This window comes from Haliotis asinina, chromosome 3 (assembly GCF_037392515.1).
Source record: "Haliotis asinina isolate JCU_RB_2024 chromosome 3, JCU_Hal_asi_v2, whole genome shotgun sequence".
Taxonomy (NCBI): Eukaryota; Metazoa; Mollusca; class Gastropoda; order Lepetellida; family Haliotidae; genus Haliotis; species Haliotis asinina.
Genome location: NC_090282.1, coordinates 75,710,427 through 75,998,784, shown reverse-complemented (window position 1 = coordinate 75,998,784; position 288,358 = coordinate 75,710,427). Strand labels below are relative to the sequence as shown.

General features: G+C 38.8%; 11 protein-coding genes, 1 long non-coding RNA gene and 1 pseudogene across 13 annotated transcripts; 8 read left to right on the top strand and 5 right to left on the bottom strand.

Annotated features, from left to right (window-relative positions):
- Positions 1-1,142: 1,142 nt before the first annotated feature.
- Positions 1,143-12,754, bottom strand: LOC137279040 (adenosine receptor A2b-like). Its single transcript, XM_067811524.1, has 2 exons — positions 12,007-12,754; positions 1,143-1,375 (listed from the first exon to the last, which is right to left on the bottom strand). Exons 1-2 carry the CDS (start codon positions 12,752-12,754, stop codon positions 1,143-1,145), a joined length of 981 nt encoding a protein of 326 aa, XP_067667625.1.
- A 9,329-nt stretch (positions 12,755-22,083) lies between these two features.
- Positions 22,084-27,375, top strand: LOC137278242 (adenosine receptor A3-like). The gene is made up of 2 exons (XM_067810460.1): positions 22,084-22,834; positions 27,134-27,375. Exons 1-2 carry the CDS (start codon positions 22,084-22,086, stop codon positions 27,373-27,375), a joined length of 993 nt encoding a protein of 330 aa, XP_067666561.1.
- A 3,702-nt stretch (positions 27,376-31,077) lies between these two features.
- Positions 31,078-37,023, bottom strand: LOC137278466 (adenosine receptor A2b-like). The gene is made up of 2 exons (XM_067810809.1): positions 36,264-37,023; positions 31,078-32,725 (listed from the first exon to the last, which is right to left on the bottom strand). Exons 1-2 carry the CDS (start codon positions 37,006-37,008, stop codon positions 32,484-32,486), a joined length of 987 nt encoding a protein of 328 aa, XP_067666910.1. The 5' UTR covers positions 37,009-37,023; the 3' UTR covers positions 31,078-32,483.
- Positions 37,024-51,714: 14,691 nt separating this feature from the next.
- LOC137279039 (G-protein coupled receptor 12-like) lies at positions 51,715-52,563 on the bottom strand. The gene has a single exon (XM_067811523.1). The coding sequence runs from the start codon at positions 52,561-52,563 to the stop codon at positions 51,715-51,717; it is 849 nt and encodes a 282-aa protein (XP_067667624.1).
- Positions 52,564-72,663: 20,100 nt separating this feature from the next.
- LOC137279038 (rhodopsin, GQ-coupled-like) lies at positions 72,664-73,509 on the bottom strand. The gene has a single exon (XM_067811522.1). It carries the CDS (start codon positions 73,507-73,509, stop codon positions 72,664-72,666), a length of 846 nt encoding a protein of 281 aa, XP_067667623.1.
- A 26,744-nt stretch (positions 73,510-100,253) lies between these two features.
- LOC137279037 (histidine-rich glycoprotein-like) lies at positions 100,254-101,132 on the top strand (annotated as a pseudogene).
- Positions 101,133-121,960: 20,828 nt separating this feature from the next.
- LOC137279036 (uncharacterized protein F54H12.2-like) lies at positions 121,961-126,112 on the top strand. The gene is made up of 3 exons (XM_067811521.1): positions 121,961-123,142; positions 125,389-125,628; positions 126,107-126,112. Exons 1-3 carry the CDS (start codon positions 121,961-121,963, stop codon positions 126,110-126,112), a joined length of 1,428 nt encoding a protein of 475 aa, XP_067667622.1.
- A 10,117-nt stretch (positions 126,113-136,229) lies between these two features.
- On the top strand, positions 136,230-146,731 carry LOC137278463 (uncharacterized). Of its 2 annotated transcripts, none has more exons than XM_067810795.1 (3): positions 136,230-136,420; positions 138,611-139,397; positions 146,427-146,731. In XM_067810795.1, exons 2-3 carry the CDS (start codon positions 138,637-138,639, stop codon positions 146,641-146,643), a joined length of 978 nt encoding a protein of 325 aa, XP_067666896.1. In that variant the 5' UTR covers positions 136,230-136,420; positions 138,611-138,636; the 3' UTR covers positions 146,644-146,731. The 2 variants fall into 2 exon arrangements, with proteins under 2 accessions (XP_067666896.1, XP_067666895.1); XM_067810794.1 differs by lacking the exon at positions 136,230-136,420 and adding an exon at positions 137,007-137,123.
- A 7,609-nt stretch (positions 146,732-154,340) lies between these two features.
- On the bottom strand, positions 154,341-235,859 carry LOC137278462 (stAR-related lipid transfer protein 5-like). The gene is made up of 6 exons (XM_067810793.1): positions 235,666-235,859; positions 189,114-189,163; positions 161,554-161,689; positions 160,331-160,445; positions 159,765-159,861; positions 154,341-158,969 (listed from the first exon to the last, which is right to left on the bottom strand). Exons 1-6 carry the CDS (start codon positions 235,777-235,779, stop codon positions 158,813-158,815), a joined length of 669 nt encoding a protein of 222 aa, XP_067666894.1. The 5' UTR covers positions 235,780-235,859; the 3' UTR covers positions 154,341-158,812.
- Positions 235,860-236,108: 249 nt separating this feature from the next.
- Positions 236,109-247,679, top strand: LOC137278461 (HCLS1-associated protein X-1-like). Its single transcript, XM_067810791.1, has 7 exons — positions 236,109-236,312; positions 240,080-240,243; positions 242,053-242,186; positions 243,123-243,186; positions 243,660-243,805; positions 245,327-245,480; positions 246,389-247,679. The coding sequence occupies exons 1-7, from the start codon at positions 236,230-236,232 to the stop codon at positions 246,541-246,543; spliced, it is 900 nt and encodes a 299-aa protein (XP_067666892.1). The 5' UTR covers positions 236,109-236,229; the 3' UTR covers positions 246,544-247,679.
- Positions 247,680-249,502: 1,823 nt separating this feature from the next.
- Positions 249,503-257,686, top strand: LOC137278460 (serum response factor-binding protein 1-like). Its single transcript, XM_067810790.1, has 7 exons — positions 249,503-249,718; positions 250,022-250,110; positions 251,093-251,165; positions 251,739-251,807; positions 252,130-253,781; positions 255,468-255,535; positions 257,497-257,686. Exons 1-7 carry the CDS (start codon positions 249,644-249,646, stop codon positions 257,616-257,618), a joined length of 2,148 nt encoding a protein of 715 aa, XP_067666891.1. The 5' UTR covers positions 249,503-249,643; the 3' UTR covers positions 257,619-257,686.
- Positions 257,687-268,774: 11,088 nt separating this feature from the next.
- Positions 268,775-270,879, top strand: LOC137277080 (uncharacterized). Its single transcript, XR_010956608.1, has 2 exons — positions 268,775-268,935; positions 270,319-270,879. It is a non-coding gene; the product is annotated as an uncharacterized lncRNA (long non-coding RNA).
- A 10,113-nt stretch (positions 270,880-280,992) lies between these two features.
- Positions 280,993-282,474, top strand: LOC137279035 (uncharacterized). Its single transcript, XM_067811520.1, has 2 exons — positions 280,993-281,049; positions 281,998-282,474. Exons 1-2 carry the CDS (start codon positions 280,993-280,995, stop codon positions 282,472-282,474), a joined length of 534 nt encoding a protein of 177 aa, XP_067667621.1.
- The last annotated feature ends 5,884 nt before the right edge of the window (positions 282,475-288,358 follow it).

The following is a 288,358-nucleotide window of genomic DNA, read 5'->3' as shown; positions in this document are numbered from 1 at the left end:
CAATTCCGTTAGCCGCTCTTACGACAAGCATAGTAAACTTTTGTGGCTTTTGTTTCTGAACACCTGTTTTATCCCCCGGATCTTCTCATCTCACTTGGGCTTCTTTTCAGTGTACATGGGTTCATTTGCTACTATCAAAATTATATATACCATTAAAAAAGTAGGGGATATACTATATACAAGAAGGATAAAATGCAAATGATGAAGGGAAGAATGAAACAGATGATGAGGAGAAATTAAGGGAAAATGTGACAATTTTGTTCCATTCCTCTGTACGAATACTTTTTTCTCAGTGGCTAGTGGTATGATCGGAAAATGGAATATCCCTGACCTTTTAAAAAGTTTATTTATCCAGAGATTACACGCTAGTCCATTAGGTACCCATTTAACCATTTCGACCACCCGTGCTTTGTTGACAACATGTATATCGCTTTTGAAATATATTTTGTTATAAACGACAAAACATTCACTTTCACTCAGTATGACTTCAACATATCAATAATGAAGAGGTACGTATTGTCTAAAGCCGCATCAGCAATTTTCCAGCTATTCTTTATTGCACATAGAGAACAATCATAAAAGTGTGATATGAAACATCGTGCAAATTATCAGTCAATGGCAGACAAAGGAAACACGCTGATTATATCAATGAGTATATTTAGTCAAAACCACCAGTTTCTTTAAAATTCTTGTGACTACGAACTTAAGCATGAATGTAGTATCCTCTGTGTTTAACAGTATCACATTATGAGTGTCGGAATAACGAGGTCTGATTCTATGTGTTTGATGGTAAAACGACATTGATAAGGAATACACACGAGAGCACAATCGCCCTTTGAAAGGGAAGAGCGAGAATGACAGAGATCTACACGACACTGTCTTAAAACAACACCATATCAACCATAGTTGGTAGTCATATAGGTATCACTTGTGGTTACTTGAATATCGTGTAATTTGGTGGTGGCTTGTTAATCCCAGTTTGACAACGTTAATTAACACATTGACTTATATCTGACTTACAATCAGAATGTGTGACTGTTTGTTGAAGCAGCTTTTAATGCTGCCTCGGTATGGCTGCTACCCTTCATGCCAATATGGGTCAATACCTTTGTAAAGTTTGCAGTCCTAAAATGTCCTACAGTTTACGTAACAGTGGTCTGGAGGCTTTCATTAGTCGTTGAGACGGGAGAGTTGTCTCCCTTGCCAAAGAAGCGGAGTAGTCTCCTCCTGACTGGCGGCAGCTTGAAGGCGTAGATGATGGGGTTTACGAGGGAGTTGGCGAACGTCAGGACGCTGGCGTACACGATGTAGATCCCAACGGCCTCAGCAGACACGTCGTAAAATCCACCAGCCATGTACACCAGTATTATTCCACCTGAAACAGACGACATGATTATGTGATCAACCATCCTGTCATTAGCCTCAATCTGCGGACGCATCTCAACTCCTCTTAAATACGTTGTGATTTTTCTAATTAACTCAATTAAGATCCTCTCATACCTGTGTTAACTGGGCAAAGTCTCGAGAATGACGGCCATCTATAACTAAATTTATATACTAACAGAATCTTGACGACCCGTGAAGGTCCCGGGGATAGAACAGGCCTTCAGCAACCCATGCTTGCCATCATAGCAGGCGACTATGCTTGTCGTAAGAGGCGACTAACGGGATCGGGTGGTCAGGCTCGGTTGACTTGGTTGACACATGTCATTGGTTCCCAAATGAGCAGATCGATGCTCATGTTGTTGATCACTGGATTGTCCGGTACAGACTCCATTATTTACAAACCGCTGCCATATAGCAGGAATATTGCTGAGTGCGGCGTAAAACTACACTCACTCACTCACTCACTCAGAATCTTGATCCTGACATTATCGATAATGATTGTGAGAAATAATCCTTTTATGTTCCTTATTGGTGGGGAGAACTTCCCTCTTCACCAAGATGACAGACTACTTATTTTCTGTGCAGTTGAGAACTTGCATCATCTATCTGCTGCTGATATCTACTTTGGAGATGGAACCTGGGCTATGTGCCCAGACATCTTCAAACAGCTATGCTCCATTCATGCTGTTGTAGATGAGAAAATGCTGCCATTGGTCTACGCCCTGTTTCCCGACAAGAAGATGTCCACTTACAAACATTTCTTCAAGACCCTTAAAGACAAGGCTGCCGAGAACAACATTCCACTTGCTCCGAGATAATGGTCACAGATTTTGAGACTGCAGCGCAGACCACAGCAGGTTGCATGCTTCATTTCCGGCAAGCTTTGGCTAAGAATGCCAAGATTGCTGGAGTAGAAGCTATGCGGAAATCTGATGACAGTGTGTGTCTGTTTGTGAGAAGAGCAGCTGCTCTTCCTCTTGTAACACTTGGAGACATTGATGATGTTTGGGTGAATGCTTTGGAAAATGTGGACATTAATAGTCAATGCATAAGTAAATTTGCAGCCTATGTGACAACACAGTGGGTAGAGAAAGATGGTCGTGGGATCTGGAATCACTTTGACACAGAGGGATTCGGGACTACGAATCATCTTGAGGGGTGGCATTCCAAGCTCAAGACGTTGGGACCCTGCCATCCCAATATTTTCAAGTTCATTAATATGATCAAGAAGGAATACTGCTGCAGCGAGGCCATGATCCTTCAGTTGGGTGGTGGTGGAAGGTTGAGACCCCAAAGAGCCACATAACGTCATCTCGTCAGCATCCTGAATTTTGAAAAGGACAATCTGCTGCAAGGTTGAAGCACTCCAGTTGAATATGGAGATGCAGTGTCCCGCATTGTTGGTGTATAAGTGAAATGGTGTATGATGTTTTATATATTATATTGTCAAGCCGCGGCGGGTCTAACTGCCATGTCTAACTGCCATGATATTGCAGACATATTGCTAAAGGCGACATAAAACTAAACTCAGTCAGGATCAAGGGCACAATCGCACAAGGCTTCTGGCATCACGTATAATATGTTATCAAGGGAATATAGTGTTGGGAATAGGTTAGAATCTCACAATTCATGATTAGTTCATTTCAACCGACCAATCATCGAAATTAATTGGTAAGCGTCATAATCAAATTCTCCTGGTTATGTTTTTAATGCAGAAAAATGAAGAAAAACATGTATTTCTTTTATTTGCTTGCAATTTGCATAAACAGCATTTGCAAATTTCAAAGTTTAAGGATGACTAGGACGTTAGGAACATGTTGTGTTTGATTATGAGTAAACATGATCAACTGCATGATTGTTTAGTCATTACGACCAATGTTTGATTATTTCAGTTAATCGGGCCACCACTTGTATAGCCCTATTGATACAATAGACAACTATTGTCTGGTGGCCAAGGTTACTTTTCCACTGATGGCTTGATAATGACGTTAATCAATTATTTTCGATGATTGATCGATTGTAATGAACCGATCATCAATTGTGAAATTCTATCCAATTCTCAACATTAGTCTATACATCATCACTTTCTTCCATAATATGGATGGTGTAAATCCAACTAGGGTCCATGCAGGTAGCAAAGGTACTGTAAGTCCTCATGGTCCCTAGTATGGTGATCTATCTTCTGTTGTTGGCGATCTATAGCCTGTTTTATATTGTATTGTCTAAATATTGATATTAGTTTTAACTTTCCATGCTAGTTTTAATTCAAATTGTGATACTGTAGTTGTTTTACTGTCCTTTGTCGACAGGTTTTTATAACACACATATATTTCATTTCAGTGTTTTGTCTCCGTCCCCCGATATGGCTGAAATATTGCCGATGTGACGTTAAATATTAACTTACTCACTCCATAATACGGAAAAAAAAGTTAAAATGATATTCCTGTTTGGTAATTAGAACACATATGATTTGGGTTAATTTAGTATAAACAGGTATATGTTTAGTTCGTTCCGCATTATATGGTGGATGTTCAAGCAACACACTGTATTCAACCTCTGCCATGTTTAATGGACACATGGCAATAGAAATATCATTATCTTGTGATTTTCTGTGGGGTCGAAACATAAAATTAGGTATATCACATCTTATTTGAGTGATGGACATTGGAAGGTGAACATAAGTTAGAACTTTTGGGAACAATTCTGAGCATGAATGTTTGGTTGGTTTTTGTCTGACGTTGCACTCAGCAATGTCCCAGGAGATAAATGTAGAAAATGTACTTACACACTTAAACTACAACATATGGCCACTAGGATGATCTGGGCATAAAATAGTTCAAACTTCAACAATGTGTCATATAAAAGTTTCAGTTTATCAGGACAGCGTGTTCAATATCGTACATCTGTTTGCCTAAAAAGACCTATTCAGTAGATATGATGTAACCCTTGCTACATGATTAACACGTAGAGGATACCTTCCACAATCAAATCAGCATTTGCAGATGAGTGATGACCAAAACTAGCATTTTCCATATTATGGTGATAAATTGTTACCGATATTTTTTAACCAGAAAACAGTATTTGGTGGATTTTACCATATAATATCTTAAGCTCGAGATCGGGTAAGATTTATTCATAAGCTTAAATAACAGCCTCCTCGGTTTGTATGCACTGTACATAATGTATGAATATATATCTTCAAAAGAATGTTTCGATAATTTGCCACTGATTTTGAAGACGGAAAGTAATTTTTTCTGCCTAGCGCTTGGAACTTATTAATATAAGGTTAATTTAGCATCACTGCTGGTCTGTGTGACATTGTACATACTACTGTCAGGCCCACTTCCATTTGTTTCTTATCACCTTGTTAACACTAGCTGGCATCCCTTTGTCCATCCTATTCTTCATCCACTCAGTCAGTGCTAGTTATACCCTACCCCGCTGTCTTCCATTTCTTTTTCTTACTAATCTTAGCCCTCCATTAGCCACTGGTTTCCTTTGTTATACTGTTGTTGTTTCATCATGTATGCATATAACTGTCTGTTCATACATTCGCCCAATGAAGAAGTAAGAACACACTTCGAAACGTCGTGATTCCTTCACAATAAAGAAGTTGGCATTCATAAAAAAATTCTTGTCTTTATGTATGTCACTTCTACTTGCCCTTCAGAGACTCCATTTTTCTGCATTATGTCTGTGTTGCAACATGCCTATAACAATATCACGCAGTATAGCAACATTATCGTCAAATCGAATAATACAGTGCGTTTACAGCATCGTCAATATATCCCCCACAGTAATCACTATTTACAGTGCAACTAACAAGTTCATCAAATAGAATCAGCGGTAAGATACATCCTTGTAGAACTCCCGTTACAAGCCTTGGTCATAGCGTGCATACTACATCTAACAGCTGATTATACATTATCAAACATGTTATATAGAAGAGTGCTTACCTTGCCGTGTAGGCCAATATTAAGAAAAGCAAAAGTAAACTTATGTCTATATACTACGTCGAATGCGTTGTTAAAGTCGACAAAAATGCAATATATTCCGTCGCGTTTCATCGTTATATGCTTATGTATTATTCAGTCAAAAATAGATATGTGATATGTTGTGCTACATAAGCATTTCTAAATCCAACCTGTGATTCAATATATATTCCTGCATCGAGATTAGATTATGACACGTCTTTTTAATAAACATGAATACTTAAAAATCAAGAAGAGCAAAACCCAGCCAGTTATTTGGGTCGTATTCCCTGTCTTGTACACGGGCACATTAAATACCGAATGCCACAATTCTGGAAAATGTGAAGTTTTAAGCTTTGCGTAGAAAACACACAAAACCCGCGCTTGTACAAAGACAATGATAATTGGCACGATTCTGGTGGGATATCCCCATCTGCCAGGATCTGCGTTCTCCATATTCTTTTCACCGAAGTTCTGTTTTCGTCGCCAGTAATCTCATCACCAAATTACATCATCACAATTTCTGGTCACATTTAACGACGGCAAGGTTTTCAATGAAGTCTCTAATTTCTTTATCAAATTCAGAACTGTCATCAGTCTCACCAGGCTAAGGATTATGGATTAGTTTGTTTGCTGTGTAACTCCGCGCTTAGCAATATTCCAACTTGATAGCGTCTATAATTAAGGGGATTACTTAAATACCAAACCAGCTTTCAGCTGAAGAACAGTGACTATGATTTATGAATAAACAACTTCTTTTATTCAGTGAATGCGACGTTTCGACATAGATACTAATGTCGTTGTCAGCTTTCAGCTGATATATTTGCAGTTGCACCATTACAGTCATCGTATTTCTTTAAACAATCCTTCCGTCATTTATGAAAGCTGCACGGTGAATAACAGACATTGTAATACGCCAACATGACGCCCATTACAGTAGTTCTGACGCGTCAAGACGGTGTTTAGTTCATGGACTGTGCATCCCGTTCCCCGGACTAAAGTCCGATCCAAACAGATATTACAGACGTTGGAAGGACGGGAGCAACAGCAAACGATTCCACCTTGCAAAATCCTGGGCAGACGACTTCCGGTGGGTGTTTCAACGGGTTGTCCTGTCGTTCAGGAGACGAAGTGCAGTCACGACAGTTCCAGGAGTTCACATTCGTTTTTGACTTTTTCTGTTCCATTAGTTTGATCTGTGAGTATTTTGCGTTGGCATTATTTCACCACTAAATTAAAATGACTCCGCAATTCCATCCTTCGTCATCTGTATTGTTGTATGACACACATCTAGCTTCATAAGCATGCAAAAATGAAATACTGCGGGTGACTGAATTCAACAAATGTTAATTTAGTCGAATATATTTAGTTCAGTTTAGTATAGTATATAGGGTAGCCTAGTTTTCAAAACGTGATTGAGTTAATATTTAACAACTAATTATTGTATTGTAGAACAACAAAATTAGGAAAGAAAAGCCTGTTGACAAAGAACAGTAACATTACCAGTGTATTACAAATATTAAAACAAAACTAATTATAAGATGTTGTCATAAAAGGATGTTTTGAATGAGACCAATACAATATACACATATAAATCTGAAGATAGATCACCATACGAGGGACCGTGGGGACATACAGTAAATTTGCGTCCTGCGTGGATCTAGCTGGATTTACATCATCTCTTCAGCTTTCAGCAATTTTAGATGATCTAGCCATAGATTTAAACAAAATATTCACGGCGATTAAAAATAGTAGCAGGTTTAAATGTTATTTGAAATTTTCAGAGCATTCGATCGTGAAGCCGAGGACCCGGGTTAGATGCACAAGCCCGATTCTGGTGTTCCCCTAGTGATATTGCTAAAGGCGGCGTAAAGATGAAGTTACTCACTCAAAGACGGAGCAATGCTAAAGCTTCACCCTGTTGTACTGAAGTATAGAATAGCACCATGTGTTCAGTGTTCAGTTAAAACAATGAAGTGAAGATTTGCTCAGGGCATATCCCACGTCAGAACGAGTGAATCCTCAGATGCAGGTTACATCCATTCATTAAAGGATACGAATTCACTATGTTTTCAGTTTTGTAATCTTTCACACAAATCCTCAACCAATGCGGTATTCTAATCTAACAAATAGTTTTCATACTAACATGATCTATAGTGAAGTACAATCGAAAATATGCGTACATTTGCATAAGCGCATCGTTTGACTGGCCTTTACGTAGGACCTATAATTGTTATGCATCCATGCTTGTACTAACCATTGAAGAAGAAACAACGTGCGAAAAACAACGGATTTAAATGTGACTTTTGTGTCAACATTTACTCTTCTCTCTGATTTCATACTCTGAATAAATAGAACTCTATTCTGACGATATAAATCGAAGTTCTTGAAAGGCGTTTCGAATTTGGAAAAACACGAATGCATGACATATTTCATGGATACCAACTTCTTTTATGCTTTATATGACGTAAATGAGATAAGCTTGCTCCTTCATCAGAGCGAACTCTTGCTTCTTCATCACGTGGATGAAAAAGGAACAAGAATTGCCTCTGAAACGACGTTTAAGAATATAAAGGACATTGTTGACCATAAAACATGTATAATATATTGAACAGAAATCGATCATAGGATAATCTTACAAAAGTTACATTCGTTACACAAACTAAACTGCAGTGTACATTTCATTTATTTTTTAAAATTACACCTCCCCCCTACCCTTAATTCTGTTATTTATGACTTAAGTATTGCTGTATTAATTATTTATGTATGTCTCACACAATTCTGACACTCATGTTTTAAAAAGGAAGGAAATTACAGATATTCCCAGTTGTGTATGGTACATAAACCGGTGTAAATATAGCTGCATCTTCTTGCTTGGTAGCAAATGTTGGCACATGTATATTGCTACAAATTATAATGAAAACATTGCCGAAAACATAAACCGAAATTTAACCTCGAGATAAATCCACATGTCTAAATGAATTCAAATTACAAATGATATGAAATGAAATGTCTATACGACATCCGTTTGTTGTATTAAGTCAAGCTATGGCACGTGTACAATCATAACTGTGCAGTTCTGATATCTCATCATTTAAAAATGATTAACAGTTTTGATGTTATTGTTTGGATATTAGAATATGTAATAGGTAAGGACTAATGTTATAAAAAAGCATATGACCTTTTTCATCTGATCACTGAGAAAGCGAACTTTATCAGTGCCTGCATCTTTCCCAGTTCCTTGATGATTCGTTCCGATATATTCCCATTATATTATAGCTAATTACATTTATTGCTGGCGATATTTACGGCTTTCCCTGACACAAAACGTGAAACATAGCGCTATACAAATGTATGTAAAATGTTTTTAACGCAAAAGGCACAACGCTTTAATCCAAATGTAAAACATAATATTTTTGCCTAATATGTAAAACATTAATGCAGTATGTTAACTCAATTTTAGGCAATCGAAATCTATTTTTTCACAAATTTTGCAAAAATGTACTTTCTTTACAAAAGCCAAGATATCAAAATGTTTCTGAGAAAATCAACTTTATATTACGTGTATTTATTACATTTTAACCTGCTCACTATGAATGAAAATATACTAATACCGTAGTCGGTGAACATATACTTCCCATGAAAAGTTTATACTCACCCCTCTATATATAGCCACTTACGTTCTAGACTATCTTTTGCAAAATATCCATAGTGTTTAAAGGTACTGTTTATAAAGGAACTGATGTATTGTAAAACAAATTCGTACCGTTGAAAAGACTGTTGTCCTGAGTTCAATCATTGATAAAATTTGGAGAATTTTTCATAAAATCTTAAACAAAAAACGCATCTGTGCATCATATTTGCACATGCTTCTCAGCAATTTAATGCATGATCCAAGTGCAATTTAATTGCATAAGGTTTGCAGGTGATTCCCCAAACAACTTCAAATATTCCAACTGAGAATATGAAAGAAGATATTCAGGTGTGTATATTTTATAAATAAAGTTTTAAGGATATAACGGTATGAATAAGGACATCTGTTCAAAAATACTAGAAAGGAGAATAAAATAATGAAATAATGTGGGTGTTCCTTGTCACATTATATAAAACAATGTAACTTCAATCAAAACAACGTCTCTGGACATTTAAACACACACACACACGCGCGCACACACACACACGCACGCACGCACGCACACACACACGCGCGCACATACACACACACACACACACACACTTATAACATACTAAAGTGAGAATAAACTAATAACATACTATGGCTGTTCTGATCCTTGCCAAGTGATAAATGATATTATAATCTACCTAAGTAACTATTATGTCTGCTTGTACCTCTGTTCTTCCTTATCGTACGTTGAGATGAACATAAAGTGGAACAAATATAAAAACGAATTCTATCATGTTTCCCTCCCATGCTATGTCCTTCACTAAATACCAGGTATTCAACCTTAAGCCGGGCATTTATCAAATTCAATCTTTAACGAACTTTCTGCCAGTCCACTGTCCTTTCCATACAGTAGAAGAAGCCTTCGAACACTGACAGAATCAGGGATTTTGTGTAGAGGGCAATATATCTTTGGCCCTTTGATGTCAGTTGGTGGGGCAATTTGACCGACGGTTAGGACAGATGTGAACAAACTGATATCTCAACAAAAACAATTACAAGAAAAGGAAAAAGGTGGAAAGAAGAGTGATGCCTGCAGAATTTCAAGTCGAAACCTTGGTTAACGTACCAAATATGAAAAATTGCTAAACCACTTCTTGAGATATATCGCAAACCATTTGTCTGTGTGGACAGATATACGGACGGACGAACGGTATGTTTTTGTCCCCAACTTTGCGCCACATGTGTGGGATAAAAAAGCCCATACGATGAACCTCCCTTGAATAGGACATAATGAATACAGTTCACATGGCCAATTATATAAACACACTAAATGGAATATACATTATGATATCAAGTATCTGTATACATGTATATATTTATACAGTTACAGACTTTACTTTGACGCTTAATGGCATTACAGGTCAGATTCCAAATTAGAAATAAGGGTAATTTTGACAGAAATACCTTAATTATTTTGAAAAGTAATAAAGAAAAGTTTCTGAAAAATGAATTACTGTCTCCAAGAGATATAAATAACAAAAAGCTGGATTTAACAAATTTCGCTGATCTTTTACAAATTGCGTAATTGTTTTCACATTTTGCGTGAGGTGTTTAGATATTGCGTCAAATACATTTTCTACACATTGCGTTGCATTTTTACACACTTTATGTTTTACGTTATGTTTTTACATACTGCGCTAGATTGTATATGCTGGGGTTGTACACATTTTGTGTACAGCATACTGCGCTAGATTGTATATACTGGGGTTGCACACATTTTGTGTACAGCATACTGCGCTAGATTGTATATACTGGGGTTGCACACATTTTGTGACAACACACTGCGCTAGATTGTGTATACTGGGGGTGTACACATTTTGTGTACAGCATACCGTGCTAGATTTTATATAATGGGGGTGTACACATTTTGTGTACAGCATCGATGATGAGGATAAGTGAGTGACTTACAATTTTGAGTCACAGATATTATTTCAGTCATTTATCGTGACGTCAGAAAGACATACATTTAGACAAACTGTATTTGTATAAATTGTTGTCATGGACGGACAGTATAGCAATTAGATTCTCACAGATTCTGTTTGAAATAACTTTAAAATACTAAATAATTATTCATTAAAACTGTATGTAATCGGACTATAGATTCCAGCATCCAAAAACCTTAGACCACCACACCATGGCTCTTACAATTGTTATTACACTTTCCCTCTATAAGTTTTTTCCAACAATAAAAAGGTGCAAATATTAAACCTGTAGTAGGAATAGCATTCTTTGAAAGAATGATCGTACGAATCGCTCTCCCGGAGACAATAATTTTCCAGCACTTCAATTCCCATCGCGGGCACCGAAGAATTAGTTAAGCGACGGTACAATATCCTTATGACCATATTAAAATGAAAATATACTTAAAGCATACCATCTATGGCGACGTGGCTGCAAAATCGTTAACATCAACCAAAATGAACTACAAACTGATGTCTTAGAACAGCCATCGAGTAGTTTAGTAATCACAAAATATATATTCCAGGACATGATATTAGCGGCGTTGATCTAATAAGCGAAACGTTAACCTGTATACACACAAGATGACTCTTTTCCCGAAATGTTAAAAGGGTGTGCAAGTTGAGGGTCTGTTGGGTAAGTGTACGTAGCAGATTAGTGAAAGAATGATGAAATAAACACGATCGTCTATTTCTTTTATGTCACTAAAGTTTTATAATTGTTTAAGCATTGTGAAATTTTGGTTTCACTGGTTCGGTGTTTTTTCCTTATTGAGGAGATGTTAAAACGCCCTCAAGCAGAACATTTGAAAGTTAATAGACGTTTCAGTCAGGGGAGCTCCAAGGAAAACATGTTGCGGTTGTTGTGTATTGAAGACAGTGGATGTCTTATGAGCCTACTACAATAATACTTCAGAGCATGTGTTGTTTGAGGAATTTGCTTTTCATCAAACAGTTATGAAAAATGAGTGCGGCTGTGAACCTGACTGAATACCCTGTGTCTTACCTAGAGGTGAAAACGAAATGATGTAGGCTCCTATCAGGATGACCACTGTTTTGGTGAACTTCATGCTCCCAGAGGTACTGTTGCCCGAGACGTCTGTTGCTGCGATTGCACGGGAATGTCTCCTGGCTACCAGAAATATCTTCATGTAGAGGATACAAATTACGACAAGCGGTAAGAAGATTAAAAAGAGTCCCAACTGTAAGTATCCTGCAATCAGTACCCGAAGAAAAACACAGGGAGATTCTGAGGATCTGGGTGTGCCCCTCCAGCCGTAGGAAGGTAGAAGACCGAAGTTGACGGCTAAGAACCAAATGACAGCCGACATGATAGACACGGACTTCCTGGAGATGACATCCTGGTAACGGTAGGGGAAGACAATCTTCACGAACCTGTCCGCTGTCAGGAGGGTTAGATGATAGATAGAACAAAACACGAAGGCGAGAACAGAACCAAGACGAACCAGACATTCTGTGAAGTTCTGAAAGTTGATCAAGTTGTATCCGACTGTGTGAATGACAAGGACCCCTGTCAGCATGTCGGTGACGGCAAGATGGCACATCACCAGATCCGTGGCCTCCAGTCTCGTCCTTCTCACCAAGGTATCCAGGACAAAGGCGTTCGAGATCAGGGTAAGAATTCCAATGAGTAAGATAACGCCGTTTATTGCAAGTAGAGGTGCAGTTACCTCGTATCCATTCAAACTTGTAAATAGAACTAGCGATGAACCTGCTACAGAGTTGTTCGCCATGACGCATGGACATCCAGTACACACTGAGTCTAACTCCTTAATGTATATATCTACTAGCAGAATATACACTGGTTTTATTACACTCGACCATAAGGAACCTTTGATCAATGAAGCCATTAAGGGACCTCAATGCATAGTGAGTTTGTGTACACGGATGAAATCGACTGATTGCCGGAAACAATTAGCTGCTCTCACCATCATTGACATTTTATCAATGTGCAAAATTCTAGCGATGTTCCTGAAACCAGAACCCACTTCGTTGTTATCGTATCACAGATTCGTGGCAAAAGGATGACACCATCGTTCAAGGCGCCGCAAGTCGTCTAGAGTTGCGTCCCTTCTGTCAACGAGAACACGGTTTTCTTTCAAATCCCGGTTCGGCCTATATCTCTTGTTTCAGCAACATTCAGGTGTTTGTGTTAGACATCCGCATCACATTGGTCGTTCCGCCCCACCTTGACCTCATGCGGAATCAGGTTGCGGGCTGCGTCAAACCCAACTCACTCACTAACTCACTAACTCACTAAGTACTTGCTGCTACAGTGTTTTGAATATTATGAAGAAGGAACCTTGCCATGAATACATATATGTGAATATATGAATGTTAATAAAGGACGCTTTTTCCTTGGATAACAACTTCTTTCAATTCTTTATACAACGTTTCAGAGCTAATTCTTGCTCCTTCTTGTATTCATGTTCGTCCAACTTCTAAATGCCTTTCAAGAAGAACATTACCATGAGGACTAGCATCTGTTAAAGAATATACACGGGCGTGTTTAACGCGCATGTTAATATGGAGACTTAAGTACTTCATTATAGGGGCTGAAGAGGCTGAGAGCTTGAATGAAACGCTGCCAGGAGTCTCCTTAGGACAGATTGATTTCCGTCGATAACCTAATATAGATTTCCATCACGTCTCCACCTCAGCAACTGCTTTGTGCAATGATCCCTAACTAATGTGTTGGACTCTCAATCATGTATGAATATATACCACTCAGTTTCCTATAAGAACAACGGGTCAGTCTAGTGCAGGTTCTTCAAGGGTCATACAGAACGCAATAATAATGAGAATAAGAGAGGGGTGAAGGTTGACGCTTGTGACAAACCGCCACACTAATTCATGCAGATACATTGGTATAGAGGATAAGATAAATTTCTCTGACAGTGAGGCATAACGCACCCATTCAACAAATGGGGATGTGTGAACCGACGAATGGACAATCTTTCCGCGATAGTGAAACTGACTGGAAACAGATGCCACCACGGGGTCCTTTCACGAAGCAGCCTTTACCACTGTTAACCTTAACTCTCAATTTTTGACATTGCACCAAGGTTACCATAGTGACTTTCGATCACCTTAGTGGTTGGCGAAAGAAGGCCCAGCTCATAAAAAACGAGGGTGTAACAACTGGATTATAACAGCTCATTGGGACAATATTTCTACTTGCTGCAAAACCCGTGAAGATCCAAACTAGAATGGGTCTTCTGAGCGTTAGTGAGTTTAGTTTTACGCTGCATTCAGTATTCCAGCTATGGTGGCGGTCTGTAAATAGTCGAGTTTGGACCAGACAATCCAGTGATCAACAACATGAGCATCGATCTGCGCAGTTGGTAACCGATGACATGTGTCAACCAAGTCAGCGATCCTGACAGCCGATTGCCGTTACTCCCTCTTACGACAAGCATGGGCGACTGAAGGCCCGGATCTTCACGGGTTTGGCGTTCAGCAATCCATGCTTGTCGTATAAGGCGAATGACAGGATCGGGTGGTCAAACTCTGACAAGGATGACAATCGTCATTCACGAACAGTTATTCACATACTGATTCGGTCAACTCCTTTTAAATACTTTGTATGTAATGCTAACATGTCAAAACACCCTGAGCTTCACTGTAATGTTGAACTGAATCGAACTGTCTGCAACATGGCTGCTACAACTATGATATCAACGATATCAAATGATATCAAGGCAAACGACCTCCCAATCCAAATTATGTGCATCCTTAAACATGGCGTGTTTTCGTTTGGCATTGCGCACTTTCTGGGGATCAAACAAAAATGATACTATGTGTTGTTTTGGTATAGTGTTTTGACAATGGGTACTAATGGTACTAAATGATCAATAACACTTCGATTTTTTCGGAAGTCATATTGAATATGTGTAATATAGGTTACTGGTTTACAAATACAAAATTAATCTATTCTTTACCAGTCGTTCTATGGCTTTCCATAACCCGCTAGTTAGGAATACTGGTTCGAAAGTAGATCTGCATGATCCCCCTCTACAGGGGCTATAATAAGTGGCCAAAGTCCATATCAGATCACAGAACTAGAAGGATATCGAGACGTGATTCAGGCAAATTTTTCGCGAGCTGATAGTGAATATTTTCAACCTACGTGCTGTGTCTTGAGTTTGGTCAAGGAAAGTATGTGTGTCGGAAAGATAGTGCCCACCATTGTTAGATGCAAAAAATGTCTTTCCCTCTGTTGTTTGTGATGTGTTTAAACTGACGGAGAAAGCTTTCAGTGACATCTAGAACAAGAGAAGAAATGAAGAGGAATGGATATTGTGAATATACATAATTATACATATATGAAGGATATTTGAGTTTATGCAGTCGAAGCCGTTTTCATAGCCGAGTTTCATGCAAGACGTTGATGTACAGGGGCCAGTTTCACAAAACTCTCGCAAGCCTAAGATCTCGTAACTTTTCTCGTACCTCTTGTACCTGGCATACTGTAACATAGGAGGTGCAAATGCTACGAGAAAAGTTACGAGATCTTAGGCTTACGGGAGTTTTGTGAAACGGGCCTCAGTATGTTAACATTACTGACGCTTGTTGTGATTACAGATAATGATAAAGCCAGATGGACAAAGGGTAGGGAAGCGTTATTCTTGATTTACCCTGATTAGATGATGGAAGACCTTAGGGATGTAATAACCTTGATCTCTTAATTGTCGGGTTGAATGCTTGGCTTGTTGTTTGCAATGCCATTTTTATCAGTCACTAAATCATCGCCGTCATAAGATATGCATGAACCTTTTTTGAAATAGTCTCTAAGAGGTTTACTCATGGTCACAGAAAACGTCTCTTCCAATTTTTCATACTGAATAGCCTTTGTCTTCCACTGAACGTTTGAGACGCGATCTGTTGTTGGTTCGGTAGTTGAAACCTAAAACAGTATGAGATAGGAGACGTGACTTCATTTAGCATGCACTGCGTGTTGTCTACCCATCATATTCTGTTGAAACTGATGTTGAAGATGTTGAAGATTCAGTAACAGAAACTGCAGCGAATGAGTGACTGAGTGAGTGAGTTTAGTTTTATGCTGCACTCAGCAAAATTCCAGCTATATGGCTGCGGTCTGTAAACAATCGAGTCCGGACCAGACAATCCAGTGATCAACAACATGGGCATCGATCTGCGCAACTAGCAACCGATGATACGTGTCAACCAAGTCAGCGAACCAGACCACCCGATCCCGTTAGTCGCCTCTTACGATAAGCATAGTCGCCTTTTATGGCAAGCATTGGTTGCTGAAGGCCTATTCTACCGCGGTCATTCACGGGTAGAATAATTATCTAACGGATGTAGTGACTTAACTGATTTCCTTGCGTCGAAACATGAAAGAATATATTTTATTTCAGTTTGATCATTGTGTTCAGGATTTTAATTTCACACTCGAGTGCTGGAGAAGATGACGCGACCTGTAGTTTGCTCGGGCGTTGACGCTTCAGTTTCAAAATCTAAAATATTTTGAGAGCTTGGACATAATGTTGTGATGTCTTCTCCTGTGTACTGGAGATGATTTTCTATAATGGTAAAATTTCACGGTTACAGTTGGCATACGTCATGTCATTTGTTGATTCAGTTCTGCAGTTAGCCCCACTGCAAGGATAACATTTCCTTCACCATGGCCGAACGTTTGAACGTAAATAACGGAATTAAATTGATTTTGGAAGAGCTGTCATTTGACAGGTGAACAGATAAATATTTGTTTTTTTCGAAGGCTTGAATCTTGTCTCTTTGTACATTGCTTCTTATTTTAACTCAAATGAAATTTCTTCTGATGACATATATTCTGTGCCTTGGTACCGGGACATCAACGTATGTGCATACAAACTGCTGCAGGTCCACCAGAGTGACAAATTGCTGCCTTCGTACATATTCCACTGAAAATGAACCACCATTTAGGCAAGTGACACGTGTAGAAGGTCCGTCGTTCAAATCCCAGCACGGGAATTTTTGCGGCCGCTACATTGGTACTCCCTCGTCGACAGAAGGCACGTCCCGGACCGCATAGTTGGGTACTGAGGCTTATTTTGTTCAAATTTGATACCAACGTGCTCAACCCCACGCTAGGCGCCAATGTGGCAGCCGCAAACTTTCCGAGTCCCGTGTTGGGATTCGGACGACGGACCTTCTGATCCGAAGTCGGACACCTTGTCCACATGACCAAAGAGGTTAACCCCGTCAGCAAGCTCACAGTGTAAGGATGTCATCTGTGGGATGACTCCACGCCCTGCTACACATATTTAACCTCTCACGCCGTGTGTGCTCTTGAAGACAGCAAACGAGAAAGTAAGAACATTGAAGAACAAGAACGTGAGTTAATCTGCGATGATTGAATGCCTGGTTTCAAAATCTCTTCTCCTCACACGCCATCGATGATCAGGAAGGAATATCTTGCAGTGGAAACTGCAACAGGCGGATCAAGAGGGAGAGGGGTGTGTGTGGTGCTGTGTGCGTGCGTGCTCCCTCGCACGCGGGGTTGCGCATTCCTCACCTTCTCTGAAAGTTGATTAAAGATCACATGCAACGTAAAACACAACTTTGCAGATTCTGATACTTTTCGGTATGCACTTACCCAAACAAATCATCAAAAATCCCAATTCAATCTATAAAGTTGAAAAAACGCGATGAAACAAACTTGTCGATTGTAGTAAGCAGCTTCTGTCACAGAAAACTCAATGTCTGGTTTATTGACACCTATATGTCTGCCTGCCTGTCTGCTGAAGACAATATGCAATATACAGCTTCAATCATTGACCACATTTGAACTTAACACCTGTCAGGCTGCACGCCATAAACAAAATAAATTGATTTATTACTCGTGCACCCGAGTCCTGTCTCTGCAACATTATGTAATTAGGCAGGCGTGATACTTGTACACATGACATGTTTTTATGTCTATGGGTTGCAAATAAGCTGTATCCATTTTTTTTGACCACTGGGTCTGACGGAAACTGGTGCAAACTCTTGTCAGTTTCAAGTCCTGCTTCGTACTTGGACGAATGACAGTTTCCAGCCACGCAGTAGTTCACCATCTCTGTTGAGATGATTTTTGATTGGATCGAACGCAAATTGAGAGTACATGTATTTACAAAAACCAAAGCAACATATCAATACACATTCTTCATGGATAACGACTTCTTCTAGTGTATACGATTTTGTTTGACAACGGTATATGAATCCACACTGAAACGACGCATCAAGTACAATAAAAGAAGTTGTTACTTCCATAAAGAATCTTACTTTCTTGTGACTGGCCATACTTCTAAAATGCCCATCAAACAGATCATCTTTCTGTACACACAATGAGCCCTCAGCGCATCAGCAAATGAACCACCCAATCGGAAGCCGTCGTTACACTTGAGTGCAGACCCATCCGCTATGACTGGGTTCGGTCTCCCGAGGGCTTCGTTTTGAGGGAAGTAAGCAAGCCCAAGTAAAATATAATGCACTTTTGAATCTTGATTGTACTCTTATAATTTTGTTTATTTGTTTTTTCACAAGCAGCAATGTATATTACATGTCATGAATTAGTGATAATTGTGTTTTGATTTTTCGGTTGCATGTGACCTTCCATGTGTGCTGCATCCGACCCTGAACCCATGCCGCAACACCAGGATTACACCTAGAGGTGAGATATAGAATAGCCGCAAAATCTGAAAGACTGCTGAGCTGCTTGTACAACAAGCAGCGGGCTGTTGACCACCCATTCTAACCCGGTTAGATGTTAATGTTAATGAAGGTCTGTATATTGGATTACTACGAGGAAAGGTCAAAAAGCTTTGATAACTCAAAACGTTGTGAAATAGCTATACAACCAGTAGTATTGTATACATTGATATTTCACAGATACCTGTGAAACATATGTTATATTTGGGATTGCAGTTTCTTAGTAAAGTGTTAATTCTAGTACTGTTTTGAGTTGAGACCCATCCGGAATTCGAACCAGCACCCTCAGAGTCAGGTACCTAATCGCCAGCACACAATGGGACTCAACTATGAAACGTACCAGAATTTGTACTTTACTAAGAAAGTGTAATCCCAAACATAACATATGTTACATCTGACCACTTTCTAAATGGCATTGTGTAATCATACCTGTAAAGGGTTCAACAAACAATATTAATATTGCATTAAAACTGGAAAAGGGATACGGTGCTGATATCGTGGAGAATTCTGAAATTGAGTACAGTGCTGTAGTTCATGCCCTCATACTACAGGGCACCAGTGCAAGCAGAATCTAAGAGTACAGTGATGACTTGACACCCAGTGATTTTAACGGGTTCCGAAATTTGAAGTCTCACTTGCCTGAAAGTCGATTTGCCAGTGATGAACTCAAGGTTGGTTAAGTCAAAAGACATCTATTCCCAGGGCAATTAGGGCTTGCAGCAAAAATGGATATTAAATTGAAGGGAGACTATAGTGCAAATACAAGTTCGAAACCTGATCTAACTAGTATTTAAGAAATACAGTTCGTTCTACCACCATGTATAGTGTAATAAAGCACACTTTCGCCCTGAACTATTATAATTAAAGCACGAGGACGCTTGCGTCCCCTACGTTAAGACAAACGTTACTAGAAAAAAACAAAGAATGAACAGTTTGGTGACGGTTTATGTTCGGGTTAAATATCTTCTCTAGATATTTTTATTAAATTTGTGATTCTCTTACACCATTATGATGCATGGTTCATATTATTTATCAAGGCAATCTAACATAGGTTGTAAATCACCTGGTTCTGATGCGAGCAGTACAATGTCGGCATATAAGTGAGTGAGTGAGTTAATATTTAACGTCACATCGGCAATATCTCAGCCATATCATGACGAGAATAATAAATATCATACATAATAGTGAATGGTAAAAATGTCAACGAAGGACACTAAAACAACTGGATTATTACAGACAGATAATTAAAACCAGTAATGAATTCTAAAACAGTCTAACTATAGAGGACAATACAATGTAAAACACGGGCTATAGATCGCCAACAACTGAAGGTAGATCACTATACTAAGGACCATGGGGACTTAAGGTACCTTTGCCACCTGCATGGACCCTAGTTGGATTTCCATCATCCCCTCAGCCGCTGGCGATTGTAGGAACGTTTAGCCAAAGTTTCAAAAGAACAAAAATGCTACGTTTGAAATCGGGTAAGAAAAAGTTAAACTGTGAAAGTTTTGGGACTTACGTATCCTCTCAGGAGGACAATAATTTTACGATGCTTTAACCCCCTTTGAGGATACAGCCACTGACAATACCAGTTGCCGATTTCTACTACCAGTCGTTAAAATACATCTATCTACAGCATATGGTAAACATAATTCAGCTAATGAATCAAAATTTTAAAAAAAAATCCCATTTATTAAATGATAACTAACATCAGTAAAAAGATCCTTAATAGTTTTGACATTAAAATATTTATCCCTTGTGATGGTGTCGGCATATGAGAAAAGAAATAGATTTACCATACTTTCTAATCGGCTGTTAAAATCACCAGGATGTAATTCGACTTCGTCAAAGCTGTCATTTTGTAGATTACATTCAAGATCGTTCAGAAATACTGTAAATAGTATCGTGATAAACTTTCCATTTCACACCGGACGTACATGTGAGGAAAGTAGTCTTACTTCTACCGCATGATACACCAGATGTAATTTTCCCGGTTAAGTTGTGTAATATCAATCTTTGCCAAAGTCCCAACTACCAGACAGAATCAAATGCTTTTTGGAAATCAATGAAAGCATAATTTTTATGTTCCTCTACTTTTTAGCAGTTCCGAAAGATGATAATGATATACATATGGTCCATTGTAGAATACCCATTCCACAATACAGCTTGTTCTTCAGATATTTCGCATTCCAAGAAAGTATACAAACACAGTTGTACGCTGGGTTGAAAATAATCTTGTGGCAATTGTACGAATTATTTTATACGGCGTTGTTTTTAAACTAGTTCACTAGCTTCAACATAAAGACTGTCAACATTAGAAGTTCGGAAAGATCACAATACAAAATAAGACCTCAAAACTTGCTCTTTCTTACAACTTTGATGGAAGTGACATTTTAAAATACCCATGGGTCGTTATGTACTTTATATATCCAGCAGAATGTAAACAATACGTTTTTGATTTAGAACATTTAGTGCTGCTTTCAAGTCACAATTTATGATGTTATTGAGACAGATTTGTAACTGCCTTTCTGTTGTATGCATATTGTACCACGACAAGAAGCATTAACATCATCCACGAAAAGTAATCCATCTGCTGTATCAGTAAAAACCTTCTAAAGGTTCAAACGTTCTAAACAGTGTTACAGATATGATAGTTTTTTGTAGAAGGCACTGATCCTGATTATAATGACAAGACATTGTTAACTCATTCTTTCTTGAAATTGTCTGTCTGTTAAAAACTAAGGTGACATAAACCAAAGAAAACGACCTCTCAAACCCAAATCATGTAAATTCTTTAAGAATAACGAGCTTTCAGGTAGTGTTGTATGAGAGAGTGCGCGATCAGAAACCAAGGGGTTAATACATTTTCATTCCATACACGGATTTGATGATTTGAACTCTGACTGGTCAATAGCCAATATCAATTTACAGCTTGCAGGACAATAGTAAAACAAAACTGTTTGACCTATTGTTTGGCCTACCCTCTAGACGTACTTTTGCAGAACGGAAATCGGCGGCCATGACGACTGACTCAGCCGAGTACCATGCACTGCACATATGAATCTGTGATACAATCGCTACGCGATATCTCATGATTATTTCTTTCACGTTGATTGCAGTTTGCAAATTGGTAAAATGTCACTGATGACCAGAATAGCTATTTGTTTCCAGTAATCAGTTGATTTTCAAAGGTCACAGGTAAAGTCTACCTTGTGAACTGAAACACTATGTATTGATGTCCGTTAGTGGTTTCATTGATCATAGTTTTTATACGCTTGAGTGTAATGGTACTATAGTATAATCCGACAGTAAAGTCCAGATCGGCTGACAAAGGAGATAGCGCTAGTGTGGACGTCCCAGTGTCATGGCGAACAACACTGAAGCAACTTCATCGCTAGTCTTATTTACAAGCTTGAATGGATACGAGGTAACTGCACCTCTACTTGCAATAAACGGCGTTATCTTACTGATTGGAATTCTTACCCTGGTTTCGAACGCCTATGTCCTGGATACCGTGGTGAGAAGGACGAGTCTGGAGGCCACGGATCTGGTGATGTGCCATCTTGCCGTCACCGACATGCTGACAGGGGTCCTTGTCATTCACACAGTCGGATACAACTTGATCAACTTTCAGAACTTCACAGAATGTCTGATGCGTCTTGGTGTCGTCTTCACCTTCGTGTGTTGCTCCGTCAATCATCTGGCCCTCCTGACAGTGGACAGGTTCGTAAAGATTGTCTTCCCCTACCGTTACCAGGATATCATCTCCAGGAAGTCCGTGTCTATCATATCGGCTGCCATCTGGGTCTTCTCCGTCAACCTCGGTCTCATCCCGGCATACGGCTGGAGACATACACCAGAACCTTCCGAACCTGCATGTTCTCTGCTAGGAGTCTTAACGGCAGGTTACATACAGATGGGACTGTCGATAATCTACTTGCCGTTTGTTCTGATTTGTATCCTCTACATGAAGATATTTCTGGTCGTCCGGAGACATTCCCGCGCGATCGCGGCTACTGACATCTCGGGAAACAGTAACTCTGGGAGCAGCATGAAGTTCACTAAAACAGTGGTCATCCTGATAGGAGCCTACATCATCTCGTTTTCACCTCTAGGTAAGACACGTGGTTTTTGACTTATGTTCTTTGCGCCGCTAAGATAGTTTTCTGAAAATGAATGAACCCATCGAGGTGATATTCAATTCAGCAAACCTTAACTGGATGAAGGTATTGGACTCACATAGCTTATTATATTCACACAATTTTCTGGGTCAACTTGCGCTGAGCCATCTTAGAGGTGCAATTATTGAAAGTCGTTAAGAACAATCGCCATCCACTTGCACAAAGCGGTTAAGATCATTGTAAGCTACAATCGAAACTTGCAATTGGCCCGGACCAACTGTAAGGAGCTAGGGTCAATGTGGTTTGTGATGAAAAGGCGTTCACGTCAAGGTCTGTTTCGCACAAATAATTAACTATACGTATTGAGATAACTATCGACTCCATATCATCAAGTACTATCAGTACGATTCAGGGTTGGAAGAACATACTTTTATGCTAATCAAGGAAAGGACAGTAACAATAGATCTCTGCAAGCAATAGGAAATGGCTTGACCTTTCCAATAACTCAAGGTCTGCTAATCTTAGTTTATGCACAAATTGAGAGTGGCTTCCCTTGCCATAGTATGCCGTATGCTTCCGTAGAGTCCGCGACTTTGTCTAAGTTTTTGATTATAATAATTGGCAATCAGATAACGTGTAAAAGCATTTTTCTTTCTATTACTTAAACCTAAAATTGAATCGGTCGAGGGTTTCAGGTGATGCATTTTAAATCTGCTACAAATATCCATCAAACAAGAAAATACGCTTGCGGAGGCATTTGGAATTTATGCAAAAAAAGCAATTTTACAATGTGAAAAATTAATTCATTCAAAATAACATTCAAACAGAGTTAAATGATTAACATACTGTGAAGAAATATTTAACAACACATACTATATTCACGAAATGTTACCTGTTATGCATATTACCCTGACATGCATTATCCACAACACTTCCGTAGCCAAATCACATTTTCGTATTGTAACAAAACCAATACGTGTGGGATATATTTGTGATTTTACTCTTAACAAATCCCCCGAACAGGTGCGTGTTAAACAATGTCTCACTAATAGTAAATCATTGCCAATTCAAACATTTAGATGTTATGTCATAAAGAAATATTGTCTATATTGGATGTTTCAAATTGCATAGTTATTAACGTACTAAATCTCGACCCATGTTTATGAATGTATTTTGGGGAATTTATGAGAATGTTTTTCATAAAAATTCTGCAAGATGCGACTGAGAGGGGTATAGATTGTGTGTATGGACAAGTATCACTTTTCATTTGCGCAGAATTCTATGCGCACTTGCACACAACTGTAGACAGGTGTCGAGTTTATGAAATTCGCACCTCCACCGTTGGTGAAATTCGCACCTCCAACGTTGAAGAGTTCGATCTTGGCTAAGATTGCGATCTCAAATACTTACAATCTCACAATCGCACTAAGATCTGCTTTGTGCAACTGGATTTCGGCAGTTATATGGACTGCACAGGCCTTAGATCGTTTGTAACTAAGACTGTTCAGTGCAAGTCGACCCTGAAATAAAAATACATAAAGTTGTTTATAGTGCTTACTAGACATCATCGTCGATGAGAGCTAGATCCAGATGCAACCGAGGGTGCAAGATAATGAGTGATCTGATATATGGTCAAATCCGCTATTTGTCTCTAAACTCGCCTAACCTGGATATAAGGGGACTGCGGTGTAAATAATATTTTAAATGCACGATTGTATTTTGTATACTCACTGATTAGTATATTCAGTTACTCAGCAAACTGAATATACCACTCGTGAATGAAACGATTGTTTTCCGAAGCCAATCGTCACCCATTCGTATGACCACGAAAAGTGACATCACCTTGTTTCATGGATCTATATATCTCTATATCACTATGTACGACAGCTTACTGCAATAGGTATTGACATCTAGGAAAGCAGAGGGCGAAATGTGAGAAGATTGGCGCTAATGGTGTCTTTTTGACTTGACATTTTTTTTAAAAAAGAATAATAAAATTTGATATTAGTGGCATTATTTAATTAATAATCTTGGGCTATTTATCTCAGTGCTGGACATTTAGATTGTAGTGCATTTACGTGTAGTGCAGAGACTCTGAACATTGTTGTCTGAAGGCGTGGCAGTGTGTGTACATCAAAGGCACAAAGATAGAAATAAAGATATAGGTAGATAGATACAGTTCCAAAGTATACAACATAAACATTTCCAGCTATCATGAAGTTCCTGAAACAAATGACGATTGATGTAATGATCGATGTAATGCCCCCACAGAACCTTCATTTTACTTTGGCACGAGAGACATGCAGTCAAGAACAAGATGTGAAATCTTACGTTTTTCGATCTATCGTATCAGAATCGATGCACACCATTATCAAACAGTACAACGACACCTGTTTACATGAATTGCAACAACAGTAGCGTAAAACTAATTGTCACCCTACTGCCGAAGTAACTTAATGTTCACTCACTCACCACCCCCAACAATTTTGTTTGGACCGATGATGTTAACATATCAAATATATGTACCTAAAAAGCAAACGCAAAACCAAACCATAAGCAAAGATGTATACTGGGCAGCAACAGAAACTCAACTCTGGATTTTTGAAGTTTGTAGATAGAAGTCATAAATATGTATGCTTACTTTTATGAGATTTCAGTTTTTCGAAACTTATGTTTCTTTTGCTGTTTAGTATACGAGTATAAAGCGGTGACCAACGCAGGGATGTTTAGCACAGCATTGACACTTTTTGCATTTACGAGTTTTCATATATTTGCAATAGTTTCATATATTTTGTCTTGCATGTGCATGATATGATATCATGTGAGGATATCATATCAGGTGTACACGGGGCGGTTGTGTAGCCCAGTGGTTACAGCATGCGCTTGTCACACCGATGACCCGGGTGCGATTCCCCACTTGTGTGAAGCCCATTTCCGGTGTCACCTGCCGTGATATTGTTGGAATATTGCTAAAAGCGGTACAAAACCGTACTCACTCAAGATTACATAATGTACAGCTTTCTCCCAATGTCTAATGATATGTCAGTGATATCTCACCTATTCACTCTATCGTAAATATTTCAGGAGACATGTTATAATGAATCCCCTATTGCCCATATTATGGTGTCACATTTGTATGATAGTTAATGTCATAAAGCTTTTAGTGACCTGTTTGTAGCACATGGACATTTAGAAGAAAGTCTGTTCAAAAAGCATTTTCGAGATTTAAATGGGCAACCGCATCACCGGAATTCATCACCGTAAGTCTCAACGTTCGGTGCTGTTGCTGAGAAAACCGGAACATTTCGTGGCATGTGAACTTCCTCTTTACACCTCAGGAAAACATTTAATTGTCAAATATATAACAGTAAGAATTTTTTATTGCCATTTAAAAAACAATTTTTACTTGGATCCAGATAATCCATTTGTCCCCTCTTAAGAAAGAGTGTCTGTAAGAACGACTGTGACAGCATCCACTACTCATAAACACGTGCTAAACTTCCTCAGCTGTATATCTGAGAGATAAATAAATAAATAAATAAATAAATAAATAAATAAATAAATAAATAAATAAATAAATAAATAAATAAAGAGCAAGGTATCCAAAGCCACAAGTTTAATTTCACAATACCGATTTCAAATACAATACAAGTGAGAGAAATTCTAAGGCGATGGGTCACAAAATATAATATAGCAAACTCACCAAAGTTTTAGTGCGAGAGAGAAACAGTCATGCAGAATGTAACACAGCGAGTGGTCTGACAGCGGTTGATGTAGAGCAAACGTTGGCAGCGATTTATGACGCTACTGCAGTGATGTGTCCATATGTGTCCCCGTCTCAACACGGCAACTAGCCTTTATATATATACTCAATCATTTCCCGAAAGTTCGGGCACATACGACTATCGCCAACACTGTAGAAATCTCTAGCAGTCTCCCAGAAGTAACAAAACCAAGGGCAGATAATTAACTAAGTAAAATGAAATGAAAAATGTGTTCGTCCCTCCTCACTTTTTTACAATAAAAAAAGTAAACATAAAGTCCTACCGCCCTCGTAACTTTTGAAGAAACATTTAATTTTTTTAATGTATCCTTAGATTGTAACATCATCCTGCTTTGATGTAATAGGTAACAGTCATTTATCAGCTACCGTGGCAGTGGTTCTGCAGATCACGTCCCAGAATCTTGTGTATTTCATTCAGTGCAACTTAGCATACCCATGATTGTTTGACTCTTACAGTTTTGATATCATTTTGGATCTAACGTTGAAATACACCTGCTTGTTTGTTGCAGCTATGATAGCCTTGGTGTTCACCTTCGGGGGATTTCACGACGTGTCTGCATTCGCAGTTGGCGACTACATCGTATACGCTAGCGTCCTGACGTTCGCCAACTCCCTCGTCAACCCGATTATCTACTCCTTCAAGTTACCACCAGTCAGGAGAAGACTACTCCGTTTCCTCGGGAAGAGCGACAACTCTTTAAATTCAACCACTAGTGGAACCGTACAGACTGTTGTCACTGATGTGGATTAAAATGAATCGATATTATGTCTAAATATATGAACTGTGTGTGCAATGAAAATGAACACTGGCACGGGTTTTAGGCTAACATTTTCTTTTAAAAAGGTTTTAAACCCAATATTTGAAGTACATTTCTCGTTTTGGCCCACAGTATATGATTTAATACCACTCGATATGTGTTAGACGTGGTGGGTCAGAGGTTTTGTTGATGCCCTTCCGTAATGCTTGTTCCATTGTAGTATGACCTTTCATTGATTCTCTCAGACAGCCCTGTCGCCGACGACCTGAAACTAACAGCCTAAATGCTGGTAAACTGACAGGCATCAAGGAAAGACTTAAAACAAAAATCATTTATGAAAACATCGATTGTCAATGAACAAGTACTTCAGCTATCATGTCCAACTTGGAGAAAGTGTGGTCCCCATTCTGACCAATTATTTCAAGATCACGACACCCTTCAAGTCGGCATAGTATATTTACACCTCTACCATGAACAGTCTCACTGAAGCAATTAAGAAATGAAACAGCTTTTATCCACCACCAGCTGCAGGGATAAAGCGCTACCAGAGACCATATTGTATGGTCTCTGTTTCTACTCTGTATGTGGACTTCTGAAAAACCCAACATTCTCTCGCTTCAACAATTCAATTATTCATCAATTCAGTTAATTCAGCCGTACAGCTAAAATTTACCCCGATATCACAACTTTCCAAACAAACGATGAATCCAGAGGTAGATCTTACCACACTTTGAATATCCGAACAAACCCTTTTGTATTCCAGGAAGAATGCAACCACACACCGATCGTTTTAACAGATTTATCCAAGTATGGTGGCAGCTACCAGTGCTACTGTCCCTAGATCCAAGACTGTCTCCTCAAAAATTCAAGACAATAGTACTGCTGTGGTCCAAGTCATCATTGCAGACTTGAAACATATTGAACTAAAAACCATTGAAAAAAACACTGTCATCTTATCATATGCACTGTCTTGTGTCATCCGATGATTCACGACATTTTAGAAGCTTACCATTGTTTTTCATCTCGCCAATGTGACATCTCTCATGATGCCCAAGTCATGTAGGTTTAGCAGGTAACTCAAAAGCAGATGCTGGAGCTAAGACGGCTCTGGACAAACCGTTATTTGCGTACCCCATACAATGATTTCAAGCCAATTATCAGTGTAGGGGAATCACATCATCAAAAGTAAAACTGAAAGATCGGTGTACCCGTTTGAACTGGTATCTCACAATACATTACTCGAAATATATTGGTCTTTATCAAAACCCGTAAATATGTACGACGATTGTGGAGACGTATTTTTTGTGTTGTTTATAGCTTTCCGAGTTTCAGTTGTGATTGTAATGTTATCGTTCACGCGCAAAAGTAAAAATATTATTGTTCTGGCTGTGAGAATATTGATTTCGATAATCGAAATTTCTCTGAAATGATAACGTTTGAATTTAATTCATTTGGACTTTTTGAAATAGTTATGGTTTCTGAAAGAAAGATAAATCCTAGAAGTGAGTGACTGAGTGAATATCACCTTACTTAAAATATATTGGCCTTTATCAAAACCTGTAATTATCCATGATGGAATTGTAGAAGTAATTATTTCTTTGCTTATAGCTTAAAGTATTTCTGTTGTAAATTGCATGTTAATAGCCCACGTGTAAAATTGTAAATATTATTGTTCTAACTTGGTGTTTCAAATTGTATTGATATGTGTACGTATAAAATTGCCTTTTACGTACTTACCAATATATACTCTTCACAAAATGTAGAGGAACCTTAACTTTGAAGTCTGGTAGAAAGAAAACCCATTGAGGAACGTCACAATGACATTCATCTTGTGTATGCAGCATCATTTCTCGTTACCGCTACACGCAAAGCATGGGAAGCATGTGCACAATGTGGGACCCTCCTACACGTACATGGGGTGTCATTATGCATCTTTTCAGGCAGGTGGACAAATCACTGTAGACCATTTTTTCCGAAATTTTCCTGCATCTGTGCATGGTCAGGGTTTTCAGGGTCAATTCACACACTGATGACAGGGGTATGGGTGAAGGAACAGCTTTGATTTCTCTGAAATCCATGTGAACATGTATTCTCAAAACATCCATTATTATTGTATCATCATTAATTCAATCCCATATATCTCCCAATTTCGACAATAGTACATTGAAAGTACAGTTCCCCTACTTTGTTTGAAGAGTATAGTTTCCAAACACCGAACCCTGGCTTATCTTATATCTGCCTAACAAAGAAGTGAACGGTCATCAGTTGAGAGATTAGACAAATCGTTAATCGAATTTTCTCTAACGTCTTAATCTTGTTCATTTCTGTTGTAGGTCGCTGCACACTTTGTTATTGTTTCTGAAATAAATATAAATCCAAGATGCGAGTGATTAAGGCAGTGTTTGATTTGGAGATGGTTTGTGAATGAGAGGTCCTACGTTGGATACACGCAGGGAAAGAAGATGACATCGGCCCTGCTTGTCACTGAACGAGGCTTCTTTGCTTCCCAAACCGTGATACTGTGTTCGTGTCCTACGGGAGAAATGTAGAATTCTTTTTTCCAAGTACGGTTTCCCTTTGATGAATCGGGAATGTTGCCACAGCAGTTGACACAGGCAGATGAGAGTCTGAAGTAAGGTTTGTCTGATTCGTAACACATGCCTTCACACAGAATTGTTACCTTTTAGTAACAGCGTACAAGCATATCTGTCAATTTAAACAGATCCAGCGGAGTTAGAATGTCTTCAGTTGACGAGTAGCCTGTGAACATCCGGATTATGTCGTCTGTAACGATGCTTGCCGTAAGAGACGACCGATCGCAATCACATAGACCTATACTCATGCTGTTGATCACTGGTTGTATGGTCCAGAGTGGATTATTTACAAACTGCCGCCATACATCTGGAATATTGTCGAGAGTTGCCAAATCAACCAAATCGTATGAAACCAGTCCAGAGTCGCACTCCACATTACACTTAGCCCGTGACGGGAGCGTCAAGCTTAGTTTTGTGATGTAAGGTGCTCCGGTTTACAGGGGCTGCGTATTTCATGTAAATATATGGTTTAGCGTTTAAAACAGTTCTCTGTATTTCTTATCACAAACACGAAGCATAAGCGTCGTTATTTGTCGTATTTTTAAATTAAAACAATTGAGGGGCGGTGATGTGGCCTAGTGGCACGAGCATTCGCTTGTCACGCTGAATTCAAAGTCCCTGGTTCGATTCCTTACATGGATACAATGTGTGAAGCCCATTTCCGGTGTCCGCCTCCGTGATATTGATGGAGTGTTTCTAAAAGGGCGTAAAACTAAAAAACCACTCACCTACCCGAAACAATTAAATCTCGGTTAACAGAATACCCCTTCACAAAAGCACAACCAGGCGATACGACTTTTACAGGGCATAAAGGAAGAAGAGAGGTAAATTTATATGAATGGATAACTGAAAGTCGGTATTGACACACAGTGTTCGTGTTGAACGTCTAAATCAGGAAGATCTGTAGTTCCTGTTGCCACGGATATTTGATAGGCAATAGGAGCGCTGGATTGCTTAGTTGTTAAAGCGTTCGTTCGTCAGGGATGGGCACAATATAAATTATCAATGGACTATTGCTAAAAGCAGCGTAAACCCAACCCACTCACTCAATAGGCAACAATATCCGACATCAACGGAAATTTCGAACAAAAAGATACAAAGAAAAGGTAATCATTTTATTAAGTCTCAAGTATCCATATAGCAGAGACAGAAATATATATAGCATTTGTTCATCAAATTCCGACCTATTAAGACATAGTAATACGAGGAATGGAATACAGAATTTGTACGGCACAATATAGAAAATAGCAAACCCTGCGGGCCTTTGTAGTACAGTGTAAACTGACCAGACATGCCCTTGTCATTATGCTCTGTGAAACTGACTAAACATTGTGTATAGATTACAAGTGCTCGTCTTTCAACACATATTCCACACATATTTCACAATCGTGTACACATTTTGACATGTACTATACATTTAATAACCAGTTGTATTAACATTTAAAACTGCCATATATTTTCAGGCGAGTTCACCAAGTACCAAATATTTGGAAACAAATCTCCCGGAACATTCCGATTTTAATATCTTCAGCTATCTGTGAAGATCTGGTCATTCGCGACACATACCACATGATACTGGTGGAAAGTCAGAATCAAATATCTGATGATAGTGGTTGAAAGCCAGAATCAAATGTCTGATGACATTGGTTGAAAGTCAGAATCAAATATCTGATGATAGTGGTTGAAAGTCAGAATCAAATATCTGATGATAGTGGTTGAAAGCCAGAATCAAATATCTGATGACATTGGTTGGAAGTCAGAACCAAATATCTGATGATAGTTGTTGAAAGTTTGAATCAATTCCTGATGATAGAGGCTGAAAGTCAGAATCAACTATCTGATGATATTGGTTGAAAGTCAGACTCCCATTCAGACTCCCTCCAGTGCCGGCGCAGTTTTGGGGTTATTGGATTGGGTCTTGCTCTTTCTTTGTCCTCCAGGAATAAGCCTCGTGGTCTCTCACACACCGGGGAATAACCGTGTGGTTAATGTTCAAGTTTGTACCGATGTTGCGACAGGACATACATTTACTCAGCGAAAGTCTGTCACTATTTACTTGATAGTAATGAATGGTCTGTATATGCAGTGCACATAGTGCAGTTATGAAATACATCCCCTAAGGGAACTTCGCAGCACGTGGATGTGCTTTTGATATACTTTGTGAAGCACGAGCTTCACGTGTTCTTTCCAGTATGCTGGGATATGGCGGTGTGGTTGGACCAAACTATAAAACTTTATAAATCATCCTTGAATTGAGACGTGCATGATCATGTGTATATATTTATCTTATACGTTGTTAATGACAGCTCACTTCAATTAAGCATAAACTGAGAGTATGTCATACGCAGAATAAATGCACGATAATTGATCACTGCTCCAAAGGTGGTAATATAATTCAGATATTGAGTTTTAAAACCGTGTAAAGAAAACATTAGTCAACAATCTGTAGCAATGTCCATTCCGTTCTACACGCCGTCGTTTTGTTTCGAAATAAATATCAATTGCATTTAATCCATATCGGCGACAACTGTCTGCACGGTTCCACTAGTGGTTGCATTTGAAGAGTTGTCTCCCTTGCCAAAGAAGCGGAGTAGTCTCCTCCTGACTGGCGGCAGCTTGAAGGCGTAGATGATGGGGTTGACGAGGGAGTTGGCGAACGTCAAGACGCTGGCGTAAACGATGTAATCACCAACATCTGTAGCAGACATTTCGTGGAATCCTCCAAACGTGTACGTCAAGGCTATCATAGCTGCAAGAAAAAATAGTCATCTGAAGTATTCCAACGTTAGAACAAACATGCCATCAATTTGAGCTGCAACAGAATCATCTGTAGTATTTCAGCGTTTGAACGAGATGATATCAAAGCTGCAACAGATTCATCTGTAGTATTCCAATGTTAGAACAAAATGGTATCAAAGCTGCAATAGAATCACCTGTAGTATTCCAACGATAGAATTAAAATGCTGACAATCAGAGCTGCAACAAAAATATCTGTAGTACACAATACAGTCAAAGCAAGCACTTTATGAGTTAACTCTAAATACAAAACTGTCATTTTTGAGAATTATACTTCTGTAAAGACGAAATCCACATGCTCCGAGATGCCCCGGATGTATCAGCAACAACACCAAACGTTGAGACTGACGGTGATGAATACGGTTGCTTATTTGAATCGTGAACAATCTGATCAGACTTTCTCTTTTTAGGTCCATGTGCTTCAAACCGGTCACAAATTAAAAAAAACCCCGAAACTAATATTGATAACTGACGATTTCCAATATAGTGTGTGAGTGAGTTAATGTATAAAAGTCACATAGTACTTCAGTCATTAATTAATGAAAGAAAACGTAAACAACATAAATAACATTTTCAGACTTCAGGGATTTGTAGAAATATTATACGAATGATAATACTATTGTCACTGGATGCCCGTCTTTGGCCAAAACAGCATATCTTAAATGACATGATGGCATGGCTCGTTGCTTCTACTATTATCTTCGCCATGCCTGTGGCTCCAAGGTCCATCCATGGCACAACCCCGAACATGTCCTGGGCGTCACGGAAAAAGATCTGTTAATCGTCTTTGGAATAGGCCCCTATACATGCTCAGATTAATTCCTGTCAACAGTCCTCACTTTGTCCTTGATAAATGACGTAGGTTATTGAATTTTCTATCTCTTTTCACAGCAATGTGATTCAGGGAAAGCATGCTAAAGACCTTACATTTGAAATGTCTCGCTTGCATTCCAAGTACACGGTCGTCAGAGTCCCAATTATTCTTGATGCCCATGGTTTGGCACCCTCCTCGTCTCATGGCGCAGATCAGGAGAATGCCCGTGTTCCCCAAAATGAGCACAGCCCATCTGACACTCGGGTTATGCAGAAGGTTGCAGTGTTGGGTGCCTTCATATCCCCATGAAGGTTTTTGGTTTCGATTAGGCAGCGTTTCCTGGTAGAAGTCCCATTCGCTGTCTGGGCTGCGCGCAGAGGGGGCGAAAACCCTGAGCTCATGGTAATTCTTACCACTCTGGCTGTGTGTGCCAGGATCACCCGAATCCTCTCTGGTGAAACCTTTATCGTAATCTGTATAAAATTAGATTCATAATCGTTCATTAATCATGTCCATTTCTCCATGCACAAATTATCACATCGTCCAAACAATCTGTGTATTGCTATTTACCCAAGTAAATCACGATGCCTGTTAGGCACCAGAATGACTTACATGGCTTACTGACGGGAACCAGTTTCGTGCTGGGTGAACAGAAATATAGTAACGTATTATTTTTATGGACGTAAGTCCTGGGGCAGGACTCACGTTCACAAATGGGGGTAATCTTATCATTCAACTATATTGTTGTCTTATTTGGAATACAAACGTATAACACAACACACAGCTTGGAATGCAAGCGGTGAAGACGAAATCGTGATTCATCACTTATCCAGACTCTCCTCCAGTTTATAAGGTTCCAGACTCTACGACACCCCCGCAAACGACTGCGCCTATGGAGGTCTCCTAAAACAGGGCCGATAGCTGGCAATCGATTCGTGACAGACTTCTTCTCAAACCAGCAGTGCGTTTTTCAGTCTTCACAGCTAGGGCAAGAGGATGGATTGAGCTGTCCTTTGGTTTTGTGTTGACTCTTTCATGGCCACTTCTGCGATTTTGAGCGGAATTTGTTCTGCTGAACGTTGAAATGTCTAGCACCTGTTGACTGCGACTCGCCTCCTTCAAGGTGGCCTATGGTGATATTCCGATTTGCGTCACTCACTCGTTGCTTGATGATTTCCTCTTTTCCAGGCAAAAACGAATAACAACATAAACCTCCGACGTTTGCCTTTTTAAAGTGATACAGCGAGCGTTTCTGCTTTCTTGCGCGTATATTTTATTTTCATCTTTTCTTGGTGAAGTCTTGTCGAATATGTCTTCAAAGACTTGTTAAACAAGGGTACCAGTTAAAATTGCCTCGTTTTGGCACTGAAGATGTTTGTAATTACAATCACACAAAGATGACCTTTGAAGAAGAATTAGTTTATTTGTCTTGTTCTTGCCGAGACTACATGAGTCAACTATTCACAAAATCACCTTTGTGTTTTCTCTCTTTTTTTAAATATGTAAAACCACTGAATGATGGTACACGAGTCAAGTTTACATTCAAGTCTTGCAGTATTCCAGCATCTACTGTCTTTGAGGTTGAATAATTTCTACGATGGCATCTACGAGCGCTGAGAACATTTACTCGGAAGTTGGTTAGTCAAGCCTGCAACATTCAAGGCCTTCAAAAGATGCCATGGTAGTCATGGGGAGGACATTTCAAAATGGACGAGCCATTGTCAGTAATAATATCTGATGCAAATTCACAACTCTGACTTGCAAAAATACGTTTCTTACTTTTTAAGATAAATAACTGACTTGCCTTTGCGTGTGTTTATCACAGATGCTCTGAAAGGGAAGGATACACAGCTTTTTTGGCTAACAGTAAAAAGAATATGTTCATCCATATATTGGTATTCCACATTACTGCTCCAACTTCTAAGTGCCTCTCAAATACGTTATCCATCATTGTATAAAGTTAAAACTTTGATGTTTTAGATAATTTCATTGTGCTATGAAATCATGCTATGTATCTATTTTATGCGAATGTGCTACATACAAACCATTCGTTGGTTGTATGAAATAACTGTAATTCGAGCCGATGGCCTGCATACACCCGAATAAAGAGACAGTAATACATGCCAGTGTTTTCAAAAAAAAGATAATAATATCAAAATATGATAGTTACTTAATACAGCAACCTTCAAATATCATGTGTTGAAAATGTCCAGATGGGAAAGGGGTTTTAAAACGTTTTATTCAACACCAGTTTCATTGCTTTTGTGGCATCTTCAGTGGAACGAATGACAAAAATAACTTCTACTGCACATCATAATCCTTGTTCTTTCAGTGCTGGTCGACATCAATATTAATGTGTGCCTTTCACATACTCGCTGTTGGTACATAGACCCTATGTCTGTTGACATATTGGCCAGACTAGACAAAGACGGATTATAAAACATGACAGAACACTAATGATGTTGTACTGTTGTGCCTGCGAGTCCTGGTGTCTTTAATGACAGAGCTCACTGGATGCTAAAACAAGATGATGTAAAACGTAACATGTTGTTTATATGACCTGTTCAAGTCGCAATCAAATAGGTTTTGTTGAAATGAAGCTGTCTCTGGGGATGATCCATTTTCAATCATCTAAAGCAAGGGAGATATGGATATGAGTGAAAACCATGTGTCTTACCTAGAGGTGAAAACGAGATGATGTAGGCTCCTATCAGGATGACCACTGTTTTGGTAAACTTCATGCTGCTCCCAGAGTTGCCGTTCCCGGAGACGTCAGTAGCCGCGATCGCGCGGGAATGTCTCCGGGCGACCAGAAATATCTTCATGTAGAGGATACAAATCACAAGAAGTGGAAAGAAGTTGACAAACAGTCCCACCTGTATGTATCCAGTCGTTAAGACTCCAAGCAGAGAACATGCAGGTTCGGAAGGTCCTGGTGTATCCCTCCATCCGTATGCCGGGATGAGACCGAAGTTGACGGAGAAGACCCAGATGGCAGCCGACATGATGGACACGGACTTCCTGGAGATGACATCCTGGTAACGGTAGGGGAAGACAATCTTTACGAACCTGTCCACTGTCAGTAGGGCCAGATGATAGATAGAGCAACACACAAAGGTGAAAACGACGCCAAGACGAATCAGACATTCAGTAGCATTTTGAAAGTTGATGATGTTGTACCCAACTGTGTGAATGACAAGGACCCCTGTCAGCATGTCGGTGACGGCAAGATGGCACATGACCAGATCCGTGGCCTCCAAAGCAGTTCTCTTCACCAAACTGTCCAAAACAATAGCATTCAGAGATAGAGAAAGGAATCCCACTAGGAATATAACTATATTTATGCCAAAACTAACTATTGTGACCTCCTTGCCGTTGAGCGTCATAAACAAGACTCCTGACGTAATATTTGCATCAGCCATGGCAAGAATGGATTTGCCTTTGAACATACTTAACTCATAACTCATTCAATACACTGAAAATCCATGGAACAGACCGGTTTGCTATAATATGATCTGGTTGGGATTTTAATGGAATCTGAACATGAAAATATCAATGAAATGAATCCACTATGCAGGAACATAAGCGTCCCAGAAGACCGATATCTTTCACCAGATTGGTCCTGATAAAAGCAGCTTTGACAATATCATTAATCTTGTAGAAATAAATATAATTGAGTGAATCGATATCTCGCATTACGACATCAATTATATATCAATTATACCGTACTGATTGTCAGTATAGGAATGAATGGCCATGTCGAATGATTATGTAAATGCAATTGATTTTTCTGCAGTCTGGAAGTTTGAAATTCCCGTTCACATCCTGAATAAATCACAAATGTTTCTTGGAACAATTCATCAAAACACTTCACTAGCATTAAACAACTAACTGAACATTGAACGTTAAACTGGATTAGTTAAAAAGTTAATTGTAATTGACATTAACACAACATTTGAATTTGATCCGCTAGACGAGGCAAACGGAAGTCAATATATATGAAAAGATAAAGAAATGGACCAGGATGTCATGTACGAAATTGCATTATTCTGCGCAGTACTCGTATCGCTGTGGTTATCCAGGACAAAACAATAGGAAACCTTCAAAACCACCACAAACCGTTACCCTATGCTATCAACATAACGACAAGGGACACCAGCAACTACTTCAAACAATGTATCCATGTCAGGAACAGAACCCGTGCCATACAGCGTGCTAAGTGAACACTTCAACCAAAGTTACCCCCAGCGCCTCCCTTGGTTGTATGGGATGTCATCCAGAGTTTCTCAGCTGTATGCTCTAGAAGCAGAGGATGCACATTGGATGTAACTAGCTGCTCTCAGTCGGTTCTTGATTTCATAAGGATGCAATGTTGCACTGGACACAACGATGCGATCGGAACAAACCACTTCTATGTTAACTGAACATTTGGTAATCACGTTTCTTTGGAAGCTCTTAAATACTGCGGACTTCAATTTCTTTAGTTATACATTCTTTTCAGGTCTTTTCTTTCACAATGTTGGCTGCCTGAATAGTTCACATGACATCAGGTTTACACTGTATATGCGCCTTGGTACAAAGATCCCGTGATTGTTGACATATTGAACATATTGGACACAATGACGTATCGGTTCCATGATATGTCTCTCCATAGCATCAGTGATGGGAGTCAGCCATTAACCTCTGTCTGCGACCAGTACTGACGAGTGTTCTTCTTGGGATCCGGTGTTGATGCATCTGATTCGTCATCTCATTTGTATTATATGCCTTGTATTCCCACGAGATGGCATTATAAGCGCACTTAACAATGTTTGGTCAGAAATGGTATCGGAAACTCATGTAAGTAGTGCCACCATGTATTGTTCTAATGCATTTTATACAGCTTGAGTTGTTGTGTAGCACCTGTTACTACACTCTTTATGTTCAGTAAGTACTAAGCGCATATGTTTTCATATCCGTATATACTCGAAGTAGCCCATGTGCAGGAATCATGACCACTAGGCCTCCAATGGGGTTGTGTTCAACGAAGCGTGTCCTCTAAGATCACAAAGAAGGACTTTTAGAAAACCTCTCTAAAACCCATATTTTCAATTATAGTACAATATTACGTAGCTTTTTCTCGTATTCACATTTATCTGTTCTTTTAAATGATATATTTTACATAATTTTGTCATACCTGAATACCCCGTACTCTTGCATTACAAAAACATGACCATGCATGTGCAATGAAAGTCAAGTACACACGGTAATCATGCATTTTGGGCTACTTTCACACAGTCTGTCGAAAGAACCAAATTAGATACATCATTACGTAGCTTCACAACTTAGTCTTATCACATGTCCCCCTGTCTGTAAAAGAGCACCCCCACAGCAAGATATTAAATACTGTACTTTGTACATACAAATTCGGGTATCAAAGTATCCAATTTGTTCTTATGCTTCTTACGAGGATATACACAATGTCATGTCATTGATTACTGTTACGTGCCTTTACAATTACTTATGGCCAGCTTGTACCCGGATTAATGCTGCTGAAACATCAAGCATTACATAACCTTCAAGTCATCAAATGGATTACAACAATAGGATCTTATTTAAAGCAAAACACATCTACGGATAGATTGTCCTCGTTAAACACAATCAAAGTTGTTGCTCTGAAAACACAGAAAATGTTTAAACTAACAATGTGCTGTTTTCTTAATGTTTAAATGAAACATCACCACCACAAGAAAACAAAATGGAAAAGTAAATACTAGTACTTAAGTACGTGAATAGCAGGATTAACTGCGGTATGTGTCTTAAGTTCGTTCATTGTTTGTCGGTTGGTTAATTATAAATACAGTTACAGATCTATCTAAGATACTTTAGAATCAATCCGCATTGTGTAGTGTTGGTTTTACTTTGAACAGGGCGAACCTACTTTTGAAAAACATCATGTAAATATATAATGAGCGTGTGTTAATACATATTTTCCCCTCTGTTCAGGGTACAGAATATGTTGTCAAGTGGCAAGATTATCCCATTGAGCAGTCCCTTGTTTTCGGTCCCTTGTCATTTAAACGTGTTTCTGACCTTGTTTTGGACTGACAGTGAAACTCTTCTAGGTAGAGAAGAGTTAGAACATTTGTGTCTTCTCCCTACTGGTGGTATAACATTGACAAACACCGAGAAGGCACATGCGTTATGTTTCCGGTCAGGGATAAACCCTGCCTGAGACAAAGGACCAAGTACACCGTGCATTACGGCCAAATCACCAAGATAAGCATCCCTGTGGAGACAGTTTCAGGCTCGCACACGAACTTTCACTTTGGGCCAGATGGGGTAGTCCCGTAAGTTCGACCTTTGGGTCGAGGTAAAAACCTTTTGATGTTTGGGTTGTGACAACAGTGTTGTTTAAAGGGATTATGACACTTGTATTCTACAAAACGTGAAATGTGTTCACCCAGGAAACGAAACATGGCATGTGTGCGAGAGTGTGACATTGATTATGTTGCTTACTAGTGAGTTATTCAATTTCTTACATGAACTGGCATGCCATAAGAATGTTGGAAATGACAGTTTTCATCATATTCCCACAACTCCGTTATGGCAAATGCACAACTAAACTAAGATACCTTTGTGCAAATGGTTATATGTACAGTGTGAACAAGAAACAAAGAAAAGAATGGATCTCGTGGAGATGCATTAAAAAGACTGCAGATCAACAGTCTCTACAGTGAACGACATCATTTCGAAATTACCTAGCGACCACAACCACGGACCTGTGCACAACGAAGTACAGGTAAATATTTCGACGGTATATCATATAATATGAAGATTACTGGATACACTGGATAGTTTAATGTATAATTTGTGTGTGTATCAAAATACAACAATCTGTCAGCGATTGAAGTTGATGGCGACCACCTCCTTGAATTGACTGCCTATTGTCTAGAACTAGTCGTATCAAGTCTTTGAAGGGCATTTAGAAGTGAAATACATAAGAATGAAGATTTTTGTGGATATCAACTTCTTTATATGAGAACACAACGTTTCGGAGTTAATGCTTACTCCTTCATCAGGTGATTGAGAATGGGGTACAGAGCTACCCTCCAGACCGACCAGTTTGTTTTTACACGCATCCAAAGGTCGGACTTACGGGACATAATCAACCAGTTTGTTTTTACACGCATCCAATGGTCGGACTTACGGGACATGACCGACCAGTTTGTTTTTACACGCATCCAATGGTCGGACTTACGGGACATAACCGACCAGTTTGTTTTTACACGCATCCAAAGGTCGGACTTACGGGACATGACCGACCAGTTTGTTTTTACACGCATCCAAAGGTCGGACTTACGGGACATGACCGACCAGTTTGTTTTTACACGCATCCAATGGTCGGACTTACGGGACATAACCGACCAGTTTGTTTTTACACGCATCCAAAGGTCGGACTTACGGGACATGACCGACCAGTTTGTTTTTACACGCATCCAAAGGTCGGACTTGCGGGACATGACCGACCAGTTTGTTTTTACACGCATCCAAAGGTCGGACTTACGGGACATAACCGACCAGTTTGTTTTTACACGCATCCAAAGGTCGGACTTACGGGACATGACCGACCAGTTTGTTTTTACACGCATCCAAAGGTCGGACTTACGGGACATAATCGACCAGTTTGTTTTTACACGCATCCAAAGGTCGGACTTACGGGACATGACCGACCAGTTTGTTTTTGTTTTTACATGCATCCAAAGGTCGGACTTACGGGACATGACCGACCAGTTTGTTTTTACACGCATCCAAAGGTCGGACTTACGGGACATGACCGACCAGTTTGTTTTTACACGCATCCAAAGGTCGGACTTACGGGACATGACCGACCAGTTTGTTTTTGTTTTTACACGCATCCAAAGGTCGGACTTACGGGACATGACCGACCAGTTTGTTTTTACACGCATCCAAAGGTCGGACTTACGGGACATGACCGACCAGTTTGTTTTTACACGCATCCAAAGGTCGGACTTACGGGACATGACCGACCAGATCCATCGTTCAACAAAAATCATTGCGGTATATGTACAATGTTTTGAACATTCACTGTGTTGAGTTGTTTGTTTATTTGTGATTATCGTAATATTTTTACATTCTTGAAATATCCAAAATGTCAGACAACCCGAGTAACTTACAACTGAATAAGTTCAAGGACAGCTTCAAGTTCTCAGCTTACTTACATCAAAATTCACCAAAATGATAGAATAGAGAACAGGCTAGCTACCCAATGTGGCATTGTGTGTCGCAAATTGAAGAAAATGAATGGAGGGAAACAGAAAATCAAATGTGAGAAAGACATATACACAATGGCCGCATTTGAAAGGGAGTTGTTTGAATCATCGGAAATGAATAATTGTGAACGTGTGTCACAGTTTGATTCGAACAGAGTGGAAGTAGAAGCTCAGTGTGAGGAAATATGGTGCTGTTTAGTTGAAGACACTATAAACACTCCAGCTGATAGTGATAGTCTCACCAAGCGACAGTCTAGACGACGACTCACACACATTCGAGGGAAGTCTGAGAAAACACCGAAGTTTCTGAAAGATTATGGGTTAACACCCAAACGACTAACATTGGCGAATGGTAATGCTGCCGATATCAACATTTCGTATGGCAAACGTAGCTACTCCAAGCTAGCAGAACCTGAGAAGGAGACCCTTCGTTCCTTAGTTGTTGTGCTGCACAGGTTTGGAGTGAGTTCATCAGCGTATCACCAGAGACCATATAATATCTATTATATGGTCTCTGGTATCACGAAATTGCCCAGTTGTTTCCAACACTTCCAAGATCTCATTCCGTTATCAACGTGAAGAATGACATGGCATCTTCCACAGATGTGAAGCGAATTCCAGGGAATGTGCCAGGTCCCATGCTGAGCTTCAAACATGAACTGCAGAAGAAGGTGGCACAGAAGCTGAAAGGCGATCCTAATCTGAAGCGAGTCACGGTTCAGCTGAGTAGGGTAACAAACTTTGTTGTTGTATCGTTTCAGCTAGTGGGCAGTGAAGAAACAGTAGCCTCATTAACTCTGAGCACATTAGCTATTGTGAGCTGTAAAGAGGATTATGGTGCTCTCAAAGCAAGTCTTCAGCCACTGATGGAAGAGATAAACGATGTGATTAAAGCTGGATGTATTTATGTTGGTGAAACATTCTATTGCAACAGGCGTTGTGTTTTGTTCTGACATGAAAATGATACTGACCATGTTGGGCTTAGGAAGCGCAACAGGACATTATGCATGTCCTTTATGCCTCGTGCACAAGGATGACAGGAACGACACATCTTTTGCAATGGAATATTACTCTCAGGGAGAAATGAAGAGGATTCTTCAAACGATTCAGGAACATGCGGACAAAATGATGTATGGCGGTCCCCATTACCCACTGCTGGACATTCCAGTGGCGAATTACGTCATTGATGAGCTCCATCGTCTTCTCAGGGTAACTGATGTTCTTGAAAGAAATCTGATCAATGAGGCAAAAAGGCTAGACGAGTCTCTAGTTTTCTAAAGAAACCCAAGACCCTAGATGACCTAATACACTGCATCTCTAGCTGTGGGATACCATTCAAGGTGTGGGTGGACAAGGACTCCAAAATACTAAAATGGACAACCCTCTCAGGTCGTGACAAGAAGACACTCCTTGCTAAACTACCAGGACGACTTCATGGGATCCTTGGCCCCGAGACTGAACCTACAATATGTTCACTATGGACGATGTTTGGCGAATACCATGACCTCATCACGTCTAACGATGCATGCATATCTGGCCGTGCAGTGTTTGATGCTGCCAAATCCTGGATCGAGACTTTTCTCTCCTTGGCTCCTCATTCTGACGGCCATCAGAAAAGGAACATTACTCCCTACATACACTGCATGGTCTACCACGTTCCCAACATGATTGACAGGTTTGGATCCCTTAAGCCATTCAGCTACCAAGTTGTGGAGAAGACAAATCATGAAATAAAAAAGATTCAGCAGAGAAAAATCTCAGAAATGGGATGCCACGGTTGACGCGCTGACCAGTTGGAAGAGAATGGAAGACAACAGTCACTTAGCTAGAGAAAAGCAGCCTTACTGCAAAAGGCGCCTTGAGTATTGGAAGGAAGAACTAGCAGAGGCAAGACAGGCCAAAGGGCCATGATCGTGATAGAAATACGCGATCAGCCGTATACACAGGTTGACCCTGAGCAAATGCCTCTCTAGCTGATTTACGGGACATTCTAAAATCGGACGGTATTCATTCTAAATCAAAGAGCAGAAAGGTTTTGTTGGAAAAAGTTAAAAATGAATTTCAGATATTTATTAGATAAATTACACGCGGTGCATCCATATGCGCGTATTTTCATACATTGTATTTTCATGTATTAGAAAGACATTGAGCGTTTATGTGTATGTACATGTTTGTTGAATCTCAGCCCTGGTTGAAAGATATTTTTGTAGGTTTGTTCTGTCACAAACACACCTATTTACTTATGTTACAGGAATATAAGAATTTAAAGTGCCAGTTTTGCTCTTTGTTCTCTATGTATTTTACACAAACACATTGTAAAGAACAGCGGAACAGATGTTCCTCATATTAATTGTGGATAATCCAGTGCATGGGTGACCTGACCAAATTTCTTTCATAGACCATACACATTTACCTCCCCTGAAAAGGTTCTAATTATTTTATCAGTGCATCGTTAATTACCACAAATTACCCCCACAATTCTTACGTATTCCTTCAATCTTGAATATACAATAATATACAGGAGGACACTGAAGCAAAACAGGTACATTGTATCTATATTATTACATGATTAGAGACACCATGAGCGCGGTGTTCAGTCAGAGTCGACATTAACTCCAGCAGGCAATAGTAATCTACATTTGTAAAGAATAAAACAGTTCCTTCAGATTTCACTTCTTAAAAGACACAGGAAGAGGTAGACTGAGTAAGTAAATTTTGCTTTACGCCGGCTTCACCGAAGTGAGAAATACCTGAGAGACTTAAGACTTGTAGTCACATCGGCCACACTGTTCCTAAAATATTCAGACACTGCTAAAATATAAAGTAAGGGACTGTGTCTCAGTAATATTCCATCTGTAAATAATCGAGTCTGGACTAAACAATCTGGTGGTCAACAGCCTCCATCTATGCAATTGTTAATATGATGGCATATGTGAACCAAGTCAGTGAGTCTGACCACCAGCTTCCATTAGTCGCCTCTTACGACAAGCACAGGATGCTGAAGATCAATTCTAACCTGGATCTTCACGGGAAGAGGTATACAGTGGACGTAATTTGTATTTATTAAATTAAGGAAATGTCACATGACTTTTTCAAGAGAAGTTCATTGATCCACCGGGTGAAGAAATGATGTATGACGGAAAACCTTTATGAGCTATTGGTGATCTCCGCCCCGCCCTCAGAAACGTAGGGCACATCTATATTTGTAGATCTCTGCTCAGACCCGAAGAAAGGTAGGTCACGTCTACATTTGTCGATCTCTGCTCCGCCCTAAGAAAGGTAGGTGACATCTACATTTGTCGATCTCTGCTCCGCCCTAAGAAAGGTAGGTGACATCTACATTTGTCGATCTCTGCTCCGCCCTAAGAAAGGTAGGTGACATCTACATTTGTCGATCTTTGTCTCGCCCTTAGAAACGTAGATCCTATCTGCATTTGTCGATCTCTGCCCCGCCCTAAAGAAGATAATTTTCTCTGAATTATAGTAGAATGTACCAAATCAATTATCAACGGCTATAAACGATGTTGGATTGTCGAGACCAGAATCCATTTTGAAAAACAACATCGGAAATCATTAAACCTGCTGAAACAAATCGTATTTCTAACATAATGACAACTGTACAATCGATTCTGCTTTTAGGAGAGATTTTTTATGGATGTGGAGATGGTTTTGTCGCTACTACGTACATGCTATAGAAATGTGTAAGTCGTCCAGGCATCACGTGATTTTCAAAACAAGGTTGAAGAGGTGGTCAAAACCCAGGTTAATTCATAAAGCATCTCTATTTCTGAGTGTGCTAATTTACTGTAGCATTGATGGTCGTGACTTAGTGACTACACGGTTTATTCTTCATTGTGTTATGCCCAACATATAGATTATATATTTCCATTTGGTCTTACAAAACTTCATCCTTTTTTCGCTTTCTAATAAGGTCTTTGTGTATTGGCTTGGCGTTCTTACTAGGTCGCACTGTTTGCCAAGTAACGTCACATCTTTACACCGCCCAGTCGAGAGACACGGCGCATCGGCTCATACATATTATTTTTGAGATTTATAGCTGTTCGGTAATAGTATCAACAGGAAGGAATACGATACCTACTCCCCCGCATAGAAACTGGTCTCATTTGCCTCAGTAACTTCCCGGTCTGGTGGCTGAACAGCGATTGGACAGGAACAATAATGCGTCAGCAAGCAATCCTACCTCACCCCACTTTAGAGTATTATACACGTGAGAGGCAAAAAGGAGGGACAAAGGTGTGGCTATCCTGTCTGATGGATGCCGGAGCCATATGACTTCAGTTTCATCCAGCATTTGCGCCATTGTTAGAGAATCTTGTTTGATATTGGCATATGTCAAGAGTCGCGAGAAGGAGATTCAGAAAGGCATGCGTGAAAGGTTGACGCCATGTATGTAGCCTACACTCTTCATATGACAACCTATGCTCAATTTTGTGTGCGAGAGACTTGATTCTAAATCACAAGAACTATTTCTTTTCAATGCATCTGCTACACGCTTTTTGCTTCAGATATTTGCCACTATTCAAATCCCGAACTATTAAGGATCTTTTTAATAATATAAGTTCTCATTTAATCACTGCATTTTAAAAAGAATTAGATTTGTTAAATGACTTTTAAATACTTAAATATTTTATTATTGGAAGTTTAAATTCGTAACTATGCTTGTTAGTGGCTGTATCCTCAAAGGCGGTTAAAGTACTGCAGCATTATTGTCTTCCTTAGAGGGTCCGTAAGTCCACAAACATTCAAAGTAAATTAAAACTTTCCACATTCTTAATCGTAGAATATGTGTCTTTTTAATGTATGGCTAGATTTCCTAAATTGCTACCAGCTGAAGGGATAATGTAAATCCAGCTAGGGTCCATGCAGGAAGCAAATGTACTGTAAGTCACCATGGGCCCTAGTATGGTGATCTACTTTCGGTTGTTGGTGATGTATAGCCCGTAATTTATATTGTATTGTCCAAATAGTGATATTAGGGTTAACATTCCACACTAGTTTTAAATTGTAACTGTGATGTTCTAGTTGTTTTATTGTCCTTTGACGACAGGTTTCTATGGTGTATGCACATTTCATTTCAATATCGAACATGTTCTCGTCACGATATGGCTGAAATATTGCCGATGTGACGTGGAATATCAACTCACTCATTCATTATTTGCCACTGCAGGAAATATTATCTCTCTACCATTCTGGTACGTATACATGTCTAGTCATACCTAGCCTTTTTCTCATGCAGTCCTTTTGTATAACGACAGTCGAGACGAGTGCATATTAAGAAGGTGTACCAGAAAGTACCCGTGAGACCTCTGTGAATAAGTTTTATAAACCTGTGCGAAAACTACGCAAGAACGATATCGCTGTTGATAAACTAAATTCATGTGCTGATCATGTACTCTGTGAAGAAATACCCGTTCAAGAAAGATTTGCGCAGAAACTAAGTGGAAACAAATCGCCAGGCGCTGACAAAATGAATCATGGGTATGTGATGTTTGGTTGGTGCCCTTCACCCAGTCAGTTAAAGAGACATTACGCTTACATCTTGCCTAAGTGAACTGTGGACCTGCTTGCAGGTTTCCCCGAGATCCTACAATTTAGATTTAGGAAAGAGCATGGGGCTGTCATGTCGTTATTCAGTCAGGTCTAGTTCATTCTGTATTTTAGGCCACATGGTCCATGGTACAATTGTATTGTAGGGCACACGATCGTTGACGCATGACCAAAACTATATTAAGATCTTAAGCTTAAAACAAAATGAAAAGGAAAAAAGTCTATTAATTACCCCTTGTTCTTAAGCAACCGTCAGCTATGTACAGGAGTGTTGATATTATGATTTTACACAAAAAATTGCACAAAATCGACTTTACCTTAAAAAATATTGATTTTGATGAGATTGTTTATGAGGATTAAAACGGCATCACCACAACACAACAGAAATCACCTGCCAAATGAAATTGTGCAGCAAAGAGCTTGTGCTTTATGGATATAAAATCCAGATAACACTTGGAAATCGGCATTAGTTTTGATGGAGTTTCAAGCCAAGTCACTACGCCACTGTCATGACGCTGTGACACCGAACATCGTCTTTGAAAGAATGCATGTTGGAGATCACAAATATTCATGCCACGTCTCTGAATGTTAGTTTGAGCTCGTTACAACAAATTCTTGTTCCTGTACAGGAAGACATCGAGTCACCACTGTTTGCGTGATCGTACTACATTTGCGTGATCGTACTGCCTCGGGTGCGAGCAGAGCAGCTAGGATGGCTGGACTTCGGAGGATATCCGGTACGGAACAGACTGAGAGAGACTGGAATGAAAGCCAGTCTAAACCGACGCAAACATTCATGTACTAAAGCCTATTTGTGGACGAGTTATGCACGTTTGAAAATAAAACATTTTGTAACAGATTTCTGGGTTATGCGTTTCTTTTTTTAATTATATAAACTGTATAAAGATGTTAAGCGTAGTATATTTGCATAAGATGCGTTTAACAATTGTTGTAATGTTAATCTAGTTTCACAATATTTTTGATGGACAAGAAGTTACTGTATACATTACGGAGGAGAAATTTATGTCCTTATTTACCCCTTGTGAATGCCTGCAAGCTTATCTTAATAGGGAATCGTGTATGTACACAACATTTCCAGACAACGAGAAGGTCTTTGATCGCATATGGCAAACTTTATCATCTGGGTATCTGAGGTAAAGTTTGGTCTCCGTTACGTCACTGCTATATTTCCATGTATGCGTGTATTCAATATACGGGTGAGCAATCTGATACTTTTTCTGTTAGACAAGGCATGGGCCAGGGTAGAGTTATCTGAGCCTGACTATTCTCATGTACACGGATGACCCCATAACTGAGCTCCGGCAGTTACTAATACAAATATGGCATATCCATATATGGTGTTAGACTGCCAGGTGTATTACTTGCTGATGATACAATATTTATTAGTTTCAGTCATAAAAGTCTCCAACTAGCTTTAGACACATTTGTTAATTACGTACTCAAATGGCGTTTAACCCGTAAGGCATTAGAACGTAAGATAGTGGTGTTTCATGAAACAACGAAGCAACTAATTTATCATACAATGGGTAGTGTTCTCGGCAGGATAAAGCCAACGGATATTTTCGGTATCCGTTGGGGTCATATACGGATACAGATGCAAATTAGAGAGGTAATATGCCAATTTTGCTTTCACACTGTAAACAAACCATCTTTCGCCGATCGTGTCTAGATTGACGGCCGTGGTTACGGTACTGTGAGTGCCGTAATGAGAGAAAATTGTTGTCTCGTAATGATAGACGGGACTGATTACGACTTCACCAGAACTGAAACGCAGGCGTCTTGCAATCATTGACTCGGACAGCATCCAGGAAAATCGCGAATGAACTGTTTGACACTTTGTCAGTTGACAAGTGCGTTTGCAAAGTGCCTCGCGAACATTATATTTGTTGTTCAAAAGTTTAACTGAAATTTTCCCAAATTCCACACGTGTTTTTGTCAGTTTTCAAACTGAGTTAATATTTGTTGACAACAATACGCTCTTTATCAAAACCGACTGGAAACTACATGACGTAACGCAGTCAAACGAGTGATCAGTAGAAAACTGCGTCACCGAGCTTGTGACGTCATAGATGTGCGGGCACATCTCAGGATGTTTAGTTTCATGATCTGTGGCAAATGAAATCACATTTTTTTAATTCTAAAGTAAGAATGACATTATATGATAGACAGGTTATCGCACTCGTGTGTTTTGGGATGGTTAATATCCTGCTAATAAACACTGTGAACTTAGCTTGCCAAAGCTCGCTAAATACAATGTGTATTCCCAAGGCTCGCTAAATACAATGTGCATTTCCAAGGTTCGCTAAATACAATGTAAATTCCCAATGCAGGATATTAACCATCCCAAAACACACTCGCGTGATAACCTGTATGCATACGTACGCTTATCACTTTATTTGGAGATCAAGAAATACCTGTCTGATAGTGTAAAGTACAGGGGTATTGTTCTCCAAAGTAATCTTCCTTTTAAAGAATATATCCCGGACCGTTGCACTAAAGCAGGGCACGCTGTTAATTCCCTCCTCTTTATCGGTCTAAATAGTAGGTATTTACATCAGTATGCAAGCATTAATATACGGAAGAGTACGATTTTAACGAGATTTTGCGAACTACTACCCACTCTCTGTGATAAAGATCTGGAATTAAGTGAAAGCACCTAGTGCTGCTTTGTCAGGATTGTATAAAAGGTTTTAATGAACTGATGCCACCATTGCTGGTCTCTGACCATGGATCATGGTTGACCATATAGCTAAATGCAGCTGCTTCGGCGTCTGTAACATATCATGTGTCACCATCAGGGGTCGATACAGCTATTCTGAGTGAGTGAGTGAGTGATTGGTTGCACGGGTGTTGCACGATGTCTGTGACTAGTATATGTGCAACACAGTGACTGTGCTGACATATTGTTTGGTAGCTAATAATTTATTCTGTCAAAAATCTACAGGTCATTGATTGATATTGATTTAGAGGCCCGAGTGAGTGGGCGCGCAACCCTCTCTAATATATGTTTATTTCACATCGTCATTTGGTTAACACTCGTTGATTCTGCCGATTGTGCTATCATTAGTCATCTCTTACGTTAGCAAAGTTACCGTATATCCCATTTGTCCATGGCTTGGCGATCGTCCAATGTTTGGCCATCTATAGCACGCATTCATATTGACTCGATTTTGTATAGTGATATCTATTTTATGATAAAATGCTTTTTAAGTCCAAATTTGTGATATTCCACTTGTTTCACTATTCACTGTCGATAGGTATTTATAGCCTGGATGCTTTCCTTATAAATGTATACACTATTCTCGTTGCGATATTGCCGACGAGACGTTAAATATAGACTCATTTACGGCCATCTGGGTTGAGTACCAAACCCTTGCTCTGTGAAAAGGCGAGGAACACCCTCTGGAATGAGTGAGTGAGTTATAATCACATCGGCTATACTGTGACTGAAACAATTTATACACTGGTAATATGTAAATTAAGTGAACCTCGTTCTACGGTACGATGACAAGTCAGCTAGTCAAGTGACAAGTCAGCGAGTCTGACCTGATCCCGGTGAGCGCCTCGTGGGTGAGTGAGTGAGTTTAGTTTTACGCCACACTCACCAATAATCCAGCTATATAACGGTTGTCTGTAAATAATCGAGTCTGGACCAGACAATCCAGTGATCAACTACATAAGCATCGATCTGCGCAAGTGGGAACCGATGACATGTATCAACCAAGTGAGCCAACCGTTAGTCGCCTCTTACGACAAGCATAGTCGCCTTCTGAGGGAAGCATGGGTTGCTGAAGGCCTATTCTGTCCCGGATCTTCACGGATATTAAGCGCCTCGTACGACAAACACGGCTCAATGAAGATCAGTTCTAACCCGGATCTTTACGGGTTAGCTGTAAAATAATCTGTTAACTGTCAGAACAGTAAAGTAACTGGAAGATTACACCTATAACATTTTACAAATAACATCTAGCTTTAAAAGGCTATGACACTGTTCAGGTCTACACAATAGTAACAGGCTATAGATAGGATCAGGTGGTCTTCTTCCCTGACTTGGTTGACACATAATCATATTCTAATTCAGTAGATCCATGTTCACGCTGGTGATCACAGGGCTGTGTGGTCCAGACTCGATTATTTACAGACCGCCACTATAAGGGTGGAATATTGCTGCGAGCAACAACAAACAAAACAATAACAACACAAAAGGTGCATACGAGGGACTATGGGGCCGTTGATCGCCTCAGACTTCCACAACTTACATTGCATTCACACCATGCTGGCACAGCGTGATCTAATACTATCCAAAGTGGCATTTAACTTTATTCCCTCACTCACTCGTACAACGAGGTTACACGTGAAGTTGTACGTACCCATTGGCAGAAATGAGACGAGGTACGTTCCGATCAGAATAACGACGGTCTTTGTAAACTTCATGCTTTTGGAATCGTTCCCAACAGTAGCGTCCATGGCAGCAATAGCACGTGCGTGTCTCCTGGCTACCAAGAAAATTTTCGAATACAAAATGGCGATTACAAAAACCGGAAAAAGAAAAACCACGAGAGCAAACCGAAGAAACCCTGTGTGCAAAACACCAAGAAAGGAGCAAGGAGGTTCTGATGGTGGCGGGTAGTCTCTCCAGCCATAGGAGGGAAGGAGGCCGAGGTTGACGGAAAAGATCCAGATGGTCGCCGACATGATGGACACGGACTTCCTTGTCATGACATCCTGGTAACGGTAGGGGAAGACAATCTTCACGAACCTGTCCACTGTCAGTAGGGTCAGGTGATAGACAGATCCCGAGAGAAAAATGAATACTGCTCCAATGCGAACGAGGCATTCGAAGTCGTTTTGATAGTAGATGATGTTGTATACGACAGAGTGGATTGTAAGGACCCCGGTAAGCATGTCGGTTACGGCAAGGTGGCACATCACGAGATCCGTTGGTTCCAGATTCCTCTTCTTCACTAAAGTGTCCAGTACGATAGCGTTCAATGACACAGCCAAGAACCCGATAATGAACATGACTATGTTGACAATAAACGTCACAAGTGTTATTTTCTTATCATTAAATGTCCAGAAAAGGATGAATGAAGATCCATCTGTTGTGTTGGACATGGTGAAACCTCCGTCGCCCTGCCTCTCCACGGAATGTTTTGAATTCATGAACCCGCCGTCCTTGTATCTTTACAGCAACGTCGGGCAAAAACACCGAAGAAAATGGCCTATCACCTTGCTGCGACGTCATTGTGTTTTTCGAAGCCATTAGTACTAATACACTAACGTGATTAAAGATCCGCGCTCGGACGTTCGTGGTCATCTGCCTGTCGAACCAATAGAGCACTTAAATCGTTAGATATATGTATTTGTTGGGCTTAAACGTCAATAAAAATCATCACTCCACTGTCTCTAGTTTCTGCACAAACAGGGTTACTTATTGTCTGTTAAGTGAGGTGATACTGGGTTTTGCGTTTGGCTAAAGAGCATTAATTATTCGTATATGAGCTTTAAACATAACCCATTTTAGAACAGACCCGTTCTGAGATTCAAATAAGATAACCACCTTTCGTTACATCCGTTGTGATTATAGGCAGTTAATAGTTACATGAGGGTTAGTCAAAATAAGAAACTTGATCAAGTCAAACGACTTTGTCAGTCTGAAGGCCCGTGCTCTTATAACAGAACTGTCAACGTCACAGCTTCAGTGGATGACTCCGTGTATTGATTAACACGAGGAAAATGATGATTGAAAGCTCAGAGTGAGTAAGTGTCCATTTACAAGAACTTGACCATTCAATTGAGGTTGTTTTTAATCTTCTGCTGAAGAAAGTATTGATGGTGGGGACCTAAAGAGGATGCGGACACATAAGAATCCCTAATTATTTGCATTACTGTGATTAGTATTAGTTAAAAATAAGATCGTCAAGGGCGCTGCAACTCGCCCTGCAGAATCGTGTCCTCTGGGCAAGTCAGACATATGATTGTGGGTTCCAGTACCGGTTTCAAGGTTTGTGGTGTGCAACACCGTATTTGCAGGAGTAACAGTTTACAGAAAATGACCTGATTTATCAAAATACTTACAGTAAATCACATTATTTTCCCTGGTAACACACTTAGCTATGAAACCGCCCCACAATGGCTGAATACATATATTTTGGCTGAAGACTACTCGGTACGTTAACCGAGAAAGTCTAAAAGACTTATTTATCATGCGTTCCATGGTCTTACAAACGCAGCTTGTTAGCGAAATTGGCCGATAATTCGATGGATCGGTATGATCACGTCCAGGTTTCTGTATGGGAACAACAATAGCATCACGCCATGATGAAGGAAATGATCCAGATGTCCAAATGTCATCAAATATATGTAAGAGCGTCTCTAAACATGATTCAGGTAAGTGCTTCAGGAGTTGATAATGTATGTTATCAGTTCCTGTGGCAGTATCATGAGCCTGGTCAAGAGCAGTATGGAGTTCGTTACTTGAAAATACCTCATTATAATCTTCACCATTATCGGAAGTGAAATTGATAGTTTTCTTTTCTTGCTGTTTTTGATACTTTTGGAATTGAGGTTCATAATTCGTTGAAGAAGAATGTTTGGCCAGTGTTTCATCAAGTTTATTAGCAACATCGGATTTATTTGTTAGTAGCTGGTTTCCGTCTTTTAGGTGGTGAATGCTAGCTCGAGAACCCTTACCCTTGATTTTCTGGATCATATTCCACACTTTCGAAATTGGGGTACGTGCATTGATTTTAGAGACATGTGTTCGCCAAGATTGGCGTTTATTTTGCTTAAAAGTCCGCCGTGCTTTTGCGTTTAAAAGTTTAAATTTGTTCAAGTTATGGACTGTGGGATGGCGACGGAAATAATGTTCGGCCTTCTTCCCGTGCCTTTCTGGCCTGTTTGCAGGTATCATTAAACCATGGTTTTCGAATGTGTGGGTTCATAGAGGACTTAGGAATACATTCATCGGCTATCTTTTTCAGCTCATCAGAAAATAATTGTATAGGGTCAGAGACATCAATAAACACATCTGATTTTAAATTATTAATGGCAAGCATTTCAAATAAAGACCAGTTGGCCTTATTAAAATTCCATTTTGTGGAGGAAGGGACATCTGAAGGAGTTACAGGGTTTAGAATGGTAGGGAAGTGATCGCTTCCACAGAGGTCCTCGTGAACGGACCAGTCAAATTCGTTTAGCAGTTGTGCGTCTGTAATCGATAAATCAAGAGCAGAGTAAGTACCAGTACCGGGATGTAAATATGTTTGGGAGCCATCATTAAATACACATAAGCTATTATTAGAAATGAAATCTTCTAGGAGCTTCCCCTTAGTATTGATCTGAGAACTACCCCAAAGTGTATTATGTCCATTTAAATCCCCCATGATAACGCAGGGCTTTGGGAGTTGGTCATAGAGAGCTTGAAGTTCAGTTTGTTGGAGAGATGAAGACGGTGGAAGATACAGAGAGCACAATGTAAAAAAAATATGTAAAGTTACTCTGACGGCAACAGTTTGAAGAGGAGTAGTAAGGTTGATAGGGCTATGGATGACACCACGTTTCATTAGGATTGATGTACCACCAGTGGCTTTAGCTCCATGAGGTGAAAAGACATTATAAGAAGTATAGCCTCTGACATCAAACTTGTCAGTGTCTTTGAAGTACGTTTCTTGTAAGCATATAGCCGATGGATTAAAATCTTGAATCAAGAGCTGTAAATCAGTGAAATTATTCCTAAGACCTCTACAATTCCACTGAACTAATGTACTTTTAGACATTATGGTGGAGTTATAGGAGATCGCTCACGGTCTTTCTTCTTCGGAGAATGACTCCGGGAACGGGTGCTCTGAGGAGAGGAAACATCCATGTCCTCTAGCACGCCAAACTTATTGAAGAGAAAAGCAGTATTTTTCTGTGCTTTGGGCACACGATCTGAACGTTGCTTTTGCTTGGAATAGTTTACATTTGGATTTGTTTTCTTTTCATTTGAATGATGATCCGTTTGTGACGCTGATGTCCGTTGAGATGATGTGGCATGAGCATTAGTAGACAGTAATAACGGAGCAGAGGACTCAGTCCACGTGTATTCTGTCCGGCAACCCACTGTATTAACTGAAATGGTTCGTGGGGCTGTATTAGAAGCTGGAGTAGAAACGGAAACAGTAGCAGCATAGGATGGCCCTGGAGGTTCTTGGGCAAGAACAATCTTTTTCGCATCCTGGAAAGAGATATTGCGTTCATATTTGACGCGTGAAATTTTGGATTGCTGTTTCCACACTGGGCAGTCTTTAGATGAAGAAGGATGATTGCCTGAACAATTGACACAAGAAGCGGATTTGTCACACAATGCACTGTTTTCACATGTTCCGCCACATCGATGACAAGCAGCTGGGTTTCGGCATGATTTAGAGCCGTGTCCATACTTTTGACAACAGTAACATCTCAGTGGATTTGGAATAAATGCATCGACCCTTAGATGACAATAACCTGCTTTTGGCGAGTCCAGACGCGTTGGAACACCGAAAGTGCATAATAAGCGTTAGTATTTTTAATTTCATTGTTTTTCCCGAGAGTAAAACGTTTCACATCAATAACACCTTGCGAATGTAGCTCTGAAACAATGTCACACACATTCATATCTGAGAGGCATTGACCAACATCGCGGACAATGCCTTTCAGGTGTTTAAAGTTCTATGAGGTGAAACCTCAACAGGAACGTTAGCTAGTGACTTTGCAGAAAGGAGAATCTGTGATTGGATTTGTTTTTTCGCATTCGATAAGTAAATGTCCCGATCGAAGCTTTTTTGTCTCTTTGACGTCACCAGCTAATCCTTCAATGCCCTTTGCAATGGCAAAGGGATTTAACTTGAGAGGACTGCCATCAGGAGAACACATAACAAGATACCGTGCCCAATGATCAAGTTTGTTTTGAGATAGTGAAATATCATCATCCGAAGAACAAGTATCATCCGATTCGTGTGAACGTTTTTTTTGTGGGGGTGCCATGGTTATAGCAAATATGATTCACTCTCCTAGCTCCCCACCCACCATGGAGTGTCTACATGGACGATGCCTTATGTCAGTGGGTCTCCAGCAAACGGTACCAAGGATACTAGGAGGGTATACTCAAGCAGGAAAAATCTTGAAAAGATAAATCCTACCAGATTGGCCCATGAGCCATCGCCTTCTGGCATAAGACTCTAGGCAAAAGAATGAGTCAGAAATTATGTTTTGCAACCAACCTTTATCGCCAAGACAATACAAGACATAGTGGAATAAGTCATATTGTGTGCAACATATTTGTCCATGCACAGGGCTTGGCATGACCAGCCGATTGGTAGAATCGGGCCCATTCTACCACCCGTCTAGGTGAAGTAAGGGGCAAAGTGGTGTATTGGACAAAGGAACGCTATTCCTGGATCCAGTGTCTTCAACCACCAGCCTACCGTCCTCCACCGACACGAGACGCAACCCACGGCCAACAGGTTGCCCAATTCGGTTGCTCCTTGCAACCAGCAATGGGGTGCTATGGACCTAATTGACCCGGGTCCACACGGGAGGCAAGCTCTTAGCGTCATCCAGCACCCACCACGAGGAGGTGGCTTGCCACGGGTGCCGCCTCCTAAATGTAAGGCATCGGTTAACCATTAGTCTGTCTCACAGTCCCCGAACCACATTACTTTGCCTACTGCCAAGCCCTCTCTGCAGTGTTAAATCCTTAAATGAAGCAAGTCTAGATTTCCTCAGGTTCAGCATCCCTGGTCTCCCCGGGGCTCCGTTTCATTTAAAATGGGCTTGCTTGTTACTATCAAAATTAGATATATTCAGAGACTAAGCCTTAGTCTAGTTAACCATGGACTAGTTCCGACTCGGGATGCAGCAAGGAAACAGATTGCAGGAACGTTGAATACTAAAACAACAGATTGTGGGGGTACATCGATCATAATGTCCAAAGGCTATGGGGAAATGTTAAGGGGGTGTTTTACGGGGAGAAGGGTTAGCCCCTGGGACAGCAGTGAATCGATGCCCACGGAAATCACTACAGGCTGATTCATTACTTATCTTACCCGGAAGATAGGACTATCAGCGATATTATCCACCAGAAGTTGTCGGGTGTGATCTACTCCTAAGTGGACCAATCAGTTACTGTGGTACAAAGGATGGGTAAAGGAGCCGTGTTCGCCACATTTGATGTCGAATATCAGAACAGATTGATTCCAGTCCGTCCCAAAGACTTTCCTTTTCAGGAATGTTTTTTCAAGGTACATATTATAATTTCGACAAATGTTTACCGTTTCGATGCTCGATTTCCTGTGAATTATTTGAAACGGTTATCACATTTTAGGTGCATCATAAAGGAAAGCTCCTCGTAATATTTAATAACATAATAAAACAGAACCTGTCATTTGTAGCGACCATTCCAAGAAAGAATGCTTTAGAGCGCTGATCACTGGTAGGCATTTGAAAAGATATGTGTTCTGAGATTTTGTTGGAAGGAACGTAGCCTTGTACAGTTCCTAAAGTCCATGCTTTCTTGACTGGTGATGTTTTCTAAAATTCTGTTTTTGTTGTTCTTTTGTTGTTTTGAACATAGAGCTGTATAAGAAGGGCAGACGTACGAATGTTTTGGGAAAGTGCAAAGTAATTAGAGTTTGCGAATAAACGAGCCGTCTGTTGCAGTAACTTGAAGCTCAGGAGCTTAATTGATCCGTAATTGATCCGTTGGTTGATAAGTAGCCAGTAGAACTTTACAACCGGTGTTTGTATTCACATTTTGACGTATGTGTCAAAAGTCTTGTTGCCGCATTCTGCCGCATTCCCCGTAACGTGCCAAGCTGGTTTTGTTGGACCCCGTACACCCGACTATTGCAATAGTCCAGTCGAGATGTCACCATGGCATTGACAAGGACGTATACGACTGAGGGGTCGATATAGGGTGTTATTTGACTGATGTATGTCTACAACAGAAAGGTTGTCCAGAGGATTAAATCGAACAAACAACTGGGTATCGGCCTCGTAAAGACGGCAGGACAGCTTCCGTGTCCTCGCAATGTTCGTAAGTGGTCTTGTATAAATGGTGAAGGGAATAGAACCCGGAACTGACCCTTGTGGCACACCATACACTAATATCGTCTTCGTGGATTCTTCACGGTGTTCACAAACACACAGGGGAATCTGTCCTTGAGATATGAGGATAGTCATTGTAAGGTTATTCCGCTGACCCCAATACGGGAATCCACCTGTGGAATGATTATTTGGCCATTTAGTGTATCGAATGCTGCTGAGAGGACAAACAGAATAAGAATAGCAGCTCCGCCAGAGTCCATCGCCTTCAATGGGTCATTTTGTACGCGAAGGAGAGCTATTTCTGTGTTCTGTCGGCTGACTTACATAAGAAAGCTGCGACTTTGAGATTTATTGTACCTACATTAACAGGCCGGGATATGGTGGGCAGATATGGTGCACTTTTTAAAAAATTCATGTCACGTTACCCACCTGGACCCAAACATATATATACATCCTCCATTTTCGTCTTAGGTTTCCATCATTAGTGGTGCTAGGGCAAGTTCTGAATTGCTGTTATTCATTTAAATGACCAAAAGACAAACACAAAAACACAGACAAAATCATATTTTGGGGGAAATCAACTTTTTGGAAATTTACGAATCACTTTCATCAGAAAACATTCACGTGCGTGAAATCTCTGTTCCCACCCCAAGGCAATATAAATTGCACAAAGTATTAGTTAACATGAGGGTAAATAATTTAAATATTGCAGTAAAACAGATGATTTGAAAGTGAAAACTCCGGTCCGAATTTCCATTTTTTTCATTAGCATAGAACAACACTGTAGTATCTCTCATCGCCTAATGAAAGTGCACTGGTACTAGGTCCTCATCCTCTTTCCTGTAGCCAAAGGCCAAGGGAGATGCAAAACTCCAATCCATTCTCTGCTTTGCCTGCATGCCGTATAAGTGACCTACATGCACGGATACACGTGCAAAACTCACATCATTTCTGTGAGAGTATACAGTTTGCAGTTTCCTATAGTTTCATTTACTAGTAACTGTGCTGTGGTGATGTTAACTGCAGACAATACATCTTCTGAACTTGATCCTGCTACTGAAAATCATTGTGGGGTGTTTTCAGTTTGATCTGGCCTTGAATGGACCTAAAAGTTATTTCTTTCATGAACAGAAAGGATTGTTATACTTCAGCTGAGGCATATAATGTTGCGATGTTCAGAAGTACTTCAGGATGACAATCTGTATTTAAGGGATTAGCCATGCTGTTCTTGGTTGATTTCATTAGATCACTTATGTGTTCTTCATACACACTGGCTTGCAGTCCTCGGCATTCCTTTACAGCTGCTAAACGTGCTTCTTTCTCAGAATTTACCCATCAGATGTCCATCGAATTAGTGCCGATATCTTGCATTTTAGGCTAGCAAGCCTACCCTCACTCCTTGAATCCCGTGTGGCTTATCTTGACTCCCTTGTCTGTCCATTTTATTGTGCAGCTACATCCCTCAAAGTGAACTGTCCTGATTCAAATGCACCTTGAACAGCGTCATGTCGGTGCACCTTACCAAAAATGTTGACTGGTAACCAACAAACATAGTTTGTTTCATTTGAATGTAAAAATATGTGGATATTGCACTTTGGGTAATCATGTGGAGGCCCCAGCTACCTTCTCTCTCAGCCCCGATGTTATGCAGTAGGAACTGTATTGCCACAATAACATTTAGTCAAACTGGATAGGTTGGAGAGGACTTACTTTCAATTTGATGACATTCATCGAACTTTGGGCAAGAGGATGCTATCTTCTCAGATTCCATTTCGGCATTCACATAAATCTGCCACGATGCCACAAGAGATTCCTAGAGATACACCCATATCTCTTTCAGTGGAGTCTTTTAACCCGAACCAAAGAGAGCCATGAAAGGAAGAGAGATGAACACCTCAAAGACTTGTGACCGTCTTTGAACTGCTGAATGAAAGTGTGCATTTAGGCGCCAACTCCAGAATCAGTATGTCTCGCTGGCCACCATCTCTCTATAAACCATGTAGCAACAAACAACATATTAAAATCTTCAAGGTGACATTTAAAATAACTATGTACATATTCATTACTCATTTTTTTCTCTTCACAAAAGCCAGCTCATAAAAATACAAATTAGAAAATGCCATTGATGGCATGTGCAGTCATTTTCTTTCTATATACTAAAATGAAACAGGGTTCATACAGATCATCAGCCATCACACTTCAGGGCTTTACAGGGGATTTTCAAGTCCCATAGAAAAACATATAACATATAAATAGTTGAATATGCACAAGATTGGTCAAATATGGGACCGACCATCAGGGGGAAATAATATTGAGCTACACTGATGCACTTAAAACGTTTTGCCTCGCGATGGAAATTACCAAGCCCACTGTCACAGCAAGGCAGTTCTATTATGCATTAGTTTACCGCAAAACAATAACGTGATAAGCCAAATTTAGGGCTGTTTTATTGCATATCACCGGTGATGCATGCCTTTTCAACACTGAAGGGCAAAATGTAAAAATTTCAGGCATTTTGAAGACTGCGCACCCTGTGGAAAGTACAGTTATTATTGTTTTGTTTTTCTGAGCATTAATATATTCTGAACTGAGCCATTGCATTTCCCAATAAGATATTTGAAATAATGATAAAAGTACTGATGATCTGTGTATGTATAATGAAGAAGACTCAAATTGACTAATACATTTTTTACTAAAAATCCAATTTCAAACATATTACTTCTGACAAGTATCAATGACTTGGGTAGTTCGACAGCTCCAGTTAAACACACAAAAGAATAACTGATGTATGCTTCTTTGTATTTCATCATTACAGACTGTATCTTATGAACATCGACCTCCTATTTCTGATTTGACTAAAAACAAAACACGATGCTGTCATGTGACCTTTCTAAACAAATTGGACCACTTTTGATCGCCACATTATATCCTACATACAATAAGCTTTCCAATGAGCTATAATATGTCCACACACGAGATGAGGGCATTACGTCGACTCTAAACCCTGGACTACTGCTCTCCTAGATTCACCCAGACTGCTATCCAAGATTTTTCAATTCATAACCTTGGTGATTTCGTGTTATGTGGCTGTCCCTTTACAAACACTCGTTCTGAATTTCTTAAACTTTCTATGGACAGGTTGGTACTAATTGCAAATGACAAGACTGTTGGACCCTCCACCACAACCATCTGTTTGGACTCTGTGGCTATGGTGGTGACAATACAACTGGGGAAGGTAAGTGAGGTCACACGGCAGATAGAGGCAATCGCCATGTCCAGTACAAGGAACATACAGGTAGAGGAGCTGCAATCATTGGTCAGGAGACTCCAGTTCATTATTCGTGCTATTATAGCGGGTACACCTTTCTGCAAGCACATGTATGACACAACTCAAGGGTCGGGTAAAACCGAGTAGTTTGTTGCTAGGAGGTATCTCATGAACGATCAATGTATGCAATATTCCTAGCTGTTTCAAAACTGGTGGTGAGTTCTCAGAACTGTTTGACCTCCCCTCGTATAATGACGAATTGCGCTATTGTTGCGGGCATAATAAAGGATTATAAGCAGCAATAACTACAAGAGTAACGTATACCTGGGCAGAATACTTTTAAGTCGTAGCTTCACTTCATCGTCCTATCGTCGATGTAACGGCATCGAGTTTTATATTATACTAACGCTTCTTTCAATATCTTTACCTTCGGCACCATAATAATTGAGTTGTACACGTTTTTCGTGAGAGTGAGTTAATATTTAACGTCACATCGGCAATATCTCAGCCATATCGTGACGAGAACGTTAAATACTGAAATGAAATATATGGGTACTATAAAAACCTGTCAACGAGGGACAGTAAAACAACTAGAATATCACAATTGGGATTAAAACTAGTGTGCAAAGTTATAACTAATATCACTATTCGGCCAATACAACATAAAATCAGGCTATAGATTGCCAACAACTGAAGGTAGATCACCATACTAGGGGCCATGGGGACTTACAGTACTTTGCTACCTGCATGGACCCTAGCTGGATTTACATCATCCCCTCAGCTGTTAGCAATTTAGTCACATCTAGTCAAAAATTAAAAATACACATATACTACGGGTAAGAACAGTGGAAAGTTTAAATTTACTGTGAATGCTTTTGGACAATTGCAGGAGGACAATAATTTTACGGTACTTCAACCCCCTTTGAGGGTACAGCCACCAACAATTCAAGTTACTAATCCAAACTTCCAATAATTAAAATACATCTATTTAGACAACAAGTTTTCAAACTTCAACCAAAAAAATCAATGTCTTTTAAAAAACCAATAATTCAATGAGACCTAATGCTGGTAAAAAGATCCGTGATTGTTTTAACTGTATAATACTTATCCCTTGTGATGGAGAATTCAACACAGTCAAGCAGGATATGCTTGACCGTGACTCTCTCATCACAAAACGGAGGATCCTCACCTTTCAATAGGTATGCATGTGTATATCGTGTATGGCCAAAACAACATCGTCTTAAAATAACCTCCTCAAATCTGGACTGACAGCCCAAGTAGGTGTAACCAATATACGGTTTTACTTCGTGTAATTTATTTATACCTACTTGGGTGTCCCACTTTTTCTGCATCAGATCACGGATGCAGGTTCTAATGCTGGCTTTGTAATCAGAGTATGGGATAAAGAGTGGTGTCACAGATTTTTTGAGTGCTGCCTTGGCAGCAAGATCGGCCATTGTGTTACCAGAAGTGCCTACGTGGCTTGGTAACCAACAGAAGACGATGTCGTATTGGCCAGTAGCAAGATTATTATACAATTCAATAATATCAATTAAAAGTGGATGTTTACATGATAAATTTTTAATCGCCTGAAGACAAGAAAGAGAGTCTGAATAGATTATATATTGTTTATGTTTAGGGTGTCTTTGAATATATTTTAAGAGCTGTTAATATGGCGTTAGCTTCAACTGTGAAAATAGAACTATTATCTGGTAATCTCGAAGATATTGTTCTGGATCCAATGACAGTGGCACAAGCTACTGCGCCACCATCCTTGGACCCATCTGTAAATAAGGATTTATAATTGCTATATTTATGTTTTAATTGATTATATTCTTGCTTATATTGTAATTCATTAGTTTCTGGTTTTTTAAATGTGGTCAATGTTAGGTCTACGTGGGGCCTGACCAACTGCCAAGGAGGTGAAGAAATAAGACGGGAGGGAGCTATGTTTTTCAGCTGAATGCCGGCAGCAGAAAGAAAGGGTTTAAGTCTGTGTCCTAGAGGCGGGGCAAGAGAAGACTTTTTGTTGTATAAATCCTCATGAAGGGGATTGAAAACACAGTTGTATGCAGGGTTAGATTGATTAGAGTATAATTTAGTAATGTACTGTAAAGCTAACTTTATACGGCGCTGCTCATGAGATGGTTCATCAGCCTCAACATAGAGACTGTCAATAGGTGAAGTTCTAAAATATCCAAGACAAAGTCTTAGACCTTGATGATGGACAGAATCAAGAAGTTTAAGATTGCTTTTGCAGGCTCCACCATAGACGATTGAGCCATAATCGAGTTTGGAACGAACGATGTATGCAGTTAGTTTTTGATTTAGAAAATTTAAAGCCGTTTTCAAGACCATTTATTTTTCTTGTTCAAACACAACTGCAATTGTCGTTCAATGGTATGCATATTTTTACCACGACAAGAAATATTAAAATCATCCACAAATAACGATCCATCACCTGAATCATTTAAAACTTTAGATAAACTGTTGATCTTGATGCTAAAAAGAGTGACAGACAAAATACTGCCTCGTGAAACACCCTGATCCTGATTGTAATGATCAGACAGGGTAGAACCCACACGGACCTAGAGTTGTCTGTTATTTAAAAATTTGGCTATAAATTCAGGCAAACGACCTCGCAACCTGAAGTCATGTAAATCTGTCAAAATGCCATATTTCCAGGTTGTGTCATATGCCTTCTCAAGATAAAAAAATATAGACAAAGCATGTTGTTTATTAATCAGTGCGTTTTTCACAAATGATTCTAAACACACTAAGTGATCGACAGTACTTCTGTTTTTACGGAAACCACATTGTATATCTGTTATAAGGTTATTTGTTTGTGGTGTCGATTATTTATCATGCGTTCCATGGTCTTGCAAACACACAGCTAGTTAATGAAATACGATAATTAGATGGATCCGTATGATCACGTCCAGGTTTAGGTATTGGTACTACTATGGCATCACGCCACGAAGAAGGAAATTTCCCGGAAGTCCAAATATCATCAAATATTGATAAGAGCGTCTCTAAACAGGATTCTGGTAAGTGCTTCAGGGGTTGATATTGTATCTTATCAGCTCCTCTACGTAGCAGTGTCATGAGCTTGATCAAGAGCAGTATGGAGTTCATGAATAGAAAACGTTTCATTATAATCTTCCCCATTATCAGACTTGAAATTAATAGTTTTCTTTTCTTATTGTTTTTGATATTGCTGAAATTTAGGTATATAATTAGAAGAGGAAGAATGTTTAGCGAGAGTTTCGCCCATTTTATTCGCAATATCTGATTTATCAGTAAGTAATTGATCTCCATGTTTAAGATGATGGACTGTAGATTTAGTACCTTTACCTTTAATTTTCTGTACCATTCCATACCTTGGACATGGGTGTCCGAGAGTTTATTTTGGATACATAATTTTGCCAAGATTGGCGTTTGTTTTGTTTAAAAGCATTTAAAATTTTAAATTTATTTAAATTATGCACCATAGGATGGCGACGGAAATAATGTTCTGCTTTTTTCCTTGCCTTCCTAGCTTGTTTACACTCATCGCTGAACCATGGTTTTCTTATGTGTGGAACTACAGAGGACTTTGGTATACACTCATCAGCTATGGAATTCAGTTCCTCAGAAAAACATTGAATAACATCAGGAACGTAATTAAAACGTTCAGGTTTAAGTTTTCCAGAACACAGTGTTTCATATAAAGCCCAGTTAGCTTTTATTAAAATTCCGCCTTGATGATGGAGGCACATCAGATGGAGGTAGATTTTAATATAGTAGGGAAATGGTCACTTCCACAGAGATCATTGTGGACTGACCAATCAAACTCATTAAGTAGAGAAGAGTCTAACTTTAGAGGTTGCAGGGTGCAGATAAGTGCTTGAATCATCATTGTATAAACATAAGTCATTATTGGAGATAAAATCTTCCAGTATTTGACCTTTTGAGTTGGTGTTTGTACCACCCCATAGCGGTTATGGCCATTGAGGTCACCCATTATGATACACGGCTTTGGGAGTTGATCATAGAGACCTTGCAGATCAGCCTGTTGGAGTGCTGAGGAAGGCGGTATATACAAAGAGCACAGTGTAAAAGTAACTTGAAGAGTAAGTCTCACTGCAACGACTTGGAGGTTTTAAGAGCTACAGAACTATGGATAACATCTTGTTTAACGAGTATTGAAGATCCTCCAATGGCCCTGTCACCCGGAGGGGAAAATAATTGTATGCATCAAACCGACGTAAATTAAAAGTATCTGTCTGTTTCAGGTATGTTTATCCACGTCAAGTCTGTTTGACAGGCATGTGACAAGGTAATGACTTGAGAAGTATTTTCTCTGTTGGTCATTTCTGATGGTTTTCTGGCGATGGAGGCATAGGTTTCACTAATATCCCTTCCTGGATCCCTCCCTGGATCAACTTTTTGGCTTCAGCAAAACTGACATTATTAGTGTATTTAATCCTGCTGATCTCCATCTGCTTTTTCCAAGAGGGGCAATCCTTAGAAAATGCTGAATGATTTCCATTGCAGTTGGCACATGTTTTGGAGCTATTTTCACAATCTTCTGTTACATGAGTATTCTCAGCACAGTGAGCACATGTATCAGACAATGTGCAAGTGTTCACACCATGTCCAAACTTCTGGCATTTGAAACATCTCAGAGGATTGGGGATGTATGCATCAACATTAACGCTGTAGTAACCTGCCCTGATTGATTTGGGTGGATTTGGCGCAGAGAAAGAAAACAGTTATGTGTTAGTTGGAACACTTTCATTGTTTTTTCGAGTGGAAAATCTTTTGACATACATCACACCTTGATCCTTCATTTCCGATGCAATGTCAATCTCGGTCATATCTGCAAACAGACGACCTCGGTCTCGAACAAGACCTGTACTGGTGTTCAGTGTTCTATGTGCAGAGACCTTTACCGGAACTCCAACAAACGTTTCAATGGACAACAGGTTAGTTGCTTGCTGTTTTCTATTACATTCAAGTAATAAACATCCTGAACGCAAACGTTTCACATCTTTAATGTCTCCTGCTATTCCATGTATACCCTTAGATATTGCAAATGGATTCAGCTTTAAGGGAGTATTATCAAGAGTCTCAGGGATCAGAAAACGAGGCCAGTAATCAATAGATTTGGAGGGTCGCTGTTCATCGTCATCATTATCGAGTTGGCGTTTCGTATTTTTGTTTGGGGTTTGGTATTCCATGGTAAGTTAGTATGAATTCATCATCCGAGCTCCCCACCCACCACGGAGTATCACAAGGACAATGCTAAGAGCAGGCTAAGAGCAGCCTGCAGCACCAAGGATACCCGGATGCTATACTCAAACAGAATAATCAACAAGTAATTATTCCACCAGACTGGCCCATGAGCCACTGCCCTCTGAACATAGGACTCAAGGCAAGATACGAAAATTTGAGTTATTCAGTCACAAAATAGACATATCATCACAAAGCCATGACAGCTGACAAAAGACAAAATGGTTTCTAAAAATTTATGCAGCCAAATTTACTTGTACAGGGCTTAGCATGACCAGTCGATTGGTTGAACCGGGCCCATTCAATCTCCCGTCTAGGTGAAGTAAGGGTCGAAGGGGTGTGTTGAGCAAAGGGAACGCGGTCACAGGCCCCCAGTGCCCTCAACCCCCAGACTCCCGTCCTCCACCGACACAGGGCCGCAACCCACGGCAAACAGGTTGTTGGACCAAATATACCCCCGGGTCCACAACGGGGGTGCCGGCGAGCTCTTCGCGTTACCCAGCAGCCACCACGAGGGGGCGGCTCGCCACGGGTGCCACACGTTTTTAAGCGAGATACTGACTGGTGCAAGAAAGCAATAAACAAGAGTACATTAGGTCTCCATAAACTCCATGATCAACGGACAGTAAAACAACCATTGGGTAAAAGACTATATGTGAACTGGATGACCAACAAGGGACATTGAGCTACAATGGGAGTGAATGAGTAGTTTCACGGCGCAATATTACAGCAATATCACGGCGGGGGACTCCAGAAATGGACATCACCCACAATAGGAGTTTCATATTACTAAAAACTCTAATCAACTATGGCCCCAAAGCGGCGTGTCTTGAAGCACTTATTTCAACCCTCTTAAATTCAGTATGGCTACCAAACCACTCGACCTATGGCAAAGCAAAAAATATGTCCTTAGATATTCATTAAATACCCTTGCTCAATTGATCATGGACAAGAGGCTGCGATGGTATCTGTATAGACTCGGGTCACTAGAATTTGCGTTGTTAATAAATATCCCAAATTACACTAGCATAGATATTATGGTTGCGTGCCCTACATTACGATATCCTTGAGCACGTCCTCATTTGGGCATTAGTATCGGCCTTTGGCAGGAAACACTGTTCCCGGTTAACGTCCCAGGCTGAGAAAACTGGTTTAGCGAGACGAGAAATGTGGTTTGATAACACCAGGGTTGATCGACTATTTTCATTAAATGTTTCATGGTTGCATATGATAGTAACAAATCGCTACCACACATATCCCTTTAATTGTGTATCAGCCTATTTATCTCATGCTTACTGCAGTGAAGTATCACGGAAACCTGCTTTAAAAGTAATATGAATACTGAGGTAAGGGGAAAGCATAAGTATTTTTTGTAGTATTCAGATGTGCGCACATGTTGAATACTAACCGGTACAATTAATCATCAGTACCAACAATTAGATACAGAGTATTAAGATATCAGTGCACAACAGTGACTACAGTTTTATGCCTCTAAGAATATCCCACCATTATCAATTGAGACATCTGACACGGGAGTGAAACATGGACTATGTGTTGAATGTAACCACTGGATTACCAGACTGCCATCAACACTGCATAGAGTAAAATGTACTATCCGATGAACTATACTAGGCACATAAAGAAACTGTGCATATAAAAAATTAAAATCTAAATTGATGAAACCTGTGTAGACACATAAGGATTGAAACTCAGAGATTAGAGACATGTATCCAACATGCATGCACGTAGCACGTTCCGTGACGTCAGTGGCTTCGTCCTTGAGACGTGCAATATGTTGTTGCACGTGCATTCCGGGAAAGAGAAACAGATCAGGATCAGATGGATGATACACAATACAGCCACTTTGGAAAACTCAACCCCTGATCTTGCGATCGTTAAAAAAATTAAACGGCTATTGGAACGCACAGCATGCCAAGGCTAACGTCTGCACAACGTCATGAGGCCATTGGAATGGTCTTTGGGGAATTGTCTCTGCACAAGTGTCTGCACATTTCCACTGCGACTGAAACACCATTTATGCATTAGTGAGACGTTGCCAGAACACAAATGACGTCATCGATCGACCACGTTCTGGACGTCCACGTGTAACAGCACCACGACAGGACAGATGGATAAGGGTGGCCCATCTTCGCCACAGGTTTCAGACTGCAGTGATGACTACATGAGCCATCCCAGGACTTTGCCGTATTCACTCTAACACAGTTCGACAACGTTTACGTCATCACGGGATCAGACCACAACCTATCCAGACTCAAAGTCATCGACAAGCTCGCCAAATGTGGTGCCAAAATGTTTCGGTGGAGAAATGATGCTTTTACAAATGAGTCAAGGTTTAACATTTCCCATAGTGATGGACGTCAGCGTGCCAATAGAAGCTTGGGAGAACGTTATGCACTGGGTTTTGGAGATGAATCGCTTTGGTGGTAGCGGTTCCGTGATGATTTGGGGTTGAATAACAACACGCCAAAGAACTCCTTTCGTGGTTGTTCAGGGCAACTTAACTGGTGTGGGTTACTGGGATCACATTTTTCGACCTGTGGCAATTCCTTTTCTGCAACTCCATGGCCCTCGGTTAACATTCCAACATTAAATGCCCGTCCTGATACGACAAGGGTTGTTATGGATCTCTTGCAGCACCACCACGTTGACTTACTGCCTTAGCCTGCAAAGTCACCGGATCTCTCCCCGATAGAGCATATTTGGAACGAGATTTACGCCGCCTTCCTCATCCGCCAGATAACGTCCTTGACCTTGCAACATAACTTGAGAGAATTTGGCGTGACATCCCAAAGCTTCCTTATATTTGATAGGCTCTACTGCTGTCTTCAATGCCGATGGACATAACCGTTATAGAACTTGTGACATGGTCGTTTGACCCCTGTCCCGCTTGTGGGCTCGTGACGTCATTGTGATTGACTTTTTAATTGAAATTCTCCCCATTTGTTATGGTCTCATGATCCCTCCATTAAAATATACATGTACCTTTCACATTGTTATTGTACTAATCAAATGGGATCATATTTTGTCAATACACAGATTGTTCTTGTGGCTAGTATATTTTTCTGACATGAATAAATTATATATCTTAATTTTTTTTTCGAGAAATCAGCAGTTATTTTGAAAATGGATGATAATATTTATTTGATATTGTTACGAGAGTGTATTTTCTGTAATTTGTAATGTTACTGATTAAGTGATAGTTATTGTTGTGTCACAGTGTTTATAGTTTTGTGTGATAGTTATGGGTTACATTTCGAATCACGGTATTAGTGTTTTAGCGTTCGAGGTAGCGCTTTAGAGTTGCCTCCGTTTGGTGTGTTTTGACTGTTGGTTACCACGAGGCTGATCGCGAAGCTTCGATACTTCGCTGGAGTGCTCAAGAATCAGTGATTGTGTATATATAAGGCTAGTTGTTGTGTAGACGGGACACACACAGACTTACACTCAAAGTTATACCGGAGTTGAGTCATCATTCGGCCATCTACATCTGTCGTCCTCTTCATCAAGTCTGACCTACATTCAAGATAGCTCGCTCTGAAAGATTTAGTAGATTATAACATCACCTCACCAATGTCTTGGTCTGTTTCATTGAAAACCAAGACATTGGTGAGGTGATGTTATATTTGTGACCCATTACTTTAGATGTGACTCAGCTGCATTGTGCTAGAAACCGCTATTGTGAATCATTGTATCTTGCTCTTTGGTCAGTACATACTATTGAATATTTTAAACTTGTCAGGGTATTTTTAATACCTTTTGTGTTACAGCTAAAAATTTGCCGTGACAAAAGGTATAAGAAATCCCCTCAGAACCATCAAAATATGACACTGACAAGTCTAACATTTGCAGTAATATGTATTGAGCAAACAAGAGCAAGATACAAAGATTCACAAAAGAGGTTTCCTGTACAATGTCAAATTTACAGTAATGGGTCACAAATATAATATCAACGCGCCAAAGTCTTGGTTTGAGAGTGACAAACAGTAATACTTAATGTAACGAGGCCAGCGATTAGGCAGCCATCATGTAGGTCAAGTGTTGACAAAGGAAGGCCGATTGATGTACTTCAGTTATCCATGTGTGTGTTTCGTCAACACAATAAATAGCCTTTATATACACAGTCACAACAATTAATCAAACACGTACTCAAAGGGACATAATTCTAAAGCCTAAGCTTAAAGGCTGCCGCTAAAATATTAATAGCACTGAACATTTATCATACGAAATGTGACCCATAATAAATATCACTCAAAACATTTTGACCAATTATAATTATCTGTTAATCAATAGTACAATTTACAGAAAATACACTCTCGTAACACTATCCCCCTAGGGGAAAAGAAAGTTTCACCGAAACCTTCTGTTACAATCATAGCAAGATAACTAACATAAGAACATGACATGTAATAATATGAATAACACGAGAGCGCCTTGCAGAATTAATATGATATAATGCAAATACAAATTGCAAACATACAGCATCATCAAGTCATCTTGCATTTAAAGCCTGGTCTTTATTGAAAGTTTAGGTCGCCAGCAACCTATGCTGATTGGTACAGGCGACAAATGGATCAAATTGTTAGGTATCAAATTGTCCACTGGTTGTTTATGATGTCAATAACTGGATTTGCTTGTCCATAACGGGTTATTGCCTTATGAAAGCGGCGTTATATAACAGACAGACAGCAGTCAGTACTATCTGGGTATAGTGTAATACAGCATTACCTGTATTGCCTGGAACATCAATTACCACTTTCCGTTGCAATTATGAATCGGATACAGCAACAGTTTACCTTACATTCAGAGTGCTCATTTGTTGTTTATAAACGCATTGTGCAGACCTAGCTGTATAACTGTAGTCGTCCAATGAAGTACTCCAGCTGTGAGTGAGTAAGTGAGTGAGTGAGTGAGTGAGTGTGTTTCGTTCCCAACTATATGACAGCGATATGACAGTGGTCTGTGAATAATCGAGTCTGGACAAGACAATCCAGTGATCAACGTCACGAGCATAATTCTGCGTAATTGGGAACAGATGACATGTGTCAGTCAAGTCAGCCAGCCTGATCACCCGATCACGTTAGTCGCCCCTTACGACAAACACAGGTTACGGAAGATACATTCCAACCTTTATCTTCACCGATACTCCAGCTCTGACAGTGACGACATGGTGTACGGCGACAACCTGATGGCCTTATTTAGGAGCTTTAATTTTCACCAAGCGGCTGTTTAGCAACTGATTATTGTTTGTTTGTCTAAGGACCACCCGAGATGACACAACTATGTATGGATGATCAACTTCTTTATTTTAACACCTGCATTGAAGGTTTATCACCATTCAATCTGACCCGTGAACATCCGGGTTAGAAGTGGTCTTTAGAAACCTTTGCTTGTGGTTAATAACGAGACCGGGTGGTCATACGTGCTGACGTGGTTGGCACGTCATCATATCCCACCTGCGTAGATCGATACTCATGCATGGACTGTCTGGTCCAGAGTCGATTACTTACAGACCGCCGATATACAGTACACCAGGCACCCTATATTGCCCAGAAGAGTGTGAGACTACATCATTCGATACTTTGGTATCACATCATGGCACACCGTGTAATACTATCCAAGGCGGCATTAAACCTTACTCTCTCACTCACTGTTACAACGAGGTTACACATGGTGAAGTTGTACGTACCCATTGGGAGAAATGAGACGAGGTACGTTCCGATCAGAATAACGACGGTCTTTGTAAACTTCATGCTGCTTGAATCGTTCTTACCGGCAACGTCCGTGGCGGCAATAGCACGTGCGTGTCTCCTGGCTACCAAGAAGATCTTCGAATACAAAATAGCGATTACAAAAACCGGAAGGAGAAACACCACGAGTCCAAACCTAAGAAACCCTGTGTGCAAAACACCAAGAAAGGAGCAAGGAGGTTCTGATGGTGGCGGGTAGTCTCTCCAGCCATAGGAAGGGAGGAGGCCGAGGTTGACGGAAAAGACCCAGATGGCCGCCGACATGATGGACACGGACTTCCTGGTCATGACATCCTGGTAACGGTAAGGGAAGACAATCTTCACGAACCTGTCCACTGTCAGGAGGGCTAGATGGTAGACAGACCCTGAGATAAAAATGAATACTGCGCCAATGCGAATGAGGCATTCAAGGTCGTTTTGAAAGTAGATGAGGTTGTATCCGACAGTGTGGATGATGAGGACCCCGGTGAGCATGTCGGTGGCGGCGAGGTGGCACATCACGAGATCCGTCGGTTCCAGATTCCCTTTCTTCACTAAAGTGTCCAGTACGATAGCGTTCAATGACAAAGCCAAGAATCCGATAATAAATATGACGATATTGACAATAAATGTCACAAGTGTTATTTCACGGTCATTAAATGTCCAGAAAAGGATGAATGAAGATTCATCTGTTGTGTTGGACATGGTGAAACCTCCGTCACTCTGCCTCTCAAAAGAATTTATGACCGCATGAATCCATCGTACTTGTATCTTTACAGCACGGAACACAGAAGAAAGTGGCCTATCATCTTGCACCGACCTCCTGCAAAAAGATTATTCATTGTGTGCTATTAAAACTAATGTGATAAAAGATATGCACTCGAACATTCGTGGCCATCTGCCTGTCAACCCTGTAGTGCACTTAGATCGTTAGTTATATGTTCTTATTGGGCTTAAACGTCAATAGAAACCATTCCGGTGTTCTCTTGTGGTATTGTTAGACCTAATAGGGTAACTTGATGTATGTTAAGTGAAGTAAGGCTAGGTTTAACGTTTGTTATAGCATGATTTTCAAATACAAACACTTTTACAATGACCTACCTAAATTAGAGATTTTGAAATTGAAACAAGAAAACTACCTTTCAAGATTTAACCGTTGTGATTATACGCTTTGAAACAGTTTCAGTACTCACATCTGAAGCTTAATCAAAGTAAAACACTTACATATGCCATGGGGGTTTTCAGCTGGCACGCTCGTTCTCCTTGATCTTTACAGAACTGTCAACGCTACAGTTTTCAGTTGGTTCAGGTGTCCAGAAGTAAGTGCATTCCGTGATAAAGCTGGGCATTGATTAACGGCGGGAAATAATCGTTAACGACGGGGAGCCCGCCCAACTCATCAAATTGTCAATAGGTGCATTTACATGAACTTGATCATTGTACTGAGAGCTAATGCAATGTTTCAAATAGCTGTTTTACTTCTTCTGGTGAAGGTACTGAGGACGGGGCACCTAAAGAAAAGCAGGACACACAAGCATCTGTCATTGCCTGCATTGCTGTGTCTTTAGTGTTGGTTAAAACCAAGGTCGTATTGGGCCCTGCAACTCGCCCTACAGAATTATGATCCTTGGGCATGTCAGAAACCTTTCACTGCTGCTTTGAATGCCGGTTTGTTCCCTCTAAAGATTTATGGTATTACCTTGCTGTTGTAACAGATTTTAGGAAGTGGCAGAAGTGAAATTTATCCAAATATCTCTATACCTGTTAGAACACCTGCTTACTATTTTACTTACAAACTTTATGAATCTAGATGGCAATCCCTGAACATATCCACCTCTTACGTGATGGTTTAGAGGTGGGAACGAGCAGCCTGGTGGCACCACCTTAGCAAAGAAACAGCTCCAGACAATGGTTGAATGCCTACATTCGTAGCCTGTGTCACAGTCCCCAAACCACATTAATGTCCTTTCTGCCAAGTCCAATCTCCAATGATAAAACCTTAAATGTTGCAAGTCTTTCCTCAGGTTCAAATCTGGTCTCCCTGGAACTAATTTGGTAGGTATGTTAACGGCCGGAGAAAGTCTAAGAGACTGCTGGCTTTGTGACGCAAACACAGTGATTAATTCAAGTTTTACTTTATTGTATGTGTTCTGAAATAGATTTCTTGTTTGATAACCTACTAGTCTGACATCTAACGTACAATTCCAATGGGATATCAGCATCCATTGTTAAATATACCTCGGCAATCGATAGATTGATGTTCTCGGATAGACCACTGTGTCAAAAGGTGTGTACAAATTCCGGTCTAATCTGAATTCAACCAGTCTGAATCAATCTTTCTTCACTGTCACTGAAAAATGCAAACTAACATGGACTGCAGATTTAGAAATAAAGCTGGTAAATAAATAAGACAGTTTTAGCCAAAGCTCTTCACAAATATTATAATAACATCAGTGCTCTGAACATTATTCCCATGTCGATAATTCCCCATCCGTTGATTGATGGATTTGATTCAATCGCCCAGGGTTCCTACTGGAAATCATCTGTCCATCGTTTACAGATGTTAATCAAATATTGTTTATACCTGCAGCTTAATGCTGAATACATTTGCTGTTCTGTTCACGTTCCTGTCCCAGATGGACAATGGATTTCTGACATTTTGTCGATGTGTATAAACTGATTTATTGTGTTATTATGAAACTGACATTCAAACAATCGGGATTTGGATCATGTATGTGATTGTTTAGATACCGCTCGGTTTTGTTGATATAGTATGACACAGTGACAAATCTCCTGCATCTCCTCCTCCTACGAGCAGGTATTACAGTCCTACAAAGGAAAGTCCATTTGCCATTCTGAGGGTAGGGGTGTCATCAGAAAACGCTGGAAGGCACACGCACACACGAATTGCCACTAATTCATTCCACCCTTTTGTGCACATCATAACTGACAAAAACATGACAGAGGGATATGACTGAATATCGTTTCGGTAAAGCACGACTTGTGCAGATGCATAAAGGCTGAACGATACCCTTTTCCTAATCATGGTATTCCATGGAACAACACGTAACATGTTCGACAGCAATGGCTGCGTTTAATAATACATGTGTAACACTTAATTCTATTGTTGTCAAGAAATAATTGAGAACCTGTAGAGACTTATTATCTCTATACTTACCAGTACATCAGGGCAAGCTATAGTTACGTTGTGGCAGACAGGTTTCCAGTTACATTTAGACAAGACCACTTCCAGACAACACGGCATTTTCCTGCAAGGCTGAATGGTTTCGATCGTAATACAAACACTGCTATTGGTTTTCTGAAATGCTAACCCTCACGATATGATTCGTGAGGTAGTATTTACTGTCACACTGCCAGTATTTCAGCCATACCGTGACGAGAAGAATATTTGACGTGATAAAACTTAATCAGCTTGTTTACTGGCTTCATCACCAGCCTCATTTGTTGTTCCAAGTCTCCCACTGGCCTCTCCTGATTATGTACCAGATGTTACTCAGTTTTGAGTTGTTAATATCAATCTACTATTTGTCAAAACACACCATGTTTTTTTTTATATACTCTCACTTTTAGCTTGATGCTGATGTATGATCTGCGCAATTGGGACAAATGACGTATGTCAAACAAGTCAACGAGCCTGACCACCCGATCCCGTTAGTCGCCTCTTACAAGCATTGTCGCCTTTAAAGATAGGCACGGGTTGCTGAAGGCCTATTTTATCCCAGACCTTCACGGGTCAGTAATCAACTACCATGAAATACCACAGAGTGTGCACTTATATTGTTTTACCGAAAGGAGTACTGTTTTGAACGCATGGAAATAGGATTATCATTGTACAATATCGACAGTCTATCGGAGTTTGATAATGATCATTTACGTGAGATTTTATAGTTTGTTGCTAGCCGATGAGATTGGTACTTCGGTCCTTAGTGGTCCTATTTCGGTTGATGATGTTATCCACGCTATCAACCGGTCCATGTGTGGTAAGACGGCTGCTTTTTTTGACTTGATACCTGCAGAATCACTTAAGAGTAATGCTGTAGTTTTCGTTTAGAGAATAATGTATAAAATAAGAAACTGCACAAATTGTAATTTTTACAAATAATGACTAATTTTTCTCTGATGATACATCTATGAATCCGAAATGGGATCCGCATCTTTCGACCCTAGAAAAACCCTAGCAAAAGCCACTCAAACCCATCCATTCGTCGTGGAAATGACGTTAGTGGCAAATCAGGATTTGCACGTGCAGTCGATCAAGTCATCTTCGCATCCAAGTTTTCTTCATTTGCACGTTTTTGCATTTGCCTCAAGAACTGAAAAAAACCCTTTTAAACCACAGTTCTAACGGTACTTTAAAGGCCACGATTGTCAAATGTGCAACGTGATCGTGCCGTTGGCATGTTGCAAACGTGAAGATCCGTTATTGACGTCGCAAGAGCAATGGGATGCAGCCGTCGTGCTGTGTATGACTTGCGAGGTCGTCTACAACAAAGTGGCACCACTTCTGATCGTCCAAGGTCGGGTCGTTCACGTGTGACGGCACAATATCAAACTGAGAAATTTCGAATTCTGATCTTGGTGACTTGACATTCTTTATACCCAGATTTTGGAACGGTGGTGTTGCCAAATGGAACTGATTGTTACACTGTCAGTGCATCGAGTACACCACACAGATCTCAGCCATGAAATAATAACAATTTAACCATCTTACCATCTTACCATCTCTTGTTCTTATATTGTGCCCTGAAGAAAGAACGTGAAGTTTCTCAGTATATGTCCGGATATTTGGCAAAATAGTATAATCTGCCCTTTTATTAAAAAGGCAGATACAGCTCCGACTGATCCTCTGGGCTGTCGTGGTATCTTAATATCCATTCCCTGTAAGGTTTCCTTGTAAGGTTTACTCTGATATCTTAAACTCCATGTTCTCAAAGTGGTTAGGGAGTTGTGATGTTCTGGTTGAGTGGCAGAACGGCTTGCGCAGTAAGCTTAGCACAGCAGAGCATATTTATAGTCTGTATAATGTCATTAATATCAGGAAATCTCTTCAACGTCCTACTTTCGTTTGTTACATAGATGTCAGGAAGGCGTTCGATAGAGTCAACAGAAATTGTTTATACTACAGACTTCTAAAGCTCGGTGTGAATGCGAAGTCTTATCTTGCGGTTCGTTCCTTATATGTTGATAATAAGTCTTGTGTTAATTTAAACAGTTATGTTACGGACAGTTTTGCTGTCAGTAGTGGTGTAAAGCAGGGCTGCGTATTGTTGCCAACTCTATTTTCAGTATACATCAATGATTTGGTTGAGGGAATTAATAATTTAAGTTGTGGCATTGACGCGGATGGGAAGATGGTTAGTTTACTCTTATATGCAGACGAGTGAGTTAGTTAAAATTTTACATCGCATCGGCAATATTGCAACCATACAGCGAAGAAAACAAGGTAATTAATTCAAAATAGTTGCCGACAAAGGACAGTAAGACCAACCAGTGTAATGCATATTAAAACTAGTAATGAAATGGAGAATACTTTAACTACAGAAGACAATACAATGTAAAAACAGGCTATGGGTCGCCAACAACTGAAAGTAGATCACCACACTAGGGGCCATGGGGACTTACAGTACCTCTGTTACCTGCATAGACTCTAGCTGGATTTACACTACCCCTTAAGCTGCTGGCGATGTATATGCAGACGATATTGCTCCGTTTGCTTTTGTGTGTAGTTTCTGTATATATATGTTTTTAATTATTACTGGAGACGGACACATTCACAATTACTGGAGTATATACATTATCAATCACTGCCAACTCTTGATCTTCATAGCCGTCAGACCGCTCGCCGTGTTACATTCTGCATAACTGTTTCTCTCTCGCACTAAGACCTTGGTGAGTTTGCTATTTATTTTGTGACCCATTGCCATATATTTTGTCTCACTTGTATTGTATTTGAAATCGGTATTGTGAAATTGACTTGTGACCTTGTATAACTTGCTCTCTTTTCCTTATAATACAACATTTGAATATTTTAGACTTGTCTTTGTTCTGTTTTGCTGGTTATCAGGGGATTTATTACATCTTTTATCACGGCAAATTCTTAACCGTAACACTGTTGACGAAAATCTTTCCAGCATATGCTAAATTGTGTCTCTTCCTGGTGCAAGAAGTGGCGTTTCCAAATTAACAGTAAAAAAAAGCCAAAATTGTGTACTTCAGACCCAATTATATAGCTCAGTCGCGCTTTATTTTCAAGTATGGCTCTGAATCAATCAAAATCATACATGCATACCAGTACTTGGGCATTTGGTTACATGGAGCATTTGGATTTAAATTTTACATCTAATGAAAAAGCCAAGTCAGCGAGCAGAGCATTAGGTATGAATACTAGTAAGTTTAAGGGGGTTGGAGGTATGTCATTTGATGTTTATAACTCTTTGTATGATAAGTTTGTACAACCTATTTTATGTTATAGTTCAGCTATTTGGGGAAGCAAACAAAAAATCAGATGCATTAACACCGTTCAAAACAGGGCTTCGCGTTTCTTTGAGAAAATTAAATATTGCTGAACCATCAGAATTGACTAGTTGCATTCAAGTTGAAGTGAAGGTCCTTGAAGTGTAGAAAATCCTAGGATAACTTAGTTTTAAATGTCCTCAGGCAGATTAATTTCCAATCTGATAACGTTTTCGCAGTTACTCGAGGGATTTTCTAGTTATTCGAGATAAGATAATTAGCATTGGTCACGCATTCTGGTATGGAAGTTTATGGAATGATAATAGACAGGCCAGCGGTAACAAACTGAAAACATTTAGAATATTCTGAAATACTCTCAGCGAAGTGTTCTCGCAAACTTGAGATGTGTCTCTCTCCCCCTTTGGAGGCAGAAATTTATCGATTTTCCCGCCCCCAAACTCCATTAAATCAACGTATATGGAAATAAGCAATTACTCTGAAGTTGGAGATGAGATACATTTTCTAACCTTATGAGAGAGACCAATAGAAGCTGAAAAGCCACAACCAGAGACCTGATAGTCAGTCAGTATTAATCTAAAGATGGAGCTGAAGGTATATGATATCAGATGTACGCTATGGCTCAAAGCCAATAATTTTTACCCACAATTTTTGTTAATCTGTCCTCAACAGATCAAACCATATGTCCTAGGCAGTATCCTCAGCTCTCCACACCACTAGCCACTACTTTTATAATGTAATAATTCAGACAAATATATGTGAGTATTGTACTTATACCGCTCTTATGTGATATATTTTATTTATATTTTTTAGCACTTCCTGCGCTCTTAAAGAGTTTTTTATGGTAATTAAGTGCCTCGTAGGCCATTTCTGGCCGGACAACGTATTATGAATATGTGCAACTTTTAATCTATTATGGATGTACTTTGTGTGACACTCAAATAAAATATCTTCCTTCTTCTTTTCTTCTATATTGATTTTATTGTTCAATATGCCAACAAGGGGTGACCCGGGGACCCGTCCTACTTTACTCGAGTTTTCCTACAAAGTGTCTACGTATCCATTTCGTTTGTTAATAGAATTGTGTTAAACGAGACTGGATTATGGTATAACAAAACGAAAAACAAAATCTTTTCGTCGAAGTCCTCAGCGTAACCCTTTAATAAATTTTCATAGGAGGGAATTAAGATTTATCGTCCCATCGGCTACATTCAGAGCATATGGCGAAAAGTCCACGCATACACAGTGAGTGTCTCAGTCCCTCAACCAAATCAGTTTCCCAACTACCTAGCCCTGGCTGCAATGCTGTAGTTTCAAATGAAACAAGTGTAGATTTCCCTAGGCCCGAATCTCCCAACTCATTAGGGCTCCTTTTCAATTTAAATGGTTTTATTTATCACCATCAAAATTATATATGGTCTTTAAAAAGTAGGGGGACCTGACAATCGCACATTGAAAGTACAGTTCCCTTACTTGTTTTGAGTATATATTCAAGGATTAAGCGTTAGTCTAACATACACACAAACTGGTTTTGTGGTGTACGACGGGTCACGGAGGAAGAGATACTTTTGGCCTCAGCAGTGAAGATTGAACTATTGTCTGGCATTCTTGTGACAATCGTGGATCCATTGACAGAGGCACTGGCCAAGAAACTTTCTCTCCATCCTCAGAGAGGGCAAGAGAATGTGTTGACATTTACGGCAATGCCATGATTGCGGTCGCACAACTGTGCATGTATTCATTTCTTGACATCCCATCCTATAACCATGTCATGACAATGCTCCAATGCACAACTACTTTGTTAGGTACAATAATGTGAGTGGGAATACCCATTACCTGGCACAGCTGGATGCGTTATTGACAATATACAGTATTAGGAACATTGCTTCATGTTCGTGACATTCCACCATTCTTTGATCATTCGCAGAGCAATTAAGTACTCGTCAAGTCGGGACAAAATCAGTTTATGTCATCACGATCGAATCACAAGAATATTGATTGTAGCTTCACGACAACTGACGAAAGGTTCAAATCATTGTATAGATTTTATAGGAAGAAATCGGAATCGTTATATTTCTACAAAAGGTGTACCGACTAGTGAGTGACTACTAATAGGTTGGTTATTCCACCTACACATCAATTGTGATATTGACCTGTTGACGTAAGAAACAAGTTAAAAGGTTTCATAATTGCAAATCAAAATCGTTTATTTTTAGGAAGCATGTATCAAATGATTTCGTTGAGAGTCATTCTTGAAGTTGCTGGTGTAGAGATGACACAACTTTATGGATGATCAACCTCTTATTTTAACAATGGCGATGTTCCGGTATATGTTCTTATACCGTTATCAAGCATATGGGGAAATAATGGGGTACACTAGTTTAAATACAATATACATGTAGATATGGTTATGAGATAACAATAACAAAGATTGGAAAAAACAGTTACAATGATGAGTTACAATGACTTGATAATGAGCGGAAGATAACATGAACGAGATGAGTTAATCAGGCAGACGTCAAGGTGGTGGGGAATCTATTAGTGGAAAACCAATGGTGGAGAATGTGAAGTCAGAGTAGGTTTAGTGAATAATTATTTGTGGATTAGGTGGTTGTAAGCTGGGGAGAAGAAATAGTCTTGCTCTCTATTAACAGAGGGACTAAAACAGCATATTTGCAATGCTTTAACCAATTTCCGCTGAGTGTAATCATGTTTGTTGTACACTGACCCAAAAAAGAAACGCATAGCTGAAATCTCATTTTTAAAGTAGATTTTTTCGGAAAATATGGAATGGAATGACAATTAATGTAAATATTAAGTGTTTTTATAGTCAATACAACCAAAACAGACAAACAAACACAACCTCTGGTGATTATTCGCCACACCACAGCACCTTGAAAACGCTTTGTATAATCTGCACGTGGGAAAATCTGAAAGCATTATGCACGTGCAAATGCAGGATCTCAATCTTGATTATGATGGCTATAAAAGGGGACAGGTCCGGCAACGATACACGCAACACAACTCGACCAGAGACCGTCCAAGGAGTGGGAGACCAAGGGTGACAACTCCAGCACAAGACCGCTACATCCGGGTGCTTCATCTGCGTAATCGGGCCGTCACTGCTACGTATACCGCTGATCACGTTCCTGGGCTGCGTAGAGTCTCTCCACAAACCATCAGGAATCATGTTGTTCCTACAATTGACGCTAGAAGGGAAATGTTCCAGCACGACAATGCAAGACCGCACACAGCACGCATTACCACGGATTTCCTTGTCAACAACAACATTACAGTTCTTCCATGGCCCTCAAAATCGCCGGATTTGAACCCAATTGAACATTTATGGGACCAATTGGGTAAACGGTTACGACGTCGACAGCCGCAGCCACAGACACGTCTACAGTTGGTGAATGCGTTGCGAGATGAGTGGAGAAGAATCCCACAAAGGCGGATACGACGTCTTATACAGTCAATGCCCAGGCGATGCAGAGCAGTGATTGATGCCCGTGGTGGTCACACCAGATACTGACTTTCTCACTATGCCATGGAAAATAGAGACGTTTAATACCACTGTGAATGATTGTATATGTCTTGACACACATTTTTTAATACCCGTGTGAATTATCATTGCTCAAGTTCCATTACTTTTTGTGCAATTTAAGTTAATAAATCATCTCTCATAACATTGGATTTTCACCTATGCGTTTCTTTTTTTGGGCCAGTGTATGTAAGTGTTGTGACAATGCCCCAGCTGATGTTGCGTTCAGGACATTTGGTGATGCGTTCCGAAATGGCTGATTTAGAGTCTGCTTTGCTTGTAGATGTTATATGCTCTTCGGGATGCGTATGTTGAGCAGCCTGGATGTTTCACCAATGTAGTAGCTGATGTTGTAGACCACACCTTTACGCTGTTGTTGTTTTGTCATGTGTTTCCTACCGCTTGCCTTAATGATAGTTTTGAGAGGTGTACCTGTGGAGAAGAATGTGTCTATGCATGCTTCTTGTCTGAGTAAGCAACTGGAGTGATAGGAAGCTTTGCCATTATAGGGTAGTGAGATAATAATATAATAATAATAATAACAATAATAAGGCATTAGTTTAAGCGCCTGATGCTCAACCAGTGCTGCTCAGTGGCGATGTGCAGACAAAGTGGAGAAAGATGACTTTTTAGTTGGCTCCAAAATGTTTCCAGGGAAGATACTGACCTCAGTTCAACTGGCAGAGGGGTCCACAAAACTGGTGCAACAGCACTAAAAGTTTTGTCTCCCATGGATGTTTTTGTTGCTGGCATTTTCAGGCTGCCTCTTTTTTCTGACCTCAAGGCCCGAGCTGGACGATAGATTTTGATAATGTCTTTGAGGTAAGCTGACGAATGTATGTCATAAAGCGGTCAGTAGGTGATGCAAAGTATTTTGTACTGTTTCTCATCTTTTACTCGAAGCCAGTGCAGCGACATCAGCACAGGGGTGATGTGTTCCGGACATTTTGTCCTGGTTATGATCCTGTCAGCTCTGTTCTGTACAAGATGGAGATGTTGGACTGCTGCTGCTCCTGACACAGGGGAGTTACAGTAGTCTAGGCGTGAGATGACGTATGTATTGGTTGTGTTAATGTCCAGACTGCGGCGAATCTTTCTAATTCGGCAGAGATGAAAGGTTGCTGATGTTGCTGCTGTTAGGGCTTGTGATTCTGGAAAACAACACCATGATTTTTCACCTGGGGCACAAGGCAGATAGGTCGATTTCCAACTGTCAGACTACTGCCTGTTCCAATGATCATGATCTCAGATTTGTTGTCGTTGAGTTTCAGAAAGTTGTTAGTCATCTATATCGTGATGTCAGCGATACAGCTCTCCATAACATCTTTTTGCCTATTTAACATTAGCTGACGTAATTCCTACTTCTAAGATGCTTCGGTGAAGGATCAAAGGCGCCGACAATACTTTATCAGACGATAATGTGCACTTTTTTGCATTACGTCACAATCTGTTGACGTCGGTGCTCCATTCCAGTCTGCCCCCTCGTAATCGAACCCTTTTGCATTACGTCACAATGTGATCGACGTCACGATGGATGTCAGTTGCCATCACCTCGTACACACACACACACGCACGCACGCACACACACTCACACACACACACCAAACTGTTCATCATTAGTTTTTCTGGTAACGTTTGTGTTAACGTAGGGGGCTGACACCTCATAAGAACAACGCGTCAGTTTGCCCTGTGCGAGGATTCTTAATTTAGGTCACAGATACCGTCGTTTGTTTTCTGCCATAGATAAATCGAAATTAGGCTTAGAAATTATTAAATACGGCATCTTAGAAAAGAAATACAGTTCGTTCTACCACCATGTATAATGTAATAAAGCACACTTTCGCCCTGAACTATTATAGCGTCCTCGTGCTATAACTATAATAGTTCAGGGCAAGTGTGCTTTATTACATTATACATGGTGGTAGAACGAACTGTATTTGTTAAGTAGGGTTAGCTATCGCCTGCATAACCATGGAATTTTACAATGAGACTTTGGATGATGTTGCCTAATGGAGAATGTACAGTGAAAACAAAATCGGTTGTACACCAAAGTATCATCGTTGAAAGACGTAACATCTTTTGCCCTCGTCTTCCTGTGGTATACTTTAACCCTTGGTGGTCGTGGTTTTGTTAACGTCAGTTCACAGAATATGCATTTATGACCCGATAATCCACAATTCTGAATGCTGAAACTGTTGATGACCGAATCCGGCCCTAGATTTTCGGAGCTCTCTTAGCGCTAAAATAGTCGTAAGTACCATACATTAACACTGACTTGCGACTATCGTAGCGCTAAGAGAGCTTCGGAAATCTGGGACCAGAAGTTATGGTGATGACAAGATCAAAGCAGTGGTCACCTATGTGTGTAGGATCTGATACTAGTACATGCTGTTGCGAATGGGAGTAGGGTCGGGCTCGCTAGTGGTGGGTCTGGGTGCTTGGTTGAGGGTCGAGTTAATGACACGGCCAACAAGTATAGTGGGATAGTTGTTATGTTGGGTGAAGACATGCATGAGTGTTCAAGTTCAGGTTGAGCGGGGACAGAGGATGGGTTGAGTGCTCGGTGATTAAGTGTGGACATAATGCCGGTTTTATTTCTGAGGGAGTGGTTAGGGTAAAAGTGAACGTACTTATCAGTGAGCGTGTGCGTATGAGGCCATGTAGATTTCAGAGAGAATGGGAGAGAGAGAGGGGAGCTCATGAGTATACATTGGAATTGCTCATAGGGGTCAACACTCCAAGTAAAGCAGATGGAGTTAGAAATGGGCTGAATGATGGAGTCAGAGGAGAGGTTAGTGCCCATAGGGGTGTCACGGTTATCAATTCAGCGGTGGAGGATGTGAAGGGTTTCATCCACGGTGGTGAACAAATCAATATAACTCAAACTTTTGCCAGGATCCGTAACAATCTCAAGTTTATCACAGCCTAATCATAGCATGTATGATTCTGCGGTTTTGTCCAGCAGATTTTGAGAACGATAGTGGTGTCAAAGTCGGGGGTGTGGAGTACCACGGTTGCCACGGTTGCCAAAGTTGTCAAATACAAGAGAAAGAAAACGATTAGATTTTCTTGTACTCATCTTCAAACCTCACCTTCCTACACTCAACAAAGTGAGGGCGACGCAGCTCCAAAGCGGAAGGGTGTAGGTATTACCATACGGAAAGAAAACCCTTACTATCATTGGATTAAATACGACTAATTACATTTCAGGAAGGTATCGCATGGACGAATTGCATGGCCCATGTGTTTTGGCTGTGTTGGGTCTTTTGGTCGGCCTACTACTTGGGATGGAGACTTTGAGTATTCAGCAAAGGAACCATCAGTAACGGGTTTGGTACTAATGGACGCAGAGGGTGAGACAGACGAAGGAGTACTTGGGTGTACATCTTGAGAAAGCTGAGATTAAATAGAAGTCACTGAAGTAAAACGTCAAGTCACAGACTCAACAGAAACTATGAATCGGTAAAGAAAAGCTCAGAGCTTTTGATGTGTAATCTAAGGACTTGTTAAAATCATCCTTGCGGGATATATCATTAACTTTTCGGTCATCTGCTTTATCGTGACTGCGTTAATGTTAGACGACTAATGGGATCAGATGGTCATTCTTGCTGACTAGGTTCACACATTCTGGAGTGGCATTAGAAGGCTATCCGATCCTCATAGTTTATCATCGGCTAATCAAGACCAATCAAGATTAAGCAGCCCCCTACCATTTTCCATCTGGCTATATAGCCATTAAGTAAATCACAAATCAAAACAACTATCTGTTTTACCGATGGTTCCTCTGGCATTATCGAAAACATAAAACTAATGGTATAACCATTACACTGTACAGCAACGTTTCTAATCGTATAAACTCAAACATTTTTCATGAATGTTTCTTCTCCTTAATGTCGTGTATTACGTGCTTGATAACGGTAAGTCGCACCTGTTGCAATAACAAGTGAGTGAGTGAGTTAATATTTAACGTCACATCGGCAATATTTCAGTCATATCGTGACGTGGTGCAATAACATCCAACTCCACTAACACCAAAAGTTGTGGCAACGACCCGTGAAGGTCCCGGGGTAGAATAGGCCTTCAGCACATCGATGGTCATGTTGTTGATCATTGGATTGTCTTGTTCAGGCTCGATTATTTACAGACCGCCGCCATACAGCTGGAATATTGCTGAGTGCGGCGTAAAACTAAACGCACTCACTCAGTTCTGGCAACAGGTCAGTTGTTGATTACACAATCATCTTGAAGATCACAGGGAATGGGGTTTATGTCAACAAACGGTGGGTAGGCTAGTGGTTAAAGCGTTCGCTCGACACGTCAAAGACCCGGGTTTGATTCCCAACATGTGAAGCCCAATCTTACTTCCTGCAAAATACATACAAGATAATCATGGCTCCACCCAGAATAGCTAATTATCCATACGGGGGCGGCCGGCTAGCCTAGTCACGCTGAAGACCCGGGTTAGATTCTCCATATGGATGCAATGAGTGAAGCCCATTTTTGGTGTCCCTCGACGTGCACGAAAATTACGCAAAGCTAACTGAACTCTTTCACTCATTCCTTATCCAGACTTTATAGTGATTATCTGTACAGTTTAAAGTCCTCAATCATAAGCCAGTATCTAATACAGAAAGAGCCGTAGACTTGATAGCTCATTAAATACATAGATTTATAGTCATGTTGGTAATATTAATAACTATATCGTGGCTAAAATGATGCAAAAGAATGTATAACCACCAGAATATCACAGATTAAGATGTAAGTTTAACATGATATCACTATTAAAAAAACACAAAACAGGCTAATGATGGCAATCAACAGGAGGTAGATCAGAATGGACCATAGTGACTCATGGTTCTTTGCCAACTGGATGAACACTTGCTTGATTTACTTAACAAATATAGTACGATAACTGTAGAGTTAAATTTACTTTAATGTTATCTTACGTCCCAGTCCCGGGACAATGAAAAATATATGTTACTTAAAATAATAATGAAGCATTTTCATGAGTGTATACTTATACATTAGATACTTAAAAATAGGAGCACAACATCCTGTTTCCTTTCAATATATTTATTTAAGCTATTGTTATATTGATGTAATAACAAGTTTTTCACAGGTCAATGTAAACAGAAACGTTATTTTCATAAAACCTGATTTGGCAAACATTTCACAGTTCACCTGCTGATTGCTGGATCATGATGTGACATATTGAAGTATTTGTAATTTCAATAGTCCATATTGATTTTATTATACAATTTTGTTATATTTACTTATTTTGTAGGAGTAAGTACTTACATACATATGCAATCATGTTTTTTTACTACTTAATTCATTATGTATATATCAAATATTTGAAAACCAACGTTTGGTAGGAGAATGATTTCCGGAAAATTACTGTTGCAGTGATTCAGGGGAGGTAAACACAAGTGACGATTGTGTTGGTGTTTCTCGGTCTGGTACGTTCATTAAAACAGATCTGCAAACAGCCCGACTCCAGAAATAATGAGTATCCGGAACAAACAACCTATTAGTCGTGACATCCTACTGGATACACATTCCATCGAAATAAACGTTTTCGGTTTGTTCCTATGAACCTACACAATGATTTGAAAGTCTTGTCCATTGGTAACAGGCTGAAATCAATATTCTTATAAAGCTTCGATCGTGATGACATAAACTGGTTTGTCCCAACTCAACGAGTACCTAATTGGTCTGCGAGTGATCATAGTGAATTACCACGCACATGCAGCAATGTTGTCTGCAGTGCATCCAGCTGTTTCAATTAATGGGTTGTCTCAGTCACGTTTTTGTTCCTCAGAAAATAGTTGGTTACTGTATTATGGTAGTGACACGGTATGAAACTCAGCTTGGTCACTGCAGTAAAAAAATCACCACTGTTATATCATCTCCTTCTCTAAATGGTAATTGATGTGATGCGTCAGGGGATCGAATAATTGACATTCTGTCTGTTGCTTTGTCTACTAGCTGGAAGCGGCAGTAAAGACAGCTTTGAACACTATTCCAATTGTAGCAAGGTGTATCAACTTCGGGAGTAACTCACATAGTAATTCAGGTCTGATGCGTTTGACACTTTGGTGAAAGAAACGGACTCAAGTGTGGCAAACGACACAGAAACATAATCGAGTCAAACTAAGGTTCCTGCCACTCACTAAATGTTTCCATCTGCATCTTCCGTCTCTTTGAAATGTCTTGATTGTCCCATCAGAACTTCATCAACACATCCAATTACTGTCAAATTACTGGTGATGTCCATCTTTCACAGGTTCAATCGGGTTGGTAGTAAACCTCAAAAAATCCCACCCAGAATCTGTTTTAGGGGGAAGATTCTCAGCACATGGGGGTCTCTGTTCCGATCGCATCACTTACGTACCGGGAATGACCAATCATCCTTTCCTAATGCACACGCCAGCAGCCAAGTTCACTACATCCCACAGAGTCTCTGACCACTGCATCGCGCATATGGGCGAGTCTAGCTTAGAAACGTCGTTAGAAATACTCATCCGTGTTTTGATCCAGTGCTATTGGCATTGCCCTGTAAAAAAAGGAAAGAGACGTAAGTTTACTGACCGTCCGGGTAGAATAGGCCTTCAGCAACCCATGCTTGCCATAAAAGGCGACTATGCTTGTCGTCAGAGGCGACTAACGGGATCGGGTGGTCAGGCTCGCTGACTTGGTTGACACACGTTATCGGTTCCTAATTGCGCCGATCGATGTTCATGTTGTTGATCACCGGATTGTCTGGTCCAGAGTCAGTTGAATGTCAAGGCCATATATAGCCGATACGTGAGTATGATTGACAGAGTTTGAGTTTGTCTTGGAACTGCGGAAGTGGCTGTCTCCGTAAGTCGCGCTTTGAAATAATGACCCGACTACTCATTTTGTGGGGAAGTCATCTAGCTGTCATAGTGAAATCTAACTGATTGAGGAGGGGTGATTTCGTCGTTACATCCCTTTCTTTTTATATAGTATTAGTGTCTGTACACCCATGTGTCCTTCTAACGCTGAGTCTAAGCGAGCCATGCCTCTATGGAAAACCAGGAAACCAAATGATGAGATCGTTGGGAAGGGAAATGACTGCGAGGTATATCCATGAATACCATTATGAACAGTCATCAGTCTCCTCATACGACCCTCTAACAACACCATGAGCACCATTTATATGACCAGTCTGGCTATATCTACCCGGAGTCCTCTCACTATCATCTTGACAGTTTGGCTATCTCTTCCAATGTAATTTTATTTCAGTTGCTATCTCCTGAGAGTAAGACTGACAGAGTAAGACTGTCTTTCACAATTATAGTTTTATTGAACATGAACCTTATAACAGCACTGATCGAGCATACTTTCTTGGATGGAGTCCACTGAAGGTAAACAGGTTACAGACACCATCCAAGTATAAACAGGAACCAATGTTATTGAGAAGGTGCAGATAATCACATCTTTAAATGTAAATATGTGTCGTTTCTCTGGCTTCCACTCTGGCGTAGCATGTTTACAATGCATGTGTGTAACGTTCCTTTCCTAAAGGTGGACTTCCACTCTACGTGGCGGTCTGCGACAGACTAGGCTACATCGACTGCTCCCACGACATAACCGTGGTGAACGTTGTGAGACTCCTTGTCTGGACTACTGTGGTGTGCGTGATGTGCACATCTTGTCAGCTCCCCTGTTCGTAGGAACCCTTACTTCCAGCACCTTCCAGGAACTAACAACGAAAAGTCACTCGACACTAGGCTACATCGACTGCTCCAATATAACGACATCACCGTGGTGTACGTTGTGGGACTTACTGTCTGGACTACTGTGTGTACTATACATCACTGGACGCAAACTGTTAGTTTCATAGTTACATAGTCGTGTGCTGATGAGCTCGGTATTTGTTTTTATTTTTGACAAATTTTGTATCTTTTTGCAAAATGTAGGTGGAATTATTTCATTTTGCCTGGATGAGTGAGTGAGTGAGTGAGTGAGTGAGTTTAGTTTTACGTCGCACTTAGCAATATTCCAGCTATATGGCGACGGTCTGTAAATAATCGAGTCTGGACCAGACAATCCAGTGACCAACAACATGAGCATCGATCTGTGCAATTGGGAACCGATGTCATGTGTCAACCAAGTCAGCTAGTCTGACCACCCGATCCCGTTAGTCGCCTCTTACGACAAGCATAGTCGCCTTTGCCTGGATGAGCCTAAAGTTGCGGTTAGACTGAAACGAAATAAATGACCTAAAGTAAATATGTGTTTAAAACCTGAGTTTAACTCTTCGCAATATTCCAGCTACATAATGGTATACATTACACAGTAAACTATTTTCCTAATTGCTATAAACCGAAGCTACATGTATGAAATGGAAATACTTATGTTCATCGAAATTTATTATAGTGTGTTTTCAGTGGCAATCAAAGCATACTTTTAAAAAGGCATAACCTGAATGCCTCTACTTTCATTATAATAAAAAGCAGATCCGATTTCACCTTTAGAAACTATCTTTTCTCTTAGTTTACTTGAGGCGTTCGTGCAAACATCGAAATTCATCAGACCAACGCACAAGCACCATGCCCTCAACTATTTGTCGCCACTTACCAGTTTTGTAATCTCGAAGATGACTTGTTATGTTGTAAAATACGACGAATAATAACGAGTGCTAACTCGTTTATGGCAATAGGGTTTTTTTTGTAAGAAATCATGCAAAATATATATCGTCAAATTGACATTACAAAGAAAACAGTTAACAGAACAGTGTTGCTTAGTGAGGATGCGTTTATTTAGATGATGGCTCGCGATGGTGCAACTGGGTGCCTTTTGGTGATCTTGCGGGGCTGGCTTTGGAGATTTTACGTCCGCTTTCTAACATTTTGAGGACATAAATTTACCTCAAGAGTTTAAAACAATACATTCCTGTACAATGACTGATCATTAACCTTTACACTACATTTAACAATTCTTGGGATATTTTAGTCTGACCTTTCCTGGGACCTTCATTTTCTTTCAGCGCATTCATTATCAAATTCACGGATGTGACAGCAAAGTTACAAGAATGTTTGGTTCGAAAAGTATTTATGAAGTCATTTTTGAGTAGATGTTCGGTGATTTTAACTGAAAAAGGTTATTGTATTGAACCCATTCTCCAAGGAAATGACCGTTTTGCAAATCTGTTTCTTGTTTCATTATGTTTTCATAACAGCTATTTTGTTTTAGGGCTACGAGACGTATACAATCGCTGGTTATTCAAGGGGTATAGCAGAAAACTCAAGACAAAAAGCTGCTGCTGACATTAATACCAGAGGAAAGCCTCCATGTAGAACTACTTCACAAGATTAATGAGCATGTATTGCGTGTTGCTGTTTGATATCTGAGCCGTTTGTGGTCTCGTCTAATTTAGTCCAGTGTCAGCCGACGAAAAGAAACATTTGTTATCTTCAGCGTATTATGGCGTCGTTATTGAATAACATCAGATGCACCTGACTGGTGAGCTTGCATCTGACCATAACTGTCACAGACTTCGCGATTCCTCCTCACATCAACTAAAACGCTGCTCAAAATGGCGTTAAACTCAACTCCGTTTGCTGCACCACAGAAATGATTATTTAATCAGATTGTTGAACAAATTATTAAACAATTACGCTGCACAAGTTGATAAATATTCCATACTTACTCCCGTATTAAATATGATGTTATGACGGATTGTGAAAAGATTTACTGTAAAGATGTCACAAAGTTTACCATTAAGTAAAATTGTCAGTTTTCTCATTTTAGTTCGACAGTTTGCCGGTAAAGATTAATAAACTCCCAGAGCGAGTGTCGTGCGGATGCATGTGACTGCTGTGAATGGATAATATTGCATAAGATAAGAGTTTTAATTAATTAAAACCGACCATATATTTAGTAGCTACTGCTGTCTTTTTAGCCTGATGACTTCTGCTGAATGTGTGCAGAAATATTTTATATAGCACTTTATAGAACTATACTATACTATAGTCTGTAGTCTTTTTCACTGTCATAAAAAAATCGGTATCTATCAGCGTACATCGATTGTGTCTACTCAGTTCCAATTAATATCTCAGACGTTGTGCCACAGGGGTGGGTTTTGGGTCCAGTTCTGTTCACACTGTACAATAAGGCACTTGGCAAAGTCATTGAGGTACACTAAGCTGACATCACTCTTCAAGCCTAATCGACCTGAAGCACGGCGGGCAGCTCGAGGTATGCCAAACTGCTATCATGACATACAGAAATGGGTGTCGACAAACAAGCGCAAGTTGAATCCTGGAAAAATAATATTAAATTACAATAATTAAAATAATAATAATAATAATTGTCAGTGGATGCCCTTCCTTGGCACAAACAGCATATCTTAAAAGACATGATGGCATGGCTCGCTGCTTTTATTATCGTCTCCGCCATGCCTGTGGCTTTGACTCCGAGGTCCATCCATGGTATGACCCTGAACATGTCCAGGGCGTCCTCGAAAATGATGCTTTCAAACTTCTCTGGAATAGGCCAATATACAGCCTGAGACGAATTCCAGCCAACAAACCTGATCTTGTCCTTTTTGATAAAGCCAATGAAAGTATTTATATCATTGAATTTTCTGTCCCTTTTGACAGCAATGTGATTGGTAAGATTCAGGAAAAGCATGATAAATATGCGGACCTCGCCTTTGAAATGTCTCGCTTACATCCCAAGTACACTGTCGTCAGGCTCCCCATTGTTCTCGGTGCCCTTGGTTTGGTACCTCCTGATCTCTTGGCGCAGATGAGGAGAGTGCCCGGGTTCTCCACCGGGAGCACAGCCCTTCTGACAATCTGGGTAATGCAGAAGGCTGCAGTGTTGGGAAGCCTCCATATTCTCCGGAAAGTTCTTGGTGGGTTCGACTAGGCAGTGTTTCCTGGGAGAAGTCCCATTCGCTGTCTGGGCTGCGTGTAGAGGGGGCGAGGGCCCTGAGCTGATGATGAGCTTGACCAGCCTGACTGTGCCAGGATCACCCAAACCCTCTCTGCTGCATTTTAATTCTAATCTGTAAAATATAATAATAATTATCAAGGGCCTGATGATGTACGCCTCTTCGTGGTGGGCCTAGATAGGGGAATTTTATTCCCTGAACTGAACGTACATCACCCAGTTAGGGCTGACCCCCTGAAGCTGGTATTTTACTGGGTTACAGACAGCCAAGGAAAACTCCATCTTTCACTTCCGCAGCCCAGTCAGCCTTCCTCCGGTAGTAACACAAACCAGACTGGAGATGGGACTTGCCCCAGGGGAAGGCACAGAACACGACCAAGAATATCTTGGTCAAACCATCTAAAATCCACACTACTAGAGTGTGCGAAAGCGACAGGATGGCCTGATAATCCACGCATCAATGGCAAGTCGCTTAAGCTGCATTGGGACAATGCCATGCCCATGTATGCTTACCTGACGGAGCAAAATCTCCGAGATCAACTCCGGCGGCTAAAACATCTCATGCCCCGTGAGCCAGTTCAACCCACAACTGGTGCCCGTCAGGAACCTTTGCAAGAGCAAAATGCTCAAGTGGCAGCTGACCCCAAACTTCTTATGGACGTCCGTGTCAACCTCTTTCCTCTTCCTGGTGGAAACTCTTCCGAGAAAGAGCCAATTGGCCCCGAAATTTTGGACCCTCATTCGTCCTCTTCTTTAGTTGCAGACCTTACCGAAAATCCTGTGTACATTTTTGTTTACTTCTATTTATGAGGAAATTTGTGATTTACCTTTAGAGAAACGGAGGCCAATTAAACAACTAAACGTGTCTTTTCCCAAAAATGAAATTGATTTACTAAATGAAATTATCTCTCTAAAACTTTCTGCGGACTGTTCATTACATGAAATAAATTCCTGCGTCTATGCTGCCGCGCGAACTTTGGAGGAACTTCACACAGTTTCCAAAGAAAAATCTTCTACTAAGAACAACAAACCAAGGAAAAACCGGTTTCAAGTGAAATTAACAGAAACTAGAAAACATATTTCCTGGATAGAGCTGTGCCTGAAATTACGATCATCGGGGAATCCCATGTCTCAACGACAAAAGGCAATTTGGAGAAAATTAAAATTACAGTACAAGACAACAAAAGAAAAGGTACTTCTCCAAATTGTCGATTCCCTTAAGGCAAAAATAAAAGTTTGGACTGAAAGAAAGAAAAAATGGGAAAAGAGAAACAAATTTATCAAGCCAAATAAAATGTTTAAGAATAATGAAAAACAATTCTATAGGCAACTTAAAACAAGTGGTGATGGTGGGCATGATAAACGGCCTCCCATGGATGCCAATGAAAGGTTCTGGAAACAGTTGTGGTCTGTACCCGGCAACTGTAACCTGGAGGCACCATGGGTAAGTGATTATGACCATGTAATGCATGAGAAAGTAACTAGGTCGTTTGTCTGTTACATCTCACCAGATTGCCTGAAAAGTGTCATTAAAAAGTCCAAATCTAATACAGCTCCGGGGCCTGATGGCATTCGAAACCGGTACTGGAAACTGTTCCCTTGTGTCCAAACACCATTACTTCACTGTTTTAACTCCCTTGTGGACACAGGTGATGTTCCTCCATGGTTCTGCAAAGGTCGCACAATACTCCTTCCCAAAAAAGGAGACTTGACTGATCCCAAAAACTTCTGCCCTATCACATGTCTAAATACTCAATACAAACTATTCACAGGGTGTTTAACAAACCTCGTGTCATCTTACTGCTCGTCCAATGAGATAATTTACAGAGAGCAGAAGGGGGCGAGAAAGGGATGCTGGGGGTGCAAGGATCAACTTCTTGTACAGAAAATGATTTTGGAAGAGGCTAAGACATACCACCGCAACCTCTCCATGTGCTGGATAGACTACAAAAAGGCTTATGACTCTGTCCCTCACGAATGGATTCTGAAGTCTCTTCAGTGTATTGACCTCCCTGAGCGACTACTTGATTTACTCAAGTCTTTAATGAGTTGCTGGTCGACTCAACTTGAGATGTACTCGCAAGGAGAGGTGCAGACTTCAGAATCTATTCCAATCAGAAGGGGAATTTTCCAGGGGGACTCCTTCAGTCCTTTGCTTTTTTGTCTGTCTCTAAATCCTTTGAGTTTTCTGCTCAACAGGGAGGAAGGGTACCATCCCGGACCTCCTCAGCACAGATCCCAAACATCTCTTACTCATCTCCTCTATATGGATGACATCGAGCTCCTTGCCAAAGGAGAGACCAATTTGAAAGAACAGGTTCTCCTTGTCGAGTCCTTCTCTAATGATATTGGCATGACATTTGGGCTCGACAAATGTAATACTCTTCATCTGAAACGTGGCAAGGTAACTAATGATGGATCGGTCAAGTTACAAGGGGGAGGAGTTATTGAGCATCTTGTGGAAGATCAGGCCTACACCTACCTTGGAATGCAGGTTCGAGACAAGCTCCAGAATGCCCAGATTCAAGATAAACTTCGGGCCGAGTATAAATCTCGTTTAAAGAAAATCTGGAGTTCAGAGCTAAATGCTCGAAACAAAGTCAAAGCCACCAATACTTTTGCTGTGCCAGTCCTCTCCTATTCCTTTGGAGTAGTTGATTGGACAAAACAAGACATCCAGAGTCTTGACCGCCTGACCAGAAGGATCATGTCTGATAACAGAGCACACCACCCTCGTTCCTCTCTTAATCGTTTATATATGCCAATCAATTCAGGAGGTCGGGGTTTGATTAATGTGGAAGCTCTTCATGACAGAATCTTGTTGTGTACTTTTGCACATATTTATTTGTCAGATGATCCTCTGGTGATGCACGTTAAGATTCATGATGAAAGCAAGGAATTTCACAGCTACTTTAAGCGTGCCAAGGTTGTTGGACACAATTTTAAATTTGAAGTTGATTTTGTTGATGGCGATGTACTGCTGGACGGTACAGTGATGGGAGTAAACCAGGTGAAGTCTTCCAGTCACCAGTCACTGTCCAGGACCAGTCACTTCCCACTCGAAATCGCCAGAATGTGATTCTTAAAGAAAACATCAATACGAAATGTCGTCTTTGCAATGAATTTACAGAGACTGTCCAACACCTTGTCAGTGGATGCCCTTCCTTGGCACAAACAGCATATCTTAAAAGACATGATGGCATGGCTCGCTGCTTTTATTATCGTCTCCGCCATGCCTGTGGCTTTGACTCCGAGGTCCATCCATGGTATGACCCTGAACATGTCCAGGGCGTCCTCGAAAATGATGCTTTCAAACTTCTCTGGAATAGGCCAATATACAGCCTGAGACGAATTCCAGCCAACAAACCTGATCTTGTCCTTTTTGATAAAACCAATGAAATTATTTATATCATTGAATTTTCTGTCCCTTTTGACAGCAATGTGATTGGTAAGATTCAGGAAAAGCATGATAAATATGCGGACCTCGCCTTCGAAATGTCTCGCTTACATCCCAAGTACACTGTCGTCAGGCTCCCCTTTGTTCTCGGTGCCCTTGGTTTGGTACCTCCTGATCTCTTGGCGCAGATGAGGAGAGTGCCCGGGTTCTCCACCGGGAGCACAGCCCTTCTGACAATCTGGGTAATGCAGAAGGATGCAGTGTTGGGGAGCCTCCATATTCTCCGAAAAGTTCTTGGTGGGTTCGACTAGGCAGTGTTTCCTGGGAGAAGTCCCATTCGCTGTCTGGGCTGCGGGTAGAGGGGGCGAGGGCCCTGAGCTGATGATGAGCTTGACCAGCCTGACTGTGCCAGGATCACCTGAACCCTCTCTGCTGCATTTTCATTCTAATCTGTAAATAATAATTATCAATGTTAATTCTATTTATGGAAACAGTGTCGAAAGGCGTGTCTCTATGTACTCTCTAAGGAAAGACATAACCAACGGCTTAACTGAACCATTCCAGTTCTACTCCCTTTCTTGCAGTAAGGTTTGAAGTTGTATGTTGGGATGAAAGCAACCTTGTTCCAAGTTCCCCTAAGCACCGGACTTCCGAGAGGAGGCACAATGGACTGTTTCAGAACGTATTCGCTTTGACAGCTTGCAATGGTGTGACTGAGGCCATTCCTACCAAGGATTTCAAAGAGGACAGTCTCGATTTCCGTATCCATGAAAATAGCTGTCCGACAAAGTACATAAGCACTCGAACCTTACAACTGAATGAACTGATTCACACTTTGAAATGTGGTTAAAATGATCACTCATAAACCAAGCAAACATGGAGAAAATGTGTGAATCTGGAATAAAGCTCAACTCTAAAAAGCTAGTGTACATGTGCCCATCAAATGTTGTTTAACAGTGACATGTTCTAGATGTTTAATAGCCTGTATATAATCAGATCAGATCGGATAACCCAGTGATTAATACAATCAAAACGGATCCATGTCATCCAAGTGACATTGCTGACATTCAATCCCATTCTTTCCTTTTCAAAATATAACCTCGATCAAGTCTATCAAAATTCGACGTGTAATAGGAGACTGTTGAAACTATGACGCTGACAAAATACTCCCAATAAACTATGCAAGTTGCTCGCTATGGTTTCTGTTGTTATTTAGTACAGTCGTAAAAAACGAAATAAGCTGAAAGATTATAACACAACCATTAAAAAGGACAAAAAATCAGTTTCGGGTATGACATTTGCTCGCTATGGTTTCAGTTGTTATTTAGTACAGTCGTAAAAAACGACATAAGCTGAAAGATTATAACACAACCATTAAAAAGGACAAAAAATCAGTTTCGGGTATGACATTTGCTCGCTATGGTTTCAGTTGTTATTTAGTACAGTCGTAAAAAACGACATAAGCTGAAAGATTATAACACAACCATTAAAAAGGACAAAAAATCAGTTTCGGGTATGACATTTGCTCGCTATGGTTTCAGTTGCTACTTAGAACAGTCGTAAAAAACGACATAAGCTGAAAAGTTATAACACAACCATTAAAAAAAGACAAAAAAGATCAGTTATGACGCAGGGAGTCATGTCAAATGGCCAGTTCAACACGCCCCTCGGATTTAATAACATCTTAAATAAATATGAGATTTCTGTGCATCTGCCAGTCAAAGTAAACGTTTTCCAAACGTCTAAACTTGCAGACGGCTAGTTGTGAGGATGCGTACGCATTATTCAACATTCAGGTCAGGACTATTTATAGACAGGTCGTAAGGTAAACGCTTGAGGGTGAAGGATCCCATTTCGGGTGTGAGGTCTAGGATTGACATGACATTGATACTCTTTCTATGGTCTTTTACATAGCTAATCATCTCATTGGAATTGCATGTATGTAGTATGTTCTGTAACATGAAACAGTCTAGATAAGCGGATGGTCTCTGATTAGACAAGGAAGAAAAGGAGAGAACCATTATACATGTATATATGAAAATTCAACGTATGTGTGTGAGTATTTCATACCTATGATACATCGTATTTTTTCCAGAACATCATGTATGAATTCATAGCGATCATGACTAAACTATCTCAAAATCAGATTTTTTAATTTCCTTTCGCCAGTACTTGTTTTACAATAGTTATTTTTATGTAGCCCTACATCTTCTGACAAACATTGATTGTCAGAGACAATTTCAAAGCTTTATATTCACAGGCTAGGTAAATATATCTCAAGAAGTTTCAATTCTTAATGTATCTAGGGTATGACTCTGACATTTCTGCACAGTATGTTCAACACCTGACTTAACCAGACATGAGAATATTCGAATCCGCGGATTTCCGTGTTTTTGGTTTCATTTTGATCACTTCTGAGATCGATGTAAATATGTATGTTTTGTTATGATGGGGAAGGGAGGGGCGGGGCGGGGCGGGGGGGGGGGGGGGGGGGGGGGGGCGCTTAAACCAGGGGGGCACAATGGACAGGGAACAGATAGTCACTGGGCAGTTGTTGGTGGCATTTAGCCTAGACCCCCAAATTTAACATTGTTTGACCTCAACAGGTTACCAAGCCCCAATTCTGCTCTTATGTGAGTACCATAGGTTACAAGGCACCAATTCCTATCTATTATTTGTTGTTTTTGTTTCTGTTTAACACCTGACAATGTAATTTCCAGATTCACGTTGCCTACACAGAAGTTGCATATCCATAAAATACAGTTCTCATTCATATAATACAGCTGTAATATTATGAAGTGTGCGTGTTGTGTTAAACACCAAACAAAAGCATTGAAATTAAAGAACCACCTCTTGCCTAAAACAATGTTGTTGTTTTTTCACAATTGCTGTGAATCACCATAATTGTAGGTCATATTCTCACCCCAAGGTGACATACAGTTCATGCTTGTCTTGTAGCCAAAAGAAATAGGTATCTTGAAAGTTATTTTGTCAGAGAGATGTCTTGACTTGAAAAATTATTCTATAATTATTATATTGACAACATTATGTCACAATTTCTGTTTCAGTGACTGTGGAGTGATCTATCACGCCATGGCAGCAGCCTCTGCTGAGTATGTGATTCTTGATATGAATGGTAATGGGGACTCCAAAGCAGGAATGAGAGATAAAAGAAAGCAACACAATGCAGATGTGTGTGTTAATGCCAGAATGCCCTCTGATGGTGTGCTTACAAGAATTTGTCTGGGTGGGTATTCATTCAAGGGGATGGAAAGAGTTTGATGTTCCGGACCATTTTCAGTATGAAGCAGGTTTCATTTTTAATACAAAGGAAATCATACTAGAGGACTGACAACAAAACATTGGTGCGAAATATGTATGACAGCATGGTGAGAGGTGACATGGGCACAGACTACTTTGAAATGCCAAGACTTTGCATTAACAAATGTATGAGAAGGGGACATCCTAATCTTCTGTGCTAGTTGGCATGGCCCTTATAATGTTTCTTTGGTGAAAAAGCAAAAGGCCCTTGACTAGTTTCATCTGAAACTGAAAGTGGAAGAGGAGAATGTTCCAGTCTTGCTTGGGGGCGACTTCAACATGAAGGCATCTGATGTGAAGGGAATACTCCCATCTAAGGGCAGTCTGGTGGCACACACGCCAAATAACTCGCATATAGATACATATATGTTCATCATGAGCTCCGATACATATAAAACATTTAGCACTGAAAACCTGTTAATGACACTAATCATGAAGAACATAATTCTTATCTACCCTCACAACTCCACAACGTTCCTCCACCACCACCACCACCACCACCACCACAACTACTACTACTACCACTGCCACTGCCACCACCACCACCACAACTACTACCCCTACCACCACCACCACCACCACCACCACCACAACTACTACTACTACCACCACCAGTTTCAACCACCATTTTATCTGCCTCCACTTCACTAAGTCTGCCCCAGCCGAAATATCTATATTTTGTACCAATCGTGAAGTCAGACATGTTTCAGTCATTTCAGTAAACTAAAACAGTAAATACACAATCAACACCCAATTACCAAATTTGATTAATTTCGAGGAACAAATATGAAAACAGCTCATTTGTATCACCTTCCCTTACGCGACACTCAATATAACGTTCACAACCTACTATCAGCGAATCTGAGGGTAAATCTTGATTCATCACTGAACACAACTAGATTCCAGGCTGTCACTCCATCGGAGGTGTCGTCGTGTCCACAGTAACGCTGACGTAGATGTAATGGCGTTTTAATGGTCCGGCGATATGGTTGTCAAACACGATGGTTAGCAGCTTGCAGATGGTTTGTGCCAACAATCGACTCCTAAACAGATATTTTCTGGTGTCTGTAGCAAAACGATTACGGATGTGACGTAACACCATTTCTTTAGACCGACCAGCAGTGGTGCCATAAACAGTCCAACGGCTACACCTTATTGTCCTTGCAGCGTCACTTACTAACGTTCCTGCTTCCAGCCTGCCAACGGCACGTTCTTGTTGCACATAGGAGAGATGCGGATGTTTTACTAGGATTTAGCTGTTAATTTTGTATAAACAGACCTGTATTCTGATAAATTAAATATTCTTTGTTTATGGTTGAATCTATTCATTGAAACTGAGTTTGAAAAAAAGGTAAAATGATAGGGAGGTTCCCTAAGTAACGTGGAGGAGGTATGATTTAATTAATTGTATTTTCGTGTTTCAGTGGATGTTTTGTTATTACTATTTCGATTACGTCTGCTGTGCTTTAATGGACATAAGTTCTTATCAGTTTACATATCGGCCATGATGGTGGTCAAGCGGAAGATTGTAGTGCGACGGTGTTGTATAGTAAACCGGTCATAAAATCTGTCGCATTTTTTTAGTCCAAATTGATCATGTCTAATGTTTTTGTCCTATCAAATTTGAGTACTTCACAGTCATGGTAAAATGTATGATTACACTCTCTCCTCCTATGTGACATACTAGTGTCCACATGTATAAATAGTCGATTCCATATTGTCTTCAAATGCTGCATGCTTTGTGCATTCATAATTTGGGTGTAAGAAAATGGGGTAAACTTTACGAAATGCATTAAGAAAATATAAGAGAGAATGTGCAAGTATCCATATTATACTTGAGATATTTGATTTGGGTTCATATACATATAGTAAAATGAACCTGCACCTACTAATTTCAATTAGTATTTTCAATCAGATTATTCTCTGTAACCTCGGTTTCACTTCTCAGGTCGGTAAAACCGAAGACAGGTCCATTTGTCTGTATTCCAGATCTTGTGTTTTCTTGTTTTCTTGAACTTGTGATCAAGAATGTGTGTCAGGGATGGGAACGGCACACCCCTATGGGATGCCCTGGTGTCTTATCAAGCAATACCACAAACAGTATTTGAATGGTTACAAAATCAATACAGTGTTTCAGTATTTTATTGAAGACTGCGGAAAATGTGTGTACCGTAACAGAGTTAACGAATGGTGTTTCATAATAACAGGACATTGGGTCCTGTAAGCTTCAGATGTCTGTCTGACCCACTGAAAATTCACAGGACCCACAGAATAAAATTAAACACATTTTTCAGATTTAACATTTCTCATAACTGGCATTGAAATTATTAACATTATATAATGACAAACATTATAAACATAAATTTATAAACAGTGAACAAGTGTGGCATGCCACATATAACAACTTCAGACAAAGTTACTGTGATATATTCAGTCAGACACTGGGGCCAGCAGGTTGGGAACTTCTGTCTGACCGTTGGCAGTTCTGCCGGATTTGTCAGAGGGTCAGACACTATTCGTGAACACTGCCGTAAGGAATTACACATACACTGTTTGAATTCAAGACATTGCAAACGAACATTTAAAACAATCTTGCAATTTCATTTTTCGCATTCTATTTGTAATCGCTATTTCTTAAATGACAGATTATTATCTGAAACTTGTCCAGACATTTTGTGTAAATGATTTCAGCAGTACATAAACTACTAAAAAAAACCCAACGAAACAAAAAAAACCCAAAACCAACCAACCAAACAAAAAAGAAAAAAACAAAACAAAAAACAAGAAAAACGCACATGTAGTATTTTCCATGTAACCTTTCGAATTTGAATCATTGATGTCTATGCAGTCAGTGTAACCCTAAATTGTGAACGGGAAGAAATTCATGCGTTTCCTTTTGCACGCACATTCCATGCATCATTTCCAATAAAAGTCGGTGTTTTCAATGTTCTTGCGACAGTTAACAACCTTAAATGTGGTGTTAAAGTAATGCCTAGACTTACTGAGGCCAAGGGAGGTAATAAATTTATCGGGCTGAGCCGTAGATGCATCCAGGGTGTAGTGGAGACTTTTCGGAACGTATACCCTGGAGATATCGAGGATGTTTGTAGGCTGGGGAGTCTCAGTTTGCGATTGCAAGGCATCTGAATGTGTCACAGGGTACCATAGCACGACTTTGGCATCGCTACCAGCAGCAAGGGTCAACACGTGATCGCCCCTGCTCAGTTCGACCCCGTGTGACCACGCCCACTCGGGAAAGGTTTATTCGGATGAATCATTTGCGGAGCAGGTTCACCTCAACATCTGCAGTGCCAGGACAATTTTTGATCAGTCTGAGGACCCGCTTACGTCAGACTGGTATTCGTTCCAGAAGACCTTTACGAGGATCTGTCCTTACACGTCAACATCAGCAACAAAGCAGACAGTGGTGTCGCCAACATCTCCCATGGCCATTGCAAAGGTGGACAACTGTTATCTTCAGTGATGAGTCACTTTACATGCTGCGACGTCCCAACGGAAGAGCAAGTGTATGTCGACGTCGTAACGAATGCTGCGCTGCAAATTGTGTACAGGAAGTGGACAGATTTGGCGGTGGAAATGTCATGGTTTAGGCTGGCATCTCAGGACATTGGCAGGACAGATCTCAGTTTGACAGCTCGACGTTACCGTGATGAAACCAGACCGCATGTCCTTCCTTTCATGAACCTCCAAAACGTCATTTTTCAGCATGATAACGCTCGGCTGCATACAGCAGGGATTTCCTTGCCCAGAACAACGTTCAGGTTCTTGATTGGCCCTCACGATCACCAGATCTTAACCCTATTGAACATTTGTGGGACGAATTGGATCGTCGTGTGCGACTGCGTAACCCTCAGCCACAGACGTTACCTGCTGTGTTTGTGGCCTTGAAGGGAGAGTACCAACTCATTCCCACACCCTTGATCCGGAATCTGGTCCAGTCTCTGGGAAGCCGATGCCAAGCAACCATTGATGCTAATGGTGGTCACACAAGATACTGACTGCCTTGACTTTGGAACATTTGTCATTTGTGACCTACAGTTTCTTGCAACACTGGACCGATAATGTTCATTCAGGTTTTCTTCGTGACTGCCCTGTATTACTGAACCTTAAGTGCATGAATTGATAACAATTTTCAGCAATGCGTTTCTGTTAAGTGACATGCTTTGATACCAGAGTTACCTCCTCTCCTACTGAAGAATAATACAAAACCTTCCAGATGCATACCACATACATGAAAGAGAAAGTACTTTCACTATATTCACCAAGGGTCAGCTGCAGTTCAAGCGCCTCTGAACACAAAAAGGTTCAAACATTTTGCAAATTTATTACGGATACTTTGCTTACATGGATCATAACAGTGTGCGAGTTTAATTTACGCAGCACTCAGCAATTTTCCAGCTGTTTAGCGACTGTCTGTAACTGGACCAGACAATCCAGTTATTGAACATCGTGTAGTAACTGCTCAGTTAACATACAAAGGCATGTATGAAAGTCATACAAAGTCATACAAAGTCAACAAGCCTGACCATCCGATCCCATTAATTGCCTCTTACAAGCTCCGCCATATATCTGGAATATTGCTGAGTGCGGTGTAATACTAAACTCACTCGCTGAAAATCAGCCCTAATCTGGATCTTAACGGTTCTGAACCATAACAATTCCTACACAGCACCAGAATTATAAAGGTCTACATGTGAATGAAGATTAATATTAATGTGTCATCCAAGTGAGAGGGTTCCTTGATGTTCAAGGCCGGTCGGTAAATGACGGTGGTCTAATGATCGAGTCCGGACAAGACAATCCTGTGATTTTACTGCATCGGGATCTTGATGCAAAAAGATGCATGAATCAAGACTAACAGCTATTGTCTGAAATGAACATATTTTACAGAGAAAAAAACCGTTCATAGTGAAATTTTTTAATGAAATGGAGCCCTGAGACTTTCTTCGTTTTCAGCCTGAAGCCAAGGAAATCTAGACTTGCCACATTTTCTAGACTTGCGTGGGCTTTCTTGGATATATATACTTCAGGGTCTGTACGACAGACTACACTGTTTCGATACTGTAGTAAATTCGGAAACAGAACTCCAAGACGAAACTGTTGCGAACTAATACCAGATTTCATACGTTAAGATAGAGTTTGGGGCGAAACTGGTTGAAGGAAAGGTAGGTATTTGTTTTAAAAACAATAGTCCCAATCTTGTTTCTTGTGACACGCTTGGCAGTGTTTTGCACAGTAAGATATTCTTCTGCCCATGAGTGAAGACATTAAGCTTTGTCTGACATTATTACGACAAGACAGGGTTAGAACTTAACTTAAAATTGCCATTAGCCCTCTGGGCTAGTAACCTTCAACTGTCACTAGCCCAGACACAAAACAAGTAGTCCAGAGGAATGAAAGTTATTCACTGAATTGTTAATATCGTGGCACTGTCTACAATTCATCTGACACAGAAGATTGCTTCACTAGTGACAGGGCTGCTGAAAGAAGGTCATGGGCTCTTGCTTCAATCTTTCTGAGTTCATCAACATCAGGAGCGCCTGAAGTCGTTTTTTGATTTGTTAATCTACCGAAAATAGCAGGTCCCCAGACAACGGAGGCAGAATGCACATCAAAATGATAGGAATAATTTTAGGAACCAACCTGAATGTCACAATGTCTGAAAACACTTATGGCATTTCAGATGGTCATACATTATTGACAGAATTCGAATTATAAACTTGTAGTGTTATTTTAATTTGAAAGACACGATTATCGAACTCATGGATCGGCAACGTGTCCACATCAAAGTTGTCAAAAAAACAAACAAAAAAAACAACCCTGAAGCAACACTGTTTGGCGGATATAAATAAGCAAACTAAATAAACAAACGAATAAAATAAACAACAGTACTCATGAAGGTTGTCAAACGTACCATGCCGTACCATGTTTTCGTGATATTTCTTTACCCCGTAATTTCTTGCGTACAGCGACATGACAGTGCCACCTGTAAACACCGTCTCGTGTGCAGAAGCTTCCGTCGCAATCGGAACACAAAATGTTTGAAATATTCAGATTTCACGGACGTTGTGGCCTAATTTCTGTCAAAGGACTAAAAATCTACCATAGAACATAATGCACTTTGAAAACCTTCGTAAATGAGATCATAACTTTTGAAATTACGCTCGCAACTTGTCAAGCGGACCGTCGTCTGCTCAAGTGAAAAGCCAAACATAAATATCACGTGACTCGAATGGAATGTTGCCGACGTAGTAAAAAAAACCACATTGTTCAAACACCGAATTGGTCATCTCTTACATATATTTTTTTTCGTGCAGCAGAATTCACACCAGGCATGTGACCTCTGGGTTCATTTAAAATGCTACTGCGATGATACTATACCGCACAGACATGACACGTTTTATTGTCCCTGCAGACAAGAAGAACGAATGTGCATATGATTGAATAACTTACCTGTAAATCTGTTTATTTTTAACAAATTTTACAAAAAATAATAAAATAATCAAAAACAAAATTACCAGTTTGCTTGGCTTTTAATTAAAATGATACGCTGTATCTGTTGATTTCCGTGGAGAAGAATGGATCACATGCGCTTGGAACCATACAAGGGTGTTACCCCGCTCAACAACGAGTAACGCGAAAACATGGTACGTCACTTCTAGCACTCGTGCTTGCGAACAAGACACGTAATTATGTTGCATTGGAAACCAGCGGACGACAGAAGAATTCTAAGAATAAATTTATGAAAGGCGAGGTGATATTTAATCACGGACTTACAGTTTTGATAATCTACTGATACGCAGTAATATTCATGATCATATTTAGCGCTATTACCCCGAGAACACGTTACACCATAGTATATCAAGTTGCTGTTTAATACTTTTTATGCAATTGCGTAAATATTTAGTGAAAGTCATGTGACATCTCGAACATCACGCTCAGACGACGATGTCTAATGCTAAAATATGTGCACGAAGCATTTTTATTGCAGATAACTTATGCACGATGCGTCCATTAAGTTCCATAATTTACGTATAGGTGGCAAGGTTTTGAGTAAAACGTTCTAATTGGCATGAGTTTACCTGAAACTTGTGTCTAAATCTACAAACTTTCCAGCTTTAGGTCATGTGCATGATTTGGACCAATGACGATCTTTATAGCAGACAGGCGGAAATGCTTCATTAGAAACCAATAGTGATCAAATTATTTATACTCCATCTGGGCCAGTAGTAAAGAACGGAACCCGTGGAAATGTATAACTGAATTTGCCAGACGTTATGAGGGGTGTGTGCAAGGCTGTGATTTGTCAGATAGTTATTCTCTATCAGGGCCAGCTGTAAAGAACTGAAGAAATGGAAAGGGATAACTAAAATTGTAAGCCGTGTAACTCTTTCCAACCTATACCTTGTGGTAAAGCGGAGGAGCGATAACATGATTTGAAAGAAGTGACACGATGTATATGTTAACTTTTGAGTTTTGCAACGATAGAGAGATTCATTAGTCTGGTGATTTGAGTAGAAAATGCATGATCTCAATTCCAGTACCTGATGAATTATAGTAACCACTGAAAAAACCCAAGTAGTCCGCCGGACTTGTGCAGTTATATTTTCATTCGCCCGACAAAACATTTATTCGCCACGGGCGTGTGGGCGAGCGTAAAGATCGAACCCTGCACGACCAGTGATGATTTGGATTAGAACTGATCTTCTGTAACCCATGCTTGTCGTAAGACGTGACTAACGGGATCAGGTGGTCAGACTCAGTCTTGGTTGACATGTCATCATATCCCGTAGATCGATGCTCATGTTGATCACTGGATTGTCTGGTTCAGACAATATTAGTTGGAATATTGCTCGGTGCCACGTAAAACTAAACTCATTATTTCGACACCACTTCAGCGTCTTATACAATCAGAATGAATATCCAGTAGGCAGACAGATTACCCTGCACATGCCACTACGATAAAACAAGTTCGAATGCGGTTTACGTATTTCACTTCTCTGAAAGCATCCAAGAATGGTTTTAGATTACATTTAATAGTTCATCAGGAAAAACTACCTTAGAGAACGAAAGGCCAAGGATATATAACTTCAGACCGAAACCCTCCGTCTGACTCAACGTGTCGGAAACATGGTATACGGCAACCTGTTCCCAAACCATTCACTGAATGTCGACAAGGACAATGCCACTCTGCTACAGATTGGAAAGTGCCGACTTTGAATGGCCATTTGATCCAAAACAATAAGTGTTAAGCTGGTTCGGCCCGCATAAGATTGTTGCCATGATTGATTTACCTTTCAGACCCCGCCTTCTGCCTTTCGACTCTGGGGAAACTCAAAACGTAACAAAATAATATTAAATTACAATAATTAAAAAAATAAATAAATAAAAATATCGATGTTAATTAACTACTTATGGAAACAGTGTCGAAAGGTATGTCTCTTTTAAGGATAGACATAACCAACGGATTAATTGAACCATTCCAGTTCTACTTCCTTTCTTGCAGAAAGGTTTGAAGTTGAAAGCAACCATGTTCCAAGTTCCCCTAAGCACCGGACTTCCGACAGGAGGCACAATGGACTGTTTCAGAACGTATTCGCTTTGACAGCTTGCAATGGTGTGACTGAGACCATACCTATCATGGATTCAAAGAGGACAGTCTTGATTTCCGTAACCATGAAAACAGCTGTCCGACAAAGTATATCTGCCCCAGCACTCGAACCATACAACTGAATGAACTGATTAACACTTTGAAATGTGGTTAAAATGATCACTCATAAACCAAGCAAACATGGAGAAAATGTGTGAAGGTCATCTCTGATGTCCGTCGCTGTTTCATTTCTGGAATACTGCTCAACTCGAAAAATTCTAGTGTACATGTGCCCATCAATTGTTGATTAACAATGACATGTTCATAACCTGTATGTAATCAGATCAGATCGGATAACCCGGTGGTTATGCTATGTGTGAAACATTTCTCTAAATGTATGATTGTGTACAGTGATTAATACAATCAAAACCGATCTATCCATGTCATCAAGGTGAGATGGCCGACATTCACACCCATTGTTTCCTTTTCAAAATATAACCTCGAACATATCTATCAAAACTGGACGTGCAATAAGCAACCAGAGACTGTTGAAACTATGACGCTGCCAAAATACTCTCAATAAACCATGCAAGTTGCTCGCTATGGTTTCTGTTATTATCTAGAACAGACGTAAAAAGGGCATAAGCCGAAAGGTTATAACAAAATCATAAAAAGAAGAAAAAAAACCCTGAGTTTCGGCAGGGAGCTTATATAGAGGGGGAGAAGAAAAGCCGCTGAACGTATGTCCCGGGTCGTTACGTAACCAGTGTAGCCAATATGGTGGCAGCGTAGTAGTTAAGATTGAGCCCGGTTTATTTTCAACAGCTGATTAAGTTCGCTGACTGTTGTAACAACTGAAATCCACCATGTAGAAGATAGGCTAACTATTTTGTCACTTCAGTTTAAGTCAAATAATTGGTATTAGTGTCCGTATTAGGACAGTAGATTTGTAGTAAAGTTTCAAGTCGGTATGTTCTAGCACACTGGCTTCTATTCTCGATTCGCCGCGAAGATAGACTAAATTGTGCCGATAAAAACTTCTTTCACACATTCGTTTAATTGTTAGGAGAACATACCTTTAGTTGAAAGGTATTTGCAAGTAATAGTGACAGTTACATGACTTAAAAAAATTGATAGGGTGTAATTGAGGTGTGTGAAAAATATGACATTTCACCATTGAAATGCTATACGCCGTTGTTTGAGTATTCCTAGTTGTCAAGATCACAGATGATTTCGTTTATATAATTAGTTTATGGTACTGTAAATAGATGTAGTATGGTATTGTTAGAGTGTGTTATATATTGTTGGGAGTTGTTGTTAGATTATGTTCGGTAATACTATGGGAACAGGGTTATGTTCAGGGAAGCGTGACCAGGTATGGCCAGAGAGCTGGGGTGTTAATTTGTAAACAATAGAGAGGTGTTGAGTAGCTTGGGTATGGGAGGTCAATATAAATAGTGAGGAAGGGTAGTAATCTGCACAGTCAGCCAGAATCACCACTGTGTTCACCTGTATGGGTTCAACTTTTGTATGGGATTGCATCTCACGCTGGCTGGCGTAAGTTTTTATTATCATTATTACTTTTGTATTTATTGATTGAGTAGATGTAGCAAGAAATTGTTTTACTGATGTAGTATTTCTAGATATATGTGCATATTGTAACACTATATAGCCACAAAGCCATTCAAAATTTGAATGTTATCGTTCCACAAAAACTGTTCCACTTTCAAATATGTAAATCGGAGTAAAGTACATGCATAAAGTATAAGACATTGACACATGTCTTACTGAGTAACTGTAGTTACTTATATTGTATTGTAGTGTCCCGGAACTGGCCGGTTATCCTTAAAGTAAGGAGAGGGGTAGTATCTCCGCCTGTAAGGAGACAGACAAGAGTCTTCCCTGTTGTACAAGGAGCATGTATCTCCTAGTAATGTGAGATGTGGATGGCACAGCCATCAACCATTACACAGGCCCCTTAAACTCCGTGAGGGAAACCATCGCCTGGGTGTGAGGGATACCACACAAATACTATGACGTCACCAAGTGGAACCAAAGTGCACTGACATTCTGATTACATTGTAAAGAGAAAGTGTTCTCTCTGAGTGGAAAATTCCTTTATTGTTATTTAGTTCAATTGTTTAGTTTCTGATTGGGATTATATGTAATCATTATCTATATTAGTGAGGGTATTAGGATTTTAGTGTAGTTAGTAGTAGTAGTAGTATTATTAGAACTTTAGCAATATAAGTGGTAGACAGAACTGTATATGTAGCTAGGTTAGGTAATTAGATTAGTTAGTTGTATTTGCACCTGTAGAATTAGTTTAGTATAGGTATTGGGGTTACTTATATCTTAAGGGGAGGAATAAAGTTTTGCAAAACAAACTATTCTTCTGTTGTGGTTACTTTGGTATGTGACATTTTGGTGGCAGCGGTGGGATAATTAGATTATTTGTCACTATCAAAGGGAACCCTAGTTGTGTTCTGTAGCGCATTTGATGTAGCGTTGTTGATTGTATATCGCTGCAGAATCTTTGTGTCCATAAAGAAGGGTTAGAACATACGGCACCACTTCTGCGTCCTTGAGTGTATGATTTGGAATTCAAGGGTGGAGGGTGTATTGTGGTTATTGGTCAGTTAAGGCCATTGGTTCGTCGTGAACATTTTGAACATTGGGATATATGGGAAATCACCTCCGGTTTTATTCTTGGTAGGATCCCTATTTATTCCAGACAGTTTGACTTTTTGTGTACCCTGCTTTGCCCTCATACAGACAATTATGGACATTGACAAACTTATCAAACTGGGTCAGAGTTTAGGGTATGAGAAAGATGATTTGAGAGTGTTTGTGAAAGAGCAAATGGAGTTGGAGAATGAGAAAGAAAAGGACAGGCTCGAACGGGAGGAAAGAGCTAGGGAGCGGGAGATTAAAAAGTTAGAACTGGAGGAAAGAAAGGAGAAAGAAAGGTTAGAATGGGAACGAGAGAGAGAACGATTAGAATTGGAGAAAGAAAAGTGTAAAATACAGTCAAATGAAAGAATAGAACTAGCCAAGTTAGAAAAGAGTGCGGCAGGAAATCAAGAAGGGCAGGTAGGAGAGAATAGATCGGCAGCCATTCCCAAGATGCCTAAAATGCCTCCATTTGACGACCACAATGACAATATTGATGCATATCTGCAAAGGTTTGAACGTGTAGCTACAGCGCAAGGCTGGGACCCGTCCCATTGGGCAGCTTACCTGTGTACTCTGCTGAAAGGTAAGGCTTTAGAAGTATACTCCCGGTTAAATGCCTTTGAGGCTGAAAATTACAATGCAGTTAAAACTGCATTACTTAAACGCTATGAAATGACTGAGGATGGATTCCATCAGAAATTTAGGACTGCTAAAACTGAAACAGGTGAGATTTTCACACAATTTGTAGTTAGAATTGAGAACTATTTCAACAGATGGATTGAACTAAGTGGTACACAAAAGACGTTCGAAGGTGTGAGAGATTTGCTGCTGCGTGAACAGATTTTGAATGTGTCTGGAAGGGATCTGGGTATATTCTTGAGAGAGAGAAAGCCAAAAGACGCGATGGAAATGGCTAGACTAGCAGAGCAATTTATAGAAGCTAGAGGTACGAGTCATGGAAGATACAATAGACCAGTTATTCCAGGTCAAACTGACAAGCAGGTTTCCAAAGGGAAAATAGTCGAGGGTAGCGCATCAGGTAAACATGGTACTTGTTCCAAACAATTTGTTCCTATTAAGGAAAGGACATGTTACAACTGCAATCAAACTGGGCATTTGGCAGCACAGTGCAAGAAACCCAAGTTTAAAGTGGCAAGTATCCAGGTGAGTGAAGACAACACAAACATGTCTCTAATACATCCAGATAACACAAAAGTAGAGCCCTGCATACATGAAGTTCTAGATGGTGATGCAGCAACTTCAGAGGAGGTTACTAACGCAGATGTAGCCTCAGGGAGTGTGCTTACCAAAGATCACCGCATGCCATTTTATCAGGGAAAGGTAAACGACACTCCAGTAGATGTGCTTAGAGACACGGGATGTAACGGTGTAATAGTGAGGAGGTCAATGGTAAGAGATGCATGTTTGACTTCAGAAACACAATCTTGTAAATTAGCAGATAGCAGGATCTTGACACTTCCGGTAGCATGGATTACTGTAAATACGCCCTTTTACACGGGTATGGTGAGAGCAGCATGTATGGACACACCAATCTGTGACTTAATATTGGGCAATATTCCCGGAGTTAGAGAGCCAGGAGATCCAGACTTGATGTGGGATAAGCAGGACATTAAAACAGTAGGTGCTGTAGAGACAAGGAGCCAGAGAAGAGTACGCCAAGTAGGCATGGAACCCTTGAAGACATTGGAACCTGTTGGGTTGACACTGAGTCGAGGTGAGTTCGTATCCCTACAACATCAGGATTCAAGTCTGAACAAAATAAGAAAATTAGTGGAAGAAGGTAAGATTAGGGACACCCGACATAGTACTTCCTCTTACTTTGTGGAGAATGATATGCTGTATAGGAAGCATACTTCCAATAAAATGGACAATGGTAAACAAGTTGTACAGGCAGTAGTACCGGTTGGATTGCGCACACAGGTAATGAAGGTATGTCATGAAGCACTGATGGGTGGACATCTTGGAATCAAGAAGACTCTAGATAGGGTAATCTCACAGTTTTATTGGCCAGGAGTAATTGGTGATGTCAGAAGACATGTTCAGTCTTGTGATATTTGTCAACGTACCATGCCGAAGGGAAAGGTAAGGAAAATACCACTGGGACAAATGCCATTAATTGAAGTGCCATTTGAGAGGGTAGCTGTTGATTTGTTTGGTCCATTGTATCCTGTCACAGACAAGGGTAATAGGTATATACTGACGGTGGTTGATTATGCAACACGATACCCAGAAGCAGTAGCTTTACCCAGAGTAGAGACGGAATATGTTGCCGAAGCTCTGTTCGAGATATTCAGTAGGGTTGGTATCCCCAAGGAGATATTAACAGACATGGGAGCCCAGTTCACGTCAGGCGTGATGAAGGAGGTAAGTAGACTATTGTCCATACATCAGCTTACTACTTCCCCTTATCATCCAATGTGCAATGGCCTAGTGGAGAAGTTCAATGGAACCTTGAAGACGATGCTGAAACGGATGTGTGCAGAACGACCAAATGACTGGGACAGGTATGTACCTGCTTTGTTATTTGCTTACCGAGAGGTACCTCAAGAGAGTTTGGGTTTTGCCCCATTTGAACTCTTATATGGACGCACTGTGAGAGGACCAGTACAGATTCTGAGGGAAATCTGGACAAGAGATATACCAAATCCAGAGGTAAGAACCACATATAAGTATGTGCTAGATCTTCAAAACCGTCTTGAGGAGACTATTCACGTAGCACAGCAAGAACTTCAAAAGAAAGCATGTAAATACAAAAAGTTCTTTGATGTGAAGTCCAAGCCAAGAAAAATGAAGGTTGGTGATAAAGTATTAATTCTGTTGCCCACTGATTCAAACAAACTGTTGCTGCAGTGGAAAGGGCCATATGAAATACTGGATACCTTTGGCATTGGCAATTACAGAATACAGGTTGGTAACAAGATTAAAACCTATCATGCCAATCTACTGAAAAGGTACATTGAGAGAGAGGAGGTCAAGGACACAGCTGTATGTGACGTCAGCATAGCTCAACTTGTGCATGTCAGTGCTGGTCTGGTGGATGTCAAGGCTGAAGAGGTGAGTATGTTAGACATAGCTTCACCTTCTTTAGTTTCTAAGGAAACGTATCAGGATGTAGACATTTCTGAAGATTTGACAGAGGAGCAACAAAATGAGGTGAAGGAGCTCATAAGTGAATTCAAAGATGTACTGAGTGATTTACCAGGGAAGGTAGATTGTATGGAATATAAGATCAAGCTGACATGTAATGAGCCTATACGATCCAAGCCCTATCCACTTCCTCATCATATGAGAGATGTTGTAGCTAAGGAGATACAGCTAATGTTAGACATGGGGGTGATAGAACCTTCTCAGTCACCATATGCATTCCCCATTGTACTTGTGAAGAAGCCTGACTCGACTTACAGATTTTGTACCGATTTTCGCAAACTGAATCAGGTGACCGTATTTGATGCCGAACCAATTCCATTACCTGATTCCATCTTTGCACGGTTACGGAACTGTAAATATCTTACCAAAATTGATGTAAGCAAAGCATATTGGCAGATTCCAATGGAAGAGAGTAGCAAAGAACTGACAGCATTTATAACTCCTGATGGATTATACCAATGGAAGGTGATGCCATTTGGAGTAGTTAATGCACCTGCAGTATTTTCCCGACTGATGAGACAAGTATTGCACAACATACCAAATACAGACAACTTCATAGACGACATCATAGAAGGAACTGAGAACTGGTCACACCACATGGTAAGTCTGAGAGCAATATTTACGAGGTTAAGACAATTCCATCTTACAGCTCGACCTTCAAAGGTAAAAGTGGGATATAAATATCTGGACTTTTTAGGGCACAAGGTGGGTAGTGGTCTAATTCGACCAGAAGGTAAGAATGTAGAAAAGATCCTAAATGTGGAGCGACCTCAAACCAAGAAACAAGTGAGAGCGTTGTTGGGACTGACCGGGTACTACCGGAAATTTATCCCAAACTATGCAGCCATAGCAGTTCCGCTAACTGATCTCACAAAGAAAGGAAAGCCAAACAAGGTAATATGGACAGAAAGCCAGGAATTAGCTTTCACTACGTTAAGAACCCATATGTCAAGTTTTCCTATCTTGAAACTACCCGACTTGAAGAAACCATTCTTGGTAAGAACAGACGCTTCTGACGTTGGAATCGGAGCTGTACTGCTACAAGAACAGGAAGGTGAGCGATTTCCAATATTGTTTGTGAGTCGGAAGTTAGTAGATCGTGAGAGAGCGTATTCTACAATAGAAAAAGAGTGTTTGGCTATTGTGTGGGCAATACAGAAGTTAGAAAGATATCTGTATGGGAGAGAATTTATTTTGGAGACTGACCATCAGCCCTTAATATGGATGACCAAGGCAAAAATGACCAATGGACGAGTGATGAGGTGGGCCCTGACTTTGCAACCCTACAGATTTCTAATTCGTGCAATCAAAGGAAGTGAGAATGTTGGGGCTGATCTCTTGAGCCGGTGTTCACCCTAGTCATACTATGTGTATGGCAGTGTGTAAATAATGTACTCTCTGCATATCCAGATTATTTGTCAGCAGTTATTTCTTATGTATTACTGTGCTATTGTACATTTAGACAATTGTGTTTTATGATATTTATGCATTAAAACAAACTTAAATGTGATCTTGAGTGTAATATATAATTGTACTTGTGTACAATTACTTGAAGAGGGGAGTGATGTCAAGATCACAGATGATTTCGTTTATATAATTAGTTTATGGTACTGTAAATAGATGTAGTATGGTATTGTTAGAGTGTGTTATATATTGTTGGGAGTTGTTGTTAGATTATGTTCGGTAATACTATGGGAACAGGGTTATGTTCAGGGAAGCGTGACCAGGTATGGCCAGAGAGCTGGGGTGTTAATTTGTAAACAATAGAGAGGTGTTGAGTAGCTTGGGTATGGGAGGTCAATATAAATAGTGAGGAAGGGTAGTAATCTGCACAGTCAGCCAGAATCACCACTGTGTTCACCTGTATGGGTTCAACTTTTGTATGGGATTGCATCTCACGCTGGCTGGCGTAAGTTTTTATTATCATTATTACTTTTGTATTTATTGATTGAGTAGATGTAGCAAGAAATTGTTTTACTGATGTAGTATTTCTAGATATATGTGCATATTGTAACACTATATAGCCACAAAGCCATTCAAAATTTGAATGTTATCGTTCCACAAAAACTGTTCCACTTTCAAATATGTAAATCGGAGTAAAGTACATGCATAAAGTATAAGACATTGACACATGTCTTACTGAGTAACTGTAGTTACTTATATTGTATTGTAGTGTCCCGGAACTGGCCGGTTATCCTTAAAGTAAGGAGAGGGGTAGTATCTCCGCCTGTAAGGAGACAGACAAGAGTCTTCCCTGTTGTACAAGGAGCATGTATCTCCTAGTAATGTGAGATGTGGATGGCACAGCCATCAACCATTACACAGGCCCCTTAAACTCCGTGAGGGAAACCATCGCCTGGGTGTGAGGGATACCACACAAATACTATGACGTCACCAAGTGGAACCAAAGTGCACTGACATTCTGATTACATTGTAAAGAGAAAGTGTTCTCTCTGAGTGGAAAATTCCTTTATTGTTATTTAGTTCAATTGTTTAGTTTCTGATTGGGATTATATGTAATCATTATCTATATTAGTGAGGGTATTAGGATTTTAGTGTAGTTAGTAGTAGTAGTAGTATTATTAGAACTTTAGCAATATAAGTGGTAGACAGAACTGTATATGTAGCTAGGTTAGGTAATTAGATTAGTTAGTTGTATTTGCACCTGTAGAATTAGTTTAGTATAGGTATTGGGGTTACTTATATCTTAAGGGGAGGAATAAAGTTTTGCAAAACAAACTATTCTTCTGTTGTGGTTACTTTGGTATGTGACACTAGTTACTTCCTCAAAAACATCTTTCACATACACCTTTAATTCATATGAGGGGTATACTATCAGGTGAAATGTGTCTGCAAGTAATATTGATAGTTTCATAATCTTAAAAAGAATGTTAGGGTGTATTTGAGGTGTGTGAAAAATGTGACATATCGCCGATCTGCTCTGATCTGCCATTGAAATACTAAACGCCGTTGTTTGGGTGTTTTTAGTTATTACTTCAAAAACATCTTTCACATACACCTTTAATTCTTATGAGGGGTGTACTATCAGGTGAAATGTGTCTGCAAGTAATATTGATAGTTTCATAATCTTAAAAAGAATGTTAGGGTGTATTTGAGGTGTGTGAAAAATGTGACATATCGCCGATCTGCTCTGATCTGCCATTGAAATACTAAACGCCGTTGTTTGGGTGTTTTTAGTTATTACTTCAAAAACATCTTTCACATACACCTTTAATTCTTATGAGGGGAATATACTATCAGGTGAAATGTGTTTGCAAGTAATAGAAATAGATCCCTAATCTAAAACAAAATGTTAGGGTGTATTTGAGGTGTGAGAAAAATATGAAATATTGCCGATCTTATCTGATTCGCCATTGATGCTTGAGGGTTATAGTTCCATAACTTCTTTCTTTCTTGTTGATTTAATTATTTGACAAAACTGGAAAGGTGTTTTAGAACGCTTTGTGTGAGTTTTACACTTTCTTTTGAGTTCAGTGTAGTAGGAGAAAAGTAATCCGTTTAGCACAGACAATAGCATTCCTAAGAGAACAAAAGCATTCCAGACGAATACAATAGCATTCCAGACGCATACCACAGGATTACTCCTTAAAATCCTTAAACTATTCAGGATTGATCCTCCCACAATGCATTCCAGAGCTCAATAACATTCCTGAGCACGCCTCCCTATGAGCACAAAGCATTCCAGAGCACAATAACATTCCTGAGCACAAGACGTCACGGGTGAACAAACATTCCAGAGGAATGAGTCAAAGCATTCAATAGAATACAAAAACATTCCAGAAGACACGAATAAGCATTCTAGTGACGTGTTTCTTAAAGCTTCTGAAAGCATTTAATCTATTGATGTCACGGTGAACAAACATGAATAAAATATTCCACTGATGTAGAGGGTCAACCAACCAAACTGCATGCGCACTACTCTACATCCAATCAGCGCCTACACGCACCTTTAGTATAAGACATTTCAAATCAGTTTCATCGTCATTATCAAGCGAACAAGTTTCAGAAAAACACCTCCGCTCACAATCCATATGGCACAGAAGATGTTTCACCTTCAACATGTGGACTTTTCAACAGAGCAGTTGCTCTCGAGTATGTTTCAAGAAATGAAGGATATTCTTAACACTCAGCTCCATTTGCACGAAACGATGATGCGAACAAGTGAGTTGTATAAAACCACATACACAGAGATGTTCCAGAGAATGAAGACTCTAGAACAGAAATTCCCCTCGTTATCGCCAGCTCTCATGAGCTTGATGCTGGATTATTCAAAAATTGCTGCCACCTCTGAGGATAGAAATTCAAGTAACAGAAAACGTCAATCACCCAACAAACGTCTTGCTAAGGCTAAGAAGCCAAGGAAAGTGAAGGAACAGAAAAGAGGTCAGAAGCAGAAATCCACTCCTATGCAACCAAAGTAAGCGAATAGTTTATCACTGTGAATATCATTTGGAATAGCTTTTCATTTATGTATATACGTGTTACTGTGTTTGCAGTTCTACATTCTCCAATCTTATTTGTCATGTTCAGGAACAGGGGAGAAGATCATGAAGCAGTGTCAACTCCATCCCTCACGAATCAGTCCATAACACCTACCACAGAACCTACCACAGAACCTACTATAGATGACTGGTGGTTGGATTACACTCAACTCATGGAGGACATAGAACGAAAAGAGAAACAAACCACAGACATAACAGCTGTTGATTCATCCAGTGGAATCACGGACGATCTCTATCAGGAAGACAAACTTACTCCTCTTCAGAAACGTTGCAGTGTATGCCGTTACAACAATAGGTTGCGTTACATGAGCTGTAATAGTGGACAAATTCAGTGTCATGTGTGTTGTATGGATCTCATGAACTGTATGTGCTACTACGATGAAGAGGGAATGATGGAAGACATGGTATCACAGGACTTTGAAGGTCATATTCTATCAGTGTAAAATACAGTAGTGCTTTCATCATGACAGTTATCATTATGTATCGTAACAAACTTTAGTGAATGTTCAAATAAAATGAATAAACCAATGCTGTTTCATGTTATATATTTCTTAGCCAGCCACAGTTTCCACAGTGCAACATGAGTTCGCAGAAGAAGAACAGCATGTTAAAGCAAGAAAAAGCCATAGAAAAGTATTATTTCAATGCTGAAAATCCTGGAGCCTATTTTGGTCCATCAAAACTACGTGATGAATTGAAGAAAAACAGAAAACAACAACATATCAGGTTGAGGAATGTGAAACGATTTGTGAAGAATCAAGACGCCTATAGTTTACATAGACCAGTCAAGCATAGATTTAAAAGGTTAAAAGTAAGGGTGAATTATATGAATGAAATGTTTGATGTGGATCTGGCCGACCTCTCTCGTTATAGCAAAGAGAATGATGGTGACAGATATTTGCTGGTGGCTATTGATATCTTGAGCAGATATGCTTTTGTGCTACCTTTAGAAAACAAGAAACCTGAATCAGTGTTGAAAGCCTTCAAAGAAATACTGAAAACTAGACAACCAAAGAAGGTTCGCATAGATGCTGGATCAGAATTTCGAGCAGGCTTTGAGTCATATTTGAAAAAGAAAAACATCACTCACACCATTACGCGGAATGAAAACATCAAAAGTAATTATGTAGAACGTTTCAACAGAACACTAAAATCATTGATTACACGCTACATGACTCACAACAATACCAAACATTACATCAATGTTTTACCTAAACTTGTGCACAACTACAATCATACGTTGCATTCCTCTCTACCTAATTTATCACCTGCACAAGTGAATAAGGACAATGAATTGAAAGTTTGGCAACATGTGTATGTCAAACCTTTGTTGAAACACCTCAAAAGCCTGCACCCTAGGAAGAAGTTCAAATATAAAGTAGGAGATCTTGTTCGCATTCCATATCTGAAGAGACCTTTCAACAAAGAACTTGACTTGAAGTGGACACAAGAACTGTTCAAAATAGCTCATCGTTTTAAAAGACAGGAAATTCCACTGTACAAAGTCAAAGATTTTCATGATGAAATGATCCAAGGTACTTTTTATACCAGTGAATTGCAGAAGGTCAGTAAAGCAGAAGATATTGAGTGGCAGGTGGAAAAGATCTTAAAGAAGAAACGTATGAATGGAAAGACTTATGCTTTGGTTCGATGGTTAGGATGGCCCAGTTCCTTTGATTCTTATGTGGAGGAAAGTCAATTGAAAAATCTGTAATGGAGACCTATGTGTTTCTGAAGTCTTCAGACTCGAGGAAAGATTACTTCAAAGGCAACACCCCGTATCATTTTCGTGTGAAACTGAATCAAAGGTTGGTGTTTGATGGCTTCTGGGTAGTCAGCTTGACAGAATTAAACTTTGGAAAGGTGGATCTCACTCATATGAATGATCCTTACATAGATGTGTTGTGTAACCTATGCGATAGTTCATTGGTAGGACAGACTCAATTACCATTGTTGAGACGCATAGACCTGAGGGAGGGACCTAACTTTACATTTGCTAATGAATACAATATCCATGTGATGGTGAAAGAATCTCCTGACATAGAAATTAGTATAAAAGCAAGCGATGGAACTTCACTGTCATTCTTGAAAGAGGAGACTCACCTAACACTTCACTTCAGACGTTACCCTTTTGTTGCCTAAGATGGAGACGTTACCTTTGTATGTACCCGATTACAACAAATGGCAGATTTTTTTCAAAAAACACATGGCAGGTAGTTCTCAACTGGTGAATGGAAAACCACAACCTAAGCTCATTTCATCTGATCAACCTGAGGAAGCATCAAAAGAAGTTAAAGTCAAACTGCAGGTCACTTCTGAACCTCAAAGTGTGGTGGAAAGAGCAGATGCTAAAGAGAAGAGACAGAAATCATTAAAAAGAGCTGCAGGGGAACGCGTGGTCACAACCAAGAGGATACGTCTAACAAGCAACACCCCCTCCAAGACAGCACGTGTGTTCAAGAGCACACCAGTGAACGAAAACGATATCTTTGGTTAACACCATGTCGCTGCTCACCAGTAAACACTTCGATGAGATAATTCCAGAATCCCTGAATTTGTTCTCACTGCCACCATTTCAGACATGTGTTCAACAACATTACTATGAAAATGTACGTCCAGTGAGTCAAATCAACGACGAAGCGCCTTTGGAATTCAGTATTTCTAACACAGGCAGTGACTACCTTGATTTGAAGAGGACAAGATTGCACGTGAAACTCAAGGTCACTCACAATGATGGGAGCATATTGCTTTCCAAGGAACACGTGGCTCCAGTCAACTTGTTTCTTCAGTCGCTTTTTAGTCAGGTTTCAGTTTATTTGAATGACACACTGGTCTCTTCCACAAACAATCATTATGCGTACAAGAGCATGATGAAAGCCTTACTGAATTTTGGAGCCGATGCAAAGACAACTCAGTTAACCTCTCAGTTGTTTTATAAAGATGTAGGACAATCGAACAGTGATATAGAATCAACGGATACAGAAACAGGAAGCAACACGGGCTTGATGGCACGAGGACAGTTCATTAAATTGAGTCAAGAGATGACCATGTCTGGAAACTTATTTGAAGATGTGTTTGAGATGAATAGATACATGATTAATGGTGTACCTATGACTTTGAAATTGTACAGATCCTCTCCTACCTTCTGTCTCATGAGTGGTGTGGCCAACAAAAAATTCACTATAACCCTTCTGGATGCTTATCTGAAAGTCTGCAGACTGAATGTCAACCCAGCCCTGATTATAGCTCACAATACCTTGTTTGAGAACAACTCTAATGCCCTCTATCCATTCGTCAAGTCTGAGGTGAAGGTCACTAGCATTCCCGTCTCTCAGTTAACACATACCATTGACAATGTCTCCAATCCCATTGCTAATCGATATATCGTAGCATTTGTTGATAGCGGCAGTTTTAATGGGAAATATGATGGGAATCCTTTCAACTTTCAATCGGGTATGATTAAAACGATCAACCTGTATGTGAACGGAGTCAGTGTCCCAGGGAGAGCTACAAGTGCAGACGATGCAGACACCTATCTCAACCTGTTTGATAGCCAGAAACTTTGGTGTCAAAACCAGGGCAATGGTATTTCAAGAAAGGACTTTTTGCTTGGCAGTGCTCTTTTTGTTTACCAACTGGATGAAGTAGATGTCGATTATCTCAATCTTGTGAAATCGGGAAATGTGAGACTTGAAATTGAATTCAAATCTGCTTTGACTAAGACATTGAGTTGTGTTATCATGAGTGAAAGAAATTCCATCATAGAAATTGATAAAGCGCGAAATGTGTACATCAAGTAAAACATGAAAGCTTCGGATTTGAAGTGCTCCATACAGTGCGATCCTGTCTTACAGTGTCACGTCCTGGGAGTGTATGCTAAAGACACTTTGCCTGTACTGACATCTTCCATGATAAGAAGGGGAGTTGGACTAATTGTAAATACAGACTGTAGTCAAAAGAAAGGTCGTCACTGGGTTGCTATGTATTTCAAAGGAAATAGAGCAGAATTGTTTGACAGCCTATCAGAACCCATTGATGCTGTATTTGATAGGTACCTAAAATCCTATGTTAGATCTTACTTGCACAACAGTGAACAGATACAATCTGTAGATACCAATGTGTGTGGGTTCTATTGTTTGTATTATCTGTTATGTACATTGAAAGCTCACTGGAGTTTTCAGCGTATTGTTCATCAGTTTGATGTAAGGAACTTCCTATGGAATGATACTTTTGTATCACAGTATATATGCAACTATTTCAAATACTGTACTCCTTCCTGTTTTAATTGACAATGATGTACAATGTTTTTTTCCATGTAGAATAAAAAATAAATAAATAAATAATTAGATTTAGTTCAAATGATGTTTTGTTATGTATAAATACCCTCTGTGTTGGTGAGTAAGTTCAGTTTCATACTGAACAGCAGACCAAGATACATCATGGATGAAAGTGCTTGTCTGTTGCCTTTTAAAACGCCTACAACCATATCCGTAATAGGTGGATCGTCAAGTGGTAAAACCTTTTGGGTTTCACATCTGTTAAGACATGCCAATGTCATGTTTGATCCTGCACCCAAATTGATTATTTACTGCTATGCTGTGTGGCAGGATGTCTATAGTGAACTCAAGAGAATCATTCCCAATATTCGTTTTCAAGATGTCCTTCCCACAGAACAGGAGTTAAATTCATATTCTTTAGAATCGGATAAACATTGTCTCCTGGTAGTAGATGACTTCATGCAACAAGTGTGTAAAAGTCAGCTGTTTTTACACCTATATACCACATTATCCCACCATCTGGGAATTTCTGTTATCAACATTCTACAATCAGCGTATCCAAAGGGGGAATGTAACAGAACTATGTCACTGAACACACATTATTTTGTGTTATTGTCTAACCCTCGTTCGGCACATGAGTATAAAATTTTAGCATCACAAATATTTCCAGGACAGGCTAAATATTTCACCGAATCTTTTCAAGATGCTGTAAGTAGAAAGAAATATGGTTATCTGGTCATGGATACCTCGCCCTATGCAGATGAACAGTATGGTCGTTTGCGTACAGGTATATTCTCTGATGAGGTGTGTACAGTGTATCTGCTACAGATATAGAGTGACATAACTAAGGTAATATACAGCCACGTCTCATCCTTTTCACTTTCATACCGAACAGAGCCATGGATGTGTGCGGACCGTTTGATAACCTAGTGGCAGACTGTATTGAAATACCATGCAATAATATTAGGTTTGGACAAAAGTTTAGTGACAGACTGAAGTCTTTCAACAGTTGGCCAGTACAAATGAAGCAGCCACCAAAAGTCATGGCAGAAGCAGGATTTATCTATACGGGACAATCTGACAAGGTCTACTGTTTCCAATGCGCACTGAGAGTACATTCGTGGATAGCCGAAGATGATCCATTAGCAGAACATTTTAGACTGTCTCCACATTGTGCTTATATCCACATGGTGTCTGAACCCAAAACCAACAAGGAAGGTTAGAACACATACAACTTTGAATTAATTTATATAGTCAATATAACAGTCAGTTCACTTCACTTCACTCATTCTACAGTCAGCTCTCTTTGAACGTGGAACAGCTACCCTACAACATCAACATGAGCGGTCTGCTGCAAAAGCATTGGGCTTTTCTTATGATGTTAGAACAAGCTAATTCTGCACAGAGAAAAGCTATGTTGACGCATGCTTCATCTGAACAGTTTAAGTCAGTGATTACACTGGTGTATAATATCCTTGTTGGAAAGATACCACTCACACCAGGTGACAAAAACCGTCTGTCACGTCATAAGTCTGTCATTCGAATCTTAGGCAGTAAGAGTGTCAGCAGACACAGGAAACGTGAGCTCATCGCTGCCTACCATTCAATTGTACCTATTTGCATAAGGAACTACCAAGCCTACTTGTCCTCAGTTCAAAATGAGCAAGCCCATGATTCTTCTGACGAGAGAGAATTATCAGAGGTTGATGTCCAAACAAGAAGAAAAAGAAAAGACAGCTCAACAGACAGCTCATCAGACAGCTCTTCAGACAGCTCAGTCACAGAAAGTGAATGAGATAGTTGATGATGATGATGATTCACAAGGGATAGCTAACTCGGAACAACCGGCTGATAATCCTGTATGCAACAAGAAGACAGAACTCCTGTTTCAAGTTCCCGACCAGTTAATCAAGGACATTTCTTCTACTAAAACCATTGGGAAATTGATGTCAATGTGGCTGTTTGTGAAAAACAACATTAAAAAAGGACAATTGTGTGTAGATGAACATTTACAACTTGTGGGAAACAATAATAATGTGCTGCAAAACTCAAACATTGTCAACTTGATTCGTTTTTTTATCCTGTCACCGCGAAGTAGGCGTTCACCAGTGGGTTATAAACAGTTTCTTAAACTATTAAAGCGTTTACATTTGCCCAAACATTTCAGGAAATGTATTGGAAGAAAAAAGAAAGACAAAACCAAGATACATAGAAATGTTTTATTTGTGAAACGTAAAGCTGCCAAAGGTGTTCCAGGGTTGGCAACATTAGAATCGTTTTATTGAAACCTCAAACTCTATGTACTCTATGTATAGTTTGTGACAATAAACAATGTGAGCACAATAGTGTTTATGTTTGTTCTCCTTTTAGTCTTGAAGCAGTCACACATTGTGTTCACTTTGTAGTCTTGAAGCAGTCACACATAGTGTTCACTTTGTAGTCTTGAAGCAGTCACACATAGTGTTCACTTTGTAGTCTTGAAGTAACCACTCATAGTGTTCATGTTTTGCTCTTGCAGCAAAACATAGGATACATTCAGCTAGTCGAAACATAGGATACATTCAGCCAGTCGCTGTCTTGTCAAGTGTAAGTTTGACTTCTGTTAGTCATTATGATGAGTCATTATGATGAATCTTCCCACAAGTGCAAGCATGGGCTGTCTTCAGTTTTGCCTTCCTGACCACACATTTGCCAGTATGCGTCAGGAACCTATGATACGTATATTTTAATTTGGTACCACAGTATACGCAGGTAAAGAGACCCGATCGGTCTTCACCATTTGCGTCCACAGGTAGAAAGCCATCGCAGCTTGTACACATGTAGGCTGGTTTGCTCATCCTGTAAAAATAAATAGAAAATAAATAAAATCAAACACGTCTAGTATTAAAACAAACATAATGACATGACTATACATTTTAAATTTCAATGCGATTCTAAATTTTAATAAAAAAATTTTTTTTTCATAATAATCATATAGCTTACCTGTTAGGACTTGTAAAAATCCATATTTCGTGCAGATGCAGTGAGTGAGTAACTATACAGTTGATGAATAACCATAAGGTACACTATGAATCCCATCCTCTAGCACATAACGCTTGTTGTCTATAGAGGTCAAAGCCACTTTGTTTTGTTTCTGTGTGTACAAGACGTTATTGAAAGAGCGAATGAGATGAAAAGAACATGACACAGCTGTTTTGTCAAAAAGACACTCCCTAAACATCTTATGTCTGAGAAATTTCTTGATGACTGTTTTTTTAATACCTTTGGCTGTCTTTTTCTCAATAAGATCCTTATCCGTTTTCATCAAGAAGGAATACATTTTACTTTTTAGTCCACAGAATTCAAGTATGATGTTTCCACCTGCTTCATCCTTCATCTTGCCTGTCACCTTCCTGTTTTGATCGGAATAGAGCCCCTTTGGGTCATTGGGAGCATAATTGGAAGTGTCAAATAAATGGAGATTCTGTTTCATAAACACATAGGGGTCCTGGAGGGGTTTATGTGGAGGGGCATGGACTTGCATAAAGAGACTGTCAGTGTCTGTCATGAGCAAATCTAAATGTTCATGTCCATATTCCTTTTGCATCACATTGTAGTAAAAGTCATAAATTTCATATTTAGCCAAATCCAAAATGCTAAAACCGACAGCAATGGGTTGATCTAAATGCACACTTAAATTTTCCAATTCAACCGCAACCACGTCTTTTGAATAAATTTTAACCTGTTTGAAATTGGTTTTTGAGGCCAGTTTTTGAAGTTTGGGTCTGTGTGTCACCAAGTGTACTCTTATGTGTTTGCGTTTATTCATACAGAAACGACCAAACACACAGTTGTTCATCAATTTGTAACGGTCTTTGTCACAATCATCCTTTGCATTTTTGCGATTTTTCAAGTTGAGTTCCACATAGGATTTTAACCACGGACCCTGGCTAAACTTTAGCACTCTGTGTATGCGATTCAACACTAAACCATGTTTCAAATACAACTGCAAGGTTTTAAAATGAACCACATAATGCGTACGATCTTTCAAGGTACAAAAAAGTTTTCTACCGGATGATTTCTTTGGAAGTTTATCTATGGGTCGATTGTTAAAATGAGCGAGAAGCTCTTTGTGTGTAGGGGATAACTCCTCAAATGGGATATCATCATGCGTTGGAGCCATAGGGAAAGCTGCATGAACGTGGTGCAAATGACTGGGATATAACAAATCGACTTCCAGAATGTACCCATACTCTCCCCCTACCTCGATGCTTGTCCAGTCTATGGTGGTGAACTCTGCAGGTTCAATGAAGTGATAATTTCCTATAGGAAGCGGTTGTAACATGACAGTAGCATACAGCGAGTTCACATCAAAGTAGAGTAGAGTGGACGTGTCTTTCTCTGGAGCAAAGTCACTCATATGTTCATTGTTGCTTTCTGCATATTTTTTACCAATGACAGACACACCACCACGAATAGAATGTTCAATAAAATTGTAAGTGTCTACATCTGTGAATAGGTCCAATTTAGCCCCTGTGATTTTCATAGCAGCATCCAAACAGAAACCAGGCATGGAATAGTAGTGACAAATGTCAAGTCCATAGTCAGCTAAACAACCAGTTCTAAAGGTTTCAATAACATCAGTTAACAGCAACACATCTACTGTCACATACAATCTCATGAAGTCGCTCATGGATTGGCATTGAAATGTTTGCCATAACTGATGGGCAAATGCATAGTCATCCTCACTAACACCCTGCTCAGTCAAGGAACTGTAGAATGCTTCCTTTGAAGGCAAACATGTCTCGCTTAGCGTTTCCCAGGAATCCATATGTTCATAGGGAAATGGTAGTTTTCGTGTTAACAAATCTACATGCTGAGGAAATTGCTCTTTCAAATACACAAAAGAATCCGCACCTTTTTTCAACAGATTTTGTGTCAGTGCATCCAAAGAACTTTGTAAAAATTTGTAGGAATCCAAAAACACTAATCTATGGTCTACTGTGAAGGACAGAAATTGCTCAGTGGTATGAGGTATCACTGTGATCTCACGATCGTCAAACTGTTGTGCTACTTCTAACAAAAGATGAGCATCATAATGTTCTAGATTGTGAAACATCACAACTACCTTCTTGCTGAACTGAAAATTTAGGTTACATTTGTTATGCAAGACTTGACGGAACTTCCCCGACAAGTGGTCATGATCCAATACACTGTCTGTTCCTAAGGGCTTTCCACACAACCCACAATGTTCTGTATTAGCTATGACAATTTTATCTTGGTTAGTGAGTTGCATGGGTTTGACAGAATCAAACAGGCACATGATGGCATCATATTCTTTCAAAATGCTGTTGATGAAATGTTCTGCTGCGTTTTCACCTATATAGGTTTGAATGGGTTTGGAATACTGTTCATCGGTACACACCACCTTGTAGGCATAGCCGCATGGGACATGGCGGTTTAAACGTGAAGAATCACCATCTTCAGTCACTAACAAGCTTTCAAAATCGGCTACAATCAAAAACTTGGCTCTTTCAGTTTTGCTTTGTGATCTTAAACCGAATTCATACACTGCTTCCTCTGGTTTAGGTAAAATGACTCTTTGTGCTTTCTTAAAACAATAGTCTTTGTGAGCTTCCAACCTTTCCCGAGATGAGTAAGACCACAAACATTTTCTACAAACAAAACACATGTTTGTGTTACCTTTTCTGTTTCTAACTAATCTGTTCAAGTTGTTAATGAGACAATAATGTGTGTTGGGTATCTTGTCTACATCCATGGCTTCCTCGTGATCTTCTAACCCCAAGACTCCCTCAAAATCATCTGGTTGACTTTCTTGTGACAATAACAATAAATCTACGCACCTATGTTCCTCCACGTTCGACTCATTACTGATGTACATAGGGTACAAGGTACCATCTTCAAAACCGTACACATTGATGCTCAACTGGTTAAGCCGTTCAAAACGAGGAATGTGTTTCAATGTCATAGGAAAAGAAAACCCTTCTAAATTGAGCCTATTCAAATAGGGGAGGTAATGTGTTTCTCTTTCCTTGTTTGATGTGGCTGGGTACAATTTGGCAAGAATGGAGAGAGCAAAACATAAATCATTGTCATTGTTTTGAATATTTAAAATACAGTGCGCATGTTTAGCCAGAGCTGGAGGAAGTGGAATGTAAGTACCACCGTTCAATGGAGCGAACTTCACCACAGTCAGTTTCAAAAGGACAATGTCAGAAACATTTAATCCTGAATGAACCCCTTCATAATCGTCTAGTGTTTGCAACATTTTGTTCATGGAGGCCAAATATTGTTCAATCAAATCACTCCCTTCCATGGCTATCTGCATGCTGCTTCTAAAGTAGGCTTCGTGATAATTTGAATGAGCATCTTCGCTTGGTTTCTCCATTTTAATGTGTAAACATAAAGACCATTTAATTGCCTTTTTCTCACCTATTTCTGATTCAAGGGTTGAAATGACATTACTCTGTTCTCGGACTAGAAATTCTAATGCGTCAGTAGACGTTTGTCCTTCAAAATCATACTCCCTCACATCACCACGTAAAGCCTGACTAGAACATGCCTTTGAATGATCTTTGGGTTGACTAGGATGGCGAGGCGAAGCGGGAGGAGCAGTGGAAACAGGAGGTGAATCAGGGGGTGCTACAGACACTGTTGCTGGCTTAGACTTTGTCTTAGCCCTGCCTTTACCATGCCCTACCATGTCATGATTTGTTTTATATTTGTGCAGTCTGAATGCTTTTGAGGTAGGAAAGGATTGGTGACAGGTTCGGCAAGTGAGACCAGGAGCTCTACTTGATGCACAGTGATGGTTTAGATAATCAGATTCATTTTGAAAATGTTGAAAACAATGCAGACATTGTTGGTGATAGGTCACTTTTTGTCGACAGGATTTAGCATGCTGATTCAAATTATCTTTTCGGTTGAAAGTCTTCTGACAAAATTGACAAGAATATAAAGTGTCTACTCTACCACAATGTCTTTGGTGACGTAGTAAATTATGTTTAAGACCAAAGGTTTGCTGACAACGATCACAAACAAACACCGGGCAGGTGCTGAAATTACTCATGGCTAACTACTGTTAGGCTAACAACAATGTGTGGAACCATTGGTTATTCATCAATTACTAAGTTACACCCCTTGACGATCTGTAGAGAGAGGAAAAAAATAATAAAAAGTCTCATAGCTCACTCTCAGCATAACGCTCATTTATATTGGCCACAATGTTTCTCTTACTCTACTTATAAACGATCAAGGTAATACAGGAAGTTATAGAAACATTTGCAAATAATGTATAATATCGCATGCAACACGAGCTTATACTTAAAAAGGAACAGACAAAACTATTCAATAAAGTCAGTAAAAATGCTTACCGTTCTGTTGTATGTAAGAACGGATGAAGAATCCTCGGTGTGACAAGGCTAGGCTTTTCACGAATGTGTATGCTTGCCTGATGTCGTGTGAGTGAATGAGAGGACAGTCAGATCTTTTTATAGATGAAATATTTTTGCAATATCATGCTCCTTTCACTAAGCACTAGCGGTGTCTGTAAGAGATAAAGAGTTCTATGAAAGTGCCAGAACATTGCAATATCAAATCGTGAGAAATTTCTCTTTGGCAGGTTTCATTTGTCTACATTTTACATTAGATTATAAAAGATGGTGAGAGTCGGCACATTCTTTTGACTTGGGCTGGGTCGCAACGTGATACAGCACTGAATCGGAAAGAAATGATCAATCGGACAGATTACTATGTAGCATAAATAGGTACCAGGATGTCTTTTGGCACATGGGTGTTTCAGGAAGGTGGTGGTGAACACGTAGCGATCGGCTCTGTTCATAATTTTTTTTTACTAATATAACCGGTTATCTCCACAGACGTGGTAAATAACTTAACAGTGAAACTAATTTATGTTTGACATAAAATAATGGTAGTATGAACCAAAAAAAAAATGATAAAAGTTGTTTCGTCAATTCCTGATTTGATCTAAAGTAGTTATGAAAATGGAATGGTATGTTCATAAAGAGAAATTTGATGGTTAGGAATAACCAATAAATAATCAAAGCCAAATGTTGCAGGTGAAATCAATAGAACAGGCATGACACTTATAGTCAGAGACCATATAATAAATTTATTAAATGGTCTCTGTTATAATGCATGGGTATTTTTCGTCTTACATACTAAACCTATTGCAAAATCCTGTCCGTGACATTTTGAACAGTACATTTTATTGAAGTTTGTAGTAGAAGTCGTGATATTTGTTGTATAACGCTTATGCGTGTCCGACATTATGGCAAAAACGTGTGATACATTAGTTTATCGGTTAGTATAAAATGCGCAGGGTAGAGGTCGGTTTGTGATAACGGTTACTGCATAAAGCCTGTTGTTTCGGCGAAAGGCTGAAGCAAACGATAAAACCGACCATGCGTGAGATGTCTTATGGTTTTTCACCAGTTGAACCCTGAGTGTGATTCCGCTGAAACGATTTGTAAAACTACTCCACTCACTTCAATCGTGCTCCGAGGGCATCACAGTATTTGAACAATTTGTTTGTATAACTGCTACATGACGCCAAGAAGAAATCTCACTATGTATGTAGCTAATGACTGATATGAAAACTATTTGCGACTTAACGTGTTGAAATGTGTGGGATTTGATATCTTAATGACACTTTCTCATGAAAAACGGACTTTTGGTGATTTATAGCGGAAAAACACCTGTTGATTTATTCCAATGGAAATATTGTACCAATCTAAAACTGTAATGTGAATGTGAAACCTGTCCTGAAAAGTGATGTGAAAATTGTGTTTAAAGACCGAATGTTCAGTGAAACTGGAATGTTCATTGAAACTGGAAAGACTAACACTGGAATTAGTTTTATATAAAAAAGAAAGCATCACTGATATGAAAACGGCAGAGTGTGTATGCAAACCCGTTTTTGTTCGAATTTTAGGTAAGTTTTATTCATTTATTTGTTTTGCTTTGAGTAATATGTCTTACATGCGAGGACAAAATGTACCATCACACTTAAAGGTGTTGAACTTTGCTATGATGCGATGTTATTTATGCATTACAATTCCATTTCATAGACCATGAACTGGAAATATTCGCTCGAACGCAACTGCTAATGCATTATGAGGCCAAACCGAACGCCTGACTTCTCCTGTTTCTGCGTTTTGGCGTTCAATTTCGAGAGCGTACGGGAACATTGATTCTCTGCGTATATGCTTCAGCGAGCATGACAAGTTTTTCAAAGCAACGTCTCGTTCATTCATTCATTTATTTGAAAACACATTCCAAACGCCATGAATGAGCACGTTTCATAGAGTTAACCCTTTATCTCCTATCATAGATCTGAATAGTGACAGAAGATTACAAACTTATACAAAAGGATTCCTTTATAAGCTAACAAACTTGTTGGCATGTTTTTTGTCACTAGTGAGAGCTGTGAAACACACCTGTATATAGAACGCTTACGATACTAACCGGATCGAGCTATTCAAGGGTTAATGTATAACTTGTTTGTTCACCATATATCGTTTTCAACGGTTTCAATTGATTCGGGATGCATCTGTGAAATGCTATCATTAAATAGTTTACATACTTTCCGTTAAAGAGCGCTTTGTGGAATGCTGAGGTTAAATAGTTTGCCTAGTTTTAAGGGCGTGAATTGAATTCTCTCGTACAACGAAAAAGGATAACTATAATTTTGATGTTCCACAAGTTTTGAAAAAATAAATCCAAAGGTATCAATCAAATTCTCGAACGAAATAGAACAAAAAGATATACTATGGTTTGCTTTAACTATAGCGAAATCGTATCCCGAAACAGAAGGTGAAGGTGAGATAAGCCATACCGTTTGATTAGTATAAGTTTATACCATCTTATATATCGCACAGTCGCAGCTTTGAAAACGAGAATCGTGACATAGATTTCAACAAAAACTACAAGTCATGATGGGTGTATTCTTAAAGACAAAAAAGAAATTGTCCACGTTTCAAGAAGTTAGGTACATTCACATAAGCGATATCAAATCTTGCTGACGTTGGCATGACAAATATCAAAACCTTGGTCATGGACGGCTACCACACTTTGTTAACCTAGCTCACGTTCTTTTTGGCAAAGAAGTCCTCCCCTCCGCCCATAAACTCAACCCTCAAATTAACCACAAGGTAGATTGAAATATTTTCAATAGAACACTGTTTTGGTAAATACTGAGTCAAAGACGATGTGAGTGTGTGATGAATATTCTGTACGTTTGGACAGTTTACTGCTGGTATGATGGAAGATTTTTTTTAACGTTCTAGGATTAAGGAAAGTAAACCAAACATTTACCAAAAAACAGACTCCTACTTTGTTGGATCGTCAAATAGAAATACTAGAAAATCAACCAATAATTAAGGCTTACTGCGAAAAGTTCAAGAGAGAACAGAAACTGAAAAAGACTGAAAGAGATAAGACAGAGAGGGAAAGCAATTAAGAAAGAACAGAAGACATTGGAAGAGAAAACAATTAAGCAAAGGAGAAAGAAAGAGAAGATAGTGAAGAGGAATAGAGGAGAGGACAATCTGGAAATATTTAAGGACACAACTAGGAAGAGACCGTGTTTAAATATCAAGTGTATGGTGGAACTACAGGTGTTAACGCTACCATTTTTGAAAAAAAAATGAACATGACCTTGACCTGTCTAAAGACGATAACGGAGTGCATCTGCAAACCCTGTTATGTTAAACTTTAGGTAAGTTTCATTCATTTATTGTGTTCCATTGAGTAACAAGTGTTACATGGGTGAACAAAATGTGTCATCACACTTAAATGTGTTGTACTTTACTATGATGCGATGTTATTGATGCATTACAATTCCATTTCATAGACCATGAACCGTAAAACATTCACTCGAACGCAACTGCCAAGGCGTTATGAGGTCAAACCGAACGCGTTACTTCGCCTGTTTCTGCGTTTTGGCGATCAATTTCGAGAGCGTACGGGAACATTGATTCTCTGTGTATATGTCTCAGCGAGCATTTCAAGTTTTTCAAAGCAACGTCTGGTTTATTCATTCATTATTTGATACATTCCGAACTCTATGAATGTTCACGTTTCATAAAGTTAACCTTTACCTTCTATCATAGATCTGAAAAAAAAAAATAGAATAAATAAAAAAATAAAAAATAAAAAAACAAAAAAACAAAAAAAAAACAAAAAAAAAACAAAACAAAACAAAACAAAGCAAAACAAAAAACAAAAAAAAAAAACCCCTAAAAACAAACACTCTATATAAGCTAACGAGCTGCTCAAAGGTTAATGTATAACTTGGTTGTTCACCGCATATCGTTTGAACGGTTTCAGTTGACTCAGTATGTATCTGTCTAATGCCATCGTTAAATAGTTTGCATACTTTGCGTTAAAGAGCACTTTGTGAAATGCCAAGGTTAAATAGTTTGCCTAGTTTTAAGAGTGTTAAGAGTCGTTCTTGTGGAATGCTATTGTATTTAGGATACATATGTGGAATGATATCGTTAAATAGTTTAAATAGTTTGATTCATCCCTCTGGAATGCTTGTGCTCATAGGGAGGTGTGTTCAGGAATGTCTATTGTTGTGCTCTGGAATGCTTTGTTCTCGAAGGGAGGAGTAATCCTGAATAGTTTAAGGATTTTAAGGAGTAATCCTGTGGAATGTCTATTGTATTCGTCTGGAATGCTATTGTATTCGTCTGGAATGCTTTTGTTCTCTTAGGAATGCTATTGTCTGTGCTAAACGGATTACTTTTCTCCTACTCAGTGTGACAGTGACAGTTAACATTTTGTTACTGTTCATTCCATTCCCCACATGCAATAAGATATCTGAAGTTCTTACTAATGTAAACAAAAAAGTAGATTTTTTAAAAGGACAGCTGATGTTAGCACGTGTTCTCGCGATACTTTTGCGTTCTTTAACATGTTTTGGGAGGGAAGGCCGCGGTGTAGTATTTATTCTTTCATTCATTCACATATGTACTTCTTTCTTTTATTCTTTTTTCTTTATTTCGTTCATTCATTCACATAATTCTTGCTCTTAATTCTTACTATAATTCATTCATTCATTGTAAAATTCCGACTGATACAATAAACTGGCCGAAGTTCTGTTAAACCAGGGATAATCTACAACGTATATACTCTATATAGTCTCCCTGGTTAAACACAACTGAAGCTGCAATGGAAATGAGCAAAGTCACTGTGTGCGTTGGAGCATGACGAGGCACACGTTAATAAGTACAAATGGTAAAGAAAACAAGCGAGTGACCAATCCCTGTTGTAGAGTACACAGGGGCTTGTATCGCTTTGAAACGGCGTTCGAAAGACATATAGATGTATAGACCCTACCCTAGTACTATATAAAGATCCGCACAAACAGACTCGGGCCATCCGATTGGCCATTTCCACTGTATATTTTGTTTCCAACCAGTCGGATGGCCCGTGTCTGTTTGTGCGGATCTGCTCAGTTCACTTGAATGTCAAGGTCGCTTATGGCCGACATGTGAGTAGGATTGCCGGCTATTTTGGTGAAAATGCTTGCTTACTGTCGAAAAAATGACATGTAGATGTTGTAATAAGTTTTCCGACCCTCGGAATACCGCGGCCGATCGAATCCAGCCCAGCGCTGGTGCTGCCAACGTGGCTGGAATAAATAAACGAATTTAAAAGGTGAGTTTTCGCCGTATTGGGTGATCCATGATTTTGGCGTGAAATTGCGGAGGTAGCTGTTTGCGATGATTCGTAGCGTATAACTTTTGAAAGAATGATCCGATTGTGACCATTTATAGCTCATTTTGTAGGGAAATCATCTGGCTTTCGATCCGTTGGCCTCGATGGGGCCTTAAAATATTTTACGCGGTAACATGTAACTTTGATCGAGGAGGGGGTGGTTTCCTCGTTACATCCCTTTCCTTTTATATAGTACTAGGGTAGGGTCTATACATCTATATGTCTTTCGAACGCCGTTTCAAAGCGATACAAGCCCCTGTGGTAGAGTATCCCTGGTTTCGGGTATGACGGGGGGGCGTTATGTCAACTAGCCAGTTCAACACGTTCCTCGGATATAATAACATCTTTAATAAATATGAGATTTCAGTGCATCTGCCAGTCAAAGGAGTGATAAATAACTATATAGGCTCCCTGGTCAAAGTAAACATTTTTCAAATGTCTAAACTTAGAATGCAGGCGACTAGCCGTGAGGATGCGTACGCATTGTGCAACATTCAGGTCAGGACTTGCCCACGGCTATTTATAGATCATAGGGTAAACACTTGAGAGTGTAGGATGCCATTTTCTGTTTGTGAGGCTTGACATGAGATTGTTACCCTTTCTATGGTCTTTTACTTAACTAATCATCTCATTGGAATTGCATGTAAGTATGTAGTATATTCTGTAACATGAAACAGTCTAGATAAGAGGCCCAATTGTCTCTGATTAGACGAGGAAGTAAAAAGGAGAGAACCATTACAAATGCACAGGGGCTTGTAACGGTGAAAACTGCTATCAAGGTATATACTGTCCCTAATGGGGTATTACTACAATAAAAAATGGGTAGTAATATCCCACTGGGGTCAAGATATACCTTCATGGCAGTTTTCAGTGTTACAAGCCCCTGTGTATATACATGTATACATGAAGATTCAGTGTATGTGTGTGTTCCATACTTATGATACATTAAATTTTTTCAGAATATTATGTATGAGTCCATTTTTCCTTTTTAGTGATCATGAGGAAACTATCAGAAAATCAGATATTTTTATTTCTTTTCGCCAGTACTTGTTTCACAATAGTTTTATGTAGCCTTACATCTTCTGACAAAAATCTTTATATTCACAGGATTGGTAAAAATATCTCAAGAAGTTTCAATTCTTCAGTGTATCTAGGGTATGACTCTAACTCTGACATTTCTGCCCAGTATGTTCAACACCTCACCTAATGTTCCAACAATATTCTGAAAGTGTGAAACTGTCTCAAAACCATACACAACCAGTGAAGGATATTGTGAACAAACCACTCAGGGTGCTTGTTGCTCAACACCTGAATGTGAGATTCATCAACTTGCCTTGAGAGACTTACCATGGGCAACTTGGTAACAATTCTAACATTATGTGACCACCATAGGCTGTTCGACACCTATTCTAACATTGTGTCTCCTCCATTGAAAACAAATTCCACCTTATGTGACCACCATAGGTTACTAGGCAGCTGTTCTACCCTTGTGTGACCACCATAGTTTATAGGCTCTAATTCTAACCTATGTGACAACCAATTTTAGGCCAACTGTTTCATAAAACTCAATCTTAAATTACATCCATTCACACATCAATGTATTGAGTTGTGATTAAGACAACAACTTAAGTTAAGAACTTAGATATATATCAAGAAACATTACATTTAGTAACAAATGATTATCTGAGAAACTGGTTCCATATTGACAGGATTGTTAAATTCAATTCACTTTGTTAAGTTGTGAGTTGCTTTCAACTTAACAACTTAAAAACATTATGTAAGCAAACAGTGCCTTAGATTGATATGTTGTATTATACAAAGATTTAATATTTCAAAAACTATTAAACGGCGTGGGGGCTTTAACCAGGGGGCAGAATGGAAAGGGGGCAGATAACGAGGGGGCAGAATGGAAAGGGGGCAGATAACGAGGGGGCAGCTAGGCTGAGTTAGCATAGACCCCCAATTTTAACATCAAGGGCACTTAATATTTTCAGGTCATCTTCTCACCCCAAGGTGACATACAGTTCTTGCTTGTTTTGTGGCTACAAGAATAAGATATCTTGAAAGTTATTTTGTAGGAGAGGTGTCTTGAAAAATTATTCTTTAATGTTGTCACAATTTCTGTTTCAGTGATTGTCCATTGATCCTATCAAGCCATGGCAGCAGCCTCTGCTGAGTATGTGATTCTTGATATGAATGCTAATGGGGACTCCAAAGCAGGAATGAGAGATAAAAGAAAGCAACACATTGCAGATGTGTTAATATCAGAAAGCCCTCTGGTGGTTTGCGTACAAGAATTTGACTGGGTGGATATTCATTCAAAGGGATGGAAAGAGTTTGATGTTCCGGACCATTTTCAATATGAAGGTCACAAAGAAGCAGGTTTCATTTTTGATACAAGGGAAATCACATCCTTTAGGATTGACAACAAAAGATCGGTGCGAAATATGTATGACAACATGGTTTTAAGAAGTGACATGGCCTCAGACTACTTTGAGCTGCCAAGACTTTGCATCTATAAAATAAAGAGCAAAGGGGCTCCTAATTTTGAGATCCTCTGTGCCAGTTGGCATGGCCCTCATAAGGTTTCTTTTGAGAAAAAGAAAAAGACCCTTGACACTTTGGTCAAGTTTCTTCTGAAACTGAAAGTGGAAGAGGAGAATGTTCCAGTCTTGCTTGGGGGTGACTTCAATATGAAGGCATATGATGTGAAGAGAAGACTACCTCAGAATGGCAGTCTGATGCTAAACACGCCAGATGACTCGTCGAAAGATATGTTTATCATGAGTTCTGATATAGAGCAAATATTCAGCATTTCAAAAGTTCACACCCTGAAAAGAAATTCAGCATTTGACCATATGCATTTGGAAATAAATTTGAAAACAGCAAATGACACTAACGTTGAGGAGCAAATTAGGTATAACCAAGACATTTTGAGTTAAAAAGTTTATAAAATATTTGATAGAAATATAAGGAAAAATTGAAGTTAAGTTAGGAAGGGTCAATGTACTGGGAAAGTGCATTGACCAAGTAATCAAATTTTATGGATTCACTTTTCCCAGGGGAAATGGCAATTTCTCTGAAGTAACATAAACTAGGACTTTATAATTCTACATGATTAGGCGGATGGACATTCGGATACTAATGGTCAGTTTGTCAATAAAAGGGACACGCAGATGATTGGAAATAATTTGTTTAAGAATCTTCTGGTGCCTACCAGTCGGAAATATTATTTGATATTCTGTCAGATATGTCAGTGTTTGGTTGATGGATGGCTAAAAGTTGATTAACGAAGATATTTTATACTGGAAGAATTTGATGGTACTGATAAAGTCTCGGAAAGGGACTAATGAAAGTAACTAATTATTAAGATTGGGTATGAGTCATTTTCGTATGACGTAGGACATTATTTCGGGGGGAGGAGCCTAAATTGTCACGACTTCTATTTTGTTAGTTGTCCGGTGAGTGGTGCGCGATTCTGGGCCCCACCGTTGACTTGAGAGGTTCTCTCCGTATATTGAGAGAATGGCTCAGATGAACTTATAGTATCAGAAGTTGTGCAAGAGACCAACAAGTTCTTCCAGGACATTGTAACTAATGTCGTGTTTAGACCCGAGTCTAGGAAATATTTGAGGACCTTTGTTTGTGAAAAACATAACCAAAAATAAAAGGACTTGAACGCCAAACTGGACTTTTCCTTGAGTATACCGTCTGACTACATCATCCCCAGACAAAGAGTGGAGGAAATACAGATTGCCTAGGGAGAAGGGTATAACACCCCGACACCCTCAGGTAACAGATGGTGGAGATGCTTCAAGTTCTCTGTACCATGCTCAGGTTTTTTCCTGTTGTGTGAAATGTTATGATTTTGTTGGACTAACAACTCCAAGATGAAAGGTATGTGAACTGTTTCTCCTGCTATGGGTATGTGCTATGTGGATCTGGAAGAAACTGTTGCCATTCATGGGAGGTTATGTACTGAAAAGGGTGAATTTCACCTTCATCAGTGTGAACATATCTCCACATGCCTGATAGTGAACAGTAACTCTATGGGCATCGGGACTTATTGATTTCCTGGACAGTGTGGTCACTACCAGAACAGTGTTATTGATTTCCTGCTGTTGGACAGTTTCAGCGGGACAGACCCCACCCAAGCAGACTACTTGTGTGATTAGTAACTTTCTTCTGTGTTAACTGAATGTTTAGTATGTGTTCTGTGAAACTCTGAATCTGACTTTTATCTAACTTTGTGACTATTGTTTGTACCTATTATGTATATTTCATGTCATCTGATGATAAGGGTACAGTAGTTGAGTGTTCTACTCCCATTAACCATACTGATGCCTCAATTGATCTGCCAGCATTCTCACCAAGTTTCACTGCTTTAACTGGTCATGTTGATAGCTCATGTTAGGTTGTAGATCTAAATCTTTGGCCCTTAGTCACATCAATCTAGAGACATTTTATCTAAGTGAATCAGGGAAGACCAGTGCTTGGTTGAAACATAATGAAACGTTTATATCTCTGAACAATTATTCAGATGAGGGCAAGAAGGGAACTTTCAATTTGCAGGAAGATGGTAAAGCATTCAAATCGTTCAAGGCAAAAGACTTTGACAATGATTCATGGGAGTAAGTAAAAGCTGCTTTTCTTGCTAGGTACATGCAGAATTTTGTGAAAATGTATGATAGCTCAGATAGATTGTACAGTAGGAATCAGAAGGACTCTGAGAACTTTGAGGATTTCATAAAAGATCTAGAACATGAGGCCAGAAGTCTTAATCGGCTTGACGATAACTTTGTCCAGGATGCTGTGATCGGGAACTCCAAGCATCAGATAAAGCAGTTTATCTTGACAAGGCCTCACAGGTAAACTTGTGGAGCTTACTGAGGACCTTGAGGGAGAGATACTGTTCTTGACTTTGAGGGAGAACTCAAGGGATCAGAGGAACAATTCATATGGACAGCATAGTGCTACTCCTTGCCGAGTAGCATTGCTGAGTGACATTCAGGATTTCAGCCTCAAGAGCCTAGTGGAACACAGAACTTTTATTGCTCTCAGGGACAGAAACCAACGGCTCTGTATCAGATGTTTCAGTCCATAGACAGAACTTGGTGCCGTGGTACATGTGGAGGGTACACAGATGCCAAATCCTAAGAGGATATTCAGAGGTTGCGGTAGGACACATTTTAGTATGTCTGAGTGCACTGCTGAACTATTACGGTTATTATATTAAGTTATTGATATGGTAGGAAATTAAGACTACATTAGGTGATTCTCAGTCAAACTTCCACCAAAGTCACAGTGTGATACTAAATGCTGACAAATTAGCACAAATTAACAAATAATGGTGTTTACAGCAGTAGGCACAAATCTACAACTGAAGATAATCCAGAGCCAGATCCCAGTAAGATTAAGATGGTGATTTGAGTGATGATGTTTTCACATGTAGTGGTTAAGATTCAGGGTAATACAATGTGCTATGTGACTCAGGTGCTAGTTTGAGCTGCATGAAATAAGATGTTTTCTTATCCAAAAAGAGTGAGAACACATTTCCTATTACAAAACAAGTTGCCAGGACATTGGTTGGAGCGGATAAAAATCAGTTAGATGTAGTAGGTATATCTTAAGAATTGGTCAGGAATTTCATGGCCACTCAACATTAACTACAGGTATTGTTAAGTTTACATTTTTTTCGAAGAAACAAAATTGCCATTGACATAAGTCGCAATAGACTGACTCAGAAACTTATACTTATGGATTTGGAATGGCAGAGTTCATTGCTTGTTCTTTTAGCAAATAGTGTGTCCAGTACAGACACACTATTACATGTTTATGTGGATGACCTGAATATAGAATTAAGGGTTTGTGAACCAACTGAGTCCATTACAGAATCTTTACATGTGTATGGTACTAGATGTATTACTTCACCTGAAAATCAAGTTGAATCATTCAGATGGATGAATGCTACCAGTCATTAAGTCATTAAAATACTCACTTAGGCAGTTATAAAGGTAAAAGAGAAAGTTGTCTTGGATAATATGTACAGTGAGACCAGTACAGCAAACACACTCTACAAGTCAAAGCAGGTAACAGTTCTTTACCTACTAGTCATTGTGTAAGAAACTATGTGATATGTCCCAACATGGTTTTGGCTATGCACCCAGGTGCACTAGGTACTTGCCTCCATGTTGGATACACAAAGTGACCTGTCTTTACAGGATGGTTCACCAAGTGACGACTCATCCTTCTGAGTAGCCAGTTGGTGATGCAGGTGGCAATGTCATATTGTTTAATAATGAACACATAAACACCATACATGTCAGTGATGACATATGCATGTCAATAGGTATGACTACAGGTGAGAGTTTAGGTATGTCCACAGGTATATCATCAGGTGTTGCAGGTGTATTAATAGGTGATTTGCTTTAGACAAGTAAATCCCAGGTTGTACCACAGGTGCAGTTACTTGAATCTCAGTATGACAATATAATAGTTACGGCAGGTGAATAACACTTTTCGTAGCTGACGCTGACATGACGGTCAAACTATAGAGTGAGTCTCAGTTTTTGTAGATATTAAAACGGTTAAGGGAAACTCTATCAAATTTGTCAGGGACTGTGGTATGAAACCAGTAATGCAACGGATAGCAGACAAATCAAAGCAGTAGACAATGCATGTTGTATCACACGGGTAAAATGCACAAGGTCAGTTATCTAGATGTCTTAAAATGTGAAATGGTCCTATGGAATTTCTTCCAGCAGAAATAGTGGAGGATTTCCACATCAGAAAGACAATGAAGGGAAAAACAAAACGGAAGCACAAGTCCAAATGATAGAATTCCTGATCAACATGTTCCTAAACTCCGAGTATGAGATAGTTATACTTATTTTTTGAAGTCCCAATATTATTATGACGCGTGTCAGTCTATATGGGTACCCAAAGTTATGAGAAGTGATATGGAAAAGTCGCGGAAGGACGTGCCCGCGCACACGAGTATTGATGTATATGAAGCAGAGGGACATGCCTGCATTTATGAGAATTGATGTATATGAAGCAGAGGGACATGCCTGCATATATGAGAATTGATGTATATGAAGCAGAGGGACATTCCTGCATTTATGAGAATTGATGAATACGAAGCAGAGGGACATGCCTGCATTCGTGGTATATATAAAAGCTCAAAAGAGTCTAGAGATGACTGACACTCTCTAGTGTGGGGTAGATGAACATCTGCCTCAGGTTTCTGAACGATGAGGACAGTCGAAAGACTAACGATGAATTCATTCGGGACGAAGGACGGAGTGTCGATCTGTCTCGTAGCCTGGGTGAAGACCTATAAATCGGTCGTGGAGTGTAAGCGGAGGCCAATTACATCGATGGGTGACAATTTTTTTCTAGCCTGGTCAGAGGCAGTTGTATATGAGAGGTACAGGACGTACAGAGGATTCAGCTGAATATAAGTAGAATAAAGTGGTTGGTAGACCAAGACAAGGGACTAACATAGGAAAGATTACTTATGACCGGGACTAAGTGAGAGAGTGAACAAATAAGCTTGATATAAGAAATTTAAGGAGGCCTCTATTATGAAATGTTTGACAGACTCACGAGTACCACATGTTATTTTCTCATGAACTAAGACTGTGTGAACGGTGTAACGGTTCTTCGGTTAATTGAATGTTCCAAACATTACTCATGGGATGGTAATATGTTGTATAGGACATTGGTGACGACCAATTGGGATTGTTGAATATTCCCTTATTTGTAAGAGACATTTGCATATTAATGAGGAGTGGAACAAAGTATTTGAAACAGGAGCTTACTCAGATGTTTGTGTTCTACAGGACCCTTCGGCTTCACGTTTAAAGTGATGATGATACTACTGACGATGTGGAACTCAATACCACTGACAACTTGTGTACCGGATACCTATCGATTTCACTGGGGTACTATCTTTAGTCAAAGGGGAGTGAGTTATCTTTATGCACCAAACTCCACAGTATCTTACATTGGTAACAGAATTTCATGAAACTATAAACTTCCAAAGGATAAGAATACTTAAACACTACACAATTTCGAAGGTATATTTCATCAGTCAGGACAGTACTGTTTATGTCACAATGATGCTCACTGCAACATCCAGTGACAAGACCACTTAACCATATCAAGTAAAGTCATTCCTGTGAGTATTTTCTTTTAGTCTTTGAGAGTTGTAAAATTAGTGGAAGAGAAAATAATAATTTACCTACACTCAAGTGGTCATCTCTCTACTGATAACTAGACTCTGATAGGGGACATGCTATGGCTATTATAAACTTCATATCTTTTATATGGGCACTTAATTGGACACATTATTTCATTCATGTTCGTTTCACTGATACATGGACATGAACTGTATCCAGTACTTATTAATGAGTCAGGTAGACTTTCTGCTCCATCACCTTGTGTAACAGTAAAGAAAGAATACATAAAGTTAAATTCTTGTTAAGTTTCTTTAAAACAGGAGAACATTGTAATGATTTCAGCACATGTGACTTAGAAAAGAAACTCACTCATGATAACATAAGTGAACTCAGACATACTAGTGTCCTCATGTATTAATTATTCCATATTGTATTTAAATGTTGCATGCTTTGTGAATTTATAATCCGAATGTGTAAAATGGTGTTGTCAAAGTTTTGTAGTCTTTGTAAAAAGAAAAATGAGAAAATGTTCAAGAGTCCAAACAAGAATTTTTACCTGCTTTTCGATTTATACTGACCTTACAACACATCTGCATTGGCTATGTTCACTGGGTTACTGTTTCAAGGTTATTAATTATTAAATGACTGTTTCGCTTCTCAGATAGGTACAACCAAAGACAGATCCTATCTGAGACATTTACTTGTATTTTGGCATTTTAAGTTTTCGGGTCCTCAGATATATAGGTACTCTGTTAATATTGTATAATTTATGTATATCTCAATCTTTGCTATTGCTATGGATATGATGTTTATATGTGTATGATGAAACTTAAGCCATTTATCAGTCGCATGGGACATGCTCTCCAACAGGAGGGGCATGTATAACCAAGACATTTTGAGTTAAAAAGTTTATAAAATATTTGATAGAAATATAAGGAAAAATTGAAGTTAAGTTAGGAAGGGTCAATGTACTGGGAAAGTGCATTGACCAAGTAATCAAATTTTATGGATTCACTTTTCCCAGGGGAAATGGCAATTTCTCTGAAGTAACATAAACTAGGACTTTATAATTCTACATGATTAGGCGGATGGACATTCGGATACTAATGGTCAGTTTGTCAATAAAAGGGACACGCAGATGATTGGAAATAATTTGTTTAAGAATCTTCTGGTGCCTACCAGTCGGAAATATTATTTGATATTCTGTCAGATATGTCAGTGTTTGGTTGATGGATGGCTAAAAGTTGATTAACGAAGATATTTTATACTGGAAGAATTTGATGGTACTGATAAAGTCTCGGAAAGGGACTAATGAAAGTAACTAATTATTAAGATTGGGTATGAGTCATTTTCGTATGACGTAGGACATTATTTCGGGGGGAGGAGCCTAAATTGTCACGACTTCTATTTTGTTAGTTGTCCGGTGAGTGGTGCGCGATTCTGGGCCCCACCGTTGACTTGAGAGGTTCTCTCCGTATATTGAGAGAATGGCTCAGATGAACTTATAGTATCAGAAGTTGTGCAAGAGACCAACAAGTTCTTCCAGGACATTGTAACTAATGTCGTGTTTAGACCCGAGTCTAGGAAATATTTGAGGACCTTTGTTTGTGAAAAACATAACCAAAAATAAAAGGACTTGAACGCCAAACTGGACTTTTCCTTGAGTATACCGTCTGACTACATCATCCCCAGACAAAGAGTGGAGGAAATACAGATTGCCTAGGGAGAAGGGTATAACACCCCGACACCCTCAGGTAACATAGGAGTAAGGAATTGTTAACAGGGCACAAAGAGCCACATTTATGTTCTGAAGAAACATTGTCGCCAAGGAAGAAGAAAACATCGCTATCAGAGGTTGAATCCAAACCGAAAACTGAAGGCCAAGAAAGAATAAATGAGGCAGAGGGTGCAAAAAATAAGACAGTAAAGAGTGCTGAAGAAACATTGTCACTAACAAAGAAGGAGGCATCACCAAACTGAGAGCTAAATTGTACTGCCTTATGACAGCAGTCTGTCTGTTAAAGAACAAATCGTGATGACAGTCTAGTGCTTTATATTGTGATGCTCTCAAGGGTTCACTCTCACTTAGACAGTCCAACCAAAGAGGCCTTGTTAAAACAACATTGCACTATGGTGAGGTGAGAGATACAAGACGAGTTAAAATCACTTCACTAATGTCACTAATTGAGCATTTCCTGAAATTTGCATCAATATCAATACCAAGTCAATGTATCTCACCTTGATACAAATGTCCCTAATGTCACCAATTGAACATTTCCTCAAATCCTCAAAAAATATTCAAATAATACCATATCAATGTACATGTATGTCATGTTTATACAAGTTCACGAATCTAAAACACTATCAAAACGCTAATCCGTTAGCCAAATCCCACTCTTGCTATGTGAGGGACCAGTTTTGACAGAATCTGGCCATGTGAGAGGACACCCTCTCAAGTGGACTGTTATATTAGTCATTGGCTACATGGGACCAGCGTAAACCAGAATCCCTACAAACAATGGTGTTATTGATTCGAATGTATTTGGGAACATTTAATAGCTAATGTGCATCCCTCTCCATCTGTATGGAGGTGTTCTGATTCAATAATGTATGTAGAGGACTCAATCATAAATGCACTATGCTACTCTGAAAATAAATAATTTATTGTTATCAGCCCTCAAAGAAGCTACCATATAAATTATTCCCCACAAAATATGTTCTAATGACTTCAACATTAAATTAAAAGGTTCAACAGAATTAATGAAACATTGCATTAAATTGACTCTAACAGTAAACACCAACAACAATGCATGCAACAGTTTTTGATGTACAGAGCAATTCCTTACATTCTACATTATAACATATGGTAAGTGTTCTCTGTTTGGAAGCTACTTGCCTTGAAGATTCAATCATCGATTTCAGGGAAGACTTATATTGCAATAATAGGAAGCAAAAGTGAGTGCATATGTCCAAGTATGTATTATACTGTACTGTCGAAAATATGACATTGTGCCTTTAATTTGAATCCTGAACTATGCTGAGGGATTATTAATTTTTTTTGTTTTTAACTTGAAAATGAAAAGAAAGTCAGTGAGTGAGTGAGCAATATTCCAGCTACATGGTGTAAATGGTCTGTAAATGATCGGGTCCGGACCAGAAAATCCAGTGATCAACACTATGAGCATTGATCTGCGCAATAGGAAAACCGATGACATGTGTCAACGAAGTCGGAGAGTCTGACAAAACGATCCTGTTAGTTACCTCCTATGACAAGCAGAGTCGCCTTTTATGGCAAGCATGGGTTGCTGAAGACCTATTCTCCCCTGGATCTTCATGGGTCTGCAAAACAAAAGAGAAGTCTGCAATGAGTGGTAGAATGGAGTGGTGAATGGGTCCTGAGAATCTAGCCCCACAGAATGAAGACAATGTGATTTCCAATGGAATAGAAAATCACCATCTCTATATTAAAAGTATTTTACTTTAAGCCATTAATGAAGTGTTTACAGGTCAAAAAGTAATAACAATATTTTCTCTAGTAAATTTGCAGTTTGGGTAAAAAAACACCCATAAGGACTTTATTTTGAGCAGGTAAAATTAAGTAAAACAAGAAATAAAACTGGTCTGGCCTTATGTGTTCATGTCAGTGGATTAGAAGCTGCTACTTTTACAACAATGGGTATGAATGGGGGCATGTGGCATGGTGGGCCGTGCTGGCTATTGTGCCAGGCAATTGATCCAGTGAGCTTGAGGTGTCACATGGCATCGGACCAAGGACAAAATAACCATCTCTTCTCAGCAACATGCAGTAAACTTGGACAAAGTGGTGTGACTATGCGTCCCTGTCCACCAAGCTGTGAAAGGGAACCTTTGAGGATGAGAAAGCTGCAATAACTCAGTACAAGTTGTATGGTTCCATGGTAGTTGAGGGTGGTAATATGTGGTTTTGAGGCTGACATCCAATGAAAAAAAATGCCAGTGCCTTAAGCATTTACTGAACGGTATAAGTATTCTTGCCAACAAGGAGCTTATTTAAATGTCATGAGACATTGTTTTACCTTGATATTTTTAAACTTCACAATACGTCACAATATTCTGTCTACAGAACAGTAATTCAAAGTGTTTTTTGTTTTCAGCACCTATTGCTGGTGTTAAGAGTCTAACTATATATTTAAATCTAAGCTACATATTTTTAACTACAGGTTTCAAGTGCCCATTTTCAATATATTCATGAGCACCAAACTGTCAAAGTTCATAAAATGTTAGGGCCATCCTTTTCAAATAACTTATATTTTTTTTTCAAATGAAATGCAGAGCGATAGGCTGGGTAAAAGGACATTTACTTCAATTTATGTTTTGGGAGCTTCAACGTGACATTTCAAATTGAAAAGTACTCATACAGATGTGTTTGTACAGTATCTGGTACATGGTATTGTACCTTATCATCTTAATGTGATGGTAAATAATTAAACAGCTGGTAATCTAATGTTGTATACATATCTGACAAGATTCATTGATTGATTTAACTGAAATACTTGAACAGAGATTCAGTACAAAATATTTCATATATTTGTCAGAAATGCATACACCCATAACTTGATGATAAACTATAAATTCAAATTTAGTAGATCCAGGCATTGACTTAAAATAAATGTAATTCAGTTGAAGAACCTATGTTATTGTATTAATTAATCATCTACTTCTGAACTAGAAATACTGTCGTTAAACTAGAAGAATGTTGTTCAATTTTGAATTCAAATTCTGTATGAAAACGTATTTTGGAGTAGGGGACCAAAGGGAACTAACTCCATCACCGGACATTGCAGACGAACTACAGCATTTCCACAAAACTTCGCGTTGAAATAAGATATTTACAATTTTAAACGAGAACATTATGCATTTTGTTGAAACGAAATGCATGGAAAGCACATATCTACTTTCAGGCAGCCTTATTTACATCGAAGCGAGCACTAACGCTGACGCCATTTTTTGTTTACTCCGGCGAGTAACTGCCGCTGTTTTATGGCTTTGTTTGACCTATTAAATTACCTTTGGGTTATAATCGAGAATCAGCTCAAGACCTTCATTCCTCAACATTATTTTAGGGTCAGTATTATGTCATGGTATTGTCAATTGCAGTGTTTATTCATTTTTTAAGATCACGATACAATTTCCCAGTGCTAACCGAATGTATTATTTTTTTGCAATCTCATATTTCAACAGAATGGGGGGGTTTTAGGGGGCAGATGCCCCCCTACATTATTTTTACATATTACTTATCATTTCTTTTCTATTCCTAATAAACAAAAAGAGGTAAGTTTATTTGATGTCTAATATCAAAACGCTTCACTTACATTACAAGAACAAATCTCCGCTTGCACTAAATTTATCCGAATCCTGAACACCATTTTCTTTATTTTCAATTTCAGTCATTAAAGTATGCATGGTTTTTTTTTTTTGGGAGGGGGGGTGGGGGTCAAACGCACGGCGGATAAACGCAAGAAATGTTACAAAAGGATCATCAAAACAACGTAAATATTTTTACCTCACGATGAACTATCAAACAATCCTTTCGCAGTTCCATACCTGGGCAGGGACGCTTTCACCACTCTCCACGTACTCTCAGTTTTATTTGTGCACACACCATTCTCTGCATTCACAAATTCCTTACTATGATTTACTGTCGCATGCACATATCCCATCTCATTCGAGTTGTGGCATTCCTAGTAACCCACTACCTTATTTGGAACATTCGACACGTGTGTCCACATTTGACCAATCAGAGAAAAGGAACGTCATGAGGATTTCCCTTTGATTACTAACGATTGGATTAATGTTTTGGAGTATTACTAAAATTCGAGTTTAAAACTCTCGTCTTTCAGACGAAGTTTTAAAATAAACTTTTGCCAGTAAACACGAAAATGACCTCTAAATTCGTCTAAAATGCCTCCTAACGGAGATCAGCCCGCTCTCGCGGGCTTTTCTTTTCGCGTCGCTTAATTACTGCCAAAGGCAGTAAGCTCGCGCCGAAAGCGCGTACACGTTACTATAGAATACATTCTACTTCCGGGTGACTGCCGAAGGCAGGGACCCGTAAACTGCAGGTGTCCCCATCTCTTTGAAACGTTTTTGAGGAGATCAAATACATATTTCGCTGGTTTCTCAGACGTGGACAGACGATAGACGCCTGAGACAGTCTGTTCACATTTCATTACTGCAGTATCGTCATTACGACGTGTTCATCCATCATACACAATGTGCGTGTAATACCTACTGACAAAGTCATTAAATGACTTGAAAAAGCGCGTAGATAGATAGATCTTCGTTCGAATTTTCACTTAATGACTCGAAGCCGAAGGCAGATCATCCTCGATATCTCCAGGATATACTTAGGAGATAAACATCATGTGTTGGCCAATTTCCGGGTGTTATTGAGTATTTGAAGCACGGGAATATTTCATTTGGAACCGACGGCTAATGCCTAATATTCCCGTGCTAACGCCGTTGGTTCCAAATGAAATATTCCCGTGCTTCAAATACTCAATAACACCCGGAAATTGGCCAACACATGATGTTTATCGACATTGTAAACACAAAAGTACACCAAAGGGGTTTTAATGTCTGCACTCGTTTACATCGAGTATGAGTACAGCAGTAAAGTGTCATCAGCTGGCCGTTTCAGCTGGTTCCCATGGTAGCATCTGGAGTTGCTCATTGTGACGTCATTCTAACTTTACGTCACAATATGATTTGAATGACGTCACCACTGTTGATGACACAACAAAACAATTGTTTACGTGTAAATACGCAGTGAATAGTCTTTCAGTTTCCGGGAATCTAATACCATTTGATCATGTTTTTCAACCAGTCAGATTACAGAACACAGTGACTTTTGGTTTACAAGGAACTTATACCCCTGGAGATATCGAGGATGAAGGCAGATCGGCATGATCTCCGAATCATGAATGATTGTTCAAGAAACTGTCTATTAAAGTTTCGAGTCTATCACATGTAATTCCATCCTATTCCCTTTTCTGTCGCAGTCTGTGCAAAAGCAAAATGTTACTTACATGTTGTCAGCGTCAAACGCATAGCAAAATCGAAACCTGTGTTTCCCATAGTGTTTTCGCACTCGCCACTTTGCAGATGACACTCAGAGGGCGCTGTGCAAGTCAGGGGCACGAAACTCTTTATTATCACCACGAGAAGGATTGATGTACTTATGGGCGAACGAATGAAACTTGTCAACAATTATGCCGGTTTTTTTTTTTTCATTTTGGGGGTCTCCCGACTAGTGAAATTTATGTCCAGCTGGTCCATGATCCAAATCATTTGAAAGTGCTGACCTGAATGAATTGTATTATTACAAAGACGTGTATATACATCTTTGATTATTGATATTCACCAGTTGTGCATCCTAGTACATGCATGTTGATGTATTAGCGCTCTAAGTTGCGTGCAGCGTATATCGATATTGTCCAACAAAGGCATGCATATGTCGGAAGTGATCATGAAGTCATTTTCCTGTCAAACCTATAAGGTTATGGTATACAGCATTACAGGATTTGCCGAGAGTTTCATGTTTAAATACCCAGTCTAAAAAGTACATTTGCAGATAAACCTGGGATGTGTATGTTTGTTTCAAGTGCCATATAACTGAAATCAGAGACCATATAATAGAATTATATTGTCTCTGCTGAAATATTGCAGATTGCCATGTTAAACAAACCTAACACTGAGGCTTCTGCTTGTCACAGCTTGTAATTAATGAATTAATAAATGAATTCTGAATAAGTGTTGAACCTATGCAGCCAGTTCTTTTTTAGGCCAGATCAGTTATACTTCTTGTTTTTATGGATCCGCCTGCCATGTTTTTACAAGTATGAGAAAAATAATTACAATTAATTTTACCCGCTGAAAAATATAAAATCCTAATGTTTTTATGGGCCAAAAATGTAAACTTACAGGAAAAAGATTTTTTAGATTGTGTTTTGCCCCATATACACTTCATAAGTTGTCCAAAGTAAAATACTTTGTGTATATAGAGGAAATGTTACTTGATTGGTGATTTTATTTTTATTTTTTTTCCCCTCCTGCATTTGTTTTCCGAGGACAAAAATCCGTAAAACAAGAAATAGAATTGGTCTGGCCTTAAGAAGTGTTTTAAACTTACTTGATATTGCAAGTTGTGTAAATCATTCTAAAGTGAAACAAACATACCATTTACTTTGTAGGCAAATGTTTTAATAAAATGTCCTGTTAATTTTGTTTAAATATGATGTATTCTGGTAAGTGGAATATTGTTATCAAACATGGGTACAAGGTTAGATTAACTAAGGGGTTGTGTCACGATCTTGCAGTGTGATCTCAGCATATGACAGCCAAGACGTAGCTCTTTATACCGAGTCATGTTGTGCACCTTTTGGATAAAACAGTACAAGCAGAACATCAACTAACAAAATTCTCTGGCACAAAAAGATTCCTAAAACCAAATATGTGACAGAAATGTCTTTTGATACACATTCGATCCTTCAGTCATGGCACATTGTTTGTATGCATTTATTTTCCACTTTTGCTTTCATTTCATATTACCTATTGATACATTATAGGATTGGGTACCTACCTGTCCCTGTGTGGCATGCATGTAAAAATGCTCATCACATCCTGTTGCACTCATTGACCTTTGAAGTAATTACGCACTTAATATACAAATTTTGTGATCTAAACAGGTTGCCTGGAAAAGAATTCTGTCAACAAAGAAAAAGATTCAGCCTTGTGTAGCATTATTTATCACAAATGCCTGTAAAATGTCACTCTTCTCTCAAAACTAAAAGTCACTCCATAAGGGAGATATTTGCAGAGATACAAAATTGTTCCTTCAGTAATTTCTTGTAATCCAACATTTTTCAACTCTGTGGTAACAAAACAATTTGCACTCATTGCAATACCTTTGACCCAATTGGTGACCTAATCAGACATTTTTGAGATTAGCAAACAACAGATTTGTATTGTGACTGTTGTTTTGTACTGTATTGTTGAAATAGTACCCCAGAAAATATGTCTTGCTTGCTTTTACTCAGAAATGAATCATGCACACTTAAACTCAATTTCTTTGCTTCTGTGGTGAAGAGGCAATATTCTTCGTATTATTAAAGCGTTTGTGTTTGTATTGACCTGTGAATATACAGGTCAGAACTGACCTTCAGCAAGAGATGTCAAAAGAAGTGACTATTGGGATCAGGTGGTTCATTGTACACCAACATCATAATATACTACTCATCAAATGTTAAGACTCACTACTGTAAATGTAGCTACTTACTTCAGTCAACTGTACTAAACTGGATTTTGCAAAATATTCCGTTCTGTTAATAGGTACTGTTTACGTGAATTGATGTACAGTGGAAGCTGTGTAAAATGGCTGTCACTGGGACTGAAGAAACAATCCGGTTTATACAAGGTGCTGGATCGTAGAGCTGGTGATAAATGTACAAGTCATGAATGGGATTGAGATTTTATGCTAGTGTTGGCGAAACATTTGATTGGTAGTAAACATGGCTTGAAGTGTCATTCCCAGCTTTTTCAGAGTGGATTATTCACGGTCTGTCAGAACAAAACATCAACATTGATAGCTCGGTGTAAGACAGCAAAGTAATGCAAATGTAATTAAAAACACCCACAGCTTGTTTCACAGCCACATTTATTGTTCCATATTTGATAGAGTTAAAACGATACAGCAAATTCATGATACAATATGTATCAAAATACATTAGTCATGATCGATACACATATTCACATCTAATGGTGAGGAAACTTCTTGATTACAAATATTTTAATTCAGGTACAAATGGACAAAAATACTCGTAGCAGCTAGTTTTTAATAATGAATTCTGATGACTAAACATGTCTTGATATCTGACTGACAAAACTGTTGGAGGCAATTTATTGAGTATCATGTAGAGTATTTTAGTTTATTGTCTTGAATCATACAGAAAAGAAAAGTAGTGTTTTATATCAATGCATTAAACATCATGATGTACATGCACACTGATGTATCGTTTCATCCCTTATATTTTACAATGTTTGACTTTAAATAAGTTTGACAGTGGTCCTCTGGGCTTTTGAATGGTGATGGAACTCTGAGGCCTGTGACAAAAGTACTGAACAGACTGCACACTACAGACCATAGCACAAATTGTGTATGCTGCTTTTCAGCAATATACCAGCAATATCTTGGCGGGAACACCAGAAATGGGTTTCAATTATCGTACCCTTGAGGGGAATCAAACCTTGGTCTTTGGCCTGAAGAGCGAAAGCTAAACCACTAGGCTCACCTATAGCACAAATGACAGTCTTTGTGTCAGTGATGTGATGCCTTCCCTGATGTCTTATCAAGCAACACCATGTACAGAATTTCAATGGTAACAAAATCTGTATGGTGTTTCAGGATTTAACTGAAAACAGCTGAAAATTAAAACCTGCACTGTTTGAAAAAATAACACCCAAAACAATTGCAAGCAAACATTTAAAAGAAAACAATTTTGCAAATTCATGTACTTCAAATTCTACATGCTCATCAACATGTAACTAATGATAGAACAAATAAGAATATGTAATGGCAATCCTAAAATGACAGTTTTCTGAAACTTATTCAGGTATGAAGTGTTACTTCAGACATTTTGTGTCAGTCATTTGAACTGTATATAGTAAGTGACATGCTTTGATACAAGAGTTACCTCCTTCCAAATGAAGAATACAAAACCTTCCAGATGCATACCACATACATGAGAGAGAAAGTACTTTCACTTTATTCAACAAGGTTCAGCAGCACCTCTAAACACAGACAGTGCAAACATTATGAAAATAGTGGTCAAATTAATTTACTATTTTGTAATCCCATCCTGTTGAAAAGATACCTTTTCTAGGTAACATTTCACTTAATAAAATACATACTACTTCTTTCTCCGTGATAAATGTTTGGTTAAGGCTGTGCCATTGACATAGCATAACAGTATATAAAAATATCCTTGATCCAAAGACTTGAGATACTTTAAAGCTGAATATTGTTATGAAGTATATTTGAGCAAATGAAATACCTAAGGTACTAGATCAAACGTTTAAGGCCAGATATAAATCTTGATTTCCTAAATAAAGGATTGGGCATTCTTGGCCCATTAATGGTTTTCCATCCAACAAAATCGAGTAAACTCATTTCTAGATGATTGAGTTTTCTATCCACTATCCAACTTTTGAACTGGTCCCTCTCAGAATAGTTTTGGTAACTAGGGAGCCCTTAAATCTGTTAAGTTAAGGCTACAACCCATAAACTTTGATGCATAACTTTCAAAACTGAAACAGTGGTGTGACTGTAATGAGTATGCCCTTTTGAAAAGCACAAAGAATTAAGGCAACACCTTTTGATCTACACATTAATAAACACTTACAGTTTAATTAACACACACATCTACACATTTGCAATGAAAGTTTCAGCTGATATAAACTCAAAATAAATATTAATTCTGAGCATCTAAAAACATGGTTGAAATATTTCTGTGGTACAAAGTTGTGCTTAAGGAACATAAGTTAAGGATCTATCTACAATATACCAAACAGGTACAGCTCCATAGACTTCACAGAAATTTGACTTCATGATTGCATGAATGTATTTGAAAAAAATTACTTGTCAAGAAGCTGCGCTGTGAAAGCTCCTTTTACATATAGAACAATAACTGCAATATGAGCTGTCAAGGTATGATCTGATTTTGTGACACTAGAATTCTTCTGACCTTCATATAGGAGAAACAAAACAGTGTGATGTGACTTTGGGTAGAATTTTCTATATACCATGGATCCATATTTGCATGAAAGTCTGATGTAACGAAGGATATATCATCCAGCAACATAGGTGTGGTGTTGACAGCAAAGATCAGGATCAAGGTAGACCAGCAAACCCTGGCAAGACTAATGGAGACAAGTCTGTGCCATTGAGTTTTGTTTTGTTTTAAAGATATCCCAGAGATTCCGGAATCGATTATTTTCAGTATTTAACTCTAAACATTTTCATGAAAACCATGAGCATGCTGACAGATTAAGGATCATAATTTGAGTGAATCTAGGTTTAGATACATGACAGAGGATCCATACATAGTAAGGGTGGTAACTCTTCACAGCAAACTAGTTATTTGAACAAAGACTAATTAATACATACAAGACTGACTTGAGAGACCTACTCCTAACTACAAACACTACAAAAAGATATTTATGTACAATTACAGAAATATATGTAACACACTTTAATTTAAAGCAAATCAGAAATCTACAATTACATTTCTGTATATTAATATTCTTTTTCATGGCTATTATAAGTTCAGTGGAGGAGTTGACTGACACTGCTTCAAGGGCCTGTATACACTCCATTCCAATAGTAAGGATGTCTACATATGTCCATGAAGAATTTACGATATAACAGCACTAAACGTTTACATTGTAACCAGGGAGAATTGGTATGGAAATTAAAAATATGACAAATGAAATTCATTCAAGTCTCTTGACCTTCATTTATATGGTCAAGTGAACGGACGTACCGCTTTTAGCAATATTTCAGCAATATCATGGCAGAGGGGACACCAGAAAAGGGCTTCGCACACTGTACCCATGTGGGGAGTTAAACCTGTGTCAGTGACACATGATGAGCAAACACTTTAACCACTTGGCTCCCCTACTGTCCCGGGTATCACAGTAATCTCCATCAACCAGACAGGCTGCAGAGGATGTGTGTGTGTGGGTTTTCAAGCTCCCATATTTTCTCTTTCAGGGTATGTTTCAACTTGTAGATATTTCAATTGTAAGATAAATAATTCCCATAATCAACTAATATTCTGAACATTATGTTAAGATTTACATGTATACATAAAGACAGCACACAGTGGACAGATACAAAATGGACTAGTTTTTTTCAACCCTCATTTGACAAACAACATACCATCAACGCATATTAAAAGTGCCTTTGAAAAATGAGATGCTTCATGAATTGCTTTGACATTTCAACAATACTATTTCTCTGCAGTATATACTTCTCAATATGCTTGACGGTAAATTGTACATCTCAGGTTCGTGTCTACCACAGTTTACGTGGGGGGTTGTAGAAGAATATGCCAGATAGACAATATATTCATGGGTTTCTTAGCACTGAGGCTACATGTGATCCAGCCAAATGAAAAATATACTAAATATACTTCTAAACTTGGCAAAATGACTCAATATTGTGTGACTTTCATGAGGTGATCAAGAGTATACTGATCGTCTAAATACAGTGGTTCAGCTCATGTTGATATCACTTCCCATCGTGAATTCAAGAAACTGGAATTAATGTTATAAGACATATCACAGAAAGTGTTTGTTGTTACCCAGATGTTTTTGGTCCATATAGTTTTGGCTATCGATTTGGCAGCAATACAATAGCTCTGTCATACAAGGGAGGTAACTCTACAATGACGACAGTGTCATGAAAGAATTACTCTACAATGATCAGACTTCAATGGCTTTTCTTATGAAAACCTTTAGAGCCACTTAAGTTCCTATTTACTCAATGAAACCTTGCTAATCAGGACAGCACTTACAAGTGAAACCCTTGCTTATCAGGACACTATTTACATTAGTGAAATTTTCAACTACACACACATAATTTTCAAATTTCGTGAACCATGCATTCTGCGTATACATGTGAGGTTTTGAGATTAATGGCGTTTTGACTAATTCAGGGGTTCTTGACTAATTCAGGGGTTCTTGACTAATTCAGGGGTTCTTGACTAATGGTTTCAATAAAGCATCACTGAGTGTTAAGATATTTTGACTTCCAAAACTCCACACTGCTACCTTTAACAGCACTTGTGAAATGTGTATTCAAGGTGCCAAACCCAACAAAATGACTCCAAGATATTTAACCCAACAAAGATACACCAAATCTTTAAAACATAAATTTGTTCCTGCATTCAACAATAATTGAAAAAATAATTTTCCAGCAGTTAAAACAACAAAACAATTCACACTGACATTGTGTGAAAGTATGGCAGATGATAAAATGCATGTTGATGCACCTAGTTTTGGCATACTTGTATATCTGACATAAGTCTTCAGTGCCCCAGTGAACCAACACTCAGCCAACCAACTTCCCATCTTCCTTCAGACAAGCTCGGAGGTTCGTGAAGAAGTCAACCATAGAGCCAGGGATGGCAGAGTCCACTAGTTTCTTGGGTAGCATCCCTTTTATATCCGGCTGTATCAACGTCACCAGCTTTGTATGATTTGGCTTACTGTTGGCAAACAATAATGGGTAGATTAAACGGGACAAATACAATCATTCTCAGGTTATGGCGTTGGAACATCTTGTAAATGCATCAAGAACAATGGTTATATTTTTCAATGAAAATTGGTGCTAATTACTGGAAATGGTTACCTTGATGATTTCTGATGGGTAAGCACTGTTATTTTTGGCCTAAAAAATTGTTTGAATAACCAAAAAATTATGATGGACAGTTTTAAATATTTCAGTTGTCACTTCACAAGTAAACATTGTCAATAAATCGACACAGCGACCTGATTGGCTAGTGAATTTTCATGGGGTTCCTATGTAAATGTATCTCTTGTTAAGTTAGTACACTTTTAAACCAAGATTACAGTCTGATAAAAATGTCCATCATATTTAAGCAGCTTAATGATGAAAGTCATGTCTACATTCAATTTCGGGCGAGTGAATTTTTTTGGGGGCCTGAGTGGCTAGCACTATTTCACACAATGAAACGCAGAATTTTAATCCCCCCACATTCTTGCTGTTTCAGAATTGGTCTTCTCTCACAATATTTTCAGACTGATTTATCTGATCATAGAGACTAGTTGTCTCCCTTGGACTGAAGAGAAAACTCCTGAGTCCTGAGATAAAAAATAACACATTCCCCCAAAGTGAAAAACAGATCTGACAAAGAATAAGAATACCCCAACACCTCAGTTCATATAGTCCCAACTCAACAAATGTGCATACTGTGTGTTAACTATGGGAACAATGTAAAGTGCTATGTGAAGAAACCAACAATGTAACGAAAAGATCTTACTCTGGAAACTTCTGGCACATCATTCCACAGGAGAAGTTCCATCCTCGGACATACTTGTCCTGGGGCGGACACTCATCATCACAGGAGACGCTTACACCTGGAACATTGCATCACAAATATAATGGTTTTGGTGGTACACATCTGAATACTACACCCGAAACATTTGGGAACAGTCTACTGGATGTTTCACATTTGTGCATCTTAAAAGGTACCAGGAGGGCTTCTGGCCTATAGTCCAAGACACAATCAGAGTTTCATCCTTCCTTCATGAAACCCTGTATGGCAGGGTAGTCTAGTGGTTAAAGCACTTATTTGCCATGCCGAAAACCTGGATTCAATTGGCCATTTCTGGTGTCCCCCAATATTGCTGGAATATTGCTGCAAGTGGCGTAAAACTAAATTGACTGACTCTCTCACCCACACCGTTACTCACTGACTCACTCACTTCCCTTGTCCTGTGAGCTTGGTGTCAACAAATAGCACAAACAGAACACTAACAGTTTACATGAAAAGAAGAGAGGCAATGCTGAACACCAAGTGGCTAAGACTGAACTGCAGTGAGTTACCATTAGTAGATATGAAGGTGTCTTCGCGTACTGTCAGAATACAATCCACAAAGTCACGGGGGGATATCAAACCCATGCAGGCACTGTCTGTACATGTTCTGTTGATTCTGAGATCCTAAAAGAGAGAACACTTCATAGAAGAGTTTGAACATTTATATCGACCTTCCATGGATACAGGGTCATGCCCACTAGAGACATAATGTGTATACCTTTCAGAAGATGTGGAGATTAATAATTAATTAAAAGCACAGCACTTTCAATATTTACTCTCTGTCAGGTGATATGGAATAGGAAATATGATATACCTACAGAATATTCATTGGCTGCAGGATATAGACATTTCTGTTACTCGTGATGAATATTATGAAAAAAATGAATTGATCACTTAAAATTTTGTTTGCCTTTTCGGAAATTTGTTCCTCATAATAACTGCCTATACTTTTTATAGGTAGCCCGATAAGTTTAGCTGCAGACAGTTCCTGAACTAACTCAAGAAACTAAATGTTATGACACTTTGAATAAAGGTTCTGTAAAATAATATCATCTCCCATAAGCCTTTGATGTAAATAGCAGAGCTGTGACGATATATCGTAGTATTGATAATCGTGATACTTTATTGAACGATAAATATAACGATACCTTTTCATATCGTGATGCGCATCGTTGACCTTAAAATTGTTATTTTCATTAGAAATTTACACTGTTACTTGATATCAAAATATGTTTTTAAAGTAAATGATTAAAGATAGCATGTTGGGATGTGAATCGAATTGTATTGTATTGTTTCAAGATATCGCGATCGTGAATCGTATCGTGAATTTTCTGTATCGCCACACCTTTAGTAAACAGATCGCTTTCCCCTTTTGAGTGACTGTTGCAAGATGCTGCCTCTTGATATCAGTTAGTTTCTACCAGTCAAGCAGAATAGCCAGTTGACATTGTGGCTACTGAATCTAGTCTTACACAATGACCTGCCTCATCTGAAACCATTGATGGTTATGTAAATACATTGAATAATAGGAGTTAAGCACATGGTCTACAATTATCTTATTGATTAGAGACCTAAAGATTTACTTGATTGGGACGAATAATGGTGCTAGTCACAAGAACTTTCACGTTTTTCTCAATAATTGGTATTGAAAGTACCATATGCCATCAATATTTCTGACACCATATGTAACAAATACAGGCATAATCAGTCATGTTGCGTATTATTAACTGACCTCGTTAATTTCCCTGATTGTCTCGATCTTCTTCATGGCCTTGTCCCACTTCATTCTGAGCGAGTTGCCGGGCAATGGGTCGACGTACTGAAACACCACATCTGGTGGGCAGTTGAACTCGCTCTGACCACGGTATCTGGAAAGACACAGATTAACACATCAGTTAAATGTTTTAACATTCAGTGTTTTTTGCATGTTTTCTTTAAAAGCATGCATGTTTGGTTTAGTAGTTCCTGGCTGATTTCTATATTTACATATATGATGTACTGACAGGTTTGGGAATGTTCAACTGACAGTGTTTATATCTGATTGTCCCAGTCCAGAATAATCAACGTATATTACAGCTGCATGAAAATATCTGAGTGACTGAGTTTAGTTTAATGCCAGACTTAGCAATATTCCAGCTATATGGTGGCAGTCTGGAATTAACTTAAGTGGTACCAGACAATCCAGTGATTAACAGCATGAGTGCTGATCTGCACAATTTGGATACTATAGCATGTGTCAATCAAGTCAGCGAGCTTGACCACCAGATCCCACTAGTTGACTCTAATGACAAGCACCAGGGTTACTGAAGATCAATTCTAACCCATATTTCCATTGGTTGTAAATAGTAGAGTCTGGACCAGAGAAACCAGTGATGACAGAATCCATAATACAGCACCCTTGATACAGCACCAATAATACAGATATCTAATTAGCTATTCATTTCTCTCTCTCTCTATTTATAAACATTATATCAATGATGGTTCACCCAATGTGGTGCAAAACTATCCAAACAAACATTATACCACGGGGTCAGTTGGGTAGCCCAATTGTAAGAGTGTTTGCTCATCATGCTGGTGTAAAACCAAACTCACTCACTTGTCCCAAGTATCTGAGCCAAACAATGACTGCCTTTGATGGTCTAGTCTACATGAAACATGGAATATTTGCCACACAAATGTCCCATCTGTCATGGTGATACCAATCATATGAAGTCATTCCATGCATTATTGATGTACAAAGCACTTAGTAGCAGGATCTGATGAATATGCAAATCCAGGTACATAGACAGAACTACTTTTAAGCTCAAAATTATCCACAGATATTTTGTTAAATCATATAAATATCTCAATACTATGCAGGTGGTTTAATTTATTTCCTCATTTCAGTGCAGATTGGGCAAGCGGCCCCTGGTACAAAACTAGTTGGTCCATTACACATAAGTATATAGGTATTGGTGAAGCAGAGATGTACGTAGATAAGGTAGTTCACTTTGCTATAGCAGGACTAAACAACAAGGCATGGGAAATGAAACAGGCTAAATTACTTGCAACAGATGCTGTAGATTTAAAACAAAAAATAAAACTTAAAAAGAATCACTATCAACTTATGTATACTGTTCAACAAGAAATTAATAGTTGTCAGAAAAGTTGGCTACTTCTTGCCCCTTCATCAAGTGCATTTCAGGAAAGTTGGCTTCTAAAGAAAGTACAGAGGATAAATGACTCCATGACACCACCTACAAAAACAAGATAGCTTTCCACAATGATAAAACAAGAATGTCAGAACTGAGTATCAACTTTCTGTGAAACAGACACATTGGGCTACACCCTGTTTTTATGGGAGAAGACAAGATGCTTTTGAGCAGCTTGTAATGATAATTCTCAGTCACGTAGACTACTCAAAAGAAGTTAAGATCACCAATTGTTTTACATGATTAAAGTTAATCTGTCATGGGTTATGGGTATCATAACCTAGAGTCTTCCATTGAGTGGCATTTAGAAGTTGGGAAGTATACTATTGACCGTCCTCCCAGGAATACATTCCAGTAAATCTCAACTATACCCTGGGCGCATTTACGCTCAGCCCGATAATTTTATTACCTCCCTTTGCTGGCTTTTTATCCAATCAGATGTGTACACTGATAAGTTAAGTGTACCAATTACAATTCACTTTTGCTTTTTAAATTATCTAACCGATTAAACTTGGCAACACAATTCATGCAGAGGAACTCCGAAAGAGGTAGGAGTTCTTGCACATATTTTTTCATACAATTTGTCTGTATGATTTCTCCAAAATCTGAGTCACACTGCAAAAAAACCTTCACAGGTATGAGCGCTATCTTTGCTGACACTGGCTAGCTTGCTGGTAACAGCAGCTTAACAGATTGGTTACAGTGAGAATGTAGAGCCAGCAAAGGGGTGTAATAACATTATCGGACTGAGCTGTAGATGCATCCAGATTTATCAGAATGTATACCCTGGAGATATCAAGGATAACTATTGACAGGCTTTATGAATAAGAGCTAAGGATAACAACTATGGATAACAACTACGGATAACATGTTTCAATATACATTCTCATACTGTTGTTAAGCAATACGAAAACTTGTATTGATATATTGCACTTGTGAAATAACAGAAGTTGTTTTCAATGAAGTTTGTCCATATTGTGCAACCTTCAAATTGTAGGTGTTCTTTGACCTGTTTTGAGTAGCTTAAAAATGGCAGGATGCTATTAGGTTGCATGCTGGAAGTGAATTATTCAATTCATGTGACTTCAGTATGACTGCTTCCTACATGGTCTGCTCTGGCCTCGGGGCTTTGTTTTCAAAGTACAAAATCTTATTAATGGAATGCATTTCTCTGGCTCCATAGCATGCTTGAATGTGTCCAGTTAATCGTGTTTGTGGGGAGCTATGTCACACTTAAAACATTTACTGAATTTACACTGGATAATAAAGATAGATATGAAGTGTCAATTACTCTGCCAAATGAATATGTTCTGGTCAAAGTGGATAGCATGGTCTTCAAGTAGTTAGTATCACTTAGCATCATCATGTATGTTGTTTAAGAGTGACAACACAGAATTCAGAGATTCTTAGAGACTGTTGATGACCTAGCCTGTTAGAAAAAACATGCAAAATAATGGACAGAATTTTAATTCTATCTCTTTGTGGTTATTCTAAAAAGGGATGAATTAATAACAATATCAATAACTTTTACACTAATTCATTCATTTCAGTACTGTACCAAACAAAGGTGGGCAATTGCCAAGGAATGGATTATGGGAAATAACTCTACCAGATTCAGCATACGCAAGTAACTCTTACTGTCAAATGTATGTAACTCTTGTACTTGACCAAACTTGGCTACTCTTACAGTAAGTGCCAATTTCCACTCTCTGCCAAACCAGGCAATTGTAAATAAATGTCATAGTCTAAATAAAGGTAATTTGAAATATAACACTCTAACACCACAAATTTCACAAAATGTAAATTTTCATTTATCTTAAAAAAAGAATTTTCACAAGAATGTTTGAATTTTTTTTTTTATTTTATAATATCAATTTCAGGGGTTTTGAGGTTCTATTTAGGATTTCACTATATACTCTACAAAAAAAGAAACTTGACATGATGTTTAGGTCACAGTAAAATGCCAGTATCTCCTGTGACCACCTCGAGTATTGATAACATCCTAGCAGCGGTGACCCAAGGAAGAAAGGAGGGGCCGAATGCTGTCTTCAGGAACACTTTGACACTGTTGCTGAAATGCTACCTGCAGTTCTTGTAGTGTCCAAGGTTTAAGCTGGTGTAAGCATTGATCAATAGTATCCTATAGATGTTCCATGGGGGACAAATCAGGTGATCTAGAAGGCCATGTTAACATCTGGACGGTGTTTTGCTGACAAGCAATGCATACGGAGAGTACTGTTGATATGACTTTCACACAGTATTTTTGTCTTTGGTATACAGTTTTACAATTCACATGCATTTCATGTTGAGTGCATCTTAGCGATTCACTGCAAACATGAGTGTAACATTGAATTTTTTGTTCAATATTCCTTTTCTGACACCGTTTGTCATCAGCCGCTATTCCAACACATATTGGAATTCAGCATGGATTGGTTGGTGGAAGGTATTTTCCTAAAATTAAAAAAAAAAAAACAACAAAAAAAACCTTGTGTATGCATCACGTTCCTTTTATTGAAGAGTTTATATAACATATATAGCAGCATCATACTAATGAATTAAGACCCCACAAACTGCTACACAAAAACACATATCCTGCATATGGTCTTGCAATGAATAATTTGGTCAGTTTACATCATATTCCAAGTATCCACAGACATAATTCTATCTACATCTGTACTTTTTATCAAATATAACATTGCCACAGATTATTACAACTTGCAGTTATGCTACTCTTTGTTGTTCCTATACAAAGGATAACTTTAATTAACTTTCAAAGTGTGGTTCTGGATGATCATCAGTAAGTGTTTCTCCCTTCAGTAATGGAACATTACCATACCAGCTACCAAGGGACCTGCTGTGGCAGATGGGAATGGCAAACATTAATTACTGTTGTAAAAGTTCACATCACGCAACATGAACAGAGATGGGTAACCATGGTTCCAGAAATAGAGTCTCTAGAAAGTATGTCTGACGTTACAACCTACAGAGGACTTTGGGAGGTAAGGCCCAAAAAATAAACATTGGCTGTGGATAACAGTAATTTGTGAGTGAGGTTCGTTAGTTTCAAGCCACTTTTAGAAACATGCCACCGATATCAAGGTGGGGAATACCAGAAATGGACTTTACACATTGTATCCCTGTGGGGAATCAAACCTGCATCTTCGTAACACAAGCGAATGTTTTAACCACTAAGCTACCATACCATTTCTGTACTTTAGTAAGCCAATAACATTGTTTGCATGTGCATGCACGCATAAGTGTTTGCATGTGCATGCGTAAGTGCAAATGTGTTAAAAAAATACAATGTGGATACTTTAGGGAACAAAATATTTTTCTGTTGTGAAATCACAGATAATAATAAGGACATCACTGCATCACGGATTGGCACAATTAAAGCACTACAATCTGATCGTTATTACCCTGGATAACCAAGTTAGGCCCTTGAAGGTTATAGTCACATGACTTTATCCCACTGGGTACCCATTTTGTGCTGGGTGAGCTGAGGCAATTTTGAACAACCACACTTGCGTAATGTGAGACCATATATGTCACATGACCTTCATTGTGTGGCAAGACTTAAGTCCTAGAAACTCTCAGGGGTCAACCTGCCAAACACCCATCCATGGACTCTCCGCACCCATCACTGCTAAACTTAAACTAACTTGAGACCGGGCACCAATTTCTTGAAACAAACATAACTCTGAGTTTTGACTTCAGTTTGAGTTTTTACTCAAATTTGAGAAAATACATTTCCCAGAATGTACTGAAATTGATATTAAACTCAATAACAGTAGACAGTTTGAGTTCTGTGAATATATTACTTAAGGTGTTTGAGCATTTTCTATTTTAAAAATGCATTTGAGTTAAAAATAAAGCACTTTCAAATTGTCAAACTCAGTTTGAAATTTGAGTAAAAGGTTAAGTTTGTTTCGAGAAATCAGGGCCTGATCTCTCTACACAGGGCCATGTGTCACTACAATATCAGGTCTGCTGGCATTACTTCATCCATGGCTAGAAACATGTCCATTACCTTTCTTCAAATCATTCTTGTCTCAATGTTTCGTACATCTTAAGAAAATACCTTACTAAAAGATATTTTGAACGAAAGCATGGGGGGTTCTGAATCTGATACCTCAAGAGCTTTTAAATGTGGGAATTTATCTCAAACAACATTGCCAACATTAGTTTTAGATGTTTAACCTCCAGCATCTTAGCAATATTGTTGTAGAAAACCCAGGTACAAGACAAGAAAAGAAAGCCTGCCCTTTCTCATGTTACTTTTCACTAGTGAAATTGAGAGTTTGTTTATAGAACTTCACTTCTCAGCTTCAAAGTAAAAGCTGTACAAAGTTGCTTTTGCCATATCTAGTTCATGACAGTGTCAGGTTCAGTCAGAGATATAAGGTGAAAGTAAATGGAATAAAATTGGAGTATTACTGATTTCTTTTTTTTTATGAAACTGGCACAAAAATTTCTTAAGCCTAGAGACCGGATGAATCTTAAGCTTCCAGAAAGAGACCATATATGTGAGTGTTCTCTCCAGGCACATGTCGTTGGTAACTTGGTTATAATCTTGCCTGTTATGTGGAGAACAAGTAACACAAGCCTGAAGTAATTAGTGAGTTGGCTGCCTCATTATGTAACCCTAGATAGAACAACTTTATGCTTCTGAGGTGGTTGAACTAAAAACATCTTTTACTGATCCAACAGGACTGCTGAATTCCCAGAATACATCCCGAAACATCAATATGCATTTGTGGAATGATGGGAAAATGTTGAATGCTCAGTTGAAAAGAAGTAACATTATCAGTCGTGATGTTATGTGATAAAGACAGAAAGCAACACATGTTATTACAGCCAATTTTAGATTTTAACAACTTCACACTGGTTCGTTTTGTTGACTGTGTAATCATTCACGTGTCTAGGCAAACAAGAAAACATGCTGTAACAGGCTGAACCCAAACCACAGAACTGATATATTCTGGGGCTAAACTTGTAAGAAACAACAAAAGAAACAGGCTGCACTGTTAAATACTGTCCCCAAATTAAACATGGAATTTGAATGGCCAATAAAGACTCCATAAAAACTGAAGACTGAAAATTAGAAACTGCAGTGTTTAATGAAAAAAACCTAAAGGTTAAAGTCTTTATTTTAAACCTTTCTAAGAAATGATCTTTTCATAATGAGTGAATTTAGTTTGAAGAAATGATCTTTTCATAATGAGTGAGTTTAGTTTGAAGAAATTATCTTTTCATAATGAGTGAGTTCAGTTTGAACATGCCACTTTTAGCAATATTCCAGCAGTATCACGGCAGGGGGGACACCAGAAATGTGCTTCACATACTGTATTCATGTAGGGATTAGAACCTGGATCCTGAGTGTGACAAGTGAACACTACAACCACTAAGCTACTGTTCATATCACCTAAATCTACGTAAAACTACCTAAATATTACTAAATCTCCAACAACACACATACATATACCCTCTAGTGAAACCTAATTCAATACTCTGTACAGCACTCTGTTCAAAAGACAGTCACGTCTCAATTTTCAAATATACTTATACAAGCACGCCCATTTCATAACATCCTTTGAACATAAACTCTGGGAACTAACACAACCCAGGACATTCCTCAACCACCAGGAGAAATATCATCCTTCCCTCACAGTCCTCTATCCAGACATGACCCTTAAATGTCAATATTTTCTTTAATTAAACCCTATTTCATCCCAGACTGGAACTGACACAACGGTGGTCTACCTACACTATGTTGTACTTTCCTGTTTTAACTTCACCACTCAGCACACACACACACACTCTCCACATTCTCAGTCTGGGTAATTTGTTCAGAGGCCCTTTGAGACTTATATTTTAAATTGAATTGACAGCATTAAAACCTGTTGACACAATGCATGGTATAAGGACATCTTAACAAGTGAAATCAGTCGTCAGGTGGAGGCCATGATATTCACAGACAAATATTATTGTTCTCACTTAGTACACATCTTTATTCTGTTGGAACCTACAGGATAGTTCATTAAACTTGTAATTTAGGGTTTGCTACCCTGATATCTTTAATGTTGTTTTCAAACAAAACATTTTCTTGAACATCATTACAGATACAAATGATAATAACTCTCATTGCAGAGAGCATGTATGGTGTTTTGATAACGTGCCAAGTCCAGCTATAGCATGAAACAGCACGGCATGATTAGAACTATTTCATTATCTTGAAGAAAGTTTCTCATTTAAAGATGGTTAGGGTAAATATGCAAGTAGAAAATTAAATCTTTTCTACCCAGAACACCAGTCTTTCCTGTTTTTTAAATCGCCTGGCACATTCTGGGAATTTCAATTAAGGATATAACATGGGTGCAAAGCAACCTTGAGTTATAATCCCATTCAAATTTAGCCTGTTTTCAACTCTAAATGTTGTTCTTTTTTAGGAATTTAATATGCATCTGGCTCTAAATGGCCTTTATAAAAATTACAAAAAATAATATGTGCATTTATATTGCGCTAAAATGCGTTCACATGGTGAATGCTCAGTCAAAGCAGATAACCCAAGCTGTTAGGTGGTAGAAGGTTGTAGTCACATGACTTATCCTCCCGGGTACCCACTGGCTGCCTTAATGAAATAATCATGCTGTTAATGATCTCAAATTGAACTTGATGGTTATGCATCAATAACTATAACAGAAGAAAGCTAGGTCGTGTGTTACAGTTACCTAGTCTTGTCTCAATTGAATATATAAACATAACTTCAATAACAAATACATTTTAAGACATATTATAGACTACATAAAACATCACATTTATTGTGCATATGTTGGGTCTACTTGCTTAAGTGCTAGTTCATCAAAATAATGATATGTGTGGAATCTGTAATGCCCAATCCCCATGTAATATACATGCATTGCTAAGTGATTACTACAAGTTGTGCAAAACACTCACTCACTAACTCACTCATTCACTCACGAAAATGGTGGCATTTTGTACAACCGAGAACATGACACACATTTTTCCCTATGGAAGTATAATGTCTTAAGTTTCTGACAAAACTTACACCCGAATACTAGACTGAAAAGCAAACACCTTTAACATTTGCTTGTCTAATTTGTGATATTTGAAGTGGCCTTTTGTGACAAGTATTAAACTTTGTTTGCACAAGGACATGGCATTCTGTGGCTCCCTCAACAACTGGTATAGGCCTCAGGTAGACCGTACATCATCAATAACATGAGTTCTTATACTGATGTAGGTGAAACTCAATACTTATGAATCATGCCACTCTACCTAACAAATGTGTTTCACTACGTGAGCCTTTGGTTGAACTCTTGTTAGGACTCATTCCCATAAGTAATGGCAGTATGTAGTCTGTGAAATACATTGTTCAAATACCACGTACACTTAACTTTGACATTTCAATAAAAAAAATGTTTCAAGTTTTCAATTTATTCCAAATGTGACATGAATTGTTTTCTTTCTGAAGGTGTTTAGAGGAAGTAATTATTTCTCTCTTGCATGTTTCTTCTTGGGGGTGTATTTCTTGTTAGGGAAAAATACTTTGAAATGTATAACACTGAACATAACTGGGTCAGACAAGGGCTCTTCTTGGCTAGAGTCTTGTAATTAAAAAACTGAGAAAAATATTCCAAAACTTTTTTGAAAGTTGTTGGATGAGTTGATATAAATAAAATCAAGATTATATTCTTGTCTACAATTTTATTGTGAACATTTTTCCAATATATGAGAGACAATGATTTGTTGACCCCGGTTGATTTTTACTGAAAATCTGACATTATGCTGAAATTTTTTCTTAAATTTAAAAAATAATTTTACATTTTGCTATTTTTATGCCAACTTATGACAATCCAATAAGCAACCTGGGCAAAAAGCAGCCTGGTTACTTCTCAGCAAAAGTTTGCTACATAAATGTCACACAAATATCACAACCAAGACTAGACACATCAAAAGTAAGAAAGATGAAAAGCTGCAATAGTTTTTAAACTTTTTGTTTCTAGTTGCAAAAATAACCAAATCCTTGTAAATATACAGAGGGACAAAGAAAATAAGAATAATGATTCTCTGAATTTCATTAACCTTTCAATGACATTGTATCTGTATGTAGTAAACATCTTTAAAAGGCTCCCTAAAGCCTGGAGAAATGATTGTGGTATTTCTGTTTCCTGTTTGCCTTTTATTAATAGGACAAAGATAACCCATAAAATTTAAACATAAACTGAACAATGAGATTAATTCATAAAGCCTTTGATCCCTGAACTTAATCAACAAAGTTTACTGCACTATGAGGCATGAAGTACAAAATAGTTCACATTCACTTTACCAAGAGTAATCACATTTCATGAATGAATTCATCTGAAATCCCCATTCATTAATCTAGGGTTGTCTTTACCAAAGGAATTGTCGTAAAAATTACAACAGAGCCTATAAAATGGCATTAAATTATGATTAACAGAATCAACAACACATCAGTCTCAACCATTACTTCATAAAATGTTTTGTGTTGGTCCTCGTATAATTTGCCTCATAGGGATAAAATGTCCAGTACATTAAGGGCAACATATAATTTTTTCATTAGGCTGACAATCACCCTAATTGAACACAACTTCCTTTCAGAATACATGGCTACAACCCATATGGAGATCAGCTACTATATTATTCTATAGCACATTCAATGTTCAAATTTGAGACTCCATTATCCAGTGATAAGATCTATTCAAAACAGGCTGTCTTGCTCATAATAACATGGTCAATAGGTTTATTTTAGTATTTCTGCTAGGGACAGCAGGTTAATATCTCCCTCATGCACAATAGTTATTTCATTTTATTCTCATTATTTATAAAATTAGACCAATCAGTCTTTGAATAGAAATTTGCATTAATACAGGTCCTTAGAGATAAACAACAGACATTTTTATGACCACAATGTCTGCTCCCAGTTCAAACTTGAGTGTGGCATCAGTCTGTCTTCTTCACTGGTACAAGCATTTGACATGGTTATGTCATCCTATTCACAAAACACTGATGCAAATATAAGACACACACTCTTTCCAAGTCAAATATATGGTAGCATATTCACGACAAACATTTGCAAGTCTGTCCAGTCTGCCGATGAAGAGGATTCCGTTGAAGTATCCAAGACACATCATCCTAATCACAATAAAAGTGCACCATTGTAAATCCATTTTCTGAGCACTGATGGTTTTCTTTGTTTTGTTTTCATAAACATGTGAACAGAATAGTGAATAGACCTTGTGTATCATGGACACTGATCAAATCATGGGCGGGGTCATGGTTTTCATGTTGATACTGAATGTTCTTGGAAACATTTGTTCCCATAAACATTTTTTCCTGATAAAAAAACAATCACTTGTCGAATCATTCTATGACATTACATGGAGCAGACATTAAAACTTCTAGACTTCAGCATTTCCAAAATGATGATAGCTAAACTGACTGGTGGACTGTTTGAAGTAAACTGAATATGTATGACTACTTATCACATATTCTGGATCATTTTTCTTACAAGAACTTATTGCTGAAAAGAAAAAATAAAATTACTCTAACAAACTTGAATACATTCTTCGTCACTTTTATATTTTTGTCCGTATATCCTATAATTTAGACTGAACACCACTTTCCTATATTTCAATGACTGTCATATATTTTACCAATAATATGATAGGGCTATTCATTCATTCATTCACTCACTCATTCATTTGCTCATTCATTCATTCATTCACATGACAAACATATCCTGGAGACATTTAATAGCAATGTTGATCAAGACAACAGATCACACATCTTCTGTTGAAGAAAGGTGGCTATATAATGATCAAAACAAAATATATTTGTCACTATATTTAATTGATATGTCTAGGTTGGTGGTTAAATGAAAAAAACTGTTTGATAATGAATTGTGACACCCCATTATATATTTTAATACTATAATACAAACATGTCTGTATTACATTCAGTGCACATATTACAACATACAAATCCTCCTTACATACTAATATCCAACCAATACAGACACAGCCTATGATATAATAGTTGTATTTGCATAGCCATGAGCACTGTCTGAATACATACGGATGACAGCAATATTCACAGTGATGTTATAACATTTATATCCTTCAGCATGAGGACTGACAGCGAGGGATCTTGCACCTAGATCCACAAAGATGTACTGGTGCAAGATTTTGATAACATTGCCTCATTAAAGTTGAGGACACATAATAGTGAATGCCACACCCTGTGTGACAAGCAGGTGGAAGACTATCTCTATACAAAAGTCATCTACAAGTCTGTAAAGAAGTAGGAAATGAATATTCCATGGACACCACATTGTTTCATAACTGAATATTCCTTGTGATATATAATCTTGACTGTGAGTAAGGGACATTGGATTTACAAGATTGATAAAATACAAATGATGAAGCCAAGGTGGAAGCAGATGATGAAGAGAAATTGAGGGAAAATGTGTCAATTCACTCCATTCCTTTGGAAATGTTCCATCCGCGTGTTGGTACTGGCTAGTGGTATGCTCCAAAACTGGAATATCCCCTACTATATTTTAATGGTATACATGCATATCTATGGAGTATATTTATCTAAGGGTCAATGTAAGTCTGCTATAACTGTCTTAGAACAGTGCTTGAAGAATGGGTATCAGGTTAATTCATGGTCCAGAGCTTTGTATCTTTCCCCCATAAGTATGCCACACAACACTGACTCAACATGAAACATAACTATAGACATAGTTCCAGTTAACGCTTAAGACACATTCTTTAGTTCAACAACTAGTATATCAAAGAATCTCTGAGGTTTTGAAATCAGATTTTGTCATGAACATTCACTTTTTTTCTTTTCATTTGAGAAATAAAAGCTGAAATATTAACATAGGTATATCTTGTTTCCTCATACTCAAACAGTCAAACAAATGTTCATCTTAAATGTCAGCCTAGGAACTTTGGATCATATATGAATCCCTGGAATACCACAGGGCACTGGCTCAATGAAGGATGGAGTCAAGGTAGTCTAGTGGTTCATGCATTTGTCCTCCACAAGGAACAGGTTCGAAATAAAAGCTGAAATATTAACATAGGTATATCTTGTTTCCTCATACTCAAACAGTCAAACAAATGTTCATCTTAAATGTCAGCCTAGGAACTTTGGATCATATATGAATCCCTGGATGCAGAGTTGTACCGCCAATGATCCACACAGAATAAAGAAAATCAGATTCAAGCTCCATGGCCCAAATTACAAAGGTCTCACAGCGCTACGACCATTTTAAGACAATGTTACAGCATAGGAGGTAGGAATGCTACATGGAAAGATACAAGATCTAGGCTTACAAGAGCTTTGTGAAACGGCCCTGGACGCAGAGATGTTCCCAGCAGAGGACATGGGTATCACAGGTACAGAAAGACATAATTTCAAGGTTAATCCCCTGACCTTTATTTAAACTTCAGTTGACATTTGCATGTAGATTTGTATTAATTGTGTTATTGGATACCTATCCATATATGGATGTGTATTTAATACAAGTTGTATGTGATCTCTTCATTCCTGGGAAAATCGGCAATGCTTTGTGCTGTGTGAATAATTTCAGCACATGACAATGTGAAGTTGGTCATGATTTCAGTCTATTTTATCTGAACATCTGAGTACATGACAGTCTCACAGTCCCTGAACCATATTATATTACTTACTTCATTAAGGCCCACTCTGCAGTGCTAAAGCCCTAAATTAAGTCTAGATTTCCCCAGATTCAGGGTCTCTGATCTCCCTAGTGTTCCTTCTCAATCTAAATGGGTTTATTTGCGACAAAATTATACATATTCAGAGTGTTAGTGTAATGATATTGCTGATCACACTTTCTTGACTGGCTAAATTAGAGAATATGTTCATAACAGTTGATTTCCTTTAGTCTCCTTTGTGAGCTAAAAACAATTCTGTGTCTTAATTTACGTAATGTTTTGGTGAATTATATCATGAAACAGGAGGCTAAATAGACGAAAATACATATTTTTGCCAGGACTGATTTAATGTGAATTACCGAGAAATACCTCACAAAATAAAGGCCTTACAAATAGGGTCTCTGGTCTCTCTTTTGATATGGAGAATACAGGGATCTGTATTAGAAGAGCAGCAGTATGGTATGTGGAATGGAAATAGCATTGCAGTTGGAATGCAGATTCAAAATAAAAGAATTTACTGACGAATGTAAAATATTTCTGACATTTAGTGTATATTTCTATAGTTTTTCTGGAGTTTAACTATAAATACAGTCATTTATGACCAAGGAAGTGTTCTCCATGTCTTCATCTATGATTGACAAGCTGTCTTCACACAGTGAATTCTGTCAGGTTTTAAGGGACAGATGGTAAGTAGTAATCAAGATTGCTTGGGCATGACCAAATGAGGCTCAAATGAATTGGTAATCAGGATTCATGGAGATGGTGTTAGCTCACCCAAATAGACCACAATATATGTACAAAAACACAGACAACAAGAAAATTAGTGAGTTAAATGTTACGCTGCTTTTAGCAATATTCCAGCAATATCATGATGGGGGACACCAGAAATGGACTTCATACATTATGCTTATGTGGGAAATCGAACCATTGTCTTCAGCATGACAGACAAATGCTTTAACCACTAGACTACCACACTGCCCCAGAACAAGAAAAACACCCCGTAATTTTGACATAACATGCAAGGTAGACTTTAATGTACAATTACTGGTCCAGCCCAAGTTTGCATACCATAGATAAGACGACGACCCTTCTACAGACAGCATTTGTTTGGTCCTCAAAATTCGGCTTATACACAGTAATACACAGGTTGTTGTGTGATATCACCTTGCCAAATTAGACCCCGGATCCATTAATCTGCCTCTGTGTTTTTTTAATGTTGTTTGTATTATGACATCACACACAGGAATGCTGTATCCATGTCTCACAAACTTGTTATGTCTACACAAGCAGAAGTGTTAACATGTGGTACTAGTCAAGCTGGAAGCTTGTGCTTGGGTTCAATCAGCACCACCCTCCTGATATTTATCTTGTAGGTTTGGGAATACCACAGGGCACTGGCTCAATGAAGGATGGAGTCAAGGTAGTCTAGTGGTTCATGCATTTGTCCTCCACAAGGAACAGGTTCGACTCCACATATGGTTACAATGTGTAGCATATCACTGACCCAGTGTGCCATATGAACTAGATCTGGGTGCAAGTTACACATATGCTTCATCTCTGAATATATATAATGCTGATAGTAACAAACAAACCCATTTGAAATGAAAAGGAGACCCAGGGAGACCAAACATTCAGAACCAGGGGAAATCTTGACTTGCTTCACTTAAAGCTTTAGCACTGGGGAGAGGGTTAGGTAGACTAATAATTTGTCTTTGAAATAAACATATTTCACAGAAAAAAAATGCTTGCATTAAAAACAATTAAAATATAATAAAAAGGAGCCATGAGACTCTCCATTTTCAGTCTGAAGCTAAAATCTAGACTTGCCACATTTTCCAGACTTGTGTACTGTCTTGGATATATTTGATTCAGGTTCTTGGCAAAAGTTGGCAAAATAATGAGATCCAGGGACGAGAGACAGAAAAGGTGCAGGTACATGATGTTATTAAAACAGGAAGTAACCTGAAGTCTGAACATAGGGAATGTGTTGCAGTGACTTCATCCACATTTGTCCTGGGGCCTGAATGTATGTTGGCAATGCCTCTGATAATGATTATCACACACAGCTATCAAGGCTGCATGGTCTATGTATCTCCAGCAGGTGTATTTATTCTGTAGGTCTGATATCACAGATAAATCACCTAACAGGCTGACTCAGAACCTCTGCTGAAACTGAGATCATCTGATACTTTTGTCTGTCGTCTAATCTTGCATCTCATGCGTCCTCTTTGTCACACAGTCAGGTCTGTGTAATATTTTTTGGCTCAAATAATTTCTTTGATAAATGAATACAGCTTTTCAATATGAGATGTGTCATGTGGTATAGAGTATACATTATAACAACATTTATGGTCACTGATGGAAAGCCTCTTTGTCACTAAAGTAATGGCTTACGTATTGTGAGTGAGTGAGTGAGTTTGCTTTTACGTGGCTTTTAGCAATATTCCAGTGATATCATGGCGGGGGACACCAGAAAATGGGCCTCACACATTGTACCCATGTCGGGAATTGAACCCGGGTCTTCAGCGTGATGAGCTACCCCACCACCCCGCTTACGTATTGTACAGATTGATAGGATTGTTTAAGAACAACATGTAGTCCAGTAGTCTATGCCATTACAACTAGCAGTATAAGGTTCATGACTCAGCCATGCCATGATTCTCTAGCCTAGTGGTTAAAGCATCAGTTTGTCATGCCAAAGACCTGTGTTTGATTCCTCACATGGGTACTATGTGTAAAGCCTATTTCTGGTTCTCCTCACTGTGATAGAATATTGCTGTAAGCAGCATAAAACCATACACACTCACTCACTCTAAATATGGGTTTGAATCCCACTTTCACCCTGATTATGATCCTTGGACTACAAACACACCATGATATTTCAAACTGCCTCTTACACTGAATTCATCCCTCATCAAGGCAGCTCTCTTTGAAATATTGGATTTACTTACTGTCAGTGTTCACAAACAGCATCTGACCCTCTGACAAATCCAGCAAATTCGCGAAGATCCAGTGGAAGTCTACAACCCATTCTATTGGTCCTGTGAATTTTCAGTGAGTCAGACAGGTATGACCCAATGTCCTGTTATTTTGAAACACCTGAAATTATTCTCGGCCACAGTACTGCAGAAGGTGATGTTAAGAGTCAGAACTGGTGAAAATCTTTGAGGTCATCCCCCCATCTGGCTGACCCAAAGTGACATATTGGATACACTGTTCTGAATAGCATAAAACTCACTCACAAGTAAGAGCAGCGTCACACCTATACATCAACATGTATAATCGGGTAGGCTGACAGTATCAAAGTGTGTTATCTCAAATACTTCAACCCCTTGCTCATAATAATAAGACCACATTGAAAGCCTGTCTACCAAAGGGCTTCCCGAATGAGAAACAGAAGAAAAACAGATACCCAGCTTGGTGTTACCCATGCACTTAGCTGACTTTTATTCAGTGTCTGGCTTTGTCATGAGAGCACTCTGTTGTCCCAAGGGGAGGTAATTATTCTAAAGGAGACAAGATAACATTTACTAGTCTCCTTGCCATGGGCTAATTGTCCTAGTCTTCCATTAAGCATTTCCTGGACTGGAAAGCCTGGCCACGTGATCACCAGCCACTACCATCTCCACACTGGGTTTATTGCCTTAACATTTACATTCATTTAACCAATTATATTCTGGAGTGTTCATCAACATTTTGAGTTTAGGTTTAACAAACTTTGTGTAGTCTATGTGGAGCCTGATTGGTGATCACTTCAGGAAATACGCCAGGACTCCAGGAAGATGTACTTCATGTGCTTGGTGGAACCTCATGTTCACATTGCATTGCCTATTAAGAGTAGATGTGTTATATATGTTCATGAACAAAATGTAACAGTGAGGTCAAGTGAAGTTTTAAAGCGCCACCAAACAATATTAACAAACTGATATATGCAGTGTTTTCAATTCTGAAATATGTTTTACTTGAAGGCCTACAAACAAGCTTGGAAGATGTTCTCATGATCGAAGAGGATAGTTTTGATTTGCTACATGTTAAATGAATTTTAGGTAGAGGAATATAAATCAAAGACCTTAGTAACATACTAATCTGACTACCAGTCCTCAGAGTTGATCTGCTGAATTCTGATATAGACGTAACATGGAGTTTTGCTTTTTGTTGATAAATGCCTGGAAATTTGTAAAACAAAACCTACTGTTAGAAAATTACTTCATTAGTGCCAATCATTAGTATGCCTCAAATATATGCTCTAAAGTAAAATTCAGTTCCAAGGCATTAATAAATATACATGAAGAGAGCTTATAAATCTTGTTGGGTGTAGTCCCTCAGTGCTTATGAATAATCATGATCATATTTCATATTCAAAGTCAAAATGACATATCATGCACTTATTACGGCATATATATATTACCTATCAAAAGCTTAGGCTCAGACCTCTTACTATGTGTAATGTCTATATATGTGGTTACATCAAAGGTGAATTTCTCCACTAACTTGGGGGAAGTAACTTCAAACCTTATGCAGATGAGCTGTATGAGGATCATGCATCACATAGGTGAATAGCGTGAGCAATTATAGTGCCTGTGAACAGCTGCGTTTTGGTGTAAAGTTTTAAGAATTCACCAATTTTTGCTGAGTTTCATCATTTACTGAACTCTGGACAATAATCTTTTCAAATTACAAAAAGGTTTTACAATACATCAGTTTTTGTGTAAACAGTACCTTTCTAAACAGTGTGTAATATTTGCAAAATCTAGTTTAGAACAGTTGACTGAAGCTACATTTACACTAATGAGTCTGTCTTTTAACTCTTGATGGGTAGTGTATACAGTACTCATTCTTCAGTTCAGATTTAAATAATTTCTCACAATTGTAGGACATTAGACAGGGTGGTTTTATATTTCCACTGATCAATGTCTCAACACTGTCTTAAGTAAATTTGAAGTCATGCATACTAAAAACTTTAAAATCTTTAAAATGTCAAGATAATTTTTTTAATAAATCCTGGAAAATTATAATAATCAATAAAACCTGTTTAATTTTGAATTTTTATAATTTCCAGCTGTGCACCATTCTTCATCACCACCTTCCTTTATCCCCAATGACTGGTTGGGATAAAGCAGAAAGCAGTACTTGTATTCTTTGTCAGGGTTCTAATATGCTAGGGGCTTACTGGTATATCACAAACTGACTTTCAGTAAATAACTGTCATTAATTAATCTCAACACCTGGGTGTGGTTTAAATCGGTTTGGTTTGGCTGTTGTTAAATACTGCTGCAGCTATGTGGTGGTCTGTGAATACTCAAGTCTGGACCAGACAATCCAGTGAACCGATGACATGCGTCACTGAAGTCAGTCAATCTGACCACCCAGTCCTGTTACCCACCTCTTATGACAAGCATGGGTTAGCATGAAAACCATGCTAAATATATGGAAGGCAACCATGAGTAATGTCCCTTAGGTGTGCCAGGAATAGCTATTTTAAGGTCTCAAACACTAGATTGGCTATGCTTGTCAACATTAAACCTATCCTCATGAGAAATGCCACAAATGAACATCTATATGTAATTTGTTTCCTTTAAGGAATGAACTGGAACCAAATTAATTTGTCCTAAATATACGAAAGCACAGTTAAGTAAGGTAACTGACAGGGCGCTAGATAATTTTCCAACATGCCTTATTTTTTCAATATAAGAGTACTGGAAAAAGTTAAGACTACATTTAGAGTGCTGAATGGAATTTAATGGTGTGTAAGTAATCTTGTGTTTCGTTTCATACATGCACCAGAACATTGCTACTCTTGCGTAAACAGGTCAGTAAACAATAAAGCAATACTTTTTCAGATAAATACTTCCGTAAATGATTCTAAAACAGTACACCATAGCTATGGTGCATAACCTGCTACATTTAATTTTCTGATTTTTTTCTTACCATATTTTTGATTAGTACAGATGCCAATATGATCCTTATCTTGAGCCCTTAAATGAGTTTGGTGAACAGTATCTAAGCAAAGGAACAGCTTAAGTCAAGGCACAGTCAGCGCTGGCTTTATTTAACATGATAAACTGTTGGCTCACATGATATGACTGTAATGATTTACCATCAAATCAGTTTTTCAGATATAAATCATTGTCTCTCAGTCCAACCAGTGGTCGACAGCATGAACACTAAGTCAAGCTATTAATACAATGACATGACCAATACACATTGTTACACTAATCTATGTTTTAGTCAGTTTTACAAGCAGAAGGAACCACGGATATATCTATTCCAATAGACTGATGCTTAATTCTGACAGTAACAAATAAACCCTTTTAAACTGAATAGGAGCCAGAGTGAGATAGGAGATTCCGAACCTGAGGAAATCTACACTTGCTTTAGCACCACAGAATGGCATGAACAAGTTTTACAGAAAAATGTTCATAGTAAAAAACAATAATATATAATGAAAAGGATCCCTGAGACATTCTTAATTTTAAGAAACCTTGAAGGTGTGGTTATTTAAAGTTACCACATTTTCTAGACTTACATGCGCTTTCTTGGATATATTTGCCTCTGTGTCTGTATGACAGACTATACAGGAAACTAATGTTGTTCAGGAGAGACCTGCAATGCTTACACTCTAAATGAAGCAAATCCAGTTCAACTCACTGGAGCTACTTTTCTGTTTAAATGGGTTTATTTGTTAGTATCAACATACATATACAGTATCGCATGCATTATACTCATACAGTATCTGCCCTGCAAGAATGCTCATACTAACGGACTTCAGCCCTCCCCAAATATGTACTTTCTCATCCTGCGGACATTGTTGACATGCTCTAGACTGCCCCGACATTTACACCCCAGCTATGACATAAATCGCCAAATTTAATAATGTCCTAACCGGAAAACAATCACAATTACTGTATCCAGAAATGAAAAAGAGATTCCTGTCATCCGACAATCACTTTAAATTGGCCAATTACTTTGATGGGCTAATAACTAATGCAATCCAACAGACAGAAATGGCATTTTGATAGTGCATTGATTTAACTGATTTTCTAGAGAATGTAACTGAGATATTATGTGAGCTATTTTAGATCCTTGTAACTAAATCGACCATTACATAAGGAATATTGTCTGGGCTGACTCTTGTTAGTCAATCTTATACTGTATATTAAAACCATAAAGATTGCCATTATTGTCCTGACATAGAGTTTCAAGTTCTTCTGTCAGACTTTGTTCTCTTTAGCTGTTATGAAGCATCTGTTAAGGGCAATATCTTCGACATGGATCATGTCTGATCTTCCTAAAAACATATTGGTAATATCCCCAAGCGCTTTACCACTCACTCAATCACTCACACACTCGGTCAGTCAGTCAGTCCTAAAATAATAATTGAAATATCCCTAACTGCATTATCATCATTCACGCACTATACTCATCAAACATGTTACAGAATGAACGATTCTTTTACATTGCTATGGCCCTGGGCAGTTACTAGAAGGCAACAATCAGCATCATTTGTGTTTAGTGACACCCTCCCAGGTGGTCAGGTGACCACTTGATCTACCAGATTTCAGTTTCATAATATGCATGGACACCAAAGGTCTAACGTCTGCTCCAGATTCCTCTGAGGCAGTCAGTTTCCACAGTGCTGAAAGATAAGGAGGGTTCTGGGGATCCTTGACGTCTGCTGCTTGAATCAAGAGACCCTACAATATCTTTAACTTAAGTATCAGTGTTTTATCAAGCACCCCTTGACCTTCCAGTTGATCACTGTTTTCAGTTGTTAACGTCACCATAGAAGCATGTAAGATCCCTTCTGGACTAATGCAAAGTCTCTGGACCTTATTCCACAGGGCAATCTTTGTGCAACAATTGTCTGTGTTAAAGTATAGGCGTTATGCCTGTCTGATTTTAACGATTGATTTGAGGAATGAGGCCCTGTAAACATAAAAATTGGATAAGCTATATAAATAATTCCATTTAAATAGAATAGGAGTTAGGAGATCCAAAATCCTGAAGAAAGCTAGACATGTTTCATTTAGGGCTTGTAACCTGCAGAAAGGGTTGAGCAGAATAGTGTGGTCCAGGCATGGTGAGGTGGACTGGCAGCTGTCTGATTTTGGACCTTAAAGTTTGATCACTATTTTTAGCTGGTAACCACAATATGGAAACTTTTAGGATCCCATCTAGACCAGTGTTAAGTCTATGGGCCTTATTCTAGCAATGATTGTTGTAAGTCTATGATAAAGTATCGAGTTACACCTGTCTTATTTTCAGATCAAATTGTTGAACAAGGCCTTGAAAACTATAACTCCATTTAAATTTAACACCAGCACCTCTGAACTCAGAGATCCTGTGCCTGATGAAATCTAGACTTGCATTATTTAGGGCTCTGCAGAAAGGGTTTTAGCAGATGAGGAACATAATGTGGTCTAGGGACAGTGAGATAGCATGCCAGCCTTCTGGTTTTTGGGGTGTCTGTAATGTATGACTGTCAGCACCTATCACTAATTTGAAACCATTATGTCAACAATAACTGACATTAACCAAAAATCAGTGCAGACATGGGGTGTCATATTACACAGTTAATTTGTAAATTAATCCCTGTTTATGACATGTCTCTTAAAGTGACAGGACAAGGTGGACTGGGATTGACACCTATTTCATCTATTTTCATACTTTCCACACCTTCCAGTTTTTTTACCTGCCACAAATGATAAAAGTTATTCAGACATTAGCCTGTCATGTGTAATACCCATCAGACTGTTTTCCCAGATTGCCTGTCTAAACCCTCCTCCTCATTTCCCTATGTGTATCACTGGGAGCAGAAGAATGACATTAAACGGCTTTTCATCATCAGATAAACAAGTATGATTTACCCTGATCTGTAGACAGTATAAAATAAACATATATGATTTGGCACACAATATATATTATTAAAGTAAATCAACAAATTTGATATTTTTATTCATAGAGGAAATTTACTGTATGGCAGCATAACCCTATACTTCCCAGGGAGTTAAAAAATATTGTATATAGTATGATGGTGTTCAATGACTGGGGATAGTAATGTACATAGCATCGTGATCAGGTAATGTGCCTGGACACGTGCGCTATAGAAACAGACTAATACTATAATTATTATTATTTTACAAACAGCTTATGTCACCTGTGAGTTTCATATGTTCCAATCAAATATTTCCTACAAATGCTCAGAAGATTCCGCATCAGCACATAAATGAGACTAATCATTCTTGGACACTGACATCTGATTATGCAATATCCAAATCTCCCCCCTCTCCACCTCTTCCCCCCAGAGTGAGATAGTCATCCTCTACTGTCCTACATATCAACCATTATCTGTAGCAATTCTGTCATACTGAGTGGGCTCAGACTCACTGATTCCAGCTATATGAATCCTATCTCCTCCAATGCATAATGTATTGACCTTATCAAAGTCATTTTACGAGACTGCTGCCATAATCCATGTCAGAACATGTGCCCAACAGTCTACACCACAACTGCACAAACAGTCACTGCCAGTCATGCCTTATGTCATAACACATTCCATATTTACATCACTAAAGATGAAATACAGACCTGGCCACCACATCCTGTGGAAGGCTCAATAAATCTGTGTCCATTAAATTTTGCAGTCATGTTGGTATATATTACACTCAAATATAACTATATATATCACGAATTCATGAATTACGTATGAAGTGTACATTGTTGCTGAAAAGCCTTCATAAATTGTAGTTATCACAGACTTACAATCACATCATGCAAATTTATGGTGAGTTTTACAATGCTTGTAGCAATGTTCCAGCAATATTACAATTGGGTTCCCCAGAAATGGGCTTCACACATTGTTTCCAAGTGGGAATCAATCAACACTTTAACCACTAGCCTACCCCATTGTCCCCAAATTTATATGAAACACTTACACATATACATAAACAACAGACTGGGGTTTTCAGAGGCTGCACTGTCTGCTTATTTAGATTTGCCTCTTTGAAGGATAGAACTGCTATACAAGCATCCAGGGCTTAGCACTCAGTACAGCGTTGGAGCAAGGCTACCCTAGCGATTTGACCTCTCATTCAGGGGGCACTGAAATATATACTACCAACAACTGCAATGTTATAAATACTGGCTCAATCTATTGCCTGGGTGAAACCAAGTGATATCTCCCTGGAGGTATTAGAGCAACATAGCATCATAAGTCTTTGAGAACCATTGTGATGTCATTGATACTGTCCTGTGATGTAACAATCAAATGACATCACTCTCTGCCACTGAAGTTTAAGAGCTGTATTTTATACATTGAAAGCATGACTATATCGTGGAAAGAATGATTTTCGATGAAAACATAACATAACATTGTGTCCTTTTATTATGAAATGTATTATCACTGATCAAATGTGTATGAACCATTGACTTTTGTTGACTCTTGTTGAAATATCAAGCAACAATATTAAAGCCATAACATTCCTATTTGAAAAACTGACCAACCGGTACATCCAAGGGATGATCTCAGATAATCAGTTTCTCAGACCCTAAAGAATAAAAGGAAATATCAACTTTTGTCTGGAATGATTAACTAAGTTTTGATTTAATGTTAAAATTTAACATTGTTCTGAGCTCCATTGTCTATATCTGAACACCTAACCTTCTAAATGAGAAACTGTTACCAGTGTGAAATTGACCATATCCATGTAAACACATGTCCTTGTTCATGTCAATACATGATAGCACATGACAATATTGTGGCGGTAGGGTAGCCTGGTGGTTAAAGAATTTGCTCATCACGCTTAAGACCTGGGTTTGATTCCCCATATGGGTAGAATGAGTGAAGGCCATTCCTGTCATCCTCCATTGTGATATAGCTGGAATATTGCAACAAAGTCAGCAAGTCTGACCACCCCATCCCGTTAGTTGCCTATTACGACAAGCATGCATTACTGAAGGTCAATTAACCCAGATATTCATGGATTAGGGTGCATTTAAGACTAATGGCCCAACCCTAGTTGGTTGGTTGTGCTTGCTGTAAGGAATGGTCTAACTATATAATGTAAATATGTTGCACCCTCACTGCATCCTTACATGGCCTACATCCTCGGCAAACTGTGATGTTACGACAATTTATGCATGGCTGTGACAATAAACAACACATGAAATTAGCACCATTAAAAATCTTTGGATGGATGTAAAGAAAATTATCTTTGAAAACATGCATTAACTTCATACAAAATTTACAGCAATACACACTGAATGCCAATATCTTTTTTTATTACAGGACATGACATTAATAAATGTCATAAATCGGTCTTGAAGTAACCATAGTGATTAAAGTCAGGCTGTGGTCACACAGCCAGGATGGCAGGGTGCACAAACCATGTTTCAGCACATTTATGAGCTGGTTCATGAGTATGAGTGGTTAAAAGTCAGTGAGTGCTTCAACAATTTAAGTTACAGAATAATTTTTAAAAAGTTGTTCTAAAGTTGAAGTTAGCAACATTTCAGCTATGGTGTTACCACTGGCATTGATTCATAGAACACTGAACAAGAATCTTTATCTTACCTCACACATAAATGTCATTTTCTGATTGGCTGAGCGATCTTCTATTATTTTCAATGTACCCTGCTGGGAAAGCCAAACTCAATGGGTACTTTGTGGTAGTAATTCTTTATCTCGAATAACACTGAATCATGTATGTTGTAGGGTAATTTCTGATGTCTTGCAAATGCAAATTCATGGAAGGGAGATAACTCTAATTCTGTTTTTCTCATCTGCAAAATCTAATGATGGCTTCAAAAAGATTTGTACCCGTGCTTCAAACAATTCAAAATTAACAATGAGGTGTCTGGTAATATAAATACATTGTTCACTAGGATGAAGACTTTTATGGATAAGCAACTTCTTTCTTGCAATGGATGCGACATTTCGGTGTAAATTCTAACACCGTTTTCAAGCAAAAGATGCAAATGATATGCACTGTAAGAACATATATATGGCAAGGATGTGAGTTTATACAGTAGAGGGGGATGTGTAGTATGTTGACATGAGGCTTGGTTGTGATGAGAGACCTATATTCTCCCTGTGCATATGATGTAAACGGAAACGTTGCATTCATTGCAAGAAAGAAGTTGTCAATCCATTAAAGTCTTCATCCTCATCATACCAACTTCTAAAATGTCACATTGTTCACTAGTCCCTTAGGGCCCTTTGGGCTCAGGGAACATACTCAAACATTGAGGGTACATCAACCAATGTCCCCCTCATGACCAGTGAACAGCTCATTATGTTCTCTTGGTGAGATGAGACACAATCAGTCACATGCCACAGGTAGCCACCTCTCTAAATCACCGGAGGCTGGAAGTGGGGTTAAGGTGTCAGCAAAATATTGTCTCCAAGTTCTGCATCTCTAAGGACAAAGAAGCAGAAGTTAGGAAGTCTAGTGGTTAAAGCATTCCCACAATGTGTCAAGCCCCTCTGAGGCATCTCCCACAGTGCCGTGGTTGGCAAGATGGATGGTTGTTAGATGCTGTGCTAAGCAATATTCAAGCAAGATCATGCAGTTTGTAATGGTCCATGGCCAATAAAAACTCCATTGGGCTATAATGACACACCAAGTCACCAAATCTGAGCATAAAATCAATTCATCTACGTCTTACAATCAGCATAGGTTTTGGGAACCAACTGGAACCAAGAATACCAACAAGGGGCTGATAACATGAGCCAACTTCACTTGCTGATTTGGAAAGAGTGAGTGAAAGAGTTTAGTTTAGTTTTATTCCACTTTTAGCTATATTCCAACAATATTACATTAGGGAACACCAGAGGTGTCTTCACATTTTAAAATGGGAATCAAAACTGGGTCTAACTGAGATGAGCAAACACTTTAACCACTAGACTACCCCACCACCCCTCATTGGGACAGAAGATGGACTGCTATCATGGTCAGTTGCCGAGTGCAATGCCCAGTCTGTAGTTATTGATGTCTGTTCCCTCTCTGGTGTTGTAGATATAGCCGGGGGACAACTGGATACAGATCTATTACCAGGAACCAATTACTTGTTCTAAATCTGCATTGATTTCCTCTGACCAAGACTGTATTTGATATAATAAAGGCACTAATGAGAAAAGAATCTGGAGTCTAGTTTGACTCTGTGAATTGTACATGCATGTTTGATGAAACCTTGGTCTTCAGTGCTCAGAGACAGATAGATAACTCTAAAGATCTTGCCTTGGTTATTTCTGTAACAGTAAAGATCTGATGACAAAGTGGAAGATAATGAACTTTTGACATTCACATTCAACGCAAATCTACCTGTGTTTTCTAATAAACCTTATCCTTTACTTATGTTTCAAACAAACCTCTGGCCACAAGTAGCAGCAATAATCCTAAAAGTTTACACTCGCTTTAAGCACACCCTATAAGTTATGTAAATATATATGATTACATCAAAGATGAATTTCTCCACTAACTTGGGGGAACCTAGTTTATGCAGATGAATTGGAAGGATCATATTTTTGTATGTGGAAATATCGTGCCTGTGAATAGCTGGTGTAAAATTTTGTTAAAAATTCACTAATTTGCATTAAGCTTCATCATTTACTGAACTTATGACAATAATCTTTTCAACATTACAAATTTGTTTTAGAATACATCAGTTCATGGGTAAGCAGTACCTTGTAACAGCATGGAATATTTTGCAAAATCTAGTTTAGAGAAGTTTATGAAAGTAAGTGGATACATTTACACTAATGAAGCTAAACTTTTGGTGAGTAGCATATTATCAACACTGATAACTGAAATCGGATCTTAGTTCTTCCTAAGGTTTGAGGAAATTACAAGGCAACCTAGATTGAACTTTCAAAGGACCAACCACAATTCCCCTAATATGATCGGCAAAGTGGCAGCTGGAAAAACATTAGAAAGGAAGAGGTAATGGAAAGGCCTTGGAAAGAACAGCAAACCACTGTCAGCCATACGCTAGACATTCATAAATGTTTCGTAGTTGACAAATTTTGAATTGAGAACTTTAACATTTATTTGAAGCATGGTCTACAGAGCAAGTCATAAATTGAAAACAGTGCTGTGTTGTTCAAATCAGTTTCTATCTGACTAACTGTTGTCAACATCTTCATTTTAGTCATTTCATTGGTTGTTGGAATTGGTCAGATTTGATTTTCATGACACTTTTCTGAAAACAAAGGAAGCATTAAATCTGAATATTTGTTATTATGTTTGCCAAAACAAACCGGCCACAACCTGTCCCAAAGACTCCATGGGATAAGTGATATTTACTGTGCCACTGAGGTCTTGATGGCAAACTTCAAAAACAAAAACAAATCACTCTGGAATCATACTTACAAATGGCCACTGAACTCCTTAGAATTCTTGTACTCAATAAGGATGTCTTTCTGAAAAAGGAAAGAAAAACACCATTGTCACTATCAAACTAATCTCATACAAGATTCAGTCCTGCATGCAACCGTCACAAGATAATAGCATTTCAGTATCAGTTTTATGTCAGTTAACATGGGACCGTCTTCTCATAGGCAACCTGGTATCGTATTTGACATTTACACAGTGCAGCAGATGACATTATCAACCCATGCCTAGGGTTTCTTACATAAGGCAACAAAGGTTCACTTATAAAACTAGTTTGTGTGTCCAAACAAAGTTTCTGACTAACAAGACATTAATTACTTTAGGTTCACAATCACACTGCCAACTGTTTCCTCGACAATGGCCTCCCTCAAGACAAAAAAACTTGAGCTGAAGCCTCAGTTGAACCTTCACTGAACTCCAATTCAAGTACCAAGATTATTCATTTAACTGATGTCCCTACAGTTTTTATTCAAGTGAACCCAAAAGAGGCTCTTTTCAAATGAAATTTTCAATCAACTGAGTCGCCAGCATCTGTTATTCAACAGAACCCTGACAGTCTTCACTCAACAGAACCATGATTTCCTTCACTCAACAGAACAATGACAGTCTTCACTCAATAGAACCCTGACAGTCTTCAATCAACAGAACCCCAACAATCTTCACTCAACAAAACATTGAGTCTTCACTCAACAGAACCCCAAAAGTATTTACTCAACAGAATCCTGATAGTCTTCACTCAACAGAACACTGAGTCGTCACTGAACAGAATCCTAACAGTCTTCACTCAACAGAACCTAAACAGCCATTATTCATCAGAACCCTGATTTATCTCTAACTTCATATTTGGTGCAGTTACTTACTAATCCAAATTCATGTTTACCTGTTGTTTATTGTTTGTCTACTAAACCTGTTAACTTAACAAGTTAGTTATTGTTGAGAATTTCACAAATATTACTGCATTACGAGATCTCAGTTAGAAAGGCTGTCGTTTGATGTAGACACCCACATTGGATATCCAATCACACATGACTAATTGTGTTTGTGAAAATTTTGCCAGACAAATTTTGCATGAATGTCAGATAAATTTTTACTTAAACATGGTGTCCAGTTGACGGACCTATCAACAGCACTGAATATTGAAATAAGGTCAGACAAATCACCAGTAATTCTTTTCACATGCTTTGTAACAAATAGTTATTTAAAGTGAAATCAGTAACAACTTCTTCAGATGCACATGCTTTGATGTAAATGGGTTATAAAACAGAACATACTAAATGTCAAAATCTAACTGAGGTTGTACAACCAACGTGGGCTCCTGCAATAAATGCCAGACTGCATTATGACTGTTTTATACTTTTAACATTTCTACACAAGCAAACTTGCAATTACAGGAGTTTCTAATAGGCGTGTAGTGGTATACTAAAATGGGCAAGTGAGCCAATCCAAACCACAACCAAATTTTTCTCATTTAAATTGATAAAATAAATCTCCAAAATTTATATCATTTAAAATAAATTAAATTTTAAAATAGAATTTCTGAAAACCTGAGTTCAGAAACAAACTGTACAGTGCTTATATACCATTACTAAGGTTAAGCTTGCTTTTGATACAAAAATATTATATTTTGTCATGCTCTTTATGATTAATTAAGCATTTTACTAAGGGAAATGTTGTTACAGCATGACAAGGCAATATATAGTGAGTGAGTGAGTGGTCAAGTTTAGTTTTATGCAACACTCAGCAATATTCCAGCTATCTTGTGGCTGTCTGTAAATAATCGAGTTTGGACCAGACAATACAGTGATCAACAGTATAAGCATCTATGTATGCAAATGGGATACTTTGATATGTCAATCAAGTCTGCAAACCTGACTACCCAATCCCGCTAGTCACCTCTTACAACAAGCATCACCAGGCTTATTGAAGCCAGTATTCTAACCCAGACCTTCACGGTAAGGCAATATACAGCAATATCACAGATGAAGATATTTACAATTTGAACCATTATAAGGGGTTCCAAGAAAATAAATTATCTAAACAAGTTTGTTATCCTAGCATGTCCAGTCAGAAAGTATTCTTAAGGAGCATGTACAAAAACACATGCATATTCATGGGTGACATGAAAATTCATTAAAGCATCATTGACCAATGAAATCAAGGCATTTTACAAGAAGGTGAGATAAAATAATGTGTAACAAATATAAGACCTACTCCATGTACAATTGATGAATGATATTAAAATGACTAAAATATATAATAGGAACAAATTAGTGATATATCTGCAGCTTCTTCATGTACTACCCATATGGGGATTCAAACCCAGCCCATTGCTATGCAACACATGGACCACAGATAACCCACTGCCCCTTACCAGATTTTTATGAAGTTAGAAGGTGCAGTCACTGGAGACCGTATCTGAGTTCACCTCAGTGTATGGCATTTTACTTCACAGAAAAGATATGAGCAACCCTTCAGCCGTCTCTATGAAAACCATGTGACTCTGCAGAAAAACAAAGTTCAGCAATTCTGCTGTGAAATGTTAATCTGCACAAATGCAACAGTATTCATTTTAACCTTTTTTTCAAGAAAATGAAAAACAACAACAGTTGTTAGGTACAAAATTAGGACTTATCTTGAATACGTTTTCTTACAAAATAATATTTTATTTCCTGAAACAGAAAAAGATGAACATATGTGGTTCCCTACTACTTTTTACACCATGTTCTTCGTACTCTTTGGAGAGATTACATCGTTCATGAGCACTAGGTAATTCCTGGGGCTGATAACCAAACTCCTGGTACTGTTACCTTGAGCACCAAGTCTCACAGAATGGTAATATGTACCGGAATATGTGAGTCAGTGAGTATATTTTCACCCAATGTTTAGCAATATCCTAGCAATATCATATGGGGGACACCAGAAATGTGCTTTCCACATAGCAGTCATAGGAATTGAACCCACGTATTTGGTGTGATGAGCTAACACATCAACCACTAAGCTATCCTACCGCCCCTAATATGTAATGGATATTACCTAACGTTTTGTTTGTTAGTTGTTGTGGCAACAGTCTGCAAAAAAATCAAGCATGGGCCAGACAATCTGGTGATCAACTTCAGCAATTAGGGTGTACTCACACATGTCAACAAACTAAGCAAGCCTGACCACGTGATCTGACAACTGGGTTATTGAGGGACAATTCTAACCTGGATCTACACGAGCCATTTCATAAGGACATTACTGCTGACCCTCTATGGTAAGTGTCCACCTTCACATCATTATAATGGAATTTGAATAATTGAATGAGATTTTATTGCATTGTTTTTATGTTTCATTTGTCACAATTCTCAAGCATGAGTCACCAGTGCATCTAAGGAAATTCACCTGATATGGCATTACAAATCTATTGTGACAGAAACGCAATAAAGATAACATCAGAGGACTGGTTCTCTGATATCAACCAGTTTTTCACTTGTAAATCCATGACCTGCCAGTAAATGGTAGGTAGTCTTTGTATCAGGGAGACATTAACTCTTGTAACGGTGGAATCTCTGAAAACTAAGGAGAAATGAATGTGAGAATTTTAATGTGAAGCAATGTACCTGCATCAGACACCTCAGTTTTTTTGTTGGTTGTTTAAAGGCACTATATCACACCACACCTCTCTAACAATATATAATGCATTTTCCTCAATAGCACTAGCTTCAACCCTCAGGGAAAGCATAATTTTAAAACTTTTTACATTTTTCTTCTTTGCATTTAGATTATGATATTAAATCAAAAGTTTGAATGAATGTTGCATTAAAGTTGCATTGATCTGCTTCTTGCATCGTCTACCAGCCAAACATTATTTCAACTGAACCCCATAGAGTTATGTTCCTTGGAGCGCTCTTTACTATTACGCTATGCAAAACTTTTAGTTGACACCTGGTTAGTTCGGCAAACACTAACATCAAGGCATGCAGCAGTTTATGATGCATGAATCAATTGTTTACATTCCATATATGGCAAGTGTTTTCTGGTTGATTGCTACTATTCAATTATTATTTTTAGCATTTTTGAGGTTGATGTAAATCTGCAATAAAAGCCCCCCCAAAACACCACATTAAATTGTCTGTGTTTTCTGTACATAACCGTTTTCATGTCTGCATACTGTATATTTAGTTGTGTCCCAGAAACTGTAATCACAAGACATACTTGATGGCTTGGTCACCCAAAATATATAAGCAACAAATATTCTTGACAGACAAAAAAAACAATAGTTCAGCTCTTGGCTAATGTGTTCAGTGTATTATACGTTATGTTAAAAAGGGCAGGGTATCTGTCACCTGTCTACAACCTCTAGCCTTGTAAACAATATATAAAAGTGTGTGTTTCTGAATAACGAGCCAAAGTTCAATGCATTCTCATGTCAAGTGAAATCAATTCACGAATTATGTACCAGAATGAGTGAGAGAGTGAGTTGAGTTTCACATCACTTTTAGCAAAAATCCATGCAATATCGCAGACGGGGATACCAGAAATGCGTTTCACACAATGCACCTTTGTGAGTAATCGAGTCTCAGGTCTTCTGCGTGATGAGCGAACACTTTAATAACTAGTCTACCCCACCACTCCTATTTCATCTTTCCTGAAAATATAGAATTTGGTTTCTCCAAACAAATTACCATCGCATGTGAAAGTCTCTCGAACAAAAGTGGAAATATCTGACGATTCATGTGATTGAACATCTGTCTTTATATTCCTTTCTTTATTTTCAAAGTAAAAGGATACTGGAAAGTCTGGTAAGATTTTGTTTAAAAATGTAACCATCGATTACCAATGAGACAGTGCTTCAGGGCTCAGTCTGAGACATGCAATCTGCACCTTCAATCTACCTTAGCAGAAATAAGGATGAACGCTATTTCACACTGTCATTTGACATGATCTGGGAGAATCACAAATACACAGGTTTGTCAACTCAGCAAGGAACATCAAACGACAGGCTGGCCACAGCAATCTCACCTACTTGTGCAGGTTGTGTAATGTTGTCTGAAAACACGACTTTAAACATGGCTGTTGAGATCAGTCTCAGGGAAATACTACCACAGCTTTGTGGACTCTGTGCTAATGTATCTGGGGCTCTTCTTGTGTAACAACTGCTAACGACAACCAAGCTACGCAGATGCTCAGTCTCAAATATCCTCATACATAACAGATTTGGTCTTGAAACAAATATTTTGATGCACAATTACAAGACGGTACTGAAAATAAATCATATTGTTTTCATCAATATGAATTCACTGGTATGTGTCTCTGTAGGTATGGTCACTTGTTTGAGTTTGAGTTTAATTTGGTCTAACGATTCTGTCAGGTCAAGTTAAATTATGTGTGCTGTTCCACATACACAGACTAAACATACTGAAACATTTAGCACATTTGACATTAGGTTAGGCATGACAATGTCTGAATTACACCTCTGCACTAAATGGATATCAGGCAGTAGGATGACATGGTAACATGACTGTTGACCTTCTGGGGCCTCATAGACAGATCAGGTGTACAGTCCCCATGGAGCTGAGAAAGACATTCGAGTTCACTCTCATCCACCTCCAAACGTTCAAATGAACCATCAGAATGTTGTCTGGAATATATATTAGTTCACATTGGAGAGAGTGAGTGAGTGAGTGAGTGAGTGAGTGAGTGAGTGAGTGAGCAGAGCTTTATGCTGCTTTCAGTGATATTCAAGCAATATCATGGCGGAGAACACCAGAAACATGCTTCACACGTTGTACACATATGGGTAATGAAATCCAGGTCTTCTGCATAGTGAGTGAAGCTTTAAATGCAAGGTTAACCCACTGCCCCAGTTCACAGGGCAGGTAATCTGGCCAATGCTGCCATGTCTGGCCACTGTGAAATTTTACTTTAGCGCATGATATGGCACAGTTGGAAATTAGATCTTCAATTTACTGAAACATTTTAGAAATAACATTTCATACCACCTGCTCTTCAAGATCTGTAATCAAAGTATGCAGTATGCACACCCAAAAGCACATTCCTTAGTGAATGGAATGAATACATGTAGTGCAAAAGGAGGTAACTTCATAAGATTTAACACTTTCTTTCATGAAAGATCTAATCTGCAACAGAGCTCAATCTTGCAACACATATTGAAACTTCATTACCCACTTAACTCAACCTGATGGTCCCATCCTACACCCACCATATCCTACAATACCGCTACAACTCAAACATTCTGTCGTATTATCCTCTCACATCCTCCTTCTATACCAGACTCCCATTACATCCTCGGCTCACCTTATCCAGTAATGATGTCATTCAAACTCACCCTGCTCATTTGAAACCTACAATACCTGTCCAACTCACCCTGCTCATCCCATCCTGCAATACCACCCTGACCAGACTCCTCTTCCCCACCCCTAGCTCTTCACCTCCACAGATACCCCACCTCTACACACCATTCAACACCCCATCCACACTCACCTCCAAACCCCCCTACATCTACACACCCTTTAACACCCCACCCCGACTCTCTTCCAAACCTTTATGTCTAAATAAATTATTGCTTTCATAACTCCATAACTCCATTTGTAGCTAGCTAGTTCTGTTGCTGTTTGGCAAAAGAAATCCCATTGATCATATCAATGTCACTCAAGTCTTACAATAACCAAGATGGCTAGTATGCTTCTCTGTTGTCATGGGAACAAACCTTTTTTGAGAAGAGAATTCGCTGTCTGCTGGGGGCACACCACATGCATTTTTCAATCTTTACACATGGAAAGGAAGTCGGAAATTCGAGTTTTTCAGCTGAAGCATTTGCAACAAAGAAGACCGGCAGAGAGGGCCTCACATTGAGCCTCCAACATACCACCCACCCACATGCAATTTCAGTCTGTCAGGCTCCTGACAGCATAAAATCAATTTCCATTCTTTACTTTAGACTATAGGAATCTTGTTGAGGTGGTCTAAGTATCAAGATTATTTATAGGATGTATTTGCTTTAACCTTTAGGAAAATAAATATTGGCCTCCCCCACTCCTTCCATACAATCGGCACAGCTTTATGTTTTGCTATCAATACAGCGTCAGTGTTCTGGTATTTGAAAGCTTGCTGAAGGTATCAACACTGTGAAACATGATATTTACAGTTAACGTTTACAAATCAATACTCAAGGGGAAAATACAGGAATTTAAAATTTGATCTCTTAAGATTGGCTAGAATATATTTAGATACAACAAAATTAACTCAGAGGAAAACAAACAAGAGTCATCAGAAGATGACATATCCCCCCAGCCCCCATATATTTGAAAGGACAAATCATCTGACAGTTACTTATTGTGTTCTTAGACCAAGTCTGAATTGTTTCCATGGAATTCATGAAAAATATAAGTGCCATATATCTGTAATCAGAAAAAGTCACCATTTCAAGATCTGTCTTGTATATCTGCAAGGAACTTTTGAAAGATATGAAATGGTTTTCGACTTGTGCTCCAGAAACGAAGTCACCAATGTGTTCATGGAAAAGAGAAAATAATACATCATAAAAACCTGTAAATAGCAAAAGGCACCACTTTGGGGTCTGCCACACATATCTACCAAGAAACACTAACAGATATTAAGAAGTTTTTGAGTTCTGCTCCGGAAATGAAACACACCAATCACTTTTGAGACTAAGTACGAAATGTTTCTATGGAAACCGAGAAAATCATACATCAGAAGATCCTGTACATAGCAAAAGGCACCACTATAGATTCAGTTTGATATACCTACCAAGTTTTGCAGAAAAACATTGAACGGGTTTTTAGTTCTGCTCAGGAAAAGAAGCCCATCCCTCCATTTTGAAACTATGTCAGAAACGTTTCCATGGAAACCGAGAAAATAATAAATCACAAGAACCTGTACATAGCAAAAGGCACCACTTCAGCTTCTGACTGATATATCTACCAAGTTTTGCACAAAAATATTGAACGGCTTTTGAGTTCTGCTCCAGAAACAAAGCCCACTCCACCATAAGACTAACACCAAAATGTTCCATGGAAAAACAAAATACATATAAATGCCAAAAATCATATAAATGCGCTCCAAGGAACATAACTCTATGGGGTTCAGTTGAAATAATGATTGGCTGGTAGACGATGCAAGAAGCAGATCAATGCAAAAGGCACAACCATAGGCTGAGATTACTATATCTATTAAGTTTGGTCTCAAAATATTGAACGGTTTCTGAGTTATGCTCCAGAAACAAAATGATTACGGACGGATGGACGGACGAGGCGTCAAATATATCCCCTCGCATTACATGCTGGGGGGATAAAAAGACAATAAAACTCATCTCTCTACTTACAATAATCATTCCAATCCTACGATAATTTTGATTTTAAAGTGGACATATAAAAAATACCAAAATACACAGATCCTTGAACATGTCAAACAATAATTTTATAAACAATCTGTCAACTAAAACACAGATACCTATAAATTAAAAACAACATCAACAAGTACACAGATGCCTAATGTCAAGGTAAACTGTAAATTAGTGTGTATGTGATTACATTGTTTTCAACTAATCTATTCTGCATTTATTCATTGTGTTTTACAACTTTTTACAACTTCCTCCAACTCTACTCTCCTCCCCAGTGACACCCATCCTCCTCTACCCTCATCACCATCAAACCTCTTTTAACAATATCAGTTCTCCTCTACCCTTATCACTATTAAGCTCCTCAAACCCCATATTCCTCCCAACGCAAACCTCTTCACTCCTCCCCGCAAAACCTCCTCTCACCCCCCATTCCTCCCAACCCAACCTCTTTCATCCTCTCCTCCTCACCTCCTCTAACCCCACATTCCTCCCAACCCAACCTCTTCCATCCTCTCCTCCTCACCTCCTCTAACCCCCCATTCCTCCCAACCCAACCTCTTCCATCCTCTCCTCCTCACCTCCTCTAACCCCCCATTCCTCCCAACCCCAGCCTCTTCTCTACTCCTCTTACCTCCTCTAACCTCTCCTATCATCCCCATCAATTCCAACATTTTCAAGGATTTTAAGATTTACACTGCACCATCTAGGTGTACATCAAGTTCAAAACATTCAAACCTAAGCTATAAAACCAATCAAAGAGACATTTACAACACTGGACCTTTTCAAAGTAGGCTAACAAGTAGAATATACAGACATAAAGCTGAAATGAATAAATCACTGCATCGTTTTCTCCATCCAAGCTGGTCCAACAGACTCTAATTACGGCCCATTTTGATTCAGCTAAGAAGGTCTCAAATGAAGACAAAAAATACATATCATTAATTTTCTTCATCTTCATGAAGTTTTCTAATTCATATTGGTCTTTAATTTTCCTCTCCTGTTACATAATGCAAGTCATTTCAAAGTGAACGCATTCAACATTTTGCTTTCATTTGACGTTCCACTATTAGCATTTTATTTTTAACTGCCTTTTCACAACTGGTTTGTGATAACAGCTCAGACATCAACTCAATCACCCAGTTTGAGGCAGTTGCAAAAAAGCACCAAAATATCAAATGAATCTCCTTACAAATAAATTACACACGATCGTCATCAAAAGATGAATAGTATTTATATTCTCATGACACTAAAGAGCCTCACTGTGTGGTGTACTGGTAATACATCTTTGAAACGACCTAGCATGTTTCATATAGCAGGTATTTCAAGTTATGTATTTGTACGTATTTCCATTTCTCTATGTTGTACTGGTGCAGATTGCAAAGCTTGGGTCTGAAATCCCATGGGTTCCCATCCCTGATTAGTCCTAATGCTGATCCTTGACACTCAAAACATGCCCCAGAGTTTAACAGAGTAATAGCTGAGACATTCTCTATGACATGAGTCATACCTATCTTTAACAATTAAATAACTGACCCAATAAAAGTCATAAAGGTTAAAATATATAGACATGAAGACAACAGATTTGCTAAATATAATTCAGAACTTCCATCACGATATGCCTTGAATTACAAGATAATCCTTGCTTCAACTATGATGACCGATATAATAACTGATTTGTATATCATGACTTACTGGATTTTCAAAGCTCTCTTAGCGCTCAGATGGTCGTAAGTACCATACATTAACATTGACTTACGACTATCGTAGTGCTAAGTGAGCTTCGAAAATTTGGGACCAAGTGTTTTAATAATCTGCACTGTGAATAATTATATCATCTCATGTTCACAAGCCAACAATACCTTTGTCCATAACTGCCAACGTAACAACTGATTTGTTATGAATGCCACATTGTCCAGTATAATAGCTGATTTCTTTGCAAACCTGAGTCATAGCTTTGCCACAGTGTCCAACATAATAACTGACTTGTATGGCAAGCCATAACATTGCCACAATATCTAACATAATAACTGATTTGTTTTGCAAACCTGAGTCATAGCTTTGCCACAATAACATAAATACTGATTTGTAATGGCAAGTCATAACTTTGCAGCAGTCTTCAACATAACTGATTTTACCTGCAAACCTGAGTCATAGCTTTGCTATAGTATCGAACATATACTCAAAGCAACAAGTGTTCCCTTGTTTAAATCCAGAATTTCATTCATAGTGCACTACATACCTCATGTGTTCCATTATTTGTAACCATGAGCATAAAAACTGATTTATATTGCAAGTCAGTCACCCACAGAGGCCAATATTATCAATAATCTATACTGCGAACAAATTAAACATTCAAAGTAAGCAATAAAATCGACTGTGTCATTGTCTATGGTCGCCATGTGGTTCTACCCTTCAAATGTAATTGAAATACTGACAGATGTTCTGTTGTATTGCACACTCGGTAGATGCCTACTGTTAGAAAAAGCAAAGCAAATTCATCCTGTCCATAAAAATAGCGTCATGGCATTTCATGAAATCATGCTTTTTAATCAATCCTGTTGAAGCTAAACAGCCAGTATAATTTAATTGCAACCAGCTAAGTCAGCTGTGAAAAATATTGCATCCTCACATTTCTTTTGCATCCATGCTGGTAATCCACGCTCAGGACAAACCATGCTTTCATGTAACGACAAAATCACTAAACCTCCTGTAATGTTTCATTAGTTATTTAGTTGAATGTTTAGTTCTGTCAGCAGCAGGGGCGGGTCAAGAAATATTGATTATCATAAGTTTATTGGAAAAGACATACACAGGCACCATGGTTATTAGATTATCATAAAAGTTTGTTTCAACTGTGCAGCTGGAGATTGTGTGTGCATGCATGCATACATTTAAACTATTTAAAGCATCTGTGTATACTAACTACAGATGAGCTTCATGTGAAGTGCCACACATTAACATTAACTTACATCTATCTTAGCGCTAAGAGAGCTTCGAAAATCTAGGCGATGGTGTATTTCATCTAGTAACAAAAGAAGAATGAACACATATACTGGTTTTCTTAACATGCAGATAGCCTTCAGGGTAATAGTTACGATCAAGAAATGGTTGTTGTGTCCATTCAGTTAAAAATTTAATATTTAATATCTTATGATATATCCAGCACTCACATACATAACAGGGCTTAAATTTTTGAAGTTCTCTTTGTGCTAAGAAAGTCATTAGTGCCATACATTAACATTACCTTACAGCTATCTTAGCTCTAAGAGAACTTTGAAAATCTAGTCCTAGTGTTATAACAGTGAAAGTCCAGGAAAGCAGATGACTTTCTGATTTTCCATTACACAATGATCCCACGTTCCCAAATCTTACATGAGACTGGCCGGGTCTTTACAACACGAGGAAACAGCACATGGTTTGAATGCCAATATGAGGCTTCCAACATATCGTTAGTCGTGATGATTGACAGCAGAACAATATGAGCGATACTCCCTGTGTCTGTAGTTCTTACCTCTCCGTATGTTGTCAAGCTTCTCTTATTGTCCCGGGTCATCAAAGCGGAAAGGCGGAGTACGCTCAATAACGTTCACTGTGTTATCATGGGTCTCTCCTACCATTTGCTTCATACCACATGACACGCCTCATTTATCAAAGAAACTTTGAAAAGACTGTTGCATTTTTTCATGACTGAACCTTTTCTTATCTTGCGGATAATTTGTACGGAAAACGATAATTTGAATATCATGTTGTGTGTGCATGGAGTGATATGGCCAGAGGGAATCTTTAATGGGGAAAAAATCTTATTCAAGGAAACGCAGAATGCTAAGAATCACGTTAGTGTTTGACAGTCCATGTGTATTGCAGAACCTGAAAATTACTCTCTATACAAAATGAAACAAGGAAATGTGTTAGAATCACATATATATAAGAGGGGTTTAAGCCACTTTTAGCAATATTCCATTATGTTGGTAACGAGGGAAGTGGGGAGGGGAATTCAGACACCAGAACTGGACATCACAAATGTACATCCGCTTGATAGTAAAATTACTCTTGTCCTTAATCCCAGCTGTCCAAACCAGCCCTAATCACTTAAAACTTCATAACTATCACAGATTTCAATACATTTTGTTAAATGACTATTTGTAAGTGGGTGGTGAAATAAAGCAGTAGTCTTCAGTACATTCGTAACAATGAAAAAAACCATGATTATTCAAGGACATAAGCACCTGTCTGAACACATACTTGTTACAGCATGTTTGATGATAACCCAATAATTCATTTACGATGGCCCAATATCTCAAACAAGATAATCATGAGAACAATGAACCAGCCGATGCTGTTGACAATGATTGTATGAAATTAACTACAAATATGACAACAACAATAGGTTGCTGAAGGCCTATTCTACCTCAGACTTTCACACGTCAAACAATGATGGAAAATTTCATGTAATGTGTAGGGTTCTAAGGAACGAAATGCCAGCAGATGAAATGGTAGGTAGTAGATGCTTTCCTTGTTCATAATCCAACATGAGGAAGCTCTTTGGCCTTGGCAAACTGAGTCTAGCCTGACCATCACAGATCTGGTCACCTTACTAGTATGAGTAGTCTGCCATACAGACTCCAAAACAAATATATAAGAAAGTGTATGTGCCAAATGTGTGACAAGTGCAAATTACCACTGTTTCAGGCAGAATGGCCTGTTGAAACAATTTGGTATCTATCAGTTGTTTGTTTGTTTGTTTAATGCCTTTACTCAACAACATTCCAGCCATGAGGTGGCATTCTATAAACAAGTGAGTGTGGACCAAGACAATCCAGTGATCAACATAATGAGCATCGATCTACACAATAGGGATATGATGATGTGTGTCAGCCGAGTCAGTGAGCCTGACCACCAAATCCTATTAGGCCGCACTTATGACAAGCATGGATTACCTAAGACCAAGATTTGATGAGTTTCAACTTGGCAAAGGGCAATTAAACTTGTGGACAGAGAGATGGAATGTCAGATAGGTTACCATTCACCAACAACTGGCTTAAATGCCAAATGAAGCTTCAGTTTGATCCATGTTGTCAATGTTGTGACAGTCGAACCGACCAATTGTTGACATAGAGACATAATATACAAATGAGCAGCTCAGTGAAACTGACGATGTTTTGGTATTGTTGTACCATAACAGTGATATTATGGCACTGAAATTAGGTTCAGTGTGTTAAACAATCAATAACCTTACCTACACTGTACATAATAATGAAATAAAAAAACTATTTCTCAATTATGAATACTCTTTGTTCTTTTTCATCTGTCGCCATGTTATGGTTTAATGCAGTTTTTATTTTTTTTTATTTTTTGTTTGTACTTAAAATGGCATATGTATGATCAATACGTTATAGTTCTATAACTGACAACTTTGCAAACAACTTAAACAATACTAACTACACATTGAAAAACAGTTTGACCAAAATTTGCCCAAAAAGGTTTGAAACAAAACCCTCAAAGTATTCTTGTGAAGGCTGGAGAATGTAGGTATATAACAAAGAGGTTTTAACACTTGTGTGTTCTAGGGAGGTAAATATACTCACAACTCATCAATACAAACATTATGTACTTTTACTAAGCTCACCCTGACTCATTGAATGCCATGTTGGAATACCCTTCAAAGATTTCAAAACCATGTTCATAAATAAAACAGATATATACCATCCCTGGAATAATACACTTGTGTGACAACCTTTGTCAGTGCATATATTAAAAAATGTACAGACAGTTGTTCTTCGTGACAATGGCGGATATGTGAGGACAGTAAAAACTACATGACTGGAAACCATGTGACAGACGAAGCATGGAAACCCCACTGCTTGAAGCAGTACAACAAGGTGTGCTTCGTGTCGCCGTCAAGGCCAAACTCTTTAGTCATGCACTTACACAAACGGTAATTCTGAATATGTTGAGGTCAAAGTTACAGAATATGCCCTTAGCTAACACGCCATGCAAACTTGAATTGTTATCTTCCACTTGTTAGAAAAACAAACCATTCAAAGGAGAAAATGATCCCGTATTACTGCAAAATTGAAACTCATATGGTTTAAATACGAAACACTGCATGTCATTTTAAAGACAAACAATAAATTGCACAGGATGGGACACTTTTAATATATAGCCTCTGTTGAGTTTGATAGAAACTATAGAACACATACATCAGTCATACAGAAATATTACCTCTTTTGGGACTAATGTTGAAAACTGAATACTAAATGCAATACAGGTCAAAAAATAAAATTACTAAGATGCTGTCCCCATAGGTTTTCCACATAACTCCACTGGATACAAAACAGCACAGGCACTTTCACCTGATATACAGATATAATGCTAGTACAAAACCATTACCATTCAACCAACGAAAAGGCCATCCCACGTTTCCCTCACAACTAAACACAATGCACCATTAATGCTAATGGAAATGTTTTTGACGAATTTTGGTCAAAGAGATTTGTATTTGTTTAGGTTAGGAACTTTTAAATTGCATTTTGTCGGTTACAAAATGATGAGATCTTGATCCAAAACATAATATTGTTAACTTGAAGATTTTGACAAAGATCCACTGACTTTTGTGAGGAATTAGGATCAATTTAGTCCATGTCCAAAATCTGCACAATTTCCTTTCCAGATGAGTAACACTAGACTACTGCAGAGGTCTGCAATGCGGGATAACGGACATTTAACATGCAAGCTTCTTAATGTCTCGAGTGTAAACATGTCTCATGCAGCACGCAAAGCACATTACTGCTTATCATGGTCGGGTCATACCTATGACTTTAAACTGGGCACACCTCTGGCTTACAACAAACAAGACCAGTAATAGAATCACACAATTTTTTGCACACTTCTGGCTTACAACAAGGCAAGATCAGAAAAAGAATCACACAATCTGTTGGCATACTTCTGGTTTACAACAGGGCAAGATCAGTAAAAGAATCACACAATCTGTTGGCACACTTCAGGCTTACGACAAGGCAAGACCAGTAATAGAATCACACAATTTTTTGCACACTTCTGGCTTACAGCAAGGCAAGATCAGAAAAAGAATCACACAATCTGTTGGCATACTTCTGGTTTACAACACGGCAAGATCAGAAAAAGAATCACACAATCTGTTGGCATACTTCTGGCTTACAGCAAGGCAAGATCAGTAAAAGAATCATACAATCTGTTGGCATAGTTCTGGCTTACAACACGGCAAGATCAGAAAAAGAATCACACAATCTGTTGGCACACTTCTGGTTTACAACAAGGCAAGATCAGTAGTGGAATCATACAATCTGTTGGCATACTTCTGGTTTACAACAGGGCAAGATCAGTAAAAGAATCATACAATCTGTTGGCATACTTCTGGCTTACAACAAGGCAAGATCAGAAAAAGAATCACACAATCTGTTGGCACACTTCTGGCTTACAACAAGGCAAGACCAGTAATAGAATCATACAATTTTTTGCACACTTCTGGCTTACAACAAGGCAAGATCAGAAAAAGAATCACACAATCTGTTGGCATACTTCTGGTTTACAACAGGGTAAGATCGTAATAGAATCACACAATCTGTAGCATACTTCTGGCTTACAACACGGCAAGATCAGAAAAAGAATCACACATCTGTTGGCATACTTCTGGTTTACAACAAGGCAAGATCAGAAAAAGAATCACACAATCTGTTGGCATACTTCTGGTTTACAACAGGGTAAGATCGTAATAGAATCACACAATCTGTTGCATACTTCTGGTTTACAACAGGGCAAGATCAGAAAAAGAATCACACAATCTGTTGGCACACTTCTGGCTTACAACACGGCAAGATTGTAATAGAATCACACAATCTATGGAAACACTTCCGCCTTAGGGCAAGATTATAGCAATATTGTGGATTAACATTCCTTGATAAGACATCAGGGCCACTAAAACTGTCTCTTTGTTCCATCTTTACATTTACGTAAAATAATTTTCCCTGTGTGTTTTTCATGATCATTGTACAATTATGTGATTAGGATTCTTGCTACAACACAAGCCTGTAGAAAACCAAAGAAAAGCTACTGTTCAATCTATATTCTCCTAAGGTTTATATAAGATCTGTTATTGCATCCTGTCCAAGTACAATCCTGGTACTTTCACTGTACTCCCTTCTGTTAATATCAATGGCTTCTCACAAGGCTGTTGCCTTTAACAGTGTCACATCATAACCTTCAATCTTCTAACAGGCAAACTTAAATCTAATAACAACAGGTTCATCTCTAGTCTGCCTCAAACTCTGCATTATTTTCCCTATGGCCCTCTCTGCAATTTTGAAGTCCTAGTTCTATCTGCAATGCTAAAGCTCTAAATGGAGCAAGTCTAGATTTTGCCAGGTGAACCGCCAATCTCACTGGGGCTCCTTTTCAATATAAGTGGGATTGTGTGTTAAGTGTTCATGTCTTCTTCAACTGCTGAATCAACATCCCATTCCTTGTGCAGTGACCTTGGATTCACATGAAGATGATTTTTTTTTTTCAATTTCCATTTTTATGTCACAATTTCCTTTACAGCAGTTATATGTATTCCATTTTCAGTGTACAGTGAATAGTGTTGATTTACATACATAGTGTGTACATAACCTCTCATATACAGTACACATACATACAAAGTACTAAGTCAGTTTTAGAAGAAATGGTTGATCCTTCAGATAGACATCAGCAAGTCTTCAAGACCATATTTTCAGCTTTGTTGTCTCACTGAAACTGACACTTCTATCAAACTTTGCTGCTGCAGAAAGAATGTAAACAGATTCCTGGGAATAATAAGATACCATTATGCTGATGCGGAACAAAGTCGTCTCCTTCAGGCACCATGTTCTGTGAGAAAATACCTAGAGTCTGACTCTTGGGAATCTGAAGCCGCCATCTAATGGTCTCATCATGATGAGGACGTTGTCATGAAGTAGCTTCTTTTTTCTTCGACTTTTAAGTTCAACAGTCTTAACTGGCTAATGTGTTATCATATGTATTGAATATTTTGGCCCAAGGAGCTCTACTCCTCTAGGTAGCATTATCTCAGTTATATAACGTACATTAGTGAACGGCTAGAGTGAGGAACAGGTACTTGTTCATGTTGGTAGCGATGCATAATATTAAATGAATAGCTTTATCACAGTAATAACAATTCAGTCCCTCGTACATCTGTGATACCAGTTGTAATGTCTTCCTTTCATTGTCACCATCCACCTGGTGAATTCACTGATGTTAGTATTCTTAGAATTTCTAAGACTTTGCTCCAAGATCTGACAGATCATAACGCAACTAGAATACTTGTTCTTGTCTCATTCCCACTTCACATTTTACCCATTCACTAACATCTGTTCTATTTAAACACACTTTCCTTAAACCACTTTCTATCTAGCCAATAACAACACTATTCTGTTTATAATCGTCTTTCAAGCAAAGTTCAGTTTACACACTAACAACAGGTTTATTCATCCACTAACCACTGTTCCATTTATCCACTAACAACTGTTTTATTCATTCACTAAATACTTATTTAAACACACTTTCCTTAAACCACTTTCTACCTATCCAATAAAAAAACAATTCCGTTTATATTTATTGTCTATCAAGCAAGCTTCATTTCACATACTAACAACTGTTTTATTCATCCACTAACCACTCTTCCATTTATCCACTAACAACTGTTTTATTCATTAACTAACAACTGTTTTATTCATTAACTAACAACTGTTCTATTCATTCACTAACAACTGTTCTCTGTCCACTAACCTGTTCCACCTATCCACCTACTGATTACTTCTATAATATTTTTCCACCAAAATTTTTATATTCATCCATTTATTTAGCAAAACACATACATGGTCCTACACCTGTGTCATGACACAGACAATATCCTTTGCATAATCTGCTTCGTAATTCTTACAACAGCAATTAAAACTTAAGTCTACTGACTCTGACAGTTTTAGAATGTGCTTGACTTTACATATGGACAATAAACTCCTTCTTTCTGAAGTTTACAGACAAAAATGAAAAATGGAAGTCATTAAATTTAATATCCCCTCTTTTGCATGTAACAAAGGTTCAAAAGGTCTAGAAAGAAACAATGGAAATATGTATTTTTAATCAATGTAACAAGAGATACAAAGACAGAAAAATACCATAGCAGGGCAAAGATGTTTTTGGATATTTGCTTAATCATAAATCATGGTGTGATGACACTCTCATCTACAAAACAGCCTGTGGCCATAGAGTAAGACATAAAGTATGCATGACCCTGCTTATCTCACCGGTGTGAAGCAGCATGTTTACCTGAGATAGTTGGAATACAAAAAATGTTTAATATAGATATTCTTCAGTAAACAAATATCAACTTAATCATTAAGCAGACCATGTACCATTTGTTACAAAAGGTCAAATGTATGTATTTCACATAGCTTTATATGTCTGAGCAGTGTTGGTCATCCAGGTGGAAGAATACAGAATATAATGTAAACAGCTGGGCCTGCTGCAGAGAAGGGGTGGGGGCTGATAAGGGTGGGTGCTCAGTCTGGGGTGCAGACTGTTTGAAGTGGGTCTTGCTTTGGGGTTGGTCTGTTTTAAGTAGCAGTTGTTTGGAGGTTGTTTGATGGTGGTGGAGACTGCTTGAGAGTGTGTGGGGGAGAGGACTGTTTGAGTTGAGACTGTTTAGGGGTGGAGCTTGTTTTAGGGTGGAGGCTTAGATCTGAAGTGGGTGCTGTTTGGGGGTTGGGTTGTGTGGGGGTAAGGACTGTTGTAGGGGCATAGTGGTCATGACCCAAAGCTGATAATTCTGAGGCAATGTAGATATTGGAGTGACCATTTCATAATCAGTCACGTACCATATGTCTATTAAGTACAGTCACTGACAAGGTCCAGAATCTATTCAGGTGATAAACCAAGAATTCAGGTTGGTCTTGAGAGCTGGACCAGACGACACATACATGACCTACACAACCCATTCTGATCAGGAATAACTGCATTGCCAGAAGTCAGTACACGGTGTAGAGAAATTCCAGTGAACCAGACAATTCTATGCCACTCAGCTGTATAGTAATCATGCTTACTTGTTTGTCCACATTTCTAAACCACATTTCTGACAATGACATAGTTTAACGCCATGCATCATTTAAATTAAATATCACTGGATGTTCTGATGTTATAGCAAATTCTTCTAAATTATAACTGAACTTGTGTGTGGTGCTACAGACCAATGAGCATTCTAATTACAAATCTCGAATTCACATAACAAAGGGACACAACTGTGTTAAGTCAATGTCACCAGGCCCCAAATGCACCCAACACAATTACAAAACAATCATGACTTCTGAATAGTTTAGAGTACACTTTGCAGCCGGATGTTTGAAATATGACCCAGAGTATGCCTTTCCTGTGCTGGAAAACATCATTTAATAATTCAGCTTGAATACTTCCAGCACATGGCTTTACTGAAAAGTTGCAAACCATTTATTCTCGGTGTCATCAATAATGAATTTAAGGCAAACCAGTGTACAATCTGAAAATCTGTCTATCTACAATCAAACTATTCTATAGTTAAATATGAAAGACTGTCTTAATTACCAAAACTATGGAATAATGAAATCATCATCACAATAAATGGAACCAAAAGCTTTTACATTCTTACATTTCAGTATTGAGAAAAGATGATCAAAATAGCCTAAGACACTTTACATTTCAGTATGTGAAAAAGATGATTAAAATGGCCCAAGATTCTTCACATTTCAGAATAGAGAAAAGATGATCACAATGGCCCTTCACATTTAAATATATGAAAAAGATGACTGAAATGACCCAAGACTCCAAACATTTCAGTCTAAAGAAAGGATGATTAAAATGGCCCACGACCTCTCACATTTCAGTATTACGAGAAAAATGATTAAAATGGCCCAAGACTCAGATACATAAAAACTGTGCTCTTTGCTTGTTAACCTATTTGTTTCTTCCAAGTAAATGTCTGTGAGCTGGGAGACAAATGTCCTTTCACATTCAGGTGCTAATTAGTTACAATTGTCTACTTCCTCAACACTACCCCCAAGAGCCAAGGCTGTTGCATGCCAGGTATACTGTCCCAAAACCTCAAACACATCTAGTCTATGCAATTGTTAAATTGAGACCCAAGACAACATGTAAACAGTGGTGCCTGTATGTTTATCTAACAACTCAATATTGACTTGCTAAACTGGCCATGTTATTTCAATAAGTTCTGTTTGTTTCCCCACTGCACAGCCTCGGTATGCAGCCTCCCTGGCTATCAGAACCCCGTCACAACAACGACGACAACATACCAAACAACACCATACAACTTTGAAACCTACATCACTCATAGTTCTTGTACTTTTGTTACAAATATCTGTTTGAATCACCATGTTAAATGAAAGCTGATACCAGCAAATTAATATTATTGTAACAATGCACCCGTACCAACAATGCACTCCCTATAACACACATAATGATTTATATAACCCTGTCAAACATATGTGATACTGTCTCATAACACTTCACTCCCTATAGCACAAATAACAATTTACATAACAGTGTTAAACATCTTTGATACAGTCTCATTCCAATTCAGTCCCTATATCAGTAAAATAAACGCAAATATCAATTTGAATCACCATAATAAATGCCTGTGATACTGTCTTATAACAACACAGCCCCTAACACATAACAATTACAGTAACTGTATTTAGGCAAGTACACATAAGAAGGCTGAAGACACACAATGCTAAGACTCGCAAAAACACACCTGTGGCTGTTAGAGTTTAGTAGGATTAATGACCCAATATTAGGCTAAACCTTTCACTACCATTTCTTTACTGACTTGAAGTTAAAATGTTAATACGAACTCACAGTTCAGTCTGACCTAGTTTCCACAGGGACAATGTCTTAATTTCACTAATTTCAGAACTTAGACAGGAAGGAGGCACAATGGCAATGCAGAGGCCAAAATTCATCCCCAGTCTGACCAAATGTCAAAACAAATTCCCAACCTTTAATCATTAACTTCCAAATATATGTTAACGTAATTATAATAATTAGTGAGGCTCTGTAGAGGTAATTTCAATACGGATAATAAGAACCAATAAAGAACGAGACACTCTAATGCTATTGTAAAGGTAAATTACCTCAATAATTTGGAGCAGGTGACTTTTAAGGGTAATGATGAATAAACAACACCTTTACATTCTGACAAATTATTTTTTCAGCTGTCAATGTCAGCTCACCAACCATGTATCTTTGAATTTGCTTTTATCATCAGAAATGAACCATGCATTCCCTTACAAAACATATTTTGCCATTTGTGACCCTGTCTTCAACCTTTATAATCATGGGTGTTTTTATTCCAACACAAATGTGTGTAATGTGTGTTGCCTTCAGTGTGCCAACAGCTTGCAGCTATTATCCTGCTCCGTGGTAGGGAGCCTCCATCTCGTGTCACCCTGTCACAGACCCCTTGGGCAAGGCTCCACACCCACTGATCCGCTTATGTTACATATACATTTCTCACCCACACACATACAGCCAGGACATGTGCACTTCGACTCAACACTGTTTTGATGAGGGAGGTCTTGCACAGTCTTGCATACATTTGTGAGGGTTTTGTCATGAACCTGGTGGGTTCCAGTCAAATGGCAAATAAATACTTTCAGTGATGCCCCAACAAAGTAGTAATATAAAGCCACCTGGCAACTTCATTTCATTTTATGGAAAAAAACATGGTTAAACATTGATTAGTAATATTATAATCTATAACCACATTGAAACATATATTTTTATATGCATTATGAAGCATCTCAGTTGAAAGCCTTCTTCATAACTTCTTAGAAACTTGGATCATTTTTCTATCTAATTTCAGGCAGTCCTATTAAGGGTAATATTCATACAAACCTACATCATACATGATGAAATCACAAACAACACTGCGAAACTGTCACACCAGTATTTTCAAATAAACAAAAACTGTAATCGCCTCGCTCAGTGTATATTGCCATGGTAACACATACAGTTCTGTTGAGTCATCTGATGCTTCGATTGCTCTTTCTGATCAAATCTTAATCCAAATGCCACTGACACTATAAAACCATCTTTGAACATGAAGATGATGGAAAATTATACCTAATACGGACACTGAACTGTCACATCTTCACTGGGAGACAAGTATGATTAAATACATATCAGTTGCAAATATACATATTCAATCAACATTAGGGGCAGTGGGGTAGCGTAGTGGTTAAGGCGTTCGCTCGTCACGCCGAAAACCCGGGTTCGATTCCCCACATGGGTACAATGTGTGAAGCCCATTTTCTGGTGTCCCCCGCCGTGATATTGCTGGAATATTGCTAAAAGCGGCGTAAAACTTAACTCACACATATCAAATCAACATAAACCATTTTTTTATGGGTTGCCAAGATACAAATACACCAAAGAGAGCAAAAGTCCAACTGCAAAACAACATTATGTGTAACTACCCGATGGTACTGACTAAGGCAGGCATCATGAACACGGGCATTTTGCAGCAGTGAATAATGCACAAATTGTTACCATCAAAATTAGTGATATTTTATTTCTGATATTTGGTGCTGTTCTTAAATACCCTATTGCCAGGACCTAAGTCGGTTTAAAATTGGACATAGTTATGCCGATGATGGTGGTTGTAACAAACTGAATCGGGTTGTCAGGCTTGCTGACAGTTGGTTGACACATGCCATTGCATTCCTGTTTCGTAGATTGATGCTCATGCTGTTGATCACTGGATTGTCTGTTCCTGATTCAATTTACAGACCACTGCCACATAGCTGGAGTATTGTTGAGTGCAGCATAGAACAACCTACTGTAACAATTAGGAGATAAACATCATGTGTTGGCCAATTTCCGGGTGTTATTGAGTATTTGAAGCACGGGAATGCATTTGGAACCGACGGCGTCACGGGAATGCATTTGGAACCGACGGCGTCACAGGAATGCATTTGGAACCGACGGCGTCAGCCGGAGGTTTCAAATGAAATATTCCCGTGCTTCAAATACTCAATAACACCCGGGAATTGGCCAACACATGATGTTTATCGACATTGTAAACACAAAAGTAAACCAAGGGGGTTTTAGTGTCTGCACTCGTTTACATCGAATACGGACACAGCAGTGAAGTGTCATCAACTGGCCGTTTCAGCTGGTTCTCATGGTAGCATCTGGAGTTGCTCATTTGTGACGTCATTCCAACTTTACGTCACAATATGATTTGAATGACGTCACCACTGTCGATGACACAACAAAACAATTGTTTACGTGTCAATACGCGGTGAATAGTCTTTCAGTTTCCGGGAATCTAATACCATTTAATCATGTTTTTCAACCAATCAGATTACAGAACACAGTAACTTTTGGTTTACAATTGTGCATATGGAATAAATCAACTAGTTGGAAAGCAACAGGTCCTTGAAGCTGTGATTTACTGGGGTATACATAGAGTATAGCAGATTTAAGCTCATCATTACCGGCATAGTGTTTTCCACGGAGATGTTCCTTCAATTTTGGAAATAGGTGAAAGTTGCTTGGGGCCAGGTCAGGTGAATATGGAGGATGAGGAAGTTCTTCAAAGCCACATTGATGTACTGCAGACTTATGAGAGGTAGGCAGAGGTATGAGACGAAGCATTGTCATGTAAAATCAGAACTCCAGCGCTCAACATCTCTCATGTTGTACTCGTATGTATATCCCCGTATGCTTCAAGGACCTGTTGCTTTTGACCTAGTTGATCTATTTGAGTAAAATAACTGGAAATGCTGATGAAGAACACTGTCCATAGATACTCCTAAGATTAGTTGGTGTCACCAGTCTAGAAGTTATGTAGGCTTAGAACTTTTTGACCATCCCTTGTATTTCACCTACGATTTAACAACAATGCGTAAAATTTTTATAAGGTAATGTTGGACATCAAGATCTGAAATTTGGATAAATACCTACATCTTAACTAGTTTTGATGGATATAGTTTCTTTCTTTTTGTAAGTGCTTACATGAAATTTTCCCTAAAAGGATTATTTGTGTATGACTTGAAATCATCCATGTCAGCTGTTGCTTGAACATGATCCTTCTGCACCAGAATGGTTCTGTAAGTAATACGTCAAGGAGGTAAGGAAAAAAACAACAACTGGTTTTGAAGGATTTGGCAGCCACCCGCAAAGACAAGGGTAATATGATGACATCATCATTCAAGTCAGGAAAGGTTATCAGTGCGTTGTAATCATTTTGTTATCAATTCTATACTTGTGTCAACTCTTTGCACTTTGACACAAGGCTTAGTTCTGGAGGTTGCTCCCAGGACAAGACATGTTCCTGAATCACCTCAACATCTGCTATCATAACATACTATAGATTCATCCAGTAATATCTGAGTAATGGTTCTTACACTTTCAATTTATACATGACAAATTTGTCATTATTAGTGGAGGTGACATTTTGTTGCTTATGATCTGTTGTACGTGAAAATACAAATCAGGATATGGAAATCTATTTTCAAATAAATAACCCATGTTACGTCGCGGATCATGTGATGATGCTGTGTTGAATATTTAGTAGTGATGACACAAACGTTATCTTTCATGTCACAGGTCCACATCAAGACATGTTGAACATGAAAGATAACATAGACATACAGCTAACCCTGGACCTAGCTTCAGTGAAATCACTGTATCCATGTTTACCCTAAACCCTATCAAGACTGGGACACTTCTACATGAGGAGATATTTTGCCTGGGGAGATATATGTATGAGGAGATATTCTGAATGGGGAGATATTCTGAGTGAGAACTTAGACACTGATATGGTATTTTTAACAGAAGTAGTGGAGTTCAAAAGATTACATTCATGAACTCTGTTGCAAATGCGCATTTTATATGAATGAAAGGACATAAAACAAATTTATTTTTATCATATTTGTATATGAATTATAGACAATCAGATATCCATTTTATGATTAAGATGTTCCCAACTCTCTTGCAATGTTTAATTGGTGTGGGTGTGAGTGCACTCAGATAGAAGAAGGTACTCTGGCCTATGGTTTATCACTGTAAGTATATATACGTAAGCAGATACATTGCTCTGATATTTAACTTCAACCCACCAAGTATTATTTCAGTCAAATTCAGAGTGGGTTGGGATACTCATTATTTTTAAATTAATTGACTTTTTTCTATGAGGAGATATTTTGAATAAGATATTTGGGTTAGGAGATATTTTTGAGAGATTATTGGTATGAGGAGATATTTTGCATGAAGAGATATTTTGAGTTTTGTGATATTTTGCATGAGAAGATATTTTGACTGGGAAGATATTTTGTGCGAGATATTTTGTAATAGGAGATATTTAGAGTGTGATATTTTGCATGAGGAAATATTCTGTATGAAGAAATATCTGTGTTAGAAGATATTTTGCATGAGGAGATATGTCAGATATCCACAAGTTGAGTGTAACTCGAGAAGATTTCCCCTGATTAACCATACATATTTCAACCAGTCGCAGTACACTCTCAAACCAGTGCTTCACATGGCTGACATTGTTAGCACCACCACATTCACTGTTACAGGATTACAGCTGGGCTTATCAAAGCCAGTACTTAAACACAATACAGAAAGTCCCTACAGCCAGCAGTCCAATAACTGCTAATTGTACATCGTGCATGCTTCACCTGTTCCAGTGTTCCTTGTACAACATACGTAGAATCCACAACTATTTCTGATGAATGTGAAATTGTGCAGTGTATTTCCCATAGCAACGCAATCATTGTTGCTCAGATCTTTATAGCGCTAAGTTTTCTTTCTAACGGTCTCCAGTCAAGAGAATGACGAGAAAATGTACTCCATGACTTCAGCTTAAAAGCAAGCATTTTTTGCAAAGTAATATCTCATTTAATACATTAAGTAGAAAAGTGGCCCCCTCAAATGCCTATATCTCTTCCCCTCCTTCCTATACTCAGTTATCATATATCATTAAGTATGGCTGATGGTGAGGCATATTATGCCCTCAGCGGCTACTAACAAAATCTGCTGCATGCTACGTTTGATATTACGTAATCGTATGTGCAGGTGGCAAACACAACACAACTACATTATGCAACAAGAACATGCATAGTTAAAAACAAAAGATGAACATACTTCACAAAGACTTCAACTTCCTCGAAACATCAACCTCCATCACTCTCTTTATGAAAAAGAAATTGTATGGAATGAGATGTCTTATCACTGAACCGAGACTCCTGGTTGAGCACTCTGCAATAATTTATCTTCTAATATGATAGATGAAACACTTAACACCTCTGAATCCATGAGTTAATGACAAAAACAAGCACTGCAAGGACCAAGGTGAAATCTGAGACACTGATATGGTATTTTTAACAGAAGTAGTTGAGTTCAAAAGATTAAATTCACGAACTCTGTTCCAAATGTGCATTTTATATGAATGGAAGGACATAAAATTGATTTTTTTTTATCATATATGTATATGAATTATCGAAAATCAGATATCTATTTTATGATTAAGATGTTCCCAACTCTCCTGCAATGTTTCATCGGTGTGGGTGTGAGTGCACTCAGATAGAAGAATGTACTCTGGACTATGTTTTATCAGTGTAAGTATATTTCTGCAATGTTTCAGTGAAAGATCAAAGGTGCTGACAGTACATTATTAGACGATAAAAGGCTGTTTTTTGCATTGCCTCACAATACCTTAAATGTTTGGCGTCACTGCACCATTCTAGTCTTCCCCTTTGAATTCAAACACTTTTGCATTACACCACAATGAAATTGACGTCACGGTGCATGTCAGTTGCCATCACCTTAAACACCCTGCTACAGTAAAGTATACTTCATTACAAAACGAATTGGGTAGAGTGAGCTTTATTTCCTAAATGAAAGCAGATACACTGAGTCATCTCTTACCTACAAGCTAGATCTTTATTACTGTTGCCCTGATATTTAACTTCAACCCACAAAGTATTATTTCAGTCACATTCAGAGTGGGTTGTGATACTCATTATTTTAAAATTATGTTCATAAGAATCTTTCAGTTTTTGTCTTTCTGTGTTTTTTGACAGTCTTGCTCAGTGTTGAGAGAGAAGAATCTATTTTTAACTTAACCTCGGTCGAATGAGTGAGTGATTATGGTTTCATGCCACTTTTCGCAATATGCCAGCAACATCATGGTGGAGAACACCAGTACTGGGCTTCATAGATTGAACTCATGTGAGGAATGGAACTCTAGTCTACAGTGTGACAAGCGAATGCTTCGACCACTAGGTTTCTCATTACTAGGAGGACCCTTGTTAAACACACAGTAGCACTTTAACATAGGGTGGCTAACAAATTATTGTTATTAACTCTTTAGGATATTTTTACTATTTCAAAAAGAACTGAATGACACATAACCAAAAATATGAATCTCATATTAAGTCATATATACAGATCACAGAATAGCATTAATATCTGCAAGTAATAATACAATACACTGATAGACGACCCTTGTTTCATGATGCATACAATACATACATTACAAGTTTCATAGGTGATTAATGGCTGTTCAACAACTACCTAATCAACATTCTTTATAGACTAATAGCTAGTCTCTCAAATGAACATATCGCCTGAAGCAATGGAAATCTAGACTTGCCACATTTTCTAGACTTGCGTGGGTTTTCTTGGATATATATACTTCAGGGTCTGTACGACAGACTACATTCTTTAGTATTTCCCCAAACAAAACATTCATGTCGTTTTCTGTCCATACAATATTCAATCTGTCCATCTTCAATCTCCGAAATATAAAAACAAATAATTCAGTGCTGTGAATGATCTGGAAAGAGAAAAGACATGCACTTATTAAATACAAGTGTTGAATCAGGATATGATATAGGTAGCACTCTTGGGGATATGAAACCTGTCTTGACCAAATTGAACAGTTAAACCTCAGGTACATGTAAACAGGAAGGTTATAAACAGAGATCCCCTCACATTTGATTGCCTACTTTTTGCTGAAGATAACACTTAGAGATAGAAAAGGCATTTCAGGATAACCTACCCATATCCTACCCATAAATACCCCTTTAAGACCAAGCCATTGTACTTTGTGAACTTTGGAGTGCTGTTATGTACGTCAAAGATTCAAGGGTTACTAGGTAAGTCCGCTGATAGAGATTAAAAAGCTTTCACACTAGGTCAGTGTAGAGTTGTGGAATCAATTCCGATAATCTCGTCATATTGCCAGTGGAAAAACAATAAGTACACAGCTTCTGTGGCTCTTAGCACCATGCACAAATTACCAATAACTTTATGAAACTTATATTCAATACTGCAAGAAGAAAGATTTTCACTGCCTAACCAAATACAGTTTCTAAGTGTCCTGTTTCTGGGCAAAGATTTGTAAAAGTCTGTATCACACACTTACATGAGGCTGCAGTTAGAGGCATGGGCACAGAGAGCACAAAAACGATGATAGAATTAGCAATTAAAGATTCAGGGGTTGCATTCAGTAGATAAGACACTTGCATCTTATCTCTGTCTTACTTTCCAACCTTATACTACTTGCAAGGTCTTTCAAAGAAGCATGCAGAGCCATGCTTATTCTGCAGTGTCTCCCACACCCATGAGATTACACTTAAAAATTTATCCAAATCAAGTCTTGAATGAACTTTTTATACAGAAATGGCAAATCCTGACTGCTTCAGCTTTGGCGTAAAATAATGATCTGGGCTCCATCAGGAGCTTTTTGATGATTTGCAGAAAAGTATTTTCCAAATAAATGTACTTTTGTGATGTCAAGATCATGGCTAGTATTACGGTTAGAAAGAACTGCTCAACGTCAGAAGGAAGAAAGAACCTGTTTTCATCCTTTTCCATAGCTGTTAAGAGTAGAAAAGAGCAATCTGTCATCTTAGTTTCTGTATTACAGTGAGCAATCTATCAGCAATCAAAATGAAACTTTAGCCCAATTTTTTCCCCCTTGCTGTTCACATTTGTTTTCATTTCCATGTGTTTGATGGTTACATGGAGATATATTGATGTGTAACATAGTTTCTGATAAAACTATAATGTCATGTTTGATGGGGATGGTCCATGATTGTATTAAAATATGCAGGAATAAGACGCTAAAATTTTGAAGATGGTGAGAATAGTTCAAGTGCTCGTCTGATTATTGATTTCAAGTTCAACTTTCCAGGCACCTATTAGAACTACAGGGAGAGTTCCATGGATCTTCATCATAAATGTGAGCATTGTTTCAGTGATGTTAATAACACTGTCATCAAACGAAATCAGTGTTATCAGTTATAACTAACATTGCTTTTATCAAGAATACAGAAGTTGCATACCAATGGAATTCTCACCGTCGTTCATCACAACAACGTCTAAATGCCACTCAAAGAAGTTACTTGCTAGGACTATCCAAGATTTATTACATCATTAAATATCATCCACACATGGATGTAACTCCCAGATTGTCTACCACAAACTGATCTTGGCACAATGACAGGCATCTCCCATAGTCTAACACACACAAATGACAGTCATATCTGTTACACTGCTATGCTGAACAGCATGTGAGGTAATCACAAGTCACCGGTCAATCTGGGACAAATGGTTCTCACCATGGTTAAACAATAACATACTGTTACAATGCTGTAATACAAGGAAGAATTTCAATGACTCAATCACAGTCCTGATTTCTGCAGATCAGAATGACTTGAAGTAGAGGAAGTGAGTGAGTAATATCAAGGACAGGATGTACGTCATGTGCTACAAGTTGTCTTGCTGGTCAGTGGGAGTGGGCTGTTCACATTCACCCTGTACTCCAACACCAGAGGACATTTGACACATGGACCACAGATGCAAGTCCTTGTCACCAGGATGCACAATATACAATTTACAATTCAAGATATAATCAACTTGCTGACAGTTTTTCTTGGGCATATGCTGTGCGATCAGCTTGAGATCTGATAAAAAAATATATTGTTGCCCAGCCATCTGAGGTAAATGGATTTGCTCTGAAAGGCAGCTGACATCCTGTGATCATTCTTATTTATGTCATAAAGAAATTGAAACAATATATATAGTCTATAACAGTTGCAGTGTATGAAGTAAGGCCTGTCCAATCGCCCAAGACAGGTTAGATTTCTCAAAGATGGTCTAAATTTACACCTACCCAGTCCGATGGTCTGGTGTAAAGTTTAGATGTTCATACTTCAGAGTAAACACATGGTGACTGGTTTGGTTAAATCCATTTAAATCCATATTTTGAGGTTGCCAACCCTGATGTCTGTCTGGGTTTTTGGCTTATTATGTACACTGACAGTTGGCCGATATAGATTGGTTTACGGGAAAACTTACTAGTAATTTGAGAAGATGCGGGTTCAGAACTGATTATCAGCAAACCGAACTTGACTTATGGGACTATTAACAGGATTGGGTGGTCAGGCTCATGAACCTGGTTCACATGTGTTGTCACCATATACTAATTGTTTAGAATGACGCCCATAATATTAATTGTTGGATTGTCTGGTCACTTAAATATGGCTGGAATGCTAGCAGTATTGCACAAAAATAAACAAATTCACTTTAATACATTTCACAAGATGTTAGTCTAATACTTTGAAAACACAATGCCATTTGGAAAGTGGTCAAGGTACCATATGTTATATCCGGGATTACGCTTTTATTAATGAAGTACAAATTCTAGTATTTTTTGAGGGTTGAGTCCCATCCGGAATCAGAACCCACATTCTGAGTCGGGCAACTTGTTAACAGCATAATAGTCAATGGTGACTATGATTCTCCGTTTGTCAGAAATATGCTCTTGCTTTAAGATCTCACAAAAGTTCTACATGTCTGTGGCACATGAGACTTTCTACCTTCATAAAGAATACTCACTCACTCACACCTCAAACGACCAGCCACCCAAGGAGACTGACTCACTCACTCTGGACTGTCCACCCTCATTAAACCAACATACAAAATCTTTTTAGGGTACCTGTCCATGTTGTAGCACACCTATCAGACAACAGGTGATGTGGGAATTCAGCCATGATTTAACCTTGAAGGGGCCTGATGATGAGTGAGGGCAAGACTATAGCCAGATATCAACAATACAACCAGAATCTTCACCCAATAGAATTTATTCAAAATTATAAAAAGAAATTGCAAGTCTTTGAAACATGACACACACATATATATATATATTAAAATCAAATATTCAGAGCACAATAAACACAACTTTTAACACCTGTGTGGTTCACGTCAATTCAAAATGAAAGCAACTTAATTATTTTTCACACATTTATTTAAAACCCTAGTAAATGCAGCACTCCAACACAAAGTGTAGCCTTGGATTAAAAAAAAAATATACACGTGAACTTCTGACATTACAGTCTGATCTTGGAAAATATATACAATAGATAAAGAACATTCTAACACTTTTACGTTTAGTTTTAATATAATTCACTGGTGAAATCTGTGTAGGGTTAGTCACTACTCAGCCATACTACAAAGACTAGATTGTAATGATTGTCAAATGTCAATAAATCACAACAAAAATTCCTTATTGTAGATATTAGAACTATTAACAATTTATTTCAGAGAACACGTTCAAACATGCTAGCATATTTGATAAACAAAAAACACCTCTCTACTCCCTTCACTCTCACAGGTTTAACAAAGAGCGACATACTAATTCATTCTGAAGTGAATTTCAATTTCTCACTAGGGGGCGAGTTTAGCCATTGTAAGATTTTGATGTAGATTTTCATGGTGCGTTGGGATTTGGGTCATGTGATGAAAAAATGAAAAACTACACAATAGAAAACCGTTTCATCACTGATATATCTGGTCACAAAATTAACATTTTGGGACAGCTTTCCCTGGGTTCATTTAGTCAGATGTTAAAGGGATGATAAATGTTTTCGTATAAGGTAATACATTGTAGATATTATCAGATGATAGATGGTACTATTTTGTTCATAAACATTGATTTGCATAATAATGTACACAAGTATGCTTAGTACTGATAACAAGCAGGTCTACATTTTATATTTATTATAAAATGATGTCCTACATTCACATTTTCTGCGTCATCCCAGAGGAGTAATATATTTTACTATTAAATACTTTAACATGATTAAAAACTAATATTTTTACATTACATATCATCAGTACATGATATATTGAGCAATTGTGTAAACAAATACCATCTTATGTTAATTGTGTCAAATTATTATAAAAATGTCATTTGGGCTCTCAAAATTTACTGATATCAATAAATGTTTTCACACTCCTGATAAATGATTTCACTACAGCAATGCAGCAACATGCCACAATGACTTTAGACCATTGCTATAATAAAAACATATCATGGACAGTGCAAAATACAGAATAGGTTTCCAATATTGTGCTGATGAGGGAATAGATCCTATGATTTAAGGCAAACCAAGTGACATCTTGAACTACTAAACTACCTATACCTCTGTGAGATGATTCTTTATAGGGTCTTTTTATCCACGTTGAGGAGTTTGATTGATCTCTGTTATTCTTATTTATCATGTTTCTTGTGTACTGTTTTAACCAACGTTCGGTATTTCCAAAGTTGGCATTATGTTTGACTACTGCTTTGTCTTTGAATATATATACATGCAATTTTGAAAGTAACAAATAAAACAGTTTAGACCTGCCTCATGTGGGGCTTTAGCATTGCTGGCAGGAAGTGTAAGACAGTAGGGAAAATAATGTGGTTCATGGACTGTGAGACATTCTAGCATTCAGTCAAACACTTTATTAAAAACATTACACAAGCATTACAGCAGTTTACACTCTGCTTCAATATACACACACATCATACAGTTTGTATAGCGTTAACTCATAGGGACAAAGTTGATGTACATGTGTCATAAGTGTTCTACCTAGACAGGAACAAGCCAGGTGGAATTTCACCTGTTGTGACTGTAAATTGCCTGTCTAAGGAAAGAGGGACTGTAAACCTTTCTGTGAGGAAGCTGTCTGGCTTAGCTGGTGTCTGGGCAAGCCAGGTCATGACCTTGTGTAGAACCTATTGCCATGGTGTAAACACACTGGCCCTGTCTGGGTAGGGGGTAAAAATAGATTGCAGAGGTAGACAGAAGTATGGGATGGGGGTTACAATGTTTGGGTGCAGAAGGTGAGGTGGATCATAGAGTTGACAAGTCTTGTTTCAGGTCAGAATAATTGTGTGTAAAAGTGTGAGGTTTCTATAAGGAAGACAAATGTCTTGGTGGGAGTCAAAATGTTTGGGTATTTAAGGATCAGGTGGATTATAGAGAAAACCAGTCATGAATAGCTGACAAAATGTTTTATTTTGATAAATAAGATAAGAAAAAAGTCACAAAAGTTTCACAGTATATTGGCACGACATGATCATCTCAGCTATAAGATTATGCACAAAACAGAATATTCAGGATTTTAGGAATAAATAGGCTACAGGTATACAGCCCATTGTGGAATTCTGTCAAACAAACAAGTCCATGTCCGGAACTTCCTTGTCAAAGTAAAACAATCAAAGAAAATATTTAAAACTCTCACCCACAATAAACACTGCCATTTCAATCTCGAGCTTCACAACACAGGACAAAAACCACTTGACGGTATGTTTGCACTGGCCAAGTTGTCATGAAAGAGCAACATGACAATCGTTCAGCACACTGAGAATAGCAGAATCACAGCCCCAAAATGCCATAATGAACAAAATGAGTATGCCAGAGAGCTTGAGGTCTCTGAAAGCTTGTGTCTGTCTGTGTGTCCTCACACACACGTCTGCGTCAACAATGTGTGTTCTATGATGGTAACGTCATCAGTTGGGTATTACACGTCTGTTACTGCTTTGTTAGCAAACTTTCTTCAAGCCATGTTTTGCCTCACAGCTTAAGACTCACTCATAGTGCAAGCTGCAGAGTGTGATCTGTGTGTTTATCCAAACCTGACTATTAAAGGGCAAGTTCACTCAAAAATCAATATCACTTCCTGTGACATTTTTACAGGAAATTTAACCTAAATCATAGGAAATGAAAAATTAATTTTTTAAGATTTTAATTAACAACAAGGACATGATCTAAATTATACAACATTGTGTTCTATCCCTCTTGTTTATGATGTCATTGATTCAAAATGTGTGCACAAAAAGCATGTGTTGCATCATTACATGTCAGAGTCTAAACAGCCCTGGGACATACTGGTAAGAGATATTTGTTTTTCAAAGCCACAATATTCCACTTAGGTGGTGACACACTACTAAAAAATCAAGTCTGGACCTGACAATCTGTTGATCAACCACATAAGCACCAACCTACTCAATTAGGAAAGGGGGACATGATTCAACCAAGTCAGCAAACTTGACCACTCAATCCCTTCAATCACCTCTTATGACACACATTGGTTCCTGAAGGCCAGTTCTAACCTGGATCTTCAGGACATACGAGAGCACAGCAACATATTACTACTTAGAGCCAACTGATCCATTTTTTATGGACAACAACACTTAAGATGCATTAAAACAAAGGCTTCAAACTTTGCCTGCTGTGGACTATAATGACAAAAGAATTGATGTATGTGCATCACAAACTGGCAAACAGATATTACAGAGGCTGATCAAATCGGGGCTGGCAAAGAAAGTGAGAGCTGAAGCTATTGTTGCCATTTACAGAGACCAATCAATCCATTCTTCAAAGTCATCATAACCAACACTCTACTTCTGACAATAAAACATCATCACCACATAATGCAAAGTGTTACAGACTGTTATGTCCTTTCAGGGATCATGTCCACGAGGTGTGCATAATGCATAGCTAAAGATCGACATCGCTCATTTTGAAATACCTACAACTTCAGATTCCATATTGTACGCAATACATCATGATACCATCCTGCTACACACATCCATTAGCTTCTGCCAGGGATTATAGAATTAATGACGTAAAACTTGTATTCAGAATTCAGCTGAATATGAGCACATAGAATGAGGCAATGCTCAACTGGTTAAAAACAAGACACTGGGCTCACAATGAAATAAAATTTGAAAACAATTTTGAATTGACAACACCACTTTTTTATACCCACCTTAAGAAGGACTCTTTGTAAGTCATATGATCAAAATTCAGTTCTTTAAATTAGATAAAGTTGGGATGAAAGAAAATATCTGACAAAAACAAACTATACTGCAGGTGTAACATCAAATGTTTAACGCAATCAGTGAGAATAGCATGCTCATACAAGAGTCCATTTTGTTGACCTAATAAAGCAACATACCTCATGACATCAAGGTGAGTGAGGAGAATGGTTTACGCTTACACCTTTAGCAACATTCCAGCTATATCATGTTGGGGGACATCAGAAATAGGTTTCATACACTGTACCCATGTGAAGAATCGAACCTGGATCTTTGGTGTGACAAGTGAACGCTTTAACCACTAGGCTACCCCAGGGCCTCATTACATCAGAAAAATGAAATATACTACCAAAATACGTTGAGGATCACCATGTTGATACCTGCTGTCATAGTAAATCTGCTATTCAATCTTAGAATAACAAGACAAATGTAAAAGAATTGGGTGGTCCTTTTTGTTTTCTTTTAGTACTATATCTTGACTTGTATAAACCTAAAGGATTTGATGCTAAACATCTAAACTAGTACATCATCAGTAATGCTTCCCAACCTACATAGACAATGTTAGACCTCTTCTGTAAACATGAGTGGTGGTGTAGCCTAGTGGTTAACACGTTCATTCCTCATGCCGATGACCTGGGTTTCATTCCTGGGTACAATGTACGGAGCCCAATTCTGGTGACAATGCTGGAATATTGCTAAAAAAAGCTCGCTCCCTCACTCACTCACTCACTCACTCACTCACTCACTCACTCACTCACTCACTCACTCACTCACTCACTCACTCACTCACTCACTCACTCTGCAATGTTAAAGATGTGCATACCATGCTACATCACCATGACCAGATAATGTCATCCACATTCAAGCATATACAAAGTATGGATGATTCACATTTATGTGGAAGGAAAATAAATGAGTAAATCTGAGCAAACACATCACATAAAGCATCATTTAATCAAATAGCCAGAGGATATACAGGGTGAAGTGAAAACATCAGTAAACAGGGTGAACACTTGGCTACACCAACCCTTGATGTGTGTACATATTAGTTCTGTATGACATTTTTATTGATTCTCTCAACCTCCCAGGCAGTGTTATACTAGAGTTATACACCAAGCTAACATCTTCAATCATACTCCTTTGTGTGATACAGCCCAATATGACACTCTTACCAAGCCATTTATCACCGCCAACATATCTATGTCATCTTGGCTTCAATCTACAGAAATCTCTCAGTGTCCACTACTCAGTACTACAGCCTTCCATTAGTTTCTATATTGATTGGGTATAACCTTTGAATTGCCAGATCTAGAAGAGGGCAAATGGCAAGTACTAAGGATTTATCATCCGGCCTTGGTAACATATTGAACTGCCTTGATGTAGCCCTTGCAAAAACAGTGCCACTTTTCTGAATGTTATATAAAAAGTAATCTGCTACAGCTACAAGGACTTCTTCCTTAACTTCAACCCATCATCTCATTTCATCAGCTTACAGTGATATACCAACGTTTATCACATGTTTAACATTATTTGGAGAGGAAATAATTTTTAATATACCTACCTATTCATACACACCCACATACATATATACATACAATGTCACCAAGACAGTACACAATGAATTACAGAACATTTATCTTTTCTTGTATACCAAACTGAGACACTGGACATTTTCATGAGTTGAGCAACCAGTTTTTAAGGATTCTTCATAAAATAACACATTATTTGACCAGAATAATTAAGTATCTACAATTTAACACTTATTACAAACATATATTTGTAATCGTCCATTCATACAGAGGAAAAACATCACTTTACATTTAACCTCTTTAGAAACGGCAAGAACTAAGGCTTCAGAATTGAAGAAAACATTGCTGAACCTTTTTCCCAGAACTCTGTAATTGAAACCATAATAACATTTAGTCCTTTAGTGAAAAAAAGAGTATGAAGGACTTATGAACATAACTGAACAAAGATGAAAGAGGAGAGACATTGTGGCGCTTTGCTGTCAGGATCCATTAGGTGAGTCTGTGACACATCAGTTACTAGCGGTCTGGACCAGGACCAGGATGTCAGGTCTCAAGAGAAGATACAATCTACCAGTGGCAGCTTCAGTAACAACATGCACTGCTACCACACAGTCCAGTGACAATCAAGGATGTTTTTCTGCCACATCAGCATCTTTTTAGCTGATATGAAAAGGGTGGAGAAAAAAGCAATGTGTTCAGAAGAACTTTAACATCTTGTCAGTACAGAATACTGTGAAGAGGACAGTTTTATTGTGTATGCAGACAGACAAGAGATTCTCTTCCTTTGTTCTTTTCCTTGAATTATAGCATATATGAACTACTGATTATGACACTAAAGAGACATCTCGATAATGAAGGCTTTTTTCTCATTGATAAAATTCATGGAAAATATATTCAGTGATTATAAGCCATGATATCTTTTAGGAAAAATGTGGCTTGTATCGTAATATCTGAATATTCATATGAATCATAATCATGCATTTTTTACGTCATTCTCATGTCTTTCAGAAATGTTGTTGTTTAACTCAGCAATATTCCAGCTATATGGTATGTAGTAAATAATCAAGTTGGGACCAGACAATCAAGTGATCAAGAGCATGAGCACTGATCTATGCAACTGGCATGCCATAACATGTCAACCAAGTGAGCGTGCCTGACCACTCGATCCCATTAGTCGCCTTTTACGTCAAATGTGGGTTGCTGAAGACCATTTCTAACCCAGATCTTCACAGATGTTATTCTTCTGAAATTTCTAGAGCTATCGTTAAATCTATGATTATTTGAATATAGGGGTTCCATTGATGCTTACTTACTAATTCTTTCATTTTCTTATCAACATATAACACACAAAATAATAGAATGGTAACAGTCACAAAAGATAATTGTAGAAAAGACTCCAGGAAAATTTCCATATATAAGAGCAATATCTTTTTTAAAAAAAAAATACAGGATGGGCTCCTCTAAGTGACTGCATTCAGACTGCAATGCCATATCTAAAAGATACCGTCAATCTTGGGAGACCCATGAAGGTCCCAGGGTAGAATAGGCCTTCAGCAATCCATGCTTGTCATAAAAGGTGACTATGCTTATTGTAAGAGGCGACTAAGGGGATCGGGTGGTCTGACTCGCTGGCTAGGTTGACACATGTCATCGGTTCCCAATTGTGCAGATCGATGCCTGATTATTTACAGACCACTGCCATATAGCTAGAATATTGCCGAGTGCAGCGTAAAACTAAACTCACTCACTCACTCACTCACTCACTCACTCACTCACTCACTCACTCACTCACTCACTCACTCACTCACTCACTCACTCACTCACTCACTCACTGTACATCTTGGGAGTGGGATGCAATAATCTTCCTACTCAACGACCTCCTACAATAACGCCTGACAAAACATCCATAGTTCTTAAACAACCAAATAAACACACTACAAAGCCATCTCCGAGGTACTATTCTTAATATGATTAGTTTGCAACACAAATACAGTAAAAGATGCAAAATCATGATCAACATTTTCAGGAGTAAAAGACTTTGATTGTTCTTTTATACCATACCTGGCAATGATCCAGCTGCATAACAACAGTATGCAAATTATCAAGTCTTGAACAGATAATCCTGTGATCAACATACTGAGCATAACATGCATCTACTAAGTCCGAGAGTCTGACCTGCCAGTTCTGTCAGTCAACTCTGGGCTACCGAACACTGATTCTAACTTGGCTCTTCATGGATACAAACTGCAGGGAAAGAAACCTTTCAAAATGTCTCACTACTGGCAAACAAGGATTATAGCTGGACCGGCTTATTACAGGGTTAGAGACATACATGTATTACACCATAATCATTAACAACAAAATTTCTTTCACCCAAAACAGGACACAGAAGAGACAAAAATTAATATTCATAAGGATATATTCCTCCCCAAAGTCTATACTGGACGTCCAGTCACTCTTAAACAGACCACTTGTCAGCATTGTTCTGTGCATGTTGAAATGTCAAACGTGCAGGTTATACAAACGACCTGTATCGCTGACCAGGTGAAATTTACCATTCAATTGAAAGAATGCCAGACATCGCTGCCGACACAAGCTTAGTCAAATAAGACAACACACTTGTGTACACTGATTCTTTTTATGAAAAGTTTAACAAAAATAGAAATGATTTCACTTGCGGAAAGTTTGTGCTCTTCCTTCCCATGTCTTTCAGACAAATGTCTATGTCGGAAACCTCACAATACAACAGCATCATTTTGTCGCAAACCATTCATCATAAACCTGCATCATGATTCCAAAAAGCGTTCATCAATGGGGGCAAGATTATTGATGTCAGAGTTGCTAGGAAACTGGAGGAAATAGTTTTTCTTCACTTCCTCATTGCAAAGAAATTGCATTCTTTAATGATTACATACTTCCTACCTTAGCAGAATGTTCTGTTCATTTGAGACAAGTCTGAATTCATTACTCAAACCAAATAGTACTTGCTACACCAGCAAATTGTGAACTTGGTGAACATACAATTAATCTGAGCTATTTAAAGATTTCTTCCAAATTTAGTCTTCAATGAGGTAATTAAAATAAATTATGCAAAATCAATTGTTCAATATTTCTGTCTTGCAATGTTATTTGTAATTAACCAGCACTAAAGAAATGCTAACTCAATACAAAAATCTGATGTCAAGAAGTTTTATCATGGGAGCATGTGTAAAGGTCAATCAAACTGGTTGTATGTCCCATCATGCCTCGGTGGTACAGGTGTGAAAGACTAATCAAGTTAATCAGCAGGTACACAAAGGTGTCAGTACTAAAGCTGCATTCATGGCATCTAGACCTACTTACTGCCAACCTGAGTTTAACGAGCTGCCCTCACGAAAGGCCAGTTTTTTTAAAAAACACTCCCATAGTCTATCATGCTAAATATAATTTCTGTCCTTATCACAATTTCTTCACCTTTACTCTATTATAAACAACAATGGGCTGGTAAATTCTTGAAGAAAGATTACATACAGATACTCCAGGAAATGGCCCTTAAGATAATGATAGTATCATAGTGTTTCAAGATTTATGTTCCACTGTGTCCAGATAGATAACAGCTTCAGAAAAACCTGAAATAGTTCTGCGTGTTGAGATGAATTCAGATCTGTGAAATTATGCTCTGTAAGTGAAACTCCATACACAAGATATCTGTGCACAGTAATCATAACATCCAAGTATTTGGGCTTGAATCTTCATTTATGCAATCTGCAATTATCTTACAGCAATTTACAGCAACAATACATAAAGCTTATCTTTTCTCCATGATCAGACAAATTTACTGTGTGTCTTCCAGCTAATGTATTTTTGAGAAAATAATTACTTGGTTAAGTTAATCTTTTTTAATTGTCTGACACTTAACATATTACAAATATTTCTTTTTACATTTTAAATCTGTTTTTCAGTATCAGATGATGTTATTGTTCCTTTCTTGAATAAAGGTGTATGAGAAATAACTCATGTAAAAATCAGCATTTTATTTTATTTTTTTCAAAAACCTATTTCAAGAGGTAAAAAAAAATAAAATAAACCTGAATATCAACTTTTCATAGCAGAGACCATGAAATTCAGTATGAAAAATTTAAATCTGGATTAAGGAAAAAATATAAGAGGTAGAAGTCATAAAAAGTAAGTCAGCCAAAGCATTTGAATCTTAAAAAAGTGTGAATCTTAAAAAAGTGAATATCCTTCCTGTTTTGAAACACTGCTGAAATGTACAGAGTTTTGTCATGTCGGCATATTCTTCATATAGTTCGCTTGTACTGGGTCTGCCTCCCCTCTGACACTGTTGACTCTGACAAACACTGCTGCACTCTGTTCTTCAACAGAGAAGCCAAGGTAGGGAGGATGGGGATTGACGAAGGGGTGTTAATGCATAGAGTGCCTGGCTCGATTGTCTGTGCCATATTGTACGGGTTTGTCTGTTTGTGTTGCAGCATGAGTATCCCCAGGTCAAAAAGCCCCATGTTCATTGTAATGTACAACATGTTGGGTAAATTGTTCCTTTGAGAACCTCATTATGTAGTAACAGCTGAAAGGAAAGGTATGGGTTTCGGCTGAGACTGTACTTAAGTCAGACGTAGGCACAGTGCTATGTAAAGAATTTGAATGGTAGGGAACGGATTGTACACTATTTCGGGAATAACTTGAGCAACAGAGGAGTCAGACATTATATATACTGAACAGCAAAAGAAATGCAGGCTTTGAAACAAAAAATCCCATAAAAGTAAGCGTTAATATTTATTTCTATTCTATTTAAAAACTTTACAAGAAATCAGAGTTGCATTTCGTTTGCTGTTCAGTACATTACACAAAGGACGTTAAGGAATACTTGATTCTTTCATATCACTGTCATGGCAGATTAGCGATAGTAATACGGAATAACTGTTATATCATATCACTGTCATGGCAGATTAGCGATAGTAATACAGAATAACTGTTATATCATATCACTGTCATGGCAGATTAGCGATAGTAATACGGAATAACTGTTATATCATATCATTGTCATGGTATATTAACTATAGTAATATGAAATAACTGTCATATCATATTGTTATGGCAGATCAACTATAGTAATACGGAACAACTCTCATATCATATCACTGATATGGTTATACTTAACTTAACTGACCTATCAGTTGTGTTGAAATATCAAAGATGTAAATTTACAAATCTCAGCCAAAGGGAGAAAAACATAAAATATGATAACCTGTTATATTAATAAAAACTTGAAATGTTATCTCATTAGTGCATCATAACCTTTCATGTTTAAACATTGTCTATGTTAAAGCCTTGATTCTGTTATGGTGCAAAGGTATGTTTTTAAATTTATTTTTCAGCCAAATGTTTAGGTACACATAGGCTCATATTGCAATCCAATTACCATGTCAAGTCGGTGCTTTACCTTGCGAACAAGGTTATCCCGTGCATCTATGATTGCGCTACATCTACAATTATGTTATCAGGTTTGTGTTTCTTGCTTATCACTTGTTGGTTCATTTGGTTTATAAATCAATCTTAAATTAATTTTCACCCTCAACATATAGCAATCCTTTTCACAACTGTTGAATTTGGTAATGATTAGGAGAGTTACCGGTATCAGCTGCTATCAGATATGTAAGACATGCACGTTCCATTAATTACATTCTCATTAGCACAGAACCTTCGGCTTAGCTACAAGGTCATGAAATTATAATGATACAGATCAGGCCTGAGATGGGGGCTGTGATGAAGTGAGCATGCAACAACACAACATATATCGTTTAATACATGTGAATGATTCGCCTTCAAATGAACAACTGTAAGTGGGTGGGTGACTGAATGATGAGATGGTGAGTGAGTGAGTGAGTGAGTGAGTGAGTGAGTGAGTGAGTGAGTGAGTGAGTGAGTGAGTGAGTGAGTGTGAATGGAGCGGAGTGAAGTGGAAAGAACTGGAATGGGGATGAGTAGTGTTGAAGGGTGTGAGTGAGTGAGTGAGTGTTTTGGACTGGAAAGGAAAGGAGAGGAGAGGAGAAGAGAGGAGAGGACTGGGGCAGAAGGACATGGATCAGCTGGGCCAGCTGAACTAGTGGTTTATAGCATGACCAACATATAGGTGACTAGCCATTTTGATGTATCACCTCCAACAGCAAGATAGGATTGGGACCTAATTGGTATCCCAATGGCATCCCTATGGCATCATGAATTGTGAGACATTGTCTAAACTTCACATTCCTAATCGTCAGCTACTTAAACAAAATAATTTTATCATGCAGTTATCTTACCAAATTGATAATACCACCAAAACTGTCTATTTAAGTATCATATCTTTTGAACCCAATTGAACATTACCTATTAATAGGAAACTGTATCAATCTGCAACGGAAGGCAAACACTAGTTATGAAGATATCAGCACGGGCCACTTAAGACTTGAATCGCTGGTTCAGATATTGACAATCTTTACACACACATAACAGACCTTAGGGAAAAGTGCTCCACAGAACAGTGGCACTACCAGACAGAAATTGAATCTGTGTTTAAGTGAGCAGGAAACAGGTAGATAAGGATGCTAAATACAGACTTTGATCAACTCTTGGTTCCTCCCACCACCACTGAGGATCAGCCGGTCAGGCTGCAAACTAAAGTCAGACTCCCTGTTACACTGAATTACACTGAAGTCCTAACACATGCTGGAAAAGCAACTGTTTAACTCTTGGATAGATGTGGCAATTTAAACAGGTGAACAGTAAAGCAACATTTTTACTTAAAAAAATTTCAACTAAGAAGTCATAGATTCAGAAACCTATTGCTGATCACAACTTTAAGTAATGAAGAATCTGCAAGCAAATCACCTACCATCAGTTTGGTTCAAAAATTAAAATGACGAAAAAAGGGAGGACTCGACTTGTTAAAATAACAAAAAAACAACAGCTTACACGCAGAATTTTAAACAGAAAAAGGCCCAGCCTTATTTTAATCCAACAGAAGAAACACATTAAATAACTTCATTATCAGTGTCAAAAGAAATTCAAGTTAACCAATCCTTATAATTGACCAGCAATACCAAGCTAAATCCTATAAATTAACATGCACTGGGAACTACAACCCATTGAAAAACATTGGCAAACTTTTTGGAGTGGCCTGAAGTCAACAAAACTCACTTTACAAGTAGCTAATTGAAAATAGTCTCCAAGGCGGCCAACTCAAGCAAGACAAGTTCAAGCATTTGAGTTAATGACCCAACATTCACAAACCCAGTTCATAAATCACAATCACACTAGTATAGTTAAAGGCATTGGGAAGGCCAAGAATTGTGTGTACGTCAATTGCTATTACCCAACCCTCCAACAGTGTGAGGTCTTATGAATGGCTCCTTCTGACTCTCGAACTTCCTTACACAGAATGTCATGGCTCCCATAGATCACACATCATATCCTGTCTACTTAGTGGAAACATGTTTCTCATAGGCTGCGTGTACATGTGGGACTCCCAGAATGAGACGTGTTGTCAATTACATTGCTACATAACTATGTAACAGCTGAGGAAAGCTTTAGTTTTCTTAACTGAATGTGTTCAAGAAAGTCTTTTTTCCTCTTCCTGAACCTGAGGGTTGTTATTCCTTAAAAGACTAACGCACACTATGGTGTTAAAATGGATTACATTGTCATAGAATATGGGCCTTGAATTTCTGTAATTTAGTTATTATTGAAAACAAAACATTTAATAATCATGACACGGTTTAATTATACATACTGACAATGACCTTAAACCCAGGCTGTGTATTCACAACCCATGTTATAATAAGCAGTATATACAGCAATAACTGAGGAATGTCACAAACCAACTTAGTTTCTCTCATGGCCACCACCAAAAAACTTTATTTTTGCTTCTATAAAAGGCATTATAAGTTGTATAGATGAAGGAAAACCAAGTTCTGTGGATAGTCAACTTCTTTATTGCAGTGGGTGCTACGTTTCGGTGTGGGTACTAACACCATTATCATCACTTGCTCGAAGAAAAACAAGCTGACTACACATAGAACTTGGTTTTCCTTTATTTTTGCCACTCCCTTATTGTTAAATATATATACGCTAAATCTAAATCCAGTCTTGAACGTGTTCCAATACAAATTAGCATTTCATGATAATGATTAAATGAGTCACAAGAGCTTTTTTTGTGTTCTGACAAACATTAAAAGAAAATAACTAAAATTCTGAATCTGAAATGGCAGATGTCAAAACGATAATGCATGTGATGATATGAAATAAAAAATTACCCAATCACCAAAAAAGAAAAAAGTGCTGAAAAAATAAATGTGTTTTCTGCAGCAAGACGATGAGAGTTGTTACATGATTCAGAGTTTGAGCTAAACAGGATAAAAATGCAATAAATCAGAATTTTCACATTTCTGTAACACAATTTTCATTCATAACTCAAGATAAATGTGTTATTCCTTTAAAGAAATATTTTTCAGACACTAAAAGCACATGATAAAACTTTAAGATAAACATGAGCACATGAAAAAACAATCCATTGGGTAACATAAATAACTGATATGAAATGATAGGTTGTCAGTTTTTGAAAGTTAGTTCCAGTCAAGGTGCCAGGATGTTTGGCAAAGTGTGTAATATGAGGATTTATTTCACAGGGTTATGTACATACAGGAGAGAGTTATGAACCTGCCATGTGATAAATAAAAAAACGACTTTCTCTCTCATTACTTCCAAACTCCATGCAAACCAGAACACAACTTTGTAAAAGCCTGCATGTCCATAGAGGTCTTACTTATAGATCACATATAAGAGATCACCTGTTTTTGTAAAGATAAAAATAGCTTCTCTCAGAGCAATCTTGCCAGTCCATAAACCCATTGGTGCCCTGAGTGGCCATTATAAAAGTTAAAACTATGACAAGTGGTATAATACGATCAAAGTTTTTGCCTTATTCCCACATATATAAAACAAAGTAATGGTATAATGAATTTGTGTTATCAAACACATTCTTTTATAAAATTAATTCAGTGTGAATATTTCAGCACTTTTCAAAAGAGAGGTGCATCCCTATTAAAGTAATAACAACAATAAAAATAACTAAAATGAATCATAATCACAACTGAAATTTGCACCAATGGAAAGATGATTATAATATTTGTCAAATTACAAAAATAAATGCATAAAAAAACATCCATAAAATATAATGTTTATACCTATCAACGACTTGACCTTCGTATGATAATTTGTTTATTTTTCACTTCTCATCCTAACACGATAAAATGTTGTATGAATATCAGACCATTATCTAACAGTTATTAGTTCAATATAAGTAATAACGCTCCATATATTTATATCACAATGCAAAATAATCAATATATATTCGAATCACTGACTTACCGTCTTCTTTGCTACCTCCCATCCGCTGTCATCGTTGTAATATCCTCGACATGTTGCAACTGTTTGTTTGGCTAGGTCGTGGTAGTAGTTGTCATCACGTTTTTGCTCACCCATGTTTACTGACTGAACGAAGCCTACAGTAAAGCGACTCTCGTCTTCCTGCAGTTGACAACGTCTGTTCACGCACTGCCGATAAATGCAATGTTATAACACGCCAGACATTAGCGTGTGACATATGACCCCAAATGACCTGTCAAAGGTTGGAGGTGAGGGAGAAATCATTTACAGCAAAAGCTATACATTAAATTCTGAGCTATTTGGATAATCTTTTTCAGAATAAATTTGCTTATAGATCTGTAAATATTTGATTATGTATTTCTTTTCACAGAATAGGATAACGGTGTTCATTTCAGCTGTTTTTGTTGTATCAGTTCGTTCACAATAATTATTGGTTGGCCAAAGATGGCGAAGGGAACAATCCAGAGGATGTGTTAGCTGATGCAAGGATATATCTGACAAATTCGTAGTTGAGGTAGTAGGGTGTTGTTTTAAGAGTTACAAGCCATGGACCCAAGAGATCTCTTTCGAGGAATATTTGGATTTAACAGACATCGATTTGATGGGTCAGAGCGCAACAGAAATGACAGGTGAAATAATGCTGGGGTTATCTGTCTGTCCGTGGAACTCATGTCATATTCCAACGGCAGATGGGACGGTACTGTAGACTTTTGCTAGTTTTAGCCCAGACTTCGTCGCTTCATTAGCCAGATACCTTTCTGTAAAGAACCTGAATATGTTAAAAGTTAGCATATACCCGTTGGCCATTTCCTCCCATATGCTTATTTGATATTGGCTCTAATCAAAATTTTGTCCCATACAAATCTTGTATGTGTGAGCCTCGAAAGTTATTGCACAATTTGCATAATACTACCAATCACCAAGTTTGGAATAACTTACCATGTTCTATGCCAGAGTGTGATAGTCAAAGATTGCTCATTTTATCAGTCACTGGCTTGTCTTTCCGCGATTTACTGTTGCTAGTATTGAGTGAAGTGTTGAGAGGATCATAAGCTTGAGGAATCTGGCAGTCCCTTGCAATTCCAAGCATACTCTTGTTGAATGTTCATATGTGTACAAATTAATCACGTATGCCTGGTTCACATTTGCCTGAAATGGGTCTACATTGCCTGTAAACTGCCTATAGTTGCAAACATGTAGCCCATAAGTGGCATGCAAGGACAGTGCACTCATACCGGCTGCATGTTGATCATGCAATAAATGCACAATCTTTATGTTTACAAAAAACTCATACATTCCATTGTGGGATATGTGCACAGCCATCGGACAGCAACCGCACAATCACAGACATTGTGTGATCATCCTGTGGGAGTTGCATGATGGCTGTACAACAGCCTTGTCGTGTTACCAACCATTTTTACCATGGGTATACATTAGCAATCTGTAGCAGTTCTGTCATTTGTCTCATGAAAGACATCAATGACAACAAGATGTACATGGTAAACCGATCCCTACTCGGCCTTTGCATGGAATCCACACAGGCTCTGTACAATATCTGTGCAATAGTTTGGGAAACTACATGATCTGTTCCAGTTCAATGTAGGTTTGCCTTGACTAAGGTAATCTTATGATGCTTACAGACACAGTCTAAGTAAACTTAGTCTCAGTGTATTTCGTTACACTCCCCCACTGAGTCTAACAAAACCTAGTAGAAGGTCGTGTCAGGTAACCTTTGAGTGACCAGTGACCATCCAATCAAACGTGAGGGGGTTAAATAGATTTAACCAATCAGACAACGGCTACTATTTAGGGATTGGAGGGACTTTCAAAATATTCATGTTACTGACACAGATCTCTCCACAAACAAAAATAACACAATTATTTGACCTGCAGTATATATGCTTTAGGGGTTCTGTTGACATGGCTACCATTAGCTAATATTTCCACAATCTGACATCCTTGAATATTGCCACCGTTGTCGTGGTTGTATGTGAGCCGTGTGCATCACCCAGAAGCGAACATAAGCTAAATAGCATTCTGAATCGTTTGGGTATGAACCTTTTCGAGATTAAAAGTTCAAAAGGTATGTGCATAAGCTGTGTTCTGATTGGTCAATCTCAAAGGCTGCCTGATGCAACCTCTCATAAGGTTTTGTTAGACTCAGTAGTGGAGTGTAATGAAAGGTACTGACACTAAATTTACTTAGACTGCTTATAGACATTGTGAACACTAATGTTGTATACATAGCCTGTGGTCACTCATGATGCCTAAAAAATAGCATGGAATATCTTAGCCTACTTCGTACAGCGCCCATAGCTAATGTGATCCAGGTTTTAATGATATTAAAAAATCTGGATCGTTAAACCTGTTAGTTTAGTACCATGGTCCAGGATAACACCTAAGTTGTATCTGCTGTAATCAGCACATTTATATAGATACACAGTTGGCAGCACTTATTGAAACCATACACAATGACTTAAAATTGTTTGATACATGATTTATAATCATGATGATTTGATAAGAATGATTAAACCAGTGAATGATTCACTGATAATGTTTTCTTCCATGCTGCCACAAAATAACCCTGACATTCTTGAGGAAAACAGATACAAGTTAATCTTGTTGTTATTAGTCAGAGTTATTAGTAATAATTAGTCAGAGACAAAAATCAGATCAAACGTTTTTGAAGTTGAATTAAATTTGACAATAGTTACCAATCAGCTTTACACCCTGTTATTTTCTCTAAAATGCATGTAATTATATACATTGACATACCAATTTTTTGTCTGGGTAGGGGGCTTTCATTAAATATGTTAAAATGTTCAAGGATTGTCTGGAATTTGGATAAGGAGTGCTTAATTGAGCAGGGCAACTATTGTCATACATACTTCTGCTCTAAACGGAAATATCAAGTGTTCCTTAACCAAAAATATTTCCCAAGAGGAGTAAATACAAGGGTAAATTTGTCACCAAAAGGTTCTTGAGCTGTGATAATATTCCTGATGCCACGTTCAATTCCAACCAGTATCTTGGAAACAGATATTTTACAGGAATGGAGATAGCAGTTGTAAATGAAACTTTGGATGTATAGTTTCAGACCAAGTTTATTTGCATGTGTTCAGAGGTTCTTCATGGCATATGTAATGGAAACTTGTATTTAGACCTGGAAATGTGCGGTAACATTGTTTTAAAGTATATTTTTTAGTTTCTTTTTCAAGAGACAATGAAAATGTGTGGTACAAATACTTCATAGGCCAATATCAAATGAAATGACCCCAGCATAAGAAAAAGCAATCTGTGCAGGGTTAAGTTCTTCAGAACATATTATTTTATTTTCATACATTGTCATTCATGCTTTATTCTACAAAGAAGACCCAGATTTGATTTCCCACATTGATGAGATGTAATGCCCATTTCTGGTGTCCTATGCTGTGATATAAGTATTTGTTATTGTTATTTATATTTGTTTGTTTGTTTGTTTAATGTGGCACTCAGCAATATTCCAGCTGTGGTAGTGGTGTGTTATTAATCGAGTCTGGACCAGACAATCCAGTGATCAAATAATTGAACTTTGATGTATGTAATTAGGAAATGTGAAGTCCTTGAACCTGACCACCTGACCCCGTTCGTCACATCTGACAACAAGCACTGATTGCTGAAGATTAGTTTTGACCAGATAATCACAGGTGTTATTGTTAGGAATATCTTCTTTGTATATCTCATGTGAGAGAATTTTCCCTTTTACATATACCAGTACATAATCAACAACAGAAAATGGTACTAATGACATGTATATGATGCAGTTCAACGAGGGGTCATAGTGACTATTACTATATCACTAGATGATATGAATGCCCCCAATCACAATGGTTGGTCATTACATGAGACCAGGTATTCAGACAGTCAGAATTGATTTACTTTAATGCCATTTACTGTAGACCACAGGAAGAACTTGAAGACAGCACTTTAGCTTAATGCCTTTTAAACTGGACTGGCTAAACGTTTGCCAATCAGAAATATTGTAGATGGGAAGATTTCTTAATGATAATCAGCATGAAGTTTATGTCATTGGTAAAAGTTGCATAATTGTTGTGATGAAATATATTTTTTACTGACACATACAAATTTAGGATTCTATCCAAGGCTGCTTCTAAATTATATTCGGAATGCTGTTTTTGTTAATCATTGCAAAAGTATCTTGCCTCGTACTGGAAAGTTGTGTTTTTTCACTTTTGTTCAAAGCTACTTCTCTGATATTGATTGATGATTGATTGATATTTGGTTGGCAATTATTCGTCTCTGTCATCAATAGTCACCCCTTCTTTTATGTTCACATGGTCATTTCTTTGAAGGTTGAAAGTGACATCGTGACAGTCATTCATATTTATTTATACAGATTCTTTTATGACGATGATGAAGAGTTTGGTGACTATGACGATGGAAGTGACACTGACCACATGTTCCATCACTTCCATGACGAAATGCAGAAGCAGATGGACAGCCTACATCAGCAGATGGAGGAAATGTTCAAACAGTTTGGAGCTGTCGACTTTCCTTCAGGTAGCCTGAAATCATAGGCCACTGAGTTGTCAATAAACAGATCAAATTGATTTCCATATTGACTGACTGTGAGTTTTATAGTTACCATCACAGTTGCTGTTTATTGATGGCTTTAGGCTAAATGGAACTAGTGTCCAGGGTGATTGTGATTGGCTCATTAAGAATCAATGTCCTTAATGGTACGAAACGTCGATCACTCTCAAAACTACTTATTTGTTTAGCCTGTAGTTGATTATTTACAGGTTAACACTCTGTCACTTCAATATGGATATTGATGCTGAATAGCGATCTGTACAAAATACCAATATCAGACATACTGAATCAGACATGACACAGTTGCTGTGTCTGACTGTGTTCCTTCCTCCAAAAATCCTTTATCTAAGAACAGTTTTGCAGAAAAATAATTGTAACTAGCATGCTGTAGAATGAGTAGTTACCAGTATTATCTGTTCATTGTATGAACACAGCTCAAAACTGATAGAAGTCATGTTAGACATTATGCATGTTTGAAGGGATATATAGGGGCCTAGTGGTTAAAGCGTTCACTCGTCACACCGACGACCCGGGTTCGATTCCCCACATGGGTGCAATGTGTGAAGCCCATTTTCTGGTGTCCCCCGCCATGATATTGCTGGAATATTGCTAAAAATGGCATAAAACTAAACTCACTCAGTCACTCACATTTGAAGGGATATTGATTGTTTGAGAGTAGACTGATGTTGAGATTTTATATAAGCTTCAGTCAGTGTGCTGACATGTTATATTCTTTGGCATCAGTACTTCACTTGTGCCAGTTAAAAATACATCCAGGGCAGATTGTGTTCAGCCTATATTTCGTATTTCTAAGGTCCTAGTCTATCACAAAGTCACATTCATTGCAGTGTTAATAAGCAAGAAAACCATAATCTTTAACTATTTTACATGTTACTAACAACTTAAAATATTGAAGTATGTTTTAGGTGAAATAGACCTAGCATATATTTTCATTGTGTTTGGTTAGAGACTCAGGTATGTATATGCCTGTACTGGCCTGTACTGGCCATTTGAGCAGCTAATGGTACAAATTCCTAATACATGTTAATGAGTGTGTGAGTTTAAGTTTACGTCGCACTCACCAGTATTCCAGGTATATGGCCAGACAATCTAGTGGTCATGAGTATTTATCTGTGGCATTGGGAACTGATGACATGTGTCAACTAAGTCAGCATGCCTAATCACCTGTCAGTGTTTGCAATACTTTTATTTACCAGCTGGCTATCACTGCCTGCTGCTCCCTGTGGGCTTTAAAATCCTTCAGGCCCTGAATGAAATCTGCAGGCCCAATCAAGCATACAGAGCAGTTTTTATTTGTTAGACAGGTGTTGAAAATCCTACATCAAAATGCTGAAATACCAGGAGGTAAAATTGTAAGTCATTGTAACATGATGGATTGTGGATGATTCCCGAACATTAATAAAGAAATAAAGGGGAAGCATTCCAGTTGAAAAACAGTTGACAGATAATTTACTGAGGGCCATTAGGGCCTGCACATATCTGAAACTGCTGGCTTGATACAATAAAAACTGGCACTGGGTCTCCGGGCCAGCTGTTATTTCAAATGCTGCTACCTGATCCCTTTAGTTGCTCTTTACAACAAGCATAGGTTACTGGAGGCCAATATTCTAGCCCAGACATTCACAGATTTTATATTAGTGTCATTCATAAAATAATTAGGGTGTCATACATACCTGCGCATGTATAGCTTAAATATGTTTAGAAGTCACTAAAGAATAGTTCACGAGTTCATCTTTCTTTCCCCATTGCTGCTAGTGGTGCCAGGTGAGCCCAGTGTCCCAGCTGTGACAGAGAAACCACGAGATAAGATGCTGAAGCCTGACCAGTCAGAGAGGAGTCCTGTTAGTTCATCTCCTGAAGGCCAACCGAGGCAGGATGTCCCATCTCTGGTGTGTACTTCTCCCTGTTCAACTTGAACTTGTCCTGTCCAATCTTACGTCCTTGTGTTTATGGATACACAGGTCACCCAGTTATCTGCAGAGTTGTGTCCCTTAGGTGTGCCAGGAACTTATGATTGTCCGTTTGAATCCTGATTATGTTTTTATTTTTTATCAACACCATACATGTGCTTTGGGGTTTTACCACTGTGAAAAGCATTTAGCAACTGCTTCATATCCAGTTTCACTAAGGTGAGAGGAGGTGAAAGGGTTTTAACATTGCATTCAGGAATGTTACTTACTACTGGACATGTGTGCAGGAACATGTAGGTGTATAGTATGCTGTGTTGATGAAAACCAGTTCTTGTTTTAGTGCATCAGGCAAGGTAACAACAACTACAATCTTTTAACATCCATTGTATAACCAGTGTGTGAAATAGTTTCCTTTCTTTGCTAGACTGTCAGGCTAGGTATGCATCAAAGTTACTAGCCCACAAAATAATTCACTAGCATGAAATGTGGATGTTGACATGGGTTTCAACATTAAGATGCTAACATAATGAATATGTTTAGCATTCTATTATCTTGCATGTTATTAAAGTGTGCTGTTACTTAACACTTTGAAGAGAGTGATATGTTTACAAAATGACCCCTTGGGCCAGTGGCTGTTTTGAATTATACTTTCCGGTAGTTGACATTCTAACCAACATTAGGCTGAAACATAACAAGACTGAAGTTACAGAAGTGGTGTTCAACGGAACTCGCTCGCTCACTCACTCACTCACTCTCACTGACTCGCTCACTCACTCTCACTCACTCACTCTCACTGACTCACTCACTCACTCACTCTCACTGACTCGCTCACTCACTCACTCACTCACTCTCACTGACTCACTCACTCGCTCACCTACCTTGTCATGCTCATAACACACATGTTTTCATTTTCAGTTTGGGAGATTTTTCTCAATCCCCCGATTTGGTCAAATACAACAAGAGGAAAAAGTGGACAGAGGTTTGCCATACTTTTATAGTATTTTTTATACTGATATGTAGGTAGCATTCAACATATGTACTCAAATCTAAAACAATAACAAAGAATATTGAAGGTTTTTGGAAAATACTGTATATGTAGTCTTCAAATCTGGAGGTTGACAAACAATAATCTCTAGAATTTGAGGGGTGTTAATGGTTAATGTAATCTAATGGCTCATTATGTGGAAAACCCAAATTCAGTTCGTTGTCCTTTTTTATTGCGTACCTGTAACTTTGACTTTAACTTAGTTCTGTGGTTGGCAGTTGTGTGGAGTTTGGGGAGGTGAGTTAGTATTCACATGTGTTGTCAAGTATTTTATGCAATTCTTCTTCGTTGGTTTGGCTGTCAGTGAATGTAAAAAGATGTAAAATCTTACCAGCTAGCTTACTTGTATTTCAGTTGACTACATGCTCCTAATGGTCTGCTTATCAGTTTGTGGTTGTCTTATCTAGATCTGGACAGTGAGGTAGAAAGCAAGGACCTGTCCCAAATCCTAAAACCCACACACCCTGAAAGAAGAGAGATGTTTCCCCACAGCCCTGGAAAGTTCTCCCACCATGGCAGTGTTTCCATAACAACCATAAGAGGAGCTGATGGGGTATCACATATTTCTTTTCAGTATTATCAATAAGCAAAGAACCTCCATCTTCTGTATCATTTTAACATCCAGAAGTGTACTGTACTACTGGCCCATTGCTTGCAGTCGTTCAACACCCACACTGACTCCTCCACGTTTTGTCCCTAATGCCAAATGCAAGGGTAACATCAAGAACCATTAAGATAGTTACTCATCCAAGCATCACCAGCCTCCAGCTCTCCTGGCAATCACTCTGTCTACTAAACCAATGATCATAAGTCACATCATCCTAAATATCTCCAGGGTATGAGTTCTGATAAATCTCCACTATACTGTGGATGCGTCTGCAGCCCAATGAACCAATGTAGCCAATGAACTAAACTGCTGTTACAACCAAGCTTGCCAGTGTCAACAAAGATGGCAGTCACAGCTATAAAGGTTTGTTTGCAGGCGAATCATATTTGGGGGAAATTATACAAAGAACTTATCCAAAACTTTATGAAATATACATGCAAGAACTTCTACCTCTTTCAGAGTTTTCTCTGCATGATTTGTGTTTAATGTTTAATCAGTTAGATAATTTAAAAAGCGAAAGTGAGTTGTGATTGGTACACTCAACTTCCCAGTGTTGACACCTGATTGGAAAGAAAGCCATCCAAGAGAAGTAACAAAGTTATTGGACCAAAGATAGATGCATCCAGGTATAAGTGGAGATTTATCGGAACGTATACCCAGGAAATATCGAGGATGAAGTCATATACATTAACATAGACTTAAGACAGACTTAGTACTAAGGTACAGTCAAACCTGTCTTAAATGGCATTCCAGGGAAGCAAAATAAAATGCTGTTGTAGATTGGGTACCTGATTAGACAGTGACAATCTTTTCCAATGTGGCTGCCATTTACATCCTTAAATGTGTGCTTCCTGATTATCTAGCATGCTGAGAGGAGTGAACTGGATTAAGGGACTTTCATTGGCAAGCTCATACCCATTCTGACTTGGAACATTTGATTCACAGCAGAATCACTACATGTACTTTGTGATTAATTAGTGTGCCTAGCAGATTAATTGGCGTATTGGATTATGGGTCCTTCGTGCCACTGTTCGAACCCATGCTGATTAAGACAGTGTTGATTACAGTTAAAATTACCTGTCAGGACTGGAAAGTTGTGCCAAATACAGAATAGACAGGTGCCGGATTAGACAATGGCTGAATGATCTTAGTATTTTTGTAGAATGACAGGACCAGAATTTATCCCATTTTTTTGTCAGTATGCCACATTAGACAGGTGGAAGTGTTGGCAGGCTTCACTGTAGTTTTACAACAGCACCCAGCAGTGTTGTGTAAACTGTGCCACATGTCTTCTGTATGGGAACTAATGAGATTAAAAAGTTATCATGAAACTGAAGTGAATGGACTAATAATGGGCAAATGAAAAGTCAATACACAACATTAGTTTTACCCCCAGTTCATGATCTTTTTGTGCTCAGTATATTACAATCTACAGGAGTAACTTTGTGTCTTTTTTACATCCTGTAGAAACTTGAACAAAGGAAGACAGTGATAGACTCAGATGGGAATGAAGAAACAACTGTCACTCGACAACTTGGGGACAAGTCTCACACGACCCGGACCAAGAAGGATGAATTTGGTGTCGTTGAAGAGAACCAGACAATGAAAAATATGGATGAAGGTAAATATTCCACTTGTGAACATGTGTCTGTAGTGGCAATGACATTGATGTCTTAGCTTGCCTGTTCAAACAGCAGATCTCTTCTATGTTCTGTAGGGAAGCTTCTCGTAGTGATACCTCAACCCCTCTGTTGTTTCATGGGAGGGTTACACAAGTGTCACTATGCTGAGTTTTGTTGTTGTTTGGGGCAAAAAGTCGTGAATGCTCCCTGTTATGATCTGCTTTACCAGTCGTGTATGCAACCTGTTTTCACTTCAAAGCTATGAAAGGGAAATTGTGGACTTATACATATCCATTAACTGAAAATGATGTGTTATGTCGCAGTCGGAAATTCATGGATGAAGCATTTTATTGTTCATTGCAACATCTTTGAAAATTCTGCTATGCATGCTTGTCATAATAGGTGACTAACAAGATCGGGTGGTCAGACTCACTGACTTGCTTGACACATGTCAATGTATTCCAGTTATGTACGTTGATGCGCATGATGTTTATCACTGGACTCTCAGGTCCAACCTTGATTATTTACAAACTGATGCAATACAATTAGAATATTACTGAGTGTGGCATTGAACAACAAACAAAACTTTTGCAAATATCACTTGGGGATAAAATAAATGCTTTTCCTTCTGAATCCAGAGCAAAATAAGTCTATTGGTGTAAGATGTTTGCACTACAACTAACCTCAGTCTGAGTAAACCATCGAAGTCACAAAGGTCAGAGTACACAATTACTCCATGAAACTGAGACTGTACATGTTGTGGAGACTGACCAGTTAGGTTTGTATGATCACAAGGACTGTTTGCCACTGGTTGACCTATACATTTGTTGCCATGATGATATGATAGGGTTGGAATATCTCTGACAGCAAATACCCACGTTCTCTACTTTGTGACCTTGTTTTACAGATGATCTGAAATCGTTTGATACACAGTGGCAGAAGAAAGGGAGACAACCCACAGATCCAAGGGATTCCATGATCATTCCGAAGAGTGACTACAATGAAACTAGATCTATTTTCAGGAACCTGTTTGGATTTGATTGGAGTGGAAAAGAAAAATGATTTCAAGACTGGTTTAGGAGCAGGATGATTAGAAGATAATGTGTCCACTGTGTGTCAGTAAAGTGTGTGGAATAAGATTTTCAGTTATGGTACACTCAACAAAAGAGAATGAGAACTGTTGACTTGAAATATGTTCTGGAATGACATATCCTGGACACAAATAGTGAGGGATATTTGTAAATTTTGAAGTTATGAATAATAATGTATTTATTCATTGACATACTGATAAAATATCAGTGTTAAAAACACCAATATCCTTAACTTATTTTCTCCAGTATATAATGTTTCAAAGTTCCTCAACATTACGAGTGGAATGAACTGGTTATACAAAACTTGAGACACTGCATGGATTTGCAACACTGCACAGAAATCGATTTAAAAATATCACAAAGGCAGAAAAGAAAGGCAGGCTGACACAGTATCAAACTGTAGATCCGTACATTCAGTGCTTTTTGTAACAGTACATTCTGTCATTTAGAGTTCATTTATTGGTGTGAAAACAGAGTTATGCAGATGAAAGTCACTGGTGAAGAAATGAATGATTGAGTATTATCAATATCTTTAGTTTTATATCTCTGCAGCAAAGTGAGGTTTTATTTTGTACATAGAAGTTGTATGTATTTTCAACTCTGTGATTGGCTTCTGCTGTCTGATTTACTAGATTAATTCTTTGTCGGTGCAGGGAATAGTTTGTTGCTTAATTCATGGCAGTACTCATTGACATTGAAGGCCGTAATTAAAACAACAGACACATTGTTGAGATGGTTCAGGAGGTAAAGAGTTGACAGTAGTCCACCAGTCACATGGATATGTGGGGTCCCAACTGCTACCAAGAGTAGAGGAGGAATTTGCTGGGCATCTTGAAGCATGGTTAAACTGAGGGGTTAATTATGGGAGAGTCTTTTATAAAATACCTTTGAGTTGTACATTTTAAATCTTTGTTTTCATGTTACTAGTTGATAAGGATTGTAGTATTTATATTGTTTGTAAGTCTTGACTGGTGATTGTGTTGCACCCTGCTATTTACAGCAATTTCTTTACGTTTGTGTGGTTACATATTGAATGAATGTTGGTTGATGAAAAATGAATGTTTTGGTTTGTAAATAAACAAATAAATATATATTTACAATATGTAATATGTTGTTTTATTGTTTGCACAGAAGTGTTTGTGGTACACAGAAGCATCAACATTTTTGTTGTTTACTGTTTCGAGTTGACAGTAGTATGAAACAATGCATTTACTCTCTTTCTCTCTGAAAAGACAAATTTGTTTAGACATGTATGTATGTCATATTTCACACACCAAGTATTACAAGTGTACTATTGTCCAGGCCTGAAAGTTAAAAAGGTATATGACTGTAAAGGTATGGGTTAGAATATTGGCACAAGGATCAATGCCCATGCTGTTGATCACTGGATTGTCTGCTCTGGATTTACAGACTGCTGCCAAATAGCTGGAATATTACTGAGTGTGGTGTAAAACAAAAACTGACTGCCAAAATAGGTATACATAACATACAGTCGGGGAGTTGATGGGATCCATCTCAATTATTATCAAAGACCATTGAGGCCAAACGACAATGATGGAATGGAGGCAGTCTTAAGATGTTAAAAACCACCAGATCCCATAAGAGTGAGTGAGTGAGTGAGTTTAGTTTTATGCAACACTCAGCAATATTCTAACTATATGGCGGCAGTCTGTAAATATTGGACCAGACAGTCCAATGATCAGCAGCATGAGCATCGATCTACAAAAGTGGGATATGATGACTTGTCAGCCAACTGTCAGAGAGCCTGTCCACCCAATCCCGTCTGTTGTCTCTTACTGATCTCCTTAGACATTTGTGGCCACATTCTTGTGGAATGGAAAAGGTATAATACACACAGATTTAACTTACCATAAGAACAACTTTTTGCAGTGAACATAATACCAACTTATTGGTATGTGTCATAATTGAGGGCACTGGATAATACATTATGATGATGATGATGAGGAGGATGACGATAATGATGATGACGATGTCAAAGCTTACATACACAGAAATGATTAATGACATGCCACATTTAGAGCTTTGCTGTACTAAGATCTACAACAGGGCAAATGAGAGTTCCCTACAACACAAAGCAATCTAATCGCTAAGACTATTATCAATCAGTGTTTGTGTGTAGGATAATCTTGCATATATCCTTGGGGTAAACGTTCAACAAGAAATCTTTGCAGTACAGTTACCCTCAATCTGTGTAAACCATTATGCTTCAGGAGATATGATCACCTTAGCATTAAGATAGCTTTGTGGGACTGGGCCTCCGGTTGGTATTTGTTACTGATTTCTACAAATTGTCCCCCTAAACAATGTCAAACAAAAGTTATTAGAAACTGGCTGATTGTCAGTGCTGCTCCCTAAATTGTTATTCTTGCAGTGTGATAAATCAAGTCCTGCTGTCAGTAATTTGGTCTGTTGCAACATAAATAAACTAGCAAGTACTGCCCATATGAAGTGCTGGTTACAGTTCCATAGAACAATCTGCTCACATAGATGCAAATATTGAGTAAATAGTGTCATAGTTGTCATGGACAGAAAATATTAGAGGACACTTGATATGCAACTTAGAATTCTTTATTATTTACATCCATATCAAGTCATTGATGCCAAACTCTGATATATTTATATGTCTGAGAGAAAATACAATTTCACTAAAATAACGTTTGAAAAAAATTCATCTTCCAATTTGAGCTTGCAATGAACAAGCAATCACTCGAACGAATGTTAATATGGAACAGCAGATTCACTAAAGCTTAAAGAGTTGCCTCCCCTGCTTAGACACGTGCTTATATTTATATTAATTACAAGTTCACATTTTATAGCTATTATTTTCGAATATGACATTTGTTTCATCTACACACACTTAAAATAGTTCGCAGTATCTAATATTACAGCATGGTGTTCATCGAGATGTCGCAATATCGGCGAACGGTTTTTGACGTCTGGTTTCGTTTATGGTAAAAGCATGGGCCCTGGCCCTCGCTAATCTACGGTGTAATATGAAAGTGTGATGTACTAAATGCTTTTGTGATTGTTTTTCGTTAACTAGGGCCATTATGTCCACCGACAAACTAAGAAGTCTAGATGTGGCCGAAACGGCCTCAATAGACTTGATGGCTCTGAACAACAATGTGAGTTGAAGATAAGCTTTGCGAACAGATTTTGTGTTGTTTAATATGTCATTAAATGTTATGTGTTCGTGCAGGAAGTTTTGAGTAGTTCATCTTGTTGATCATATGATGACACCAAGAATCCAAGATGACACCAAGATCAGTTATGAAATAAACTTAATAAAAACCGCAAAACAGTATCTGTACAGACAATTTATATGTCATTCACTGTGCACACTTTGACAAGTATTATATATTTTAAAGCAAACAAATTAATGTGATGCCTACGTTGAATTTCATTAAATCGTGTTTGGTTTATTTCAGATTGTAACAATGAGGAAACGTGTGAAACAAGCAAAGGTGCGAGTCATCCAAAAACTAGTCCGCAGTATCGATTCTCTCAAGAAGAAAAAGTAGGTCTAAGTAATTCTTTTTTTATCTTGTTCATCGTTATGTTACTAAGAAATTGAATGCCAATCAAACAGATTATCACAGGGAACTTCTCCCCAGTAGTACTGTTGTAATGTGGTGTTATCACACAGATTATACACTTACCTTGCTTGATTTTTGGTTATGTGAACAAAGTGTGAAAAACTTGGATCAAAATATCTGTTCATAAGATCTGTTCATAAGTGTAGAAGGAATCCTACCACAAGACTCAAAAGGGCGTTAGCAATTGCACCAGTACAAACATATAGCTGTAGAAATTTCAAACCACATTGGCTATATATATTCCAAGATAATCAATGCTCAATGATAAATTCATGGCTTATCAGTGATATCACACCTGGATTTGCCAGAAGTGAATGATACCATAGAATATGCCAGTTCATACCAAATAATTTGGTAACATCAGTGAAGGAACAAGTGCACCTTCCTTTTGCCTACTCACACCCTCACTAACACAGCAGTTGCAGGTGCTCTTTATCCTGTTCACACCTGCATGGAATTACCACAATCATCTGTATCATTACCATCACTGCAATTAATCACTCATTGGTTACCTAGTTACCATTAGTTAAGCTGTGTTTTTTGGCTAATTGTGCTAATTTTGTCATCATAAACATGCCTGTTTTCATGAAAGATTGAAAAGATAAATGCCAAATTTACCATGTTTACCTTGTTTTGTCTTTCCTGAGTAATTTGAACTAATTTGTATCTATAAAAAAAACTCGCCCTAAAAAGACTTAATACCATATTCAGTGTGACATTGTTATTGAGACAAGTCGACAGGTAATTCTGTTCATGGTAATAATCTGGAATTCTGTCCCTTGAGCTTGTTACACAAACTTTACTGGAAATTATCTCACTTCGTCTTGTATTGTTGGTTATTTTAAGTGTACCAGCATATGTACATATCTGACATACATGAGATACATGTATGTATGATGTCAGGGGTACTCCTGCGATGTTGGAGAAGAACAAGAGGAAAGCTGAGCGTCTGGTGGAGGAGATCCATGTCATTAAGGTCAGAGGGGAATTCTGTGTATTCTGGGTTAAACAAGTGAACACTTTTATCTGTGAGTTTAAAGGGTCAACTTTTGGAAGAGATGGTCAGGTTTGATGTCTGTGTATCCTAACTGAATTGATTGTTACTTGTAATTGGTTTGTTTGTTCAGACTTGGATATTTCCAAGCTGTGGCTAGAATATTGCTCCATGCAACAAACACACCAATAATATGATAAATTTGTATCAAATTTCCTAGTGGAGAGGTTTGAGACTAGTATTTACATTTCATGAAACATGCTCAATATTTAATTTGGGGGTAGGGTGATATGCACAGGGTATTGAGTATTGTATCACGTATTTTACATACAGTGATTGTCACTTTACTCTTTGTACATTGAAGTTAATAACGTTATAACATTTGAAATTATTTGAAATATTTGAACTGATACTCCTGATTCTGTACAGTCTTTATGATTCTGTACAGTCTTTAGTTACCATGGTAACAGTCTTCAAACTCCTTTGGACAGTGTGTAAGATGTGGCATGTTTTAGTGTTACCAACAGTATTTTGGAAGAAAGTTTTCTTTTTCAGCACCTGAAAGCTGACAAGATTTCCAAGTTTGCAATTGGCAACACTGTATCTTTTGTGGAACTGTGCAAGGTAGTCTAATATTTATTGCAACTTGTATGTAGAAATTATGATACATATTTGTTTTACTATAGAAACTATATATATTTTATCTTTACTATTTTCAGTCTGTATAAAGTTATTCAATTTTAAGAAGTTGAATTTTATTTATAGGAACAGAACAGATTTAGTTGACATAACTTATTTGTTTTACAGTTGTTTTAATCTTCACAATTCCAAACACTGACTAAACACAATACAAGAATGTCATAATGTAATTGTCTGTCAGCAATCTTAATGGAAACTTTCTATTATACATTCACACATTCATTCAATATTTCATGCTTGTCTCCAGCAGGACAATTCATCCATCCAGTCTCGAGCTCTGACACGTGTTTCAGAGAATGAAGTCATACAGAAAGAGGTGGTGAGGTTCAGGGACTCCCACCCTGACTGGAAATCTCTCTCTGCCTTTCTCCTGATGAAGCAGAGTGGCAGACGCTACAAGAAGAAGAAGAATAAATCCACAACCGACAAAGTAGACACAAACATCAAAGCCAGGGAGGCCATGATGGAGGCTTATCTAGATTACAGACTTGAGAAGAAGAAAGTGGACACTGAGAAAGTTAAAAATTCTGAGCAGGTAAGGAAAGGCAAACAGAAAAAGAATCTTGTGAAAAAAGAGGCTGAAAGAGATGTGACTTCTGTGAACATGACATCATCAGATGGTGATAGTGAAGAAGAAATTGATAGTGAAGGAACTGATAGTGAGGAAGCTGACAGAGAAGACGTTGACAGGACTGAGGTGACCCCAAAAAGCAATGTGAAAAATGAAATGAGTTTGTGTTTTAGTGGTGTGGAGAAGGAACCGATGAAAACGTGGGATGATAGTGATAGTAGGGATAGTGATGAAGCTGAGGAGAGGATGACTCAGGAACAGTCTCCCAAGAAGTCCTCCTTGCAACATGGTTCTTTAGACAGGAAGAACCAGGGGAAGGAAGCAAGTGAGAAGGATGGGAACAAGAAGACAGGAGGTCTAAAGCTTGAGATACTGCAGCAGATGTTTTCATCAAAGGGTGCAGACAGTGAGTCAGAGTCAGACTCTGGACAGTCATCTGGTGATGATGAAGTTAAAGAGGATGTTAAGAAATCTGCAAAGAATGTGAAATTAAAGTCTAAAATCACAAAAGAAATGTTTCCTGAAGACTCTGATTTAAGTGGTGATGATTCGGACTTGGAGGAAGATATGACAGAGGAAGAGCTGAATGAATCTGATACTCTCTCTGATTTAAATCAACAGAAAAATGAAGACAAGAAGAAAAAATTAGCAACAAAAGCATCTAAACATGCCAAACAGAAAGGAAAAAATAAAATTATGGTTGTTAAAAAAATTAATCTGGAAGATTTAGAAAATGATGAGGACTTGAAAGAGAAAAGCTTTCCTGAAGATGTTCCAGGGATTCTTTTGTCTCCTGAAGTAAAGAAAACCCGAGATGCTTTCTTTGCTGGCAGTGATGATGAATCTGATGGTGAGGATGTGGAACAGGATGAAGCATCTTCTCAGGACAACAGTAGTGAAGATGAAGATGAAGGACCAAGTGCTTTCAAAACTACATTTATTGGTACATTGGCTCATAAGAAACAGTTGAAAAGGGGTGGTTGGTCAGACAGAGGTCAAGGTCGTGGACGTGGGTCTGGGGTCAGGGGACATAATGTTAGAGGACGTGGTGAATTTCATGGAGGACGTGGTGATTTTCGAAGAGGACGTGGTGATTTTCGAAGAGAAGGTGGTGATTTCCAAGGTGGACGTGGTGATTTTCGAGGTAGAGTCAGTAATTACAGAGGAGGACGTGGTAATTACCGAGGAGGATATAGTGGTAAAGACAGATCAGACTTTCAGAGAGACAAATTCCAAAGATTCGAGGGTGGAGGTAGGGGATCAGGGTCAAGTTTCAGAGGACAGAGATCAAATCAAGCAAAAGACAGACACAACTTTGATAATCAGAGGTAATTTATTACATTCTTACTTCATTGATCATACACTGAACAGCAAAACAAACACTGGCTTTTTGTCGGGAAGACATAAACATGACCACTTACTTTTATAAGATTTCATTTTTTTAAACATGCAGGGTTTTTTTGCTGTTCAGTATATTTAATCTATTGCACAGACCATATTTGGATTGATATGCAAAATATCATGCAATTTGTCATTATTCGAAAAGGCCATACTGCCCTAACAATCACCAGGAAACCTTCCATGTTTGGGGTTTTTTAAAAACTTTTTGCAGTAACTGTTAAGTTTTTCTTTTGGATCTTATTCATCATGTGCTGGGGTCAGACTTGAGTAGATCCATCGTAGTCTGTGACAGATGGTGAAGAGAAACACAACTAATTATAGTAGTAACATATGTCATATTTGGAATCACTCTTTCTTAGTAAAGTACAAATTCTAGTCCCTTTTTAGTTGAGTCCCATCTGGGATTCGAACCCGCACCATCAGAGTCAGGCACCCAATCACCAGCACCCAATCTCAGCTGTCTAGCCTGCTCAGCCACGGCGACTTCCACAAAAATAGAAGTTGGACAACTGGTAGTCCGGACTGCGTACTTTGTGTACCCCTCTGTTAAGAGTAAATTGGCAAAGCTCCCAAGTCCGAAGGCTATGAATACTAGTATTTGTACTTTACTAAGAAAGTGTAATCCCAAATATGACTTGTGTTACATTTGACCACTTTCAAAATAACATTGTGTAAACATAATCATAGTACGAGTCTGGTGTACATGTAGTTACAACATGTGCAGATGTACCCCACTGTGTTTATTGTGTATTATTGGTACTTTCCGCAAAACTTGTCACACATTTGAAAAGTTTTTGAAGGGAGGCTTGGGGAAAAGTAAACAAGGTGCAGTTAACTGGGATTATTATTTATTTTGAAGGGCAGTATTTTCTAAGCAGCCTGCTTAACTAATGAGTGATAATTTGCCAATTTCATTTCTGCTTCATTATGCTTTGTAGGGCTGATTGTGATTACTTGGCGATTTTTAACATACTAGTGTCATCATCATGATCATTGCTATTGACCTGTGTGATTGACAGTAACCCAAGCTTGTCGGTCGAGGATCGACTAACTGAATCTGGTGGTCATGTTCGTTAACTTGGTTGACAAAAGTCACTGTATCCCAATAGTGTAGATTAATGCTCATGATGTGGTCACTGGATTGTCTGTGGTCCAGACATGATTATTTACAGACCATTGCCATATAGCTGGAATATTGATGAGTGTCATGTTAAACAACAACCAAACCATCATGTCTGTCAGTGGGCATTGAGGGATTTATGTAGACCTGCTCAGACTCAAAGATAACATGTTTGTTGCAGATGTCAGTAAAATTTCCCAAATAATATGGGTGATAATTGATAATGTGTCTTTAAAGACATGGTGGATGATACTTCACGACAAATTTCAGCCAAAGTTTGAAATAGTAGATAAATCTCCGGTATGTTATCTCATGGTTATGTTCATGATTAAAATGTTTATGATTTGTCAGTGTAATGATGTCTGATGTCAGTACAACAAGTCGTCTGCTTTTTGTTATACATGTCTGATGTTTATAATCTAAGCATTTTAAGTGAACATTGTGATTTTGTTATTGCTTGCTTGAGCTGTTATTCCATCAAATTTATTTGCAGCTCTAGAGGTAGGGGAGATAACTCATACACTAGCACTGACTTTAGGAAGTCATCAGGAAAACAAGAAGGTGAGTTGTTCCAGTTCTTCCTGCTCAGGTGACCATGGGTTTGGTTTCTGATTCACCACACTCCACCATGTTTCTCTTCCCTAGTGTGTGTGGTGTTTGAAGTCCATTCTTCATCAGGTTCATTGTTATTTCTTCATCACCTAACTGGTGACCGCCTGGCAGTCCACATTTTAAACTGGCTTTAAACCCTGGGCTCTCATTCAGTAATGCTCACACTAACACCCTCTGGTTTGCTGTTACACTTCAATCCTCTGGTCAGTTGCTGAGTCACTCACTTAGGGGGTGGTGGGGTAGCCAAGTGGTTAAAGTTTTCACTCATCACACAGAAGACACAGGTTCAATTCCCTCATGGGTGCATTGTGTGAAAGTCCATTTATGGTGCCCCCTGCCATGATATTGCTGGATATTGCAGTTTATATTAAAGGTGACATGTAACGCAAAACACAGCTTAGCAGATTCTGGTAAATAGTCAAAAATGCAAATTCAACTTTTAAATTTGAAAAATAATGCGATTAAAAAAACCCCTGCAAAATTGCAGTTGAAGTGATTCACTAATTTTCACCCAGCTGTGGAGGGGAAAAGTAGTTTCACCTGCTGTGCTGTGCTGCGCCCATAGCACATGTGCAGTGATTAGGTTTGCACACTGTGAACCGGGAAGGTGACCCATACAAACACAGCAAATGATGCATGCAAGGATTATCGCTACGGTCAAAGTTGGAGAACAAGAGATGTTTCTTGTGATTACAAGCATCTTGGGTCTAATGAATATACACTGGCCCCATGCCAAGTTTTCAAGAAAATAAAGCATTAGAAAAACTAATTTCATTGCTAAAAATTGCTTAGCTTGAAAACTGAAATGTTTTAATACATGTTGATCATGGTTGATGGAAACCATGTATGCTGATTGTGACAAGCTGTGTCTGTCACTGACAAAACACAGTGTCTGTTTTATTGACACCTATGTGTCTCCCTGCCTGTTTGCTAATGACAATATGCAGTAAGCAAATATGTTTTGGTTTTTTAATTCGCCTGACAAGGGTAATAGGCATGATAGTTTGGGGTTAAGCTTGATAACAGGTCCATTAGAGGAACAGAACCAAAAGTTTTGGGTCATATTATTGTTATTAACATGAATGTACCATCAAAACTTCCACACAGCAACTGAGAACAAAGTAATACAGGTACTCCTTGTGAAATCAAAACCCCTGGACGTACAAAATTCCTTTGATAGTTTATGTGTGATAGTAATGAAAAGCTTACTGTTACTTTGAAATAATAAACTGAAGGACCCCCAAATCATACACTAACTCTTAGCCCATGTTTGACATCGGCACCACAATTTTGAATATAGAAATGATCCAATTATTGAACCAATTAAAAGCCATGTTAACATATTGACTGCCACAACGAGTATACTCCAAATTTGCCACTACGTGTTATCTTATAGCTACATCAATGATATTTTAAAACAAGTTTCACATGCTGGCAAAACAGACACAAGAAGCAATCGTCATCTGGCTGTGAAAAAGAATGCCAGGAGACATTGGTTTTTTGTGCATATTTAGCCAGCATATGAAATTTGAAACTCATATTGGCAAATTCGGCTAGAATTGATACTACACGTATACTCATGAAAGGCAGTCAGCGTGTAGAGCTCAATTTGTCAAAGGCACTACGCATGGTACCCACTGTTTTCTATTCTGTGCGAGCCAGGGTTTGTTCTCTGAAATATGGAGTAAAATCTTGGCTATTTTCAGACACCGAGTATGTCCAGCAAACAATTTCTGTTTTGTAAAGTGGAAGCACATGCGTTCTGTACCAGTGTTGTCAGAAACAAATTTTTCAAAACAAGGGTTTGTCTCTCCCTGCAACCAATATCGCATGCATAGCTCATCACATGCAGCGATAATGCATTCATTGTCCCTGATCAGGCCATCACATGCTTCCTGTATTGATTTCAGCCAAGAAGCAGCTCTCAGGTGATCAACCCTCCCTCCACCCATCCTGGGAGGCCAGCAAGAGGAAGAAGGAACAGAGTGGTATACAGGCATTCAAAGGAAAAAAAATCAAGTTTGATGACTGATTGTGTGCTTTGTCAGCTCATAAACCATTATAACATCGGTTGAATAATAAAACTGATGATTGATTGTCTTTATGCTTACTTCAAAAACTGCTTTATTGAAAGGGAAAACATTCTAATTTGTAGGTATAGATATTGTATAGGTGCACCTTGATTTTCTAAGGGATTTTAACGGATGTGTTTGACATTTGTTGATTGCAATACCACATGAGGAAAACATTTGCCAATTGTTTTGACAACTGAAGGAAGTGGTCATGAGCAGTTTTTTTGCTGTCTTTGGCAATTTTTTTTTGCAAAGCTGTAAATAACAGGAACTACAGGCTTTCTTGCTTTTTTACACATACACCAGATGTTATACATCTTAACAAATCTTTGGCCCTTGTCACTTACTCACAGTTTTGGCAAATAACCGAGTCTGGTCCATCTCAGATGCTATACATTGCAAATACACCTCACTTTGACAACTTATAAACTCAACAGGATTCCATATATTTGATTGCAGCATAAGCAATAAACAACCATTGACAAACCAGTATGAAGCATGCTGGACTTCTGTGGGAAACCTGATGCCATTTTATAGCTTCCAATAAAGTCATGTTTTGCCTGGCTGTGATATACCCACCAACTAGAAACAAGGAATGGCAGCATTTGTTTCATATTTAGTACTGTGGGTAAAGGTTCTGCCTGACCAAAGAACTATTTCCAAGACTGAGACAAAAGGGTGGCAATGGTGACCTCAACATTCCTGACTGAACACTCCAATCAACTTTTGATCAACAATCGAACTTTCTTTTTTAACAGATTTTCCTAAAATATCACACAACTCCAGTTTTCGTTCGTTTACAGATTTCGAGACCATGGTAAAGTTTTAAACTGTTTTCTCTTACAGGTGTATAGTGTATGTGTTCAATGTCTGTTTTAACATTATGTTGGTGTGCTGTCAGGTGAACAATTGACTTGACTTCATGTGTTTGAGAGTGGCACTTGTTGTTTAGGATAAGCTACTGTTCTTAAGAATATTGTGTATTTATAAAACATTAGCATCAACGCCCTAACATTTTCAAAAGAAACATGAAAAAAGATCTTGACCATGTCATCAGCATGCCTCCATGATTAAGCATCAAATGCAGTGACATCACAGACGTCCTGAAATCTCCCTGCGGCATTAAATACACTTACATGAAGTCAGATAGTGTAGAAACTACCAACGGACTACTCGCCGCCATATAGCTGGAATATTGCTGAGTGCGGCGTAAAACTAAACTCACTCACCAACCGACTACTCGCCGCCATATAGCTGGAATATTGCTGAGTGCGGCGTAAAGCTAAACTCACTCACTCACCAACGGACTCCTACTGACTACTATGTCTACTTATGGTCCGTTCCCGAGGATAGTGAACGTTTTCTGTACTGGTGATGGGAGAGGATATCCCGTTGACCCAACAGGATTGACTTAACTTTGAGCAGGAAAAGATGAGGGAATACGGCAATCACAGCTACCATGTCAGTGTGACACTCTGGGGAGTTAATGTGTACGAACTGTATCACTTTCTCAAACACGAGACTTAAACATAGTTGTCTCTCACTGAAACACTGAATATATTTTGTGTGTTCGGGGTTCATGAGAGCAGTCGACTACCGGATGATGCCGACGACGAACCTTTAGTCTTCCGCCAGTCTGTAAGAGGATATTAAGAGCACGTGAGTTGCAGGAAAGTCAGCAGACGACGAGTTCCTCATTCATGGACGTGACGGGATGATCTGAAGATGTTATGACGTGGGAATTCCGTGTTTGGATTGGTCCATCCTGAGGTGTGAAAACGGGTCGATGGGCAGGTTCGGTCACTTCGTTTGCATTGTCTAGACGTATGCTGGTGGTGTTTCTTTATACCCTTTGTGTGTGTCACCAAACTGGAATATGGTGTTCAAAAGACTTTGGACGACGTTGGGCCAGCCTCTGACTGCAACAGCTACATTTGACCAATTCTCATATAGTAACTTCCCAAACGTTATTTAGTCGGCTCTCACGTCGAGAACTGATTTCCCCCAAAGGGGCAGTACACTGAGGACACCCGTTAGAACGCTGAAACTTTTTAAACTGCTTTCTGCTTGAAAAGAAGCGACAAAACCCTTTCCACATCCGTAAGATATATGTGTTAAAAGCAGAGCCGACTTACAGATGTGACTATATCATGAGAACATATTTGTTTCAGTGGTTTTACAGCTTACGATGAATGAATCACCATTGAAATAGCATTTATGTCATGTGTTCGCGGATAGGTGACATCAGTCATAATCATATGCAGATGCTAGTCAGTTCTTCACTGTACGGGATGGGTGACCAAAAGTTATCAGTTCCAAAATTGCGCAGATTGATGCTCGTCCTTTTGATCACTGGATTGTCAGATCCAGACTCCTATAAGGACAAGCTTTATAAATTAACAGCTTCTTTATTCAGATAATGTGACGTTTCTGTACGTATTCTTGTTTAGTCTAGCAGACTCGATTATTGACAGACTGCCGCCATATAGCTGGAATATTGCACTCGCTCACATCTCCTGGGAGCGCAGCGTTAGTCTATTCTTGACCCTGTGCTGCCTCAGTACCAAAACTAGGTGTGAAGCGCGATGACATGTTTAGCCACATGCCTTGTCACGCTAAATACAACCTTAAACCACTCTCCCACACAACAGGAAATCAAATATTGACTCCTTTCCAAAGAGCACAACAACACATGTTATATCCTCAGGCTGTCAACTGATGCTTACTGAACACGTTTGCGTATCTCCCCTGGGAAACAGGGAAGTGTAGCCAACGGATGCCAAATTGGTATGTATTGCTATGAATCTGATATTGTCATGGAGGCGTAGTCAAAGGAAGTCATCCTTTCTGTAATGCAGATGACACTCCCTAACACCCTAACTAAACCCCAGCAGACTATATTTGACGTAAAAGGTAACAAAATGGATGGCCAACCTGGTTGAATTGGTTAATCACGTCATCTTGGACAGATAAATGTGACGTCAATCACGTCATTGTCTGGTCCAGATTCCATTTTTTACGAGCTATCGCCAGCTGGTGTTTTGGGCTCTGTGCCGTTAAACCAAAATCCGGGATACGTATTATTTCGGGTTGATTCACATCCTGGACTCCAACCTGCGAAACGAGTGAGACACTTAACCACCTTTACACAATGTTAGTGATCTAACCCACTCCCCACCACGTACTCTTCAACAACAGAAGTTTCATACAATGGACTGTGACCAGTATAATTTGGCACGGCTCCCATGATCCAAATCTATGAATACACAATGCCCTTTAGAAAGTGGTCAAAAGTTGCGTATTTCTTCCTTTGAGTGAAAGTTTCTCAGCTAAATGCAGACTCCAGTACAAACATACTGAGAAACTGACCAAACATATATTACATAATATGTTTTTTATCATATTCTGAAGGACGACCCGTGAAGGCCCGGGGTAGAATAGACCTGCAGCAACCCATGCTTGCCGTAAAAGGCAACTATGCTTGTCGTAAGAGGCCACTAACGAGATCGGGTGGACAGGCTCGCTGACTTGGTTGACACATGTCATCGGTCCCAACTGCGCAGATCGATGCTCATGCTGTTGATCACTGGATTGTCTTGATCAGACTCGACTGTTACAGACCGCCGCCATGTATATGGAATTTTGCTGAGTGTGGCGTAAAACTAAACTCACCGAAGGACATTGTGTTGCATATACAAGAAACCAACAAACCATTTTCCCCTTTTGAAAAAGACGTTTATATTTGAATATAACGCACGAAAGGGCTGATGGATTCGTAAATAATGATAAAATCGCCCTTTGGAGAAAGGCAAAGGCAGTTTAACGAGAGTCCTGAAATCAAACTTTCCATAATAATCACAAAAGATCTGAGGACGACCTCGACCGTAATATAATCTCGATGTATAACGACACACATGTAATTATGTTTATAATGGTTTCAAAATTCCTGTGGAGGAGTAACGCTGTGCACCAGTGAACGTAGAAGTGAAGAGTCCGTGAAGATCCGGGTTAGAATTGATCTTCAATAACCCATGCTTGGCGTACGAGGCGGCTAACGGGGTCGGGTGGCCAGGGTCGCTGGCTTGTTTGCATACAGCATACAAGCATACAGCCAAAGCAGAGGTGCTACACACCACCGCCTCCTGAATTCCAAACACCATCAGTTCTTTCACCCCGAGAGATGAGACTCGGGGTGTCCTTCCGTACATTATATCGTGACAAGGAACTGCAACACAGACCGATTGTATGGCGATATTGTAGGTGCACTAGAAACGAAGAATAACAAGGTCTTTTGGAGTAAATTACAGTCTCTTTTATGTTGAGCAACCTCTCAAGTGACACACGGTTAACATATTTTAAGAATCCTGCCTCGCTATCAACAACAGCTTTCGATAGGTGTGTCGAAGGATGTTTACATTTCCCATGATATTGAGCTGTATAATAACCGCAGGCACCCAGATTTTCTCTCAGATCCTACTAATCAGGATGAAATTATGTAGGCAATAGATTAACTAACACACACACACACACACACACAGAGAAAGAGAGAGAGAGACACACACATCCTGCGTTTTATATGTTTCTTCCAATGATTGTTCTATATTTAGAAAGTTATTATATGCAGTTGGTATGTTGTTTGGAGTCACTGTGTCTTTGTATAAGAATGGCAATAGGAAAAACCCAAACAGCTACACGGGATCTTTCTTATTAAGTGTGATGAAATAGTCATCACTGGCATTCTAAATTTAACTATTTGGGTTTGGCTGGACCTAAGTAAAACTTTACATGAATCACAGGCAGGTTTTAGGAATGACTATTCACCATAATATTTTCATTCTTCGGTGGTTTGTTCAAATGTATCTAAGGAAACCTGATCATAGGTTGCGTGCCTCATTTATTGATTTTAGCAGGGCTTTCGACTTAGCAGACAAACATAAGCTACTGTGTGGACTGTCCAGCAATAGTGTTCATGGTACGATCTTCAGTCTTGTAAGAGACATGTATGAGGTCAAAGCGTGGGTTCGAGTTAGTAGAAATAGGTTGGATATATTCCCAACTTCTCATAGCGTCAGACAGGGGTGTATTTTAAGTCCGATATTATTTATATTTTTTTTCATAAACGAGTTAACAGAGGAAATGCAGAATAGTAGTAGAAGGGGTATATTTGTCAGATCCGAAGTGGACGACTTTTTATTGTTGCTCTTTACCGATGATGTCACTTTGGTAAATGATTCTGTCGGAATCATTTACCGTACCAAAACCAAAATTAGATTTCCTACATAGATTTTGTTCGAAATGGCGTCTGGAGGTGAATTTAGGTAAATCATTGTCTTTAGATCATGGTAGATATCCTAGAATTACAGAGAAATGGTTCTATGATGGTCAGGAAACGAAAGTTGTTAGCTATTATAAGTATTTGGGTGTCATATTTTCTTCAAGGCCAGTGTGGACTAAAGCTTATGAGAGGGCGTTAACAGCTATGAAAGCGTGCTTTCCTGTCAAAAAGATGTTGATCAAGTGTGACGCGCCTTATGAAATGGTTAACAACATGTTTGACACGAAAATAGCATCAATTGTGCTCTATGGCACTGAAATTTGGGAATATACTTACAGAGCAGATACTGAAAAGCTTCAGGGCTCGTCCTTCAAGAAATATTTATGTTTATGAAATTTGTGTCTACAAAAGCTGTGTTAGGCAAATTGGACAGATAGCAAATGTCTTTTAATTATTTTAGTCGTTGTATCAGGTAGCGGTGTAGACTCGTGCGAATGAGTAGCCATGGGTGTCATCGAGCTGGTTCTGAAAGCTTAAAGTCTTTGATGAAAATGGAAATGTCAGCTGGGTGTCTCTTGTTCGTTCACATATGTCTTAAAGCTTATTCATCGCACAAGTCAGTTCCAGAAACAGAAGCATAATATAACTACGCTGTACACTAATAAAGACTTTAGGCGTGCTTTTTGTACATGACCCGTGAAGGTCCCGGGGTAGAATAGGCCTTCAGCAACCCATGCTTGCCATAAAAGGTGACTATGCTTGTCGTAAGAGGCGACTAACGGGATCGGGTGGTCAGACTAGCTGACTTGGTTGACACATGTCATCGGTTCCCAATTGCGCAGATGGATGCTCATGTTGTTGATCACTGGATTGTCTGGTTCAGACTCGATTATTTACAGACCGTCGCCATATAGCTGGAATATTGCGACGTAAAACTAAACTCACTCACTCACTTTTTGTACATTTCGTTACTTATCACACAAACTAGGTACCTAACAGTTGCGGTTCAATAAAGCGAATGGAGATAATACCTTTATAAAATCAATATGTGTCAAGTGTCATTAGAATGTAAAAGACTATTTCACTTTCTATTAATATGTCCTTACCATACAATCTTATGCAATTTATATCTGGTTACTATCACATAGAATCTGTATGTATTTAAGTTTAAGTAGTTGTTTCGCACAAAATATATGAATGTTATTGAAAGCCTGGATTTACCAGTTTGACTACAATATGATGATACATTATAGTTATGTATATGTAGCAGTTTACTAACTGTTTTTCTGTGAAATATGTTAATATACAGGTCCATCTGCATACCCACTTTTTTATCATACTCCACACCTGTTCATTTTAGTGAGTTTAGTTTTCACGCCGCTCACAGCAATATTCCAGATATATGGCGGCGGTCTGTAAATAGTCGAGTCTGGACCAGACAATCCAGTGATCAACAACATGAGCATCGATTTGCACAATTAGGAACCGATGACATGTGTCAACCAAGTCAGTGAGTCTGACCACCCGATCCCGTTAGTCGCATAGTCACCTTTTATGGCAAGCACCGTTTGCTGAAGGCCTATTCCACCACGGGACCTTCACGGGTCTATTCATTCTAAATTTACAGAGTATGGAAACCTGTGATCACATGCTAATAATTTTAAACAATATACACAAACACGAATCATCAAACCGAAAACACATCGCTCCGTGTTCGACAAAACCAAACCCTGAATGTGGAGTCAATCCATTCTCTACTCTTGCTGACGATGCTCATGCTACTGATCACGTGATTGTTTGGTCCAGACTAGACTGTTTTCCAGACCAGCGTCATATAGAACAAGTGTATATGGATGACAACTTTTTTAATACTGGAACACGACGTTTCGATACGGGTTCTTGTATCGTTTTCAAAGCGTGACTGATACAGGGAGAGAACAGGCGATATATATACATAAAGTAATTAACAAGTGATGATAAAGACAAAGGGTTGATAATGGATACAAGGATAACATGGAAGCCAGTAGTGCACAGAGCCTAGTATGAATACAAGTTAACAATGTGATGATAACTAAGTCAGCCAGTGAGGTACACAGAGTGGGTTGTTTATACAGTAAGCTAGAGTGGTTTGATGAGCTCATCGTAAGCCGTGGGGATGGGGTAACCTTGGTCTCTGTTAATCAGGGGTCAGTATCGTTTGATGTTGATAGCTTCAGTTATTTTCCTTTTGGTAAAGTCTGATTGGTTCTTTGAGAGGATGGTGTAGTCAGTACAGTTGATTTGGTGATCAGGATGGGCCTGTATCGAAACGTCGTGTTCCAGTATTAAAGAAGTTGTCATCCATATACACTTATTCTATTCTAAAAAGTCAACGTCATATAGATGGAATGATGACGTGTGTGTGGCGTTAAACAACAAACTAATCATTAGTTCACTCACAAGTTTGTGTGGTCCAGATTTGATTAGACTATTTACAGACCTCCGTCATACAGGTGGCGTGATGCTAACGTCAGCAATATTGCGCAAGCAAACGCACATTGGTATAGCAACACCTCAACACCTTAAATACACCCGTATTATTACCTTCAACATCCAGTACACGTTCAACATGAGTCAAATACTATTTACACCACGGAATGTCAGTCAGCCGTGACATGTAAACAGGGCTGTTTTTCAGATAATTGTGTGACGGTAGCCAGAACTGGCAATCATTTCGCGGTGGTTAATTCAATGAGACTGCGTCGTCTTCAACCTTAGCATGAACACTTACATATCTTGTGATACAGTGTCAGAAGTGCTGACAATAAAGCGAATATTCGTCGTATGTAACGTGATGTGAGGAAGCTGTATTTTCCATTGCTTTGTCAAGGTATAAACGATCCGGTTTAAATCGACACAGGTATTCTTTACGTCTTTAAAAAGGGTGTCTCTCAGACATTCACTCGTGTGGATTCACTTGTGTGGATTCACTCGTGTGAGCTGTATGTAAACATTTCAAACTACCTTGGACAAAATATTTATGTAATGTAGACTATAAAACCAGATTTCCATGATACGACAACAGAAATAGACGAACAATGATATACACATGGTGAGAGGCATTTTGAACTCAATAAACGTAGTGACGTCACTTCACTGGAGATTGAAAAGATTACATAGAAGAACGCCGGAGTTTGAAGTTCGTCGTGTGCGCTGATTTTGAATAAAACAATATGGGACACATCGGTTACCTTAAAACTTGGAACAATGTCGGTGGTTAATACAAATATTAATTTGCTGTAAATATCTAGGATGCTTTTGTCACTATTTTATAAATATTTCTGACTGGGTGAGCTTAGTATTTTAAGGGGTTTTATCTATTTAACACCAGCGAACGTATATCACCTGCACGATGTTGTGCTCCACCAGTTTTAGTAAATTTCAAAGATGAAAAGCTGATATTTGCAAATACCTTTTGTCTCCGATGCCTTCTATAGACTAACCACGGTAGTAACTGTATAGATGTAGCGTATTTCTTAGTTTATGAAATAACCCTTTATACCAAACCCCAAAACGGGACACGTCACTACTATGACACACAATAACATTCATACTTATCAAGTGATGATGAACTATTACACATTTAATTAAGTGGGAGATAGTACACCTCCCCTGCCCAATCCCAGGGTGATATTTACACAAGTATGCTTTTTGGTATGTACGCTCACATGCAAAAGAAACGTCCCCAAAATACAACTTGGTATAAGTGGCCATATACGTGAATTATGGTTGGGAGCACATCATGATTGGTCACACGCCTAGGCAAACTGGCAGGACATCAGACAAACCAAGGAGCTGAAGACCAAGGGTCACCACTCCAGGGAGACCACCATTTACGGGTGCTTCAGTTGAGGAACAGATTTGTAAGTGTGACGCCATCAGCTGCGAAAAGTGTTGGGCATCGAGTCAGCGGACGGACAGTAAGCACACGTCTTCGTGCACATGGTATCCGTGCCTACCGAAAGTTCAAGGACATGAGGCTGACGCGTGAACAACGACGTCGTAGACAAGAATGTTCGTCTGTAGAAGCAACGAAACTGAGGTCGAGTATTCTTCACATATGAAAGCAGGTTCTAAATTAACAGACCTGATGGTCGGGTATTTGACTGAGCACCTCTGGGACCAACTCTAACGTAGCACCCGAAACCGTTTCCCGCCTCCGTTGACCAGGAATGCGTTGATTCAGGTCTTGCAGGGACAACTTGTACCACATCGCATGATCAGACGACTTGTCCACTCTGTGCGACGTCGTGTCGTCACACGCGTTAATAGAGATTTTCCTGTCTGTAGGAACTTTTTTATGCTACGATGTGTATGTTGGCATGTGCTCGAAAACCGAGCGATCAACCGTCGTCTGTAAATGTAGCCTATAAACATGTTGAATCAAGCTAAATATCTATGATAACCAGTCTAAGCAAACGTATCCTAGTACTTTTCGTTACACTCCACTACTGAGTCTAACGAAACCTTATGGGAGGTCGCGTCAGGTAACCTTAGAGATTGACCAATCAGAACACAGCTGACCAAATGTGGACATTCGCACATACCTTTTGAACTTTTTACCTCGAAAAGGTTCGTATCCGAACGATTCCGAATGCTATTTAGCGTACGCTCGCTTCCGGGTGATGCACACGGCGTACGTACAACCATGACAACGGTTCAACCGTCTCGCGTTTGCCTGGAGGGTCATTGGTCAATCTCAAAGGTTACCTGACGCGACCTTCTAGTAGGGTTTGTTAGACTCAGTGGTGGCGTGGAACAAAATACACTGAGACTAAGTTTACGTAGACCGCTATGATAGCCTACAGAACTGTACAATATACATGTAGTTTATTGATATAAAGCCTTGAACACACTTACTGTGTTTCTCATGCTTGTCTGAGAGAGAATAACACACATGGGGACGTTGCGTTTGCACGTGAGCGTACATATCGCTCTTGAGAGTGAGTGAGTTAATGTATTTCATGTTTCAGCTTTTTCACGGAGGCCTTTCTCGAGAGTGAGTGAGTGGGTGAGTTAGGTTCGACGTCGCTTTTATCAATAATCGAGCAATACCACCACATGGCCACCATAAATGGACTTCACACATTGTATCCATGTGGGGAATCGAACCCGAGTCTTCGGCGTGACGAGCCAACGCTTTAACTTCAGGCTATCCCACCCCCCAAAAATTATCAACAATTAAATACATAGGTGTTTATAACAGATATCAATGACTTTGTTAACGGTTGTCACTTTCATACCACCGACAGACACATTCATGAAGCGCAATGCATTTCGTCCTGTGCTTATGTGTGAACCTATAAGCCTTAGGGACCCGTGAGGGTTCGGGGTAGCATAGGCCTTCAGCAACCCTTGCTTGTCATAAAAGGTGAGTATGTTTGTCGTAAGAGGCGACTAACGGGATCGGATGGTCAGGCTCGCTGACTTGGTTGACACATGTCATCGGTTCCCAATTGTGCAGATCGATGCTCATGTTGTTGATCACTGGATTGTCTGTCCCAGACTTGATTATTTACAGATCGCCGCCATATATCTGGAATATTGCTGAGTGTGGCTTAAAACTCAACTCACTCACTCACTGTAAATCTTAGGCAAGTAAACTCTAGGGTGTAGGTGACACCCAGCTTGCACCTGAGCGACCGAATTATGTGCAGTGAGATACTACAACAGACGAGGAAAGTGTTAGATAGACCTCGACTCTTGAAAGGAACAACAGCCTGTTGCAGCTTCCAATATGAGGAAAAACTTGAATCAGGTCACTTTGTGAGGGAACGAAAATGAGGAAAAGTCTTCAGCAGGAAAATACTGTGTAGTCGAACAAAGAACCTGACGCATTTAAGCGCACTTTAGCGTTTGTCGAGTCAGTGTATGGCATAATTGTACATGGGAAGCTTCTAGCACGCTTGCAAGGGATAGAGATGGGCGGTTCCATCGTGATTGTCTGTTATTTGTCTATAATCGTAAGTAAGACTCGTCGTTTACGACGGCATGTATTCTAAACTGTCTTTTTAAGGCTGTTCGCATCTTTTCTGTGCTTCCCATTTCCCGACTGCCTTCATTCGGGAAATTTTCATTCCTGTGTCAAATATTGAAAAGGAATTCCAATTTCACTTTTCCCCGCAGCTGCGGAAATGTATGTCTTAGAGTGATGAAAACACACTCATATAACTTGTACTTTCACAAGCTTGACCCTGATGGATCTTCCTTTATCGATATTTGTGAGTAAATTGTTTCAAAGGCAAAGCGACTCGATCCACATCATACATTACTGTGAGTTTAGGGATGACGTATACCCAGTCTAAGTCAACTTAGTCTCAGTACTTTTCGGTGCACTGCAGTAGTAGAGTGTAACGAAAAGACCTGAGACTAAGTTTTCTTAGACTGAATGTATGCCCGTACCACAGTCACCACAGTCTATAGTAAATGTTTCCAAAGAACGACGTCCTTAAAAAGTGAAGTCTAAAATGGACTCTTTTACAGCCATGTTGAAAACTTCCTCATGACTTACTCACGTAGGCATTAAGTACTCATATAATCAGTGTCCAGGTTAATCGACAGCACTTGTTGCATGTGTCATATATAGAAACTAACGGATTTGTTTTGAAATATTGCGTGTTGCCGATTTGTGTTAATTTAAACAGGAATCGAAACCTATGAGATGAGGGCAATCTTTGGTGTCTTCTCTTTGTTTAATATTCTCCATCCTATCCCTCTAACCATGTAAAGGGCTGGTCGGATAACCAACTAACCGCGCTGTTTGTCATAACAAAATCCGTCATGCTTTTAGTGAAAGGTGGATAATATGCTGGTGGCTGATTGTAATATTATCGAACAAAATAAAGAACCATGAAAATAATGTCTAAAGCTGTTACTTTCCGTCTGGGAATTCCGACAATAGACTCTCTGCATTTCACTGTATACGCCCCATGTATTATCTAATTAAATTATTTTGTATTTGTTTCGGGATCCATTGCTGTTGTTAACTGCGTCATTGTTAGGAGGTATTCTCGAACACATGAATATACTGAGTGAGATGGGTTTTACACCACATTTAGCAATGTTCCATCAATATCACGGCAGAGATAAATGCGCTTCACACATTCTACTCATGTCGGGATCGAACCCGGGTTTTCGGTGTGACGAGCTATAGCCTGCAAACAGTCGTATTTAGACCAGGCAATCCAGAGTAGAAAACATGAGCATCTCTCGATGCGAGTCAGTGAGTCTAATCCCCTAGTACGTGGTTAGTCTTTGAGTGTTGTGAGAGACTTCTGTCCTATTCGGATCCAGGCATCACGTGTGTCTGTTGTGTGCTGACTCTTTAATAAGCCTCTGTTTTGCAGCTACAGTATGGAGTCCACTCCACCAAGCAACACCGGACAAAGATGTGTCATGGCTCGTCTGCTTACAAGTATGACGAAAGCATGTTAATGTTGGTTCCGGACATTAGGAATGCTACAAGCTCGTATGCCCGGGCCAGCGAGGAGAGAATCTCTATCTTGAGTTTGGCTAGCTCGAAATGTCCCACACGTCTGACGACGTCGTCAGTCTTGTGTCCCCACTACTTCGTGCTCAACTACGACCACAACAGGATCCCAGCTATTGTCTTTGAGGCTAGATGCAGATGTAGGAACTGTTTGGAATCACCCATGAAGAAGTGCCGACCCTTGTACCACTTCAGATATGTTCTCCAAAGGGATCCCAAATCGGACTGTTATGTGAGAAAGGTCAAAGCTTTTGTAGCAGGTTGTCAGTGTCACACTGAGTCGTAAAATCAACAATTCGTTTGTAAATAGATGCTTATATAAATTGTTCTGGTGTCGCCAATTCGACATATTAATAATTTCATGTATGCAATGTGGATTGGTTGGATTTAATTTGAAATAAATGTCATTCGAACATTCTGTAACTGTAACTGTGTTTGTGTTCACACATACAGACAGGCAGACATACAGACACTCACAAAGACAAGACAAGAATCCCCAAATCAAAGACAAAACAAAACACGTAGACAAACAAAAAATCCACTAAACTCCAAAAGACCGATCAACAGACAGACAGACAGACACACACAGACACACACAGACACACACAGACACACACACACACACACACACACACAAACACAAACACATACATACATACACATACATGCACACATACACACGTACAGAGAGAGACACACAGACAAACACATACATACACACATACACACTCATACACACTCATACACACACATACACACACATACAGAGAGAGAGACACACACACAGACACACACACATACACGCACAGACACAGACACACACACGCTCACCAACACACACATACACACACACAAAAAAAACTAAACAAAAAAGAAATCAACAACAAAATAACAAAAACAAAAAACGAACAAACAAACATAAGAAACCTCAATAGATATCGTACACAATGAGAGACGTTTTAAGTGTAATACCGTCATGAACTTTATCCGCAGTTATATTCTCCACAGGTGTTTATCACAGATATCTAATTCCCCTGACTGCACGCCCAGGTCGGCTGATCGAGTGAATGGACACCTTAATTTATTTAGGAGTTAGCAATATTCCACTGCGGTGAAACCCATTTTAAATCACATCTGTACGGACTTCACAAGATCCACTACTAATTAACCTGGGTAGGGTAATACATATTTGTTACCGATCTGGATGATTTCTTTTGGAAACGGGATTAACTGGCTATAATGCACACGGACAGTACAGGACAGTGTTGCAGTATATCGGAAATAAACGACAGTGCCCACGAGACTAACGGGGTTTCATTTTTTTAAATTGCCCGTAAATAATGAAACAAGTGGTCGATAGCATGATCACCGATTGTGGCATCTTATGAAGGGGAAATGATACAGAGGGCCTTCATCTGGCCAGTCATCTGCAAAAGGCCCAGTCGTCACTGGAACTGAACAAGTGCTGGCACTGGCGTTAATCGAATGGTGACTGCATTTGGTAATTTACATTACAGGAAAAAACAAGCAAAAACAAACAAAACAACAACAAAAAACAACCCCGAAAGAGAGCCCGCCACTTTAATCAATCAAAAGCAAACAAAAAGAAAAAACGAAACAAAAAGTTATGAAAAGAAAAATGCATGCACTTGAAGTCACGGATACTTTTTGAACAGCTTTGTCAAGAGAAATGTTCTTCCTGAAATTAGGATATAGCAGATCATTGGTGATATGCATGTTCATGTTGTACAAGCGTATCTTTCAGTATCGTCAGTGTCACTGTCAAGATTTGTTATATTTACTCTCCGATCAAAACTCCCATTATTTTATCCTGGAAATCATCACCAGACTTATATCTTATATACTTTTTTTTTTTGCATTTCCAGTTGCATGGTTTTTTTTTCTCATTACGTAAACGTCTACATCCGGGTATTTGCGACAAAATATAGATTGTCACTCTTTACAGGAAATGTATACCCAGTCTTGTCAACCGGCTTTAGACTTTATACTATATACTCTTTAAAAATGTAGGGGAACTTCAGGGGTTTTTTTTGTTTACGATTAAAAATATTTAGGAGATTTATCGGAGTCAGTCAATGTTGATATTATATTATTGAATATTTTGAGAGTGCACCACCATTTGCAATTCTTTACAACCAAAGTTATTTGGAATCTAGTTGCTTTTGAAAGATGATTGTGTAGGGCATGTAATTTGCATGTGTACGATTTTCATTTTAAAACAAACGACTAGAAACAAACACTAACAAATGTGTGATGCAAGATGAGTGTAAAAGTATATTGAAGTCACACAGGGAGTATTTTTCATACGCCCTCGCTTTCTCATAATGATATCATACATCAGTATCCTCTACACACCCTCTGTAATACTCCTACAGGCTATATTCTTTGTAAACCGTTCTTTGTAATAATCCTACATTCTATACTCCCTATACGCTCTAGCCTTCTGCTATTACTACGGTTTATACTCCCTATACACACTAGCCTTCTAATACTCCTACAGGCTATACTCCCTATACACATCAGCCTTCTGCTATTCCTACAGGTTATACTCCCTATACACACTAGCCTTCTGCTATTGCTACAGGTTATACTCCCTATATACACTGGCCTTCTAATACTCCTACAGGTTATACTCCCTATACACATCAGCCTTCTGCTAATCCTACAGGTTATACTCCCTATACACACTAGCCTTCTAATACTCCTACAGGCTATACTCCCTATACACATCAGCCTTCTGCTATTCCTACAGGTTATACTCCCTATACACACTAGCCTTCTGCTATTGCTACAGGTTATACTCCCTATACACTCTAGCCTTCTAATACTCCTACAGGTTATACTCCCTATATACACTAGCCTTCTGCTATTACTACAGTTTTTACTCCCTATACACACTGGCCTTCTAATACTTCTACAGGTTATATTCCCAATACACACTAGCCTTCTGCTATTACTACAGTTTGTACTCCCTATACGCGCTAGCCTTCTAATACTCCCACAGGTTATACTCCCTATACACTCTAGCCTTCTGCTATTACTACAGGCTATACTCCCTATACACTCTAGCCTTCTAATACTCCAACAGGCTATACTCCCTATACACTCTAGCCTTCTAATACTCCTACAGGCTATACTCCCTATACACACTAGCCATCTAATACTCCTACAGGTTATACTCCTTATACACACTAGCCTTCTAATCCTCCTATAGGTTATACTCCTTATACACACTAGCCTTCTGCTATTACTGCAGTTTGTACTCCCTATACACACTAGCCTTCTAATACTCCTACAGGTTATACTCCCTATACACACTAGCCTTCTAATACTCCTACAGGCTATACTCCCTATACACTCTAGCCTTCTAATACTCCTACAGGCCATACTCCCTATACACACTAGCCTTCTAATCCTCCTATAGGTTATACTCCTTATACACACTAGCCTTCTGCTATTACTACAGGCTATACTCCCTATACACACTAGCCTTCTAATACTCCTACAGGTTATACTCCCTATACACACTAGCCTTCTAATACTCCTACAGGCTATACTCCCTATACACTCTAGCCTTCTAATACTCCTACAGGTTATACTCCCTATACACACTAGCCTTCTAATACTCCCACAGGCTATACTCCCTATACGCTCTAGCCTTCTAATACTCCTACAGGTTATACTCCCTATACGCTCTAGCCTTCTAATACTCCTACAGGTTATACTCCCTATACGCTCTAGCCTTCTAATACTCCTTCAGGCTATACTCCCTATACACTCTAGTCATCTAATACTCCTACAGGCTATACTCCCTATACACTCTAGCCTTCTAATACTCCTACAGGCTATACTTCCTATACACACTAGCCTTCTGCTATTACTACAGGCCATACTCCCTATACACTCTAGCCTTCTGCTGTTCCTACGGGTTATACTCCCTATCCACTCTAGCCTTCTAACACTCCTACAGGCTATACTCTCTACACACTCTAGCCTTCTAATACTCCTACAGGCTATACTTTGTATACACCTTAGCCTTCTGCTATTACTACAGTTTATACTCCCTATACGCTCTAGCCTCCTGCTGTTCCCACAGGTTATACTCCCTATACACTCTAGCCTTCTAATACTCCTACAGGTTATACTCCCTATACCCTCTAGCCTTCTGCTATTCCTACAGGTTATACCCCTATAAATCGTTCTTTGTAGTAACCCCACAGGCCCTATACACCCTAGCCTTCTAACACCCTTACAGGCTATACTCTCTGTAATATTCCTACAGGCTATACTCCCTACACACTCCAGCTGTGTAATGTTCCAGGCTACAGGTAACAGGCTACACGTCACAGGTTTCTGATATTCCCACATGCTGTACTCACTATATACTACAGCGGTGTAACATTTTTACAGGCACAATTTTATAATACTCCAACAGGCTATACTCCCTATAAACTCTAGCTTTGTAATACTCCTACAGGCTATACTCCCTATAAGCCATAGCTTTGTAATACCCCTATAGTATAGACACCCTATTAGCCGTGGCTTTGTAATACTCCTACAGGATATACTCCCTATAAGCCATAGCTTTGTAATACCCCTATAGTATATACACCCTGTTAGCCGTGGCTTTGTAATACCCCTATAGTATAGACACCCTGTTAGCCGTGGCTTTGTAATACTCCTACAGGATATACTCCCTATAAACTCTAGCTTTGTAATACTCCTACAGGATATACTCCCTATAAGCCATAGCTTTGTAATACCCCTATAGTATAGACACCCTATTAGCTGTGGCTTTGTAATACTCCTACAGGATATACTCCCTATAAGCCATAGCTTTGTAATACTCCTACAGGATATACTCCCTATAAGCCATAGCTTTGTAATACCCCTATAGTATAGACACCCTATTAGCTGTGGCTTTGTAATACTCCTACAGGATATACTCCCTATAAGCCATAGCTTTGTAATACCCCTATAGTATAGACACCCTATTAGCCGTGGCTTTGTAATACTCCTACAGGATATACTCCCTATAAGCCATAGCTTTGTAATACCCCTATAGTATAGACACCCTATTAGCTGTGGCTTTGTAATACTCCTACAGGATATACTCCCTATAAGCCATAGCTTTGTAATACCCCTATAGTATAGACACCCTATTAGCTGTGGCTTTGTAATACTCCTACAGGATATACTCCCTATAAGCCATAGCTTTGTAATACCCCTATAGTATAGACACCCTATTAGCCGTGGCTTTGTAATACTCCTACAGGATATACTCCCTATAAGCCATAGCTTTGAAATACCCCTATAGTATAGACACCCTATTAGCTGTGGCTTTGTAATACTCCTACAGGATATACTCCCTATAAGCCATAGCTTTGTAATACCCCTATAGTATAGACACCCTATTAGCCGTGGCTTTGTAATACTCCTACAGGATATACTCCCTATAAGCCATAGCTTTGTAATACCCCTATAGTATAGACACCCTATTAGCCGTGGCTTTGTAATACTCCTACAGGATATACTCCCTATAAGCCATAGCTTTGTAATACCCCTATAGTATAGACACCCTATTAGCTGTGGCTTTGTAATACTCCTACAGGATATACTCCCTATAAGCCATAGCTTTGTAATACCCCTATAGTATAGACACCCTATTAGCTGTGGCTTTGTAATACTCCTACAGGATATACTCCCTATAAGCCATAGCTTTGTAATACCCCTATAGTATAGACACCCTATTAGCCGTGGCTTTGTAATACTCCTACAGGATATACTCCCTATAAGCCATAGCTTTGTAATACCCCTATAGTATAGACACCCTATTAGCTGTGGCTTTGTAATACTCCTACAGGATATACTCCCTATAAGCCATAGCTTTGTAATACCCCTATAGTATAGACACCCTATTAGCTGTGGCTTTGTAATACTCCTACAGGATATACTCCCTATAAGCCATAGCTTTGTAATACCCCTATAGTATAGACACCCTATTAGCTGTGGCTTTGTAATACTCCTACAGGATATACTCCCTATAAGCCATAGCTTTGTAATACTCCTACAGGCTATACTCCCTATAAGCCATAGCTTTGTAATACCCCTATAGTATAGACACCCTATTAGCTGTGGCTTTGTAATACTCCTACAGGCTATACTCCCTATAAGCTCTAGCTTTGTAATACTCCTACAGGCTATACTCCCTATAAGCCATAGCTTTGTAATACCCCTATAGTATAGACACCCTATTAGCTGTGGCTTTGTAATACTCCTACAGGCTATACTCCCTATAAGCCATAGCTTTGTAATACCCCTACGGTATAGACACCCTGTTAGCCGTGGCTTTGTAATACCCCTATAGTATAGACACCCTATTAGCTGTGGCTTTGTAATACTCCTACAGGCTATACTCCCTATAAGCCATAGCTTTGTAATACCCCTACGGTATAGACACCCTGTTAGCCGTGGCTTTGTAATACCCCTATAGTATAGACACCCTATTAGCCGTGGCTTTGTAATACTCCTACAGGATATACTCCCTATAAACTCTAGCTTTGTAATACTCCTACAGGCTATACTCCCTATAAGCCATAGCTTTGTAATACCCCTATAGTATAGACACCCTATTAGCTGTGGCTTTGTAATACTCCTACAGGCTATACTCCCTATAAGCCATAGCTTTGTAATACCCCTACGGTATAGACACCCTGTTAGCCGTGGCTTTGTAATACCCCTATAGTATAGACACCCTATTAGCTGTGGCTTTGCAATACTCCTACAGGATATACTCCCTATAAGCCATAGCTTTGTAATACCCCTATAGTATAGACACCCTATTAGCTGTGGCTTTGTAATACTCCTACAGGATATACTCCCTATAAGCCATAGCTTTGTAATACCCCTATAGTATAGACACCCTATTAGCCGTGGCTTTGTAATACTCCTACAGGATATACTCCCTATAAGCTCTAGCTTTGTAATACTCCTACAGGCTATACTCCCTATAAGCCATAGCTTTGTAATACCCCTATAGTATAGACACCCTATTAGCTGTGGCTTTGTAATACTCCTACAGGCTATACTCCCTATAAGCCATAGCTTTGTAATACCCCTACGGTATAGACACCCTGTTAGCTGTGGCTTTGTAATACTCCTACAGGATATACTCCCTATAAGCTGTACTTTGATTAAACTGATGCCACGTGGGTACATCTCTTCTAGGCATTTATTCGCTAACCCTGCCAGTGCCAAATCAACACATACTACACACCCCGTACACCCCAGCTGCGCTATACTAATACTATTATGCGTTCCATACAAGGAACTTCCAGGCACAGCCAGTATTCCCCAGCGGCCAATATTAGCACCAGTGAGTTGAATCTGAATTCAATTTTCATTTTATTAGTCTTTCCAAAATGTAAGTGCCTATATTCACCAGTAAAATACAAAGTATAAAAGCCATCCTCAATTTGTAATGATAACAAGACTACCCATATTCTCTTGTAAGATACAAGGCATAATAACTATCGTCTATTCGTAATGATAACAACAAAACCCACTTTCACTCGTGAAATATACGGATAAAAGCTATCCTCTGTTTGTAAAAACATCTGCGAGAGCAAGTGACTGAGTTGTCTTCGCCACATGAAACATTCAGTCAACATTCCAGAACAGTTGCGTCTTGTGGTCATGAAGGGAAATAATAACGACACATAACAGAAGTCCAGTGGAAAGTCCCATTACTATAAGCATAACCAAGCTTCTCTTATCTACAACACTATCATACCCATAATTAGTTACGTGAAAGAATTTACGTAATGGGATCATAAACGTGTGAGTTAGATGTCTACCAACACACCAGCATTTCCCAACACGACGGAGGGTTGTGGATTAAGGAAGATTAATAGCCTAGAGAGCTGACAACGAGACCAGGGTGCATACACTGTATTCGATGACAGGACGTATTCATGACCAATCGGCTAATAGAGCCACAAAACATTGCTTGCTTTTCAAAAATAAAATAAAATAAAATAAAATAAAATAAAATAAAATAAAATAAAATAAAATAAAATAAAATAAAATAAAATAAATGTTCATAACGTTATTGTTAATATTCATCCATAGTATATCCAAGACTACATACAGTATCACATCGGATAATAATCCTATTCCATATTCTTTACGAAGAGACGTTTATTAGTTCCAATGTTCTTTTTGTACAGCAAGGAATAATGGTTGACGATACATGCATGGGCAATGCGACAGCTCTTATAAAATGTAAAACACATGAGAAAACAATCACACGACATTAATTCATCGAAAAAGTAGGTGATTAATATTTCTATAAACTCTTAAACATCGAAGTGTTCAAAATAATATCAGTGGATCACTAAATATGCCACGGGTATTCGTACAAAACATATCCTGACCTAACTGCAGTGAGAAAGTTTACACGACTGTCCTTTACTGTCCGAAAAAGCAAGTAGGTTTGTACCATGGAAATCAAAAGATTTTAGTGAACTTTTCAATTGCGTTTGAAGCGAATTATGTGAAATATTATGTTTCTAGGTCTGTGATTACCCCTGCTATTCATCCCCACCTATCTGCATGTGCATTAAATCAGAATGTGATATATAGTCAACACTTATTTCATAACAAGGCTGCCTTTGATTAATATGAAACAAATGTAGTAAAATGTGAAGTAACGAACTGCCGGCTATAGCAAATCTTTCGGTCTGGATCACGTGCTTCTGTTATCACGAACTACTGTTATAACAAACTGAAATGAATGGTCCCTTTAAATTCGTCATATCTGTAGTTACATGGCCAAGCACAAACAGATGTGTGTGTATAATGCCTTTCATATGTACAGGCATCCTCGGAGTGTGTACTGAACCTTTAATTATGTTTAGTTAGCTGTAATATATTGAGCATATTCCTTCCTGCTCAAATACAGAATGTTTCGGAGCACCTCTTCCTTTAACAATTCAGACAGGAAAGTACTTTCGGAAATAGAAAAAAAATGTTTTCCACATTAATATCGACAATTTATGTAGTTAATATGTGAAAGTGTGAGTATCTGTTAAATTAATTTCGACTTAACTACAATATCAGTGGTAGGGCTACAGGAAACATGAAAATCGGACTTAAGTGAGGAGAGATTAGTCCAGAATGAGCAATGAGGGTTTTTTCTAAATGTCCAAATCGACATTGGGAACAGACCATAGCTGGTCCGTGGATACTGTATTACAAAGGATACTTTTTAAATGCCCATTTTAGACTTTAGATTATCCTTTGGGGGAATTAAACTGGGGATTTGTCATAACAAATTACAAATAATATCCCGTCCTGTCCATCTGCGGGTGGTCATATATTTTTTGAGACATTTAATACGATGATTGATTTAAGAATGTCTCTGGGTATCATACACTTTTACATATCTCGATATAAACTTTATGAAAGAAAGACAAGCAAAATGTCAATCAGTAGAAGAGACATGTTCAACACAAATGAATGAAAAAGCAGAAAATATCTTTGAGCTGGCCCCTTGCGCCTATAGGCTACACATACGTTTCATGCGATGGGATTGGACGGTATGTCGTCATGCCAGGCTGAGCGACAAAATTGTCATCTACGTTTTCAGCAGTTATTCGTAATTTTTCCCCCGATTTTATGAGTATACATCCTTTTCTGGATATCCTACTAGCATCCAATTTACGTCCAGTTAGCCCAGTCTCTGTTATTGCGACATATTCTATTTGTATTTATGTCACTCTTATGGATACAGAGTAACAGCCTTAAACAGTTCTCCTCCTATGTCCGGCAGTACTCTAAACACTGCGTTACTCACTGAGCGCCGACCCACCTACTACCTGGTGATATATCATTAATGGTCAATACCACCTAAACCACACTCTGACGTAGGACACTCACTGACAGTGGGTAGACCTTTGCGCTTCGCCGACTGATAGAGCCGGATTTAAAATACCATCGCACTCATGGACATGTAATCTGCATTTAATATTAAATTGATGCACGTATTCGAATGATCAATGTGTCATCTTACTGATATAATCAATTGCAATTTCCTACATATCTTTACACTGTTTCGGTCGGGAGTGTGACCATGTTATCACAGTTACTGACAGTCCAGGATAAAATAGGCACACGCAATGATATTCAGACATCCACACGTCTCCTCGGGGGTAGACGGGGATTCCCCGTTACGAGCAGGGTACATCTAAAAATAGACCCTAGGAAGATCGGAAGCAACCAATCAAATTGCGTACAGCAACCACGGACTGCTCGAAGTGATTTCTCGGCCCGTTCATGTAAATTGTAGAGTAGGAAGTTTGACGTAATAATTATTATTTTCAACAGTTTTGTTAATGGAAGTTCTCGATGTGGATGACACCTGTTCCGTGTTCTGGTGTATATATTGAGATAATGCCACATTCCTACCTCATTTGTGTTATAGCTTCCAACTCATTACATTGGTCTGAGAATGTGTCACCACCCTGGATACCCAGTGCTGATGTTGGCGACTTTCTGTTTCTCTATGGTAAATATCTCTCAGCTTTACACTCATCTCAACCATTTCACAAGGTCGGATCATGCAAATGTCATTTTGGGGACTCCAAAAATTTAAGCATATAAGCATTTCTGTTTAAGGTAAACAGAGTTTAAGTATCAAAGACATTAAATATAATCATAATTAGTCTCTTATGCCATAATGAGATCAACAACCAACATGTATTTTTTATTATTGTTATTATTGTTGCTATATTTGCAGACATTGATTGGGTAAGAAAATATCAAACTTTATAATGAAAACAGAAAACTGAGGAGGCAAAGAAATTTATTACCCACAGTGCATTCGATGTCATTATTGATTTGTCGTATCATCATTATGCCCAGGTGTTGGTTGCTATGATTTAAGATAATGTAGTAAGTGCTGCTGTAAAATGACAGTGTGGGTTTAAGTTGTGCTTGTTTAGTGTTTAACGCTCAATCATCAACATTCCCGCTACATGGCGGCAGTCCGTAAATAATAGAGTCTGGACCAGACAAGTCTGTGATTGACTGAATGATTAGTTGCTTGTCCACGCCGCTTTCAGCTATTTTCTAGCCATGTGGCGGCGGTGTGTAAATAATCGATTCGGGACCAGACAGTCCAGAGACATCGATTTACAGAAAAATCGGATACAATGACATGTGTCAACCAAGTCAGCGAGTCTGACCATCCGATCCCGTTAGTCGCCTCTTACAACAAGCTGGTTGCTGATGGCCAATTCTAACGTGGATTTTCACATCCTGGAAACGAGTTGACATGTTACTAACACACAGTGGCTGATAATATGCGTTACGCCTTCAAGACATGTTGGCAGACATACGCATAAATGCAGGCAATTCTGACCAAACGACGTGCAGGTAAGCAGGTTCATATGAAATGACTGATACTGAAAACATGCTGGTGATACATTCCCAACACAGATCTTCTCTCTTCCAGCTGTTGACTGTCGGCGTCTGCAGGACACGAAGTAAAATATCAATATGTAAAGATTCCCCGGAATTCTCATCTGACGAAACCATGAACCTTGTGCTCCAGCCACGCAAACATTCCATGACCTACAACAGAACAGACACCGAGCAGACTGCCTCCACCCAACAAGATTCCAAGTGTCCGCGTAATGGCTTCAGCGGTACCCCTCCGCTGAGCACGTGCCCACACTACACTATGTTGAACTTTGACCCTAACCGAATTCCTCAGCTGGTGTTCGAGGCTAGATGTCGCTGCAAAACCTGTCTAACCGCGACGGGCAATTCGAAGGGTCAATGTAAGCCAGTGTATTACTATAGACATGTTCTTCAGAAAGATACCACTAAGGACGAAGAATGTTATTTTCGAAAAGTGAAAGCCTTCAGCGTGGGCTGCCATTGTATCGGGTACAGCGTACAGCCGGGCCCTTCAAGATCACCCGAGTGATGCGATCATGTCTGCAGACATTGATCGTATCATTGTTGCCAACTTTTACTTTATGTGGTGCTGAACTCAAAATGAACAAGCATCTGTGTTGTTTTCTTGAAAATGCTTATGAACTTTGGAAATCATGTGTATAATGTGATTTTAAGTTATTCTGTAATTGTCTTTGTTAACTATTAGTGATTGTCTTGGTTGACTGATACGGATTGTCTTGGTTGACTGAGACTGATTATAATGGTTAACTGATGCTGATTGCCTTGGTTAACTGATACTGACTGCCAACTGATACTGATGGTCGTGGTTGACACATAATGATTGTCCTGGTTGATTGATACTGACTTGATATTGGATTCAACTACGACACTGATATCATAACAACACTGCCGTATTTTTGCATTTCGTTCGGACACTTGTGTCAGAATGCATGTGTACATATCATGTTGTTTAGTTTGTAACAATGTAAAACCCCGTAGGTGATTCCTGTCTTCATCAAAGACAGATCTTCGTCACCAGATTTTGGTGCTGGCTTATTGGGGGTTCCACTTTAACATTTCCCGTTATGACAAACGTAGAGCCAAATGATATTTGTAATCTGAAAATATGAAACCCATTCTTGCTTGCTTTATTTTGCAATGGGAGATGTTTGTGTTAACGGGGAAATGTTATTCTAATCCCTGTCAGATTTTTTATTGCCATTGTTTCAGTGCACAGGCAAACTGTAGCGCAAATGAGATTGCGCAGCGTAGAGAATATGACCAGTCTTCATATACGCTTCGCGCGCATAGATGGAGACTGGTCATATTCTCTACGCTGCGCAACCCCATTTGCGCTACAGTTTGCCTATGTTCAGTGAAACATTACTCAGAAGCAAATTGTAGAATGCATTTATTTATTCAACTCTGTATTTATATAGTCATTGATAATGCGAAACTCAGTGTGTTGTATTTGCTTATTGACTCCAGAGTGCATGAGCGACTCGGTGGGTGTTTGTTGGTTTGACTGAATGTATGAGTACATACCGCCCTATCCTGGCTCCTCGTACCCTTAACCGTAATCTGATGGTCAGCTTTGGAAGCTACCGTCATGAGTGAGTTTAGTTCTGCGCCGCACTCAGCAGTATTCCAGCCATATGGCGGCAACTATAGACGTGAACGTATTGTATTTATTGAACGTTTTTCGTTTGTTTGTTTGTTTTTTATTTTGCGCTTTGTCTGCAATCGTGAGTAAATTATGACGTCAACATGTATGATGTCGGTCGTGATCTGTGACTATAAGGTCCAATGTTAGCCAGTGAGCTTGTTCATGGCACCATAAACTATGTATGTGATATTCACAGAAGTGTTTAGAGAATTTTTCTCACGTGGAGTATGAATATTCTTGTTCAAGTTTTGAATCTTGTTACCCGAGATGTTGTCACAATACTCATGTCTCATATTGTTGTTAATAAATGATTTTAAATTTTCAAAGTGTTGAATGTCAGATTTTCACAATCAACCCGTTTTTACAGCTAGATTGTTTCTTCTTATTTTACACACAAACAACTGTGACCTATGAATATGAACGTAATATTTGAATTTATAAGTTTCGTTTGGCGCACTTGTTGATGTTCTCTTTGTCCAACAGCATTTATTATCAATCTAACCGAGGTTTTACCTTTCCATCCCCATGCTACAGACGCAATACCTCCTAGACATACCCGGAAGACCTATACCACTAATGATGGAGAGAGATGAACGTCTTCAGTACGTTCTATATTTCAACCTTCCCTGTATATCTGGATCAGCGTGGCTAAGTGTTAATGTCCAGTCTCAAGAAAAGGCGAAGTGTCTTACTCCTACCTACCTACCTACCTACCTACCTACCTACCTACCTACCTACCTACCTACCTACCTACCTACCGTGTGTTTGTTAAATATGGTCATTCTTTGAAATTTTGTTGAACTACTTGATCGTATTATTTGGAAATCTGTTCGACAAATTTAGAAAAATATTTAGAGTCGAGTAAGTACGACGTTTTGTAGCAATATTCCAGCAATATGGCAGCGGGGGTCATCAGAAATGGGCTTCCCATCATGGGAATCGAACCCGGGTCTTCGGTGTGTTGAGCGAACGCTTTAACCACCAGGCTACCCAATCGCCCAGATTCTCTTTAGAAAACTGTTTGGCGACCATGGGTCTATCTTGGAAGCCATATGACACTCTTGAATCCATTTAGCTTTTAGCAATGCGTGGTTCTATCATGAAAATTGGTTTCCGCAGTTTTCCTATCCGTTTGGCGCCTTTGATTTCAGAGTATGTGTTAAGTACTGATGACAAACGGAAAAAGCACCCGTATATCTATCTACTATAACACAGAAAAGTGTTTGATAACCATTAACTAGAGCATTGTTCGATATCCTTGATTTTACATGTTGTATGAGTAACAATGGTCTGTCAAAAGAGAATCGAAAACCTTGTTTACCAGCAATATCTGTACACTAAAGAGTTATTGCTTATATTTAAACCAGTATGTTTGACTGAATATTAAACGTAAATACACGACGCGTGTTTATATTTTTTACATTGGGCATTCCCTCTGTTGGTTTTCAATGACAGACATGACATATGATCTATTGAAGGCACGTGACTTCCTAGACGCATTGTGAATCAATTTAGGTCAAGTCTCATCTTCCTTGTAAGGTCTCCGCAGACATTCACGTATCGTTTCACCTGAAACATACACGACGTCGGATTGTAACGCCCGTCGCCTTTTGCAACGTGGAAAAGCACATCCTTGTCGCTGATTGGTTGTATTGCACGATCAGCAATTCTCTTGACTTTATTGGTTGAATAGTATTTCCTAAGCTAGGAAGAGATTGCGCTCGTATATAACCACATAAGTATCCATACCCGTGGACATCCGGGTTAGAAATGACCTTAGTAACCCATACTTGTCGTCAGAGGCGACTATCGGCATCTGGTGGCCAGGCTCGCTGACTTAGTTGTCACATGTCATCACAACCTAATGTCGTAAATCTATGGCCACGCTGTTGCTCACTTGATTGTCCGGGCAAAATTCAATAATCTCCAGACCGCCATCATATAGCTGTAATATTGCTGAGTGCAACATTAAACAAACAAAGAAACTATACTTTCTCGTCTTGAGAACACCTTCGGCATCACAGGGACCGCGCTTCAGTGGTTTGGGTCGTACCTCACAAAAAGGTCAAAAGTGGTGATGAGTTGTCCACTCCAGCCGCACCGATTTGTGGAGTGCTATAAGGATCAGTGTTGGGGCCAATACTTATTACCCTTTTAACAACGCCTCTAGGTCAGTGTATTGAGGAACATCAGATACCTTATCACTTCTATGCAGATGGCTCTCAATTACAGAATAACTTCAAGCCAACACCCATCAGTCAACCTGAAGCAAAATATGCAATGGAACAGTGCATTACTAACGTCAGTGCATGGGTGGAAAAGAATAAGCTGAAACTCCACTTAGACAAACGGAGGTGATTCTGATCTGACCTCCATCCAGATTACGGAAATGTACTTTGGATCAACTGTTTGTTGGGTCAGCAAACATCACCTTCAAGTCATCTGTCAAAAACTTCGGTGTGTAGACTCCTCGTTATCGATAGAAGACGTTGTGAGCCTCTGCTGCAGGGTCGGTCATTACCAATTACCAACATCATTGTCATCAGACAATTGCTGACGAGAGAGGCAGCTGCCTACCTTGTGAGATTCCCTCGACTGGGCTATTGCAACAGTTTGCTTTCTGGAATCACCAGTCAACATATGAGACGTCCGCAGCACATCCAGAACTACGCTGCCAGATTAGTCACTCGTACGAGCATAAAGGCACACATCCCACCAGTGCTCAACTCGCTTCACTGGCACCGCATTCCTGAGCTAATCACGTTCAAAATACTCTCTGTCACTTACCAACCTGTCCATGGTACTGGACCTGTCTATCTGACTGATCTGACTGCCCCTTTTGTCCCTTCAAGACCTTTGCGCTCCAGTCAACACCAGCTCCTCCAGGTGCCTGCCACCAAACTTAAAAAGTTCGGCTCCAGATCCTACTTAATACCCCCCCACCCCACCCCCATCCCCACCCCAAAAAAAGAAAGACAAAAAAAAAAAAAAAAAAAAAAGAAACGAAAAAACCAAAAGAACTCATGTCCTTGTGAATAAATCAACTGCTTCTGTTACCATTGTTTTGAGGTACTGCGCTTTGACAATATCTCCATGGCATGGGCATAGCGCAATAAAATGCCATTTTTATTAATTATATTATTTAGTATAACTTTACACTTTGTGACGCTGTTAGTTGTGAAGCAAAACCCAAACTTTACTATTTATGAGCAGTGTGACTGAGCCAAAGAATATTTATGTTTTCATTTCTTATGCAACAATGTTAGAGCAACATCGCTTCACTTTTAATAGGATTTATATAATGTATCAATGTAAAGCCTCGAACCCAGGTCTGTGACGCAATGAGCGCGTGGTGTACTCACTGGATCATTATTACATCTTGGAAGTTTCCTGAAAGCGCAGGGTATCTAACCATACACTGGTCTACAGACGCGAGGGCATTCATGTATGAATCTGTGTGAAATACCCCAATTGCAATGTGTGTATATTACGCTCAGGCAGCCTTTGTTCTCCGAACACTATTGCACGAGACGTTAGTGTACATGAAGATCCTCTACCCGTTGTACTCCATCCACCCTGCCTGGTAGAAGCTCGTGTGGACTATAATCAAATACCCGTTTTATCTGTACTTTACAGCTTCCTCGTATTGGAAGCTTGTATTCGGCCTCTCTACCCCAGATTCGGACGCCGTGAATCAGCAGAAATTCTGCCAAGTGGCCACTCTCTCACAAGGGATTTCGCAAAATTAAACAGGCAGCTGTTTTGTATATGTGCTAAGGATGGAAAAATGAAAAAATGTTTTTCGAAAACTCAAAATTTAAACTCGCTCGCCCATGGGGTAGGCCCATAGGCAGGCCCATGGGCGAAAGTGCTTCATTTCATCCAGAATAAATGTTTTGGAGGTTGTAAATGAATGAAAAAATGTTGATAAGTATCATGACACAAATTTCAGCTTGTTGTGACTTGATTCTGGTAACTGACAGCGATTTTGAAAAATCTCACCCATGGGTGAAAAACATATTGGCCCATGGACGAGAATAATTAATTTCATTGACACTACATGTTTTTTTCCAGGCTTTGCAGCTTTTCAATGAATTAACGTGTATTTATTATTGTCTTGACACGAAATTAAGCTTATTTTGACTTAATTCGGCTAATTTAAAGTGATTTTTCAAAACGCCTCGCCCATGGGCGAAAACCATTTTGGCCCATGGGTGAGAATATTTACTTTTACTCAAAATACACCTTTTCCCATGTTTTGGAGGTTGTGAATGAATGAAAGTATGTTCATAAGTATCATGTCACAAATTTCAACTCATTTTGAATTAATTCCGTTAATTTAGAGCTATTTAACAAAATCTCACCCATGGGCGGAAAACATTTTGGCCCATGGGCGAGAATATTTCGTTTTACCCCAAACACATCTTTTCCAATATTTGGAGGATGTAAATGAATGAAAGTACATTTATGAGTATCATGACAGAAATTTCAACTCATTTTGACTTAATTCCTCTAAATGAGAGCAATTTTGAAAACTCTCGCCCATGGGAGAAAGATATTTTGGCCCATGGGCGAGAATATATGCCTTCACTCAAAATACATCTTTTCCTGTGGTTTGGAGGTTGTAAATGAATGAGGATATATTTATGAGTATCGTGGCACAAAATCCAACTCATTATGACTTAATTCTGATAATTGAGACCGATTTTCAAAAACATCTCGCCCATGGGCGAAAAACATTGGGCCC

Bases quoted from the DNA above. Each gene is read 5' to 3' on its own strand.
- LOC137279040 (XM_067811524.1), bottom strand. From the start codon at position 12,754: ATGGCGAACAACTCTGTAGCAGGTTCATCGCTAGTTCTATTTACAAGT. The intron at 1,376-12,006 runs GTAAGACACAGG...CGTCTGTTTCAG, and splicing joins CATTTCGTTTTCACCTCTAG to GTGGAATAATACTGGTGTAC.
- LOC137278242 (XM_067810460.1), top strand. From the start codon at position 22,084: ATGGCGAACAACACTGAAGCAACTTCATCGCTAGTCTTATTTACAAGC. The intron at 22,835-27,133 runs GTAAGACACGTG...TGTTTGTTGCAG, and splicing joins CATCTCGTTTTCACCTCTAG to CTATGATAGCCTTGGTGTTC.
- LOC137278466 (XM_067810809.1), bottom strand. From the start codon at position 37,008: ATGGCTGATGCAAATATTACGTCAGGAGTCTTGTTTATGACGCTCAAC. The intron at 32,726-36,263 runs GTAAGACACATG...TTTTTCTTGCAG, and splicing joins CATCTCGTTTTCACCTCTAG to CTATGATAGCCTTGACGTAC.
- LOC137279039 (XM_067811523.1), bottom strand. From the start codon at position 52,563: ATGTCCAACACAACAGATGGATCTTCATTCATCCTTTTCTGGACATTT.
- LOC137279038 (XM_067811522.1), bottom strand. From the start codon at position 73,509: ATGTCCAACACAACAGATGAATCTTCATTCATCCTTTTCTGGACATTT.
- LOC137279036 (XM_067811521.1), top strand. From the start codon at position 121,961: ATGTCGCTGCTCACCAGTAAACACTTCGATGAGATAATTCCAGAATCC. The intron at 123,143-125,388 runs GTGAGACTTGAA...ACTTGTCCTCAG, and splicing joins ATCTTGTGAAATCGGGAAAT to TTCAAAATGAGCAAGCCCAT.
- LOC137278463 (XM_067810795.1), top strand. From the start codon at position 138,637: ATGGCAGCAGCCTCTGCTGAGTATGTGATTCTTGATATGAATGCTAAT. The intron at 139,398-146,426 runs GTATAACCAAGA...CAGGTAACATAG, and splicing joins AACGTTGAGGAGCAAATTAG to GAGTAAGGAATTGTTAACAG.
- LOC137278462 (XM_067810793.1), bottom strand. From the start codon at position 235,779: ATGGGTGAGCAAAAACGTGATGACAACTACTACCACGACCTAGCCAAA. The intron at 189,164-235,665 runs GTAAGTCAGTGA...TTCCTTTTTCAG, and splicing joins GGGAGGTAGCAAAGAAGACG to AAAGACATCCTTATTGAGTA. The intron at 161,690-189,113 runs GTAAGTATGATT...GTGTCTTTCCAG, and splicing joins AAGGAGTTCAGTGGCCATTT to ATACCGTGGTCAGAGCGAGT.
- LOC137278461 (XM_067810791.1), top strand. From the start codon at position 236,230: ATGGACCCAAGAGATCTCTTTCGAGGAATATTTGGATTTAACAGACAT. The intron at 243,187-243,659 runs GTTTGCCATACT...TGTCTTATCTAG, and splicing joins AGAGGAAAAAGTGGACAGAG to ATCTGGACAGTGAGGTAGAA. The intron at 243,806-245,326 runs GTATCACATATT...TACATCCTGTAG, and splicing joins CCATAAGAGGAGCTGATGGG to AAACTTGAACAAAGGAAGAC.
- LOC137278460 (XM_067810790.1), top strand. From the start codon at position 249,644: ATGTCCACCGACAAACTAAGAAGTCTAGATGTGGCCGAAACGGCCTCA. The intron at 251,808-252,129 runs GTAGTCTAATAT...GCTTGTCTCCAG, and splicing joins CTTTTGTGGAACTGTGCAAG to CAGGACAATTCATCCATCCA. The intron at 253,782-255,467 runs GTAATTTATTAC...ATTTATTTGCAG, and splicing joins CACAACTTTGATAATCAGAG to CTCTAGAGGTAGGGGAGATA.
- LOC137279035 (XM_067811520.1), top strand. From the start codon at position 280,993: ATGTGTCACCACCCTGGATACCCAGTGCTGATGTTGGCGACTTTCTGT. The intron at 281,050-281,997 runs GTAAATATCTCT...TCTCTCTTCCAG, and splicing joins CGACTTTCTGTTTCTCTATG to CTGTTGACTGTCGGCGTCTG.